The 274,112-nt window shown below is 47.0% G+C and overlaps 19 protein-coding genes and 3 long non-coding RNA genes across 61 annotated transcripts; 12 read left to right on the forward strand and 10 right to left on the reverse strand.

The window, feature by feature from the left end:
• Positions 1–10,002: 10,002 nt before the first annotated feature.
• On the forward strand, positions 10,003–13,456 carry LOC141573308 (BOLA class I histocompatibility antigen, alpha chain BL3-6-like). The gene is made up of 8 exons (XM_074348339.1): positions 10,003–10,158; positions 10,464–10,733; positions 10,933–11,211; positions 11,824–12,099; positions 12,218–12,331; positions 12,744–12,776; positions 12,920–12,967; positions 13,132–13,456. The coding sequence occupies exons 1-8, from the start codon at positions 10,095–10,097 to the stop codon at positions 13,134–13,136; spliced, it is 1,089 nt and encodes a 362-aa protein (XP_074204440.1). The 5' UTR covers positions 10,003–10,094; the 3' UTR covers positions 13,137–13,456.
• A 19,758-nt stretch (positions 13,457–33,214) lies between these two features.
• LOC105074084 (BOLA class I histocompatibility antigen, alpha chain BL3-6) lies at positions 33,215–56,430 on the reverse strand. 2 transcript variants are annotated; one of them, XM_074348340.1, is made up of 7 exons: positions 56,175–56,430; positions 50,808–51,104; positions 48,646–48,921; positions 47,559–47,834; positions 47,340–47,444; positions 34,949–35,065; positions 33,215–34,472 (listed from the first exon to the last, which is right to left on the reverse strand). In XM_074348340.1, the coding sequence occupies exons 1-6, from the start codon at positions 56,233–56,235 to the stop codon at positions 35,043–35,045; spliced, it is 1,038 nt and encodes a 345-aa protein (XP_074204441.1). In that variant the 5' UTR covers positions 56,236–56,430; the 3' UTR covers positions 33,215–34,472; positions 34,949–35,042. The 2 variants fall into 2 exon arrangements, with proteins under 2 accessions (XP_074204441.1, XP_010959847.2); XM_010961545.3 differs by lacking the exons at positions 33,215–34,472; positions 34,949–35,065 and adding an exon at positions 38,895–39,392 and having other exon boundaries at positions 56,175–56,425.
• On the forward strand, positions 35,056–38,894 carry LOC105074083 (BOLA class I histocompatibility antigen, alpha chain BL3-6). 2 transcript variants are annotated; one of them, XR_012501030.1, is made up of 3 exons: positions 35,056–35,211; positions 35,520–35,788; positions 36,456–38,894. XR_012501030.1 is itself a non-coding variant. In XM_010961544.3 (2 exons), the coding sequence occupies exons 1-2, from the start codon at positions 35,103–35,105 to the stop codon at positions 35,675–35,677; spliced, it is 267 nt and encodes an 88-aa protein (XP_010959846.2). In that variant the 5' UTR covers positions 35,056–35,102; the 3' UTR covers positions 35,678–38,894. The 2 variants fall into 2 exon arrangements, 1 of the variants encoding a protein (XP_010959846.2); XM_010961544.3 differs by having other exon boundaries at positions 35,520–38,894.
• A 5,492-nt stretch (positions 56,431–61,922) lies between the features above and the next one.
• LOC141574224 (uncharacterized) lies at positions 61,923–78,388 on the reverse strand. The gene is made up of 2 exons (XR_012501037.1): positions 78,279–78,388; positions 61,923–71,530 (listed from the first exon to the last, which is right to left on the reverse strand). It is a non-coding gene; the product is annotated as an uncharacterized LOC141574224 (long non-coding RNA).
• Positions 77,578–90,777, forward strand: TRIM39 (tripartite motif containing 39). 3 transcript variants are annotated; one of them, XM_074348326.1, is made up of 9 exons: positions 77,659–77,728; positions 78,308–78,497; positions 78,873–78,955; positions 80,557–81,016; positions 82,008–82,103; positions 85,956–86,186; positions 87,349–87,371; positions 87,957–88,072; positions 88,797–90,777. In XM_074348326.1, the coding sequence occupies exons 4-9, from the start codon at positions 80,564–80,566 to the stop codon at positions 89,342–89,344; spliced, it is 1,467 nt and encodes a 488-aa protein (XP_074204427.1). In that variant the 5' UTR covers positions 77,659–77,728; positions 78,308–78,497; positions 78,873–78,955; positions 80,557–80,563; the 3' UTR covers positions 89,345–90,777. The 3 variants fall into 3 exon arrangements, with proteins under 3 accessions (XP_074204426.1, XP_074204427.1, XP_074204428.1); XM_074348325.1 differs by lacking the exon at positions 78,873–78,955 and having other exon boundaries at positions 77,578–77,728; XM_074348327.1 differs by lacking the exon at positions 77,659–77,728 and having other exon boundaries at positions 78,039–78,389.
• Positions 90,778–90,917: 140 nt separating this feature from the next.
• Positions 90,918–119,899, forward strand: RPP21 (ribonuclease P subunit p21). Of its 7 annotated transcripts, XR_012501029.1 has the most exons (7): positions 90,918–92,004; positions 92,081–92,181; positions 92,276–92,358; positions 93,153–93,358; positions 94,549–94,664; positions 95,387–95,507; positions 97,062–98,207. XR_012501029.1 is itself a non-coding variant. In XM_045521644.2 (6 exons), the coding sequence occupies exons 1-5, from the start codon at positions 91,948–91,950 to the stop codon at positions 100,476–100,478; spliced, it is 516 nt and encodes a 171-aa protein (XP_045377600.1). In that variant the 5' UTR covers positions 90,918–91,947; the 3' UTR covers positions 100,479–100,499; positions 119,715–119,899. The 7 variants fall into 7 exon arrangements, 3 of the variants coding, with proteins under 3 accessions (XP_045377600.1, XP_074204444.1, XP_010959850.2); XR_012501027.1 differs by having other exon boundaries at positions 95,387–98,207; XM_045521644.2 differs by lacking the exons at positions 94,549–94,664; positions 95,387–95,507; positions 97,062–98,207 and adding exons at positions 100,330–100,499; positions 119,715–119,899 and having other exon boundaries at positions 93,153–93,278.
• Positions 119,900–122,442: 2,543 nt separating this feature from the next.
• On the reverse strand, positions 122,443–131,402 carry GNL1 (G protein nucleolar 1 (putative)). The gene is made up of 12 exons (XM_010961550.3): positions 131,170–131,402; positions 130,585–130,750; positions 130,120–130,256; positions 129,810–129,961; positions 129,621–129,692; positions 128,429–128,636; positions 128,182–128,277; positions 127,614–127,808; positions 123,786–123,964; positions 123,546–123,708; positions 123,182–123,322; positions 122,443–122,795 (listed from the first exon to the last, which is right to left on the reverse strand). The coding sequence occupies exons 1-12, from the start codon at positions 131,240–131,242 to the stop codon at positions 122,554–122,556; spliced, it is 1,824 nt and encodes a 607-aa protein (XP_010959852.1). The 5' UTR covers positions 131,243–131,402; the 3' UTR covers positions 122,443–122,553.
• LOC123618697 (uncharacterized) lies at positions 127,817–130,596 on the forward strand. Its single transcript, XR_006727150.2, has 4 exons — positions 127,817–128,111; positions 128,715–128,803; positions 130,076–130,277; positions 130,404–130,596. It is a non-coding gene; the product is annotated as an uncharacterized LOC123618697 (long non-coding RNA).
• A 591-nt stretch (positions 131,403–131,993) lies between the features above and the next one.
• PRR3 (proline rich 3) lies at positions 131,994–137,602 on the forward strand. Of its 2 annotated transcripts, XM_010961551.3 has the most exons (4): positions 131,994–132,507; positions 133,201–133,263; positions 135,728–136,018; positions 136,292–137,602. In XM_010961551.3, the coding sequence occupies exons 1-4, from the start codon at positions 132,402–132,404 to the stop codon at positions 136,396–136,398; spliced, it is 567 nt and encodes a 188-aa protein (XP_010959853.2). In that variant the 5' UTR covers positions 131,994–132,401; the 3' UTR covers positions 136,399–137,602. The 2 variants fall into 2 exon arrangements, with proteins under 2 accessions (XP_010959853.2, XP_010959854.2); XM_010961552.3 differs by lacking the exon at positions 133,201–133,263.
• Positions 137,603–142,115: 4,513 nt separating this feature from the next.
• On the forward strand, positions 142,116–154,247 carry ABCF1 (ATP binding cassette subfamily F member 1). Of its 2 annotated transcripts, none has more exons than XM_074348321.1 (25): positions 142,116–142,268; positions 145,421–145,467; positions 145,686–145,781; positions 145,937–146,066; positions 146,210–146,247; positions 146,336–146,443; positions 147,104–147,178; positions 147,260–147,373; positions 148,213–148,314; positions 148,573–148,695; positions 149,078–149,178; positions 149,283–149,368; positions 149,659–149,798; positions 149,881–150,029; positions 150,338–150,421; positions 150,588–150,712; positions 150,920–151,032; positions 151,143–151,314; positions 151,403–151,477; positions 151,567–151,637; positions 152,677–152,709; positions 152,795–152,963; positions 153,137–153,201; positions 153,294–153,366; positions 153,512–154,247. In XM_074348321.1, exons 1-25 carry the CDS (start codon positions 142,196–142,198, stop codon positions 153,676–153,678), a joined length of 2,529 nt encoding a protein of 842 aa, XP_074204422.1. In that variant the 5' UTR covers positions 142,116–142,195; the 3' UTR covers positions 153,679–154,247. The 2 variants fall into 2 exon arrangements, with proteins under 2 accessions (XP_074204422.1, XP_074204423.1); XM_074348322.1 differs by having other exon boundaries at positions 145,940–146,066.
• A 4,460-nt stretch (positions 154,248–158,707) lies between these two features.
• Positions 158,708–175,191, reverse strand: PPP1R10 (protein phosphatase 1 regulatory subunit 10). Of its 5 annotated transcripts, XM_074348320.1 has the most exons (21): positions 175,048–175,191; positions 174,301–174,825; positions 168,078–168,195; positions 167,056–167,142; positions 166,759–166,894; positions 166,287–166,338; positions 164,565–164,642; positions 164,249–164,422; positions 163,931–164,036; positions 163,725–163,837; positions 163,141–163,241; positions 162,741–162,888; positions 162,506–162,664; positions 162,160–162,406; positions 161,941–162,004; positions 161,654–161,848; positions 161,426–161,501; positions 161,082–161,195; positions 160,463–160,918; positions 160,202–160,414; positions 158,708–159,942 (listed from the first exon to the last, which is right to left on the reverse strand). In XM_074348320.1, the coding sequence occupies exons 3-21, from the start codon at positions 168,182–168,184 to the stop codon at positions 159,833–159,835; spliced, it is 2,736 nt and encodes a 911-aa protein (XP_074204421.1). In that variant the 5' UTR covers positions 168,185–168,195; positions 174,301–174,825; positions 175,048–175,191; the 3' UTR covers positions 158,708–159,832. The 5 variants fall into 5 exon arrangements, 4 of the variants coding, with proteins under 4 accessions (XP_074204421.1, XP_010959856.1, XP_045377575.1 ...); XM_010961554.3 differs by having other exon boundaries at positions 160,202–160,918; XM_045521619.2 differs by having other exon boundaries at positions 160,202–160,918; positions 172,145–174,825.
• Positions 175,192–175,613: 422 nt separating this feature from the next.
• On the forward strand, positions 175,614–180,402 carry MRPS18B (mitochondrial ribosomal protein S18B). The gene is made up of 7 exons (XM_010961555.2): positions 175,614–175,771; positions 176,907–177,015; positions 177,123–177,220; positions 177,348–177,416; positions 178,134–178,200; positions 179,275–179,334; positions 179,822–180,402. Exons 1-7 carry the CDS (start codon positions 175,646–175,648, stop codon positions 180,115–180,117), a joined length of 825 nt encoding a protein of 274 aa, XP_010959857.2. The 5' UTR covers positions 175,614–175,645; the 3' UTR covers positions 180,118–180,402.
• A 424-nt stretch (positions 180,403–180,826) lies between these two features.
• ATAT1 (alpha tubulin acetyltransferase 1) lies at positions 180,827–192,465 on the forward strand. Of its 7 annotated transcripts, none has more exons than XM_010961556.3 (13): positions 180,832–180,999; positions 181,473–181,533; positions 181,648–181,739; positions 181,863–181,923; positions 182,047–182,160; positions 182,330–182,431; positions 186,666–186,711; positions 186,830–186,898; positions 188,409–188,480; positions 188,671–188,914; positions 191,559–191,638; positions 191,732–191,774; positions 192,107–192,465. In XM_010961556.3, the coding sequence occupies exons 1-13, from the start codon at positions 180,893–180,895 to the stop codon at positions 192,279–192,281; spliced, it is 1,266 nt and encodes a 421-aa protein (XP_010959858.2). In that variant the 5' UTR covers positions 180,832–180,892; the 3' UTR covers positions 192,282–192,465. The 7 variants fall into 7 exon arrangements, with proteins under 7 accessions (XP_010959862.2, XP_045377587.2, XP_010959861.2 ...); XM_010961561.3 differs by lacking the exon at positions 180,832–180,999 and adding an exon at positions 181,006–181,281 and having other exon boundaries at positions 181,471–181,533; positions 192,107–192,416; XM_045521631.2 differs by lacking the exons at positions 191,559–191,638; positions 191,732–191,774 and having other exon boundaries at positions 180,830–180,999.
• A 234-nt stretch (positions 192,466–192,699) lies between these two features.
• C20H6orf136 (chromosome 20 C6orf136 homolog) lies at positions 192,700–196,416 on the forward strand. Of its 3 annotated transcripts, none has more exons than XM_010961563.3 (6): positions 192,700–192,907; positions 194,235–194,636; positions 194,927–195,015; positions 195,191–195,391; positions 195,966–196,035; positions 196,114–196,416. In XM_010961563.3, exons 1-6 carry the CDS (start codon positions 192,836–192,838, stop codon positions 196,225–196,227), a joined length of 948 nt encoding a protein of 315 aa, XP_010959865.2. In that variant the 5' UTR covers positions 192,700–192,835; the 3' UTR covers positions 196,228–196,416. The 3 variants fall into 3 exon arrangements, with proteins under 3 accessions (XP_010959865.2, XP_045377595.2, XP_045377596.2); XM_045521639.2 differs by having other exon boundaries at positions 196,100–196,211; XM_045521640.2 differs by lacking the exon at positions 194,235–194,636.
• A 49-nt stretch (positions 196,417–196,465) lies between these two features.
• DHX16 (DEAH-box helicase 16) lies at positions 196,466–210,399 on the reverse strand. Of its 3 annotated transcripts, XM_010961567.3 has the most exons (20): positions 209,987–210,396; positions 208,635–208,885; positions 208,361–208,523; positions 207,994–208,050; positions 205,015–205,269; positions 204,622–204,825; positions 204,350–204,541; positions 203,598–203,708; positions 203,324–203,439; positions 201,505–201,715; positions 201,211–201,309; positions 200,944–201,096; positions 199,509–199,649; positions 199,186–199,348; positions 198,978–199,096; positions 198,795–198,862; positions 197,929–198,091; positions 197,656–197,817; positions 197,195–197,368; positions 196,466–196,683 (listed from the first exon to the last, which is right to left on the reverse strand). In XM_010961567.3, the coding sequence occupies exons 1-20, from the start codon at positions 210,191–210,193 to the stop codon at positions 196,555–196,557; spliced, it is 3,138 nt and encodes a 1,045-aa protein (XP_010959869.1). In that variant the 5' UTR covers positions 210,194–210,396; the 3' UTR covers positions 196,466–196,554. The 3 variants fall into 3 exon arrangements, with proteins under 3 accessions (XP_010959869.1, XP_010959870.1, XP_045377573.1); XM_010961568.3 differs by lacking the exon at positions 196,466–196,683 and having other exon boundaries at positions 197,656–197,766; positions 197,915–198,091; positions 209,987–210,399; XM_045521617.2 differs by lacking the exon at positions 196,466–196,683 and having other exon boundaries at positions 197,915–198,091; positions 209,987–210,399.
• On the forward strand, positions 201,728–207,980 carry LOC141574223 (uncharacterized). Of its 2 annotated transcripts, XR_012501036.1 has the most exons (4): positions 201,728–202,063; positions 203,108–203,274; positions 204,052–204,267; positions 205,926–207,980. It is a non-coding gene; the product is annotated as an uncharacterized LOC141574223 (long non-coding RNA). The 2 variants fall into 2 exon arrangements; XR_012501035.1 differs by lacking the exon at positions 205,926–207,980 and having other exon boundaries at positions 204,052–204,343.
• A 2,523-nt stretch (positions 210,400–212,922) lies between the features above and the next one.
• On the reverse strand, positions 212,923–221,576 carry PPP1R18 (protein phosphatase 1 regulatory subunit 18). 3 transcript variants are annotated; one of them, XM_074348324.1, is made up of 4 exons: positions 221,559–221,576; positions 218,176–219,807; positions 213,808–214,045; positions 212,923–213,180 (listed from the first exon to the last, which is right to left on the reverse strand). In XM_074348324.1, the coding sequence occupies exons 2-4, from the start codon at positions 219,778–219,780 to the stop codon at positions 213,161–213,163; spliced, it is 1,863 nt and encodes a 620-aa protein (XP_074204425.1). In that variant the 5' UTR covers positions 219,781–219,807; positions 221,559–221,576; the 3' UTR covers positions 212,923–213,160. The 3 variants fall into 3 exon arrangements, with proteins under 3 accessions (XP_074204425.1, XP_074204424.1, XP_010959871.3); XM_074348323.1 differs by lacking the exon at positions 221,559–221,576 and adding an exon at positions 220,889–221,420; XM_010961569.3 differs by lacking the exon at positions 221,559–221,576 and having other exon boundaries at positions 213,835–214,045; positions 218,176–220,864.
• A 231-nt stretch (positions 221,577–221,807) lies between these two features.
• NRM (nurim) lies at positions 221,808–224,866 on the reverse strand. 3 transcript variants are annotated; one of them, XM_010961570.3, is made up of 4 exons: positions 224,732–224,866; positions 223,823–224,019; positions 223,034–223,210; positions 221,808–222,709 (listed from the first exon to the last, which is right to left on the reverse strand). In XM_010961570.3, exons 1-4 carry the CDS (start codon positions 224,862–224,864, stop codon positions 222,428–222,430), a joined length of 789 nt encoding a protein of 262 aa, XP_010959872.2. In that variant the 5' UTR covers positions 224,865–224,866; the 3' UTR covers positions 221,808–222,427. The 3 variants fall into 3 exon arrangements, with proteins under 3 accessions (XP_010959872.2, XP_010959873.2, XP_074204442.1); XM_010961571.3 differs by lacking the exon at positions 223,034–223,210; XM_074348341.1 differs by lacking the exons at positions 223,034–223,210; positions 223,823–224,019 and having other exon boundaries at positions 222,429–222,709; positions 224,732–224,864.
• Positions 224,867–225,035: 169 nt separating this feature from the next.
• On the reverse strand, positions 225,036–240,555 carry MDC1 (mediator of DNA damage checkpoint 1). Of its 6 annotated transcripts, none has more exons than XM_045521615.2 (15): positions 240,339–240,555; positions 238,418–238,559; positions 237,405–237,785; positions 237,254–237,320; positions 235,492–236,957; positions 234,901–234,966; positions 234,644–234,736; positions 233,388–234,170; positions 233,237–233,280; positions 230,653–232,620; positions 230,454–230,573; positions 230,148–230,330; positions 229,800–229,925; positions 229,583–229,693; positions 225,036–225,174 (listed from the first exon to the last, which is right to left on the reverse strand). In XM_045521615.2, exons 2-15 carry the CDS (start codon positions 238,554–238,556, stop codon positions 225,169–225,171), a joined length of 5,553 nt encoding a protein of 1,850 aa, XP_045377571.2. In that variant the 5' UTR covers positions 238,557–238,559; positions 240,339–240,555; the 3' UTR covers positions 225,036–225,168. The 6 variants fall into 6 exon arrangements, with proteins under 6 accessions (XP_045377571.2, XP_074204417.1, XP_074204416.1 ...); XM_074348316.1 differs by lacking the exon at positions 225,036–225,174 and adding an exon at positions 227,835–228,605 and having other exon boundaries at positions 234,644–234,733; positions 234,901–234,957; positions 240,339–240,554; XM_074348315.1 differs by lacking the exon at positions 225,036–225,174 and adding an exon at positions 227,835–228,605 and having other exon boundaries at positions 234,901–234,957; positions 240,339–240,554.
• Positions 240,556–242,659: 2,104 nt separating this feature from the next.
• On the forward strand, positions 242,660–246,267 carry TUBB (tubulin beta class I). 2 transcript variants are annotated; one of them, XM_010961572.3, is made up of 4 exons: positions 242,660–242,892; positions 244,255–244,363; positions 244,644–244,754; positions 245,037–246,267. In XM_010961572.3, the coding sequence occupies exons 1-4, from the start codon at positions 242,836–242,838 to the stop codon at positions 246,092–246,094; spliced, it is 1,335 nt and encodes a 444-aa protein (XP_010959874.1). In that variant the 5' UTR covers positions 242,660–242,835; the 3' UTR covers positions 246,095–246,267. The 2 variants fall into 2 exon arrangements, with proteins under 2 accessions (XP_010959874.1, XP_045377586.1); XM_045521630.2 differs by lacking the exon at positions 242,660–242,892 and adding an exon at positions 243,997–244,017.
• FLOT1 (flotillin 1) lies at positions 245,036–257,745 on the reverse strand. Of its 3 annotated transcripts, none has more exons than XM_074348330.1 (13): positions 257,541–257,740; positions 257,176–257,250; positions 256,788–256,863; positions 256,612–256,702; positions 256,237–256,380; positions 255,972–256,091; positions 255,788–255,883; positions 255,446–255,598; positions 250,195–250,376; positions 249,996–250,041; positions 249,740–249,877; positions 249,325–249,489; positions 245,036–248,348 (listed from the first exon to the last, which is right to left on the reverse strand). In XM_074348330.1, the coding sequence occupies exons 2-13, from the start codon at positions 257,216–257,218 to the stop codon at positions 248,319–248,321; spliced, it is 1,284 nt and encodes a 427-aa protein (XP_074204431.1). In that variant the 5' UTR covers positions 257,219–257,250; positions 257,541–257,740; the 3' UTR covers positions 245,036–248,318. The 3 variants fall into 3 exon arrangements, with proteins under 3 accessions (XP_074204431.1, XP_074204430.1, XP_074204432.1); XM_074348329.1 differs by having other exon boundaries at positions 257,176–257,232; positions 257,541–257,739; XM_074348331.1 differs by lacking the exon at positions 249,740–249,877 and having other exon boundaries at positions 257,176–257,232; positions 257,541–257,745.
• A 424-nt stretch (positions 257,746–258,169) lies between these two features.
• IER3 (immediate early response 3) lies at positions 258,170–259,446 on the reverse strand. The gene is made up of 2 exons (XM_010961574.3): positions 259,195–259,446; positions 258,170–259,098 (listed from the first exon to the last, which is right to left on the reverse strand). The coding sequence occupies exons 1-2, from the start codon at positions 259,402–259,404 to the stop codon at positions 258,841–258,843; spliced, it is 468 nt and encodes a 155-aa protein (XP_010959876.2). The 5' UTR covers positions 259,405–259,446; the 3' UTR covers positions 258,170–258,840.
• Between the last annotated feature and the right edge of the window lie 14,666 nt (positions 259,447–274,112).

Below are 274,112 nucleotides of genomic sequence, written 5' to 3' on the forward strand. Positions count from 1 at the left end.
TGTGGTTCTTCACCTTGCCTGATGTGTCGCTCCTCTGCCAACACATCAGAAATAGCATTTTTTGCTTGATTCTAACCATTCAGAAGATGAGCAAGCAGAGGCCATTCTTCTGTGGTCCAGTGGGTGCCATTATAGGACTTGAGCGGCCTCTGATTCTGTTTGAGAGTTGGCACTTTCCATCCTCTGTCATCTCTGTCAGGGGCGGCCCCCTGCCCTTATTGCTTCTTGTGCCTCCAGGGTCCTTGATGTCTTGTTGCTCCCAGTGCCGCTGGCATCGCTGCCTGATGAACCGGGATAGTGGGATCTTCTCTCGTGTCCCGGATCCCCTGAGTCACAGGGGCCAGGGATGAACACGGCAACCTGGAGTGGTCCCGGCACCTCTACCACATCCTGTGTTGTAAGGTTCTCTGGCTCCTCTGCTGTAAGCGGAGCAGGGGCAGCTGGGGAATCAACGTCATGGGTATCTCAGTGGCCCAGGACCACCTTTTGCTGCTGCCTAGGTACCTGAGGCCCTGGGCACTGCTGTGGCTGGAAGGCTGGATTCCTGTGATCACCTCCCTGCTACGCTGGGTGTCCTGGGGTTTCCAGCTCAATGGCCACAGCTGGGGACCAGGATCGCAGGCTCTGTCTCTGCTGTTCCCAGGGTTCTGCCTCCTCCGTGGGTTCCAGACCACCCACCTCTACACGTCCATTGTGTGGAATTCCCCGGAGTCCTGGTGTGGTGGGCAGAGTCACCTTTGTTGTGTTGTGTTTGTTCACCGGTTGTGGATGGAAAGAGAGAGACTAAGGCAGCTTTTCCCTCCTTCATGAGGCTGATGTGTCTCCTCCAGGTCCCAGTCTTATGTCCAGAATCTCACGATTCTGCGCAGTGGGAGGTGGGGGTCAGCTGCAGCCTGTGGGGCCTTGGGGAGCTCCCTGACCCTGACCCTAACCCTAACCCTGCATCAGCCTCAGTGTCAGAAATCAGCTTTGTGTCCAAGACTGCAGACCTTTAGTTTCAGGGTTTGAAGATGGCTGGAGACAGGCCTGAGGTTCCCAGACAGCAGGTCGCTGTCTGTTAGGTCCGTGAAGGGGGAGAAGAGGCAGGAGGCTGAGTTGCTGCTCTCTCAGGATGGGAGAGGGGGAGGGCATCAAGGCTTCAAAGGGTGTGTGACGCCTCAATGGGAGTGTTCACCGTTTGCATCCTTGGGTACCCTGTTTGGACCCTAGGTCCTGCAGGTCTTCAGAAGCGAAAGGTGGTCTTTGTGTTCTCAGGGAAATGTTCAGGGGACACCGCGGCCCAGACCCCTGGCTGATCTCCTTGTAACCACTGTGGTCTCCAGGCTCTTCCTGACATCCTGTCCTCTGCTCTCCAGGTGGGCACCAGCAGGGCAGCTTGATTCCTTGGCCCTGGGGACAGTCATTTTGGCAGAGCGTTCTTTACTGTCTTAGCTCATATAAAGACGATGTCCAGTAGCCTGGGGCTGTGTGCTGAGGACGGGTCCTCTCTTCCTTGACTCTCCCTGCAGCCAGCATCCTGCATCTGTGGGGGATGTGGGTACTGTGGATGTAAGGGTTATTTCTCTGGACCAAGAGGAATTCCTTATCACCTCCCCTCTCTCCTTTTTCCTTTTCCCTTTCTTCCATGTGTATTTCTGAGTTGTATAACATGAGTCATGTTGTCTGTTGTACCATACCTCTCAGCACAGAAAAATACCTAAAACTTAAGTAGAGTTTGCCATCAAAATAAGAGCTAACACCCTAATTACCATCCAGGTGAAAACTGGAGCCTCTGCCTGTGCCCAAGCCAAAGCCCCTGTGCCTCTCCCGACAGACCCCATCTCTCCTGCACTCGTGGCCACTGAGCTGACCCCTTCCCCGCCCCTCTCCTTTCTGCTTCTTCCTTCTCCAGTCCTGTTGGCCTCCATCCCTTACTGTCACGCTTTCCTCCCTCTCCGCACTTCTCCAGATTTCCCTGCTTCCTAGGCCATCACCCTGGGGATCTCTTTCTCCTCAGCCTCCCTTCTTTACCCCATCTGAGGGATGAAGAAACCAGTTTGGATTCCCTGGAGGAGGAGCCTCCATCTTTGAAAGCAGCAGCAGAAACAAGTGACAGGGACTTAAGGTTCAAGGTCCCACCCCAGGAGACTGCAGATACCCCGTATGTTTGTGGGGTCCGCCCTAGAGCCAGGAACCAGCTGTTACATCCTGAAGATTGGCTCCTCCCTGAGGCCAAAATGCTTAGTCATTTAATGGGTGGAAAACGTCTATGTCAGTGCGTATTTTGGGAAACAATCCAGACTCTAAACTTGACGCTGGATGGGGCACCCCCTTGTGGGCACAGCCCTGTCCCACGACTGGGAGCCCAAGGAGAACCTGGGCAGTTCCCTGGTAAGGAAGTCAAAGGGGAGCTCAGGCCTCCTGTCATCATCCCTGTGGCCACACGAGGGCGCTGCTGCCCTGCGCTCTCCTATTCAGCACAGACCGGGGACAGGAAGGGATATAGTCTGAGTCACAGAGATGTCTGACCTGGAGGCTGGACAGCAGTGGGGGATGAAGATGCCTTCTGAGTAGCTCTGGAGTCAGGCGCGGTGGTGGGGCAGGGAGTGGAGGGGAGGCGAGCCCTGCAGCCCTGCCCTGTGCCTGAGGTCCCCACCTTTTCTCCTCAGTACTCCTCTGCACACCTTGATGACAACACCCTGGAAAACTCAAAGGTAATCATTGTTTCTTCCACCCCCTGTTTCTTTCTGAGAGATATTTCCATTTATTTTATTTTAAAATACTTTGAGAATTATGAAACAGTAGCAAAGTTACTAGAGTTCCTGTATATCCCACACTGTTTCCCCTCAGGAAACATCTTAGGTCAGTATCATACATTTGTCACAGCTAATGAAATATTCCAGATATATTATTACTAAACTCCAAAATGTATTTGGATTTCACGTTTTTCTTTTTTCCTGATCCAGGATCCGATTACAGACACATTACGTTAAGTCCCAGTCGTGTCTCCTTCAGGCTCCTCTGGCTGTGACAGTCCCTCAGACTTCCCTCCTTTCCCATGACCTTGATGTTTTGGGGGAGCACTGCTCAGGGATGTGGTAGACTGTCTCTCAATTTGAGTTTGATTGGCTGGGGCTAAGCGTTTCGGGGAAGAGATGTCACAGAGATGAAGCGACATTCTCCACACATGGGGTGTTTCCTCTCCCCTGGCTAAGGTACGTTTCCCAGGTGTCTCCTTGTGAACGTGTATTTTCACTTCCCCACTTTCCATGCTGTAGTCTCTAGTGTGCAGCCCACATGTGGGGAGCGCTCTGCCACAAACACTAATCTGCAGAATTCTGTGCAAATATAAGTTTTATATATTTTTATTAAAGTATAGTCAGTTTCCAATATATACATTTCTAGTGTACAGCATAATGCTTCAGTCATACATATACATACATACATTCCTTTTCATACTCTTTTTCATTACAGGTTACTACAAGATATTGAATATAGTTCCCTGTGCTATACAGCATGAACTTGTTATTTATCTAGTTTATATATATTAGTATCTGCAAATCTCAAATTCCCAATTTATCCTTTCACACCCCCATCACCCCCGGTAACCATAAATTTGTTTTCTATGTCTGTGAGTCTGTTTCTGCTTTGTGAATAAATTAATTTGTCTTTTTTTAAAATCCCACATATAAGTGATATCATATGGTATTTTTCTTTCTTTTTCTACTTTCTTCACTTAGAATGACAATCTCCAGTTGCATCCATGTTGCTGCGAATGGCATTATTTTATTATTTTTTATGGCGGAGTAGTATTCCATTGTATAAATATACCACAACTTCTTTATCCAGTCATCTGTTTATGGACATTTAGGTTGTTTCCATGCCTTGGCTATTGTAAACAGTGCTGCTATGAACATTGGGGTGTGGGTATCTTCTTGAATTAAAGTTCCCTCAGGGTATATACCCAGGAGTCAGATTGCTGGATCATACGGTAAGTCTATTTTTAGTCTTTTGAGGAATCTACATACTGTAAATATAAGTTTTTTAACGAGGTGGAGCAGTACTGGAGTGATCAGCAGGTGGGACGGCGAGTCTCTGTGTAGCTTCATGAGAAACGGCTGCCCGTCCCTGCAGTGGCTGCGCTGCTTCGTGTTCCTGCAGCAGTGCCGGGGGGCTTCTGCGGCTCCACGTCCTGCTCAGCGCTTGGCATCACCCGTTCTTGGATTCTAACTGTTCTCATCGGTATGTGATAGGATAACATCATTGTTTTTCAGAAAAGACTCACAGATGTAGAGAAGGAACTACTGGTTACCAGTGGGGAGAAGGAAGGGGAGGGGCAAGATGGAGGTGGAGGATTAAGAGGTACAAACTATCAGGTGTAGAATAAGCTACAAGGATGTATGTACAACACGGGAATATAGCCAATAATTTATAATCACTATCCCCTAACCTTTAAAAATTGAGAATCACTGTATTGTATACCTGTAACATATAATACTGTACATCAACTATACTTCAGTTTAAAATTTTGGTATTGTAAAATAAATACATAAATAAAGTTTTCAAAAACCTTGGGGAAAACAAACAAAAAGTCATTGTTTTAAGTTCCATATCCTAATAACATATGATGTTGACCATCTTTTCATATGTATTTCCATTTGTGTATCTTCTTTGATGGGGTATCCGCTCAGGCTTTTGTTTATTCTCTTTCATTGAGTTATTTGTTTTCATATTGTTGAGTTTAAGAGTTTGATGTATATTCTAAAAAAGTCCTCTATCAGACGTGTGAATCTGCAGATAACTTCTCCCAGCCTGTGCCCTGAGCTCTATGACTGACACAACACTGCACACTAACGCATGGATATATTTCTCTGGGAAGAGAAATTGCTCACTGCAGTGGTTTCTGACTAGAAGACTTGGATGGCTAGGGGGTGAGGGGGACAATAAGAGGGTTTTTTATATATATATATATATTCCTCAGTATCATTTAAATTCTCTGTGTGCATATAATGTTTTCAAAAATTAAAAGACATTAAAATCCCTTACACTCCGAAAACACTTGACAGATCATCTGCAGATCATGTGTGAGGACGCACATTCTCAGTCTTTTGACTGAGCTCTTCTGACACAGAATTTCCATTACAGGAGAAGATGGGCTGCATTGTATGGACAATTCTCCCCACTGGAAATAGCTAAAAATGCCATGTAAAATACAAAAACCGTCCTAAAAGCAACAAAGAGGCAACAAGATACTAATAAAAGACCACATGCCAAAAAAGAAGGGAAAGATCCTGTTTGGCCTCCGCAGAGAACATGGTCCTGAGACAAGGAGAAAGGCTCCGTGAGTTCACAACCCACAGCCCAGGCGTGGAGCCCGGCAAGCTCAGCTCTCAGCCCCTGGCTCTCTACTTTTTCTATCTACCTGCTTCTACTTTTTAAAAATATAAACATAGCTTTTTAATTCTGATTATGATGTATATGTAATGTATCATATATGATAACAATGTATATTCACTGTAAAACAAGTTACAAAGTGTTAAAAGTGATCAATAACAAAGTAAAAAGAACTGTAATCCTCACACAGGAGATATTTTGTTGCTTTTTCTTTTAGTTAATTATCCAATATTCTGTTGCTGCCCAAGGGCTGGAACTTTCTGTCTCTAAGTTAATGAGCATAGACCTCAGTGGCCCCCACCCCGCATTGTCAGATGCCATGTCTGAATTAGCTCACTCTCCCACCTCCTGAGAGGGCTGTTTCTCACTTCCTGTTCCCTCCTCAATCCCCTCCACTCCCTCCCCACTCCCTATCCTTAGTGATGAACTTCTGTTTTCACTCAGAAAATAAGAGGACTCAGGTAGAATGACATCATCCTCCCACACTCCCACATCTGCACCTGTATCCTCACCTTCCCACCAGTGATGATGGATGGTCCCTCCTGTCTAAGGCTGCCCCTCAGGGAGGGCACAGGGTGTGGCTCCTCTCTCCCCTGTATCAGCAGTTTCTGGCTCTCTTCTGGATCATTCCTTCTTGCCTACAGGTATGCTGTAATTCCTCCCAGTAAAAAAGTTAATAATAATCAACGTAAACTAAATAAATAAAAACAAATCATCCCATAAAAACTGACCACTGTATGTCCTGTTTTATTGTAACTACTGCCCCATGTCTGTGATTTTCCTTACAGAACAGCTCCTGAGTCCATTGTCACTCCTACCGGGGTGTCCTTTCACTTTTGGCTAATGAACACATGCACATAGCTTTAAAGAGTAAAACACTTCTACAAGACTTGATATCAAGGCAGATGACTCCGTCTTCCACGCTCCCCCAATTCTTGAATCTCAGAGACAAGCTGTTTTAGTTCTTTCAGCTGATTCTCTAATTGTTATTTCAATGCCTCTAGTTAGCATCCTCTTTATAATACTCCTTCTTTGTTTTTCACTTTTATGCATCATCTTAGTTAATTGGTTCTTCTTTCACACACCCCTGTCCTCCCAATACAATCATAATTTATAATTACAAATTTATCAATTTTGCAATTTTGATTAGCTCAATCTGCAATATTTACATTATTATGATGATGGACATGAAAGACACAACTGAGCATTTAGTAGACTATGATTACTTTCCTTTTATTTTCGTTTTTTTCCTTTCATTTTCTTGAATGAAATTTAATTTTCCCTGGAATAAATAATTGTGTTATTATACTCATTTTAAACCATCCCCAAGCTCTCCTCAGAGTCTAGTCTTCGTGAACATCTTTGAGCACATCTGATATTCTACCAACTTCGTCTCTTTGCACAGACCTGTCCCACAGCCCTCAGTCCTGCCTCATGTGGAAGGGGTCCCTGCACACCTGGGGCAGGGCTGACGCCCTGGATCTCCTTCACCGCCTCCCAGGCAGCCCTCTAGCTCTTTTGTTTGGCTCCCCTGGGGCCTGGATTCCATGGCTTCCCCATTGTTGATTTACTCCACCATTTTCCCCCACTTTGCCTAACAGTATCCTGAGGAAAGGAACATGGAAAGTGAAACACTGTAACTCTGAAGGGCCTTAGGCTGCCCTAGGACTGACTCACATCTTGACTAGATACACAACTCTGTGCTGGAAACATTTATTTTTTCCTCAGAATTGAGAAGGCATTGCTCAATGTCTTCTAGCCTCCGGGCACATGTTTGTTGCCTCTTAGTTTTCAAGGTCTCTTCTTTTCCAACCTGTTTCTCAAATTTCACTTGATGTGTCTTGCTGTGGGTCTGTTTTCATCTAGTGCACTAAGAATTTGTGTAGGCTGTTCAAGATGTAAATTTTGTCTGTAAATTCTGAGAAGTCTTCTTGATTTTTTTTTATCATTTTTTACTCTCCATTATTTTTGAAACTTGTATTTGTAACTTGTTGGAAAGTTGTGACCGACAGACATATTCTTATAGGTCTTCTCTCCTACTTGCCATTACTTTTCCATCTACTTACTGGGAGCATGACTGTAATCTTCCAATTCATCTATGGAATTATTCATTTCTATGATCATATTTTTAATCCCAAGAATTCTTTTTCATTCTATGACTGTATATAACTGTATAGAATTCTATTTTTGTTTCATATTCCATTTATCCTTTCTGTCTTTCAGATATTATTGATAACAGCGGCAGGGGACCTGCCAGGACTCCTGTTATCTGCTCTCGTGGCATCATGAGCTCTTCCTCACGGCACTAAGCACAGTTGTGCTGTGCATCTGTCTCAATCATTTCTGTCCCTCTCCTGCACAGCAGAGCCTGTCTCCCATCACCTGGGGCTTAACTGTTGCTCTCCTCCAGTGTCTCCAGATCCTGATGCAAGGTGCCCTCGAAATAGATGCTCCTTAACCTCTCTGAGTCTCCTTTCCCTGTCTGCTCAAAGAGATCACAGGCTGGGTGCCTCATGGGTTTGCTTTGAGGCATAAATTTGACTCTGTATGTAAATCACATGGAATGACTGCCTGAGACATAGTCAGTGCTCCTCTGTTCATAGTGACCATCTTTACAGTGATTGTAGCATTTAGATTATTTCCACTCTTTGCTTCTATAAACCACGATTCAAGATGCATCCCTCAGTATCTATTTTGGAGAACATGTGTGATTACCTTCTTAGGATAAATTTGTGAAAGAAAAATGTCTATATTTCAGTGTTAACATATTGAAATTATTGAGACATTTTGCAAAAGGACCTTTAAGATTTCTGTACCAGTTTTCAATCTCATCAGTCTTTACAACTGTCTGTTCTCCCTCAAGTCTTGTCAATCCTCCCCTCATTCATTTCATCTTTGCAAAGATGATAGATTTTAATTCATTCCCATTTCTTATTCCACATTTTCATTATTCTTTACATTTATTACTAATATGTTTATGTAGCATTTCTTTTTTCCAAATCATTCTTTAATATTCTTTTTCTTTTTTGGATGTAGTTATTTTAAAATATTGAATTCAAGATGGACAAAGCAGCCTCTGCCCACAGGAACTGGTCTGACATTTACATTGACCTCAGTGTTGTTGGAAGCGGGGCTGATGCTCCCCACTCGGCCAGGTTATTCTGCCGTTGACATAAGTCATCTCACAGAACATCAACATCAGACAGGGACACCTGAGACCATGATACAGGAAGACAAGACAAGACCATGACATATTCTGTCTAAGGACAGACCAAACAAGCTGGCACTGCAACCCTCACAATGCACCAAACCTCTCCCTGTGCTAACACAGTGACCACTGCTTCTGTCCAGATACAGCTGTATCCTCGTTCTAGTCTGCCTTCCCTATGGGTGAGATTCAGTCAGATGCCCAGTCAAAATTACTTTCAGAGCATTACTAAGATATTATTTGCTTCCTCACTATGTTGACATCTGCTTTGAGGTACAGTACAGCTTCAAAGTAATGGAGACTATGGAAGCAAACTGCAGTAGTAATTATTTTCACAACTTTTTGCAGGGCAAAAATAAGGTTTGCTTTAAAATGTCCTGGTTGAAGCATTAAAATTATCGTTCCTAAGTCTTCATCCTTAATATCTTCTATGATGACATGGGACGTACACATAAAGCACTTCTGCTACATTTCAAAGTACTATGTCCCGTGTGAAATAATTTGTGTGAACTGAACTACCCTCTTTTTTATGGAATACTGTTTTTACTTGAAAGAATGAATGACCCTGGAAGATCTGTATAACTTACTGAAACAATGTATTACTTTTTTAAAATCTTAAATTAGTACAGAGACATTCAGTGTGCAAAACAGGCTCTGGATTCTAATGTAACAGGAAATACTCAGTGATCTGTCTCAGGTCCACTTTGCAAATAAATTTGACAAACTACCACGTGTGTAGTTTTAGTTTAGCATTAAAGAGGACCATCCATAATGATCTGAAAAGCTTATTTAAAATATTACTACTACATAAGTGTGAGACTTCAATCAAAATAACTGATTAAATGCAACAGCAAGCATGAAAATCCAATGGTCTTCTATTGAGACAAACTAGAAAGAGACTTGAAAAAATGTAAAAATGTAAAAAGCTATGCCTTCTCACTACCATGTTTATTTTGGGAAACTATCTTTATATTAAATGCATGGATTATTAATATTATTCTCAAAAGTTAATACAAAAATTTAAACTGTTATTGCTACAATGAAAAATATCGGTAGATGTACCCACATACACAAAATTATCCTTGGCTTCTCACTCATTTGTAAGACTGTGTGAGCATTCTGACCAAAATGTTTTGAAAATCACAAACTTACACAGCCCTGGGCCAGAACCCGGGGAGACAGTGTGTCAAAGAGCCCTCGGTGCAGGAGGGGAGGGATCAGGGCAAAGTCCCAGGTCCCCAGAAGGGCAAGGTTCTCGGGGTCTCACCGAGGGCGGGGTCTGTGGCGGGGACGCTCCGTGCTGGGGGTTCCCCATCTCCCCGGGTTTCACTTTCTCTCTCACAACCTGTGTCGGTAGCTCCTGCCTGGACACTCGTGACGCGGCCCCACTTCTCAGTCCCATTGCGTGTCCGGTTTCTGGAGAAGCCAATCAGCGTCACCCCGGTTCCTGGTTATAAAGTCCGCACGAACCTGTCTCCACTCAGCTTGTCTTCAGAGTCGGGGCAGGCCAGTCATGGGGACCCGAACCCTCCTACTGCTGCTCTCGGGGGCCCTGGCCCTGACCGAGACCCGGGCGGGTGAGTGCGGGGTCGGGAGGGAAAGGCCTCTGCGGGGAGGAGCGAGGGGCTTGTGGACAGGAGGGCAGGACCCCGAGGATGGTGCTACCTCGCCGGCCCCCGCCCAGGCCCATCACCCCACCTGGGTCCCGTCTCCTCGCTCCCTTGCTTCCCGCCCCCCTCTTCTCTCCCATCTGATCCCGACACTTCTCCACCCGCCGCCCCTTTTCCGTCTCACGCGCCCCCTCCTCCCCGCCAGTCACCTCGGACCCGGGACCCAAGGGGTTGGGAGGGTCGGGCCGGGTCTCACCCCTCCCCGCCCCCAGGCTCCCACTCCATGAGGTATTTCGAAACTGGGGTGTCTCGACCCGGCCGCGGGGAGCCCTGGTACACGGAAGTCGGCTACGTGGACGACACGCAGTTCGTGCGGTTCGACAGCGACGCCCCGAATCCGAGGATGGAGCCGCGGGCGCGGTGGGTGGAGCAGGAGGGGCCGGAGTACTGGGAAGGGGAGACACGGAGAGCCAAGGGCCACGCACAGTGGTACCGAGAGAGCCTGAACAACGTGCGCGGCTACTACAACCAGAGCGAGGCCGGTGAGCGACGCGGGCCCGGGTCCAGCTCACGACCCGCCTCCCCAGGGACGGGACGGGGTCCCCCGAGTCTCCGGGTCCGAGGGTCACCCCGACGTTGCGGGGCCCGCCCGGCCCTCGACCCGGGAAGAGCCGGCGGGACTTTGACCCGGTTTCATTTTCAGTTTAGGTTTAATCACTGTGGGGGGCGGGGCGGGGTCAGGGTCTCACACGGTCCAGAGGATGTACGGCTGCGACGTGGGGCCGGACGGGCGCCTCCTCCTCGGGTACATGCAGTTCTCCTACGACGGCAAGGATTACATCGCCCTGAACGAGGACCTGCGCTCCTGGACCGCGGCGGACGCGGCGGCTCAGATCACCCAGCGCAAGTGGGAGGCGGCCGGTGATGTGGCGGAGCACTACAGGAACTACCTGGAGGGCACGTGTGTGGAGTGGCTCGGCAGATACCTGGAGAACGGGAAGGAGACGCTGCAGCGCGCAGGTACGAGGGGCCGCGGGGCCTCCACGGCCTCCCCTCGGGCTGCAGCTCGGATCCCACGAGGAGAGGAGGAGGGATCCTGCGGGAAACCGCCCCGGCTTCCTGCTGCAGAGGGAGGGGTCCGCCCAGGTCCCCATGTTCTGTACAGGAGAGTGACTGCAGCGGCCCGACTTCTCTAAAGCACAGTAGGAAATCCAGGCTCTTTAGGATAAAGAGGGGGAGACCGTCCCTGAAATAACTGACCCGAGGTGCCCTTTGACCCCGGCCGCCATCTTGTGAACCAGGACCTTCTCTCTCAGGCCTGTTCTCAGCTCAAGACCGTGTTTGGATCCTGACTCCACCTTTTCTGAGTCATTCGTCCTCCTCCATTGTAAACAGGACTTTGTATTCACCCCCTTACAGCCCTGGAGCCTCCTATCTTGTCTTTCATTCTGATTCTTAAGCATTCCGAGGACTAGGAGATACTCCCAGACATCCAGGTGCAGGCTGGTGTCCCGGGTTTGTGCTTCTTTTCAAACCCATCATCCTGTCCAGTCTCAGGATGGTCACCTGATGCTGCGTCAGTGGCTCATGGAGGTAACCCAGAGTGAGAAGTTTCTGATTCTTCTTCCTCAGACCCTCCAAGGACCCATGTGACCCATCATCCCACCTCTGACCATAAGGCCACCCTGAGGTGCTGGGCCCTGGGCTTCTACCCTGCGGACATCTCACTGACCTGGCAGCGTGATGGGGAGGACCAGGCCCAGGACACGGAGCTCGTGGAGACCAGGCCTGCAGGGGACGGGACCTTCCAGAAGTGGGCGGCCCTGGTTGTGCCTCCCGGAGAGGAGCAGAGATACACGTGCCATGTGGAGCACGAGGGGCTTCAGGAGCCCCTCACCCTGAGATGGGGTGAGTGGGGAGACAGGGGGTGGAGCTTCTTCTCAGATAAAGCAGAAGCCCTTCTGGGGACCTTCAACAAGGTTGGGACTCAAACCTGAGGTCAGGGCCTTTTCCCTTCTTTTTGCAGAGCCACCTCCTCGGCCCACCGTCCCCATCATGGGCATCATTGTTGGCCTGGTTCTCTTTCTGGTCATTGGAGCTGTGGTGGCGGGAGTTGTGATCTGGAGGAAGAGGCGTTCAGGTAGGGAAGGGAGAGGGAATCAGACTTTTCTTGTCTAACTTGAGGTGTGTCAAGCCCACTAGAAGTTTGCCTGCCTTGTTACTGGGAGGTACTATTCACACACACGTGCTTGCCACTCTGGAGCTGAGTGCTAACACTTTGTAAAGCACTTATGAAGATGAAAGACAAATTTTTCAGCTTGGAATTGCAGTTGGGGATCAGATTCCCAGCAGTCAAAAGTCAGATGGATAGACCCCCCCATTGAGGACACACCTGAAGAAGGTAGTTGGTCCAGTCCCCCCTTCCTTCATGTTCTGAACCTGTCCTGGATTTTTGGTCCAGTTTTACAAAGTTCTCTGTGGTCCAGAACAAGGGGTTCCTCTCATGACTCAGGCTTCTCCCTGGCCTCTCACAAGATGTTTTCTTCTGACAGGTGAAAAAGGAGGGAGCTATGCTCAGGCTGCAAGTAAGTATGGAGTGAGTGTGGTTCCTGAGACCCTTGTGATGGTGGAGCCGGGAGGCCATGTGGGGAGCTCACCAGCCTCAGACTTCCTTCTCTGGTTTCTCTCCTGTGGGCTCTGACCACGTCCTGGTTTTGTTCTCCCCCAGGCAGTGACAGTGCCCAGGGCTCTGATGTGTCTCTCACGGATCCCAGAGGTGAGACACTGGGGGGCCTAGACTAGGAGAGGGGTTGGGGCAGAGGGGATACTGTGGGTGTGGGGATTCTCAGAGTGGGACATTTTGAGCATGTGGGGGGCTGTTGAGAATGTCAGCACTTCCATGACTGACCTGAATCGGTTCCTGATTCTTTTCTTTCACAGTGTGAGACAGCTGCCTTGTGAGGGACTGAGTGATCCACGATGTGTTCACTTTGTGACTTCAGATCCCCTCACTCCTGTTTCTGCAGCTGCACCTGAATGTGTCTGTGCTTCTATTAGCACAATGTGAGGAGGTGGGGAGACTGGCCCACCCCTGCCCCCCACGACCTCCCCCCACCCCCACCCTGACCTGTGTTCTCTTCCCTGGTTGACTTTCCTTTTCCAGCAGAGGTGGGGCTGGGCCGTCTCCATCCCTGTCTTAACTTTGTGCTGCATTTTATAATAATGTCTTACTTTCCTAATGAAAATAAATCTGGATATGAATTTTTTTTTTTTTGTAATTCGTGCCACAAGCCATTAATGAAATAATAAAGGTGAAGATTCCTAAAATTTGTGAGTGGAAATAAAGAAGCACTGAGAACCTTCCAGAATCTGCATGCTTGTTGTACTGAGCTTGTTGCAGGGGGGACAGAAGGCTGTGAGGAGGGAGTGTGGCAAGGACTGTGCGCAGTCAGTGCTCAGTTCCTTGTGGGCTGTGAAGTGGTCACTACTGGGATGGGTCATCTTCTCTGGTCCTGTGTCCCTATAATTACAGTAGAACCTGGTCCCACCAGGACCTGTGATCACAGAGACTCAGAAGTCACCTGGGCCTTGTCCTGTCTGGAGGACATTGACAGCGAGGGCTTCCTGTGACCATGTCACCCTAGGCTCAGGAGAAAGTCCAGCCTTCAGCCCCTGTCCTTTTTGTGTGTGTTCATATTTTGCCCTTTTAGGATTTTTTAAATTATGAAGTTCTTTTTCATATGTAGAGTTCTGGCCTCATTCTGCTCTGGGTGTCCCCCATCTGTGACAGCAGGAGGAGTCATTTTTGCCTGTCATTGTCCCCACAATTCCAAGGGGTCCCTGCACACAGGATCTCAGCAGTATCAAGAGAGAAATTCTCAGCATTATCCAGTTCTGGCCTGATTCTTCTTTGCATCTTTCTCCCATCTTTTTTAAGGAACTAGATTCTAGAATTAGCGAAGAAGAGGGACCCAAAAGTTTCCCATCTTCCTTTAAATCTTGCTGGATTTCTGTCTTCTCTGCAGCCACTCCCTCTCTCTGCCCTTAGATCTAGTAATCCTAGTGCTGGCTCCAGGCCAAACTGATGGTTTATACCACAGATGTAGATTCACAGCAGGTTGGAATAGGGGACCCATATGCGTAGGATCATTTTTTCTGAACATACACATATCACTGTGTGTGCTGTAGGGACAGGTGGCTGTAGGGTGGACAGGAGATCACCATTTGTGAGAGACAGAAAAATGGTTTGAGGAATCAAAATGTTCCAAAATTTATTGTGCGTATGGTCACATCTCTCTGTGAATATGCTGTAATCGATTCTTTCCAATGGTTGAATGAGATGTCTCATTTATATCTCAATAAAGCTGTTCTAACAGGAAGTTCTGGCTCCACATCAAATGAAGCAGAGATGCCAGAACCACCGTGGTGATTGAACAGAAAGACATGAAAAAGCTCAGGCGAGTGGACATGCTAGCACAAAATAAAACTGGAAAAAACCCACAAGTCTGTCTTCCAAGGGAAACTGTTTCTCAGGCAATAAGGACTGAGCAAGTGAGCACAGTAGTGACCTCAATGTGTCTGTCCTTTGCAGGCGGGGATTGACTCTAGGAGATAATATTACAGCAGTAACAGGGGTGATAGTGTCTCAGAAAGTCAGAGGACAGGTGACAGCAAGACAGAAACAAGGACTACACCCCTAAAACCAGCAATGTCACAATGGAAGCAGGAAAGTCTGACTGCAAGGACTTTATGGAAATGCTTCATAGATTGTGGTGTTTCTAGGGGCAAGGTGGATGGACAGATAACAAGAGTTGCTTAGCATGATAATTAATAGATAGGAATAACTAAATTTTAGGCTGAGATGAGCTGCCTAAGAGAAAGTTACCATCCTTTACCCAGTTTCCAGACCTGAGCCAATTCGCAGACCCAGGACTCACTGGCTGAAGGGAGCCGAGGTCCCCTGAGCAAATACCCTGCAATACATGGCAACTGTGTGTGGTAGGAATTCCCCACGTCTTTCCATGTAGGTACCAATGGCTATTTTTTTATATTTTCATTCATTGACAAAAGGGAAGATCTAGGTCCCTTTATGCCTATTGGATAAAGTCCATTTTGATAATGATATCTGGGAACCAAAGTACCAGCATGAAACCCCATTAGAGGAGAAGCTTTTGGGGAACAGGAGGACATAACTCAAGTCCTTTTAGGTCCACCCCTATCTCAGTGGGTTCTCTGTCTCCACACGTCCACTTGGTGGGAATCTCCCCAGTTTCCAAATATGTCTTTGGAGGAGATGTATGCAGAGTTGGCCAGAATTCTCATGTTGGTTCTTTGACCTTTGCGGTAAAAGCTTTTAGTGAGAAAAGCCAAGTAGAAGCCCCTGAAAAAGCCTCCCAAGCTCAGTCAACTCGGAACATTAAATACAATGTTGTATCTTGGGGGTAATGACAGAGGTAAACGCCCTCCTCAGAGACTTATAGGATGGGGGGGTCCCCCTCACACAACCACTTGATTCACCCCTGAGGTTCTTGCAGAAACCGGAAGGGTCACGGCGAGTGACAGTGAGACAGCGCTAACTCAGACTGCTGCCTTTCTTTTCATTTCCTACCTTTGTGTTTCTACCCCCACAGTTCTCTCTTTTAATCCCAAATTACCTGGAAGACTGGGCCAGTTTTTCGAGAACATAGTTTTGATCTGGATTGCTGTGGAGTGAGCACCTAAATCCTGTGAACTTGATCTCTTTATTTATTCCAGTCTCCTCACTCCTAGCCTCAGCCCCGTGAGAGGCCATGATGTCAGATGGTTCCCAAAGTCACCCTGTGGTTGGCAGACTCTAAGTTGGTCGCCGGTGTTCCCTCCTCTGGTATCACGCCCACATGTAATATATGCTTTTGAAATTTAAACTGGACCTAACGACTTGCACGTAACAAATAGAACAGGGCAGGTGCTAGGCTGTGTATTTTGGAATCACTCGGGGAAGAGACACGAGGGACCTGGGGTCAGTTGTCTCAGGCTGGCTGTCCAGGCCAGGCTGGGACAACAGAGATTTCCTATGGAGCCCAATGACAATGACCCTCGGTTCCTTTTCTACCTGAGCAGTTTCTCCTCTAGATCTCAGCCCCCACAGCCCCTGCCATCAGACAGAATGAGGAGGAGGAAGAGACACCAGCAGTGATTCTCATCCCGGCTGGAACGTCAAGGCAACTGTCTGTAAAAAGGACAGGAAGGAAGTGAAGAAGGGAAGATTCCCAAATCTAACACCTGGTGACCCACCCACTCCCCTAGGTCAGACTCCATGTAGAAAGATGAGGAGGGTAACAGTCTCCAGTCTCCCTGTGCTGCCCCCTGGGGCCCAGCTCTCTCTTCTCCAACTACAATAATGTCCCAGGAGCCCACAGGGGTGACACTGTGAATAGATTTCTGCTCATCTCCAAAAGAGACCACCATGGCCACACACCCATGGGAAGTCCTGTTCTCTCCATATGGATTAACTCAGCGTGTGCAGCAGAAACACAAATAACAGTGGTCTAACAGGATGGAAGCTTGTCTGTGTCTCCATGACAGGGAGGCAGGCAGTTCCAGGGCAGCTCGGGTGACTCTGAACCACCAGGTTGTCCAGGCATCCAGGTCCCTTGACCTGCCTTCTCTACTGTCCCTGCCCTCCTGCCCTTGTTGGCATGACCCAAGGTACCTAAGACCATGTTAAATGAACAACCAAAGAAAGCAAAGATGGTTAAAAATTCTTTCCCTTAAGATCAAAATTTAAAAATACACATCTGGGTCATCATATTGTCCAGAACTTAATCATGGAACTGGGGTCTTTATTATCTGGTTTATTATTTAAGCTGTTGTTACTTCTCTTGCCTGGGATCAGTCATTCCTTCTGCTGTTCCCTTAAGATCATTATTACTGAGACCAGTTCAAGGGCAAGCATGTGACCAGGCTTAGATCACAAAATGGCTCAGGCCTCAAACGGCTTCTCTTATGTGAAAAAGCTGTACCTGCCTCATCTCCTCTGAAGACCCCCTACCCTGTCTGCCTACAACACCAGCAAGGTAGAACCACCTGAAGGGACTCTGTGGGATCCTGTATGACAGCAAGATGGAAGGAAGAGTGGGAGCCCAGGATCTGCTGACAGGATGACAAGGAAAGAAAAATATGGTTCACTTTAGTGATTGCTCTTTCCTAGAGCTGTAGGAGGACTGAAAATTCAGAGGGGACTATTCATAGAGGATCCTCTCTCAGGTTCACATAGAACGGGAGAGAAACCTTCCAACGGAAACTTTGGTGCTTGTATCCAGGGCGGTGCTCTGTTAACACAGCTCAGTCCTGCAGGTCATCTTGTCCAACGTGGACCCGCAGTGACAGTGAGCGTTCAGTGATGTGCAGCCTGTGTGTGAACACGTCCAGGGCAGAGGCCGCACTGCCTGGTGTTCCTGCTCTCTCTGACCTGGGACGTCCCTGCGCAGACAGACTCTGAGGTGGTGCCCAACGATCCCTGCCCCCTGGGATTCACACCTTGTGGAATCTGCCCCCCAGGAGTGTGGGTGGGACCTGGGACTTGCTGCTAACCAATAGAATGTTACCATGACAATGTCACACCTGTGATCAGAACCTAGAAGAGCGTGACCCCATCCTGCTAGCTGACCGCTACTGTCCGCACTGCCTGCAAGCTCTGGCGCAGCCAGCCGCTGCGCTGGGAAGGCCCACGGGCAAGGAGCTGAGGTAGCGCCCGACCCACAGCCAGCAAGAGACCGAGGCCACCAGTCTGACCGCCCACAGGGAGCCACTCACGCCTCTTCCCCAAGGCAGCCCTTCCCTTTCTTGAGGACACACCCCCCACTTTCCCTTTACCAGCACACATGTCAGGCTCTCTCTCTATCCGAGTTGTTCTCCTCTCCCTCCATCCAGGAGCCCAGCAGGGAGGGGCAGGCAGGGAGGGAGGACGTGCTGGGAGCAGGGCTGTGGTGTCGCCTCGGAGCAGATGGTACTAGGGAGTCAGTGGGAAGGAGAGAAGTCAGGGCAGCAGGGATGGGAAGGAGAGGAGTGACCACCCCTGGGACTCTCAGGGGCACGTGGGGCTGTGCTTCCGGGCTGTGAGATAACACAGTGAGGAGTATACTCTGCGTGGTCCCCGCTGGTCTCTCCTTCAGCATCTGGATTGTCCAGCTCACAGCCTGGATCCAAACACCACTGATGCCCCACACCCCGGTGTGACCCTCCCCTCCCCTCCCAGCACCTCCAGCAGACACACCCCATCAGCCAATGAACAACCAAGTCTCCTGTCACCTCACACCCCATGGACTCACCGTAGAAGGTGTGAGAAACACAGCAGACCTCCGGCCAGTCTCAGAGCCTGGAGGGGAAGGGAGGCTGTCAGAGCCCCCAGAGGAGGTGACCCTCAGTGAGGCAGGTGAACAGCGCAAGGAGCCAGCGTAACAGAGCAGGGACGTACTTGGGCTCAGTGTTCAGGCTATTTCCTTAGAGCCATGGGTTCAGCCAACTAGAGTCAGCCAGCCTCTCAGAGGCCTCAGTTTCACTGTCTGTAAAGTGGGGTTGATAGCTGTCCCTATCTCAGAGGGCTCTTATGAGGTTTAAATGATTTAATTCATGTTAATTCCTTAAAACAGTATCTGATCCTTTTATTAATCAAGATTCCTAGGAAGAAAGTCCATGGATTTAGCTCCTGATACCTTTTTCAAAGATGATGAGGACCCGTTTCCTCAACATGCATCACCTGAGCCTCTTCTTACGAGCAGACAGAGAGAGAGCTGTTCTGACTTTTCTGTCCCCTGTGGTGGGCGGGGCATCACAAGGAGGCCAGGGTGGACCTAAGGATGAGGAAGTGTCAGTGCAACGCACACTCACACACCACGAACATGGACATACACATACAAAGAGCCACACATGCTTATGTACACACATATACACCAACCTCCACACTCAAGTACCACATACATTTCTATACCCACCTGAACCCACACAGACAGACACACATGTACATTACCCTCTCCCTCCACTTTTGCCAATTCAGCTCAGGGCCCAGCTTACTCCTACTTCATCTTTGTAAAAAATTTAGGATACTGCAGGAGGTGGACCTGAGAATTTTTGTCCCACTAGACAGTGGCCCATTCCCCAGGTATGTGGCATCTTCTGGGCCTCATGTGGCCCTGCTCCTGGAACGCTCAGAGAGGGGCCAGGGACCTGATCTCAGGTCAGGGTCCTGGGGTCCAGAGGCAGCCATGTGCCCTGGCCTGACCTGGATTTGGGCTCTGGAAGTTCACCAGGTCTCCAGGCCCCCAGCACATCTGCAGCTTCCCCCTGGCCCTCCCACCAGGCAAGGTCACCTGAGGCTTTGCTGCACAGCAGGGGTCTGCACACTGGCTGCAGAAGTCACAAGAAGAGGAGTTGTGATTCCACCCCTTGGGGTAAGAGACCCTTAGGTCAGAACAATAAATCCAAGGTTCTCTTCTTCATCTGGTTTCTGTTGTTCTAGGTCACATTTCTTCCGAGCAAAGTTCCAGTAATCTAAACTCCTGCAAACACAACCCCACTGATGACAGCTCCAAGGAGAACCTGGCCTGCAAATGTGCCCTTGCTGGGGATGTTGGGCTGGAAAGACTGATTTCAGGAGGAAAAATGAGTGAGGGGCCCTGACCTCACATCTGAACCTGGTCTTGCTGAAAGTCTCTAGTGGGCTGGCACTTCCCTGAGAAGAAGCTCCACCCCCGTGTCCCTCCTCACCCCATCTCAGGGTGAGGGGCTCCTGAAGCTCCTTGTGCTGCATGTGGCAGATGTATCTCTGCTCCTCTCCAGGAGGCACCACCAGGGCTGCCCACTTCTGGAAGGTCTTGTCCCCCGCAGGCCTGGTCTCCACGAGCTCCGTATCCTGGGCCTGGTCCTCCCCATCACGCTGCCAGGTCAGTGAGATCTGCTCAGGGTAGAAGCCCAGGGCCCAGCACCTCAGGGTGACGTCCCTGTTAGGCTGGGATGTGAGTCAGGCGGGTCCGGAGGCTGCATGGTAGACAAAGCACGGAGGATGCAGGGAAGGGCTTGTTCAGCCGCATCGACTCCAAAGACAAAGATGCTATTAAGTCTTGATGGTTTGGCTATAAACCAGCGCGAGGCAGTGCGGGTCCTCCCAGCAGGAAGAGAAGGGAACCAGCACTAAGCAAAACCTGCGCCAAGCCGAGGGCGTGAGAGGTCTGTTCAACGTCCTCCAGAATAAGAGCCTCGTCCAAGACTCTGCTCCCTCTTATCAAGCCCATTAGTCCATGTTTCTAGATAAACATTTTTAGACACTCCCAGCTGCCTGATCTCTAGTGAGAAAGGGCCTGTGATGTGAATATAAACCTCTGAGAGCCTGGGAACTAGCCCTGTGCTCTCCTGGCAGTTGTTTCACCCCAGAGGGTCCCAAGAGGAACGGGTGAGGTGGCCCCACCCAGGAGACTGAGATGGATAAGGTGTCCTCACCCCTGGCCAAATGCATCCCACACGGCATGTCCGAGTCCCCTTGGCTTGATGGGCTCTGGGGAGCCCCCAGCACCGCGGAGAGAGAACTGGCCAAGGCTGGGTGCGGGAGGAGGGCTGGGTGGGCCGCGGGAGGTCATTCCCAGTGTGGTTCACACTCACCCGTCCGAGCTCCAAGTCTCTCCACAGCCACGGGACGCACTCCTCAAATACACCTTTTCTCTCTCTATGAAGTTCCCATTGGCCTCCCATTTTTGTGCAGCGGCTGTGAAGGAGACTGCGGGGTGCTGCCGAGAGTCCATATCCAGGCTCAGGGAGTCGTCACCATCACAGCCAGTGCCCTTGCTCCTGCCGTCCTCCCAGAACTCACGGTCATAGGTGAACTGGTGGGGCAGGGGCTGGCCCTTCCCCAGGCCCAGGCAGTGTCAGTCAGGCAGACGGGCTCCGAGGCCTCTCCATCCATGGTCCCTGCCCCCTCATACCCCTATTCTCTTGGCTTCTCCTTAGGGGACATTCACATTCTAGACTGTGACACTGTGACACAGTAAGAAGGATATGTTTGGGTGTTCATCCAGGGTCCCCAGCACAGCTCCTACAGCCTTTGTAACCTTCTAAACCTTGAGCACAGCAGAGCATCTCTTATTATAATACGTTGTTTTTGTTCCCAGTTCCTGAAACAGCTCCAGAGCAGTAAGGAGACAGGAGCATGTCTTTATAACATGCAGTCTGTTGTCCTCCATTCCTGGAACAGGTCTGAGTGTAAAGGTGAATACACCTGTCCTTCGTCACCAGCCCCTCACAACCCCACCTGAGTTTATGTCAACAAGCTGATAACCGCAGGATGGGGGCTGGTGCCCAGGGAACCAACTTTGGGATTGGAAGGTTGGAACTTTCATCCCCATCACTGACTCCTGGAAGGAGGAATGGCTCAGACTGAGCTCAGTCACAGTGGCCAATGGTTTAATCAACCAGGTCTAATGAAGCCTCCACAGAGAGAACAGAGTTCATAGAGCTTCGGTACTGGGGGTACATCGAGGTGCTAGGAGGGTGATACACGTGCAGATGGGACGGAATCTCTACACCCGCCCAATCCATGCCCTACGCATCCTGCCCCTGGCACTTCCTGAGTTGTACCTTTTTGTAATAAACTGATAATCTAGTCAGGAAACTCTTTGTTCAGTTCTGTGAACCATCCTAGCAAATTGTCAAACCAGAGGAGGAGGCCATGGGAACCCCTGATTTATAGCCAGTAGGTCAGAAGCCCAGGTGACAACATGGAGCTGAATTGGCATCTAAGGTGGGGCCAGTCTTGGGGGACAGAGCCCTTCATGTCTGGGGTCTGCGCTAACCCAGGCAGGCAGTGTCAGAATCACCTGGTGTGAAAAACACATATATTTGGTTTCCCTCTTTAAGATGAACTGACGTGGTTCCCTGACCCTGATCTCCTTTACTTGCCGTCAGCTCTGCACTGGGGAGTGGGCTACACTCCATTCCAGGATGTACTGAAAAAGCATTGGATGGGGACTTACAGACTTGGAGTTTGCCATGAACTGTGTCATTTAAGAAGGTTATTTAACTTCTGTGGTTCTCTGTATCTTCTGTAAATGGAGGGTTAGGTGATGACCCCACAGGTCTCTTCTCTGCCAATGTCTCAGATTCTGAGTACAAGTTCCTGAGAACAGAGTCACAGGGAACAGTATGAACATAAGAGTGGGCACCATGCTCAGTCCTTGAGGTGCTGGAGATGCAAACAACTCAACACTAACAAGCACCAAACTTCTGCTGAGAAAGCTGCTGAGTGAATTTCGGAATCAAATAAAAATAATTCCTGGACTGCCCCAGCCTGGTTCACCACACCCGCCAGGGGGCGCCCACAGTCCCCCGCTCAAGCTCTTAGTCCAACCCTTACACACTTTACCAGCATCACAGTGTGTCACTCCCTCCTCTTACACCGTGAGCCCTTAGAAGGCAGGACTACGTGGGTGCCTGGAATGTGACCATCTGGTAAACCTTTGTTGAATTCATGCTCCTAAAATGTTCAACTGATAAAACGTGAACAGTCTCATTATTCACCTTGAGTTGTACTCTCACTGGTTGATGCCTTGGCTGAACACTCAAAGCCTTTCACAAACTTTCTATAGTGCTAAACACTCAGAGACATTAACTAGAAATTATTAAATGACAACCTATCTCCTGAACTCACGGTGTCCAATTTCCCCCACCCTGCCACACACTAACTCCTGATTCCTTGAAACAGTTTTTTCCTTTTTGTCCTTCGTCAGCACGAATCTTACACATTAATCACACAGTCATACACAAATCATTCAAAATCCACCTCATTCACTAAATTCTCCCCAACCACCGTGGTGAACTTGAGTAAACGATTTCTCTGCTTCTCCTCCTAAAGATAGTTCTGATCTGTGACATCACTGCATGTGCATCAAAGTGTCAATGAGGCGTCCCCAGAAGTATGGGTGCCGCCCCATATTAATAGCAAGCTTTTTCAGGACAAGCACTAGGTTACAACAGTCTGTTTTCCCACGTCCAGAGCCCCCAAATTATATGCGAGGCATGTATCCGTGATCTAATAAAATTGCTGGATTAATGGTTAATTAATTAATGGCTCAAAGACCCCAGCCTTCATTCTCAAGGGATAACTTGTGCATATACACCTGCCACCCCTGTCCCTGTGGGAACACCTGTCCGGAGGACCTCCTGATCCTGAAACCTGGGGTGAGGTGATGAGCACTGCTTCCCCTGTTCTCTCAGGCACCCATCTGCTTTCTGCAGCGGGTGCTGTTTGTTCAGACCACGCTCCGTGGTTTGGTTGTGGTATCACTGCACTTTTTCAGATTTATTGGAAAATCTCAATCTGACTTGGGAAGATCCTGATCTTGTCATCAAAGCAACTTGGCTCCTGCATCAAGCCCTGAACTCAAGACTTGCCTTCACCTCCTCACTGTCATGGGGATGAAGAGTTGTCATCCATGAACCAAAAGCACTAAGGCAGGGACTCCTGGAGCTGGTCAGACACAGTCATACAAACGCTGCAGAGAGTGTGACCTGGGGTTACCATCAGTGGATTCAAAGTAAGCTCCACTATTCATCGAGCGAGACCCCTTCCCAATGTGTGAGAAATGAGTGTGTATGTCCTGCGTGTGTCTGTGTGTATAATAGGAGAGACAGGGCACAAACACACAATGATGGGAAAACAACTGTACCACAACTTCACAAGTGAATTCAAATCCCACACTGAATAGGCACTGAGAGTATTTGGAGAAAAACAGTGGAAATGTTAGTTCGACACCTCCATAAGAAAACGGTCCAGAAGGAAGTAGTTCTTGAGCAGGGCTTGAAGAGGTAGAGGGTGAGGAGGAGTGGGGGAGTTTGGGAAACGCTCTCATGGCAGAGACGGAGGTGTCATTTGCCTGAAAGTAGGACTCTCCCCCAGGTCTCCTGCCTCTCACCCCCGGTGGTTCCCTCACTCTCCCCACAAAGTCCCCTCCCCCAGATCACCTCTGTTGTCTTGTGGAAAGCCCCCTGGCCTCAGAGTCGGGGAGTTCCATCCGTGCCACACCCTCCATTTCCTGGGGCGGTCACTTCCCTCTGTGGCTTCAGCTTCAGTATCTCCAGAACAAAGCCACTAGGCTAGAAGGCCCAGGGCCTCCAGGTCCTACTATTTTGTAATCCTAGGGCTTCTGAAGTCAGCCGGTGGGTCCACGTGCTGAGTGTGGAGGTGGAGCAGGTGGAGGGAGGGAGCCCCCGGATAGAAGGCACAGCCTGCAGCTGTCCTCGTCCCGGCCACCCTGGTCTCAAATCTGTCCTTTCCATGCCAGGACTTTTGATCCCTTGTTCTTCCTTCATCTAGCACATTCCACCCCAGCGACCTGCCCTAACCTCTGGTCTTGCCCCTTCATCTCTGCTGAAACGCTACTTCCTCAGGGATGGTTCACCTCACCCCCAACATCCCCCCCCCCTCCGCAAGGAGAGTTTCTTCTGCTCACGTGCTTTCCTGGCCAGTGGGTGTCACGTGATTGCACAGCCACCACCTGCCTTAGAAATTCCTTGAAAACTGCAAGGGTTTAGCTCTTGTTGTTAGTGCCTGTAACAGTCCTGTATTAGACACTGTGCGTCAGAGAAGCAGAGCCCCAAGACACACGCACACATATAGATAAAAATACATTTAAAACTTGGCTCACGCGACTGTGGGGCTGCAATTCCAAAATGTGCCAGCTGGGCGGGCAAGCCGGAGACCAGGGCAGGGCTGATGTCACAGACTGAATCCAAAGGCAGTCTGGGCCACAGAGTCCCTGGGCTGTATCTTCGTTACTCTGAGAGTTAGGAAAATCATGTTTATCATTACCCTGTATTACACAACTTCTGAAAAACGTGTTCGTTTGGCTTTTCTTTTTTCTTATTGTTGGTGTCCTGAAGTTTTTTGGAAATAATAATTGTGCCGTGTTTTGAAACCTATAAATTCAAGAACTTCTAATAGTAAACAGTGAGAATGAAGGACAAAGGAAGTTTGGAAACTTATTAACATTCAGAAATTAACCAACACAATTTAAACTCATGGATTATCCTGGCTTAAAGAAGAAATCAGAAGGGAAATTAGAAATCTTTTTAACTCAATGAAAATGAAATAAAAATTTGTGGGATGTTTCAAAAGCAGCATTAGAGGGAGATTTATCACTTCAAACGAATAATAAGAGGCTCTTACAAACAATTTAAACAAATAAATTAGATAATGAGTATGAAAATGAACCAATTTCTTTAAAGACATCATATACTGAACTGAATTGAGAACAAATAGGAAAACTAATTAATCTCATATGAATTAAAGAAATTAAATACGTAATTTTTTTAATTCAACAAAGAGCCTGGTGAATTCTATCCAACATTTAAGTATTAACACCAGTCCTATACAAACTCTTGGAGAAAATGCAGGAGGAAGAAACGCTTTCCAAATTGTTTTATGAGGTTAGTAATACCCTGATACCAAAACCAGATAAAGATGTCAAAAAAAAGTAACTTCAAATCAGTGTCACTCATGAATCCTTAAGGAAACATCAGCAAGTGGAAGCCAACATGTTAGGAACAAGAACGATATATCTCAGGAGGCACCTTTGGATGAATATATAGAAATCAATGTAATGTATCATATTAATGTATCAAATCTCTCAGCACACTGGGAGTAAAAGCCCACTTGTTTAATTTGATGAATGACATCTATGGAAAAGCTAGAACTGACATCATACTTTATGGTGAAAGACTGGATACTTTCTATGTAATGTAAAGAACAAGGTAAGGATGCCAACACTCACCATTTCTACTAAACATCTAGTATGTTTCTATTGTACTAGAGGTCCTAGCCAGAGCATTGATCAATGAAAAGCAATAAAAGAGATAGAAATATAAAAAAAGATTTATTTGCCAGTGACATGATTGTGTGCATAGAAGTTCCCCCCAAAAAAGCTTCTAGAACTAACAGGTAAATAAAAGGAGACTGCAGGCTACAAGGTCAATTGGGTTGCTATGTACCAGTAATGTAACATTAAGAAAATGAATAATTTAAAATTCCATTCATAATAGCATCAAAATAAAACATTCAGGCATCATTTTAAAGAGAGTGTGCCAGATTTGAACCCTGAAGTCTACATAGTACACCTGAGAGAAAGTAAGGAAAAACTAAAGAAATGGGGATAAACTCCACATTCACTGATTAGCATTGTCAATATTAAGGCCCCAGTTCTCACAAAATCAATCCATACATTGAAAGCAAATCAATTCAGAATCCTAAACACTAATCAAAACTCTGACAGTGTCTTTTAAGAAACTTACCTGCTGAGTCTACAATTTATATGCAAATGCAAAGGACTTTGAATAGTCAAAATAATGACTAAAAAGGGAGCTCAGGTCTCCTGTCATCATCCCTGTGGCCACACGAGGGCACCACCACTCTGCTCTCTCCTATTCAGCACAGCTCTGGAAGCAGAGGGGCTGCGGTCTCAGTCAGAGATGGGAGATGAAGGTGCCTTCTGAGTAGTTCTGGGTTCGGGCTGCGGGCAGGCAGGGAGTGGAGGAGAGGAGAGCCCTGGAATCCTGCCCTGACTCTAAGGTTCCCATCTTTTCTCCTCAATACCCCTTTCACAACTTCATTGATGAAAACAACCTGAAAAACTCAAAAGATCAGTTTCTTCCACTGCCTCTTCACTTCTGGCAAATATTAAAATTTTTTGAATTTTAGTATAGTTTGAGATTTACAAAAAAGTAACAAAGTTAGTACAGAGTTACTGTATATCCCACACTCAGTTTCCCTATGGGAACATCTCATATCACTGTCATACATTTGTCACAGCTAATGAAGCAATATTGATACAATATTACTGAATTCTAAAATTTATCTAGATTTCATTAATTTTCCTTTTTTCTGATCCAGGATCCTATCAAAACCACATTGCATTGAGTCCCAATCCTGTCTCTTTCAGACTTCTCGGACTGTGGCAGACTTCCCCCGGTTTTGATGACCTTGACATTTGGGGAGTACTGCTCAGGGATGTTGTAGACTCATTTGACTTGACTGACTGGGGCAAAGGGTTTGGGGGGAAAAGACCACAGAGATGAAGTGACATTCTCCACACATCGAGGCTGTGTGCTCTCCACTTGATTATCACTAACAAATTCACCTCGTCACCTGGCTACGGTACATTTCCCAGGTTTCTCCTGAATTTTTACTTTTCCTTCCCCACTTTTCACACTGTAGTCTTTAGAAGAAAGCCACTAAGTGCAGCCCACACTTGAGGGGTGCTCTGCTATAAACACTACTGTGCAGGGTTTTGTGCAAATAAAAGTTTTCAAATGAGATGACACAGTACTGGAGTGATCAGCAAGTTGGACGGTGAGTCTGTGTCTGTGTTTATAAGAAACTGCTGACCGTCCCTGCAGTGGCTGCGCTGCTTCGTATTCCTGCAGCAGTGCCGGGGGGGGGGGGGGGGGGCCTTCTGCGGCTCCACGTCCTGCTCAGCGCCTGGCATCTCCTGTTCCTGGATTCCAGCTGTTCTCATAGGTGTGATGGTGCGTCACTGTTGTTTTTATTTACATATCCTGATAACATGATGTGGACCATCATTTCATACCCATTTCCACTGATAAATCTTCTATGATGTAATGTTTATCAGACTTTTCTCCACTTTTAAATTGTTTGCTTTCATATTGCTGAGTTTAAAAGTTCTATGTATGTTCTAAAACAGGTCTTGTATCAGATATGTGAATTTGCAAATAATTTCTCTCTGTCCGTGGCTGGAGTTTTTACTCAGATAACAGTATACAGTAATGCATAAATATATTTTTCTGGGGAGAAAAATGAGAAATTACTAACTGCAGAGGCTTCTGAGTAGAGGACTTGGGTGACCAGGGGATGAGGGAAACAGTATGACTTACTTATTTTTGTATACTCTTGAGTGTCTTTTGAATTCTCTTTTGTGCACATAAACAATGTTTTCAAAAAGCACATGACATTAAAACCCCTTACACTTGTGAAACACTTGACATTCATCTTCAGCTCATGTGTCAGGACGCACATTCTGATCCTCTATTCCAGACCCATCACCTTTTGACTGAGTTCTTCTGCCTCAGAGATTCCATTGCTGGAATAGATGGGCTGGACTGTATGGAAAAATTCGTCCAAAGATATAGCTAAAAATGCCACATAAAATACAAAAAAAAATATTGTTAGAAGTATCAAAGAGTTTATAAGATACTAATAAATGACCACACCCCCAAAAGAAGGGAAGGATCCTGCTTGGCTCCAGCTCTGCATCCCCCTGTTCTTGCTCTTGTCTTTTCCTATCCATCTGCCTTTCTTTTTAAAAATTTAACAAAGTTTTAAAATCCTTATTATAATGTATATGTGTAAAGTATAGTGTATAATATAATGTATATTCACTGTAAAACAAAGTATAAATGTTAAAATGACAAAGAAAAATGAACTATAATTCTCACACCAACAATAACTGCATTTTCTTTCAGTTGATTACACATCCTTCTGCTGCTGCCCAAGTGCTGGAACTTTCTCTAGGCTGATGAGCACAGACCTCAGTGGCCCCCATCCTGCACTCTCAGATGCCATGTCCTGAGTCACGTCACTCTCCCACCTCCTGAGAAGGCTGTGTCTCACTTCCTCCTCCCTCCTCAATCCCCTCCACTCCCTCCTCACTCCTTATTCTTAACGGTGAGCTCTGTTTTCACTCAGAAAATAAGAGGACTCCCGTGAGAATGACATCATCATCCTCCCGCACTCCTGCATCTGCACCTGTATCCTCACCTTCCCCCCAGTGATGATGGATGGTCCCTCCTGCTAAGGCTGCCCCTCAGGGAGGGCACAGGATGCAGCTCCTCCATCCCCTGTATCAGCAGTTTCCCACTCTCTGATGCCTCCTTCATTCCTGCCTACAGCTGCCATTGCTCCCATTAAAATTAATCAAACAAATCTAAATAAATGAAAACAAAACTCTCCCATAAACATCTGCCACTCTATGTCCAGTTTCCTCCCAACACTTGCCCCATGTCTATGACTCTTCTTACAGAACAATTCCCGAGTCCATCTCACATCTACTAGGTTGTCCTCTTATTTTTAGATGGATATATGCACATAGTTGTAAGAAGTAAAATACTTCTACAAGACTTGATATCCAAGCAGATGGCTCAATGTTCCATGTCCCCCCATCTCTTAAATCTCATAGACAAGCTATTTTTCAAATTTTAACTGAGTGGGGAGGGTATAGCTCAGTGGTAGAGTATGTGTTTAGCATGCACGAGACCCTGGGTTCAATCTTCAGTACCTTCATCAAAAAATAAATAAATAAAGCTAATTCCCCCCCAAAAATTTTTTAAAACACTTTTAGCTGATTCTCTAATTATTTCTTCTATGCCTCTAAATAGCATGTTTATAATACTCCTTCCTTGTTTTTCAGTTTTATATACCATCTTTAGTTAATTGGTTCTTTCCCATACCACCATCCTCCCTCTATAATTATAATTCATAAATTTATAAATCTTACCATTTTGATTAGCTCACGGTGCAGTGTTTGCATTGTTATGATGATGGAAATGTTAGTCACAACTGAGCATTTAGTAGACTTTCCTTTCCTTGAATGATTTTTTATTTTCCCTGGAATAAATAATACCTTAGTTATGTTGTATTCATTTTAAATCATTACAAAACACTCCGCAGACCCTAAGTCTTCCCAAATATTTTTGAGCACATCTGATATTCCACTAACTTCATCTCTTTACACAGACCTGTCTGACAGTCCTCAGTCCTGCCTATGCGGACTGTGGGCGGGGTCCCTGCACACGTGGGGCAGGGCTGACATCCCGATCTCCTTCACCTCCTCCTGGGCAGCCCTCTCCCTCTCTTGTTTGTCTCCCCTGAGGTTTGGATCCCATGTATTTCCTGTTTCTTGTTTTCTCCATCATCCCTGCCTCCCCCACCAACTTTGCCTAATAGTGTCCCAGGGAAAGGAGCACGGAAATTACAGCAGTGAAACTCTGAAATTTCTTAGGCTCCCCTAGGGCTTACATGTTGACTTCATATTGAATTCTGTTGGAAATACTTGTTTCTCCCAGAATTCAGAAGGCATTGCTTCACTATCTTCTAGCCCCATGAAGTTTTCAAGGTCTCTTCTTTTCCACCCTCTGTCTGAAATGTCATTGTGATTGTCTTGGGCTGGGTCTGTTTTCATCCACTGCACTAAGAGTTTGGTTGGGACATTCAGGATGTAAATGCTGGTCTTAATCTGAGTTTTCTTATGATTCCTACTCTCCATTATTTTTGAAACTCCTTTTATTAACTTGTTAAAATCCCTTGATTGACAGATTAGTATTCTAATAGGTCTTGTCTCCTCCTTGTCATTATTTTTCCAACTACTTACTGACAGTATGACTCTAATCTTCCACTTCATCTATTCAAGTATTCATTCTATGACATTTTTAATTCCCAAGAGCTCTTTTTCATTCTATGATTGTATATAATTATATAGAATTCTGGTTTTATTTCACATTCCATTTATCTTTTCCATCTTTCAGACATTACTGATATCAGCGGCAGGGGACCTGTCAGGACTTCTGTTATCTGCTCTCATGGCATCATGAGCTCTTCCTCACGGCACTTAGCGCAGTCGTGCTGTGCATCTGTCTTGGTCATTTCTGTCCCTCTCCCGCACAGCAGAGCCCGTCTCCCATCAGCAGGCGCCTAACTGTTGCTCTCCTCCAGTGTCTCCAGATCCTGATGCAAGGTGGCCTCGAAATAGATGCTCCTTAACCTCTCTGAGGCTCCCTTTCCCTGTCTGCACAAAAGGATCACACATTGGGCCCCTCATGGGTCTGCTTTGAGGTATAAATTGACCCTGTATGTAAATCACATGGAATGACTGCCTGAGACATAGTTAGTTCTCCTCTGTTCATAGTGACCATCATTACAGTGATTGTAGCATTTAGATTATTTCCACTCTTTACTTCTATAAACCACAATTCAAGATACATCCTTGAATGTGTATTTTTGAGAACATGTCTAATCATCTTCTTAGGATAAATTTCTAAAAGAGAAGTTTCTGTGTCAAAATGTAAGCATATTGAAATTGTTGAGACATTAACACGACCAACTGTGGAGCCCCAGCTCCGCTTCTCACAACACTGAGGCCCGTGTAAGTGTGAGACCAATTCCTGTGGTCGGAGTCTGCTTTGTCCTTCTGAATTCAATATTTTAAAGTAACTATATCCCAAATGAAAAATAACTAAAGAATATTAGAAAACAATTTGGAACATTGACATCACACAAGGACACCTGAGACCATGACACAGGGAGACAAGACAAGACCATGACATCATTCTGTACAGACCAAACAAGGTGGCACTGTGACCCTCACAATGTACCAAACCTCTCCCTGTGGTCATACAGCGACCACTGCTTCTGTCTAGTTACAGCTGTATCCTCGCTCTAGTTGCCCTCCCTCCCGGTAAGATTTACTCAGGTGCCCAGTCATAGAATTTTCCCTCACTTCCTAACAACATTCAATCTAGAATGAGCCCCTGCTTCCAAATCCCTCCTCAGAATCACCCAACCAAAGCCGTATGTACGTTCTGGCTAACACTCACACTCAGACACCGTGGGCCTGATGCTGTGTGATCTCCCTCGCTGCTCCCAGTAATAAATCCAACCTGCTTGCCCACAGATGTGCTCCAGGTGGTCTTTGGCTGAAGAACACTGAGGCACGTCACACCTTTTGTCTGTCAAATTTTTTATGTCTTTGAGTTGAATATGAGCGTGTGTTTTAAATCTTTGTAAGTGTGTAGTTGACACAGAGAGGATTTGTGTATTTCTTTATGGTTTTTCATCTTTAGGATTATGCTTAGTGAATTATTTGTTCCACAATTGTAAAAATTCACGTAGCTTTTCATCTAGGAGGGGATGGTGAGGAGAGAAGGGTCCAAGGGTGAAGGGAAACAGAATTCACTGAATTTGGGAGTAAAACATAGGAGGAACAGTAGGTCAAGATTTCTAAGGTGGTTGAATTCTAAGGTGTACATCTTCTGCTTTATAATTTACAAGTATGTACAGGACCTGCAAGGCATTTGACATATATTGTGGCCAATAAATACTTTCTCCTGGGCTAATTGAAAGACTTACATGCCTGCCCATGTTTATCAGGTTAATGAAAACATCCAGAGTTCCAATGTAACATAGATAAGGATTAGTTCCAGTGATGGGCATTTTTGAACACTTATGACCTGATAGTGATAAACCATGGTTTGGTTAATGTCTATACACTGTAATTGTTAAAATACATATTAATTAAACTTTCTTGGGCATGTTGTGTTTTAAGGATACATCTAAGACCCACATAGACAAACCCATGCCTTCCACTGACTTTTTTAATATTTATCAACCAATGAGTCACAAAGTATCTTCTTGGGGAACAGACAATTTTAAGAGCATTCTGGATATGCACCATCCCATATGCTAGACTATCAGCATATGGTTATTTAAATAAAATAAATGAAATTAAAGGTGCTCAGCACAATAGTGATTTCTGAGGTGCCACATGTAGCTAGTGGCTACCACTGAGGAGAGCACAGATATAGATCAATTTCTCCATCACGGAACGTTCTGTTGGACAGGACTGCTCCCCATGCTTTGTGGGCCTCACATCAGATGCATTAGACCCACGTGAGATGAAAGGGCCAATGTTATTTCTCTGAGAAACTATTGCAGATTTCTGTCTGGGATATGAATACATATTAAGCTGGTGTATAACAAACCCAAAATAGGTTATGAGTGGGTCTGGTGCCTTCAGGCCCAGACTGTTTCCAGTTCCATAGTGGTGTTACCTGTCCCTCCATCTCCCTTCCCAGACTGAGGACTCTCTCTGTTATTCTTTTCCAGGGAGTGGGTTTTCTTCTAAGGGAGCCCAGGGGCAGAGCTTTCAGCTAAGTCTGGGGAGGCAGGGAGTTTCCAGCTCAGAGAGAGGGATTCTGGGACATGAACAAGAGGCAAAAGTGGGGACCGGCTGGGAGACTCTCCTTGGTTTATTCAGAACAGCAGTTCTCAAAGTGTGGTCTGTGAAACCCTTGAAGTCACTGAGACCCTTTCACAGGATCCGTCAGTTCAAAACTATTTTCATAGCATCACTGACACATTATTTGCCTTTACTCTATGTTGACATTTGCATTGAGGTAAAGTTTAGTAATAATGAAGACTTCTGGCAGCAAACTGCAATAGTAATTATTTTCCACCACAACTTACTTGCAGAAAAAAAAAAACAGGTTTGTTTTTAAATGTCCTTCTTGAAGCATTAAAAACTATCTGTCCTAAATCATCATCATTAAATTCACATTTTAAAAATACCTTATATGATGACGTGGGAAGCACACATAAAACAACACTTCTGCCACATTCTGAAGTCCTATGTCCCAGGGAAAATAATGCGTGTGAGCTGAGCTAGCCTCCTTTTTCCTGAAATACTATTTTTACTTGAAAGGATGAGTTGGGGGGTGGTTATAGCTCAGTGGTAGGATGCGTGCTTAGCATTCAGGAAGTCCTAGGTTCAAGTCCCATAAATAAAACCTAATTGCCTACCCCCACAAAAAATTAGAAATGAAACATGAAACTAAATAAATAAATATATCAGTAAAAAAAAAAAAAAAAGAATGAATGACAGAGAAACTATAATTATTTACACTTGGTCAGCTGTCATACACTTTCTCAAAAAGGAAGTGAGAAAGATTTTCTTCCTTCAGGAAAATAAACTGAGAGTTGCAACTGCCACCTAGAATTTTGGAAAACTTGTGATTCATCGCGTAAGCTTTCAGCTTCCCATTAGGTTAACTACTCTGTTGGCATCTGTGGTAATATGATCATATATGATGATTTTTTGATAATTTTGATTAAATACATAGACACTGGAAGATCTATATAACTCAGTGAAACAATGTATAGGCTAAAAAATATCGTTCATCAGTACAAGAGACATTCAGTGTGCAAGACAGGCCTATGGATTTTAATGTAACAGAATAGGAAATATACAATTATATTGTTTCAGGCCCACTTTGCAAATAACTTTTGAGAAACTACAACTTGTGTAGTTTTAGTTTTGTATCAAAGAGGAACATTCCACAATTATCTGAGGTTATTAAAAATACTACTCCTACATATGTGTGAGCCTCTTTATAGACTGCAATCAAAATAAGGGATTAAACGCAGAAGCAAACTTGAAAATCCAGTGGCCTTCTAATGAGACAGACGAGAAAGAGACCTGCAAAAATGTAAAAATGTAAAAAGCTCCACCTTCTCACTATCACGTTTATTCTGGGAAATTGTTATATTTTGTATTAAAGGGAAGGGGCTATTAATATTTACCTAAATTAATTTTTTAATAATTGAAGTGCTGTCAATTACAATGTGTCAATCTCGTGTACAGCACGATGTCCCAGTCTTGCATATACATGCATATATTCGTTTTCATGTTTTTTTTCCATTAAAGGTTATTACAATTTTTTTAATTTAACAGTATTACTCCTAGTATGGAAAATATAGATAGATAATATCCTTGAGGTGTTCCTAATTTGGAAGACTATATAGATATTCTGACCAAAAACTTTGAAAATCACTGAATTAGCCCCTGGGCCAGGACTCAGTGAGACTTGGTGACGAAGAGCTCTCGGTGCAGAAGGGGAGGGATCAGGGCAAAGTCCCAGGTTCCCGGGACGGAGTGGCTCTCGGGGGTCTCACCGAGGGCGAGGTCTGGGGCGAGAACGCTCGGTGCTGGGGGTTCCCCTTCTCCCCGGGCCTTCCAGCCTGGACACTCGTGACGCGGTCCCAGTCCTCACTCCATTTGGTGTCGGGTTTCTACAAAAGCCAATCGGTTCCCGGTTATAAAGTCCGCATGGACCAGTCCTCACTCTGCTTCTCGAAGACTCTGATGCGGATCTGGGGGTCCCGAGCCCTCCTCCTGCAGCTCTCGGGGGCCCTGGCCCTGACCGAGACCTGGGCGGGTGAGTGCGGGGTCGGGAGGGAACGGCTTCTGTGGGAGAGGAGCGAGGGGCCCGCCCCGGGGTAGCAAGCGCAGGACCCCCCGGAGAAAGTGCGACGTCTCCGCCCCCTGCCCAGACCCGTCACCCCACCTCCCGCCCGCCCTCTCCTCTCTCCCACCCCGAGGTCCTGGCTCTTTTTCGAACTGCCACCACTTTTCCGTCTAGCGAGCCCCTTCATCCAAGCCCCCCTGTAGCCCCTTCAACATCAGATCCTGGGACCCGCGCCCGGAGGAGGGTCGGGCAGGGCTTCACCCCCACCTCGCCCCCAGGTTCCCACTCCATGAGGTATTTCGAAACGGGGGTGTCCCGGCCTGGCCTCGGGGAGCCCTGGTACGTGGAAGTCGGCTACGTGGATGACACGCAGTTCGTGCGGTTCGATAGTGACGCCCCGAATCCGAGGATGGAGCCGCGGGCGCGGTGGGTGTAGCAGGAGGGGCCGGCGTATTGGGATCGGGAGACACGGAGAAGCAAGGAGAACGCACACATTTTTCCGTGAGCCTGAACACCCTGCGAGGCTGCTACAACCACAGCGAGGCCGGTGAGCGACGCGGGCCCGGGTCCAGCTCACGACCCCCCTCCCCAGGGACGGGCCGGGGTCCCCCGAGTCTCCGGGTTCGAAGGTCACCCCGACATTGCGGGGCCCGCCCGGCCCTCGACCCGGGAAGAGCCGGCGGGACTTTGACCCGGTTTCATTTTCAGTTTAGGTTTAATCACTGTGTGGGGCGGGGCGGGGTCAGGGTCTCACACCTACCAGAGGATGTACGGTGATGCAAGATTTGTTTACAACCTCCCCCCGTCCAACATTGTGACTTCAGATTCCCTGACTCCTCTTCTGCAAAGAGCGTCTGAAATTGTCTTGCCCTATTAGCATAATGTGAGGAGGTGGGGAGACTTGCCCACCCCTGCCCCCCACGGACTCCTCCTCGCACTGACTAGTATCTCCTCCCTGATGGACTCCCCTGTTCTAGCAGAGGCGCCTCTTACCAAGATAGTTGAAATGTCGAAGAGGGTACAGGGTCTGGGGTGGAAGTTGGGGTTGAGAGATGGAAAAAGATGACAATTTCAATTTGCCTGGCTATATTTGAACATTGCTATAGAGCAGTGACTCTTTGTGCCTCCCATTTCTCCCTTTTTAAATGTGTATGAAGATTATCCTGTGCCTGTCCCGCCTGTGGAGACAGATAATTCGTCTCTGTACTTCACAGGCCTTCAGTCCAGGAGGAACTGTACTTGAAGGGCTTCACTTACATAAATGCACGCCAGGAGCCTCAGCCAGACCTGGCCCTGATTTAGATGAGATTCTGGATTTTACCCTGATTCTGTAATAGAATGAGACTGGGATGGGAGGGAGTTTATTTTGCATGTGGGAGGAATGCGGATAATTAGTGTCTAGAAAATCAACTGTGATGGTTTTCAAATGTCCACATTCTGTTTGACACTCAAAAGTCAGAAACATTATCTTCTGTAGTGGCTGTGCTCTTTTGCACTCCTGCCAACAAGGAATGAGTGTTTCTGCCCTGATCTGAATGTTTGTGTTCCCTCAGAATTCGTATGTTGAAATCCTAATGCCCAATGTGATGGTATTAGGAGATGGGGCCTTCGGGAAGTACTTAAGTCTTGAGAGTGGGGACCTAATAAGTGGGATGGGTGCCGGCAATCCTGTTCCCAGTTCCTAAGGTGTGGGTTTTTTCCACACTGCCAAGCACTTCTCTGACACCAGCCGAGGGGCCTACAGTTCTATTCACTTCTGACACTATCTACTGTCTCTACCTGGAGATCACATCAGATCCCACAGGTTAAGGGTTTAGTCTCACAAGAATATCCCCCCTACTTCAGGTGCCAATCACAAATCAAGGTTGTCACTTATGCTTCAGATTGATCGGCTATAAATCAGTGGTTCCCAGGATGCCCTCCAGATTAATTTGCTAGAGTGACTCACAGAACACAGGAAAACAGTTTGCTTACTGTTTCCCAGTTTATTATAAGAGTATGATAAAGGATACAGGTGAGCATCCAGATGGAAGAGATGCATAGGTTGAAGTATATGGGAAAAGACACCACTCTCCCAGCACCTCCATGTGTTCACCAGCCTGAAAGCTCCAAACCCCATCCTTTTGGGGTTTTATGGAGGCTTCATTACATAGGCATCATTGATTCAGCCATTGGCCATTAGCAGTTATCTACCTCCAGCCCCTCTCCCCTCCACGGAAGTCATGGAGGTGGGACTGAAAGTAAAAACCCCCTAATCTCATGGTAGGTTCCTCCTGTGACCAGCCCTCATCCTTAGGGTAGCTGGGGCTTTCCAAAAGTCACCTCATTAACATAACGAAAGATACTTTTATCGCTTTCATCACTTAGGAAATTCCAAAGGTTTTAGTAACTCTGTGGCAGGAAAAGGAAGGAAGACCAAATAAATATTTCTTATTGTGAATCACAATATCATAGTGCCTTTAAAAAGAGGTTTCAGAGAGATCCCAAGCCCTTTGCATTGTGTGAGCACATAGCCAGGAAGTACCAGCCATGAGCCAGGAAGAAAGTCCTTACCCAGCCTTGCTGGTGCAGTGATCTTGGATGTCCAGCCTCCAGAACTATGAGCAGTAACTTCCTGTTTACAAACTACCCAGTTGGTGCTCTATTCTTACAGCAGCCCTAACAGACCTATAGTTCCTGTTGCTTCACATCCTCACCAGTACTTGGTATTACCAGTTTTTATTTTAATTATTCAAATAGATGTGTAATGGTATATTGCTTTTTATTTGTATTTCCCTAATTACATATGATATTGAGTATCTTTCTATATGCTTTTTCATGCACCATCTGTTTAGTGTCTTTAGTGAATTATCTGTTCATATTTTGCACATTTTTTAATTGACGTACAGTCAATTATGGTGTGTCAATTTCTGGTGTACAGCATAATGTCTCAGTCTTGCATATACATACATATATTCGTTTTCATAGATTCTGCACATTTTTAAATTATCCATTTTCTTATTGTTGAGTTTTAAGGGTTCTTTGTATATTCCAGATGCAAGTCTTCTATCAGATATTGCAAATATTTTCTCCAAGTCTGTGGCCTGAGCTCTTTTACTGATAAAACAACATACACCAATGACTAAATATAAGCATAGATTTGTATTTTACTAAAAAGACTAGTATTTTTCAGGGAAGAGAATAACTGGTTTCTGGGTAAATAACCTAGGCGACTGGGGGATAGCAGTTGGGGAGATGTGACGTGTGTGTGTGTTTGTGTCTGTGTGTGTGTGTTGCCTTCAGCATCATTTTAATTTTCTTGTGTGTGCATCAAAAAATGCTTTCAAAACTAAGTTACATTAAAATCCTTTAAACTCGTATTAGGATCCTTTATACCTGACAGATCATGTCCAAATCGTGTTAAAACTCGTATTCTGATCCTCTATTCTAGGACCAGTGTTTTTTTAAGGCTTTTTTTTAGAGCAGTATTAGCTTCACAACAAAATTGAGATTGAGAGGAAGACACAGAGATTTCCATTTACCCCCTGTCCCCCTCCTACATGCATAACCGCCCCATTTATCAACATCCCCCACAGAGTGGTACATTTGTTATAATGGGTAAACTTACACTGACACATCATAATGTCGACTGAAATAAATGCACAACCTAAAAATTGAGAGTTATGTTTTATTTGGCGGGAGGACTCAAGCCAGGATGACAGCCTCTCAGATCACTCTGAGAAACTGCCCCGAAGAGGTAGGGAGAAGCCAGGATATATAAGAGTTTTACAACAAAAACCAGGTAGTTGGAACATCAAAAATTACTTGTTGACTGAAGAAAACCAGACAGCTCAAGTTAAATAATTTAGCACTTTTCTATGTATGGGAGGGAGCAAACATTTGGGCTCATTGAAATCATTCCTTTGACAAGCAACTAGCTATCTAGGGCCAGTATCCTGTCCTTTCTTGTTCTGAGTCCCCCAGAGTGCTCCACTGTGGGTGGCTGCAGAGGCCGGGCTGCAGGCTTGTCTCCACTCAGGGGTTGGTGGCAGCAGCTGATGACTTGATGGCTCCAGCATTCTTTGTTTACTGATATGGTTTGCAGTATTTTTCATTCACAATAATCACTCAAAGTCCAAAGTTAGCTTGTTTACCTCTTGGTGGTGTACATTCTATGGGTTTGAACAAATGTATAATACACGTATCCATCATTATACTATACAGCTTTTCTTTACCGCCCTAAAAATCCTCTGTGCTCCTCCTATTCATTCCTCCCCTCTCCCTAACCTCTGGCAAAAACTGAACTCTACAGTCTCCATAGTTTTGCCTTTTCCAGAATGTCATATAGTTAGAATCGTACAGGACGTAGCCTTTTCAGATCGATTTCTTTTACTTAATAATAAGCATTTAAGTTTCCTCCATGTCTTTTCAAGGCTTCATAGCTCATTTCTTTTTAGCGCTGAAAGTATCCCATTGTCTAATATACCACAGTCTATTTATTCACCTACTGAAGGACATCTTGATTGCTTCCAGGTTCTGGCAGTTTTTAATAAAGCTGCTATAAACATCTGTGTGTAGGCTTTTGTGTGGATCTGGGTTTTCAACTCCTTTGGCGAAGTACCAAGGAGGGCAATTGCTGGATCGTATGGCAGGTTTTGTAACAAACCACCAAAATGTCTTCCAAAGAAGCTATACCATTTTGCATTCCCACCAGCAATGAGTAAGAATTCCTGTGGTCCACATCCTCACCAGCATTTGGTGTTGTCAGTTTTCTGAATTTTGGCCATTCTAATTAAGTGTTTAGTGGTATCTCATTGTTTTAATTCACGTTTCCCTGACGACTTAAGTTGTGGAGCTTCTTTTCATATGCTTGTTTGCCGCATCTGCATATTTTCTTTGTAAGGTGTCTGCTAAGGTCTTTTGCCCGTTTTTAATGGGTGTTTTATTGTCATTGAGTTTTGGGAATTCTTTGTGTATTTTTTTAATTGAAGTATAGTTGATTTACAATGTTGTATTTGTTTCTGGTATACAGCGAATACCACACATATATATATACACATACATACTCCTTTTCATATTATTTTTCACTATAGGCAATTACAAGGTATTGAATATAGTTCCCTGTGCTATACAGTAGGACCTTGTTGTTCATCTATTTTATATATAGTAGTTAGTATCTGCAAATCCCAAACACCCAATTTATCCCTCCTTCCCTTTCCCCTCTGGTAACCAGAAGTTTGTTTTCTATGTGAGTCTGTTTCTGTTTTGTAGATAAGTTCATTAGTGTCTTCTTTTTTTCTTTTTTTAGATTCCACATATAAGTGACATCACATGGTATTTTTGTTTCTTTTTCTGGCTTACTTCACTTAGTATTACAATCTCCAAGTCCATCCATTTTGAGGCATAAAGCATTATTCTTATAGCTGAATAGTAGTCTGTTGTATACATATACTACAACTTCTTTATTCAGTCATCTGTTGATGGACATTTAGGTTGCTTCCGTATCTTAGCTATGGTAAATAGTGCTGCTATGAACATTGGGGTGCATGTATCTTTTCAAATTAGAGTTTTCTCCAGATATATGCCAGACATATTAAGTGTTCCTCTATTCACAGATACCATCATTATATTGATAACAGCATTTAGATAAGTTACACTACCTTGCTTATATAAATCACAATTCAGGAAACATCCTTGAACACGTATTTTTCAGAACATGTGTGATTATCTTAGTATAAATTCTTTAAGGATTTAGTTATTTCTGCATCAAAATATAAGCACACATTTAAATTGTTGAGATGATTTGCAAAAGTGCCCTTTAGAAATTTTATACTACTTAGCTTTATTTCAAAGCTGAAAGAAAGCCTGTTTATTAAAATTTAATATAGTCATTAATCCTATTATTTTTCCTAAAATTTCTATACCTCAGGATAGTGATGAACAAAAGACTCTGGACTTTAGACACCTTCCTTTGAGTGGTTAAGAATGTCAGCTTTGTACATAAAAAGCAAACTATAGTCACCAAAGAGGAAAGGCAGACGGATGGATAAATTAGGAGTTTGGGATTAACAGATACACACTACCACATATAAAATAGATAAACAACAAGGACCTACTGTATAGCTCAAGGAACTGTATTCAATTTCTTGTAACAAGCTATAATGGAAAAGAATCTGAAAAATATATATATATATAATATGTATGTCTGTGTATAACTGAATCACTTTGCTATACACCTGAAACTAACATTGTAAGTCAACTACACTTCAATAAAAATAAAATTTTTTAAAAAGTCAGCTTTGTGCTTAGCACACTTAAAAATAATCTTATATAATCTTTCAGATTCATTAATATTTAGACCATGTCTAGGGAATCTAATATTCAATTATTAAATTAAATATTCTCTTTACTGTTTACTTTGTAACCCTATAATATTGTAAGAGTAAACACAAATTAATAAAGTTGGTAAGAAGAGAGGAAAAAAGAAATTTTGATTCCAGTTTTCAATCCTATCAAGCTTTATAACCAGTATATTTTCCCTGTACTGGCAAGATCCTCATTAATCACTTTCATCTTTGCCAAGCTGGTAGATTTTAATTTTTATTCCATTTCTTATTCCACATTCTCATTTTTGTTCACATTTGTTGCTAATTTATTTGTTTGACATTTAACCTATGTGTCAAAGAATTTACAAAAATAATTGCACATGTTAAAGGAGCAGCTTGGAGCAAGAGATGTGTAAATACAAGTGAGCAAGAGACAATATGACTGAGAACCACAAGAAACAGTAGGTAGTACAAAGAGGCTCCTAAAACTTCAACAGTGTAGATATGAAACATAGAAAATAAGACAACCTGGACTATTTTGCATAAACAGAAAAGTGACGAGCCTGAAAATGCCGTGATGGAGTAGCGAGGATCAGATTTACTCTCCTGACTTAAACAGCCACAAATTCAGATAAATATATGAAACCACGGTGTTCAGACCTTGGACATCAGGCACCACAAGAATTGTGACTTCTAAAAGAAGGGAAACAAAAGCAGTGAGGCCTGCAATTGTCCAGCTTCCTTCCTGAAGAGCGTTTCCAGGACACGGTGAGGGGAAGAGGGAGCTCTAATGGCCCCGTCATCTCACTGAGTTAAGGGGACAGAGCCGTGAATTGTGGAGGCCAGGCCTGCCAGAATGTGCAAAATGAAGGCTCATGGAGAGGAATGCAGAACAGAAAAAGCACTGCAAGTCTGCAGAGAGTTCCCCTCAAGTCTTTAGCTCATCAGTGCATGCACGTAGGGAAACTACCCAAGGACAGGGGGAAGAACAATCCAGAAGTATAACAGAGACAGTACATAGTGTTCCACAGGACTAGGAATAGTCCCCGTTCCCAGCCAGTCTGGAAAGCTTCATAATTTTCTGGGCATTGGATAGAATATTCAGAAAGATCTTTTGTCTGTTTTTGGGAATAATTATCCCTGGACTAAATACTTTTCAGTTTTACCTAGCAAATATTAAAAGTAAGGCCCAGAAAGATCAGTCTGTTTTTCAGTAACTTCATTTGTCCTAGAAATAAAAACTGAAAAAAAATTATGGAATGCAAATGTATCTGCCTTCTAACCGGGTAAAATCATAATCTCTGGCATCAAATTAAAAATAACCAGGTATACAAGATAATACAACTTGTAAGAAAGAGAAAAGCAATCAATCTAACCCAGAACTGACACACACAAATGTCAGAATTAGCAATGACATTAAAAGTTACCATAAATGTATTCCTTATGTTCAAAAATTTTTATCTAAGAGACATGAAATAAAAGACCACAAACTTCTAAAGATGAAAATGTCTAAGAAAAATGTACTGCATGTGTATTGGTAGATCAGTAGATTGTGTTGGATGTGTAATGGTAGATTTGATAGTGCAGAAGACAAGATCAGTGACCTTGAAGACATTAAAATAGAAACTTTCCAAAATTATATGAAGTAATCATTATTACTTCATATTAGATTATGTATTATTAGATGTGTAACATATGTTCAAGCAAGATTACCTATAATAGCCAAAAAATAGAAATGACCCAAATGTCCATGAACAGGTGAATGAATAAATAAAAGGTGATATATCCACACCATGCAATATTATTCGGCCATGGAAAGGAATGAAGTACAGATTCATGCTATAATGGGAATGAACTTTTATTTTAAAATATTTTGCTACGTGAAAGCAATCAATCACAAAAGACCATACACTGTATTATTCCATTTATTTGAAGGGTCCATAATAAGTAAATCTATACAGACAGAAAGTAGTGGTTGTCCAGGACTCAGGGAATGTTGGAGGGAAATGGGGGTGACTGCTTAGAAATAATGGATATGTGGTGGTGGAAATGTTCCCCAAAAATGTTTCTGGAGTGATGAGAATGTTCTAAAATTGATATGGTGATTATTGCACAGCTCTGTGAATGTAATTTAAAAAACATTGAGTTTAAATGGTTGAATATTATATGTGAGTTATATCTCAATAAACTGTTCTAACAAAAGTGATGGCTCACATTTAATGAAGTAAAGATGCCAGAACTGCCATGGTGATCATAAAGAGATCAAAAGGCTCAGAGAAGTGGGCATGCCAGTCTGAATCTACTCTAAAAACCGGAAAACACACAAGGTGACTATTTTGGAAGAAGCCAAGGGATACTCTGTTTATCAGGCAATAAGGAATGAGCAAGTAAGTGCCATATCAACCTCATTGTGTCTGTCCTTGGTAAGCTAGGGCTGACTCGAGGAGATTCCAGAACCTGGCTCCTGAGCATCAATGGGGATATTAGGATCCCAGAAAGCCAGAGGACAGGTGACAGCAAGGTAGAAGCAAAGTGTACAGAATTGCCAAAATAGCCAGCAATGTAAGAATTTAAGCCAGACAGTTCTGATTGCAAGGAATTTATGGAAATAGGTAATAGGCCATTGTACTCGTAGGGGCAAGATAGATGGGCAGCCTACAAGAGTGTTGCTTAACATTTTAACTGATAGATGAAGAACTGAGATTAATGGCTCCACTAGAAACTTCTGATTCCTTGACCAGTTTCCAGACCTGAGCCAGACTTTAGACCCAGGATCCATTAATTAAAGGAGCATCTATGTTCCCTGTTGAAGTTTCCCGCAACACTATGGCAAGTGTGTAAGTAGTAATCCCCCAAAGGAAGGAATCAATGGCCACTTATTCATACACTGAAGGAAGAAAATACCCAGATCTTTGCTAGATCTGTTAGACACAGGGTCCAATTAGATACTAATTATTGGGAGACCAAAGCACCATCATGGACTCCCATCAGAGGAGAGACATGGGAACCAGGAAATAATTTGTGTCCTATCTCAGGTCCACCCATATCTCAGTGGGTTCCCTGGGTCCACACATGCACTTAGTGATCATTTCCTCAGTTTCCAAATATGTAATTGGAATGGATGTGTTTAACCAGAATCCTCACATTATTTCTCTGACCTGGGGAGTAAAAGTCAGTAGTAAAATAGGCCAAGTGGAAGCCCATGAAATAGCCTTCTAACCTCAGACAGGGTAGAAAGTTAAAACAATATTGGGTGGGGGGGCGGATATAGGTCAGTGGTAGAGTGCATGCTTAGCATGCACAAGGTCCTGAGTTCAATCCCCAGTAACTCCAATAAAATAAAATTTTTAAAAAATGAATTACCTCTCCCCTCCCAAAGTAAATAACAATTTAAAAATTAATTAATTAATTTAAAAAAAACATCAAGGGTAATGAAAGCAATTAATATCACTTCAACTACATAAAGAATGCAGGGGTGGAGGGTGGTCTCAACATATTGAGTTAATTTGCCAGTCTGGTTCTTGCAAAAATTGGATGAATCACGGTAGGCAATAGTGTACTACCAGAAATTTAACTCAAATTAGCCTAATTGCAGTAGATATGCTGAATGTGATATATTTAATAGAGCAGATTTATACAGTTTCTGGTAAATGGTATAAGACTACTGAATACCTAAAAGGTATCTTTTCTTTTTTTTTCCATCGGAAGGAAGTACTTAGGTTTATTTATTTATTTATTTTTAGTGGGGGTACTAGGGTTTGAACCCAGGACCCCGTGCATGCTAAGCATGCACTCTACCACTGAGCTACACCCTCCCCTCCTAATAGGTATTAACTCAATTTAGTTGCATAAACAAATGACTCAGATCCTCATGTCATCTACCACTGTCCTGCCTTTATCTTTTCCTCAATTCCCACATATGACCTAATGGGGAGTTCCTATGACCAGCTGACATAAGAGGGGAAAACCTGAGCTTGGTTCACAAATCTGGTAGCTCTATGTTGGTATGAGCCAAAAATGGACCATTGTTGTGCTGCACCGTAGCCCCACTCAGGGATGATCAGAGACAGTGCTGAGGGACCTTCCTTCCAATGGTCAGAATGTCAGGTGGTGCTCCCACTCAACCACATCTTGTAGAGACAAAAGTAGCCTGAGGTAAGAATATGCACAAACTCAGGCAGTGACAGTGGCTTAACTGGGAGGGGCCTGGGAGGGACCTGGAAGGAGCAAGATTGGAAGATAGGGACAAGAATATCTGGGAAGAGGCGTGTGGTAGACACAAAGTGTTAGGATAATTGTTATCACATGGTAATGCCCATCAAAAAGTATCCACTATGCAAGAGACACTAACCAATCAAGTGCACAGGATGACAGCCAGTAGGCATTAGTCAGCCTCTGTCCTTGGCCACCCCAGTGCTTGCATGACAAGCTATGAAAGGACCATCCACGGTTGTAGAGAGGCATAGGTCTAACAGTATGGGCTCCCTTTCACCAAGGCTGATAAAGTTACAGCCACAAGTGAACATCTGATCTTCCAGCAATAAGGTTCTCACGGCTTCCATTCATTTCTTGCAAAATTTAAGAATCTTCCTCTCCTTTAATTAACCCACCAACCCCACCTCATGGCAAGAATTACAAAAATCAAATTCACATCTAGATTCCTATTTTCAGTAAGGAGTAAGAAGCTACAATTCAGTGCAACAAGAGGTTAAGACAGGGATGGAGATGGCCCTGCTCTGCCTCTGCTGGAACAGGAAAGTGGATCAGGGATGAGAACACAGGTCAGAGTGGCGAGGGGTCTTTGGGGGCAGGGATGGGTGGTCTCCCCACCTCCTCACATTATGCTAATGGGAACACAGACACTTAGATACCAGTTGCAGAAAGAGAAGTTGGAGATCTGAAGTCACAAAGGAGGGAGGTGGGGCATGAACAAATCTTGCATCATTCAGTCCCACACAAACCATTCTTTCTGACTGTGAAATAAAATAATCATGGACAAATTCAGGTCAATCACAGCAAGGGGTCAATTCTAAACAGCCCGTCATGTGCTCAAAATGTCCTACTCAAAGAATCGCCATAACATAGTGTGTCCCCTCTGCCTTGACCTCTCTCCCACTTTGGGCCATTTAGGGTCTCACTTTTAGGATCAGTGAGAGACCATCAGAGCCCAGAGCACTGTCACTGCCTGGGGGAGAAAAAAACAGGACCTGGCCAGAGCCCAGAGGGGATGTGGCTAAAGACGGACTCACTGGGTGGGTGAGCTTCCCCAGAGGCTCCCATCTGCACTATCCCAAGGATTTCAGGGCTCACCCTCTGCCTCCACTCCTGTTCCATACTTACAGCCTGAGCGTAGATCTTTCTTTTTCTTATGGAAAGATAGCCTCCTTTAAGAAGCCAGGGAGAAAGCAGGTCATGAGGCCGTAAAGAAACCCCCTAGTCTTGGACCCCAGGGAAGTCTCCAGAACTGTGACTGCAAACCCAGGGCAGGATCCAGAAACATGAAGAATGCAGGTGTGCAGGGACTGGACCAACCACCCCCTGGAGGTCTGTCCTCATTAGTGACTTTCCCTGACCTTTGACTGCTGAAGATCACATCCCCATCATCAGATCCACTGTGTTGATATTGCATTTTCACATGTGCCTTACAAAGAATAAGTGCAAGCAAAAGGCCCCAGACTTGTAAGCATATGCACTAGGTGGTGCTTCCCAGTAACAAGGCAGGCAAATTTCTACCTGGGCTTGAAACCCCACTAAGTGAGACAAGAAAACTCAGATCCCCCCCACCTTCCCTACCTGAGCACCTCTTCCTCCGGATCACAACTCCCGCCACCACAGCTCCAGTGACCACGAAGAGAACCAGGCCAAAAATGATGCCCATGATGGGCTGAGGAGGTGGCTCTGCAAAGAGAAGGGAAGGAGCCCTGACCTCAGGCTTGGGTCCTGGCCTTGCTGAAGGTCTCCAGAAGGGCTTCTGCTTTACCTGAGAAGCTCCACCCCCGTTTTCCCCCTCACCCCATCTCAGGCTGAGGGGCTCCTGAAGTCCCTCATGCTGCACATGGCATGTGTATCTCTGCTCCTCTCCAGGAGGCACCACCAAGGCCGCCCACTTCTGGAAGGTCCCGTCCCCCGCAGGCCTGGTCTCCACGAGCTCCGTGTCCTGGGCCTGGTCCTCCCCATCACGCTGCCAGGTCAGTGAGATCTCCGCAGGGTAGAAGCCCAGGGCCCAGCACCTCAGGGTGGCCTCACGGTCAGAGATGGGGTGGTGGGTCATGTGTGTCCTGGGAGGCTCTGTGGTAGACAAAGCAGGGAGGGCTCAGACAAGGGCTTGCTGAGGGGCATCAACTCCAAAGACCAAGACACCCATATCCCCTGATGGTCTGACTGCTAACCAGGAGGAGGCAGGAACTGTCTCCTATCAAGGGTAGAGGGACCCACACTAAGCTAAGCCAAGCCAGGTTCCAGACAGGGGTGTGGGAACTCAGTCTAACATTCTTCTTCAAAATAAGAGCCTCTTCAAACATGCTCCACCCTTTTATCAAGCCACTGGTCAGTGTTTCTAGACACACGCAGGAGTGTATCTAGTAAGAAAGTGCCAAAAGTGTAAAAAATCGCCAAGATTCTATGAAGTAGCTCTATGCCTTCCTGAGAGCAGTTTCCTAACCTAATAAGAATGGGTGGAGGGTGGGTATAGATCAGGGGTAGAATGTGTGTTTAGCATGAACAAGGTCCTGGGTTTAATCCCCAGTACCTCTATTTAAAATAAATAAATAAATCTAATTACTCGCCCTCCCCCCAAAAAATCCCAACCAACCAAACAACAACAAAACAAATAAAAGTCTCTTTAAAAAAAGAAAAAAAGAATGGGTGGGTCTGATGGCACTGCCCGGGAGACTCAAGATGGGAAGCTCCCAAATCCATACCTCTGGCTTATAGGGATGTCACCATCAGCGCATTGGCCCCGCCCATCCCACATAAATATGTTACCCCGTTGTGCTAGGTCAGTTCTGGGGTAGGCCCCCTCACCCACACTCTGAAGAGAGAATCGGCCCAAGCTGGGGATGGGGGAGGGCTGAGTGGGTGGGCTGCGGGAGGTCATTACCAGTGCGGTTCAAGCTCTCCCCTCCAAATTTCAAGTATCTCCTCAGCCACAGGACACACTCCTTCTCCAAGTAGTTCTTGTCTCTCTCTATGAAGTTCCCACTGGCCTCCCATTTTTGTTTGGTGTATTGAGCAATGAATGTGGCTGCGGTGTATTGCAGAGAGTCCGTATCCAGGCTCAAGTAGTCGTCACCATCATAGCCATACTGCCAGTGCCCTGTGGTCCTGCCGTCCTCATGGAGCTCACAGCCGTAGGCGAACTGGAGGGTGTGGGGACCTGCTCACACCAAGGATCAAACAGTGTCAGTTAGGCAGAGCGGGCCTCCAAGGCCTCTCCCATCCATGGTTCCAGCTCCCTCCACTAACACTTCCCATTTTTTCTCTTCTCCTTAGAGGACATTCACATTCTGTAGACAAACTAGCTTTGTCCTGATACCGATGTCTTTAACTTGCTATCAGCTCTGCAGTGGGGAATGGTCTATGGTTAGTTCTAAGTATTAAAAGAGCCTTGGATGGGGACTTACAGATTTGGGCTTTGCCATGAACTGTGTAATTTGGGCCAGTTATTCAACCTCCACAGATCTACATTTATCTTGAGTAAATGGAGGCTTAGATTATGAACTTACAGGTCTCTTCTGTGCTCAGAGTCTCAGATTCTAAGTGCAAGTTCCTGAAAACAGAATCACACTACACAGCATTAACGCAAGAGGGCACAAAGTGCTGAGTGCAGTTTTCCCTGAGTGCTATGGGCTGAATTCTATCCCTCCAATATTCAGATGTTGAAGCCCTCATCTTCAATGTAACTATATTTGGAGATTTTAGGAGGTAATTAAGGTTAAATGAGGTCACGAGAGTGGAGCCCCAATCCAACAGGGATTAGGGAGAAAGGGAGATCTCACTTACTCCATGTGCATTTACCAAGGAAAACAAGAATGTGGCTGACTGCAAGCCAGGAAGGGAGCCCTCACCAGAAAGTGACCCTGCTGAACCTTAATCTTGGACTTACCAGCCTCTAGAACTGTCAGAAAAGAAACTTCTGTTACTTAAACCATGCAGTGTCTGGTGTTTTGTTATGGCAGCCCAACAGACTAATAAACCATGAGGTACTAGAGGATGCAAATAACATCAACAAGCTCAAACTTCTGAAAAATTTCTCATATGAATTTCAAAGTCAAATATGACTAACCCGGAGATCACTCCAGCCTGGATTCATCACACCCTCCCCTTGGTTCCCACAGTCTCCCAGCTCAAGCTCCTAGTCCGACACTTACATACTCTACCAAACTTAATTGTGTATCATCACTCTCTTATGCTGTGAGCCCTTAGAAGGCAGGGACTACATCAGTGCCTGTAACATACTATCCAGCAAACCCTTGTCAAAATCATGCTCCTAGAAAGATCAACGGGCAAAAGCTGAGCAACCTCAGTGTTCAGCTTCAACTGTACCTCTCACTGATTTTGGCCTTCAAGGCCCTTTACAGGCTTGTTTCAACAGGGCTAAACTCTCAAGAGCCATTACCTAGAAATGATTAAACTTCAGTCTATCCCCTGAACTCACTCTGCTGAATCCCACCCCATACCTTGCTGCACCCTAATTTCCTACCACTTACAACACCTTTTATTTTCTTTGTAGACCTAAGTCAGACGCCTCCATCAGGGTCTATTTAAAGTTCCACCTCATTCATGAAACTCTGACCACTGGGGTGTCTTGCCTAGAAACCGCAGTCAACCATTTCTCTGCTTCTCACTTGGTATTTAAGGAGGTTCTTGTCTTTGACATCGCTGGGTATGCATCAAAGGGTCAGTAAAGTTTTCACAGACATATGAGTACCTTCCCATATTAATTGTAAGCTCTTTGAAGACAAACACCAGGTTATATGTTTCTGGTTGCCCACCTCCAGCACCCAAAAGACATATACTAAGCATATATCCATGACCTAGTAAATCTACTTAATTAATCTGTGTATTAATTATTAATTAATATCAAACAGACTCTACATCATTGTGACCAGACTAGCCAGCTTTCCTTCTCCAGTGATAACTTGTACACATTCTCCTGCTGCAGCCTGACCCATGGGAATTCTTGTCAAGAGGGTCTTTCACCCCTGAGGCTTGGGGTGAAGTGCTGAGCACTGCTTCCCCCTGCTTCTCCCAGGCACCTACCTGCTTGCTTTTGTGGGAGTGCTGTGTTCAGACCATCCTCCATGGTTTTGTTGTAATATTGCTGCAAATTCCTCAGATTTAAGTGGAAAATCTTCATCCGACTGTTGAAGATCTTAGTCTCATCATCAAAGTAACTTGGCTCTTCCGTCAACCACTGAACACAAGATTTTGCCTTCATTTCCTTACTGTCATAGCGAATGAAGGGCTGGTCGTCCACAAAGCCCAAAGCAGTAAATGCAGGTTTTCCTAGAACTGGCTCAGACATAGCCGAGTAGAAATACTGCAGAGAGTGTGATCCTGAGGTAAGAACAAGAGACAGTGGATCAGAGCAAGTTCCAGTATTTATTGAGTGAGGATCTAAAGAATGAGTATGTGTGTGTGTGTCCAATAGGAGACACAAGGCACACAACATCAAACAGTGAAAGGACAATTACAACCTATCTCATAAGTGAATTCAAATCCCACACAGAGTACGCACTGAGAGAATTTGAAGAAATAAGTATCTATACAGACACATATGTATAAATACATAAATATATATGTACATACATATAAATATATATGCATATATATTTACATATATACAGAGTAAGAGGTTTTAGCTCATGTAATTCTTGAGGGCTGGCAAGTCTAAAATCTAGGGGAAGATTCAGTGTTGCAGCTGTGCCCAAAGGTAGTCTGGAGGCAGAGTTCCCTCTTCCTCAGGAGACCTCAGTCTTCCTCTTAAGGCCTTCAACTGATTAGACAAGGTCCACCCACATTATCATCTAGGGTAATCCACTTTATTCAAAGTCTACTGATTTAAATGTTAATCTCAATTAAAAAATAACTTCATAGCAAAATCTAAACTGGTGTTTGACCAACTATCTAGATGCCATCACCTAGCCTAGCTGACACATAAGATTGACTATCACAACTGGATAGAGAAGTAGTGGTATATTTATACAATGGAATACTACTCAGCCATATAAAAGAAAATAATGCCATTTTCAGCAACATGGATGGACCTGAAGATAGTTATTCTAAGTGAAGTAAACCAGAAAGAGAAAAACACCATATGATAACACTTATATCTGGCACCTAAAAAAAAAAAAAAAAGACACAACTGAACTTATTTACAAAACAGAAACAGACTCACATAGAAAACAAATTTATGGCTACTGGAGGGGAAAGGGGGTGAGAAGGGATAAATTGGGAGTTCAAGATTTGCAGATAATAACTACTATATATAAAATAGGTTAAAAAAGTTTCTACTGTATATCACAGGGAACTATGTTCAATATCTTGTAGTAACCTATAATGAAAATGAATATGAAAAGGAGTATATGTATGTATATGTATGATTGAAACATTATGCTGCATAACAGAAATTGATGCAACATTGCAAACTGACTATAATTCAGTAAAAAAAAAAAAAAAAAAAAAAGGTAAAAGCCCTTGAGAGGAAATAAAAAAGATTGACCATTACAAGTACTTAGCACAAATATATAATTATATAGTACATATATTATATATATATACACACAATATGTATATAAGAGAGAAGTGTACAATCCATGTACCTTAGAAAGGTACTAGGAATATAAATGCATGTCTAGCAGATATAAAATATAGACAACACAAATGTCCCATTATAATATCCAAGAGAGAACCATTGTTAACTATTTGTTCTATATTTCCCCTTTTTCCCCCCCATTCATACATTAGTAAAGATGGATGGAAGGGATGTTTGAAATAAATGTTTCTTCCAATTCAGATTGTTCTATAACTTTTATTTTTTATTTACCATGTGGATATATTTTCATGGCCATATAGGTAGACATTTTTTTTTTAATGACAAGTGTGGTATTTCACTGTAGGTACATAGCTTATTTCATTTAACTATTTCAGTACTTTTTTCCCAATAATTCACTGATATACATAATGCCTCAAAAGTATTCTTGTACTTATTTCTCTGTATACTAGGGAAAGTGTTCTAGGAATTTCTAATTTAAGTGGAAATGTTGAACCAAAGATTATGAATAGTTTGAATATTAACAGGTAGTACCAGACAAAACATTGTAAAATGACTATAACTCAATAAAAAAATTTTTTTAATAAATAAATAAATAAATAAATAAAAACAGGTAGTACCAAAGTGCTTCACAAAAACGTCATCAGCTCATACCCACATCAACAGGAGAGACTGAAATATATCCAGTTTTTTGTTTGTTTGTTTGGGCTTCACTCAATAGATTATTTAGTAAGTAAATTTCACTCAATAGATTATTTTAAAAGTCAACAAAAATTTGGGAGGGCCTTTTCTTCAGAATTAAAGTGTGATTTTTTTTTTTTTAGGTACAGTTGCTTCACAATATTGTGTTAGTTTCAGGTGTACAGCACAGTGATTCACTATTTTTGCAGATTATATTCCGTAACAGGTTATTACAAGACAATAGCTATAATTCCCTATGCTATACAGTAAATTCTTGCCGCTAATCTACTTTATATATAGTAGTTAGTATCTGTTAATCTCATACTCCTTATTTGTCCTTCCCCGCTTCCCTCTCCTATTTGGTAATCTCAAATTTTATTTCTATGTCTGTGAGTCTGTTTCTGTCTTGTATATACACTCATTTGTGTTATTTTTTTAGATTCCACATTAAGTGATGTCATATAGCATTTGTCTTCTCTGTCTGTCTTATTTCACTAAGCATAATATTTTCTAGGTCCATCCATGTTGCTGCAAATGGCAGTTGAAATATATATAGGTTTTGGGGGGTTTTTTAATGGAGGTACTGGGGATAGAACCCAGAACCTCATGCATGCTAAGCCTGCACTCTACCACTAGTACCTTCTCCCCTGAAATATAGTTTTAATTTATTTCTGTTATAGAGAGACAATATAATTTCATGTTTATGGCCAACTGAATTTATTCTTCTGTAAATTACTTATTCATATCACTTACATGCTAGTAACAGCATTGCTTTTCTTTTTTAAGAAGACCCTCTCCACTTCTACCCTTGACGTGGGATCCTCATTTGATAAACAAGTCCCTCTCACTGTGAACTGTGACTTTGACCACACCAGATCTAAACCGCTGAGTCAAGTCAAGAAGTCCCTCCTGAGAACCCAGGCAGTGGATATGCAAACCAGGGGTCCCTCCGTCTGTTCTCTGCCCACCCCAACCATGGTGCTGCACTTGAAAAGGGGCTATGCTGGGAGCAAGGCCGTTAGATCTTTAGAGACACTGAATTCCAGGGAATGACTGTGGTGAGGGAGAAAAAAAACAAGAGCAAAAGAAAGATGCTAAATACAAACTTCCTTCTTCTCTATTCTCTCTAAGGCTTTCATATCCTGGGCAACTTAATCCATTCAGGCAGACAGAAAATGTACAAATATGGAAATGTTCACATCAAACTCCCATTAACCATCCTCACCAGACCAGTTAGGTTTGCAGAGAAATTAATTCTGTTTCCTGAAAATTATCTTTGTGTTGGAGCATTTCCTCTATAGTCTTTTATTTCCTTGTTTTATTTTAATTCTTTTAATAACTGTATGAAGTAGATATTTAAACTCCATGTTAGACGTCAGAAAACTGAGGCTTTAATTAGAACCCATCTCTTTTTCTCTCTTGCTCATAAATAGGTGAGACTTTAAAAAAAAAAAAAAAAGGTGTAGTGTGATCTGTGTATCATCCTCACTTCTCGGGGAAAACCAGCAGCACATTCATGCTGCCAGATATGAATGTCAAGACTTTGTTTTATTAGTTATCAGGAAACATTTTGCTCAGCAATTAAAGCCATGAGCCTGGCCTCCCATCTGGCTTTCTTGCTGCACCTCTAGACTCAACAACAGCTGCTGTCCAACTGTGCTAGGAGATCTCGAGGCTGGGGACAATGGTTGCCATCAGTCTGCATAAGGGAAAATGTAAAAATAGAAGCTGGGAATTGGGGGAAACTTTTCATAGTTAACGGATGGGATTTTCCCCAATGAGTCTTTTTTTTTTTTTTTTTTTTTTTTTTAACTGTGACTTCCAGTTTTACTAACTGCTTCTAACATGATTTTCTTTTTGGATGAGTCATATTTTAACAAGTATATCAGTGAAGCACTTCTTCCATCTGAATGTAAGATGACTGTGTGGACGTGTTATCTTTTTCAGCTCTAACTGTCATTAACCAAGGATCAAAATGAACTTAAATTTAGAAAGAGACCAACACTGGATAAAGAGGTTGTGGTATATTTATACAATGGAATACTACTCTGCCATAAAAAGAATAAAATAATGCCTTTGCAGCAACATGGATGGACTTAGAGACCATCATTCTAAGTGAAGTAAGCCAGAAAGAGGAAGAAAAAATACCATATGATATAACTCATGTGTGGAATCTAAAAAAAAAAAAAAAGCACCCTATTAACTCATCTACAAAACAGAAACAGACTCGCAGACTTAGTAAACAATCTTATGGGGAAAGGGGGTGGGAGGGGATAAATTTGGGAGTTTGAGATTTACAAATGTTACTCACTATATATAAAAAAAGACTTTAAAAAAGGTTTCTTCTGTATAGCACAGGGAACTATGTTCAATATCTTGTAATTATCTTTAATGAAAAAAATGTGAAAATGAATATATGTATGTATATGCATTACTGGGACACTGTGCTGTACACCAGAGATTGACACATTGTAATTGACTGTACTTCAGTTTAAAAAAAATTTTTGAATTAGGGACAAAAAGAACCAGACCAACAAATGACTATATCACAAACTGTTAAAGAATAATTTTCAAAAATAATTAAGCATAATCGGTCACATTGCTCTCAATTGAATATTATATTTAATTTTGTAAGGGCAAAAATATTTTTATATTTTTAATAAATAAAAAACAGTGTTTAAAATATCTTATTTTATCTCATCTTTTTGGATTTCTGTCTTTGTAAATATTTTATAATGTGCATAATGTATTGGTACAGTGGAACATCTATATATTTTATAAATAAATACACACTTTAAACTGTAAAGAAAGATGATTTAAAACCTTGGAAACCATCGACCCCAGACTTTTGATCTGGCTATGGCTTTGCCCTTCTATGTATTCAACAAGCCTCTCTTTTCTAAGTGGCTTTTACAAAACATCTAGTTTGAGCACAGCAGGAGGACAGGAACTCAAGACTTCCGACCTCGGTCGGAGATCTGCAGGCTTTCTTTTTGTTCGCACTATATGTCCTTCTTTGACGGAGTCTGCGCAATAGTAAGCCTGCACCAAGATTCTGGAAAGCCACCCCTTGAGCTTAGATGCGCTCTGAAGTTCCATTTTGGAGTCTTCTCTGTCGGTTTGGGTTTCCCCTGCAACTCCTCGCCGCCCGCCGCCCCCAGTTCCCCACTCACGGGCGCGGGTCTCCGGCAGGAGGCTCAGGAAGAGGTACAAGAGAGCAAGGGCCCACAGCATGCCGTCGGCTGTTACCGATTGGCCCCGGGACCCCCGGGCACAACCGGGACCGGGGACCCAGAACCAGGAGAGCCAGCTCCACTTCTGCTCTTTACAGAAGAGAGGAGGGGCCTTAGAAGAAACCGAAAGACCGAGCAGAAAAGCGTTGGGGCGGGGAACTAGAGCACCATCTGTGTGTCGGAGATAAACGCTCCATAAACGCTGTTTGGAAAAGGCCCACTGGAGTTGGTTTCCGGTGAATTAGAATTAGATAACGCTCCGGCTGCCGCACAGCCAGTGCCACACCAAGCCAGCCAGTGGCCCCGGTCTGGTCCAGAAGGACCTACCCCCTTACTCGGCTTATGATCCTGGGTGGGTCTCTCAGTTTAGGAGGCCTGGTTTCTTCCTTACCCAAATGCGAACAATGTTAATCTGTAACATGGAAAACCACAGAGAAGTTAAAAACCAAAACAAAACATTTCGTATTTAGGAGGAAAACCGGCATAAATACACAAAAATAAGGAGGTTTAATGTTCTGATTTGGGGTGATTTTTTTTCCCCTCCAACTCCCAAGTTTTATGGAATGCACTGCCTTCCACTGATTAAAATGTCCAATTAATCAGTCATATTGGTAATCACTGCACAGAATATACATATATCAAATCACTACGCTGTACACCTTTAATATAATGTTATATGTCAATTTTATCTGAAAAACTGGGGAGAAAATAAAATGTCCAATTTGAAGTACAGCAGAGTCGGGGGAGGGTATAGTTCAGTGGTAGAGTGTGTGCTTAGCATACATACATGAGGTCCTGGGTTCAATCCCCAGTCAGGCCCCCACCCCCACCCCGCCAAAAAAAAAAAATCATCAGGGGAATGAGGAACTTGGGAGGGAAGTGAAAGAACCGTTGGGTCAGTTGGGTCACGGGTCACAGAGTCACAGCGGGGCGGGGCGGGGGAAGCTCTTCTCCCTGGTTCCAGGTTCAAGGGAGCCAGGTTCAGACCCCCAAAGTGAATGCTGGGGATGGGGAAGGATAGTGTAGCTTGGGACGAGGAAGCAGAGCCAAGAAAAAGATTATAAAAAATGAAAACAAAAGACATCCTGTTTCCATCTCCTTTTGGCTTCTCTTTTGCTCACATCTGGGTGGTTGAAAGTGTACCCTGACAGGAGCAGGCCAGCATGGCTGGCTCATTTTGGCCTGCTCTGTGGAGAAACCAGGGAAGGAAAAACACCAGGAGGAAAGGCAAATGAAGCAGAACCGTCTCTGAAGAATCTTGATCACAGATGCAAAGTTCCTAGCCCTCCTTTGAGGGGTACCCATATTTCCATGGACAGAGAACCTACTTTAAGCAAGATTCAGGCCTGAAAAATGATCCCTTCTTGCGTCAAGAATTTCAAAGACTTCCCCTTGTGGTTGCTGAGAGCCAGACAAGCAGCCTGGCCCTTAAGGAAGCCATGGTGGCCAGGAAGGAGTAGTCCTCATTCCAGCTGAGGCTGAAGTGGTGTCTGGTGACAGGGGAGCTTCCTAAAGAGAACAAGTTGAGCTGGGATGTTTAGAATGAACAGACAAATTAGCTCTAGAGGGTGGCTGGGGTGAAGCATTCCAGCTTCAAGGGACAACCTGTGAGAGGGCACAAAACTCATGTTAACCTCTTGGCCTTGGACTATTTAGAAGGCTCACAATCACTGAGTTCTCAATGGGTGTCAGGCTTTGTTCTAAGGGCTTTACATGCCCAAAGTCATGTATATGGAGAAGAGGTCTTTGGGGGAGAATTCTGAGCTTAACAGCCAGAGATCTGGCTTCTACTCCAGTGTCTGCTACCACATCTAGTGTGTGTGTATGTGCTGGGGGCAGCAGTGAGGGGTGGGGGTAACCTGTCTGGCCACCAAGGCAAATGTCTCTCAGGAAAATAAGCAAAATTTTCATTATCCAAACTGCTTTTTAAGGAAAGACATTAATGTGCACCAGGGCCCTACCAGGTGCCATGTGGCCTGACACATATAATCCTATCTAATTTACAGATACCCTGGAAAAAAGGAGCATTGTCTCAATGTGAGAAAACTGAGGCCCTGAGAGTAAAAATGAGGCTTCTGGAGTGACAAAGAGTAAGGTAGGAGGGTAGTAGGGCCCAGAAGTCAGGACTTACCCCACCTTCTGTTTCTCTAATTTCCCTAACCCTGCCTCCCCTAAATCATCACACCCCTACCCCACCCAATCCTAAGGGCCATACTTACTGGCAAGAATGGCCTTGGGGATGCCCTGAAACCGCAACAGGAGGAGAACCCTCATCACTCCAATTCTTATTATCAAGTGCAAGGTCATTCAGGGGGACCCAGTCCAACACAATTTACAACTTGTAGCTAAAGCCAGGGGAGTAGAAGAAACAAAATTACCAATATTCTATTGTATGAATATACTATATGATGAAGTAAGATTTATATTTTAAAGCAGGACAAAAAAAGAAAAAAAACAAGATTGTTTGCTTGGGCCTCCTCCCTAACCACATCCTGTGTGAAATGCCTCCCTCCCTAATAACATCCTGTTTCCTAAGTGTGAAATAACTCGCAGAGAATTATGGTTAAGTCCCACCCTTGCACTAAGCACTTAATAATACCTAGCTGCAGATTATAGCATAACCACCAATACCCAGGCCACCTCTTCTGACTTTAGAAATAAAGTAAAGGCGATATCTTTTTTTAATTCAAACTCAGTCTAGCTACCTTTGTTCATTCAGCTGAAAAGAATTAGGAACAAATAGACCACCTTTACCACCTAACTCCACAGGAGTCATGTATTAGAAGCAAAAATCCTGTCTCCTGAGGCCCCTTATTACTGTAATTTCTAGATGTTCCCCACCTGCCTCCCAAACCTAACCAGCTCAATACTTGTTAAGACACAGTAGTACATCAACTAACATTCATATAGCCCTCTACCGTATTCTGCTCTGAATACGGTATTCTGAATACATTGGTATTCAGCCAGTATGTTAGTAAGCCATACTGACTGTTCAAGAAAACAGAATACCAACTGATAAGCAGTTAGATTAAGTGCTATAAATCCTAACAAATACTCGTTAGCAGTGTCTAGGCTATCACAGTGACTGTCAATAGATGTGTTCCTGTCATTGCAGGAGACGCATCTGTGGCACCACCTGCCAGTTCAGCCACATCAGGACAAGCTTTGTGGCTGGGGTGTACATTCTTCATTCTGACATTTACAAAAATTATCTCTGTCAAATCCTCATATTGCTAGAACTTCTAAATAGTATACTTGTCTGCCTTTTCCTTTGTTCTTACTGTTAGTGTGCTGTTATTCTCGTGGAAGTAATAGTTGTACAGTGTTTGCATATCTATAAATTCAAGAACTTAGAATATGAAGAATAAACAGAATGAAATAAGGAGGTTTGGATACATTTTTAACACTGCTTTTAAATATTATAAACATTCATCTCCTGGATCTGAGGGAACAAGGAAGCAATGACGTGAGTAAAGAATCATGGTCTGAACATGTGATACTGTACAAAAACTATGACAAATGGCAATGCCTTTAATATTGTGTAAGATTCAGCTCAAAGTAAGTAATAATGTGCTTTTCTAACACTTAAAAAACTGATAATTTTGACAGAACTCACCAGTGGCTTATAATTGCTAGCGATGTAAATATTGGATACAAATGATGCTCAAAAGCTGTGTGAAAGTTGAAAGTACTCAGCATATTCTGTCAGTGCTTAGGATTCAAAGAAAACAATTAGCAATGATCAAGAATTTAAAAAACATTATGAATTAGAATCACACAACAAAGTATTTGAAATAATAAAAACTCCTGAAATAAATTTTATTTTCATAAAATCAACAAAACGTTGAAAAAGTGCCATCAGAAGTCAGTACTATCTCCTGGGGAGTTAAAAGGAGCATTTTACACACTAACTGTAGGGTTTTAAAAAGACTAAGCAGTGCATATCATTGCAGCCTTAATAATGGTTCTGCTGGTTGCAAAACCATACATATCTACCATGATGAGGTATTCAGGAAAACTTATAAATCTAAGCAGTAAATCATTATTAATAAAGATTCAACTATATCACAAAAATGTCTTGATGAATTACTTAAATATTAAGTTTAAGATTTGTAAATTGATGGGTTTTTGTTGATTTGAGGAACTCAACACACTCATCAGTGCTCAAGAAAGATGGTTGCAACGTGAGTTACACAATGGTACAGATGGTGCCAGTGCATGCCACAAAGAAAGTTCAGGGTCTCAGCCAAACTTTTAAAAGACTTTCTGGATGATTTAATTTGGAACTATATGTCACTGTATTCAATGATTTCAGGATACGCAGTAAAATGTTTGAATGAAATAAAAACTTTAAATATTTGCCTCAATAAACTTTTAAATCACTGCCATACATTTTTTAAAAATCACAGAAAAATAAATAATACATCCAAGGAGGTTAGAACTGGAATCATGAAACTGGGAAGATTTGAGGCCACTGAAGTACTAGGAAGCAAAAGCACTAGGAAATTTTATCAAACTTTTTATATTCATTTTCTTGGGGTAGGGGGATGGCAGAAACGTAGAAAGACAATACAACGTGTAACTGCCAGGGAGATGGGGGTACTCAAGAGATGACAGGTGGTATTTATACTTTATTGTCTGCACGCTTTTCATGTGTGAACTCACTTAATCTTCGTAATTAATACTATGAGGTGGAATGCACTCTGCTGTAAGGAAGTCCACCTGGGCATCTCCGTAACTGTACTTCTTCCTTGCCAATTTATTCATGAAGCCAAATCCTTTCTTTGCTTTGGTTGCCACCACTAGTTCTGCTATAGGGCTGCACGTGTGTGAGCAGAATTCATGAAAATACTAAGCAATTCCAACTGGGGAGAGGTGTTGGCAGGGGTGGGGGCTGCCCTGAGTGGCTGACTCCATAAAATCACCGTGTACTAGACAGAACTAGTTAGGAAAGGAATCATTTCCTCATAGCCTGTGGGGGAAAAGAAACTAATTTTAGGCGGTACAATCGGGATGGGAGTCAACACAAGAAAGTGAAGCCAGACTGTCCTCCCAAAGGGGGCAGACAGAGGGCACCCTCCATCCCTACAGGGGAGTCTCTCCAGTCCTTGCAGGGAGTCCTGACTCCCAGAACCCACTCCTCATCCTGCTGTCCCACCCTGCTTGACAGAGGTCAGGAGGGTGGTCAGGGAGTCCAAGAGGCTGGGGCCGGTGAGGGGAGTGTGTGCCCTGGCTGACTTGATCCCAAGGTTCACAATGAACACAGATCAACACCAATTACTTACCTGAACCCTTGTCTAAAACTCTAGGAAGGGAGCGTAGACATGGAACATTGTCTATTTCAGCTCCTTAGGGGAAGGTTGAACATTACAGTGGGTACAACTGTTTCTCTTCTCTTTTCTGGAGTTGCCCCATCTCTCCAAGGTAACCTCTCTGTGTTGCAACACTTGGAGGATCTCAGGCAAAAGCCAGTCTATTTCTCTCACCCTCTCTTCCTTCTTCACCATGTGTTGTGTTCAGGATGAATCCTTTTGGTATGATTTTTTGAGGGAAAGGGGCAGACAGGACTGAGTTGGAACTCACTCACATGTCTACACATAGTACCTGAAGAGTCAGAACAACAGAGGGAAAGGGAGGGAACAATTTATATTGTTCAATGGGCTGGAGAAAGGAGACAAACAATTTCCATTCATTTTCGGTCTTTCTTTATTGGGGGCAGCAAAAAGCTCAAGGAACTGGTGGGGCTTCTCATATTCTTAATTAAAACAGTTCCCCATGTGGGTACCCAAAGCCACCCTTGGTCACATTGGAAGAGAGTAGAGAAAAATAAGTAGGATTGCAGGTGAGTTTGTTCCTTTTCCATTTAAAAAATCCTTTTATTGTTGTTGGTATAATGATGTTGTACAATTAAAAATAATTAGAGATGGAAAAAGAGTTGCCATAGGTTTTCATAATAACAAAGGAAAGAGCAAAAAACACAATAAAACAAGGATTTACATGTATTATTCAATATAACCCACTTCTAATTCTGTGAAGTGATCAGATATTACTATACTAGGTTAACCAAAAAAAAACCAAAAACAAAACAAACAAACAAACAAAAAAAAAGTTAAGAGACTCAAGAGTGCCCAAAGCAAGATCACACAGCTAGTGGAAGCCAGGTCCTCTGACACCCGGCACAGCGCTCGCTCTACTATGACAAGTTGAGCAAGGAAGGGGCCTCAGAGATCAGGTGGTTGATCCTCCCAGCACATCACATTTCTCGTACACAACACGTACACATCAAGAGAGAGTGGTCACAGGGCAGGGGGGAGGCTACAGCTCAGTGGTAGAGTGCATATCTAGCATGTGTCAGGTCCTGGGTTCAATCCCTAGTATTTCTATTAAAAATAAATAAACCTCTCCCCACCCCCCAAAAAAGAGTGAGTGGTTGAATACCTTCAGTGACAGAGAACTATCCACCAACAAAGCTCATTCCTATGCTGTCTTTTCTTTTTTTTAAATCCTTGATACTGAACTGAATTCTGTCTCCCAGAAGCTTTTACAAAAAGTGACTAATTTCTGACCTCTTTGGTCAAACAGAGTAAGTATAATTCTTCATATAACAGCCCCCAAATATTTTTAAATCACTGTAGTCATAAGTAAGGTACACTGCATCAAAATATATGTCTGTTTTCAGGTCAGGTAGTCCCCGTGTCCTAGCCTGCCATTACCAGAAACATGTTCTCCCTAATGACACTTGGAGGAGGTATATTAATTTATTAACTCAAATGATACTTATTTCGGTTCAGTATCTGCCAGGAACTGGGGATGCTTTAATGAGAAAGTCAAATATGCCCTACGTGTTTAGACACTAAATAATCAAGTGGAAAGACAGGCATCTGGAGTGTAGAGGATGGGTGCCCACCCTAGTCTGAGAGCAGCTCAGGACGTCCTCCCTGAGGAGGTGGCATTGAAACTGAGCCCTTAGGATGAACAGGAGTTGACAGGGCAGGTGTGGTCTATATGGAGGGAAACCACTGATGAGAAGTCCTGTATGTATATTGGCCAGTGTTGGGGGTTCGTGGGACTGACCAGGTCCAGGGAGGCTGGAGGCAGCTGGACATGGTGCTGAAGGGTGCGGGCTCCATCTAAAAAGCCTGGACCCAGCATCTCCTGTCCCACCCACTTAGCTGTGTGACCCCAGCAGGTGACTGACCCCAGTGCCCTTCACTTTCCTCATCTGTAAAATGGGTGAGGATTTTAGAGACAAGGTGAGGACTGGCTGAGCTGAGACCTATGAGGTGCTCAGAACAGTGCCGGGCACACAGCTGATGCTCAACCCTGTTTGCTCTGGTGGCAGGAGGGGAACAAGATGGGACAGAGAGGGGAGGCTGAGGAGAGAGGCTGGGCCCTGGGAGCCCTCCTCCCCTTTTGCTGGAAACAGAGAAGCACAGGTGAGCTTCCATTCTGAAACACTCCCCTCCATCCGCACGTGGAAGAGACTGGAGAGGATGAGAGTGTGTGTGGGGACTAGAGAGGATGCTCCTGGGGAGGCCCCGCACCAGTGGCCGAGATGACCCCTCTCCATCCCAAACCCTCCTCTTCCCGCCTCAGGTCCTGTTCACATTCCTCACCGCATCCTCCTCCTGCCACAGAGTCACCGTTGAGAAGGAAATGCTGAGCGCACCGTGGACGGCAGTCACGGCAAGCGGGCCCACTGCGGGGGACCTCCTGGGAGAGGTGACCTGCAGGGTCTGCCTGGAGCACGCGCCGGACCCTGTGAGCCTCTTCTGTGGCCACAGCTCCTGCCAGGCCGGCGTCACCGGGTGCCGCGTCACTTTCAGATCCACCGAGGAAGCCCTGTGCTGTCCCTTCTGCAAGCAGCCATTTCAAGAGGGGACCTCGGGCCCAACTGGATTCTGGCCAGTTTGGTCCCCAGCCTCCTAACACTGGAGCCCAGGGGTGAGAATCCAGCACAGGAAGTCTGGTTCTGTGAGCAGCACAAGGAAAGGATCTTTTTCTATTACCAGGACCAGCAATTCTTGTGTGCACTTTGCAAAGACCTCACAGAGCACAAATGCCACTCGGTGCCGCAGAACGAGGAAGATGCCAGGTCTTACAAGGTAGGTAAACCCTTTTACTGTCTTGTCTAAACTAGGTATGAACCTTGGGGTAGCTTGCTCTATTACTGCCTTTTGCATTGTTATAGAAAAATTAACTACTGTACTCTAAACACAATTCTGAGTGCAACAACAGCTTTCAATCCTGGATTATACTGGTAAAAGTTACTTGTGAAGGCACACTACAGTACTTCACTTCTAAAATCCCCAGGCACTAGGGACCTGAGAATTCTCTACATGCACAACATAGAAACATCAGTGTTACTACAGGATTTCACATTACCCTCTGGAATTCCCTAGAGAATTTGGGGTGTGAAGGAAACATTACTGGACACAAAGCTGAAAATGGCCAAGAAGGCCTTGGGCTTTGGTTTGAATTGAGCTTTACTATCCAGGCAAATAAAAATACCATATGACTTCTAGGAATGTTAAATCTGGGTATATTAATCAGGTCTCTTTTTGGCTGAAAATGGCAAAACCTAACTCAAGCCTGTCAAAATAGGGATTTATTGTCCTATTTAACAAATTAAAGGAAGAGCCGGGATGCAACTGAACCTCAGGTATTACTAGAACCAAGGACTCAAATGCAATTAAGACTCCTCTTCTTTTATCTCCTCTTTTCTCTGTATTGTTTCAATTTTTTCAAACTTACTTGTCTAAGCTGTAATCATAGCCACCTCTATCTTAAGTTCTTAACTCTCATCTTTGCCAACAAAGAAAGAAAGGGTCACTCTTTCTGGTCCAGAAGCAGAAAATTTCAAGAAAGAACCCTGAAACAAGGGTCTGAATATGGGCATATCTCTGCTGTGGAGAGCTGAGACACCAGCTGAAGAGTAAGCTAGCAGCAAGCGATCCTCAGTTTAGGAGCTGATCTAGGAATCAAAGATCCTAGTCTATCAGCGTTATCAGGATAGAATATATTATGCTGCAGTAACAAACAACTCACATATCCCAATGGCTTAAAACAAAACATTTTCCTTCTTTCCCATGCTATCTGTCTACTGCAGATTAGTGAGGGTGGCTCCGTTCATTGTGGTCACTTGGAGATCCAGGCTTACAGAACAGCCACCATCTTCAACTCAGGTGACTGCTATGCCAATGGGGAGAGAGCTGTGGAGGATCCTGCATCCACAATTAATGCCCAGTACAGGAGAGATCTTCTGCTAATAACCCATTGGCCAGCACTAACTTGGCACCCGCCCCCAAAACACACAACAGTAAGACCAGAAAGTGCAATCCCACCAGAAGCCTAGAAAGGGGAAAATCCAAAATATTTGGTGGACAACTCTGCCACAGCACACCTTAGCTACACTCAGACTAGTTTCATCAACTGTAGTTGGGGATGGGGATGGTGTTGCTCAGGAGACTGCTAAAGAGATGGATGTTTTTATTTGAAACACAGTAGAGAGTGAAACGGCATTTTCTGGAAGAATGGAGAAACTATATTGGTTAGATTAAAACAAAGTTTATTACACTGAGCAAAATGTGGATAAAAAGTTATTTTCCTAAAAGAAAACTTTAATCAATCTATATGTTTCTTTGAATCCGTATCTTGGAACCCTGGGCAAAACTGGTCCTAAGTTTTTCTTCCAAAACTTTTTCTTTTCTTTCTTTCTTCTTCTTTTTTTAATGGAGGTAGTGGAGAACTGAACCGAGGACCTCATGCATGTTAAGCACAGGCTGTACCAATGAGCTGTACTCCCACCCTCCACCAAAACTTTTTTTTTATAATTAAGTATTACATTATGGGCTTTTTTTTTTTTTTTCAAGCATCACTTATTTGGCAAAGGAAAACTTTTTTTTTTTTTAGACCAGGACTCTCACCCACAGATCTGTTCTTTGAGGTCAGTAACTTGTGGAATAATAATAAAGAACCTTATTGAGCATGCCTTGCATGCTGGCACTGGTGTGCTCAGTGCTTCCATTTTTCTCAATATACTCATAATTTATTATCCCTATTTTACTGCAATAAAACTGAGCTTGGAGAAATTATGTGATTTACTCAAGGTTGAACAATAAGGAGGCAGAGCCAGGATTTGAACCCAGTTTTCCTTTATCTGAAAGATCTTACTCTTTGCTGCATCACACTCTACAATTTTTCAAAGTGATCTAATAATGACAACAAAAAATCAGTCAACTTTATGAGCCTACTGAGTGGTAAGCTGCTCTTCATGGGTCACCTAGTGGCAGAGTGAACTCAATGCAAGATTTCTGCCCCTTCTCCCTCTTTTAAGTGAACTCTCGCTCTATGGTGATAGACCCTCCACTTCTTGTTCCAGAGGCCATGTCACTTGATTTGGAGCGACACCAGGGAAATCTGGGAGTGGTTTTAGCACCAAGAAAGAGCATCCACGATACCCAAGGCGAAGCCCACTGTTGCAGCTAAAGAGAGTGGGTTTACACCTGGCATTTTAAAACAAGGAGGTGCTTTTTCCTTTCCACTCTAAGAAGGCTGGGAAGCTCTTTAGCACCTTTCCCTCCCCACTTGTGACAGTCTCTTGGCCCTCAGACTCTCCACAGGCCTAGGAGAGAAGAGCTTTCCTGAGGTCCTAAGGATCCCTGAAAATCGTTCTCAGAGGCTAATATAAAAGAATTTGTAACTTTTGAGCAAAAAGGACCTTTTGTATTTTCTGTGGATTTTGATGATCTGGATTCTTTCCTTTTTCAACTTCTGTGAAGTTAGAGAATTGACAGATGGTCATATCACTGAAACTCTGTCAATACTTGGTATCTTCTCCAATATTTTCCAATCGTAAGATGTGGGAACCCAACCTGATAGAATAAATACCTGGGGATAATCAAATCACCATTTTTACTTTTCAGGATTCTTTTACAGGGAAATAGTCCCACTTTTGGCCTCCATGGGCTGAAGCCACAGCTAACCCTGTATCTTTGAAATGAACATGGCTTTCATGTGATCTCTCATGCAAAATTGCCCAGAAATGAGCTTTTAATCACCAGGGTCACTGGTTCCTATCATTTACTGGCCATCAGTAAGGGGACAGAAATGGCAGCCTCCCTGCTATCACATCCAGGTGATTCTTGAGGACAGTAAGAGATCTGTGTTCTCCACATATCAACTGGATCAGCTCCACTGGTCTCAGCAGGAGTCAAGGGATTTATGTACAGTTCCTAAATATCATCATTCCATTTCTAGCCCATAACCCTTCCCTGCTCAAACTTCCTACATCTAAAGCAGTGGACCTCAAATGTTAGTGTGCACAGGAACCCAGGGTGCTTGCTAAAGCACAGATTCCTGCAGAGAGCCAGATACAGTCCCTCTAGAGCAGAGCTTAAGAATTTGCTTCTTAAGAAGAGCTCTAGATGTTTTCAGATCACACTTGAGAAAGAAGGTCCAAGAGCAGCGATTTTGAAATGTTAATACATTAGCAAATTCTCTGTGGATCTTGTTAAAATGATCTTGCAAATCTGGTGCTGGGCCTGAGATTCTGTATTTCTAACAAACTCCTAGATGAAGCTGATGCTGCTGTCCTTTGACAAACATGCTTTGAATAGTCAGGATCCAACAGATCTCCAATCTTTATCTAGGCCTAAGAGAGCAAAATTACCAGGAATAAACATTGTCTTAAACTTCCCTTTATTCTCTGGTTAGTAGACTCACTCTCTCACCTCCAGTGAGCTAGATTCCCATGGACAAGAGGTTACTGCTCTAGCTTGCATATCCTTAGTTTCTCAATATGGAATTCTACCCACAGCAATAGCGTGTGTTGAAGATGGTGGCTACCAAATACTTCTCCAGTCCTAATCTCCTTAATCCCAAATCTGAGCTCAGTCTTGCCAGCACCTCTAGAGTAAATCATAAGGTCTGAGACCTCAGCAACAAGAGAAGTAGAGCTGGACTCACTGAGACAGCCAAAGGAAAAGAGACTACAAGGAGAGATGGAGAAATGCAAAAGAACAGAAAATCTGACTCTACCGCCTGGGTAGTGCCTTTCATTCTCCTGTGGTTTCCAGTCAGTCATTAGCAGATCATCTGCCATGTTGTTTTTCTTCAAAAATGAATGAAAACTCAAACCTGCATTTGGGAAACAGAAACTTTCAGGAAACTCAGGGACATCTTTCAGGACCATGGAGAGCAAAAAGAAGTCACTCCCACAAATCAGGAGTTCCACACCCAAACGAATGAGGAACTGTCACATCTCAACATACAGATGAAGGAAAGAAAGAATAAAAGGTAGTGGGGTCATCAATGGAGAGCATTCAGGTGAGGTACAAAGACTTGGAACATAAGTTCCAACAGGGCCCTAGTCTAAACTCCTCATAGGAGGGGTGCTCTTGAGCCAGAGAAGCAAATTCTCCATCCCTTCATGATAGCCAGCAGCTCTCTTCAGCCAATTCTCTCAACAAGAATCTGTAGGGAATTGAGACTTTTTCAATTTCTTTGGATGAAATACATACAAAAAGAACATTTGGTTGATGGTCCTAAAAAGAGTTTTACAAATGAGAACCAAAATATCATAAATGTACAGTATCTCACATAGGTAGAATAACACAAGAGTTGCCAACTTAGGTTTAATCCTTGGATCTCCTGAACCTGTGCAGTGTTTGTTCTTTATGGTTGTTAATTGGTTAAAGATCTAGTTTCCTGGCTCTGCCCTACACCAGCTGTGTGACCTTACGCAAATTATTCATTCATTCCAACTTGGTTTCCTTCTTTGAGCTAAGGCCTCCTATGTGTCAGACACTTTTAGGGGATGGGAAAACAGACAATTTCTGCTCTCAAGTAGCACCCAGTCCAGTGGAGGACAGATAAAAAATATATAATTCAAGAACACTATAAAAGTACAAAAGTAGTGCAGAGAGAAATATTAACAAATTGGAGAGGGGAGCAAGATAAGGAGGAATCCAGGAAGAAGTAACAAAGGCATCAAGCTGTGAAACAGGGCACTAGATTTAGGGAACTACATATAGTTTAGATAGATGATAATTTGATGGTGGGGATAGCTGGAGTAATAAAACCTTCCACATACTGATGTTGTGGAAGCCAAAGGAGACAAAGCACTATATAGGTAAATATTAGCTACTATTATGGCAAAGAGCTACTCCTATAATGGAAAAAAAAATTCCTTAATTCAACAAACATTTATAGAATACCTTCTATATACTCACTGTACTGGGAGCAGTCTCTTCTCCTTTTGGTCCCCTCCCTAAAGTAGGGTCAGCTTGAGAATCAAGAAACCAAATTCTGCACTCTTTCCTAGGAGACAAAAGTGCCCCCTCTATGCATATCAAGTAAGGGGGTAGGCGAGAGCCTGACAATCCCTTGATTCCTCTACTAAAGTGTCATTTAGATGAGTACACTTTGCACTTGTGTGATCTGAAAAAAGGCTTTGCCTACAGACCAAAGGATGCAAGCAATGACCTCTGGTATGATCCCTCTCCCCTTGGTACCAAGTAATCAGAAAAGATGCTATGATGACACAGAGTCAGATGATCAAAAGTGGCAAGTTTCTCAGGCTCAGCTGACAATGAGAGGGTACATAAAAGTGGTTAGAAGAATCATCTTTATGTCTGTTACTATTTTCAACCTGTTCTACTTAGTACTAATTCTCTTGGCTTCCAGTAACCAAATATGTACATAAGAACAAGTAGCAGCCATGGTTCTACAATTTGACAGTTCACTGACCTACTCAAGGACATCTGGAGGTTGTAGTGTCATGGAAACTTCCCTCTGGTGAAGTGTCTAGAGACACTAGTGAATTTTAATATTTATATCCTATATTGGGTTAAATAGTGTCTCCCCCAAAATTCATGTCCACCAGGAACCTCAGAATGTTACCTTATTTGGAAATAGGGTCTTTGCAGATGTATCAAGTTAAAATGAGGGCATACTGCATTAAGGTGGACCTTAATCCAATGACTGGCACCCTTATCAGAAGAGAGAATTTTGGTACCAGGCAGACGTCCAAAGAGAACCTCAGAAGAGAGAATTTTGGACACACACACACACACACACACACACACACGGAGAACTCCATGTGACAATGGACTGTTGCTTCTCTAAACCAAGGAACAAAGGATTGCCAGCAACCACCAGAAGCCAGGAGAGAGGCATAGAACAGATTCTCCCTCAGAGCCTCCAGAAGCCATCAACCTGACCAACACCTTGATTTCAATCTTCTGGCCTCCAAAACTGTGGGAGAATAAATTTTGCTGTTTTAAGCCAACAGTCTGTGATACCTTGTTACAGCCACCCTAGGAAACTAATACATACCCCAAATAGTACACGTTTCCCTTCCACGTGCCCTAGGAGTTGGGTTTTTTTTTTTTTATCTTATCAGATAGAAAAGGATAGATATGACCCTAGTAACTGTATTAGCACATGGAAAGGGGTACTCTAAGAGCAGCAGAATGAGCAATTCAAATCAAAACAGCACCTTCATAGGTGATGTAAAGGATAAGGGAACTTACTTCTAAAGGCTCTATAAGGTGAGACCTTTTAATCTCTGAAGTAGTTTTTTTTTTAATATCTACAAATTCTTTGACACTCTTCACTTCAGAAGGCAGAGGCTAATGCCCCTGCCTTTGAGCATGGGTTGTTCTTAGTGACCCACTTCTAACAAACAGAATGTGGCAGAGTTGATGAAGGGTGAATTCTGAGGCCAGGATATAAGGACGCTGTAGCTTCCTCCATGCTCTCTCTCTTAAGTCACTTGCTGTGGGGAATGTCAACAGTCATGTCATAAGGATGCTCAAGCAATCTTAATGGAAGATTTCTGTGGTGAGAAACTGAGGCCTCCTGTCAGCAAACAGCACAACTTGCCAGAGTTTCATCAGACTTCTCATCAGAAACCATGCAAGCTAGAAGACAAAGGAGTCACATTTCTAAAAGTGTTCAAAGAAACTCCTGATCTCTGGCCTTGTGAGGACTGATCAGCAGGTTTAGAGCAGGAGTTGATGCCTGGCCGACCTCCTTGCCTTTTCCTCCTCATCTTCATGCAGAAAGGATGATTTCTCATCTGCTCTCATCCATATGGAAGCTTAGCTGGCAAGTTCTGATGACGGGGGAGAGGGGTGAGGGAAAGCAGGCCTCAAGTGTTGAGTGGCAAGTTCAATTCAAGGAAGGGTAAGCAAATCAACAAGCTATTTCTGAGCTATTCCCTCCAATTAGATTCACAAAATTAAAAGTGGTATTTTAGTTTCCGACTCCTGGATCTCTTTCTTGTTCTAAAGCTGGCAGGGAGAAAAAAGGATGTTATTTATTATGACCCTAAAGATCACCACAAGAAAGAACAAATAAATGATTTTTTTTCCTAGCACAGGAGAAAGTTCACTATTTTCCTTTTCTTACCACTGACAACCAGGGAGTAACCTCCTACATACACTAGAATTCAACTTTTAATTATAAAGCAACAAATCTGCAATGAGGACCTATACTACCTATATTTAGAATCATAAAATAAATGATATTAAGTGTTTTTAGTTAGTGACAAAATCTTAATGAGTTAATTAAAAAATATATTTCAGGGAAGAGAGGGAAGCAAAAGACCAATTTAGAATACTACAAGGTGCAAAAATCCCATGCTCAGAAGTGTAATATAATGGCATAAATTCTGGACTAAGAGAGGCCATGGGAGGGTATAGCTCAGTGGTAGAGCACATGCTTAGCATGCACGAGGTCCTGGGTTCAATCCCCAGCACCTCCATTAAAAAAAAATAAACAAACAGGTAAACCTAATTACCTCCCTCCTCCCCACATCCACCCCTACCCTTCCAAAAAAGTGAGAGGCCAAAAACCCCATGCAAAGGAACGGTAGTGTAATGCTGGACAGGAAAGCCACAGGCCTGGCTAGCTGAGACTCGCTCTGCTTTCCTTGGTAAAGCTATGACACGCACTGTACTCCTCAGAATTTCCTGGCCAAGAAACTGTAGGGTAAAAGGAAAATCCCTTCCCCAATCCCTTACTACTCCTGGAAAAAAAAGCACTGTGCTCCTTCTCATTGTAAACATTTTCTTGCTAATTACTATGGAAAAGAGACAGGAACCAAGAACTTGGGGAATTTATTCTTTATTTATTGAGCATGTATGTGCCATAAATGTATTAGGTTCCTAGGGATGACAATTTTTATCCTTCAGTCTAATTAAGGAGACATATAAACAAAAACAAGATATGGGGTGAGGGCACATGTATAGATGTTATGAGAGCCAGAAAAGAAGTTCAGAGAACCAGCTAGGAATTAGAGAAATGACACCCTTATAAAGTTTTAAAAGGTAAGAACTGAAACAATGTTTGGGGAACTATGTAAAGCCCAGTGTGGCAGGTGCATGTGGAACAAAGAAATGAGTGCTGTGGAGGGGGCCAACTGTGTTTCATGCGGTACGTGCTATGCTAAGGAGTTTGGATGTGATCCTGAAGCCACTAGAAAGCTACTGAACAGTGGAGGAAGAAAATCAAATCTGTGCTTGAGCTGGAAAGGGGTCAAAAGGGGCAGGGAGCCTACTGACACAGATTCAGTAACACAGTAGTTGTGAGAGAGTGAGAGAAAAATCTCAGGCATATGTTGAGGTCTAGGTATGTGAGTTTCAGAAGGGATATAAGCCTGAAATAGATTTGGAGAATCTTTAGCATACAGATTAGCTTATCTCAAATGCACCTCTCTGGCCCAAATGCATAAGAATTATCTGGGGAAACCTGTGAAACCATACAGTGCCAGTAATACTTAAATAAACTCTATAGTTAAAAGTCTATTATTAGTAGTAGGTGATTATGGTGGGGATCTAGATGTGAGAAATGATCAAATATCAATTATTTCTTCTCTGTTCGAGCAATGAAGCACCTGGTTTGCTTATCAGAAACTGAGGGGAAATCTCCATTCATAATAGTAATAAAAATGATAAAAGAATCTGTTTTTTTAAAAACTGAAGATCTTACTGAAGAAATAAAACAAGACCTGAACAAATAAGAGAACAAACCACATTCTTGGCTGGAAAGACAGTATAAAAATATGCCAACTATACCCAAATTAAGTTATATATTTAATGCTTCTCCATGTAGAATCACAATAGGGGTTTTCTGAGGGAAGGAAATAGAAAAAATGATTTCAGAGCTTATACAGAATACACATCAAAGAACAACAAAGCAAAAGTATAAAAATAACAATAGAGACTTGTCTTCTAGATTTCAGAAAATACTATAAAGTCAATGAAATAAAATCTATGGTGTTGATATAAGAAGAGATAAATAGATGACATTAGAACAGAGAATCAAAAATCCAGAAATAGATCTATGACAGAATTTCATGTATGACAACTGTGATAGTTTAATTCAATGAAAAAAGAATTATTATTTAATAAATGGAGCTAGCACAACTAGCCATCCATCTAATGCATGCTGTTTCAACAGTAGCCACTAGCCACAGGTGGCCACTGAGCACTAAAATGTGCCTAGTCTGAATTGAGATTTGATGTAAGTACAAAATCCACACCAGATTTCAAAGACTTAGTATGAGAAAAGAACCGTAAAATAACTAACAAATATTTTAAACTGATTACATATAAGAATAAAAATACTTTTGATATAATGGGTTAAGTTGGTGAAATAAAACACACTAAGAAAATATGTATTTCACCTGTTTCTTACTTTTTTAATGCAGCTTCGACTAGAAAACAAAATTACATGTGTCTTGCATTTTACTTCTATTGAACAGCACTGCTCTAGAGAAAAATAAAGATCTTCCCATTATATCACATTCTTTTAAATAAAGATTTAAATGTAAAAAATAAAAAATACCATAAGAAAACCTAGGAAAGTAAATTAGAATCTGCGGGTCAGGCTGGATTTCTTAATAAGGACAGTATGCCCTGCGTGAGCATGTGTATGTATGTAGAAACTGGTAAGCAAAAGACAAACAACTCAACAGGAAAAACAGGTAAAGGACAGGACTGGAAATCCACAAAAAAACATATCCTGGTGGGGAGGGTATAGCTCAGTGGTAGACTGGGTGCTTAGCACGCCTGAGGTCCTAGGTTCATTCCCCAATATCTCCATTAAAAACAAACAAATTACCCAGCCCCGCAAAAATAAAATAAAACTTAGGAAAAAAATTTAAAAATCCCAATGACAAACATACAGTAATAACAAAAAGATACTTAAAATTACTGAGGAAGAGAAAATGTAATTTAAATAACTAAGACATCTTTTTATAGGTTAGAAAAAATAAAAACATAGATAATAACTATCCCTGTGGGATGTGGAAAGGGGAAAGCTCATACACTGCTGCCAAGGGAAATGTAAAGAATAACAGCCTTCTTAAAAAGCGGTAAGGCAATATCCATTAAAATTAGTAGTGCAGTCGTCCGTCACGGTAACGCGATCCACCGATGCTCAAGGCCCTTCTAAAAAATGGTGTAGTAGTCAGCTCTCCATTCTGGATACAGAACCAAGGATATGAAGGGCTGATTGTACGTAATATCCATCAACCCAAGAACCTTTCTCACAGTAATAAAATCACTAGCCCATAAGAAACATGCGTTCAAAGACCCTTTAACACTGTTCATGAAGTAGCAACAAAAAAAAAAAAGAAAGAAAAAAGAAACTAAGGCAAAAAAGGAAACTAAGTAAGTAACAACCAATAGAAAACTAAGTAAATGCCCACTTGCTGATAAAAGATTGGAAAATATACATTACCTGCAGAAAAAGATCTGTTACACATTAAAATTTTTCAGTGAAAAATATTAGCAAATATTTTTAAATATGAAAATATCAGCACAGGCTCCACTGTAGGGAAACAGACTATCTTATAATATGCTGGTGTGGGCATAGAGGTATTACCTTATGGGACAGAAACTGGAAGACTATCAGAATTTTAAATTTCCACGTCTTTTGACTCAGCAGCTCAGCTTCCTACTAATATATGGTATGACAATCTAAAGATACATATGCAAATACCTCAAGTCATGTTGTACACCCTGAACTAACAGTGTTATATATTGATTACATCTCAATAAAACTGGGGAAAAAAAGAGACATATGCAAGGACGTTCACTACAGACTTTATTTAGTAAGACTTAGAAAGATCCTAAATGTCTTCTCTAAAAAAATAGTTTAATAAATTATATGTCCACACAATGAAGTAAAAACAGACATGAAAAAGGAGCTGGGGGAAGGGTATAGCTCAGTGGTAGTTTGCCTAACATGCACAAGGTCCTGGGTTCAATCCCCAGTACCTCCATTAAAATAATAAACAAGCAAATAAGTAAAAATCTAATTGTCTCCCCCTCAAAATAAAACAAAACAAAACAAAAAGGAGCCAGCTCCCTGTGACTGAACTGGAAAGATAAAAGATACCAATGTAAAGCATAAAAAGCAAATTGACAACTATTTTTCTGTATGTTTGAAATTATTCATAATTTTTAAAATGAAAAAAAAAATGGTGGCAGAAAATTAGATGCTTTGCTTTTTTCTGAGTAAGAATTTCAGAAGTCTGGACAGTTGAACCCTCGCCCTCCCCATCCCACCATATCTGACCTCAACCAGTTTTCTACCTGCACTGCTATCCTTTTCCTCAATATGACTCAGTGGTTCCAAGCTATCTTCTGATATAAAAGATGTATCAGATATGTCTTCCTGATATAAAAACAATATTAAAGTGCATATTTTTAAAAATTTAAATTACCTTTCATATTATTATAATGCATTTTTGCATATTCCTATGTTGGAAATCCCTTGGTATAAATCAACATCACAAATCAGTGCTATTCCACCTCCCTAAACTACAATCCTTTTTAATTTTAGATAAGGAATACTTTTCCTTGTTCAAAGAATTTACTTGTATCCTAGTACATTCACAAATCTCAGCTGACCAAGTCTCACAGGTCATAACAAATTTGTGTTAAGAGCTCAAATTTCCTTTATTATTATTTTATGTGTTATCATATGGACAGATAGAAATAAGAGATCAAAGGATTGTGTTCACCATCTTGAAAAATACTGAGTACTTTATTATTTTATGTCAGTGGTCAGAAAACTACCATCTGCTACCTGTGTTTGTACAGCCCACAAGCTAAGGTATGTTTTCAGATTTTTAAATGATTGGGGGTAAAATCAAAAGGAGAATAAAGTTTCATGACATGTGAAGAATTTATATGAAATTCAAATTTCAGCAATGCTCATTCATTTAGTATATTCTAATGCTATTTTCACACTACAAAGACATAGTTGAGTAGGGGCAACAAAGCCAAAAATATGTCTTATCTGGCTCTTTACAGGAAAGGTTTGCCAGCCCGTTTTATGACATACTACATGTCCTTCGTAATTTTAGTTTTACCTAGACATTGTCCCCCCTTTCCTTCCATATTGAGGGTAAAGTCCTCTTAATAATGTATTAGTCTCCAGACCAACACATTCTTCCTGCTCCTTGGAAATGCACTTCCTCCTGGAAATTTCCTTAATATAATCACACCCCTGGTCGCCTACAAACAGAAAGCCAGAAGGTAGGAACCAACACCTTGAAAGTTACAAATCAAAACAAGAACCAAATCTCATTATCATCACTCTCCCTACAAAGCAAGGCTAAATAAAGAGGTTGATCACCCAGTTAGTGGCTTTCAAATTACCCTAACTTAGAACTGAGGCATTCAATGAACTAGAACAAGTACTGCTGCTAAAATTCCCAAGGGCCAAACAGCAATGAGAAAAAAGTTAATAAATGTAATTTGTCAAGTTTAATCCTCTTCAAATCACTGGCTACTGAAAAAAAGAAAAGTGAACAAAAAGCAAAGAACGGTCAAGAAAAAATAGACCAATTGCGTGCCTGACCCTAAAACTTTACACCTGCGTATTTGATATTTTCTGCAAATAAATAATTCCTGGCTCCCAGAGTAAGAGGTTAAATACTGCAGTGTTTGTAAACAGCATCACAACTTACACAGACACAAGCTGGGCCACTGGGCCATCTCCACTTTGGAGGGTACACCAAACTTCGTTCACCTCTTTCAGTAAGAATTCTGCATGCCAAGCTTTGGGGAAGAGAAGGCAGGGCAAGCTGCCCTATCAGCAGTGTCTACTCATAGTACTAACTTCCTTACCAGCCCCAGCTTCTCCCCAGTCCCATCACCCCTTTACCCAGCACCTACTCTTCTCCAGCTCCATCAACCCTACTCAGCACCCAGTCTCATTATAGCCGACTCTTCCCCAGCCTCATCACCTCACCCTCTTCCTCCAAAGTCACAGGCCTGCGAAGTTTCCAACAACGAGAGGAAAGGAGTCAAGAGTCCGTTGTTCCCTACACAAGCACCATCTGCTCTTGCGGAGAAACTCAAGTCACAGCCCCCAAACTGGAAAAAGACGGGACTGGCTCACACCCAGAACGGCTGGTGTTCATGGCGCGCTCATTGCCGTCGGGCCCCGAGAGAGGAGCCCAGGATACAAAGGTAAGCAGCAGAGTCGCAGTACCAGCTCTCTCGCGGCTCCCACTCCAGCGGGGAAGGTAGATTATTTCCATAAAGCCCGCCTAGCAGGGGCAAGGCGAGGAGCATCCGAAGACAAGGTAGGGAGAACTGAGCTAATCCGTGAATGTTAAAACGCTAGAACTCAAGAGTCGGAAGTGACGTACCAGCTGAGACCTGCAGGTCCGCCACGTAATTGGCCGCCGCCTTGGCGAGTCACCTTCTCCTGGACTGGCCAGGAGAGAGAAGTGTAGCTCAAAGTCCGCCACCCGCCCTTGCCCCGCCCCCGGTGGCTCCCGGCCCAACCCGGGACCAGCCGAGCCAGGCCAGAGCCCGGGACCGCACCCTTGACTGGATGGGCTCCCCGACCCCGGTGCCCATAGGCGCCCTGAGGCTAATGGGCTTCAGCGCTTCGCTATGCGCATGCGCGGCCCTCTTTCTCCAGCGGATTCCTCGGGTCACCTGGACGACCGCATTTCAGCCACCTGCCCCTCCGGGTCCCTTCTTGCCCTTGAATCCTCCTGCTGGTTCTCACCTCCGACCCCCCGCCTTCTTCTTCTGCAGGCGCCGCTAGGCCCTCCCGCGGCCGCCCGCCGATACCCCGGCTTCCACTGACACGAGCCTCTCGGCGCGGCTTCCGCTTCCGGCGAGTATTGTGTGTCGCGCTGCGGGGCGGGGGCGGGGGGAGGAGGAAGGAGGGAGGCAGCGCTCCGGCGTCTCCGCGCCCCGCACTCCCGGACCCGAAGCCGGGAAGGTAGGTGCTGTCCCGCTGCCGCGCCCGGGCCCTAGGGCCTGCCCCCGCCGGCCGGCTCCGCACGCCGCGTCCCAGCGCCCCGCGACTGCGTCACCGGCCCCCCGCACGTAACCACAGCTGCCTCCGCCCGCCTCGGGCCCGGGCGGACGTTTTGCCGCCCCGGCGACGTCAGCGCGTCTGGCGTTGCTTGGCTACCCCGCCGTTCCCCCGTCCCGCTGCCGCTCGCCTCCCCGGGTGAAACTCTGACGCCGTCACCGCGGGTCTCGGCTGCGTCATAGCGGCGGGCATCCCACCTTAACGTCACACCTCCTCCTCACCTGGACATGCATCTCTCCCTCCCTGCCAACCACTTGGTTTCCTCTCCCCCTTCTCCAGTCCCCTTGCGCCAGGTCTGGCGGGAGAAGATGGAGACGGGGGTGGGACCGAATTGTGGACCACGCTCTGGAGAGGGTCACAAGGTGGGACCCTGGACAGTGGTAGAAACAAAATGAGGACGTCCCTGAAGTTTGCCCTTCTACTGAGACACGAGAAATTGAGGGAAAGAAATGACCAACCCAGAGGCACCCAAGCCCTCACTATTGCTGTAGCTCCAAGTCTTCTCCCCATACTTTCCTAACCTTATCCCCATCTCTTTCACACCACTTCTTTGCCACTCTAGATCTATCCTGGTCCCTAACTGCATACAATTCAAGTCACCTAATTTCTAGAAGAGTAGGGAAGGGGAGGGTCACTAGTCAAAGTTGGATTCCCTTAGGTAGAAAAATATTATCTGACCGAATTTCTCTCCTGGTTGAGGGAAGAAATTCAGGTCCAAATAAATTATCAACTCCTACTCCAAATTAAACACTTTTCTCGTATGCCGTCAATATATACAGGAATAATCATTGTAAACCCAACTCATTACATGGCCACTTCTCTCTCAACACATAGACCTACTAAATTTCCTTCTGTTGGGTCTCTTAGAGAGGAGGGGTAGACAGGAGGGGTTATGGGGATAGAGAAATCAACAATTTCAAGGATGGAATAGAGGACCAGCCTTTTGCTTTATAAATCTCTTAGATGCATTTCCAATTTTTTTGATGCTTCATTTGAGGGAGATTTTTGCTTGCCTCTTTACTTTTCTCTCTCTTTAATTCCCAATCACTCCAGAACCTATTAGTTGAAGGCCCAGTACATCCAAGGAATTAGTTATCGATAACTATTTCCAAAGACTCCAGTCACTGCTGAGTATTTAGAATAGACTTGTCAGCTCTCTTTTCAAGAAGTTATTGCCCTGGGCTCAGTAATATACTCTTTAGTATAGTTGCCATGAATTTATCACTTTACAACAGTTCCAAAAGTCCAAATGCACAAAAATTGAAATGAGTTGTTGTATGAATCATTTTATTCCAAGAAGAGGGCACACTTCCTCTAGGCTAGCCTGATAAAAGCAAGGATAATTTCAAACTTTCCTGAAAAGAAGAGGTTGTTACCCTTGCCTGACATTCCATTTATTACCCTTTGAAAGAGTGAGAGAATCGTGGCAAAAAATTGAGCTCAGGCTCCATTAAGCCTATTGTAGTAAAACTCTTCTGTAACATTACACTTTAAAATAGACTTAATTTAAGAAATATTAATTAATGCTTTGACTTTTATGGTACTTTTCATTTTCCCAAACTCTTTTCTCATCTATTAGAAAAATATGTCAAACTAGGAATACATTGGTCTGAAACTATTGGTTCTGAGATGCAAGTGGAATGAACTTGGTTCAGGAGAAGTACCCTGGGCTAGAGTTAAAGGAAGCCTCTGTTTCTAAAGAGAGAAAGTGGTAAAAGAAGAGATTGGGGGTTGGGTGTCAGTTTGCTGAAGAGAAAAAAAACAAATTGATGCCTGGGAATCAAGTTTTGGATGTGAAGAAACAAAGAGGTTGAATCTAGTGGAAGAGAAAATGTAAAATACTAAGATGGGGCTAAATCTGAAATTAGGATTGAAAATGGGGGTAATTGACAGGCCAGGGATGCAAAAAAATTAAACCTCTAACTAACATGTTTCTTTTCTCTGCCTCCTTCCTAACCTCAAGTTAAATAATGGCAGAGACAAGTCTGTTAGAGGCTGGGGCCTCTGCAGCCTCCACAGCTGCAGCTCTGGAGAACTTGCAGGTGGAGGCAAGTTGCTCTGTGTGCCTGGAGTATCTGAAGGAGCCCGTCATCATTGAATGTGGGCACAACTTCTGCAAAGCTTGCATCACCCGCTGGTGGGAGGACCTAGAGAGGGACTTCCCTTGTCCCGTGTGTCGAAAGACTTCCCGTTACCGCAGTCTCCGGCCTAATCGACAGCTGGGCAGCATGGTGGAAATTGCCAAGCAGCTCCAGGCTGTCAAGCGGAAGATCCGAGATGAGAGCCTCTGCCCCCAGCACCATGAGGCCCTCAGCCTCTTCTGCTATGAGGACCAGGAGGCTGTCTGTCTGATATGTGCAATTTCCCACACCCACCGGGCCCATACCGTCGTGCCACTGGATGATGCCACGCAGGAGTACAAGGTGGGGAACGGGACACATGATGCCAATGCAGGGCAAGAGGGAAGAGCACAGAGGATGGGAGACTCCCTGGGTAGAGGATTGTAAGTTCCTGAGGGCGGGAGAGTATCCAGTCCTCACTCTGTAGTTCCTTCAGAGCTGCATACACGGGGGCACACAGTACCTCTGATCAGTTATCCTCAGGCATGAAGAAGATCATTAAAGAGTACCCCAAAATGTCTCTCTGACTTTTGTAACACATTTGTGTATGTGTGGTCTTGGAATGTAACATATTTTTCATAAATGAATGAAACCACATGGAGAAGATCAAACTTAGGAAGAACTGAAAAGTGATCTGGTTCCTTCATTCTGTCTCCCTGCTCAGCACACCCCTTGTTTACCCACTGGTATTAGGTACCATCACTTTAAAATGATCCCCACCAGGCTAAGCTGAATCAGTCTGTTTTGCATCTTTCCCAGGTAATAGATAACATGGCATCTAGTTTAACTTACTGCTGCCACACAGAATAAGTGTTTGAGTAATAGGAACTAGAGATTTTAATGTCTTAGCACTTTATCAGGTACTTTGCTTAATTATGTTTGCAGTATAAATAATCAAGATTTTATTATATTTGCAGTTGGTTAAGAGTTGGATAGGACAACAAGTTTAAAGAAGGATATCAGGGTACAGAAGATCACTTTGACAGTCACAGGCAGTTCCTTGAGTAAGCAAATGAGTAGGGCTGGGGAAGGATAAAATTGGTGACAGCTGGACACTGTGAGATTCAGTGAAAACAAAGTTTTGTGAGCAAGGAAGGTGATGGAGACAAGCTGATGGCAGGAAGAGGGATCTATAGGAAGTTGACACCCCAAATGACAGGCAAGGAAGGGAGATGGATCAAGAGGTGGTGAGATGGACAGGAAACAGACATGGTTTTAAACAAATGGGTTAGCCTCTGAATGTAGGATGTACCAGCCAACCCCAAATGCCATTCTTCCTCTTTTTACACCTCAGGAAAAACTACAGAAGTGCCTGGAGCCCCTGGAGCAGAAGCTGCAGGAGATCACCCGCTGCAAGTCCTCTGAGGAGAAGAAACCTGGTGAGCTCAAGGTAAAGGCTGGCGATCCCATAGGGGCTGCTCTGCAGGCAATTAACCAAATATTAATCACACATTATGTAGTCCACCAGTTCTGGTTCATTCCAAAAGTGATGTTCTCTCAGAAATGATGGTATTTTATCAAGCTTCGTTGCCATTAAACATCGTACTTAAATTACTTGTCATGGATTAAGGATTGAGGAGAAGGATATAAGAGGTGAAGGACAGAACATCTTACACCTGGTGGGTTGAGAGAGTTCATGGCCCTTGGTCTCCTTTTCTTTGTAAAGCAGGGAAGGAGGCTCTCTGCTGAGAGTGCAGGGATAGGAGTTTCTTAGAGGGACTGAGGAGAGGAGAATGTGGAAGGTACACTGGGGAGGAAAGATGAAGGCGCTGCCCGAGGGCTCCCAAAAGAACTGCCCAGTGCACATTGTCTTAACTCAAGTATGCTAAATGATGTTGGTTCCCAGAATGTTCTTTCCCTCCCCATCCTCTACCTCTAGGATCCTTTCCCTCCTAGGATGAAAACCACTTTCTGTGTAGCCTTTCCTTACCCTTCAGAAATTAGCTTTCTTAATTTTCATACAGTTCTGCATCTCTTTCATAGCATCACCATTTGTAGCATGGTATTTTGTTATCTGCCTTATTTCTTCTATTAGACAGTGAAACATGTATTAATAGTAGCAGTGATAATAACTGCTTATTATTGCATTTTATTGAGTCTTGTACATTAATTCGTTAGGTGCCCATGACATTCCAAACTTACAGGGTTGTATTAGGTCTTAGGGTTCTGCCCAGGTTGAAGTTACAAGAGTTCAAGTTAGACTTGGCCCAAGTGGGACATAGAAAAGCTTCAAGACAGGTAGATATTGTTATCCACAGCTTACAAAGGAGGAAACGGAACTTGGATAAGTGTCTAGTCCAAGATCATACAGCCAGTATGTGGCAAACCAGGGATACTAATTCTGCATGAATCAATAAATATTTATTAAGCCTCCATGGTAGGCCAGATCCTATCTTTGACACTCGGGAACAATGATGAGCAAAAATACAGTCCCTGCCCTCCTTGAACTTACAATCAAGAAGAGAGAATAGAAATGATATGGCACAAAAAGCAGTTGCAAATTCATAAGAAGACAGTGTAGAAACCTGACCTCATTAAAGGCTTCCAGAAGAAATAATGAGTTTTTGTAGCTGAGATTTTTAGGGATCACCAGAAATTAAACACAAGTTTGAAATGAGTAGAAACACTAATTTCTTTAAACATTGACAACATTTCAGTAGGAAGCAAGTGTTATTACCTTAGTCCTTTATACATTTTAACAAACAAGCATTTGATTTTTTAAAAATTTGAACTAATTTGTATTGCAAAGGGGAACTTAAAAAAAAAAGTTCTTTGTTCTTTTGGCAAGGTCCTGAGAAACTTAAAATATGTGAAAATGAAGCTTATTCCCAGTCATTAACTTTCCTCTCCCGTTGATCACTTTCTTAAGGGTAAAGGATGGAGAGAGGAATAAAAATTTTAAAAACCTGGTAAATGCTTGAACAGAACTGTGATTTTTTTAAAAATGTAAATTATCATTTCAGTGGTCTCTGAAACTATCACCAACCACCAACATTCCTTCAATGACCTTTTGAATTCTCTTTCCTCCCTCTCCCTCATCCCTCCTCCAGAATCAGACCTGATGCCCCTTTTGGAAGTAAATCATTTGTAATTAATCATGCTAAAATGAAAATTATGGATAAAATAACCTCTCCACATAATTTAAAAAAGAGGCGATCATGCCCAAATATAGTATAATACAACATAAAAGTAATTTATAATAAAACCTGGTGTATAAACATTTGGGCTTGACTATCCTGAAAGACACTACAATGTAGTTGTATCCTTGCACCTATATGTGGCACCATCACCAATGCAACAAATACAAATTCAGACTGAGGTAGTTGTGTAGTAATGTTGACTCAAACATCACTAGCAGTTTAGCTGTTGGTGACATAATTTTTCAAAATTATAAATAACTTTTAGTAAAGTTCTAAGAAAAACAAATTACGGTATTTTTTTTCCTTTCTTTTTTATTGAAGTATAGTTAGTTTACAATGTTGTGTCAATTTCTGGTGTACAGCATAATGTTTCAGTCATATATATATACACACGTATCTTCCTTTTCATATTCTTTTTCATTATAGGTTACTACAAGATATTGAATATAGTTCCCTGTACTCTACAGTAGAAACTTGTTGTTTATCTGTTTTATATATAGTAGTTAGCATCTGCAAATTTCAAACTCCCACAAAGTACAGTCTTAATGAGTTTTCAGTCATTCCTTAAAAATTCAGGTATATTAAAACCGTATAAGAATTACTCTATGTTTATACATAAAATGGGACTCAAGTCCAGGCCTCCATTTTTGAATATCCGGCAGACGTTAGAAAACGATGCAGTTCACCTTGCTTGATTGTCTCTCACATTGGTGGAGGGTTAGCATCCATTCCAGGAGTGTCCCAAGTCATGGCAAACAAAAAATGCCGCCTATTTCCAAAACATCGCTAGATATCCCTAGAGGGAGGTAACACTGTGGTTAAGAACCACTTCCTACAAACAGGGGAAAAGAGAGAAGGCATTATGGGATTATCTGAGAGCCCTTTGCTTCCTATTTACCAGTTATGAATCCTAAATTCTACCCATACGTCACGCCTAAACACACACACACGAAAAAGGCCATGTTTTACTTCAGGGTAAATGTTGTGAGAAGATATTTTGTTCCAGTGTGCTCCTGAGAAGGCAGCAGTGGGACGGGAAGCAGCATGCAGCTCTAAAAGTGGAGCTAGTCAGCCTCTGCTGGGAACTAGCTTGAAACCCAGAAACACCAGGCTTGTAAGGCCCACTCTGGCTTTGTAGTCCCCACTCTCTATTCCCCCTCAGCCCTGCCCTCCAGTCCCTATCCACTTCCTCCTTCCGGAGTCCCAGTCTCTGCTTCCTGCCTCCGTCTTGGGCTGATTCCTCCCCATCAGTCATGTGGTGTGTGGGGAATCCTCCTTTGGGGGGGTCACTTCTGTTGCAGTGGACGTGCAAAAGGGAGGATGTGCTTGCTGATAACGCTCAGAAAGGCTGGCATTTGAAACCTATATTATCAAATCTCAGGAATGTTAAGAGGTCTAAGTCTATGTCCTGGCTGAGAGAAAGCTGTTTCAAATATTAAGCAACAAATTTACTAACAAACTTCCATAACCTGTTCCTGGGGTGGGAACTGCCAGTCTCTGAAGTGACTTGAAAGTGTTTAACAGGCTCAACCCTGAGATATGCATTTATATTTTGTAAGAACCCATTACTGAAATCTTACTGATTCTGATACTTTTCTAGTTGCTTCTTCAGTTTTTATCAAGAAGATGTCTTGCAACATACAAATGATGACAATCTCAGACTTTCCAGTATTTGTATTTTGCTTTTCTTGACAAATTGCGTTAGCTAGAACTTTAGGGAGTAGCAGAGGTATCTCTGATCTCTGTAATAGTAGATGTCATTTTATTAATTGAGTTCTTATGTCTTGAATTTTTTTTACTAAAACATAAAAGTATAGCTTTTTTAGAAGTTAATTTAATAAAGAAAATAATTTTTTAAACGCTGATTTTTTTTTAATCTCCCCAATGGTCTTTACTACCAGGTCATCAGTAGGGGTGACAATGGGGATGGAGCCATTCTTTACAGAAGGAAATTCCAAAGGAGAGGAAGGAACATGAGTGTCTCGTTAAGGTCTTTCCAATGATACTGGAAGTCTGTGTGAATTCATACACATGATGGGTGGGGAAAGGCAGCAGATGCCCCACTGGCCCTATTAACCATAACACCTTCCCGCTGTTCTCAGAGACTAGTAGAGAGTCGCCGACAGCAGATCCTAAAGGAATTTGAAGAGCTTCATCGGCGGCTGGATGAAGAGCAGCAGATGTTGCTGTCACGACTGGAGGAGGAGGAACAGGACATTCTACAGCGCCTCCGAGAAAATGCTGCTCACCTTGGAGACAAGCGCCGGGACCTGGCCCACTTGGCTGCCGAGGTGGAGGGCAAGTGCTTACAGTCGGGCTTCGAAATGCTTAAGGTTCGACCTTTGCCCCTGCATAGCCCCTCAGGTCAAGTGCAGACTAGTTTTGCACAGGCCATTCTGTCAGCCTGCAGTGCTCCCTCCTCTGCTCTAACTCTCTAAATCTGATTCTCTCTTCCAGACGTGCTCAAAGGATCTTTCTCCACAGAAAGGCTTCTTTGATTTCTCCCATCCCTTTCTAATCATTTCCGTGTTCTTATGTCTTGTCAACAGTTATATGCTTAACTTGTACCAAAGAAAAAGTTCACTCTTTTGAAAGGAGGGCAGCCTAGACTGAATTAGTGAAAAAACTATGCATTAAAAATTGTGTAAATGCAGTAACCATTACTTTTAAGTCCTGGAACTTGATTTGCCTAGTGCTCAAAAAGAATAGAAGCATAGTTTGAAGGACACTTGAAATTATGTGTAAGTAATATATTGCTTTTGTTATGTAAATGGTGCCTCTAAAATGTTTAATTTGTTCTTCCAAGCAGGTGAAATGTGTTAGCAAGGCTATACGAAACATATTTCTTATCTTAGAGATCAGATTACCAGCATTTGAATCAGTGAGGCTTCTTTGTACATTTATCTGCATGTTATATATTGCTTGGTATATATTCTTGTGTCCTTTCATGTATGTGTGTTCTGCCTTCCACATTAAACTGAGAAATCCTTGGGGGGCAGAGATTTGTCTTCTTTGTCTTCTGGACCCCAAGTATTCACAAATCAGGATTGGCACACAGCTACTAATATTTATTAACCAATACCAGACAAGGGATACCAAACCAGAGGAGAGTGTAATTCGTTCCTATGCCAGCAGTCTGATCCTCAAGGAGTCAGGTGTGTGGTTGGTACTTGGGGGACAGAGTAAAGAGTAGACACAATCCCTGTCCCAGGCATTGAGCTCCCAATGTCCTTGAGGAGCAAAGAAAATACACAAGAAACTATTTGGAAGTGATACCATTACCAAGGTCCATGATGACTGAGAGTTGAAAGTGGGGGTCAGGTTGGAAGAGATGTACTCAGATCCCTCTGGAGCTCTACCCCTTGCATTGTGACCCTTAGCTTGCCTTATGCCTATTGAATAGATTTAGAACTTTTGGGAGGAGGGGAACCTTTTGCCTCTAAAGGACCCTTGACTACTAGGACCAATATTGCTTTCTTTTCTCCTTCCCTCTAGGATGTCAAAAGTACCCTGGAAAAGTAAGTGATTCTTATATCTCTTTGAGTGAGTTAGGTCTTGGCTTAAAGAGTAGGGGTACAGTAATGAGTTGGGGGAGTAAGGGTGGAAAAGTCATGTAGTGTCTGGATAGGATACGGGAGAAGGTTTATTGCATCCATGAAGCCAGTTAGAGAGGAAATCATCAGGAATAATAGTCCCTTACCATTTCCCCTTTGACCATCAGGATTTCCTTGGCAAGGTAGATAAGATGATGTAGAACCAGATTTTTCACCTGGCATGTGGGTGGAATTGTGTCCAAACAAGATGGAAGGAAGACGGGGTTGACAGAGGGGGAGGGTGATTATCAATTAGCATGAAATATAACAATACATACAGAAAGTTCTGAGACTCATTCTTAAGATAAGAGTCTGTCTAGAAGACCATATAGCTTTCCATAGATTGACAAAAGAAAGCAATAAGTGAGTACTTGTCTTGAGGGAGGAGAAAGAAAGTGGGAGGATGGAGAATTTTAGTTTCTCCCTAAAGATGACAACATCTGAATACTTACCCAGTTGGAGCTTCCCCTGACCCTGCCCTTTCTTCCCCTATCTCCCCATCCCTCCTAGATGTGAGAAGGTGAAGACCATGGAGGTGACTTCAGTATCCATAGAGCTGGAAAAGAACTTCAGCAATTTCCCCCGACAGTACTTTGCCCTAAGGAAAATCCTTAAACAGCTAATTGGTGAGTTGTTCCCAAAAGGAAACTAGCAGAGGGAATCGGCAGAGAAAAGAAATTCTTTAGGTCCTACTTTATCTATCCCCTCTGTCACTTTTCATGCCCATAACCACACCCACCCTTTTCCCTGGCTTTCAATCTCACTTTGAGTCATGGAACTCAAAGTGAGAAGTCTTAGGTGTCATCTGCTCTTAGTCCCACACTTTTCTGAATAGGGACCCGGAGAAGTTAAATAATTTACATAACCTGGTCCCCTCTTGAGAGTGAAAGAGAGTCTCATTAATATTTATTCACGGAAAGCAGTCATAAACCAGACTGTTCAAGAAAAAGAACACATGGTCACCCTATTACTGGACACTAGTGTTATCTTGCTCTGTATCATTAATATTTTCCATTCTTTCTGACCCTTGGACTGTGCCTTTTACTTCTCCACACAGCGAGATAGATGATGATGGCCAGGGGTGGAGGGGGGACCAGGCAGGATCCTAAACTGCCAGCCCTTGCAGATAAGAGTCCATTATCTGTTTATTTTAGACCCAGGATGAGAAGGGAAGCCATTGTTCCCTCCTCTCCCCTCCCCTGGTGTCACTGAGAACTGAGAAAGTTACCAAACCATGGTGTTCTGGGGCTTTCAGGGAGCAGGCTCTGTAAGGCAGGCTGGAAGAGCGAGGCAGGGGCGTTGAGCTGTTCCCGTCCTCATCTAGCTCCCCACTCTGGCTTCTCCCGCCAGCGGACGTGACCCTGGACCCTGAGACTGCTCATCCTAACCTAGTCCTGTCCGAAGATCGGAAGAGCGTCAAGTTTGTGGAGACAAGACTCCGGGATCTCCCTGACACACCACGGCGCTTCACCTTCTACCCTTGCGTCCTGGCTACTGAGGGTTTCACCTCAGGTCGACACTACTGGGAGGTGGAGGTGGGCGACAAGACCCACTGGGCAGTTGGTGTGTGCCGGGACTCCGTGAGCCGAAAAGGCGAGCTGACCCCACTCCCCGAGACTGGCTACTGGCGGGTGCGGCTGTGGAACGGGGACAAGTATGCAGCCACCACCACACCTTTTACCCCTTTGCACATCAAGGTGAAACCCAAGCGGGTGGGCATATTCCTCGACTATGAGGCCGGCACACTGTCTTTTTACAACGTCACAGACCGCTCTCATATCTATACCTTCACTGATACTTTTACTGAGAAACTTTGGCCCCTCTTCTATCCAGGCATCCGGGCTGGTCGGAAGAATGCTGCACCACTTACCATCAGGCCCCCGACAGATTGGGAGTGATGACAGGTAGGGACGTGGGAATAATCGGGGTGAGGCAGGGTCAAGAGCTATGGGCCTTCCTTCCTGTGACCTGCTGGAATGTCTTTGTGTCTGCCTGGTTCCAGTCCTGAACCGTCTGGGAGAAACACTTTGGTTTTTAGAGTGGTTTATGTGGAGGAGTAGGTAGGACTGGGCTGGGATGAGAGCACCACTGTGTCTCCCTCCTGTCAGGATGGGGACCTTGGTTCCCAGGGGATCGTCTCCCCTGAAGTCCATCAGGCTTTCTATTGCACATGGACGGGTTGGGAAGGAAGGAAAGACTTTTCCAGAAACAAGTCTGTGGAAGGGTCTGACTTGCTCAAACCAGAGGAGGAAACAGAAACCCCTGTACATCCTTTTAGGGGGGTTCTTTGACCCAGAATAGTCTTATTTCTTGAGGATCACAGGGGTCTGTGTACCTCTAGACTGAAATAAAGATGAATGACAGTTGCTCTTGTGGGTCTAGAAGTTGAGGAGTTTTTTCAGGGCAGAGATTGGGCATCAAGAAGGTTAGAAAGAAAGTCAGGAAAGTGGGCTAAAGGAACAGATTCCTAGAGACTAGTGAAGGGGAGAAGGGTTTCTTTGGTTACCATTATGAGTAGGATTGGCCAGAGGTAGGAATGTGGGAAGGAGGGGGTAAGAAGAGCTAGAAGCCAGGTCCCTTCAGCAGAGCTGGCTTACCGCCCACCTCTTTGTAATTACTTGTCTCCAAGAGCTGTTACCTTGCTCGACTGGGTAGCCAAGGTGCAAGAGATCCTGCAAGACATGTCTACCCTTTCACTGCTTTCCCAGGGGAACTTGGAAAAGGAGAGAGTCAGGTATTAGAGGAAAGAGAAAAGTATTTCTGTTCAAAGCCCTGGCCTTAAAGAATGCTACTAAGTAGCTACTCCCAAGTTGTCAGCCTTGTTAGCTGGCCAAGGTGTCCCAGCCAGACAGGGAGAAAGAAAATGGAGTCTTCCTCACCCTGGGGACAGGGTAGAAGAGGGTGGTATGTATAGGGACAGGCCAGATATAGTTCCATCTGGCCTGGAACGTCTGTTCACAAGAGCCGGTTTTTTTGCTTGTTTGTTGCCATCCTTCACCTATTGCCATTTCTCCTATCAGAGAATGTAAATCATTTTAATGTTAGGCCAAAATAAACAACCTGTAGGGTACATATGTTGTCAAAAAAGGTAAAGCAATGCATGCCAAACCAAACTAAAATGACTGGATTATCTGCTACTTGGGTAATCAGGGGTTCACAGTAGATTGGGACAAGAAACTGCAGTTTATTGAGGGCATTTCAGCTCCTCCTACCACCTCAACAGGACTTTGTCCAGACTCTCCTCTTACCTTTGTGCCTTGACTGTGGTTCTTTGTGGCAAGATGCTTTGGTTGGTAAAACATAATATGGAACAAAGGATCCACTGAAGTGATACCTGTGTCGTGTGGTAATTTGATGATAACCTCTGTTAATATGTAAAAATCACTGGGTGTTAAAAATGCATGTTCTTGGGGCTCACCCTCAGTGGTTGATCAAGGTCTCGGGTGGGCTCGACTTCTACCTTTTAAACATACTCCTCATTTGAGTCTGGGGACCCTTGTGAAACTAATCCAAGAGGAAATTTCATCCATTTCCTTCAAGCTGGAGGCCTTTGTCCCTGCCCAGCCTGACAGGTTTGAAAGAGGAGAAAATCCTCAGCCTCTCTTGACTTAACGCTGCCTTCTCCCCATCTCCAGGTCTATTCATGTTCTGTCTCTCTACTTCTAACCTCAGGAACAAGTGGTTATTAACTATGAAGCAGGAGTAAACACAGGATGCCAAACAGAGCAAACGAGAGACAGAGATCAAAGGGAGGAATGTGAAGCACTATCTGTCTATGTTGGGGGAGAGGGAATGTATTTTCAGGGGCAGGGAATGCTACTGACAGGTTTCTGTGCTCCAGTACCTAAGACTAGGAGTTAGTGAGAATTGACTACTGTATGTCCAGCACTGCATAACAGGAAGTGTTTTTCTTTGGTAACTGGAAAAGATTGGGAGTAAGCTGTGCTTTCTGAGGGCCGGGAGTCCTCTTCCATCCCTCCACCGTCCTCATGTCCTTTCCAATTTCACTCCTACTGGCACTAGTGCATTTTTTGGAATATATAACCTGTTTCTTCAGTCTGTAGGTCTTCCAGACATCTGCTTTTGGCTTCAGGAGCTTATGGCAGAAAGTCTTGCTGGGAATAAATTGCACATAACCGTCTCCCCAGTCTGTCTGCATAAAGAATGTCCTGTCCTGAAAAATGTTAGTAGTTTAAGATGCTCTCCTGCTCCACGAGCCTCTCCAGCCTCTACCTAATATGATGATCATAGTCTTGAGGAAGACTAGAAGGAATCCAAAACTCTTAAAGGGACCCCCGGCTTGAATTGCGGGAGCGCGGGGTGGGTTTGCAAACAGACGTTATCTTTGAGACCGCGGGGTGGCGCCAGAGTGAGGAGCGTCCGCGGCCCTAGGAACTACACTTCCCAGAAGGCATTGCGCGGACGCCCGCAGGCGGGGCCTCCCTGGGATGAAGCCTGTGGACTGTCTTGTGTTGGGCTCTCGCGGCGCGGCCTGGCCCGGATGGCGGGACCGGTGAAGGACCGCGAGGCCTTACAGAGGCTCAGCTTCCTGTACCAGGTGAGTCCGCGTCGGGGCGCATGCACAGGGAGGAGGCCCAGTGCGGCCGGCCCCCAGTGACGGCTCCTTCCCTCAGGCCGCCCACTGCGTCCTCGCGCAGGAGCCCGAGAACCAGGCGCTGGCGAGGTTTTACTGCCACACGGAGAGGAACATCGCAAAGCGGCTCGTCTTGCGGAGGTGAGACGGGCGTGGAGCCTGGCAGTGGGCGGGGCGGGGGAAGAACCGGAGAGGGAGAGCGGGCGCCCGGACCACCACCCACCTCCGTCCCCAGGGACCCCTCAGTGAAGAGGACCCTCTGTCGTGGCTGCTCTTCCCTCCTCATCCCGGGCCTGACCTGCACCCAGCGCCAGAGACGTGAGTGCTCCCTTCTGCTGAGGTTGGATGTTTGAGGAGCCACCAGTGCCCTGGAGAGGGGACAGGCAAGGATTTAGAGGGGTGCTAGGTGTGGGGTTTGGAGGAGTCGACTTTCTCCAGCTGTGAGTTAAGTTGTTTACCTCCACTTGAACAAACTAGGTCTGGGCAGTAGAGAAATGATGTTGCCATGAGAGGCAACCTCGCCCGCACATAGTAATAGATATTATTTGGCATTATGAGGACATGATTCCCATCTTCATTCCTTCCTTCAACAATTTTCTAAGATGTATCAAGGATTTCGCTAGTCGTTATTCTCTTTGAAATTATAGTCTGATGGGACAGACTAAGAAACAATTAAAATAGCATAGAAAAATGTTTTAATTGGGAGGGTAAAATACTAGGTTATTTAAACCAGTGGTCCTGAGGTTCATTATAAATGAAGAAAGTGAGAAATGAAAATCCTAGGCATTTGTGAGATCTCAGGCAAGAGAGGTTGTGGTGCTGTCAAGGAAATGAGAGTTCAGGAGGCTGGAATTTGAGGTGGGCAAGGGCAAGACATGTGGCTGGAGAGGGAAACAGGACAGATCTTGAAGAGTCTTGTTAAGGAGTTTGGACTTTATCTTAAAGGGTACGAAGAAATTAACAGTTTATGCAGGGACCTGACACCATCAAATTTGATTCAAAGTAGGGAGGGGGTAGACTCCCTACTAGAAAACAGTGGAAGCAAAACTGGGTGCAAGAGAGCTTTTCTTCTCCTGAACCTGGGCACTGTCTTTTTCCCACATTCACCCCAGGCTGCAAGGGTCAGCGCTGGACTGTACAGACCTGCCTAACATGCCAGCGCAGCCAGCGGTTCCTCAACGATCCTAGGCATCTGCTCTGGGGAGACCGGCCTGAGGCTCAGCTGGGGAGCCAGGCAGGTGAGAGCTGGTAGAGAAAATCGGGGATACCCCAGGGAGGTCGGAGCAGTGGATAACACAGAGCTGAAGAGGACACACAGGTGAGTTCTGGGTTGGTGTGAAAGGTGCCAGATTTAAAAAAACTAATTCTGCTCATCTACTCAGATCCCAAACCACCACAGCCCCTGCCAAACACAGCCCACCCTGTTCCAGCCCAGCTTCCTGAGGAGAACATACAGCCTCAGAGCTCCAGTCACCAGTGATGGATTCACCCTATCTTCCCAATAAATTTTAATTCTGTTTAACTTTGTGTGATTCTGTTCTGTGAGTATTTCAGCTCTTAACTCCATTTTCCTCTGTTTCTGTCTGTATTTCTCTGTCACCGGCTAACCTCTTCTTTGTGCTTTTTGTCCTTTGTCTTTATCATCTTCCCATCATTCAGAGAGATCCCAATTTCCACAGACCACTTGGCCTCACAAAGCAGCTCCCATTTCCAGGGCCGTGACTCCAGTGCCCCTCCACCCTGGCCTCCTCAGTGCACTGCCACATTTGGAACTCAGGCTCCTGGGTTGTCTGCAAGCGCTTGTGCCTTCTTAAGACAGTCCATTTTTCGGTAGCCCTGACTGTTGACTAAAGGGCTGGACAGACAGACTGCTGATGCCACTGATCCTGTTTTCAAATGAGGAAAAGAATTTGTGGGGGGCTGGAAGAGGTTTCAGATTCTTCAGGCCCACTCTGAGTTGGATTTTTTTCCCAGTCCCTGGATTTTCTTCTATAAAATTCTAATAAGGGAAACTGTACAAACTTGAAACAACAAAGCCAAAGGTGCTCACAAAAGGACACTGGCAGCTATTACACAAATATGCTCCATAGGTAAACCTTCAAGGTTTTCTTGAGAATCAGTAAGCAACAAAAATGTTTTACTTGTTATTCCTGGAGAACTTACTTGAGGATGGAATTTCAGACTGACCTCTTTGCTAGGTGTCAGCTAATCAGTTTATCCCAAAAGTATACAAACAAAATTCACTGTTCCTTTTCTCTTACATATCCTGTGTTGCACTTACTCACTGCTGCATAAAAATCACTGCGTAACGTTGTAGCTTAAAACAACAGTGATGTGTTGTTTCCCCTGATTCTGTTGGCTAAGCTGACTGAAGACTTGGCTCAGAGGTACTTCCCTTCAGGTAGCATCAGCTGGAGTCACTCAGGTGCATTTAGCTGGTGGCTGGTACCTGGTCTGAAAGACTCAAGAAGCTTCATTTGCATGTGTAACACCTGATTGCTTCTCCAGGTGGCCTTTCTGTGTAGCTGGCCTTGATGTCCTCACAGCAAGGCTGTCTCTGGGTGGTTGGACTTCTTACATGGCTTCTGGCTTCCACAGAGTATTCTAAGAAGACAGGCTCCAAGGTACAAGTGCTCATCAAGCCTCTCTTCTCATCATGCTTGCTAATGTCTCCTTGACCAGAGTCAGGCACTTGGCTAAGCCCAGGTTCAACGTGGGAGGGGTTACACTGGGGCATGAATACTGGGAGTTTTATTGGCTCCCTGGGGACCACCTCTGTAGCAATCTACCACACCCTCATTTTGCCTTTGTCCCTGACTCTTTCTCTCCACTGATTCTTTCACATGTCTGTACACTATTTGCATGGAAAATACTAATAGTGTGCAAAGAACTAAATGTTTCTGAGTTATTCTTTGACATTTACTTCTGAAGATAGTGCCCAAGGGTCAACTCTAGCAACCAACACAAACATGTAACCTGAGGTGCACCCCATGCAGACCTGGACCCTTTTTGTCCTCAGCTCACCTTCATTGGCTCCCTGCTTGAGTGTCATTTCTGAGCTGGTTGGTTGTTGCACACTAAATCTGATTCTTGGCCAAGTTATTTTGAGTGTGATTATGATTACACATGACCAAACATGTCTACAGTGGAATAGCAGTGGGGTTCCGAGGAACCCCACCCTTCCTCCTCCCAAAACTGTCCTTTTTGTGTTTACTTATTATGACACGATAGTTGTCATTATGTGCAAAAATGGATTTCCTATAACAGAGGAAATCAAAGCCCTAGTGTGAAATAGTCAGCTTTCTTTAATGTTTCTAAATGATTTCATAAATCTCTGCTCTTTTAGGACCCTTCAGATAAAATTAAATAGAGGAGAAAGAAGAAACTTAGGTCATCCCAACTGAATCAAGAAAACAAGGTCTTCCAAAAGCCACAGAAACCAAGACTTAATTACTCCTGAACATTAGGTTTGTTTAGCACTTTTTAAAACTAGTAAAAAATAGTGTCATTATTATTGTCAGGGAGGAAAGAGAGAATGACTGAGAAATTGTTCTTCTGAATTCAGAAGGGAATTCAAAAAAATTACTTAGGTTCTCAACAAAAGGAACAATAATTCTTGCTTTATCTATGCCACATATTTGCTGTAACTTCAGTATTTACTGGCCACAGAAAGCTCTTTGAAGCCAGATTTCCCCTGCTATCCCCTTGAGGTCTCTGCTCAGTAAGTCTGGGGGTGTACCTGAAAGGGCACCCAGGGTGCCTAGAAATCAGATTTCCATAACACAGGTCACCCTCCTATAAATTTTGTCCTTGGTTTTTACAAATTTTATATGAAATTAAATATTAGCTTAGTAGGTATGTGAGCAAGTGAGAAAATTTGGTGAACAGGTGTGCACAGGTGCCTCACAAGCTTAAACACTGGTTTAACTGTGGCCGGCACAGATGAGGACAGAGGAGCAGGGTTCAGGCCACTAGAACTGGGTGCTCTCCCTGTTTTAAAAAGTACCCAAGATTTTGCTATTATTCAGGTATGCATGGTGAGGCCCACAGACCAGAAGATGATTACCATGGAAAAGATGGTTTTACTCATGGTTCCCAAGATTGGGGGGTGGGGCACCACACACTGTGCAGGACCACAGGACAGAACACTGAGGTCAAAGTCCGTGCAAACAGAGCAAGGGGAACAGCAGGAAAGCCTTTGTTGTGGTTTTTTTTGGAAAAACCTGGTAAGGTAGGGCAACAGTGGGCCGACCAGGTTTGGGATTGCTAGTTGGAGTAATTTTAGCAAGCTCCAAAGTATAGCCCCTAGATGTCTGATGCCTGGCCTGGGGCACTTAGGGCCTAGGGTTAATGTCTCACAAGCTTAAGAGGGGATAAAGCAGGTGGGTGGACTCCAGATTGGTTAGTTTGCATATGAGAGGGTGAGCTCCTGGGAGAGTTGATTGCTATCTCTAGGAGTAGCTAACCCTGGGGGGAGCAGTTCCTCCCTAAGCAGCAAAACTCAAGCTCAAAACTTCGGAAACTAGAAAATACGGTTAATGCACTCCCACCCAGAAGTTACAGGTCAGAGGCATAGGGTCTTTGCTGCAGGACAGGCCTCAGGAGAGCAACTGACTAGTCCGAGCACTTCCCTTTCCCATATTGCTTCCTGATCCTGCCCTTGTCTGGAGTGAGATAGTTCTAGAAACTTCTTCACTGGGGCCTAGGACTAGCCAGTTCTTTGAGGGCGGGCACCCTGGCATCTCACAGAATAGTTTCTCCTCACAAGGGGTAAAGGCTGGGACTTTTTACTGAAACTGAGTAAGTAGGTAGGAGGGTTAGAGAAGGAGCCTTAGGACAGCAGAGACAGGAGTCCTGCAGAGAATTCTGTCCCCAGAATCTGTAGGCTGTGACCAGATTTATTTACAAGTTTCTGTTTGAACACCTGTTTTCAATTCTTTGGGGTATATACTTAGGAGAGAAATTGCTGGATCATATGGTAGTTCTGTTTCTGAGGAACCAACCAAACTCTCTTTCCACAGCTGCTACACCAGTTTACATTCCCACCAGGAGTGAGAAAGCATTCTAATTTCTCTCCATCCTTGCGCTTGTTATTTTGTCTGTTTGCTTGGTACAGCCATCCTAGTGGGTGTGAAGTTTCTATCTCACTGTGATTCTGATTTGCATTTCCCTAATGACTGAAGATGTTGAACATCTTTTCCTGTACTTGTTGGCCATTTGTATATCTTTGGGAAAATGTCTATTCAAGACTTTTACCTGTTTTTTAAAGTGAGTTGTTTGCCTTTATGTTTTGAGTTGTAAGAATTCTTTATATATTCTGGATATTAGGTCCTTATCAGATATATGATTTACAAATATTATCTCCCATTCTGTGGATTGCCTTTTCACTTTTTCGATAGTGTTCTTTGATGCAGTTTTATTTTGAAGATATGTCAGCTACTTCCTTGGAAACCAAACTGTCTTGCTCAGACCTTATCCTCTGTCTCCAACCTGACTCCCTTTGGGGGTTTGTTCTCTCTGGTCCTGCTCAGTCTGATCTGCCACTACTTCATCAGGACTCCCTTACCTCCCTTTCAGACCTGGTGCCTCCAACCATGCCCTGTCTCGCTCTGCTTTGCAACAGGAAAATATTCCCCCTGGACTCTTAGAGTCAGGGTGGGTATCTGGGTTTCTCCCTTTTTACCTTCCCCGAAAATTCTGTCCTTCTTGGGCAGTCACATGATAACCTCTGCCTCAGCTGAGTGGAATCCCACCAGAACACTGCTGAAAAGGAGTGATGGGATAAAGAAACAGACCAACATTCAGACCCAGCCAGAGTGTCCCCTGAGATTTTCCCAGGTTAGAGAGGATAAGGCCATTCATTGGTTCAATCCATCCTGTTTTTGAAATTACAAAGAGATCTGGCCAAAATTCCCAATAATTGGGGCTGAATCCAAGCTATAACATTGGCTAGCTATATGACTTTGGGTAAATTGTTTAGGGTGTCTGGCCTCATTTTGAATAGTTAGTAGGTGCACACAGTTAGAAAATTCAAAAACTATACAAATAGCTACAATGAGGGGTTAATTTTCCTCCCACCCTCATCCTGCAGCCACCCATTTCCTCTCCCAGAGACAAATACTGTAAACACATTCTGGATTTTAAAATAAGCATGCATAAACAAATCAGTTTATGTTGATTTAAATTTTCTTTTCACTCAAATGGTAGGACACTATATACAGTTTATATATTGCTTTTTTTAGCAGTAGAACTTGATGCTCTTACTGTTTCGGTACATAAGGATCACCTTTATTATTTTTCACATCTGCATAATATTCCACCTTGTGAACATTCCATAATTTGTTTAACTTGCTCCCTGTTGATTTAGTTTCTTTCAGGTCTTTTTCTTATAAATAATGTGTACAGCTGAGCTACAGCTACACATCCAGCAAAAATGGGTCTTCAAAACATACCATTCAACAAAAAGTCCAGGCACAAAAGAATATATGCTGTGTGATTCTATTTACATACTGTTCAAAAATAATGAAAATGAATATACATGTACTGTTTATTGTTTAGGGATCTCTACTTAGGTGAGAAAACTGAAAATAAAACAAGAAAATATTACCTTAAAATCAGGGTAGTGGTTAAGCATGGATTAAGCCATGACTGGAGGGTGATTGCCAGGATAGAGGCATCTGGGCTGCCAGCAATGTTTAATTTCTCAAAGTAGTAGTTACAATGTATGTGCACTCCATTAAACTCTGCTTTTTGAATTGTCAATCTTTGTGTGATTTTTCACAATAAAAACTTAAAATGAAGTGAAAAAGTAATGCATTAATATTTTTGTTCATATTTTACACTAGAGGCCATATCTGCATGATACATTCCTACAGGCTGAATTGCTTGATCAAATACTTCTACATTTAATGTTTGATGGATAATGCCCTATTGCCTTTCATGGAAGTTATACTGATTTGCTCCCTCACCAACCTCACACTAACATGCCTGATTACCTCACTCTCACTAACACAGTGAGGCATCATCAGACCTTTGGTGTTTGCCCATCTGATAAATGGCATTTGACTTTTGTTTTAAATTATCTTTTTTATATTATAGGGCCTTAGTGGTTTTATTTGTAAAAATGTGTATAGAAGTAATCTTTTAAGTGGGCACAAATGGATGGGAATGCTCCTTTATGAAAAATCAAGGACTATGAGAATGTGGTTTATGGGTATTATATCCCAAGCTGTGACCCACCTCTACTTAAACTCATGGACTCCCTCACCCTGATATGTCTACCCTTTGTTTATCTCCAAAAATGAAAGAGTTAACCTCTGTCACTCAAATTGCCCTTGCAGTACTTCAGGGGAACCCTCGGCAAGGACAGGGGTGTTGAAGGACTGAGAAGGTGTGCAGTGAGTAAGCAAACCATGTTTCAGGAAGATTAAATTCCTGAGGCAGTGTTCTGAGTGGAGGCTGCAGCAAGCTCCCCAGCTCCAGCTGGTGGCGCCCTCTCTCTGGGAAAAGCAGCTCATTCACCCCTTTCCTTCACTCTCACCTCCTACATTATTGGGCATCAAATGTGATTTTGCTCTGGAGCTCAGGGGCAGTGCACCCTAAGAAAAGCTTCTAATAATTCCTCAGCCTTGAGGTCCTTTGCCTGAAGCTCAAGGAGAGACCACGGCCTGTGGAGAAGGGGTGAGAATCCCCTCTTTGGAGCACTGGGTGTTTAGGAGCAAAGGAGGCACCCTGCCACTGAGGAGAGGGCATGGCCTAAGTGGCACTGTCTGCACCCTGCACCAAATCCCACCCTCCTCCAGGCCTCATGCCTGGCCCAAGTGCAGACAGAGTGGAATGGCATGATAGTTACACAATTGCCAGGAATTGTACACGATGCAATTCTTCCTAGTTTCTTTTATTCATTGTTTCCTGAAGTACCACTTTTGCCCAAATACATATATTTAAATAAAAAAATCATATCTCTACTCTGAATTAAAAACTAGTATTTTTCTATTTACACATCAAAATAAATAAGGGACCAATGACCCATTAATGTAAACAAAAAACTAAATTAAAAACTTATTTGTCATTCTGCCAAATAAAGATGACTTCCATACCACCAGTGCGACTCACAGTGATGTCCTGGCTACTCTCTATGCTGGTGGTTCTCCAATGCCCCTCCACCACGACAGGGACATGGCAACATCTAGTCATATTTAAGGGTTGTCACAATTGAGGAGGTGGTGGTGTCACTGGTATCCAGTGGGTAGAGGCCAAGTAGGATACTAACCATCCTACAATTCACAGGGCAGGCTCCACAACAAAGTATCATCGGGCCCAGAATATCTGCCATGCTGAGATCGAGAACCCCTGTCTGCACAGATCCTTCCTCAGAGCCTGACGCTCCAGGCAGGCTTCCTCCGGAACACCTACAACACCCGCACACATCTGTGTGATCACCCTCTGCACACTGCAAGGTCAGATTTGTTTATTATTTGTCTCCTCTTTAAAAGTGTGAGCCCCTCGAGAGTGAGGACTTTCTTTTCTCTTCATTTTGTAATTGTGTTTAATACCTTATGCATATTTTTTCTCAACACTTGAACATCACCTGGTATGTGCTGTTTGTTCCATAAGTGACTATCAAAGGCACGAATTCAGTTTTGAGAGTCCTAGGAAACAGAAACTGTTAGCTATGAGTAGTGAGATAAAGAAAAGGTTATTATTTATAAAGCTCTCACTTGTATCACACCATACCTTCCTAAAACACCAGTGTGGACAGTAACACAGTTACATCTATTTTATACATATGCAGATTAAAGGCATTGATCATTTACAGAAGGTCCAAGATCCCTGGACTTGACAAAGGGCCAATTGAGACTCTTCACCCAATTTATCTGACTTGGGAAGGCCAGTTCTCTTTTTGCTGTGCAAAGATCGTCCCCTAAATACATTCCTGTTAAAGACAATGAGAGAAGTCTCTGGATTCAAGACAGCCAGCCTTCCAGGAGCAAAAACTCTTCTTCCTTCTCTCCTAAGATAATATTAAAACGTTGTAAGGGGATACAACTGAACTGAATCCATAGCTGTGATGAAAATGGATGAGTCCCAGTGATAGAAATTTTCAGCAAATATTAGCAATATGGAGAGCAAATGGAACTTACTGATCTACGAAAGAAGGCAAAGGGAGCCTCAGTTCATAGTACACACTAGAGAGGGATGCAGTAGCGGAGAAAAGCAATCAGGCTGCTAAAATAGACCCCCGGAAAGAAGCCACCCCTCCTCCTCCACTTCTCCCTCCTCTCTCTCTTCCTGCTCCCTTCCTCTTTCTTCTTTGGAAGTACTGCCCTTCTCCGAGGCTACCCACCGAATCAGCCAGGGTCGAGTAGTGGCAGGCGAATCCCCCAAAGGTGCCGTTCCCATATCCCCACAGGAGCTTTGACCGCGTGTCCCTCCAACCCGCGACCCTACACTCTACCCCAGCGGCAATTGGAATCCGACGCCCCCTTCCGCACCACCGCACCTTTCCGTCTACCCGCCTCCGACGTCTGGCCGCTCTTCCGTGGTTGCTGCGGTCCTCAGCAATTGTGCTGGGACCCTCAAAGTTGACCATCCCCAACAGGAGGTGCCCAGGTTCGTCTGGCTCCATTCCAGTCCCAGTGTTTGTTTTTCCCAATTAAAAAAAAATTTTTTTTCAGAATTCCAAAAAGTAAATCTTGAATTTGCTGCCCGCTGGCAATTATTTCCGTAACACTTACACTGTATTTACAGCTATTTACATAGCATTTACACATTGTATTAGCTGCTATAAGTAACCTACAGATGATTTAAAGTATACGGAAGGTTGTACACAGGTTGTATGCAAATACTACGCCATTTATATAAGGCATCTGAGCATCCACGGATTTAGGTGTGCAGGGGTGCCCTGGATCCAGTCCTCCGCGGATACCCAGGAAGGAGTCTATATGCTGCTCATAAATGAAACTGTTCTGAGCGTGTCGTTTTCCATACATGGATAATAAATGAATTTTAAATTGGGGTTGAACATGAATTGCTGTTAACATCTGAATTTATATTTAGAAAAGGTGGGTGTTGTACAACCAAGCCTCTTAAACTTGCAAGCTCTCCAAGGTCACCTAAACCGCAGGGTTGATCTTCCTTCAGTCTAGGGTGCAGTTGCCCTGAGGACCTTCTCGGCGGCGCTGGGAGGTCCTGCGCTCCCACCTGGAAGCTTCACTGGTCTCCCCCTGTTGTCAGGCTCTTTGCTTCATAGAGCCCACCCATCCCCGCCACACACACGGATTTGGGACCGTTCTGTCTTGCAGGTTTCTCGGTTCTCCCAACTCAGATGACTTCCCCAAGCTTGATGTGCCCTTTGCTTCCCAGAGGTGTAGGGAAGAAGCAATTCGATTTGGTCCTTTGAGCTTCTCGCTGTGTCTGGAAAGAGTGAGGCGCTGTGAGTTAGTGAGAAGTCAGGGGAGACTCAAGGTGCAGACTGCACTGTTCTTATCGGCCCTTATTGGAGATTTGTAACATCTCAATAAGAGGATTTTTCCTCAGTATGAAGGAAACGGTCAAATTGGAGAAAGAGCCAGGAGGAATAAGAAAAGATGATGAGTTTCAGTACTAGCAAATAGTTCACAAGAAACCTAATACAGTCGGGAAAGCGAAAAGTGTCTTTCCTGAAGTTCCTCTGCTGCTGTGTGGGTCACAGATGTTAGCTTCCCTCCGCGGAGTGCGTTCCTTTGGCGCCACCTTGTGGCCGCTCCGCCCCAGGCTGAGTTGCCGCTCTTGTTCTCTGCTGAGTCTGCGTCCATGCCTCGCCCAGCTCCCCTCATCTGCCCTCGCTCATTCCAAAGTCCATGAATACTTAGCGCTCAAACTCGGTTTGCCCAGCAGTGCCCCAACCAAGGAGATCCATGTCCCTTTCATCTCGGGACCTCTGACAGCGCGGGCTTCTACTTTGCGCTGCCCGGGTCTCTGGTTCCAGCCTTCCCTCCTGCCCTTTGTGGCTGCTTCATCTCCAGCGTCTGCCTTTGTCTGGGATGCCAAAGGCAGAGTGTGGCCACTGTCCTTGCTGAAATCGGCATTATCTGTCACTGATATTTCTGCCCAATTCTCCTAACACATTTATTTGCTTCTAGTCTTGCTCTCCCCCAAAGGTTTAATAACAGAATTTGCTTGTATTGATTCTTGTAAAACAGAATGCAGTTTGGTCTTCGCCCTACTTAAAATCTTCACTGGCCCACCCAATAATTTCTAGAAAACATAACCCCAAATTGAATACAGTCTGAATACCAACAAAGCAAAAGCTATCAGTATGTAGGATACATCTTTAAAGCATTTTAATTGCTGAAGGTAAGGGAATGGGTTCTTTCCTAGAGCCTCCTGAAGGAAACAGCCCAGCTGACACTTTGACTTTAGTCCACTGAAACTAACTTGGGACTTCTGACCTCAAGACCTATAAGAGAATAAATTTGTTTGCCCCTCAGATGAGCCCCTAGGGTTTGGAGGACACAACACAACTTTTCAGCCCCTCTTCTAGCAGGCCCTCTGCAGAAGAGAACCCAGGAAATATACCTCCCAGAATCCCCTCCCCTGTATAGTTCCAGTTCAAGTTTTCCAGTAGGAGAGACTTGCATGAGATATGGAGTCTAGAAGAGATCCTACTATCAGGATCACAGATGAGCAGGCAGATGTGAAATTCTCAGCAGCTGCTGTGCTAGGCTTGAGGCCCACCTGCTTTGCCTATGCAGAATGAGACATGGGATGTGGGTTTCCTCACAGGTTCTAGAGAATTGCAGCAGTCTCCCAGAAAGCTTTTGAGAACCACCCATGAGTGTTACGGGCTGAGGTCTCCAGCATTTTGCTTCCCTGAACTTCCAATTTCAGCCTCTCAGAATTTTGGTGGTGACTGGTATCATTTTCCTATGTCTCTCACAGCAAATTACCACAAACTTAGTGGCTTAAAACAACATAAATGTATTATCTTACAGTTCTGAATGTCACACTCTGAAATAGGTTTCACTAGGCTAAAATTAAGATGTCAGCAAGGCTGTGTTCCTTCTGCAATCTCTAGAGGGGAATCTGTTTCCTTGCCTTCTCCAGTCTCTAGAGAGACTTGGCTCGTGGCCCCTTCCTGTCTTCCGAGTCAGCAGTCCAATCACTGTGACCTCTGACTCTGTCGTCAAATCTCATTCTCTAACTCTGACCCTCCTGTCTTCCTTTTTCACTTATAAAGAACCCTATGTTTACATTGGACCTTCCTGGATAATCCATGATAATATTCCCATCTCAAGAGCCAAAAAGTCCCTTTTACCATATCAGGTGACATTTTCACCTGTTCCAGGGATTAGGACTTGGGCTTCTTTGAGAGACCATCATCGTGCCTCCCACATGACTTCACTGATGTTTGCTGCCCAGATTTTCAACAGTGGTATAAACTGTTATTCCTATGTTAAATTTTTTATTCCTGAAATACCAGAGTGGGTCTATTTTTTTCTGAAAAAGCCTGCACTGATACAAGAAGAACTGAAAAATTGTGCTCCTATTATCTCAAATTCTCTAAATGGTGCTAATTTCTTAATATGCGATAGGTATAAATTAGGTAATGATCTTGCTGGGGCAATGCAGGAATTAAAAAAGAAATCATCAGAAAGTTCATTTGATTCTGCCCCTTTTCCATGGTGTCTGGTTCTCTTGGGCTCTGGTCTGTAATTTCCCCCTCACGTTGACCCCAGCCAATTCCTGATTGAAAGAGCTTTTTACAGGATTTGTATTCAGTTCTTGGATTTGTCATCTTTATCCTCTCTTGTGTCTCCATGTTTGAGTTTTTCCTTCTCTTCCAACACCGTAGTCCTGCCTTGATTCTTGTCATTGTACTCTTCCTGGCTTGCACACAAGTAAGCCAATTCTCCAAGAAGAAATTCCAAATACTTCTTCATTGTTTGTTTATTTGTTACTGTTTTTATTTAGCTGCAGAGTTTCTGGGGCATGCTTTCAAGTTTATTAACTTTCTATTTTTTAGATTTTACTGTAAAAATGATGTATACTCACACTAGGAAATAAAACAATCAAATTTGTATAAATATATTTTTAAATCTCTTCCACCACTAAACCCACTCCCACTTTATTGAGGTAATTACTCAATAAAGCCTACTCCCTATATTTTCAATTTCTCCATTTTCATGCAAACATAAACACCTATACTGGGTATTTTCCTCTTATGGCTTTTATTTTAGAAAAAAAACCCACAAATTTTACTTATAACAATCATTTTTAACAACTTCAGATGTAATTCACCTATCAGACAATTCACACAAAGTATACGATTCAGTGGCTTTTACATATTCACAGAGTTGTGCCACCCACCGTTACCACAATCAACTCTAGAATACTTGATCGCCCTCCCAAAAGAAACCCCATACCCTTAAACAGTCACTCTCCATTTCCCCCAAAGACCTCAGTCTTAGGTAACTACCAACCTATCTTTTATTTCTACAGATTTCCTATTCTGGGTATTTTATATTATTAAATCATGGAATATGTGGCCTCTGGGTTCTGGACTCTTTCACTTAGGAATATGTTTTCAAGTTTCATCCTTTTTGTAGCATTATTACTATTTCATTTCTTTTCTTTCTTTTTTTGACTGAATAATATTCCATTATATAGACATACTACATTTTGTTTATTCATTTATTATTTGATAAACATTTGGGTTGTTTCCATTTTTTTGCTATTATAAATAATAATGCTGTTATAAACATTTGGGTATAATGTTTTTGTGTGGACATGTGTTTTTACTTCTAGATATATACCTAGGAGAGGGATTGCTTGATCATATGGTAACTCCATATTTAACCTTCTGAGGGACTGCTAGCCTGTTTTCCAAAGGGGCTGTACCATTTTACATTCCCACCAGCAGTGTTCCAATTTCTCCACATCCTCACCAACACTTGCTATTATCTTTTTTATAATAGCCCTTTCAGTGGGTGGGGAGTGGTATCACATTAGGGTTTGATTTGTGTTTCTCTGATGGCTGATGATGTTGAACATCTTTTCATGTGCTTATTGGCTTTTGTGTGTCTTCTGCTGTCCAGAGAGTGTAAATTCCTGGGCTCCTCGCAGACTACCTCCTACTTTAAGAATATGCTCCTGCCAGACCAATCTCCTCGCTTTCCTCTGCTCATACCATAATTCTGTCTGCTTCTGCACCTTTGCTCATTACAACTCTCTTACCAGTTCTCAAGGGTCAGCAGTGACCTCTAGTTTCAAATGTAATGGACTTTCCTGCTTCATTTCTCTCAAACTCTCTAGGGCTTTCTGCAGAGTACAGTCATCCTTCTTGAAGTGCTCACTTTGGCCTAAATGCTGTTACACTACAGGCTCACTATAGGTAGGCTGCCTGGCAGAAAAGAGGCTCAGCTGTCTTACTGCCTGTATGATTCACTTCCTTTTCTGTCCAGACTCTTGTATTACAGTGGCATCATGAGTAATGAACTATTGGAAGTGGGGGAGATTCAGAATTTGAGATCTTGATTAATGACTGTGTTTAAAATCACAACTTCATGACCACGAAGGTTTATCTTAAATTTTCTTCTCTAATATCCCACTGTATCCAGTTGAGAGACAAGTCCAGCTCCCTATACACCAAGACGTGTAGATCTGTCCACGGTGCTGAAAGACAAACTGGCAGGTTCCACCAACTCCATGAATGGCCTTCTTATTGTGGAAAACTGCTCTACAGTTAAATTTGTACATTCATTATTCATAAGTTTAGAGCATCTGAGTTACTGAACAACCCAGAAGTAAGCTGGAATAATACCAAAAGATCCATAAAATATTCTCTTATGCCCTATACTGAAATGTACAGAACAAAACAAAAATAGACAACATAATGAGTGAGAAGTTCATTTTTAAGTGTTTTATAAGAATATAAATAAAAGAAATCCAATATTATTGTGGAAGAAAGAGGTTTAAAAAGTTCAGATGTCAATTAACTTTGCTTATCCCCTCCCAAATTATCCTTTTTAACCCCACCAGTCATTTTAATTTTTTCCATAGTTAATCTTCATTCAATTTTATGCACACATTTACCCTTATTTCTTGGGTTTTTTTCCTTTAAACTCGTACCCTCCTCCTGCGAGCTTTCCTTTTGCCTGATGTACATTCTTCAGAGCTTCCTTTAGTAATGATCTGTTTGTGTCAAATTGTGTTTTTAGAAAAATCCATTGAGATTTTAATTGTATACTTTTATTTATAAAATGTTATTTATACTTATTTTCTATTATTTTGGATATTCTTACAATTTCTTATCAACTGAAAATATTTTAAATTTTATTTTTTATTCATAGTAGGTATAAGCCATTTTATAACTTATTTTTATTACTCTAATTTCTGAATTATAGGATTCTACTGTTTGTTTTTCCTGCTTGTTCTTTCACTGTTCCTTGTCTCTTGTGCACAAATTTTTTTTTAGTGTTAAGTATTCATTTTGCTTATGAAATGATTTTTTTGAATTTTCAAAGCATGGATGAGAGTAGATTCCTCCAGAGAGGATTTGTGTTTGCTTTCACCAGATTTCTTGGAGTGGCCTTCTTTATCCTGAATTCATGGCGTGATAATATTCAGAACACCCTAGTAGTGTGAACTTGGGCTGTAAATCTATAAGGGAGAACACTTAAAACTTAGGCTTATATATTATTCTGCTGTCTGCTTGGGAAATCAGGATAGGAATTATTCAGACTCTTTGGGCATGGAGGATGGTGTGTAATTAAGTTTATCTGTTTATTTGTTTGTTTAATGGAGGTACTGGGGATTGAACCCAGGACCTCATGCATGCTAGGCATGCACTCTACCACTGAACTATACCCTCCGCTGCCCCCCCCCCCCATTCAGACTCTTTATGCATCAGGAGAAGGGCATCTGTGTTCCTTGATGGAGATCTTCCTATGACCCAGTTGTTCCAGAGGGGGGTGGGATGACAATGACTCCCAATTCCATCCCTGTAAAATAGTTTTTAAAAAAAGACACGAGGTCATCTAAAATTTTCCTGTGAACTCCTTTTTGAGAAGTAGAGGAATGTGCTCCAAGAATAAGAGAGCATATACCAAAAAAGAGGAAGACGTGGGATCTGGGAAGCCAGATCCTGAGTGCTGAGGGCTGAGCCCAGTCAGGTTTTCATCACGAGCCTTCTAATCTCTGGACCCCGACTTTCTCCTTCCTTACTCCAGACACCAGGATCCACAGTACCAGGTTCAGGTTCAATGTGGGCACTTCTCTCTCCCACGTGGCAGAACTTTTGGTCCAGCAGCTCCTGACAATCCATCCCAGCCTCTTCGGAGGACACCACCCATCCTGCCCTTTGCTGATTAGCTCAGAGGGAGAAACTGGAGTGCGACAGAAAGGGCTGTTGTTATAAATACTCTTCCAACTTACCCGCCCCTGAACAAGGAGAAACCTCTGGGTTTATCAAGTCACAGTGAAAAACTGCAGCCATCCACAAACTAAAACCTCAAATATTTTAAAGCTGTCTGCTTGGTTTCCGCGGCCAGCAGTAGGGAAAGAGCGGGCGAGACTCCGGCTGATTCGGGATCCCAGGGGTCTCCCAGCGAATGTCTGGCCCCGGGCTCAGGGAACAGGGCTCACGCTCCTTCTCTCCACAGTGGAGCAAGGCTGCAGCGTGAGCAACCCTGGCCTTGGGCCCCGAGATATTCAATTATGGCTTTAAATCCGGGCTAACCAATCCGGGAAGCCTTGAAACTCAGCCAGACCAGACTGACAAAGGCGGGCTGGCAGAGCCGAGGCACTTGGGGCCCGCGGAAGCCCAGCCGGAAGGAAGGGCTTGGCCCGAGACGGGATGCGATCATCGGGTGGGGCCCTCGGTGCTTAGCGACGCGCTCTACCCTCCCCGTATAGCTTCGGGTGGGGCTGGCCCAATCTGGTGCTGTGGGACCCAATCTACATTCAACGAGTTGGAAAACCACTCTCCTCTTTGAGAGCCCTCACCCAAATTCCCTGGGAATGTCAGCGCTGTAACGGGGGAGGGGGCAGGAGGGAGGGCCTCTGGCCACGGGCCCCGGCCACCCTATTTCCATATCTGGGCTCCCGGCTTTTCAAAACAGTGAACTTGAAAGGACTGGGATTCTGCCGCTTCTGTCCTGGCCCCTTTCACCTGAGGGGGACGCCATCACCGAGGGGAGGGGGTGGTGGAGGTGGGGGTGGAGGTGGCTGGGAGGCGGTCCGTGTTCAGGCTGTGGGCGGGATCTCGGAGCTGGGGCTTGTCCCCAGCCGTGGAAAATAAGTACCCTCGACAACTGTGATCAGAACGGATCGCACACATTAAACTTAGATTCTGCAAAGTTTGGTTCAGAAAAGAAAAAAAAAGTTTAGTTCACCCAGTAGGAGCCCGACCCCTTCCACCCTTCCTCTCCCACCTCCTGGCTGTGACTCTCAAATAGGGGCCTGGCCGGCTGGGGGACCCAGGATGAGTCCTTCGAACGGTAGTCAAAAAACGGGGGTAGGGGGGTGGCAGGTGAGATTAGACGTGAAGAATCGGGAAATTTGGGACCAGGGTTGGGTTCCAGGAAGGAATGGGAAGCCTTCTTGACTCCACAGAGGGTGGCTAGCCGACGGGACAGAAACGCCGGCGCCCAGTTGGAGACTTGGAGGCGCAGTTTTATTCCGTATCTGACCATCCGTGGGTCCTCAGTGAGTTCTGGTTGCTCCGCGGAAGAGCTGAGCCCGGGAGGCTTTATTGCCCTGGACGAACAATGTGCGGGGCAGACCGCTCTATGCCCAGGCAAGGAAGACTTTGAAAATAGTTATACGAAGAAAAAATCAAATTCATTTTTGCTTTGCCCTACCGAGTACAGCTTACCTATTAAATGGTCCCAAGGGAGATGGTGCCCGGATTAAAATTGACTTCCTGGGTTTCCATCCATGCCTCCCCATAAAACTGGGGCTCCCCTCCTCCTCTTGGAAAAAAGTGACCCATCCCGGGGAATCCCAGCCCCCAGGCCTCCAATTAGTGTGCCTCGCACCTGCTACACTCACTGTTCACGAGTGGAGAATCACACCCGGCGGGAACTGTAACTCAAAAATCCCTAAGCTGCGTCGTGGGAGGCGGTGAGTGCAGAGCGGTACAGGCAGCTGTTTGGCACCCTGGGGCCGGCTGCCGCAGACTGGCCTGCAGCTCCTCACCCGGCCTGTTCCGGAGCAGAAAAGACCGCTCTAGGAGGATAGGAGAGGGCAAAGGCGAATTTGAGATCCTGTAGAACAGGGGAGGGAGATGAGAAGTGAAGAACAGTGGCCCCGGCATTGGAAACCTAGATCACAGTGGGGTAAGGGAATAGGTGCGTTTGCAACTCAAGGCTCAAGGCTCAAGGCTTTGGCAGTCTAGACAAGCAAAGCAAGGGGGTGCCAAGAAAAAAAAAAAAGGGAATCGGGCCTTAAGCGCCCCCAGTGAGGCCAGCTAATTGTCAACTGTGGGCTTCCAGAGGCTTCCCCAGTGCCAGATACCTCCCCTGCAAGTGGCTCATGGTCCTCAGGCATTGCATCCCGGCGCTTCCGAAAATCCGACCTGTTGTCTTCTGGGGAGCACTGATTGCGCCCTCTGCTGGTGGTTGGGACTCCAGACCTTGCTTGCCCTCCCAGAGTCCAGGCTTGGAGCAGTGCCCCTGCAAAAAACCCTAGATGTTCAGCAGAAGGGGCGCCGGACCTGTAGATTTTCCCACAGTCTGAACAGCGTATTCTGCTTACGCAGAAAGGTACTCTCCTAATAATTTTGAAGCTGGCAGGAATGACAGTCTGGGAGGAGGGGAATCTACACAGTGAATTTTTTTGACGTTGTACTATTCTTTCTTTGTTGTTGATTTTTAGCTTTGTTAGTTTGCAGAGCTGTGGCAAAAACTAATTCAATTGTCTTCCTCTCTTAAAGTGTTGCTGTTGGCAACACATTGTGCCTCAGTATTATTAGTGAGAACTGTAAGAATAGTTACCCACCACGGAGGGGGGTTATGAAGAGAAGATGAATTAATATTTATTTGGCTCTTACACTGTTAACCTTACAAATGATTTTAAATATCATGAAACACAGTTGATTATAAGTGTTGATTTGGGGGGTGGGGGGCATTGAATAGATGGGGTATCAGTTCTACAAACTGAGTGAGGTTCCTGTTTGGTAAATACACTAAAAGACTGCAAAGTACATTTCTACCTGATGTGACATGTGAAGCCAGCTGCAGTTCACATTGAACACTTCAGAGCCAGTGCTTGACAGTCTAAACATTTTTTTAAAAACTATACTTTTGTTCCATTAACATTATGCCACGTATGTCCAAAGAAACTTGATGAACTATACATATGTAATGTAAAAGACAACTTAGGTATCTTCTCTTTTACATTTTAATAAGAAATGGAATGATACTGTGTTATTCCAAAGACTGCCCAGAAAATATTTTAGAAATAGAACTTCCAGGGATGAAGGAGGTCAAAAAGTACAAACTTTTAGTAATAAAATAAGTCTTGGGGATATGATGTACAACATAGTGACTATAGTTGATAATACATATTGCATATTTAAAAGTTGCTAAGAGAGAACATCTTTAAAGTTCTTATCACAAGAAAGAAAATTTTATAACTACGCAAGGTCACAGATGTTACTAGACTAATGTTGATCATTTCCCAACATATACAAATATCAAATCATTATGTTGTGTATCTGAAACTAATATAATCTTATGTGTTAATTATACATCAATTTCTAAAAAAGAAATAGAACTTCCATTTTTAAATAGTCAAGTAGTTGGAGTTACAAAGAAATGTTTCCACAAAGAAGAATGCCTTTAAAAGGGGGCAAATTTGTTTTAAACCATGTTGTTTGAATCTTTTCTTAATGCTGTGTCAAAATGATTACAGATGTTTTCATATATTTAATAATCATTATCTGTTAAATCATATGATCATCTCAATAGATGCAGAAAAAGCATTTGGCAAAGTTCAACATCCATTTATGATAAAAACTCTCAACAATGTGGGTATAGAGGGAATGTACCTCAACATAATGAGGACCATTTATGGCAAGACCACAGTAAACATCATGCTCAACAATGAAAAGCTGAAAGCTCTTTCTCTAAGATTAGGAATGAAACAAGGATGCCCACTCTCATCACTTTCATTCAACATAGTGTTGGAAATCATAGCCAGAGCAATTAGGCAAGAAAAGGAAATAAAGGCATCCAGATCATAAAAGAAGTAGAATCGTCACTATCTGCAGATGACATCATATTATATACAGAAAATCCTAGACTCCACAAAACAAACAAACAAACAAAAAAACCTGTTAAAACTAATCATAAAACAGTAAAGTTGCAGGATAAAAATCAATAATCTAATCTCATTTAAAATTGCATCAAAAGAATAAAAAACCTTGGAATAAATTTAACCAAGGAGGTGAAAAACCTTTACACTGACACCTATAAAATGTTAAAGAAATTGAAGAAAACACAAATACATGGAAAGATAGTCAATGCTCATGATTGAAAGAATTAATATTGTTAAAATGTCCCAAAAGTGATCTACAGATTCAACGCAAACTCTATCAAAATTCCAGTGGCAGTTTTTACAGAAATAGAATAAACAATCCTAAAATTTGCGTGGAACCACAAAAGACCCCAATAGCCAAAGCAATCTTGAGAAAGAAGAACAAAGCTGAAGGCATCACACTCCCTGATTTCAGACTGTCTTACAAAGCTATAGTAATCAAAATAGTGTGGTATTGGTATAAAAACAGACATGTAGATCAACAGAACAGACGGAGAGCCCAGAAATAAACCCACACATATATGGTAAATTAATTTACAACAACGGAGTCAAGAATATACAATGGGGGAGAGGACAGTCTCTTCAACAAATGGTGTTGGGAAAACTGGACAGCCACATGCAAAAGAATGAAACTGGACCAGTATCTTACACTATACACTAAAATTAACTCAAAATGGATTAAAGACTTGTGTGTAAGACCTGAAACCTTAGAACTTCTAGAAGAAAACAAAGGCGGTAAAGGTGTCAATACTACCTGTGCAACCCACAGCTTCAGTGTGATCCCTATCAAAATCCCAATGACATTTTTTGCAGAACTAGAAAAATCCGTCCTCAAATTCATATGGAATCTCAAGGGACTCCAAATAGCCAAAACAATCTTGAAAAAGAACAAAAGTGGAGAAATCACACTTCCTGATTGCAAAACCTATTACAAAGCCACAGTAATCAAAATAGTGTGGCACTAGCACAAAGGCAGACACATAGAGAGCCCAGAAATAAACCCTCACATATATGGCCAAATCATTTTGACAAGGGTGCTAAGACCAGCCAATGGGTAAAGGGTAACTTCTCAATGAATAGTGCTGGGAAAACTGGATAGCTACATGAAAAAAAAAAATGCAGTTGAAAACTTATCTAACATGATATACAAAAATAAACCAAAATGGATCAAAGACCCAAACATAACAGCTTAAACTATAAAATTCTTAGAAGAAAACATAGGGGGAAAACGTCACAATATTGGCTTTGGCAACAATTTCTTGGATATGACACCAAAGGCAGAGGCAACAAAAGGAAACACAGAAAAACTGGACTTCATAAAACTTAAAAACTTTGTGCATCAAAGGACATTATCAATGGAGTAAAAATGCTACCCATAGAATGGGAGAAAATGTTTGTGAATATCTGATATCATATATATGATAAAGGATTAATACTCAGAACATATAAAGGACTCCAAAAACTCAACAAAAAAGCAAACAACTTGATTTAAAAAATGGGCAAGTGACTTGAATAGACGTTTCTCCAAAGAAGATATACAAATGGCCAATAAGCACATAAAAAGATGCCTAACATCTTTAATGATTAGGGAAATGCAAGTCAAAACCACAATGAGATGCCACTTCACACCCATTAAGATGGCTACTACCCCCAAAAAAGAAAGTAACACGTGTTGACAAAGTCTTACATAATGCTGGTGGGAATATAAAATGGTGCAGGATAATAGAGTACAACTTAACAAGGAGATTATTTTCATAGATGTGGGCAGCTTTAAAGAAACCTAAGAGGGCATGGTAAAAAATCTGGGGGCTAGCAGCAGCAGCTGGGGCCTTCAGAGGCAAAGGGAATGAGCAGTTCCAGTTTCTGTAATTGTAGAAGAGAGCACACAACTAGAACTGTAGCCTTTGTTAGAGGAATAAGGATTGCCAACCCACAGATGAGCAAGAAGGAATTATGGGAAACAAACATCCCTACTTCACTCTTTTTGTGATCCCTAATACAACTGATGTTTCCCAGAGGGTGAAAACAACCAGAAGCCAGAGTGCCCAGGAGCCCATTCAGGCTATCCAAAAAGGTTACCCTGCCAGGGCAGAGCAGGGTGAAAAACACTGAATAGTGGCAAATGTAGAATGTCCAGCATAGACTACCCACCACTTGCTAAAAATTAATAGACTTTACAACCTTAGACTAATTTTAGGTTTGAGCAGAAAGTGCAGAGTTCCCATATCCCCCTCATCACTCCCACTAATTTCCCCTGTTGTTAACATCTTGCATTAGTGTGGTATATTTATTTCAATATTAGTACATTATTAACCAAAGACCATAGTTTACATTAGGGTTCATTCTAAGTGTTGCATATTCTACAGGTTTTGACAAATATATAATGCTATATATCTACCTCTCTATTATGTATATATGATATTATATATTGATATGTGTATATATACTACAAACATATACATAAACAAATATATGACATATATCATCCATTTCTCCCTCTCTTCTGAACATCTGGCAACCACTGACTTTTTGCAGTCTCAACAATTTTGCCTTTTCCAGAATGCTGTAGAGTTGGAATCGTACAGTATACAGCTTTTTCAGATTGGCTTCTTTCATTTGGCAATGTGCATTTAAGATTCCTCCATGTCTTTTCATGGCTTGATAGCTCGTTTATTTTTATCATTGAATGATATTCCATTGTCTGGATGTACCACAGTTTATTTATCCATTTGCCCATTGAAGGACATTTTGGTTGCTTCCAAGTTTGGCAATTATGAATAAAGCTGCTGTAAACATTCGTGTGCAGGATTTTGAGTGGACAGAAATTTCCCTCTTACTTGAGTAAACACTAAACACCATGGAGCATGATTGCTGGATAATGTGATAAGAGTATGTGCAGTTTTATGACACTGCCAGAGAGGCTGTACCACTCTGCATTCCCACCAGCAATGAATGAAGTGTGTTGTTCCATGTCCTCATCATCATTTGGTGTTGTCAGCATTTTGAATTACAGCCGTTCTAATAGACGTGTAGTGGTATCTCACTCACTATTGTTTTAATTTGCAATTACCTAATGATATCTGGTGTGGAGCATATTTTCATGTGTTTATTTGCCATCTGTATATCTTCTTTGGTAAGATGTAAGGTGTCCAGATTTTTTGCCCATGTTTTAATTGTGTTTGTTTTCTTACTGTTGGGTTTTAAGAGTTTTTTGCATATTTTGGTTACCAATACTTTATCAGATATGTGCTTTGCAAATGTTTTCTCCCAGGCTGTGGCTTGGCTTTCATTTTCTTAACAGTGTATTTCACAAAGCAGTTTTTCACAAATTCAAGTGCTTAGCAAACTCCAGACAGGATAAATACTGTATGAGATTGCTTATATGTGGAATTTTAAAAAAACCCAATTAGTGAATATAACATAAAAGAATCAGACTCACAGATATAGAGCACAGGCTAGTGGTTACCAGTATGTGGTGGGGGGCAATGTAGGGGTGGGGGAGTGGGAGGTACAAACTATAGGGTGTACGATAGGCTCAAGGATGTATTATACAACCCCAGGAAGAGAGCCAATATTTTGTGATAACTATGTGGAAAGTAACCTTTAAAAATTGTATAAATTAAGAAAAAATTAATAAAAGTAAAATTTTAAAAGTCTATATAATGCTACTCTTTATGTAAAAAAGAAGATTAAATAATATTTATAACATGTGTGTTCGTTTTTGTAAAAAGACACTCTGGAAGAATGAAACAGAAACCAATAAGAATGGTTACTTGAAGGGGGAAGGAAGAAACTGATGGTGAAAATAAGATAAACATACTTGTCTGAGTAGCTTTTTTTAAAATCTCATTTTTACTTTTGTAGTTGTAAATGTTTTACATATTTTAAATAAATTTAATATAAAAAGAAAAAATCAAAGTCTACAATTGAAAACTAAAGCATATGAACCTATTTATTTAGCATATTTTATGGTAAACATTACGGAAAATAATTATCTCAGGTGACCTGCATACAGTATTCTGTATATCCCTCATGGTAAATATTCTAAAGACTAAAAGAACAGCAAATAAATGTTCAACTTCATTTAGCAATTTTATTGTTAGTAGCAGTATTAAATATTGCAATTTTGAAACTATTTTATGTATATTTTAGGATAAAGCAAATAGATAAATATGTCAAGGTTATTAAGATGTTCAATTATCCTGATAAAATATATAAAATATAAAATCAAAGAAGTTAACAGAGAAAACTACAATGTAGAATTTGAATTGGAACACTGAAAGTATCTTAAAGCAGTGATACCTAATGGAGTTCTCCCAGCACCTAATGGAGAAATGGCTGATTCCATGTCTGGAACTTGGGAAAGAAGTAAAAACTAAGCCTAGAACATCTTGTTGTGCCAGAAGCAAGAAAGTGGTCACAGACAACTTTGGGAGCACGTCAAAAAGACACGGGGGTGGGCTTAAAAGGACTCCTCCTGGACACATTTTGGTACAGTTTGAGCATAAGAAGAATGACTGTAACTGATTGTAAAATACTAAATAGATAAAAACCCTGAATCTATAGTTTAGAAAAAAGACTAATTTTGTACTGTTGTAGATTAATATACTACCACCTTACTGTGAGAACTGGTAATTAAATGGAAATAATTGAGAATTTATCATGGCTTTCTAGAAGGAATCCTACTTTCCCAGTTGATGAGGGAAAGCTCCTTTCTAGATAAATACTCCCTTATAAATGTAGGAGTGGAAAAAATAGAAAAGCACCATTTGTAACCCCTGATGAAATAACTTATTCAAGCAAAGAGCACTATGGATGCCAATTATTAGGTGAAAGTTTTTGAGAACATTCACAGTGTCAAAGAACCATGCAGATGACTTCCTAACTGCAAAGGGGAACACTTTACCTTCACAGGGAAGATCGGACAGTATCCACCTTAACCAAGTGATTACATTCAGCCTCTGTGACTTCATATTACATGCATTCTGATGTAAAGCAATGTGAAGCATATGGCACTTTTGAAGAATTAGTCCCCATATTGGAAAACTAGAACTGATTTTTTAATTAAAAAAAAAAAAAACAAGGGGCTAGAGGAACAAGTTAAATGACAGCAAAGAAACAATAAGACAGATTCAGAAGGTAGGATATTCTATAAGACAACTAGCCTAGTCACTTCAAAGAATCAGTTCTATGAAGAAAAAAAGACTGGATTGTTCTGGATTAAAAACAAAAGGGGAGAGAGAAGGACATAACAACAAAAAGCAATATGTGGAACTTGACTGGACCTTGGTTAGTTTATTTAATGCTATAAAAGATATTTAACTTGGGAAAGCTTGACTATGTAGATAATATTAGGAATTATTAACTCACTAGACATGATATTGTGGTTGTGTAAGATATATATTGATGACTTAGGGATGAACGGTCATGATGCCTGCAACTCACTTTCAACTAGTTCAGGAGAAAAAAAAGTAAGTAGACAAATAGATGGATAGATAAGACAGGGACTAGTAGAGCAAATGTGGCAAAATGTTAGGATCTGTTGAATCCTTGTGTTGAGTCTTTGGGTGTTTATTGTCCCTTTTTTCAGTTTTCCTGTGTGTTAGACAATTTTCAAAACAAAAAGTTAGAATTTCCATATTTTTTTTACACAGTAACAGAAGCCATTCCAGGCAGCAGCTCGTTAATATAATTTCTTCTTTGTTCTCCCGTGGAAACAAAAGATTCTCAATTATGATATTTCAGAAGGCACACTAAGAAACATATCCAAACTTTATTGTCTCTTTATTCAAGTTTGGTTTTAATATTTTATTAAAAATTCTTGAATTTGTAAATAGTAAAACACTGCAACTTACTACTGACACAAGAATGACAATATACTAGCAATAAAATCAAAGTAGAAGCTAAACTATTTAGAAGCAGTAGCAACTCCAGAATTCAAACTTAAACAGGCAGTTGTAGAGTTTAGTAAGGCGCAAAGCAGCCGCTCAGCCTGCAGTGATACTGCCCCACCGGCAGATGGCGCTGCAGAGCGTCTCAGGTGCAGCAGGAAGCCCATTTACCAATGGCTGTCGCTATCTCTTAATCAGCTTGAACTGATGAGTTCATGTTATAATTTATTTTATTAATTATATTTACTGCTTATTGCAGTTACTCTTAACTACTTACTAACTGGTACAGAAGTGTTTTAACAACTGGTTGAGCTGTACCAGTGCAAACCGGCTGAATGTCAGCGCTGTTTCCTCCTATTACGGCAGAAGCCACGAGGCTCCTGCCGGAGGGTAATCCCTGCACTGGGACTGTCAGTGCCACCCCCGCCCGCTCTCCAGGGCTTGTTTCATCACTAGTCCCCACTTTGCACTCTCAACCTTTCCTCCTTCACTTAACCCTTCTTCCAAACAACATGTTAAAACGCTCAAAACTTTAAAACAAAATTCCTCATTTTTACATATTCTGCTCTCTACATTTTTCTCTTTGCAAACACAACCACACTTCTTGAAAATTATATCCTTTTCTCCACTTCCTTCTTCCAAATTATTCCTCAATCTTTTGACATCCGGGACATCTGATCTCACCTATCCCATGGAACTGCTCCCGCTAAGATCAGCAAGGCTCCTTGTTACTAAATCCAGTAGACACTTCATTCTTGTCATCACTTCTCAGCAGCATTCCATGTGGCGCCCTTCCTTCCTCCTTCCCCTGGCTTTCATCGCACCATACTTCCTAGGTTTTATCCTGTCTGCTGGTTCCTCTTTCCCTGCCCTCACTTATATATCTCCTCCACATTCCTCAGCCCTCTTCTCTTCTCATGCTAAACACTCTCTGGTGGATGATCTCAGCTACTCTCCTCCCACCCACATGCTAATGATGCCCAAATCTGCGGCCACACCTCTTCCTTCAAGCCCCTGAATTCTGGTTTCCCTTCCCTTCCCCTGGATCTCTGCAAAAGCCTCTGGTCTCTCTTCCTCTTTTCAAGCCAGTCTCCATACTGCAACCAAAATGATCTAAGGTACAAATCTCTCCTTCTTGGTCTTAGGCTTAAAATTTTTCAGCATTCCTCTGGATAAAGTCTTCATCTTTAGCATGGCTGACAAAGCCCAGTGAGAGCTGGCCCAACCCTACTTCTCCAACTTCACCTTTCCTCACTTGTCTGCCCCAGCCATGCTGAATGAGTCTTCCCAAACTGTCCTGTGCTTGTTCCTTGACTTTTGCTGTCTCCTCTGTGAGTGAGCCTGGCTAACTCCTGCTCTATCTTCAGGCCTCAGCTTGGATCTCTGTTCCTCTAGGAGTCTTCCTCTAACTCACAAAGACTGGCCCCTGTTGAGTGTTCCCATAGCAATTCTTTACCACAGACCACTGATTTTTTTTTTCAGCCTCACATAACTTACTACAGCGTCACAGCTTCCAGACCTGTCCTCCACTCCTTCCTGACCAGCATCACAAGACCCTTCTATGTGGAGCCACCAGTAGCCCACGGAACCTTGTTCCACCCTTCTCATGGCACTTATCACACTTTTTTGGTAATTATCTATTTAATTGCTTCCATTTTTCAATAAATTGTGACCGTTTCTGTATCACTAACCACTGAGCAGCAACTGGCAAACAGTAATTGTTTTAATTGTTCGACAAATATTCGATTGTCTAATGAATCCCTGGGGTGATTACATTTCTATCTACTTAGTTACAACAGTTCAATAGATTCATGTAAAGTAATTCCTTTATAATTTACACAGTGCTATGGAATTATATTATTATTAGTGTCTGGCTATTCTATTCTTGGAGGGTAAGGTCTATTCCTTAGTCAACTTTGTTTTGTCCCAGAACTCAGCATATCTGACATTGTCTTCAACCAATTTTGTTGATTGTATCAACGATAATAAGAAATAAAGAATTAGAGGCCCAGATAATTGAACTACTCTGGACCACACACAGCTACCTTGTCCCAGAACCAGGACTGGAACTCAGTCTAGAAAAAGGGAAGCTCAGAAGGAAGTTGCTCAGCATCTAAATGGAATTCCAGCATGAAACAGAAGCACTAGTTTCTCTCCATCAAGAAACAGAAGCTGTGGGAACTCTCAGAGCCTGAGACCTCCATGGTCAAGTATCTCCACAGTGGATGTGGCCCAGGTAGAGGGGTGTGAGGACAGGGATCCTGGGTATTTCATTGAGGAGACTGGCCTCAATTTCCTTTCTTTTAGTCAGTTTCAACCTCAGCCTCAGGCACTGGTTTTGGGGTATTGTTTATCCTACCAAATCTGTTGCTAAGGTAGTTCTTTCCCAGTGTTACTTTCCTACAGAGTGAGTCACTGACAGGGACCTGAGAAGAATCATTTCCAGTCTAGCTCCCTGGGGATGTTAGGGTTACCTCCTTCCAGATCTTCAGCATAAAAACCCCCCTCCCCAGCTTCCCCTCCAGCGCCAGGCCTCAACTCTCATCCCCACTCCCAGATCTCCTAAATGCCCCTGGAGAAACTCAACAAGACATAAAGACAAGCAAAGAGAAGCAGCACAGAGGCAGGGGTACAAATAAAATTCTGACTTTTCTCACTTTTCTCCACTTTTTGAGACACTCCCAACGTCCCCAGTAGCAGTGCTACCTCCAGCAGCAGAGAAGTCCCTGAGCTTCCCTGATCATCATGAATCCTCACAGTACACTGAGCTGGGGTCCCCTTTCTTCCATCAGAAGACACAGCCCTGCGGCTAAAAAGACTAAGATGGGAGACAGGTGGCTTTTTCTCTCCACTGAAACTTTTTTACAGCACATTTTTGACAATCATCATGCACGTTCACATGCCGGTAGTATTTAAACTTTGCACTGGAGTGCAAATTCCCGGACTATGTCCTCACTGGGACCAATGACGGGGGAGCTGGAGGGAATGTGTGGCCCAAACACCTCAGCCTCTTTTGACCCTGGGGTGACAGGGTCTCTGCTGGAATTACAGACACTGGCTGGGGGCCCCAGAATCAAAGTGGGATGCTTGAAAATGAAGACAGGAAGCTGGCATCCTGCTTCTCCTCACCCCTACACCTAACGGCTAACCTATCAAACAACTTTTTGCCACTGCCCAGCCCAGATGACACTGTGGCAGCCAATAAACCAAAGCCTATTCTCTCTCTTTTCTCCAAGAATTAAATCTAGGAGTCCAACTGCTTGCTTGACAATGGAGAAGTACAGTCAGGCCTAAGATGCCCTGACTCATAAGAGAGCTGATCTCTGCTGAGATGTGCCTGACATGGTAAGACAGCTCAGACCCTGCACTGGGTCTCCCTGGCTCCGTCCCAAGCCAGGGTAAGTGGGATTCAGACCGGTTCTGTGTGCGTCCCTATGAATCTAGTACACCGAGTGTATACAGGGCTTTTAAATAATGAAACTTAACGCTTAAAGGGCTCCTGATCAAATCATAAATGTGCACGCTACTTGTTTTCCAGTAATTAAGACTACTCGTGCACATTTAATTAACATTTTCACAAGCCTTTAGTCTTAATTAAATATTTCCATCAACAGGAGGTTCTAGAATTATATTGCATGAGACCTAAGGATTTGGAGAACATTATACACCCTTCTTAATCCAAAAAGTAGGGTGCCTGATAACGGGATCTTGATCATGGCCAGGCTGTCTATTCAGGTCAGGCATCTTTATATGTTCAGTGCGTAGCATAAGTCCAGACACACAGTCAGCCCTCAATAAATATTTGTTGACTTTGAATAAATCCTGTGAAAATCTCACTTGGAGACATCAGCTGTGACAACTCTTCACTGCTTCTTCTCCCAGAAGCTCCTGGTATAACCCAGGTCTGGCAGCAGGGGGCGCAATGGCTGCTGCTCCAGTCCCAGAGGGCCTGGCACAAACTCTCAAAGGAGGATGGATTTAGAACAGGCCTCAAAAGCCTGAAGTGACCCCCCTTCCCCATGTTGATGATGGGGTTCCTAAGGTACAAGTAAGAGAGTGAGCAGAGGAAGCAGGTTTCAGACCTTAGAACCCACTGAATCAGCTCCTAAGAGAACACTTCCTTTGCAAAGAGAATGCTTGGAAAAAGAAGGGAGGAGAGCAGAGAAGCCTCCCACAGCTGCTTTCACCTCAGTCCATCTGGGGAAGGGGCTACAAAGCAGACAATCTTTATTCACAACTGGGGCGGCAGATGGGAGAGACCCCAGGTCAGTCCAAAAGCAAAGATATTAGGGGTGGGGGGAGGATGGAGCAGGACAAGGACTCAGCACTCGTCCTCGCCCAGCAGGGCGTAAGGGTTTCGGGCGGCCAGGCTGGACCCTGGAGCTGAGGTTGGGGTGTCCTCATCCCCTTCCCCCTCCTCATCCGCATCCCGGTCCTCCTCTCCCTCCTCCTCACAGGAGCTGCTCAGCTCTTCCTCTTCCTCCTCCTCCTCGTCACCTGCTGGCCCCACCCTGCCCTGCAAAACCACCAGCTCCATGGTCTCTGGATGGGACTCCCAGGTGCCTGGGGAACCAAAACAAGAAAAAGAATGGAGGAGAGTTTTGAGCAAGAAACTAACACCAGGAAAAGATGGGGAAGAGGCAAAGACTACGAATAACAATAACTTTTATAGCTGCTGGCATTCATCTGTTCACTCATTCATTCAGCCTCTCATGTGCTGGGCACCAAACAGAAGTTCTGCACACGTTAACTCCAGTCTCGACCCCCACCTTGCTGGGGGCAACTACCACTCTGGCTTTGCAGATCAGGAAGTCGTCTCAGAGATGCTTAGTAACACAGAACTGGCCGATGGGTGCAGAATCCGGAATCCTCGCTCTGTGTGGCCACAAATCTCACACCCTTTTGCCTGCGCTAGAGCAGGGGCTGGGGAAGGACACTGGCTGACTGACCTTTCTGCTCGCTGTAGCCCGGCGGGTGAAAACACAGGCTGAGGCGGCCATCCAGTGCCAGCCGCAGGAGGCTGTTGGCCGCTCTGTACACATCATTTCGGGCCGCCTTGGCTGTCTTGTAACCACGTTTCTCTGCCCAAGCTGTAGGGAAAAAAGGATAATGGGGAGGGAAGCCCATCAACTGGGCCCAGTCACCATCACCCCACTCCCCTAATGCAGTCTTTCCAGTTTCCCCCAGAACATTCCAAGCCAAGATCTTGCCGGCCCTGAGACAGAAGTCTAGGGGTGAGTGGCTGGCCACCTGGTTGATGGCAGGACTTCTGCGGAGAGAGGGGAGGGGAGAAGCCAGGCATACGGAACCCACCTTCACAGATGTCCCAGGCACACCAGGGGTGTTCTGCGGAGGGGTCCTCAGCCTCTGGATGGCGCAGGTGGAGCAGGGCCTGCACAGGGATTCGGGAGGCCAGGTAGCCCACGGCCGTGTATGGCTCCTGGATCTGGGCGATGGGGTAGATCCCCGCCAGGACCTGAAGGGAGACGAGAGCGCTCAGCACCTTCCTGGCCTCCAGGCTTCTCGCCACAGCTGCCCGCTCTGCCCTCGTACCTGCAACTGCCTGGGCAGAAGGGAGGGGAAGGTGAGGCCTGGACAGTCACAGAGCTTCACGGAGGGGGTGAGGAAGTAGGTCTGAAAGTACCGGGTGTGGCCCGGGGTTCTGGAGACGCTCACGACCTTCCGCCCCACCAGCCCGTTGATCAGCGAGGACTTGCCCACGTTGGGGAAACCTGAAGAAGACAAGGAAAATTAACATCTGACCGATCCTAACTTTGGGACAGGCAGGATGCGGTACTGTAGCTGAAGATGAAAGGGAAACTAGGGCGCAGGAATAAAGGAAGCCGTATAACATTTCAAGTTACAAATCAGGCTCTGGACTCCCAGGGCCAAATCCTGGCCTCCCCGCTTAGCCAAGCTTTGTGACCTCAAGGCAATTTACTTAATTTTCTGAATCTCTGTTTTTGCATTTTACAGAGCGGATACCTCCAGCCTCAGAGTGGTCAGGGTGAAATGAGAAACTAATACAATTGTGTGGCTATGCCTGCAGTAGACTGAGTGCCCGATACCAGTGAGACACGCATCCCATGATTATCAAAACTTCTCCAAGAAGGAGACTGGAAGCCCAGGGGCTCATTGCCCTCTCCTCATGACACCACCTTCATTCTGGCTGACTTCAGCATCTGCACAGATCTCCCGGGCAGCACTCTGGCCTCTCAGTGCCAGAATCTCCCTTCCAAAGGTTTTGTCAACCCCACCTCTGTGCTCTGAGCCGGACCTGACACTTCACACTTTACAAACCTCAACTGCAAGCACCCCTCTCTCTGCCCTGACATCCATCTTTCCAGCTCTCTTATTCTGGTTCCTCCATTCCAATAAATCTGACCCTGACTAGCACAGATACAGCATTCAATAATCAGCCCATGGCTTCTCTTCCCTTCTTACCCAACTTAGATTCCATGATCCAGCTGGACAGCCAGTCCCCTCCATAGACCTTCAACTCCCTGGCCCCGCCTCTCCCCTTTTTAGTCACCCGGCAAAACCCCAACCCTGTAAAATGCAATTCTGTCCACTCAGCACCTGCTCCCGGGCAGCTGACTGAGCCTGGGCAAAGATGCACCACGGTGCTGACTGTGCTGCGTTTACAACCCGTTCGAGTACAGCTGGCCCTCAGGATCCACAGGGAATTGGTTCCAGCAGCCCCTGAGGATACCAAAATCCATGGATGCTCAAGTCCCTTATATAAAATGGTGCAGTACAGTCAGCCCTCCGTACCCACGGGTTCTGTGACTGTGTCTCCTTTCAGAAGGGGAGGGGGAAACAACTCTCTTTTGACAACCCCTACCGGCTATCCCTCTGTTCCCTTTATAGTAAAACTCAAAGACTTATCTATTTTTTGTCACCACTTCTTCATGCCATCTTCTTTGTGACTATGAACTACAGCAGACGGTGCAGTTCTGCCATGTCAGTGCTGATCTCTTGGGGCCACCCTAATCTAGCTTTCTCTCCTCCACTTCACTGAAACCACTGATCTCCATCCTGCCCAGCCGCTGAGCAAGTCTGTTCTTATCTCACTCAACCCGTCAGCAACATTTGATACAACTGAGCCCTCCCTTCCTCTCCAAATTTTTTATCACTTTTTAAAACTGAAGTATAGTTGATTTACAATACTGTGTTAGTTTCAGGTTTACAGCAAAGTGATTCAATTATATACATACATGTATGTATCTTTTTTCTTTTCCATTATAGTTTATTATAAAATACTGAATATAGTTCCCTACGCTATACAGTAAGTCCCTGTTGTTTTCCTCTCTAAACCTTTTTCACTTGACTTCTGGGACACTCCTGGTTTCGCCCTCCTTTGCCCAGCCTCTAAATGGCCTGGCCTTCTCTCCGCCTACCTCCTCTCCCATATCTCATCCAAGCCTATGGCTTTAAATACCATTTATATTCACTAGTGGCTCCCCAGATTTAAATCTTGCCCAAATTCAAATCTCCAGTCCTCTCCCCTGAGCTCCAGGCTCCTATACCCACTGCATGGTCAACATCTCCACTTGAGATATATAAAAAGAATCTCAGATTTAATTTCTGATTTCTTTCCCCAATCCCTCCAAACCTGCTCCTCTCCCAATCTTCCTATCTCAGTATTCCCAGCTGCTCAGTACAAAACCCTGGAAGTCCTCCTTTATTCCTCACTTTCTCTTAGGCCCCAAGTGCAACCCATCAGCAATCTCATTCTCTAACTTCAAAATATATTCTGTTTCTGACCTGTCTCCCCACCTCCACCTCGACCACTCTGCTCTGAGCAAGTCTTATTTCTCCCTAGTCTGGGACAGCCTCTGACCACACTCTCTCTGCTTCCTGTCCTGCCCACCCCCACCATTCTCCTCTCAGCAGACAGAGCAAACTTCTAAAATAGGAAATCAGATCCTGTCATTCCCCTGCTCAGAACTCACCACTGGCTTCTCATCAGACTTGGAATAAAATCCAAAACGCCTTCTCATAGACCTTACATGACGTGGCCCCTGAGATTTCTGACCTCATCCTCGATTCTCTTTCGTGACTCCCATTCCCCAGTCCCCCTGGCACTCTGGCTGGTCCTACAATCACCAAGCTCGTTCCCACCTCAAGACCCCTTGGCCTGGAAGGAACTTTCCTCACGTCTCCAAATGGCCACTTCAGCTCAGCATCCAGGCTCTCCTCAGGGGGGCTTTCCCTGAGGACCTCTCCTGTCCCAGTCACTATTCCCTAAATACAGGATTTCAGATCACGCATCAATGTACTCCCAAGAAAACAAGCTCCGTGAGGGGAGGGACTTTTCTGCCATTTTCACAGCAATGTACTCCATCCCTAGAACAGCACCTGGTGCTGGGTAAGTATCTGTCCGATGGGTAAGTGAATGAGAGCTGGAGGGAAATCCAAACTCAGCGCTGCCTGGGCCACAGCAACGCTCTCCCCATTCCACCACCCTGAACCCAGACAGGTCAGTGCAGTGGCTACCGAGAGAGGCACAGGGGAGAGGCACAGGGCCCCTGTGTGGGAGAGCTGGGCTCAGACGCCAGGGGAGGCAAAGCTGGGGGGAAATGGCTAGAAAGGGGAGCCATCCCGTCAGCAGTCAGGCAGGTTTTTGTCAAGACAAAAAGGAGACTGAAAGATAAGTCAGGAGCATTTCCAAGGAGCTAAACTACTCTGCTTTCCTTAATTTCTCCTGGACTGGGCCTTTTTTTGGTTCCAGTTATCACCTCGCTTACCACACCTTTGTCCAAGTCACTTCTCACCTGTCCTACCTCAAAAGAAAAGGGGCCCTGGCCCTAATCTTCTGTTCCTTTCTCCCCAACCAAGAGCACAGACAAAGCTCTTAATTAAGGGAAGATTCTCACAGACAGCAGACCTAAACAGTTAAGACCCAGACAGAAGCTGATACTTGCTAAGCTCCTACTGCAACTTAAGGATTACTCTACTCTGGACTAAGTACAGAACTGAAACAGTCAACATGTAAATCGCTTAGAATAGTACCTGGTACACAGCAAGCATCATATAAATGTTAAACTTTTAATAATTATTATTATTACTTTTATCACTGTTTGCCAGGTTTTGTTAGGCCCTCTGTACACTTCCTTCCAGTCCTCACATCCATTCTTTTAATTGAGCATCACTGTCCTCATTTTTTAAGTCAAAGTCACTAGACTGAGAGTGGATAAATAACTTGCTCGAGATCAACAAACTGAGAGAAGAGGTGGCATTTAACTCCACCGTGTGGCGATCCTGCCACCACAGCACAAGACCCTGGAGCCTAACAGGACCTGACACCTGCCCTCTTTTCCAAATACTGAAACTCCGTGCCCCCAGAAGGCCACCACTCGTGGGCCACCGCTTCCTTACCCACACAGCCAATGGTCACCACCCCGTCCTTGTAGCGCTCTCGTGTGGGGCCTGTTGGCTCCATGGCTGAGTCAGTCTGCTGCTCCACCAGGACGGCCGGCCCGTCCTCCTCTTCCTCCTCCTCCCCGGAGCCATTGCCCCAGGTGGCCCCAGCCACATCCCGGGCAATCTTCTCCCGCCAGCTGCTGAGGTCCACTGCATAAGGAAGAAGAAGAAGGTTCTCTCCAGGGCCACTGTGTACAATGGCACAGACCAGCTGATGGAAGTGGTGCTCTCTGGAGTTGGACACCATGGCCGACTCTCCCCAGCATTCACCTGACCCCACCGTGGAATCACGTGCATTTGAGTTTCTGACTCAGAAGAATGAAGGCAGCAAACCACTGGGGCTCCTGCCTACCCGCTGCCTCTCTTGTCCCACTAAGTCAGGCTGCTCTCTCTTCTGTCCCTCCCTGTGGTCTCTCGCCTGAGTCCAGAAGAGAGGGACTGACTCCGGGAAAGGTGAGCAAAGTGAACCAAGGCCTTCATCTCTCCCCGGGCCTCCAACAGCTCCCCTCTAAGGGGCACATACCTTTCCCAGCAGTGATGGCTTCACAGGCTCTCAGTAGCTGCTCTGGCCCCAGGGCCCGAGTCCATCCTCTCCCCCGCCTCCGACTCTTCTTCAAGACTGAGATCAGAGGGCACAAAAGCATAAGCACACCCCATGGGCTTTATGCACCCTCTCTGTCCTGCCACCCTCAGGCCCAAGATCAGGTTCCCCTCTGTCCCTGCCACCCACCTCTCCCACTCCCACATTGTTCTCTTCATTGCCCACTCACCGCTGCTAGGGTCCTGTGGGGTGCGAGGGTCCCGAGGAAAAGAGGTGAAAAGGACAATGTGGAGCTGGGGATAGTGTTGGTGGAAATAATGCTTCCAGGCAACCACAAGGGCTGGTGGGGCCAGATCCACCTTGTTCAGGACCAGCACCAGGGCCAGCCCAAGCTCTCCAGTCACATACTCATAAAGTGCTGGTGGGAAATTCACAACCTGGAACAGGGATGGTAAGAGGAGGGAGTGATAAGAGGTCAACCCAGGGTTCTCTGCCTCCAACTCCCCATTCACCAGGCACAGCTTTGGAGATGAGACCCTGGTGGTAGCAGATCCTGGGGCAACAAGGATAAATCAGCCAAACTGAACTAGGAGGACAAGCTGGGGTAAGTAACACCTATGCATTGGTCTCTAGGGGCTTCGCACAGGGCCTAATTAGGGATGGAAATGAGCTAAAAACAAGATGAAGAAATAGTGACCCCTAGCACACTGGGGTGAAGGCTGGGATCACACACAGGGATGGGAGTTGGGATAGAAATTAATATCTATTTTCACATTTAGACAACTGTCTACATGTGTACGGAGGCATATGTACGTGCAAGCCATGTGTGTGCATGTTTGTATTGAGAAGAGTGGCTGCATAAGAAAGCATGTGTATGCATGCACATATCTAGGAGCACACAGGCGTGTGTGTATGTCATTAAGGACCTCCAACCTAAATGTCTGCACAAACCTCAGACCTCCTTTTCTCCCACTGGAGAACAACAGCAAGTGGCAAAGCCAAGTTCACACAGGGGCCGTCCAGCAGCAGAGTCTAGAGCCTTAACCACACCCTAGCATCCCAGCTGAGGCTGAGTTCTGTAGTGACCCATGTGGCAGGCCAGGGGGTTAACCCCCAGCTGTCTTCATAGAATCCCCTGGAGCTCGACACTAGGAGCTCTATTAGCTCTGAAGGGCTAGGAAACAGCCCACTCTTTCATCAAAAAAATATAGGAGAGTGGAATCAATTGACCAGGAGAGGAGTGATAGACTGTGACATGGATGAATAAAAATTGAGTCCTTGACTGAAGACATCAGCATGGGGTAGAGGAGACCAGAAAGGAAGAGATTACCTTTCTGGCTCCCAACTCCTGCCTCTGCCCTTTACCTATCAAGAATCTTCCTCCCTCCTCCCCTTCGCACGCCCTCATCCCCAGGACTCACTGGATGTCGGATATCAGTAATTAGCAGAACAATGTCAGACATCTCTAACACTCGCCACAGCTGCCTCCATGTCTGAAAAGACAAGGTCAGAGGAAGAGAACCTGAGCTCAGAGTCACTCTCCCGCCTGACCCCAGACCAATTTGACCATGGGTCACCATGCCCCACTCCTGTCCCCACTGTATTCTTACCTCCAGATTGTGCTCGAAGTAGCTGAGCTTCTCAGAGGTGTAAGCCCCGTGAATCTTCCCAAGATACTCCTGGAAGCTCCTTTCCTCCTGGCTCATCAGTTGCTCCTTGGACATCTCATAGTTCCAAGGAGGACGTCGGGGAAAGTCCAGGACTAGGAAATCAAGAAAAAGCCCAAATAAGTCTGAGAATAGTTTCAGGACTCACGGGTGCATCCCAGACCCCTTCCTCCCAGTCAGCTCTTACTCTTCCAAACTCCTTCCCTCAGCCCATTGCCTGTCCCAAGCATCCTGGTGTTGGGCTCTCACTCACCGGAACCTGGCTGATAGACCTCCCGGATGTCCAGCTCCAGCAGCTCAGCACTGACAGGCTGCAGCACTTGCTCCCGGGCTGCTCTCTTTCTCCGCTCCACCTCCTCGCGGCTGTCTCGCTCAAAATGCAGCCGGTATCTAACAGGACGAGACCAGCAGGTAACTTCGCAAAGCTTTCTCTCCACTTCAAGTCTCCCCTCTGAGTCAGCCCTCCCCCAAAACTCCTTCACGCGGTGGTAGGCCTTCCTCTAAGTTTCGTCCTTCTGAAAGTCAAACTCTCTCCAGCCTCTCCAGAAGGGAAGACTGTGATCCGCTCCGGTGACCCAGCGGCCCGTGAAGAACCGCAGCATCCCAGGCCCACCATCTCCTGTTTCAGGCCTCCAACAGCAGCAGCCTGCTTTCCCCCAACGCTCTAACTTCCGGGTAGGCGGGGAAGCCCGGGGCAGAGCCCCCCGCCCACTCTCACCGATTTGGGTCATAGCCTCGCGGGCCCAGCCCCTGGGAAGGCTGCTGGTTGAGCCTGCGGATGTGATGGGTCACAGACTCTCCATCTGAGGTGTCGGTCTGCTCCTCCCGCCGCTCCCGGCTCCCGCTGCGGCTGTTGGAACTGGATCGCAGCCCATCTTGAAGCCCTGCGGGGAGGAGTCGGTGACGCCAGTGCTAGCCAGCTCTCAGGGGCTATAAGACCCCCTTCCTCGGTCGGCCTGGCTCCTCCTCACATCACCTCACTTCTTTTGAAGCCGGGTCCTCCCAGCTACCCTACCCAAGACCCTCCCGGATGTGCGTGGAGGGAGGCACTCCTCCTCCAGGGATCTGCGGGGATGGCGCCCCATTCGAGCAGGAGGGATTCCCCTCCCCCAACTCTCCATCCTTCCCCACCCCTTCCAGAGGTAGGGGGCTGGGGTGAAGGAATCCCCTCCGCGGTCGCCCACGCGCGTCGGCGCGCGGCCACCACCCACTCCTACGCCTCCCAGAGGTGAGGCGGGCACACCCCTCCTTCCAGATGTGCGGGAGTCCGAGCCCCGCCCCCTCCTCTAGCTCCCGCACTGACCTCGCTTCCGCTCCCGCTTGTCCTGCAACTGCTTCTTCTTCTGCTTGACGCTGAAAGGCTTCTTCCTCGGCATGGCCCGGACCAGTCACCTGGCCCGCCCTCCGCCGAGCTCCCGCCGCCTCAACTGACTCCCCCGAGGGCTGCCCCCGCCGCAAGGGCCCGGGACCCTGGAGGGGGCGGGGCTGGAAGGTGACGTCAGCGGGCGGGCCCAGCCGATGCGCCCCGGCGGCCGGGGTGCAAGGCAACCGAGGGGGAAATACAGTCACTTCCCTCTGAGAGCGAGGCGGGAGGATGATGCTGGGTGGGCTACCCGCACGTGAGAGCCAGTGGCACAGAGAGGGCGCAGCGGCGGCGAAGAAGAAGGCGCGCGTGGGAGGATCGGGCTAACTTCGTCACGGACGCTACCAACTCGCGTTCGGAGGAGGGGGGAAGCGTGTCATCACTACCTTGCGCGCTTGGGAGAAGCTACCACTCACCTGGAGGGGGCGGTGGAGCGGAGGGCGGGCCCTACCAACTGGGGGAGAAAGGGGCGTGGACCCGCAGAAGCTACTTTACCAACCCTCGCTGGACCTTAGAGGAAAGCCGCGACTGCGCGTCCGGCGAAGGAAGCCGAGGTGCTGGGCTACCCTGGCGGCAGGGTCAGAGGTCTTGAGGGGCGGATGGAGGTCTGGAGAGCCCTGGGCAACGCCCTGCGTGGACCGAAATTCCTTGTGAGGACGATGATAAGGAGCAGGTTTTCAGTTCATAAGTGCAAGCGCTGGTGAGGCGGGAAACCCAGGTGGGACAAGGATTTTTGGAGGGAGGTCATAGGGCACGAAGTTGTGCCTGCAGCTGTTACCATAGAAACCGGGGACCGGATGTGGCGATCTTAGGATGCGACAGCTCTCTCTTATCAGGCCTTCTGGCCCGAGAGCCTTTCAACTCTATGGCACACTATGAGGAGCCGGCTGTGGGGTTTTTTTCAGCGAGAGGAGAAGCGAGCAACTTTTTCAAAGCATTTATAGAAACGCGGCAAAGAAAACGTTTGAGATTGCCACCATGCCTGGCAGAGACCGAGGGAGGCGGCTGATTTGAGAACGAGCCGCACAAAGGGTCCCCGCAGCCTTCCGGAAGTGAAATGGCGGGAGTCTCAGCCTCACTGTCCATCGCCCCCCCGGAAGCGGAAACGGAATCCCAGCGTGCCCCTTCCTCACTGCCCTCCAAATCCCGCTGCAGCCATTGCCGCAACCACGATGCCGAAACGAAAGAAGCAGAATCAGCAACAGCAGCAGCAGCAGCAACAGCCTCCACTACCAGAGCAGGAAGAGATTGGAGACGAGGAGGATGGGAGTCCTATCGGTGAGGAGCCTGGGAGGGGTGTGCACATGCCTGTCAGCCGGTAGAGTCATGGGGTTAGGGGCTGAAAAGGTGCGGGGGAGGGGACTCCAACGGAAGGAGGAAGGGCGCACGCGCTGGGGCGGGGGCGGGGGCAGGACTGTCTGGGATGGAGCATACTAAATGAGTTCTTACTTGACCCCTCAACTTCAAACTGGCCCCTAAACCTTTCTAAAGAAGGCAGGGGAGAAGATAAAGAGCTTGTGTGCGCAGCCGCAAAACGACAAGGGAGAGGGTCAATAGAGAGGTCCCGGATTGCAGTGACTGAGATGACAATTTGTGAACGGATTTTCACAGGGAAGGTGGAAGTGTAGTTTTCTTTAAACTACTCTGTGGCGGGGTGAGGGAGAGAGCTATCTGATTGGTCAGCAGTTAAAGAGAGGGATTAGAGTGCCTCTGGAATCTCTTGGGATCTTTTGGTTAGCAACAATGTAATAGAAAAGAGTTTGTAGTTACCCTTCCCTCACTATCCCCCTTGACTGAGTCTCCACTTTGCAAACCTTGAAGAGCTTTGCAGATAGGTGGGGTGAGAACTTGTAACACTGCCGAGAATATACCTGGCTTTACTGGTTAGATTAAGAAATGAGTAATAGAAAAAAACAGGATCATCAGTCCTTTAATCCATTCTGATGACCGTATTTTCATGTCTACTCTTAGGACCACCCAGCCTTCTGGGCCCTCCCCCCATGGCCAATGGAAAGCCTGGCGACCCCAAGTCAGGTGAGGAGGAAAGGGCCCTGATCCTTTGGTTAGGTCCTGGAGAAAGGAGCAAGGGAGGGACTAAAACCTAAAAAGGAATTAAAATTTAAAAATCAGGGATTTTGTACGTAAATGAATGGAGAGATGTTGTGTATTGATAGATTGGAATACTCATTGTTGTAAAAATGCCAGTTCTTCTCAAATTGATCTGTAGATTCAGTGCACTCCCGGTTATAATCCCTACAATGTTTTGGTAAAAATAAACATTCTACATTATAATATGGAAATGCAAAGGATCAGAGTGAGACTGCAAAGACTGTCTTGAAATGGAAGGGCTTACCCTGAATGTCAAGACTTATGTAAAGCTACAGCAGTTATGACGGTGTGATATTGGCGCAACAATGGACATGTCAACAGAACAACATAAAGAGTTCAGTAACAGGCCCGCACATAAATGGCCACCTCGCTTATGATGAAAATGGAACTGAAATAGTGGTCTTTTCAGTAAATGATGCTGGATTAATTAGATATTTGTGGGGGAAAAAAGAGAAATTTGATCTCCTGTTCATACCATATATGAATGTCAATTCCAAGTGGACTGTAGATCTGAGTATAAAAGATAAAGAAATTATTCTAGAAAACAAATATATTTCATGATCTTAAAGTAGATTAGAGTTCTTAAACAGACAAGAAACACACACACTAACCGTAAAGGAAAGATAAACTGAACTACGTTAGAAAATATGAACTTCTGTTAATCAAATGACACTAGTAAGAAGTTAATAAGAAGCCCTAGTGTAGAAGAGACTTGCAACAAATATAGCCTTTAAATAAAGAGCTCAAATCTAGAATATATAAAGAACTCACTGACAATGGGCAACTCTGGAACTCTCTGGAAAAATAGGCAAAAGACCAGAACAGCCACCTCATAAAAACTGAGATCTAAATAGCCAAAAACATGAACAAGAACTCAACATCATTAGTCAAATAAATGCAAGATAAAAACACATAACTTTGAAACTGAACCCCTTGTATACTATTGGTGGGATTGTAAAATGGTGCAACCACTATGGAAAACAGTATGGAGATTCTTCAAAAATTTAAAAACAGAACTACGATATAATCCAGCAATTCCACCTCTGGGTTTTTATTCAAAAGAGTAGAAAGCAGAATCTTGAAGAGGGATATGCACATCCATGTTCTTAGCAGCACTATTCACCATAGAGATGGAGGCCAGCCAAATGTCCATTGATGGATGAGTGGGAAACAAAATGTGATATAATCATACAATGGAATATGAGTCAGCCCCCAAAAAGGAAGAAAGTCCTGTCATGTGCTATAGCACAGATGAACCTTGAGGCCATTATGCTAAGTGAAATGAGCCAGTCACAAAAAGGCAAGTACTGTATGGTTCCACTGATGTAAGGTATTTAAAGTATTTAAAATCATAGAAGCAGAAAGTACAATGGTGGCTGCCAGGGGCTGGGTGAAGAGGGGAAAAGTGAGTTGTTCAGTAGCTATAAACTTTCAGTTTTGCAAGATGAAAAAGTTCTGGAGATGTGTTTCCCAACCATGTGAATCTACTTAATGTTATGGATATGTACACTTCAAAATAGTTAAGGTGGCAAATTTTTCATCATGTGTTTTAACCACAATTAAAAAAAAAAACACTTTTCACACCAGAATGACAAAAATGAAAAAGATCAACATTACCAAGTGTTGTCAAGGAACTACCAGTTGTATGGAACAACTGCTCGTGGGAGCGTGAATTGGTACAACCACCACTTTGGGGGAAAAAAAGGTTTGACTTTCTTAAACTTGAGCATACACATACTCAAGGACCCAGTACTCCCTTTACTGTGTATACACTCAACAGAAAAGCATACGTGAGTGTAACAAAAACATGTATAAAAATGTTCATAGCAGCATTTTTCATTATAGCCCCACACTGGAATCCACCCACATGTGCACCATCAGTAGAATGGATAAATAAGTTGTGTGTACACGCAATAGGATACTACACTGCAATGAAAATGAAGGAACTCCTGCTACAGGTGACCTGGGTGAATTTCATAAACACGATGTTGAGTGAAAGGAACCAGACACAGGAAGAATGCACACTGTATGATTCCATTTATGCAGAGTTCAAAAACAGGCAAAAACTAACCTATGGTGCTAGAAGTCAGGATACTTGTTTCTTTTGGGGAAGAAGGTGGGATGGTAGGGAAGGAGGGCCGCAAGGGGGTAGGGCTTCTGAAGTGTTAATAAGGCTCTGTTCTTTCTCCAGCCTGTGTTAATGGACACTCAGATGTGTTTACTTTGGTGATAATTGAGTTGTGCACTTAAAATTGTGTATCTTTTTGTATGTATATTGTACTTCAATAAAAAGTTTTTAAACAAATATGAAGGCTTCATTATCTGAGTTTAGCTGGCCATTGATCACTTTTCCATGTTCCTCTCTCTCTCTCTCTCCCCCCCTTTCCAGCTCTTCACAGAGGTCCTCCGGGATCAAGGGGACCAATAATCCCACCGCTGCTGAGTCTCCCACCTCCTCCCCGGGGCAGAGGCCCAATTCGGGGAGGCCTAGGCCCCAGGTCTGGCCCATACGGTCGTGGTTGGTGGGGAGTCAATGCTGAACCTCCTTTTCCTGGACCAGGCCATGGAGGTCCCTCCAGGGGAGGCTTTCACAAAGAGCAGAGAAACCCTCGAAGGCTCAAAAGCTGGTCTCTTATCAAGAATACCTGCCCACCCAAGGATGGACCCCAGGTTATGGAAGGTGAGGTCCATTTTCTTTATGCCTGCACACATTTACTAGCCATCACTCCCAGAGTGACCCAGTGCCCAGAATGCCTGTGGCTCTTCTCTGGGCTGTCCTTTGTCTTTTCGAAGTAGGAGTAGCCCTGAATGTTTTTTCTCCCAGGAGAAAGACTACCATTCCATAATATCTGGAAATGGTAATGAGTAGGAAATCTGTCTTCTCTGCTTTTTGTTACAATTTTTTTTTCTTCTCAGTCGCATTTTAAATTGCCTGATTTTCACTTGTTCACAGACAAATCCGACCGCCCTGTCTGCCGACACTTTGCCAAAAAGGGCCACTGTCGATACGAGGACCTCTGTGCCTTCTACCACCCAGGCGTCAATGGACCTCCTCTGTGAGACTGTGCCTTCCCATCCAGGCTGGAAGGAGCCCTCTGACCTAGCGGCCATACACTTCCCTAGGGCCCTGAGATGGCTACTCTGAGGTGGTTTCACTCACTACCCTCAGTCAGTGATGCCCACCCCCATCGCCACCTCCCCAACTTGGGGTCCAGAGTTGTTCCATCGCTGGTGCGCGGTGTGCACTCTTCTGATCCCGCTTCCAGAGACTCGTCTTCAGGACCCCATCTTCGCTCCATTCAACTGCCTCCTGGATCCTTTTCCCCCTCGCCGACTGACTGCGGAACAGGAAACCTCTTTGGTGCTGTTTCTTGTGCATCTGTCTGCCCAGCCCCCGGGATTGCCCTGGATTCCTGAGAGCCCTGGAGCAGTTTCCTGCCAATCCCTTCTTCCAGCTACTTGTTTGAAGTTCTTTTTACGTGACAGCCCCTACCCGCAATGTTGTCAGCTGCTCCGTGACACTCATCAGGTCGTCTGACCTGGGGTCAAGTGTGGATGGCTGGTCCAGAGTTACTCCCCGAGAGACCACTCTCCCTGCTTCTGGATTTCGTAGTTTCTGCGTCAGTAGCATGATCCCCACCGCTATGGTCTGTGATCACTGTGCTTTGTGAAACTGTGCATCCCCTGTAGCCTTTCTCGGTGTCTGTGGCATTTTTGTGACTTCCCAACACTAGAGTAAGTTTTTCTGCCAAAACGAGTGGGGCCGTCGGTGCCCTCTAGACTTCCCCACCTCCCAACATGGGAGAATTGTGAAACTTCACACAAGACTGCCTCCCTGGTCCTGCCCGTTCCTCTCCTGGTGTCGGTTTCTCTGGGTTTGACACAGGCCCGAGAGATGTCCTTCAAAGCCTCAGATGGGCCTACCCTGTCTCCTCTCCAGCCCATTTTAGTTAGACTACTTCATTGTGAGGCCACCAGCCCTTTCGTTTGAATTCTGTGAATCTCCACCTGGGCTACCTGTGGGTGGAACTTGGATAGTACTGTCGCCCTCTTCCAACCTTCTTCCCCTGCATCCCTGGCACTGGTTGTTTTCTGTGAAAACGGCAGTGAACAGGCTCAGTTTTGAACTGGCCCTGAGGAAATGGGTCAGGAGTTGTGTGGGCAAGAGGGAGGGGTGAGAGCCGTTGGAGAACTGAGAATGAATTTTTTTTTAACATTTTTTTACATTAGTAATAAACACAGTGGAAACAAACATTTTCTTTAATCCCTGTGTTCCAGTCATCTCTGGAAATGCAGATGAGGCTGTGCTTGGAGTCAGTTTATTCTTCACTGTGTTCGTATGCAGTGGTGATAGAAGTTTCTTCCAGTCTGAAGGAACCCATTATCCTATGGGCATCAACTGGAGCAGGCTGCATTACGTTCAAGGGTAAAGTTTTGTTGGAGAAAGGAAAGGCCAGGTATCCATGGAGTAATTTTTAAACATTTTACCCGTGTTTATGGTTTGATGTTTATGGAGTGTTAATGACAAAGCAATATGTCGATAAATATTTGTAGAGCGCCAGTGGGCCAGGCAGTATGCCAGGCACCAGAGATAACAGCCAAAACCAGTGAATTTAAGATCTACAGTGGGAGGCATGTTCATCAAGAAATCACAACTTCACGTGAAGCACTTGTCCAAAGTGCAATGAAGAAGCGAGACCTGGTGGGAGAGTATGTAATAAAGGCAGTCTGGGAAGATGGCAACGGGGACAAACTGAGGACAAGCAGAAGGTGAGGTGGGAGAGCATTGTCCAGGCAGAGGTGTTAAGAGGACGTGGGAAGAGTGGGAGGTGAGGCAGGAGGAAGAGGACCTCGACCTCTCGGCCTTGCAGGATGTAAGGGTCTTTTGGAAGTGGCAGTTAGAAGGTTACTTGAGTAGCCTGAATGAGTCGTGCTGGTGGTGTCTTGGGTAGCAGAGTGGGGAGAAAAGTGGACATTTGGAAATAAGGGATCAAAATGAAAGTATTTTAGGTTTCTCTGGGTCATTCTGGCTTGCATAACCAAGTACCCATTTAGACAGAAAGGTATTAGGAGAAAAACAGAATGCCTCTAATTGTTTTGGAATGGTTGAGTCTGAGCTGCCTTTTAAGACATTCAAGGAGAGCAATTAAGTAGTTGGGTATACAGGCTTGGTACTCAGATTAAAACTGGAGACGGGGGAGGATATAGCTCAGTGGTAGAGCACATGCTTAGCATGCATGAGGTCCTGGGTTCAATCCCCAGTACCTCCATTAAATAAATCTAATTACCTCCCCCCAGAACAAACATGAACTCCCTACAGAATTGTTACATTAAAAATAAAAAACTGTAGACATAAATCTGAGTTATCTGCATGTAGGTAGTGGTTGAAGCCATGAGCATGGATATATTCATTCACTCTAAATAAACACCTACTATGCCCCAGTTTATCAGCTTTAAGTTCAGTTGTAACAGAAACCAAAATAAGTCTTAAAGCAAGATAGACGTTTATTATTCAAGTCAAGAGGTCATACAACACTTGTGTGACAATCATGCCACCACAAGGTCCTCAGGTATTCAGAACATCTCCTCCCCCCAGCCCTCAGCTCCATGATTCTTGGGGTCAGACCCTCCTAGTCACAGTCTGAAGTGAAGCTCTAGCTTGTTTATTTATCCTCCAAGCCTCAGGATGGAGGAAGGGCAGAGGAAATTACCAAGCTAACCTACATGTTAACATGTTACTGGCCATAACTTAGTCCTGTGGCCAATACCTAGCTGCCAGTGAGGCTTGAAAAGTACTCTTCATCAGGCAGCCACGTGCTAAGCAAACAATTGGCTTTTCAGCGCCAATGTGTAAAAACATTAGGGTAGGATGAAATCCTCAACCAGCACCTCCCTGCTAAACCTTGGGCATGCAATAAGAGAATAACACAGTAAATGTGTCAATGCCCTCCAGCCAGAGACCACACAGGAACCATCTATAGTTAAACAAAGGTGGGTCTGTCACCTGCAGAGATCTCATTAAGAGAGGATTAGGAATGATAGGATTAGGGGTTTATGTTAGGTGATTTGGGGGAAGATTCAGGGAAGTGGGGAATCTGGGTTTATAACCTGCAGAGATCTCATTAAGAGGGAGGGATGACAGGATTAGGGTTTGTGTTAGGTGATTTGGGGGAAGATTGAAGGAAGTGGGGATTTGGTCTATATTGGGTGCTTACAGGCAGGGGGTGCATTTCTATGTACATTTTAGTAGTCATCCTTTGGTATCTATCATCCTTTGGAACTCCCTCATATGCCAAAATCCAAGGATGCTCAAGTCCCTTATATAAAATGGCATAGTATCTGCAGATAACCTACACACGCACACGTACACGTACACATACACATTCTCTCCTGTAATACTGAATACAATGTAAATGCTATGTAACTAGTTATAAATACAATGTAGATGCAAGGTAAATAGTTGCTGGTCTGCAGCAAATTTAAGTTTTGCATTTTGGAATTTTCTGGATATATTTTTTCCCCTAGCATTTCAATCCTAGGTTAGTTGAATCCGAAAATGTGGCAGCTGTAGACACGGAGTCTCATCCAGAGAGGAGGAATGAAACATGGCAAAAAAGCAGCCAGGACTCATTTTGGCTGAGAGGGACCTATTTAGCATTTATGGTTTGTTTAGTGACCTTGTTTTTTGTCTGCGCTTTGACAAGGTTATAGACTTTGTCTTAACCTCATCACAGTCACAGATTGGCCTTGTCTGACATTGGTGTTCTGTGAGGTTATGTTCAATGTGAGAACATCACAGCCTTGATGTGAGGGCCAGGTCAGCTCTTGGCAACACCAAGGCCTAACTGTTAGTGTCAGGCCAGTTCCCAGTTGTCAGGGGCTGTTCTTCCTCAAAGGTAAGCAAATGAATAATTACAGGTTGTGATTAGTGATATAAAGAACATAATGGGGCACTAGAGAGAGGATAATGGTTGGGGGCTACGTAAGATGTGGTTAGGATAGACCTCGCCAAGGAGTCTGTAGCTGAAATCACCTGAGAGTGTCAAATGGGAAGACAAGAGGGCCTAGGAATTAGCCTAGAGGAAAGCTGATATTTAATGGCCAAGGGAAGAAGGACAAGGATGAGCCTGACAAGGAGACTAAGGCGGGATGGCTAGAGAGGCAGGGAGAGATCTTTAGAGTGTGGCATATTCTGGTTGCTAGCTCCATGCCGGGTACCATGCTAAGTTCTTCCCATTCATTGTCTTATTTAAGCCTTACATTCATCCAGTGAATACTCAGTGCCTATTCTGGGCCAGGCCCTGGGATGTATCAGTGAAAAAGACCAAATTCGGGCCCATATAGTGCTTTAGTCTATTGGGGATAATAGGCAATAAATGAGCTCTACCACTGGGCTCTATTACCCAGTAATATAATCTTAAGACATAAATGCTGTGAAGAAAAACAGTGAGGGAAGAGGCTAGAGAGTGACAGAAGGAAGAAAACAGGTCATTACTACAACAGATAGGGCTTTGAGGAGGTAACATGTGAATAAAGGCAGAAATTAAGTGAAGAGGCTATCATATGAATATCTGGAGGAAGTGCATTCCAGGCATAGGGAACAACAAGGGCAAAGGCCTGGAGGCAGGAATAAGTTTGAGAGGTTGAAGTAAAAATAGAAGGCCAGTGTGTCTAGACAGTAGGAGATGAGATCAGGAAGTTCAACTAGAGATCTCAGAAAGGATGCTGGGTAAACAGTTGGATTCATGAGCCTGGAGTTTAGGGCAGAAGTTGGGATCAATAAGAGACATTTGGGAATCTTCACCAGTTATGGATGGTATTTAAAGGCATGAGACAAAGAAGAGTGTCAAAGATTGAGGCTGGAGGCACTTGAACATTTAGACTTCAAGGGGAGAAGTCAGGAAAGGAGAGAAAGGGAGCAGACAATGAGATGGAAAGCAAACCTGGAGAGAACTGTGCCCTTGAAGAAAGCAAAAAGGGGAGGGAGTGACCATCAGTCAAATGCTGCTGGGGAGTGAGTAGGATAAGGACAGAGAACTGGCCCCAAACTGTTGACCTTGGCAAGAGTGGATTCAGGCAATGGTAGGGACAAAAGCATAGACTATAGTAGTTTAAGGAGAGAACGGCAGATAACAAGGCTATTGGGAACGCCTTGCTTACACACCTATTCAGTGGTAGAATTAGAAGTGAACCCAAATCTTGATTGTGTTGGTGATTTAATGGCTGTATACATGTCAAAACTTATCAAAGTGTACACTTGGAAGTTTATTGCCTATTTGTGCAGTTTGTCATATCTCAATTATACTTCAGAATAGCTGTTATCAAAAAAAGGGGGGAGTGAACCCAAGGTCCACCGCATCGTGATTTCTGTTGGGCTAGAGTTCCTCCTGGTTTACACCTCTACACCTCGGGGTTTTGTGACACATCTGAACGCTAAACCGACAAGGCCTCTTCCTGAGTTGGTGGACTGCGCCTTTCTGTCGCTAACCAGACGTAAGGGGCAGGCAGAAGGTAGCGTTCAGCTTAAAAAAAAAAAAAAGAAAAGAAAGGATGCTTCACCCTTTCGAACTAGTCGGAAATTACTACGTTCAGTACTTAGTCACGGCATCGCGGAGTTCTCAGATCCTCATAAAGTCTGCTGATGCGACCGGACTAGGCGGACTCCGGTCACGCCCCTTCATTGAAGGTCACGCCCCCACTGGAAGCAGACACGCCCCCAAGATGATGGTGCGGCGCCCACGTGCACCGCCTGGGGGCGGGGTCAACTGTGTCTAGAGCCCGCCTGGTTCCGGGCCCCACGCTGCCGGAAGCGGAAATAGCGCCCGGCGCAGCTTGAGTTGCAGTAACTGCCACCGCGATGCCGAAGGCGCCCAAGCAACAGCCGCCGGAGCCCGAGTGGATCGGGGACGGAGAGAGCACGACCCCGACAGGTGAGGCTGGTAGGCAGGAAGGGAAGAAGAGAGGAAAAAGAAGAGATGGAAGTGTCCGCGTGTTTTAGGAGAGAGTCACGGGGCGCGAGACTGACCCGGCCGTGCGGGGATACTGCGCATGCGTGCAGTGGACTGGGACGAGTTTTCCCTGGCCGGAGTGCTTTTGAGGTGCGGCCGAAAGAAAAGGTGCCGGGGTGTCGCGCAAGAGCTTCAGTGAGCCTGGGCAAGAGACTAGGAAGAGCATATGGTACGGAAGGAGAGATCGGGAGCAATGGAGTTGTTTTTTTGGAGGTACTGCGGGTTGAACCTAGGACCTCGCGCATGCTTAGCACACGCTCTACCGCTGGGCTCTACCCCCACCCCAGTAAACACCTGTTTTTAACTGTGCAGTGTATCTATGGTGCTTTAGGAAGAGAAGGAAAAACTATGAAGACATCCTCCCAGACTTGAAGGTACTTCAAGGGGGAGATAAAATGGACACAAATAAGCATAGCAGGTATACAGTGACTAATTTTACATATATTGGATGCCCACTATATACCCGGTACTGTGCAGAAGAACTGGAAGCTTAGAGATGAAAGATAAGCCTTGCTTATCTAGAAAGGGCAGGTCTAGTGGAGGGGACAGAGCACTAATTGGAGGCTGACCGAGTGCAATGAATGTGCTTGAGAATGTCAAGGAACTGGAGAAGAGAGGAGCAACATCTGCTCGGATAGGGTGGGGGTGTCATCCAAGCCTCCCAGGAATTTGTGATAGCTGAGTTCATTCTTGAAGGATCAGTATGAGTTAGCAAGGGGAAGAATATTCCAAGCAAGCAGAGGATGCAGTTAGTGCAAAAGTGGAGATGTAGTTGAGCCTGGCTTGTTCCCCGTATTTTGTGACTGGTGTGATGGTGTTTGAAAGATGTGCAGGAGACAGATGATGAAAGGCTTTATACACTATTCCAAGGAGCTTAATTCTAAAGACGGTAAGAAAAAGGACCCATTGAAGTGTATAAGAAATGATTAGGCAGGGAGACCATTTAGGAGGCTCTGGTAATGATCCAGGTGAGAATGGTAAGAGAATAAGCGAAGGCAGTGAAGACTCAGAGTTACGAAGGAAGTGGCATTGACTAGAACTACATGAAGGGAGAGGAATTAAGGATGACACTCAACTCAGTGCTGTTAATTGAAAGCAGTAGTAGGCTGTAGAGCGGGGAGCCGGAAGAGATAAGATCAGCTTTTGAATGCTGAGTTGGAGATTTCTGGGGAATTTCTAAGAGGAGATGGCAAGGAGAGTTTGGTGCTTGTGGAGAGAGCTCTAGACTAGAAGTAAAGATGCGGCTGAGTGTAGTTGAGGTGTTAAATACAGGGCATCCCATAGAGAGTGTAAGCGGATTGAAGCAAAAAGAGGTAGAGGATGGGAACCCCAAAGAACCTCAACAGTTAATGGAAGAAAGGTGAGGAAGGAGGCTGAGATAAGACTGAGAAAAGCGAGCAGCCTCTTCTCTGAAACTGGAGGCAGACCAGCAGTAGCAGGATCCCTGATGTTAAGTAACAGCAGGAGAGGAGAATTAAAAGGATGAGGAGGTACGTAAGTGTCAGAGCGGAGATTGTAAGGTTGAAGAAAGTGCTTTATTTGGTTTTGAACTTAGGAGCTGCTTAAGTGATGTACTAAAAGGAGGAGTCATTAGAGGAGGAGAAGTGGAGGATACTTTAGCCACACTTAGCCTTTTCCTGTTCCTTGGTGATAATCCTTTCTTACACTTGAACCTGTACACAGGCTTCTCTTCCTTTGGTCAGGTGGTGTGGTTGCCTTAGTCTTTGGAGAGAAATTAGTGTTTGAGTCACTTCTCAGTGTTGTCAGGGTGAGCTGACCATTCCTTTTTCTGTACTACAGTGGGTTCTCCCTCTTAATGGTTTTAGACTTAGACTCCTTGGAATAGTGCATAAAGCCTTTCATTATTTCTGCTGCACGTCTTTTCAGTTCCATCATGCTAGTCACCCAATACAGGGACCAAATTTTGAAATGTGTTCAGGATGGAGGATGCAGATTAAGCAAAGACAGGTGTAAGCATACCTGAGAGTTAACCAAGGAGCAGGGAAAGACCAGTGTCCAGAACACAGGTATGAGTAAGGAAACAGAGGTACAGCAGAAAAGATAGGATGGGCCCTTTTAGTCTGTGAGGCCCTAAATTATAGGGATTTTCATTTGTTATCTCCAGTTTTAGGCATTGTAGATGTTCGGTGTCTGAATAAATGATTACTGTGGACTACATGGGATTCTGGTCTGAGAATACTTAATGTGGTAGATAGCAGAAGGCCTTTGTTTTGGGGATTTTGAGGGGGGGAATGATCACAGGAGTGCTTTTGGATAGAATTGGATAGCAGTGGATGGGTGGGATGGTTTGGGAGGTGAATGTGATAGTGGATCGGCTTGGGCATGATGAGAAATCACAAGGCTGCTGGCTGCCTCCCAGTCAAATGTGAGTGGGAGAGGGAGTTAGATATGGTCCCTCCTTCAGGGAAACAGGGGTGGACAGAATGGAGAAGCTGAAATTTGTTCAGTCAGTAAACTTCTGTCGACTTCCCACATTGCTCCCTGGGAACATGAGCTAAATGGTCCCTCTCTAGGATGGAAGACAGACACCCAGTTGAGTGTGACACAGTGCGATTTGTGCTTGAGGTGTGAGCAGAGCAAGTGCGCCACAGACCCAGATGTTTATTGACTTACCAGAAAGCTGTGTTTCCATGGTCTGCAGGTCCCCAAAATGACACACCCAGACTGAATTCGTAATATTTTTGTTCTACCTTTCTCCCCCATAGATGGTAGGGGTGGGGAGAGAGGTCCTTCTCTTCCAGTATATCCTGAGTTAATAACTGGTACCACTAGCCCAGCTAATTCTGCCAGCTAAAAACATAGGAGTCATCTCTAAATACCCCTTCTTACTGCCCACCTCTGCCGTCACTCTCTGGATTCTCCTCTGCCTCACACTGCCACCCTAGACCAAGCCACCATTGTCTGTCCTGTGGGGCAGTGCAAATGTCTAGGGAGTGATAGTTGAGCTAGGAAAACAGTAAAATGGAGTGGAGGCCACTGAGAGCTTGTTAGATGAGATCAGGCTGCTTTGGAATTTGCAGATCATCATTCACAATTTCTGCTTAACCTTCTAGACAAAGTGGTGAAGAAAGGGAAGAAGGACAAGAAGACGAAAAAGACGGTAAGGCAACGAGGGGTGAGGGTGAGAGATGACTATGGGTGTTTCTGAGCAGAAGGTGGCCCTATGAAGGCAGTGGGGGTCTGAGGGAGGGGAAGGGGTCATGTCAGCAGAGCAAGCAAGGTGGGTCTGGAGTGGCAGGTCCGTGGGCTCATGTGAGGCAGCAAAGGGCTTGGTTGGTCTCTGAGCTGTGTTTACCCAGATCTTAACTCCCTTTGTAGTTCTTTGAAGAGCTGGCAGTAGAAGACAAACAGGCTGGGGAAGAAGAGAAGGTGCTCAAGGAGAAGGAGCAGCAGCAGCAGCAGCAGCAGCAGCAGGTACCAGTGTCCGGACCTACCAATCCACCCGGGCATCTTAGGTCCCCAACCCCTCCGCAGCCCACATCAGTTGGCTCTGCTGATAGGGAACTCTCTCCAGGGCAGAAATACAGCAGCAGCCTGGCCTTCATTCTCGCATTCTGTTTTGCGTTCAGCAGCAAAAAAAGAAACGAGACACCCGAAAAGGCCGGCGGAAGAAGGATGTGGATGACGATGGAGAAGAGAAGGAGCTCATGGAGCGTCTTAAGAAGCTCTCAGTGCCGGCCAGTGACGAGGAGGATGAGGGTAAATGCCCTGAGGGAAATGGGTACTGGAATCCCTGAGTCATGAAGGGTCACAGACTTCATTCCTTGCTCTTGAAGTTGGATTAGATAGAGGAGCTGGATGTAATTCTCTTTCCTGTCTCATCTTCTCCCTTGTCATTTCAGTACCTGCCCCGGTTCCCCGAGGAGGGAAGAAAACCAAGGTAAGCCATCTATCTGTGTGGTAAACAGAGACTCCAGGCGTGCAGCCTTGACCATCCTGCTAACTTCTCCGGCCCTTTCATTCTCCAGGGTGGTAATGTTTTTGCAGCCCTGATTCAGGATCAGAGTGAGGAAGAGGAGGAGGAAGAAAAACATCCTCCTAAGCCGGCCAAGCCAGAGAAGAATCGGATCAATAAGGTGAAAGCGGTGGCTCTGCCCGTCACTCCCACCCCAGGTGGCACCTTCTAGCCACCGTGTGGTCATTCCCTGCCTGCTTTTCCTGCTTTTAAACTAGCTCTCCTAGGTCTGTCTTGCTTATACTGTCAAAATCAGCTTTTTAAAATACTTTTCATCACTGAGAAATCTACAGTGGTGTTGCTGCTTTCAAACTCAGAATCTAAAACAAAGGCCTTCAAGTCTTTGCTCTTCCACTTGGACCCCTCAGCAGGGTTACAGGACTCTTCATATACCTTTCAGATCAGCCTGATCACATCTTGGCATCCAGTCTGACTGTGTGTTGAAGCCTTTGTTCTTTATGGTGTCTCTTCCCTTTTCCCTAGAATGCCTTGTCCAAGCCCATGTCCATTAACTCTTCTCGAGATTCACCCTCTCCAGGAAGCCTCCAGTGTTAGGGCTGCCCGCTCACGTGGCTCACTTGCCTAACTCACAGTCCCTAAGCTGTGCTGATACTCTCTAGTCGTCTCTTCCCTATCTAGTCTCCAGCTGGAGGCTAGCGTTTCTCTGGGTCTCATTTTCTCCCTGGCAAACTCAGTATCGTTAACTACTACTCCTAGACTCCATAGAAATGCCTGTTAAGCTACAAGCTCGCAGATTAATTTGTGTCTGTGTCTTCCCCAGGCTGTATCTCAGGAACAACAGCCAGGGCTCAAGAGCAGAAAGGGAAAGGAGGAGAAGTCAAAGGGGAAGGCCAAGGTAAGGGAGTATTGGCAGGAGGAGGGTCTGGGTCTTAGGAATCAGAGCATGTCATCCGACCTGCTGTCTTTTCCCTGATAGCCTCAAAATAAATTTGCTGCTCTCGACAATGAAGAGGAGGAGGATGAAGAGGAAATAACAAAAGAAAAGGAGCCTCCCGGGCAAGAGAAGGAGAAGGCCAAGAAGGCAGAGCAAGTGTGTACTTTGGTGTCGGGGGAAGGTGGGCTGGGGGACTCGGGCTCTGTGGCCCTTGGGGTGGGGCAGGATCTGGGGGTGCTCCTACTGTCCAGAGCAGGGGTTGGCAAATTTCTATAAATGGCCACATAGTAAATATTTTTGACTTTTTAGGCTACATACCGTCTCTGGTGCATATTCTTCTTTTACGTTTTTGGAGAAACCCTTCAAAAATGTAAAAACTATTCTTAGCTCAAGGGCCATAATTTGCAACTCCTGATCCAGAAAGAAAAGGACCTGGGCCTTTGCCTCAGACAGTCTGGGTTCTGGCTCTGCCACTCACCGACTGTGTGACCTTGAGTGCATCCTTCTACTTCCCTGGGTCTCAGTTATCTCATCTGTGTGAACTAGTGATCTCTGAGCTCCCCTGTACTGCTAGCACTTGCCAGTTCTGTGATTTTGCTGGATTTCTCAGTGGATGTATATTAGGGCTTCCAGTTCTTTTTTTTTGCAGGTTACCATTTAGGCCACAGAAACTCATTTGATACATGAGGAAAAAGAGCCTGTTCCAATTATTCTACCTTCAGTTACATTGTATTGGCCATTACATCTGTAGGTGTATACACATTGTTACCTGTCATACACACACACATACATACAGACTCATCTCGTCTGTCCTGTATGTTTCCTGGGGCAGAAATGGAGAATAAAGAGTGGCAAGGAGACCAGGGTGGGTATGAGAATGAGAGTGGGTCTGCCAAGATATTTCAGGACAGCTGGCTGTGGAACTGGGGGTAGATGATGTGAAGTCTGAGTTCTGGAAGGGATCCCTTGTGTTTTACTATCCCTGGTTCTCACAGGGCTCCGAGGAAGAAGGAGAAGAGGAGGAGGAAGGGGAGTCCAAGGCTGATGATCCCTATGCTCACCTTAGCAAGAAAGAGAAGAAAAAGCTGAAGAAACAGGTGAGACCTTGGGTTCTTAGTGGTTAAAGGTGGGAGAATTTGATTTTTTTTTAAATTGTAATGCTTCAGGTAGGGGATGGGTGAATTAGGGGACAAGAAGAGAGCTTTGGGTGCTCCTTCAAGTAAAACAGTTGGAGTAAGGAAAGGATTATGTTCTGTGAGTCTTGGCTTGGTGTCTGATGACACAGGGCTGTATCATGGTGATGGGATGCTGGCAGACAGTGGCCTCAAAAGTGATTTTTTTCCCTTTCTTCTCAGATGGAGTATGAGCGCCAGGTGGCTTCATTAAAAGCAGCCAATGCTGCTGAAAATGACTTCTCTGTGTCGCAAGCAGAGGTGTCCTCCCGCCAGGCTATGTTAGAAAATGCATCTGACATCAAGGTAGGTTCGGAGGGGGCCCCTCCTGCCAGTTGGCCCAGGGACCTGCCACTTCTCTCCCCTTTGCCAGAGTGGCTGTGGCAGCCGAGGAAGTGGGTATGGGAAGAAAGCTTGGAAGTGTTTTCCACATCTTAAGTTCTGCCAGCTTGAGGGAGAAGATAGTTCCCTTCCCTTGGAGGGAAATAGGGTGGGGCAGGCTGGACCGGCTTAGGGTTTGGAGACTCCTGCTAGAGGCAGTGCATGGGGCCAGGGACTGGTGTGTTGAGAGGAGGGGTATTATGCTGGCAGTCTCGGTTTGTCGGAGGCTCCCCTGCAGGAAGAAAGCTGTAGTTGCTGTGTGGAAGGGAGAGTTCTCACGTGCTCCTTCCTTCCCTGACCACTGCAGCTGGAGAAGTTCAGCATCTCAGCCCACGGCAAGGAGCTATTCGTCAACGCCGACCTGTACATTGTCGCTGGCCGCCGTTACGGGCTGGTGGGACCCAATGGGTGAGGAGAGGCGGGGCAGGAGATACGTGAAGAGAAGGGCTGGAAGGAGAGGAGACCTCCTTCTGGTCTCTGGTGGCCTGGTCCTGAAAGTTCTCATTCCCCAGCAAGGGCAAGACCACCCTCCTGAAGCACATCGCCAACCGAGCCCTGAGCATCCCTCCCAACATCGACGTGCTGCTGTGCGAGCAGGGTGAGTCCTGGTGGGAAGGCGGTGAAACCCAGGGGCTTGACAAGGGTCTGCTGGGGTAAATAAGCCAAACAAGGCTAGAAGAAACCATGGTTGTGGAGTTGGAAAGGTTACCTGGAGAGACTGGGAACTGGGAAACAGGTGCTAAAGAAGTTGAGAGAAGAGAGGAGAGACTGGAACGGGTTTTATTCGGGACAAGTGCGGAGAGCCAGGCAGGGCCAGGCAAAGCAGAAGGGAAGAGGGAATAGGAGCCTTGGCCCTCGAGACGCCCTGACTTCTCCCCCGGCCCCCAGAGGTGGTAGCGGATGAGACGCCAGCTGTGCAGGCTGTTCTTCGAGCTGACACCAAGCGGCTGAAACTGCTGGAAGAGGAGCGGCGGCTTCAGGGACAGCTGGAGCAGGGTGATGACACGGCTGCCGAGAGGCTGGAGAAGGTAGAGGAGATGGCGCAGGGGACACTGCTGAGACTGGGGTCCCGGGACCTCCAAACATGTGTCCTCTTCTCCCTCCTCCCAGGTCTATGAGGAGTTGCGGGCTACTGGGGCGGCTGCTGCAGAGGCCAAAGCCCGCCGGATCCTGGCTGGTCTGGGCTTCGACCCTGAAATGCAGAATCGACCCACACAGAAGTTCTCGGGGGGCTGGCGCATGCGTGTCTCCCTGGCCAGGTGGGCTCCCCTCTTCACCACCCTCCCTTCCAGCCTTCATCCACCAGGGTCCTTCCCTTTCTGTTCTTCCAAGGCTGTAAGGAGGTTCAAGGCCGACTTCTCTCTCCTTCATCATCCACGTTGTCAGACTCAGGGATTTTCCCTCTACCTGGGAGTGTATTCTCAATTGTCTCCCAAAGGGGAACTTCTCTAAGAGGCTGGGAAGGAGTGGTCGTGGTCTCAGGCTCCACTCAGCAGAGGCTCGTCTGGGCACTCTGAGCAAGGACCTTCCTCCCCATGACCCCACACTCTGCTGCCCCACCCCCTAGGGCACTGTTCATGGAGCCCACGCTGCTGATGTTGGACGAGCCCACCAACCACCTGGACCTCAATGCTGTTATTTGGCTCAACAAGTGAGATGCCCTTGATTACAGTCTTTGCATCTTTGGTTCCCATCCTGCCCCTGACAGCTCTCATACCAGCTTTCCTTCTTTTCTTGCCCCTGTCATCTGTCTCCTTTCCCTAACTTAATCCTAATTTAGCCACTGTAACATTTCCACACTCTTCTCTAAATCCCAGCTACCTCCAGGGCTGGCGGAAGACGCTGCTCATCGTCTCCCATGACCAGGGCTTCCTGGATGACGTCTGCACCGACATCATCCATCTCGATGCCCAGCGGCTCCATTACTATAGGGGCAATTACAGTAAGTGGGGTTGTGTGGGGACCTGGTGGGAGGAAAGGGATGGTGCCTTGAGAAAGGCCTGAGAGGGAGGGCCCATAGGGATGCGGTGATAAGCTGAACCTTTCAGAATTCTAGACAGTGACGCCCACCCCCCTTGTCCCTCGTCCTGGTTCTCCCTCTGCTGGGGAGAGGGACAGCCATTGATGCCCGTCCTCCCTGTTGCCCCAGTGACCTTCAAGAAGATGTACCAGCAGAAGCAGAAGGAACTGCTGAAGCAGTATGAGAAGCAGGAGAAAAAGCTGAAGGAGCTGAAGGCGGGCGGCAAGTCCACCAAGCAGGCGGTGAGCGCCTGGGTCTTCCGGGCGGGGGCTCTCCTGAGGAGGAGGCCGAGGGAGCGGGCCTCTGGGGCCTGGCCTGCCTTTCGAGGCGCTCCCTTCCCCTTCCTCCCCAGGAAAAGCAAACAAAGGAGGCGCTGACGAGAAAGCAGCAGAAGTGCCGGCGGAAAAACCAGGATGAGGAGTCGCAGGAGGCCCCCGAGCTCCTGAAGCGCCCCAAGGAGTACACCGTGCGCTTCACCTTCCCAGACCCGCCGCCGCTCAGCCCGCCGGTGCTGGGCCTGCACGGTGAGCCGCCGCCGCCGCCGCCGCCCTCTGCCCCCGCCGGCCTCGCGGGCTCTGAGGGGAAAGTGAAAGGCTGCTCTTGCTTTCTCAGGTGTGACGTTCGGCTATGAGGGGCAGAAGCCGCTCTTTAAGAATCTGGATTTTGGCATCGACATGGACTCGAGGAGTGAGTTGGCGGGGGAGGCTCGGGCCGCAGAGCGGGAGCCCCGGGGACCTCAGCCCTCTGACCGCCTGTCTCCCCCACCTGCCTGGCAGTCTGCATCGTGGGCCCTAACGGCGTGGGGAAGAGCACCCTGCTGCTGCTGCTGACCGGCAAGCTGACGCCCGTGAGTCCCGCGGCGGGAGTGTGGCCGCTCCCCGGAGGCTGGACTCAGGGAGCCCCCTCCACCACGCGAGTTAAATACAGAGCTCGTCAGGGGTGGTTCATTTCCTTAAGGGGTGCGGCAGAGGCGAGCAGTTCAGATCAGCCAGAGAAGAGCCAGGACGGTTGGGGCCAGTGCAGGGGCTCCCTACACCCCACCACGTGTGTTTTGGTCACACAAGAAATGCACGTCCGTTCTAGAAGTGTTAGAAGTTATGTAAGACAGGGAAAAATGTAGAGGTAACCGCTATTAACTTTGGTGGCTTGCTTTCTCCTTTTTCCTTTACAAGTTTATATATATATATATATATATATTAAACAAAAGTGGCTACTATGTGAATTGTTTTTTAGCCAGCTTTTTCCAGATGATACACATCATTTTTCCACGTTGGTAGTCGTGTGGGTGAATTCATTTCTTATGGATCTATATAATTTCTTTGATATCAGTCATTTAGAGTATTTCTGATTTTCCACTAAAGGGCAATAGTGCAGCAAATAGTCTTACTGTATCTGTTCATGAACTTAGTTTTTCCTTAGGATAAATTCCTTAGAATTGCTTTGGGGACTTTGGTGGTGTATGTGGTGCTTAGGCAGGTTGTAGCTGTCTACACCCTCCAGTAAAGTGTTGAGAGGGCCTACAGAGAGCAGCTCCTCAGAAAGGTGTTCCTGCAGCCTCACACACAGTGTCCCTCCCTCCCCATCCGAGGTGGAACCCTGAAAACGTGCAGTTCCTGAGTCTCACAGGAAGGGTGGGAGGGGGTGGTTCTTTGGTGGTGGTCAGTCTCTCCTGGTTCTCAATCTCTGCCTTTTGTTTCCCCTTCTTTATTCTCTTGCTTCTGATTTCCTGGGCGTGTCTTTGTCGCGTTAGGAAGAACACCCATGTCCCCTTTTTCACCTGGCTCGTTCCCAGCCCAATCCGGGGATTTGTCTCCCGTTCAGAAAAGCTGGGGCCAGAGCTGCAGCACCCTTCCCTTCTTATCTTCCCACTTGCTTTTTCCTTGCAGACTCGTGGGGAAATGAGAAAGAACCACCGCCTGGTGAGTTGGCTTTGGGAATTAGGGGGTCAGAGGCTGACAAAGGAAGTGTGACTTTGACTGACCACCCCCTTCTCGTCTCGGGCAGAAAATCGGCTTCTTCAACCAGCAGTATGCGGAGCAGCTACGCATGGAGGAGACGCCCACGGAGTACCTGCAGCGGGGCTTCAACCTGCCCTACCAGGATGCCCGCAAGTGCCTGGGCCGCTTTGGCCTTGAGAGTCACGCCCACACCATCCAGATCTGCAAACTCTCTGGTACCAGGGGTCCCTCCTTAACTTTCATATCTGTAGGCTGCACTTAGAGGCAGGAGGGAAGAGGAGCCAGGACTCGGGGGACCTCAGCGCTCACACAGACACACATTCAGGGTTTACCTGCAGAGGTGTCAAATGGTAAAAGGGGCGACGGGTCTCCTTTTCCTTTGCTGCAGGCGGGCAGAAGGCCCGGGTTGTGTTTGCGGAGCTGGCCTGTCGGGAGCCCGATGTCCTCATCTTGGTGAGTGAGCAGAACTGTGGGGCGGGGTGAGGGTGTCAGACAGGAAAGGGAGGAGTCGGAACGCTTAGTCATGGGATGCTGCCTGCTCGTAGGACGAGCCCACCAATAACCTGGACATCGAGTCTATCGACGCCCTGGGGGAGGCCATCAATGAGTACAAGGGTGGTAAGTTGGCACGGGGCACGCCCTCCTCCTCCTCCCCTTGGGGACCAGCTGTGGTGTCCTTTGGCCAGGACTCCCTCGCCTCAGCTTCTCATTCCCCTCTTCCTCCTTTCTCCCCGCCCTCCTTCCTCACCCTTGTTCTTCAAAGCTGTGATCGTCGTCAGCCATGATGCACGACTCATCACCGAAACCAACTGCCAGCTGTGGGTGGTGGAGGAGCAGAGTGTCAGCCAGATCGACGGTGACTTCGAAGATTACAAGCGGGAGGTGTTGGAGGCCCTGGGTGAAGTCATGGTCAGCCGACCCCGGGAGTGAGCTCCCCGTCCTGGAAGTCCCCTCGCCTCCCTGGCTCTCCTCGGAAGCCTGCCTCTGACCCAGCGGCCACTCGGGCACATGAAGAAGGAGCGTGATCTTGATGTGACCAGGATACCACTTTGACTGCTTTTTCTCTGAAAGACTTGTCTGTTCTTCTTCTCTTCAGATAACTGAGCTGGCCTTGGCCTTGAACTCCCTCTGTACAGACAGAGGTGACCTTTGTTACCATGGGGTTCCATCCAGCCAGCCTTACGTGGCCAGTTGTCTGAGACTCTGTCCTCACTCAGAAGCCTATCTCTGGTCCACCTCAAAGCTTCAGGCCCCACCGCCACCCCGGTCTGTGAGTGGTGCTGCTCTTTTCTGGTGGACTCAATGCTGACTTAACTGATAAACTGCTGTTGCCGCTCGGAGCCAGAGGGGAGTTCTGAGGCCTGTGCTGTGTGACCCAGGATTTGGTGCTTGCAGCCTCTAGTCTGGCTGGGGACTTGGGGGCAGGAAAGGAACGCTGCTGAACTCAAATCTCCCTTTACAAGAGGGAGAAATAAACGAAAGGAGTTGCCGCCACCCTGTCACTGTTTGGAGACCTGACACTGTTCTTAGTCTGGATTTGCTTTATTCAGTTTTCTGGCAGCATTTAGTACCCCCTCTCCCCACCAGGACGGGAGGCTGTGACCCACAGTCTCCCGCCTTGGACACTTGGGTTTCTCACTGTCCAAATTCTGCCCTGTGGTCAGGGAGCAGAGTGCTGATCCCCCTAGAAGTTACTATATCAGCCAACATGTACAGCCCCGTGGGGTGTGAAGAAGGGAAAAGACAAGGTCTGCCTTCATGAGTAGTCTAGCTAGAGAAGACTTGGAAGATGAGAGGAGTGTATAATGCGATGCGACTAAGGGCCAAATGTGTGGTGCTGTCGGTGTTAAGTGGCCACGCACTCACAGAAGGAAAGATGATCCAGAACTTGGTTATTTGGTGGGATCGCTTGAGGGTGGACCCTGAAAAATAATGAGGATTTGAATAATGAAGAAGAGGGAGCCATTTTTGGAACCTAGGGAGAGAACAGATCTAAGCCTTGGAAGGAAGAGAAGACTGGGAGTTGAGAGAGCATGGCTGGTGTGGCTGCTTATTAGAGCAGGGTCGGAGGGCAGGGTCGGGAAGTCACACCCCAGTGGCAAGTGGTTGATGGTGATATTTGGGTAGTGATGGGTGAGGTGGACCAGAAAAACTTGTGGGATGGGCACCCTAACTTGTGTTGTGCTGATGAGGTAGTAAATCCTGAATTAGGACACAAGGGAGAGGGATGGAAAGGAGAGGACAAGTGGGAAGGGCCAGGTGTGGGAGCTGGAGAGAGAATAATCAGATGCTTCCAATTCTAGGGAGATTATGAGGAACCATTCAAGACTTACTGAGTTGGGACATCAAATTTGGAGAAATTATTTTCTGGCCAAATAACACCAGATGTCGAGTACAAGGTTTATATCGAAAGTGAAGGTTTGGTGTGGAGATAGTTGTAGAGGCACCGTTGGGTATATTAGAAATAAAGGGATGCCCCTCTTACAGAATTTGAGGGAAAAAAATCAGGGTCTTGTGCCAAGTAAGAATTAATCTCCATTCCATGAAATAGGTCTGTCATTGAGTAGTGGGAGCGGGCTTCAAGCCCACTGTTAATGGTGTGGCCTCGGACTCAGCCTCTTGGTACCTGTTTCCTCATCTGTAACAGGAAGGTGATAAAAAGTACCTACCTCATGGGGTTATTAAGGGATTAGACATGTAATTATTTGTGAAGTGCTTTTTTTTTTAAACTTTTGTTGCCGTGTGTTTCACGTTACACTTTACACTTGGCACTGGAAATTCCCAGTTCACTAGTCTAGATGAGATGATACATAATATATATAGGAATGTTATAAAATGAATACCAGAATTTCACATTTCAAGTTTTTGATCGCTAGTTTCACTAGATACTTCAGGTGCTCCAAAATAACTTCTCTTCATGTACACAAATTTTATTTCTTCTCTCACTGTGTATAGTTATGCACCGAGATAGGGGCAAAAGGATGCCGCTTCTCCAAAAAGAGCAGCATGGAAATGGGATGCAAAAGGAAAAAAACAACACATTTACATGGTTATTGAAAAATGGGGTTTCACTAACAATTAAATATTTTTATTCATGAACAACCTTTATCATCTATGAATCATGCAGTAATGTCATACATAATGAGCAGCATAGAAATGTTTTTAGAAGTGAGTGATTCTTGTTCACACCTTCCTAATGAGGAAACAGACTCAGAGACGCTAACCTGGTTGTGGTCTCCCTGCCTGAGGGGGTGTTCCTGGGGCGGTGGCCCTTGTTTTCTGACTCTAGAGCCCTGGGCATTCTCCCTCCTCTGTAGAAAGTGGGCAAGAAGGATGTTTGAGGGCAGTGGTTCCCAAAGTGCTGGACCTGCAGCAGCAGCAGCAGCATCGCCTGGAGTTTGTTACAAGAGCAAAGACAGGAACTGAGGGGTGCCTCTGGAGCACACCAAAGGGAGCGGGGTCCTCAGAGAGAAACGGTGGAGGGAAGGCTCCTCAAAGGAAGTAACAGTGAAAGCCGAGGCGTGGAGGTGGAGAAGGAACCAACTAGATGAGCGGGAAAGAAGAGCCTTGGTGGAAGGGGCCAGATGTGCAAAGGCTCAGAAGCTGGAAGGAGCTTGACTAGGACAAGGAACATGGCCTGAGCTTAGAGCTTAAGCAGGGGCTGGGACACATGGCCGTATAAACCTTGGTAGGGACTTGGGATGCGGTTCTAGGAGCAATAGGAGGCCGTCGGTGTTTACCCAGGAGTGTGAATTGACCTGGTTTTCTTTTTTTTTTTTTTTTTTAACATTTTTTTTATTGAGTTATAGTCATTTTACAATGTTGTGTCAAATTCCAGCATAGAGCAGTTTTTCAGTTATACAGGAACATACATACATTCATTGTCACATTTTTTTTCACTGAGCTACCACAAGATCTTGTATATATTTCCCTGTGCTATACAGTATAATCTTGTTTATCTATTCTACATATGCCTGTCAGTATCTACAAATTTTGAACTCCCAGTCTATCCCTTCCCACCCCTCTCCCCTGACCTGGTTTTCATTTTGGCAAAATTGCTTTGGCTGCTGCACAAAGAATGGTGGGTATGGGGAGACAGAGGGGATGGCAGGAGAGAAGTTAGATACTCCCTCGGGAAAGAGGAGATACCCTCCTGCCTCTAAGAAAGGAAGAGATAATGTAGACTCCGCTCTTTTCAGGTAAAGAGAAGGGGAAATTGTGCTCACATTGGATGGGGTTCATTTTCTCACATTGGATGGGGGAGGTTTGGTGCCAGAGAATCAAGAAGAGTTAGAAGTTTGCCAAGCACCAGTGAGTATATTGAGTCAGTGCTAATAATTTGTAGTGGGCCAAGATGGTAGGATTTCGTGATTTTTTAGTGTTTGTTAGGTTACTGTCTGGGAGCAGAAGTGGGAGAAATAGAATAGTGATGATTCAGAACTGGAGATGGAACTGGTGAGCTTAGGGAGGGGTTGACAGAATGTTGAGAGTTGGAAGGGTGTTTGGGGAGCAGGGAGTGGAAATTGGATAAGAAAGGAAGAACAGACCAGCTGAAATGGAGGTTCCTGCAGGGTTTGGTGAAGAAACAGAATGGGTTAATGGTTTGGTGAAATGGATGAGATGCTCAACCTCTCTCTCCCTGCCAAAAAGAAAATAAAAAATCATAAGTAACAGTAACTTTGGATTTTCATAGAGAATTTGAAAGAAAAATGGCTGAACATGTGTTAAGGCAGAAAAAAAGTAAGCTCTCTCGACAGGTTCTTGTGGCCTGTTGTAGGAGATGGAGAGATGGTGAGAAGCAGGCCATGGATGGAACCAGAAGGAAAGAAACGCAAGTTTAAGAATTTTTCATTTTTTCCTAATAGAGCCGGATACTTCATTGATACTTCACTTCTTACCTTGGCCCTTAGATTATGTCCTCTTCTTGGGTTCTCTTCGAGTGCAAAGAGCAGAGTAGGCTAAGTGACTGAACACCCTCTTTTCTGAGAAGAGGCAAAGTTGGAGGATCAAATTGGCCCGGACGATTTTACTTGTTGGGGGACCTGTGAAATTTAGAAAGTTGCTGCCCTCTTGTGGCCAATCCTGGAAACAGCCAAGAAACGCGTTCTAGAGCGGTGTTTCCCAGATCAGCAACACCTGGGAACCTGATAGAACTGCAAAATCTCAGAATTCATCCCAGGCCTACTGAATCAGGAATTTTGCTGAATCCCACCCCCAGCCTGCCCTTTAACAAACCCTTCAGATGATTCTGATGAACGCTATTCTCAGCCCCCGCCCCAACATCCCCATTTTCCCTTTCCCTCCAAAATGTAATTTCCAATTACAAGAATAGCAGAACTTCCTATCTGTTCATCCTCTCCAACCATGTTCTGGCCTCCAAAACCTGTCTTCCCCAGGAAACCTCCTCATCAATAAGCTCTCAGTACCTGTCCTTAAGATCTAAAAATCGTCTTGAGCCTCCATCTCCTAGCAGCAGGCCCATCGCTCTACTCTGCAGAGCTGCTTTTTTAGGGAAGAGCAGTCTACACTCTCCCTTTTCTTGTTTCTCCACTGGAGCTGCTTTTAAAAGGAACCACCTTTTTTTCCTTCCTTCCTTCCTTGCTTCCCTCCCTCCCCAGAAACTGCTCTTGGGTTTCTCCTTCACCCACTCCCTGTGCTCCTCCCTTCTACCCACCCTCACTTAAATTCCTCCCCTAAGCTGCTCTGCAAGGCCAGTAGGGTCGGCTAGAATGGATGTGCCTGCACCTCCAGCAAACTCTGAGCTCTGCAACCCCCAACATCCCACCACCCGGGATCCACCCAGCACCCTATGGTATCTTATGTTGGAGTACTCCTCTGGTATTCCACTTCATACCAGCAAAGGATTGGAAACCACATTCCTAAAGGTTTGTATTAATGGACCTTCAAAGACAGCTGATAATGGCTGGATTTTTAACAAAAAACCCAAACACACCAAGGATTAAATAAGCTGCTTCTCTTTCCACTGTTTATTATTAATGTACAAAATATACAAAACCAAAAGAAAAAGAAAATACTCATCCTCAAATCCATTGTGGCTCTAACCCAAGACCCTGCACAAAACCCAACCAATCCACTGTTTTCATAGAAAACAACTGATGCCAAGACAGGTGAAGGAGAGGGCTGGGAGAGGGAAAGTCATTTTAGCGAATCCCCGGGGGTGATTCAGAGGTGGCTGATAGGGCGAGGGAGCTGGAGGCCTCACACTGATGGGTTCCAGGTGGGGGCCAGGAGCACACTAGCTCCCGGAGGCAGTGCATGTAGTGTGACTGTCAGGCCCAGCGTGCCGGGCTTCAGTTGATGAAAAGCTGGTCTCACTGAAGTGTTTTACAAAGTTTCCATAATGAGCTGTAGGCTAGGGTGGATGACCACCAATGGCCTCACCTACGCCTGATAAAACTTCCACTGGATGAGGCGTGAATTTGCCATCATTGAACCTAGCAGACCCACGACAGGTGTTCACAGATTGCAGTCTGTCTTGAGGAAAAATTCAGAATGTAAAGCCTGTGTCAGGGAGGAGTGGGGATGATGTGTGTTCCAGAACTCAAATCCAGCCTGATTGAGCCCTCTCAGTGCAGTGGGATATCCAATACCCCGTGTACCATCTCCCCACCCCATGAGGAATAATGAACTTGGCTGGGGTGATTTCATAAGTGCAGCTGATGCCGTGTTGGAGTTCTCTGTGCACGTGGAGGACCCACACTAGTAGAGCAGAGGTGTTCTCCCCGATAACCAGCTTTAGGTTCTCAGGCACGAAGGGGAAGACTGGAAAGGGGCTTGGGATACAGGGCAAATCTCCTCAAAAAGTGAAGCCAACTGGGTCTCCTCTTCAGCAGTCCAGGGTACAGGATGTGTCCAGTCTCTCCTCCCCAGACTGGAGGAGAGTATGTACAGCGATGCGCACCAGTGATCAGAAAACCCCCAGGAACCCAGGCAGGTGGGCACTGAGGGGGCCGGCTCCTCCACAGCTGGGGAAAGGGGGAAATGGGCCTCACAGAAGCCATAAAAGGGTGGAAGGAGCAAGGCTGCAGTCCACAGGGGGTGTGGGTGGGCGGGTGGGCAGTCCCTAGGGCAGGGGGGGCCCATTGACACCAGGGTGGTAGAAGGCACAGTTGTTCTCATAGCGGCAGTTGCCTTTCATCATGAAATGTCGACAAACGGGTCGGTTTGACATGTCTGTGGGAACAAGGGTGGAATAGTTAAGATAGGAAAGGGCTAAGAGGTCAATGTCACCCTCACCCCACCAGTCCAAGGCATCTTGAGAGACCTAGTCTTGGGGACTTGAGGGGAGGGCAAAAGGAAGGAACTGCCATGCATGGTGGGAACTGGAACCAAGGTGACCTTATGTTCTGCCTGGCACACCCAGGGTAGTGATGCTCCCCAGAAGCTTGTGTGGGACACCAAAAGCAGTATGGGGGACAGGGAGCATACTCACCTCCTCCGTGGCTGTGGCCTCCATCATGCCCTCGGTGGCCCCCTCCTCCATGGCCAGGGCCATCATGGCCACGGTGCTCATGAGGGGGTGGCCCTCGGTGGTCGTGGCCTCGGTGACCAGGGACATCGTGAGGCCGATGGCCATGGGGCCCTCCGTGTCCAGGGCCTTCATGGGGCCGATGTCCACCGCTTCCACCCATGCCACCGCCAGGGCCTTCATGGGGGCGATGGCCACTGCCACCGCCCATGCCACCGCCAGGGCCTTCGTGGGGGCGATGTCCCCCACCCCCACCCATACTACCACCAGGGCCTTCATGGGGGCGATGCCCACCGCCCATGCCACTGCCAGGGCCCTCATGGGGACGATGTCCGCTGCCACTGTTCATGCCCCCACCAGGGCCTTCATGGGGACGATGCCCTCCGCCTCCAACCATGCCTCCACCAGGGCCCCCTCGTCCATTTGGAGGTCCTCCTCCAGAGCGACCTCCTCTGGCCCCTCGGAATGGAGGAGGGGGAGGAGGAGGTTCATTTCCTCCTCGGCCACCACGGCCTCTATGGTATGGTCCAGGACCAGGTCCTGGACCTCCCCGCATTGGGCCACCCCGCATGGGGTCACCTGGGCCATCCCAGAAGGGATCACCCCCCCGGGGAGGGGGTGGGGGACCCAGGAGACGTGGACCCACTGGGCCACCAGGGCCCCCAGGGCCTCCGTGGGGACCTATTGGGGAAAAAAAGGGAGAGAGTATCAGCCTCCTGTTGCAGCTGGGGACTGCCACCTCCCACCCTAAGCCATCTCCCAGCTTTTGGTCGATCCTGTACTATTTATTACCAGGTCGAAATTAAGCAGATAAGCCCATTGCAACCTCTCAGTCACCACCTACCTGGCATAGGTCCCCCGGGTCCAGGGGGGAAGTGCTGCATGCCTTTGGGGCCCCCCGGGCCTCCTGGTGGGAAACCATTGGCTATCGGACCAGGGCCTAAGAGTCCATGTGGCACTGTTAACAAAAAAAGGAATGAAGTGGTCAGCAAGAGGATTCGAGAAGGGCAGCATGATGTCTCCCTGCTCAGGTGTGCCCAGTGGACCCCCTCAGACCAACCTGGCAAAGCTGGGCTCTCTGTCCATCTTCCCCTCCCACGGCTTGCCGCCTAGCGCCAATACCCCTGCTTCCCCCAATTCCACCGCAGGCTTCCTCTCCCAGGCCCCGGGGCTGGCCCTGGTGATTACCCAGCATCTGCTTGATCTTGTCTGAGTAGTCTGGCTGCTTCAGCAGTTCCTCTGAGGGATGACTGTTAGGGCTACCCTGTAAGGCAAGGTCATTAGGGAGTAAGGTAAACAGAGAACAAGGGTAATAACTAGCAGAGAACGGGGAGCCCAAAGAGGAAGAAGTGGGAAGGAGAGGAGGATGGAGGTGAAAAGAAATGAGATGGCGGAAAAGAGGAAGGTGGCTGGTACCATGATGGAGGTGAGGATCTCCTGGACGTTGATGCCTCCTCCTCCAGGACCCTGGGGACTCTTCCCGGCACCCATGCTTCCCATAAGATTGGCCAGAACAGGAGGCAACTTGGAACCACCTGCCCCATCAGGTGAGCCACCAGCACCCCCAGGCTCCAGGGTCTCAACATAAGGGGTCTCATCCATGGAACACTCCTGAAAGAACAGGAGAATAATCAGGACCAACTGAAAGAATAAAGAGAGTCTCACATCAGAGGCATTAAAATCACCATGTAGTGCTCACTCACCTCATCCAGAGGGATGAGTTTTGGGGGGACAGGCTCGTAGGGCTCAGGATCAGGCTCATGAGGACTGTTAGGAGAGCCGCAGGCAACAGAAAAAAGAATGACAGGTGATTTATTCAAGCCCTCGACTTACATCCTAATCTCCCCCACTTCCTAATTACTCCAGGGCACGTTCCCCTCACGGGCTCAATGCCCCCGGGAGTGAACCCCATTTTTGCTTACCTTTCCTTGTTCAGGAAGAGCTCCTGAAGGATCCCCTTCTCCCGCTCAGCCTGGATGTACCGCTCCTGGCTGTTGCTTCCAGGGGTGACGAGCGGCGAGGGCAGAACCAGGGGCCGGGGGCACACCCAGGGCACCTTCTCCTCCATGTTGTCGTGGCTTAGACGCCGGGCCGTCTCAAACGCATGCCGGTCTGACAGTATCTCTCGCTTAGCCGCCTCCCCGAAGTCCTTGATCTTGTTCACATTCACTGGGCAAGGAGAGAAAAGGCAAGAGGGAAAGTAAGACCACCCACGCCCCTTTCAACTCTCCATACCCCACCTATTACACAAGAAACTCAAACTCTAACCTCGCTCAGTTTCGTCCAGTTCAAAATAGAAATACTCTCTCAGTCTGCCCTCCTCAGGCCACGTCACAGTTTTCCTCTTTCTGCCTTTCCGGGTCAGCTGGCTGGGATCTCCGGGACTCTCCACTGGCTTTGCATCCAGAGGTCCCGGCTCCAAAGCGGCTGTGAGCAAGAGAGGTTTCAGCCCAGATTCTTCCTTTCAGAAAACCCCCAAACCTAAACCAGTTTCTAAGCTCACCCGTATCCATGAGCTCTGGGACCTCAACAGGGGGGACCGGGGTCCCTGGACGTTCTGTGTCCATAGCCTCACAAGGAGGCGCTGGCTCTGGGGAAGAAGGTTTGGCTGTGCTGGGTTCTGTGCTCGTTTTCCCTTCAAATGGGCTCGGCTATCATGAAAGAAAAAGAAGCTAATGAGCAGACAGGAAAGCCAGGCTCGAGGCAAGGCAACCAGTCCAGGGTCGCAGGCAGGCTCCGCCAACAGTTCCCACAAAGACTCTGTCGCTAACTAGGCTCCGCCGCCACCCATCTACATCTGAGACACAACTCCCGTCCCCGCCAAGTGCTCCCGGCGGCTGGGCCCCTCCTTCATCTGTACCTTTCCTACCTGGTCACTGGCACCTGCCCCCCAGCACCCATACCTTGGCAGCCGTGGGTGACAGCACCTTCTTCTTCTTCTTAATTTTGATGCCTGGAACAGGGGCTGAATTGAGCGCATCCAGAAAGCCCAGGCCCTCCATGGCTACAAAAGGGAAAAGCATAAAGTGAAATCATCAGACCTCCTCCCTCATCCTATTCCTCTAGACAAAGCCTGGGCAGAAAATGGGCTAGCAGAGACCCTGCTTCGACTCTGGGCACAGTAAGCTCAGGGGACCAGGAAGCATGTGTGGGAGGATTCACACAAGCTATTCTAGTCATTACTCGAGCTCTCTTTTAAAGGCAGGCAAGCCATGGCTTTGGATGTGAATTGGAGCTTCAGGTCACTGACAAAGCCAGCCCCCCTGAACACGGCAGCTGAGCCTGCCAGCTGGGAGTGCCCCAGCCGGTCACCAGAGAGCAGACCTCCCTACTTCATCTCTAAAGTTACTCCTAGTAATCCTATGGACTCACATGAAGGGAGGTCCGGAGGTGCAAATACTGAAGGACACCAAAAAAAATCACATGAAAATGGGGGAGAACATTTCATTCCCATGAAAAGAGTCTGCTCCCCCTACTGGAGACTCACGTTGTGGTGGGATGATTTTCACTTTAATCTCTTTGGTGGCATTGGGTGTCGTGTTGAGTGGCTTGTATTTCTTCTCTGCAGGGGGGGCAGCATCTCCTGGGGTGGCGGCGGAACTATAGGACAGGGAACTGTCAGCATCTGACTCGCCCCCCTCCCCTCACGTCCGCAGACGTGGCCCCCTCAGAAGCCCAGAATGGCGACCATACCTCTGACGCTTGAGGGGGATGGGCTTGAGGTTGTATTTGTCAGAAACCACCACCGCACTGGCGTTCTTCTTCACGGGCACCAGCGACGGGGTCTCCAGCTCCAGGCCTGGGAGAAAGACATGGTGTTGGGGCCGGACTCACTCTGCACTCTTTGGGCTTTTCCTCCCGTGATCTTCATCTAGCCTTACAAACCTCGACGCTTCACCCACTAGTCTTCCCTCTTCTCCAGATTTACGGTACCAGTAAGTCCAACTATTCCACCCCAAGGCCCGGGCGAGCACCGACCCACAGACCCTCGGCGGCCAGACGCAGCCTTACCGGTGGAACGGAACTTGGCGTGACTGGGCGCCGTGGTTCGGAGAGACTTGGGCTTCTCTCGCTTCTTCTCCGGGGCCTCCTCAGCCCGGGTCTCAGCCTTCACCTCAGTCAGCGGTCGCTCAGGAGGGGTCGTTCGATTCTTCCCCTCTTCTTTCCGTTTCTTCTTATCTTTCTCTGTTGTAGAGAAACAGAGCAGAAAAGGATTTTATTTAGATAAAGAGAAAGACTGTCAGAGGCAAAGCAGGCTGGAGGCATGCAAGGCCACATCCCAGTGGGGAAGAAAGAAACAGGAGGGCTAAAGGACCAAGTTGCTTACCTGCAGGCTGGGTGCTACTCTGGGAGCGGATGACAGCCATCCAGTCGCTGACAAGGACTGAGGCCAATTTCCGGAGCTCTGTAGGTGAGAAAAAGGGGAAAGGCCTAAATAATTTAAGATATTATTCTTCCAGTCATCAAAAATAGACATGTTGGAAAATACACTGTGAAAATCTGTGTAATGGAAAAAGGAACCCAGACTTTTAAGAACATGAGATAAGCTCAAAGTCCAAACTCTTAAAAATAAAACACTGAATCAGAGAACTGTCCTCTACTCAGACAACTTTCAACCCTGATGCCATCACAACACTAGGGGGGCAAAAAGAACAAACATTTATTGAAGTATGTTGTAAAAACTACATTAGCTACTTTACATATCTCTCGTGTAATTCTTACTACAAGCTGAAGATATTTAATCTCCCTTTACAGACACAGAAACATGGAGATTAGAGTCACAAAACTAGAAGGCGGCAGAATGAACCTAGTGCCTACACCCTTCCCCTAACTGCTTACTGAAAGAATAGAAACTAAAATCAGAGAAAGGCAGACGGGGTTCAAGCATCTGAAGGACTACTAGATTTAAAAAGAAACTCTATTATTCTATGTCGTCCTAAAGACAAACTTGACGCAAAATTTCAAAGAGACAGATTTAGATCCTCTTTAAAAAAGATTTTTCCAGGTTATAAGGTTATAGGTTATCCTACAAATTATTATTAAAGATGCTCTGAGGTGTCACAAAAATAGTGAAGTGCTTCATTATATAAAAGGACCTAAAAGCTGAGAAGTAATACAACTAAAAGAATGGGAAGCTAGGGTATGTTCTTCACTTAACGAGTACTGTGAGTTACAGCAAAATCGGGATCCTTTATTTTGGAAAATATTCCCAGTGTTTTCTCCTCCAGCTAAAGGAACTGCAGATAGGCTTGCCCAGGCCTGGATGCTCCCTCCACACCAAACGGCCAAAGCTTCGTTCCGAAGGGACCCCGCACCCCACTCCCTACTGACAGAGAGCAAGCCTGTATTCTGACTAGGGGTTCAGCTCAGCTACAGTAATGCTCACTTGTGGGAAACTAGTGTCTTGTGCTCCTGGTTTATGCCTTGGGTATAAAATCTTTGGGTTAATTCTTGGGTATAAACCCTTTCCTTCTCTAAAGAAAAGCCTGTGACTTCCTGGAGCCAGACTTTGTCTTCAAGCCAGAACTGTATAGCCCTTGCCAGCAGCTCCAAAACTCTGTCTTAGAAAAGAAAAGAATCTGTTGCTATCGAAGCTACAACGTCCTTCAGGGGTCAGGGTTCTGCCCACGCCCCCCACCAGGGTGTTGCCTGGTAGAACTAGCATATCTGTTGTTAGGAAAATAGGTATTGGGGTTCCCAGAACAGAAGTAAACGATAACATGACATCCTAGATGACACGGTTTCCCCCAGAGAATTTTAAGTGTACGCCTTTTACACCAAGAGGTCTGAAGAATCAGCCTCCAGTTAAAGTATGGTCCTTTCTCTTACATTCAACAGTGGAGAAATGGACAAGTCCCATTCAGAATTGAGAACAGCAAAGGGGATAGGTTAGAGGAACTAAATTTTTAAAAGAAAGAGAAAGGCAAGGTCAGGTAGAAAGAGGAAGGCAGGAGTGAAGGAATAATCCCAGGATGGGGAGAGAAACAAAGGTAACTGAGTGGAAGTGACTGAAGAAGGCGCAGGACAGAGAGGAAAGGACTGGCCCTACCTTCATCCTCACTCGACTTGCTCAGCTGCTTCACCAGTTTGGCTGTGTTGTTCTACAAGACACGGGGTGAGGGAGGAAGGTCAGTGCCGGGGGAGAGCCAGCCCTCGCAGAGCTAACAACCCTCCCAGGCTCATTCACAGTCTCTTCACGGTCCCTTAACACTGACAGTCTTTATCTCTTACAAAGCCTCTGGGGACATATTCTTACTCCTTAAAACAACCCAGTTAGGTAGGTTCAATTACTCCCATTTTTCAGATGAAAACATTGAAGCTCAGATATGTGAACTGCCCCACATCCCATACCTATTAAAGGGGATAAATTCAAAACCAATCTTCTGATTCCAAATTCCTCCTTTTTTCTACCATTCTACCTCACAGGCCCAAGATTGTAGCCACATGAGAGTTGGTATGAGATTTTCATCTTTTAGGTTAAACCAAAAAGGAAGAACCAGGATTCCAAAGGCTGAAGGTACCTGCTTGAGATGGTCAACAGTGAGTGGCAGGTGCTGCAGGGTCAGCAGAATTTGCTGCAAGAGGGGAATGTTGTTGGTTGTCTTTGAATACGTCAGCCAATTGTTAAGCAGCTTGTAACCACCAACATCAATAAACCTGCAGGCAGGCAGGGAGGAGGATCTGTAATGCCCTTCTGGGGTCTTAGGAGTACACCCCCACACTCCAAGTCCCCCCACGATGACCCAGGAACCCAGTGCCTCACCTCCCCCACCGTCCAAGTACATCCTCCCATCCCAGCCACCCAGGGCCCCACTTACTTGACCAGTATTTCTGGTGAGCGGGTCTGCAGGAGAATGTTCAAGTAAGTGCATCGACTCACCATCTTTCGTGCTTCCTTCATCAGACTGTAAGAGATGAAGTAAGGTCAGAAATGAAGCAGCCGGAGAGCATCTCTTCTCTGAGCAGAAAAGCCTCTAATCTGTGGGAGTGTCTGAAGGTCCCTGATGACTTGGGCCTTCACTACAGAGTAGGAGGGTCACACAGGTCCCAGGAGGATGGGGTGGATCGGGAGTGACATAGAAACCCACAGAAGGATGGAAGACAACCGAGGAGATGGACTGAAGTCTGCTATCTGGGGAGATGAGCATCACTGCTTCCCTGACACCCAGGAAACAAGCCCTACCCTTCAACCACTGCCTCTCTGTATTCTGCTCCGGCCTGCCTTAGTCATGTGCCTCTCCTGGAAAACTTGAGGAGCCCTGAAGGAAACTGACATCTGGGGGCATGTAGTGACCCAAAACTTTTGTCACCTGGCTCCCCTACTTCCTTTCTTCCCTGGGGACTATTGATCTCCAAATATCCAGATCCCATTATGGCCAGGGGCGGAGGGATCAACTAGTTTTAAAATAATTGAATTTTTTCTGTTTTTTTTTAATCAGTCACAGGGGGGGAAGGGGGGTGGGAAGGGATAAATTGGGAGTTCAAGATTTGCAGTTACACATTACTATATATAAATAAACAAGCTTCTACTGTATAGCACAGGGAACTATATTTAAGATCTTATAACCTATAATGAAAAAGAACATGAATATGTATATATACATGTATATGTATGACTAAAACATTATGCTGTACATCAGAAATTGACACATTGTAAACTGACTATACTTCAATTAAAAAAATAAAATTAAATATAAAATAAAATAATTGATTTGAATCCTATTCCACTGACTCTCCCTTTCCTCTCAAGGAACTGAGCTCACTGCTGTCTGCCTTAATTACAGTCATATTACAACATACAAGATCCTCTACTCACAGTGAATTCAAAAGGCACACTCACCTGAAGATCTTCGAAATCCCATCCACACTCTTGACTTCCCCATCTCGGTTAAGGAAGCTATCCAGGCCCTTGAGAAGCTCTTTGGGGTCTATGGGACCCGAACCCATGATCAAGGCTTCTAAGATGAGAGGACAAAACAAACCCACAGATTAATGGGTGGCAAGGACAGTCCCAGCTGCCCTTTAATAAAGTGCATCTCTACATCTGTCAGATTACTAGTGACTGATTATTCAATCTATATTCCACTACACACACCATTTTCTAGGAAAAATCCACAGACCACTGTCACTCCTAAGAAAACAGCCCTGGCAAGGGAAGGCTGGTGTTAAACACGACGGAAGGCGAAGACAACTAGGCGGGAGGACTGAGGCAGCCTCTCCTCTCACACCCTGCTACAGCCTTCCTAGGAGCCCAACTTCACTAGGCTGTATCAGGGCTAAGATCCACATTCCCAAAACAGATGCTCAACTCTCCAAGGCATTTTTGCTTATTAGGTCCTGTTTCTCCTTAGCTGCTGATGAATCTGCCTTAAAGAAAAAAAAAAAAAAACTATAGCTTGATAAGAGTTGGGCCAATCGTTGAGCGCTTGGGCTAAGTGTCTTCTAAGAGTCAATTCCTTTCTACCTTAGTCCATAGTCAATCCCCACAAGTGGCAGGATATGTCCTGCTTGCACCGGAGTCAATCGGGTAAAGATGTAGGAGAAAGAGAAGGAAACAAAACTCGAAAACAGAACCCCTCCCCAATGTGAGTTACGGCATAGTTCCCAGAAAGAGACAAATGGATGCAAAGAAAATCAAGTAGGTCCTCCTAAGCCTTGAATAGAATGTCACTCATTACAAACACTGCACAAGTTTTCACTCTTTCAAAGTTAAGGGTAAGACTGGTTTACGGTTTCAAAAGCAAAGATGCAAATCTGACCCCTATCCCAGACCTAAATCACACCACCACCCAAGATCCCCAAGGAAAGCCTGAAATTAATAATCATGGAACCAAAAAGAATGGAACAGATAAAACCAGAAGCTGGGAAAATGCCATTAAATTTTAAGTAGCTACTTTAGCCCAGGTTAGGAGTTAATTAAAAGCTAAACACAGCTGTTACAGGACAGAGACATGTGACTCAATGTCTAGGACAAAACCCAAGTTCAAGACAGGTAATTAGAATCAATATGGTTCTGATTAGGATTTCTATCCACAATGCCTCTGAACACTGGCTTCTAGGGAGCAGAAAAGAAAGCCAGCTTAGTAATATCGACCTTTGGGAAAGAGATTGCACACTGGGCAGGAAGGAGGCAAGGGGTAAAGAGCCCCCTTCACCCCACATCTAGCACAGAAATAACAGGCCTGAGCCCAGCAGAAGGGTGGGAAAAGCAGTGCTTTACAAAGATGACTGTATTTTCTGCAGAAAAGGAAACAGGTTTCTTGTAAGATCGTGTCAATTACTTCTATTTGTTCTCAAACCAAAAGAGAAAAACAAGCATACCAATCTCAACCTTTTAATCCTCACAACAAGAAGGTCAATACATTTCTACATTTACAGGTCCTAACAACCTAGGGAAGAGGAGGTGGGGGGAGGGGAGGGAGGAAACTGGGTTCGTGGGCTGAATACTGAGAGTTGAGCAAACGTGGGTTAACTGTGCTGTTGCTGCTGCCCTGGAATCTCCACGAGCACAGGCAGAACCTGAGGTCAGAGGAAAAAACATTCAAGTCAAATACCAGAAAATGAGAAGTCCATGGGCCAAATCCACTTAAATGAGGTGACTCTTACAAAGAGACAGACCTGGGGATAAAGGAATTTGCCCCCTGTAGTAAGACACCATAAAGAGAGAACAAAGGGATACATAAAACAGATTTCCCACCTGCTGCAGACTGGAAAAGCAATGAACAAATCCAGAGGAACAACATATATCACCAGCAACCAAAATATATGCAACGTGACAAAAAGCCTTCAATTAAACTAACTTCACTTCAAACCAGTCCCCTCTAAATACAGCTGGCCCCACAGAGCTGAACTACAGCACCTTGGAGAAGTCCCTTTTGCATATCCACCTACCAGTTAAGCCAGCAGGCCTGCTACTCCTACTTTCTTAAGAAACAAAAACTGTCCCTTGAGCTCAAATGTTCCTTTGCTTAACAGGGTGGGAGATGAGAGAACCACCATCTTTAGAAAGAAAAGAAACCAGCGAGTACTTAGCTAAACTCGGTCCAGTGCCTTCTGCTGGGAATGGGACCCAGGGACAACTTTTTAATTCCCATTCACAGCAAACCAGAATAAAAGACATTACTAGTCAAGGGAAGCTCGCAAAGAAATGTTAAATATTCATTTTCCACTACATTCCTATTATTTATTTTCTGTAAATATAATTAACAAAACTAAATTTTGTCTCATGAGCACCAATCATGGGGTAAAACACTAGTGGGTTTCCTCATGATGGCTTTCCTCCAGTGCAGTTTTCACGCCTTTAAAATTAAGGACCCCAAGTGTCTTACAACCTAATTTCCTTGTTCTGAAGTCAGTACATTTGGAAAGAAGTTCCAAAGCACTCAAGTGGAAAGGAATGAAGAGCCCAAATTCCTGGCACAGGCCCACAGCAGAAAAGGCAAATGAGCTGACCAGGGAGGGAGGGGCAGTGACCAAGTGTCTGGAGCCTGGAGGGAAAGCTTGAGGAAGCTTTCTGGATCCAAAACAATCCAAGGCATGGTATGTGTTAACTTCCTTGAAGGAAGAACGTACAGAAGCTGGGGGCTGAGGTGGGGAGGAACATTTTTTCCACTTTGTCCTAAGCTGGACTCTCCTTAGGGAGGATGCTGCCAGCAGAGACGTGCACTGACAGAAGGCACGGGGGTGGGGGTGGGGGTGGGATCTTCTACCTCTCCTATCAGAGAGAAAATTAAGTCCAGAGGTGACACCAACTCCTGCCTCCAAAATGAATTTGACTTGAGGGTTATTCAATTAAATAAGATGAAAAATGCCTAGCTTAACCAGTTATTCCATACCCATCACCAATGAAACAACTGAACTGGTTCAGGACAAAAATTCTATACAAGTTTAAAAACAATCACAAGATTCTTCTAACAAGAGGGAGGAGCCCAAGTTTACCTTAACTTACAGGCCTTGGCACTTCTGGAAATGAAATGCTTTCTAACTACCCCCTTATGTTCCCCTCCCTCTCCTCAGTAATTGAAGCACTTCCTAGACCAATTCAACAGTGGTTTGAATTATGTCTCTCAGGTGACTCACAAGCCCCCATCCCTCAAAATCATTCTCAAAACCTGATAAGCAGATGCCCTCCCCCAAAGATTATTTGCCTTCCAATAAGGATGTAAAATCCACTCCCCCCCCCGCCTCCCCCCCCCCCCCACCTTAGGACAGGATCCCAGGATAGAACTCTGGCCACAAACTACAAGGATCAGGTTCTCCGAGGTTCTCTGGATGGATGTGGTTTCCCTAGAAGACCTTTGTTCCCATCTCCCATGTTAAAGTAGATCTTCTTTATTAATCCCCTGCTCACTAGAAATCAGGAACCCCAGTGGGTAGAATGTTCAGCTCCCAAGGAAGGTATGCTGCGAAGGCACAGGGCAAACTGCTTAAAAGATAAAAAACTTGTGGTCAATAGGACATGTGGAAGATTCCCTCCCAACCAATCCAGAAGCTTAAGTAATTTGAAAATCTGGACCCAGTAGAAAACTAGCCCTGAAGTCTCCCCAAGTCCCCACAGAACAGCTGCACAAAATGGCTTTCTAATTCTGCCCAGAATCACTGCTTCAGGGCATGACTTTAAAAAATGAAAAGTACCTGGAGTCTAATAGATTTGACTTTGAGAAAATTGGAGGAAGAAAGGTAAGAAAGGGACAGGACACCCAATACCACCCTCAGGTAGGGCATGGCTCTCGAACATGCACCAACTGCTACAGCACTGTACAAGTTGAAAAATGAAGAGAACATTATTTTCCCATTGTCTTTAAGGAATTTCTTTTAGAAGGGAAGGAAAAGAAATTCAAAAAGGGTGACTCTTTGGAAAAAAGAAATGAAGGTCGTGAAATGTAATACTAGAAAGGTTTTGCTTACCAGAAACCGTAGCTTGATTCCCCCTGCCTCGAGTTTACAACTGCCGCCTCCTTTCCTAAAGTCACTTTTCATCCTAGTACCAATGTACAGGAGCTAAGCAACTGGAGAACGTGATACAGCACTGCACACAAAGAGGTGACCCCCAAAGCCAGAGGCGGGAATAAGGGCGATTTAGAAGAAAGTCCTCAAGTACCCACTCTCTGCCAGTCTCATACAAACTGCAGGAGGCCCAAGGACTGGTTCCTGAACAGAAATGGCACAGTTCACTGTCGTTAGGCCCCAGTTGTCTATTCCAGTTACTTTCACAAGCCCTTGTGTCTTTCCCCAGTTATCCTCCAACACACACAGACGGACACACACTCACACACACACTCCACCCAAAAGCTTCCAGCCTTAAAGTACAGCTGTTTCACTGGTTTTCCACCCCTGGCAACTGAAGCGGGAAAACTTCCAAGCAGTTGTGATGAATGAAAGGTGAAAATTAAAGCAACAGGCTCTGGATTGTTACACATAAAAACTAGAGGTGCCCAAGGAGACCGACAGCTTCAAGACCTAATTCCTATAAGCTTTTTTCCTTTTAAGATAAAGGCTGTAAAAGACTGTAAAGAAAATAAGGAAAATGGCTTTTCCTGTCTAGCAGCAGCGTGCACAGGGAGTCCAGAAGGCATCTGCTCAGGGGTGGAGTTTCAAGAGGGTGGAGAGGAAGAAAGCTGATTACATCACCTTTCAATGCTGCTCCTCCCCCTTGACCAAGTTTCTAGGGCGGCCCTAAGCTCCGGATGGCAAAAGGGGGAGAAAAACAACAAAGAAGCAGGGACGCCATTTTGTAATGGAGAAGAGGACTCCAACTTACAAAGCTATCCTCTGCCGGTAGCTTTCTACATTAAGAAAAATCCCTTTTTAGTAAAACAAAAACAAAAACAAAACAAAAACCAGACCCCGATCTTGAATCGTCTTTGATATACTTTGAATCAGTAAGAGCCGTTGTGAAAATAAAAGCAATTAAAGTATTAAAAAGAACAATTTTCTGCGGCTAAGAACGGAATTTGCAATCGAGGTTCAATCTGCTACCATCGACCACCCCCATCCTCCCTATAAAGGGAAAGGGGGAGGACTTGGACCCCTCTCAACAAATAGGGTTGAGGTGGGAGGACAGGAAAAAAATGGGTCAAGACACAACCTGCAACGCCGCTTGGAAGACAAAGGACAAAGAAAGTCGCCATATTGAAGCAGGGAAGAAAAAAATTCCTTTTAACGACACAAATCTTTTAGAAAGCTAGCATTCAATTGCACTAAATGGCTTTTAAAATTATACTCCTGAATTCCACATTTCCCCAAACTTTCCACCCTCTACTTAACTGTATTTCCCCCCACCAAAAAGTATCAAGTTAAAATGTTAATCACTTCTTTTGCTTTTAAATAACCTATGCAATCTGCAACAATTACAAGACATTCTTTACCTCCCCAACTAATATTATCTTGTATGTATTGGCACTAAGATTATATTTTGCCCTGAATTAAGTGTCTTGCAATCTTTATTCCTAGATTGCCACCTATATTAACCACACAAATATATCCCAAGCAAATTACATTAAAATTGAGAGGAGTTAACAATCATTTAAAAGTCACAGCCAACTACTTCTCTGCCCATTTCCTTACCCTGCAATCTTTATGTACAGATTGCTTATTACTCTGGCAAATTGAAAGGCGCCCTGCTTGTCTCACACACAAAGAAGTGGGACTTCTGGGCCACAAGATCCACCATCTTTTGTATGTGAGCTCATTAACCCTTTTGAAGACTGCTAACAAGAGGAAGGTAGCCGTTCCTCCTTATAATAAGCAAACACTTATGGCTTTGGCAGTCTGGAAAACTGACTGGATTACCAAGGGTTAACCATCAAAATCCTAACTTGCTGGCCCTCCCTCCACCCTCTCCTCGTCTGCACCAGGGCAGGGAAGAGGTAGGTGGTAGGGGAGAGAACACCACTGTTTAGACCCAAAGGCCCTTTTTAATGGAGATCAAGTGACCGGATTGGTCCTTCTCCAGTTCTCTATTTGTTCTATGGTCTCATTTCTTCCTCTCATTATTTTTGGTTTCACAACGGGAAACGTTGATTTCTTGTTGCAAGGCTGGTTTTTGAAAATTCGACACTTACTATCCAATTTTTTTGCGACGTCAGCACCTCGGGCTCAGGGGGGGAGGGGGTTAAAATTTTGGAGAAAAAAAATAAAACAACCAACCAGGACCCAAAACTCAATTATTTGGGGGGCCTCATTGGATCAAAAAGTCTCTTTAAAAAAAATAAAGGCCAACTCAGTATTCATTTCTCCCCCCACCCAACTCCATTTAGGGAGGGGGGTCGTAGAAAAAAAAGTTCTGAGTGGATTCAAAAAAGTAAACGCTGGATGAGTGAATTTGGGTGGGTTTGGGAAGGGTGGGTGGTTGATTATTTTTGAAGTTATGTGGTGACGGTCCTTCGGCCACAGATTTCAAGTCCCAAGCAGCGTGGGCTGGTGGGGTGGACAAGATAGGTGGGAAGGGGCAGAAGACACAAGTGGTTGGGCTGGTGGCTGCTGTTTTCCCTTTCCCCCCTCAGGATCCTTTCAAGGGCTTAGATGTTGCTGCGGCTTGTTTCTTTTTTCCTCGTGGCCGGCCTGTCTTTCTCCGAGAAAATTCAAACCTGGGATGAAAGAACACAAAGGAGAAAGATATAATCAGTACGGGTTGCTCTTTACACCCAGAAGTACCACTTCTGTTGTTCCCAAACACTTCCACGTCCCACCCCGAACACAGCCGCTTTATACAAGTCATGGCTCTTAGCTGAACCCATGTCTAACCCGTCTCCTAAGCCAACTCTCGGAGCAAAATTTTACCCTCTAACCGACAAAATACCGAAACTTACCTCTAAACGAACCCCAGAATGGCGGCTGTCGGTTCGGGCGGAGTCTTTTATACCCGGACGCCGCCCAACGCGCCCAAACGTGCTAGTGAAACGCCCTTGTCGAGAGACGTTGTGCGCGAGGCGTGAATTCATTGGTCAACCAGAAAGACAACTCGCCAGCTAATTGGCTACCCTGCCTTCACCTTCGCTCAGCCCCTTCCCCCATGCACCTTCTTCCGCCTCCTTCCTGGCCCCTCAAAGCGTGCGCGTGACCGGCGGCCTAGCACCTCCCTTTCCTCTGCTTCCACCACTTCCGCTTTCGAGAACAGTTCTCACCCTGGGTTGGTAGAATCGGACGGGCGCATGCGCAGTGAGAAGATCTCGGTCAAAATCGCGTTCAAAATTGCTTAAAATACAAACTCTAAGAATGGGATCTAAGAGTCGTAGTGACTGGTTCAGAGAAAACGTAATTTTGAGGCCGAATTCGATTGTGACGCAGTTTAAATTGGCTTCTCCCTCTGCCCCCCCCCACTTCACGCTTCCGTCCTGACGCAGATGCGCAGCCGCCTTCCGCACTGCAGGCCCGTCCTTGGCCCTACCCTAGTCAGCTTCCTGGCGCATGCGCAGTCGCTTCTCCGGCCTTTTCCTGCTTTGTGCGTACGTCAGGATGGCTGCCTCGGTATTGAACGTGTTCCTGAGGCGCCTTCCTAGCATTTCGCCCTTCAGAGGTGCCTACGGAGTTCAGGTAACTCCTTGGAGCACATTTTGTAATACCCCAGACTTAGTTGTGCCTTTTCTAGGTCGTCGCTCCACTGCTGGGAATCCAGGAGCGGAAACCTTCCCAAGTGCTTATGCCTTGGCTGTCAAGGCAACGCTGTGCTTCCACCACCCTCCCCAGTCCTCTCATTTCTCAGTACGCGCATTTCCTAATCTCAAGTGAAGGGCAGAGAGACAGGGTAGGATGGCATTCTCTTCCCAAGTCTCTATCTTGGCTGAATGATTAGGCGATGGAACGGGCTCCTTGATCCTGCGCAACCAACTCTAAATTATACAGATGGTGTCTAAATCTGCGATGCCCAGGAGTGTCCTTGGATTGAGGAATGCTAACTTCTGCCAGCCCTGCTATCTCCCAATGAAGCCAGGATACATTCTCACAACCTGGGGACCAGTTTCTCGACCCTTTTTTATCTCAATCAATTCCTTACCAGAGCATACATGAGAGTTTTAACTTTGTAGTTTCCTTCCAGCCTCACGTACTCACCACCCTGGAGGTTCTTGGTAGGGCAGGTTCTTGGTGGGGCAGGGTGAGATGGAAAGGCTTGTCCAGCTGCCACTCCCTAAAGTGGGACTGAAGAGTGGTGGCAGGGGTCATCACAGAGTTAATTACAGGCCTGGTAGCTTTAGAGGTAGCGTTGGGACTCAACGTTTCTATGGAATGTTGACATTCAACTTTTTATAAGGCTGGGTAACTCAGTGATTCAGGTTTGGACTGAGTTGGAGACTCACCTGTCCTTTGCATCCCCTTGCTGCCACACATCTTAACCCCAAGAAGGCAGACATTTTCCTTTTCTTCCACAAGCCTCAGTTCATCCTAGAAAGCATAAGTACGTCATGTGTCAGGTTTTTTAGCTGTCTTCTCAAATAAGTTTGCTTCCCAGTCATCTATCCTAGTTACAACGTTACCTTTTTTTTTTTTTCAGGATACAGATGGAGGTAGGGAGAGTGCTGGTTGATATCACTTTAATCCCCCCAAAATGCTACCTTCCAAATATATTCCATTAACAGTAGGTGTGCATTCCCCTTCTCCTTGAAGTGCAGGCAGCAAACAAAACAGGTCATGTCCTTGAACTCATTGTCTTATTCCCCACCTCCTTTTATAGGTTCCGCTCCAGACTCTTTGCACCAAAGCCCCGGCTGAGGACGATTCTTTGCCCCCAGTATCCGTTTCCCCTTATAAGGATGAACCGTGGAAATATCTGGACTCAGAAGGTAGTTAGAAATGGGGAAGGGGAGGGTCAGGTGAGATCTGAAACAAATGGACAGAGACACCCCCACCAGCCCCACCCAGGATTAATTTGGGTGGTCTTTCATTTCAGAATACCTGAACCGCTATGGTTCTCGCCCCGTCTGGGCTGACTACCGTCGCAACCACAAAGGTGGAGTACCCCCACAGCGGACTCGAAAGATGTGTATTGTGAGTCTCTGAGAGTGCCACATGGATGGGATGTGGAGTGGGCCTGGAGGTCATAATGAAAGTGGCAGCAGCACGTTTTCTGACAGGGCTTTGAACATCTTCACTTGCCAGTTTCTTCTCTCCACAGCGTGGAAATAAAGTTGCTGGGAATCCCTGCCCCATCTGCCGGGATCAGAAGTTGCATGTTGACTTTAGGGTAAGGAAAATCTTTTCTCCAGGATAAAGACTTGGAGCCTTTTTTCAGTGCTAAAGAGATTACCTTAGGTGCCCCACTGTTCATATCCTGGTGCCCCGAAAGTCCATTTTGTATCCTCTTTCTAGCAGTATAAAAACATTCCTCCTTCCAGCCTTTTGTCCTCTACTGTGGATTGTACTAAAAAGCGTCATCCTTTGCCTGTGAAATTTACAGTCTAAATTGGCAAGCAGGAGAAATGCCCGTTTCTAATGGGAGAGCAATGCCCCAAAATTCATTTATATCCACCCCAGTTATTAGCAAGTAGATTAGACTAGTTTTTTTTCTGAGGTTTTCTTTATTTTGTTGTGTTGATGTTTGGTGGCATGTGGAGACTTGTGGCCGGAGAGCAGATAATGAAGCAAGGTATAAACCAGTTATTTTTTCAAAAAACCTTCATGGTGAGGACTGCCTTTAGAACCTAACCCTTGCAGAATGGACTTCTATGTGAGTCTCAGTAACAGAATGTAGGAGGTGCATGTGAAATGGTTGAAAGGTCAGGAAAGGGGAAAAGTTTGCAACAATGTGTTCAGTAAAGGGATGGGGCCAAAACTGGGATATGAGGGGAGCACTTGGAGAAACACAGAATGGTCAGGGTTGTCCTATGGGTGTGCAGGGATTGTGTACAATCAGTCTCTAAATATCTTACTGCCTTTCCTTCTCTGTCTCATGTTTCTACAGAATGTCAAGCTCTTGGAACAGTTTGTCTGCGCCCACACGGGTATCATCTTCCATGCTCCATATACAGGTTAGCCCCTCATCACCGAGTAGCTTTTCCTTGCAGCGCTTCTTATATTTACTTTGTAAGTCAGACAATGGGTATTTGGTTGCTCTTGCTAGTGGCATAAAAACGTGATGGTACCTTTTAGAAATCTTGGTCTAATGGGGATACTCATGCTAAAACAGTTACATGTGGACAAAAGATACAGGCACGTACCAACATAAGCAAATTAAGTGTAGCTTTTAAAGATAAACAGGTGGTGATTGTTTTCTTTCTATAGGGTCTCTTCACTTTTACGGAAGACTTTATCGTAAATTGATTGTCACATAAGTTCTTTTATACGATTGACAATTAAATTAGATTCCCCAAATCTGGGATTGTAAGCTTACTAATTCAAGATTCCATCTGTTCTCTCATGGCCACAGGCCATGTTTGGCTCACTGACATGTCCGTTTATTTTCATTTTGTCTACAACTGCTTCCAGGCCACAATGGCCAGGTCGAGGAGCTGAGACAGACTGTAACATATACCTAAAATATATGCCACAGTGCCAACAGTATATGGTGCTATACAGAAACATTTTGCCAACCCTTGCTCTAAAGCAAGATGAATTTGCAAAGAAAAATCAGAATCCACCTTTTTGGGGGTAGTAGCTTGATAAGTGGAGTTTGGTTTATCAAGGAATTTTATAGCCAAGCTGTAAAAGGCTGAAGGGACTGCTTTGCTACTTTCTCAGATCTGAAATCCTTTCTTCCTTTATTGAATCTTTCTCTGTGGCTTGTCCAACTCAACCTTTTAACTAACCACACTTGCCCTTTGAATTGTGTTCTGCTCCCTGTCTTAAAGCCTTTACCATTAAATGGCTTCTCTACAGTGGCTAAACCCTCCTAAGTCTTCATCCTGGTTCTCAGAGAGAGAAGGGTCTTCCCACTGGGCAGATGGGGAAACTGAGGACCATATGGAAGGGCCAGGGGAATGGGGGTCATTGGGTAGAGCCAGGTCTTCCAAGTCCAATCCTCTATCACCCTATAGAAGCACTTGTGATCCTTATTTACTGGGACTTATAAAATGAGCCCCAAATTATTTTTTTTCTCTGCACAGGGGTCTGTATGAGGCAACACAAGAATTTGACCAAGGCCATCCAGAAAGCCAGGGATTATGGTGAGCATGAAAAGGGGCCCAGGGCAGTTTGTTAGGCATAAGGAAAGTGATTTAGGGCTGGAGGGTGAATATAAATGCTCCCACTTATCTGAGAAGGTAGCACCCGATATGTTCTTCCCAAGAATTTCTTTCGTTACTCCACTGTCCCTTGTTCCCTCTCCTGAATCTCTTCATCATTGCCCTGTCCCCTTGTTCCTCCAGTGCCACGACCAGATTATAGGAGGAAGTTTGTATAAATTTCTGACCCTGGACTCCATGACACCTTTGCACAAATTAGGAAGAGGTACCCCTCCATTAGGGCAGATGCAGTGTCATAGCCCTGATGGAGGTCCAGACCACCTGGCAGGCAAGAACCCAGGCAGCGTGTCAGCCCACACTTGCCCCTTGGCTAGTTGCCTTTGTGCATCAGAACACGTGCATCAGTGTGCCAGTGGCTCTGACTGGTTTCTCCCTCCTTGGCTTTCTCTCTTTTGAAAAAATCCCCCAGGTCTCCTCAGGTACCACATTCCCCAGGTTGAACCTCGGGACCTTGACTTCAGTACCTCTCATGGAGCTGTGAGTGCTACTCCGCCAGCCCCAACTCTGGTTTCAGGTGACCCCTGGTACCCGTGGTACAGCTGGAAACAGCCACCAGAGAGAGAGCTGTCCCGCCTTCGCCGGCTCTACCAGGGCCACCTCCGAGAAGCAAGTGGCCCTCCACCTGAGTCAATGCCCAAAGTGCCCCTTACAGCCCCAGCTGAAGCATCCTCCACTGAGCAGGCTGGCCCCCAGAGTGCTTTGTAGGCGCTGTAGACTGAGATGGGAGCTGGGGGGGAGGTCCCTGATACAATATTTCTCCCTGAAGAGTTGTGTCTACTCTGTGGCCAACAGCAGGCCCAGGGCCAGAGAAAGAAAATGATTGTTGGTGAAAGAGATAAAATACATCTGAGGCTGAGGGAGGGCAGTACAGAAGTGTATGGGAAACCCCAGGCCCTCTATATTGTAAATAGATGGGCTAACCATTCCGTTACTGTTTCATACCTGTGCCAGCTGAGCTTTTCCACAATAAAGCTGTACCTTGTCTCTGGACTGAATTTCAGATGAATGCTTTGGGAGCGGGGCAGTGGGTGCTTCCGTGGGTAAAGGAATGGTCAGGCTTGAGCCAGCCCTGCCAGTGGATGCTTGGGACCAGATGCCACCTGGATGAACAGTTGTGCCATTCTGTCATGATCACTGTGGCCCCTTATACCCGGTACACCGTGTCCCCATCATCCCCAGCTGTTCACTGAGGGGCTAAAGGGTTGGAGAATAAGACACTAGGCCAAAGAAAAATGCGTTGCCATGGCGCCCACTGTCGTGGGAGGCAGGAATGGGGTGAGTGGCATTGCTGTGTAACAGCTGGTTTGGCAAGAAGAACGGGGTCTCCGGGGTCAGCTGCCAGGACCTGGCGGGGGGGTGGGGCGACCCCTTAGAGATCCGCGGGCGCGGCAGGGGAAATATTGCGAAGGGCGGGGCGGAGTGGCGAAGGAGGAGCGGAAGTGACGTCGCGCGGGGCGGGTCCGGCCGCGCACAATGGGCCATGGAGTTCCCGTTCGATGTGGACGCGCTGCTCCCGGAGCGGATCACGGTGCTGGACCAACACCTACGGCCCCCGGCCCGCCGACCCGGAACCACAACGCCGGCCCGGTGACATCTCAAGCCCGCCCCACGGCCCTTCTTTCCCGGTTCCTCTCGAAACCTGGTCCAGGCACCACGCCCCCTTCTCATTGACTAGTGACCGCTCCTTTTACGGTCCTAGCCCCCCTTTTTGGTGACCTTTGATCCTAGTTCTAGTGGGGTTGATGGGCTTGATTCTGTGACCTTTCACTCCTTGGCCCAGTATGCGGTCCCAACCGAAGGATGTGGTTGACCTCCCCTTCCTGCTTCTCCACGATAACCTCATGGGAGGAGGGAGTGTACCACACTGAAAGGAGCTGTGTCAAAAGTTGGGGTGCCAAAAGAGTAGGGTGGGAAATCCAACTGGAAGACTCCAAGGTAAAGGCAGAGAGCCTGAAGTACTGAACTGGGGTTGGGGTTATGGCCCAGGTTCCCAAGGAATGACTGCCCAGCACACTTTCGTACAGTGAGTATCTGACTCTTTGTCTCCTCTCTTTCTGTAGTGTTGACCTGCAGCAGCAAATTATGACTATTGTAGATGAACTGGGCAAGGCTTCTGCTAAGGTACTGGAGAGTTTACACGGGGTAAAGGGGAGGCCTGTCTGGGGACAGTTGGTAAGGGAGGCCTGGTTCCTCTGGGAGGGATTTGTAGAAAGTCTGTGTTCAAATTCCTGGCAGGCCCAGCATCTTCCTGCTCCCATCACCAGTGCATCAAGGATGCAGAGTAACCGCCACGTTATGTATGTACTGAAAGATACTTCAGCTCGACCGTGAGTGCCAAATGCTCTTCCACCTTGTACTTAATTCCTCCCTCCTCCAGTCCCTCTCTCTTTTCTGACTCTACCTCTTCCAGATAACTGCTCATTACTGTTCATTATTTTCTTTTCCTACAGGGCAGGAAAAGGAGCCATTGTTGGCTTCCTTAAAGTTGGATACAAGAAACTCTTTGTACTGGTGAGTGTTACTGAAAACTGAGAGTTAATCTGCCTTGGTTCCTGAGAACAAAAGTGCTGAAGGTTGGAAGGTGACAGCAATGTCTGGATCCTAAAAGATATTTGTTGTTCCTTTACCTTTTAGGATGATCGTGAGGCTCACAATGAGGTAGAACCACTGTGCATCTTGGACTTTTACATCCACGAGTCACTTCAGCGCCACGGCCATGGGCGAGAACTCTTCCAGTATATGCTACAGGTATTGCTCATCTCTTCACCAGTTCATGCAAAATGGAGAGCAAAGGCCCCTTGTCCTGAGTCCTCCTGGAGGCCCTGCCTTCCACCCTCCCGCCCCCTCAGGCAACTGAGTTCCTGTTGGCATGCTCTGCCCACACCTCCTCCTCCCCTGAGTCTCCTGTTCCCTGCAGAAGGAGCGAGTTGAACCACACCAACTGGCCATTGACCGACCTTCACAGAAGCTGTTGAAGTTCTTGAATAAACACTACAATCTGGAGACCACAGTCCCACAGGTTAGAGGTTTCAGAGAATAGGTCCCCACTGAGCATTCCCATTTACTGTGTTTATTATTTGAGGGCAAAGAAGTGGCATCTTCTGAGCACTCCTTATTCTCCACCATATAGGATTCTTTATACATGTGTATGTGTTTGTGGTACCATCTTTTATCCTGCAGCTGTTTCACTCTTATCTTTTTTGATTCTTCATCATGGGCTGTTTTGTACATCTAAAATTATGTTTGTGCCCCAAACACAGCCAGCTCATTTTCATCTTGTTTTCACCCAGGCCATTACCTAGTCAACCGACATTTATTAAGGGCTCAGAATAATACACATTCCCTGTCCTCAGGGAGATTTGGCCAGTTTAGGGGAAAGGTGGTTTGTTTATAAGCAGATGCAGTAGAATGTTGCTAATGCTATACATCCATTCAATATATATTTGTTGAGCACCTGGCACTGATCTGGGCTCTAGGAGTACTTTACTCAATAAAACAAGTAAGGGTCTCTGTCCTTATGGGTGGAGCTTATATTCTAGTTGGGGAGACAGACAAACATAATAAGCCAGTATATACTATGGTTGATGATAAGTGCTCTAGGAGAATGAGAGCAAGTAAGAGGGCTTGGGAGGGCCATGGTGAGGGTAGGAGTGTGGGGGATTGCAGATTTAAATGGGATTAGTGGGAAAGGCCTCACTAAGAAAGTGTCACTTGAGCAATAACTTAAAGAGGTGAGAATAAGAGCCAAGGAATATCTGGAGAGGGAGCATCCCAGGTAGAGAGAATGGCTAGTACAAAGGCCATAAGGTTGGAGTGTTCCTGGAAAATTGGCTGGTGTGGCCAGAGCAGCGTGAGTGAGTGGGTGCAATTAGAGCAGGAGCAGGGGAGGAAAGACACTTAGGGCCCTATAGGCTACTGCAAAGACTTTGGCTTTTACTCTTAAGTGAAAAAAGGAAAGCCATCATAGGTGTTTGAGCAGAGGGGTAATATGATGTAATTTACTTTTAACCAGATCACTTTGCCTGTTAAGAATAGACAGTAGGGGAGGTGAGGGTACAAGCAAGCAGACCCAGTTAGGAAGCAGCCATCCTGATGAAAAATGGTGGTGGCTCAGACCAAGATGGTAGCAGTAGAGGTGGTAAGGAGTGGTCAAATTGTAAGTATTTTGAAGTTAAAGCAAATAAGATTTCTTGATAGACTGTGAAGAAAGAGAGAGAGAGAGAGTTAAGAATAATCCTAAAGTTGTTGGCCTGAGCACTTGGAAGGATGGAGTTGCATTAACTGAGATGGTAGGTGGAGCAGCTTTTGGGGGCAGTAGTAGGAGTCCATCTTGAATATGTTAATCAGAGATGCCTGTGATGAGTCCAGGTTGAGTAGACAGCTGGGTACTTCCCTGGAGTTCAGAGAAGAGGTTTGGGGCAGAGAGTTTTCAGCACACATAGGTAGGGTATTAAAACGGGTGAGACAGGATGAGATTGCCACAGAATGAGTATCAATAGAGAAGTGATCCAAAGACGTGAGCCCTTGGGCACTCTTTTAAGAAATTGGGGGAGTTCGAAGTTTGTTGATACTGACAGGCATATGTAGAATAGATAAACAAGATTATACTGCATAGCACAGGGAAATATATACAAGATCTTGTGGTAGCTCACAGGGGAAAAGAATGTGACAATGAATATATGGATGTTCATGTATAACTGAAAAATTGTGCTCTACACTGGAAATTGACACAACATTGTAAACTGACTATAACTCAATAAAAAAAAAAAATGTTAAAAAAAAATTAGGGAAGAAAAGAACCAACAAATGCCACCAAGGAGTGGCTTGTGAAGTAGATACAAACTTACAAGTGACCTGCAAGGCCAGTGAAGAAAATGTTTCCAGTAGAAAGGAATGGCTTACCAAGTCAAATACTGCTGGTCAGTGAGGTAAGAAGAGGTCTGAGAAGTGACTGTTGAATTTATTTGCCCGAGGCCACTGGTCATCCTGACTAGTGGTTTCAGTGCAGCGGTGGGTGGAAGCCTGGATGAAGTGGGTTTAGCAGATTGAGAAGCTTGGGACTGGAGACAGCAAGAATAGGCCACTCTTTTAAATGCTGGTTTAAGGCAAACAGAAATAAAGCAAGAGCTAGAGGGGAATGTAGATCAAGAGAGGGTTGATTCTTTTCAGTTGCATAAGAATGAACAGCATAAGAATGACTCAGTAGAGAGAAAAGCTGACAATATCAGAGAAGGTGGGGGAGAATTGCTGAAGCAGTATGGTTGAGTGGGCTTGGGATTGGGTTGACAAGTGAGCCTTGGATAGGAGCACAGTTAATCCATTATAATGTGATTTGATTGATGTGCTTACAGACGAGGCATAAGGAGATGGTGGTGCGTGTTCCATTGGCTAAAGAAAGGCTTGATTTAAGCTTAATCTTGAAAGGTGAGTGTTGTCAGGCAGATAGAAATGGGCAGGCTAAAGTGCTTTCCATGTAGGAACCAGCATGAGCCAAGTCAGAGGGGTATTAATCTACCTTTCAGGGCAATGCAAGCAGTTTTGTGTGGCTGGAGTGCTGGGCATATGCTTGTTGGGGAGGATGAAGGTAGATTGATAGACATCCCAGCAGATTCAACACAGGAGATAGACGGGGTCTCCTTGGAATGTCCTCCCAGAATAGGACATAATTTTTCCATTAAGAGGCAGCAGAGAGCAACAGAAGGAACACAGTAACTGGCATCAAATGCATTGCCCAGGTAACACGTAAAAGCAGGGCAGTTTAGAGTGTAAATAATAATGACTGATGTTTCATGAGCTCTGTGTGGTATCTACATACATCATCTCTGTTAATTCCTTGTACATTTCTTTGCGGTAGTTGCTATTATTGACCCCATTTTTAGATTTCTGTAGATTGGGGACTTGACTAAGTGCATACAGCTAATAAGTGTTAGAACTTAAATTTGAACCCATAGCCCACTTGAATGACTACACTGTATTCCTGGTTGAAATGCCACAGCTAGAATCATGAGTCTGGGGCTTCAGGCCCAGTTCTGCCACTTGTAGCCACTTGGCTTTGGGCAGGCCATGTCTCCAAGCATATATATTTCCAGTTCTCTTGGGTATATACCTAAGAATAGAATTGCTGGGTGCTGTGGTAATTCTGTGTTTAACTTTTTGGGGAACTGAGAAACTTTTTCCACAATGCACATTTTACATCTCCATCAGCAATGTATGAGGGCTTCAGTACCTCGACATCCTCACCAAGATTTGTTTGTTTGTTTGTTTTTTTCTTTGTATAACAGCATTAATAATGGTTGTGAAGTTGTTCTCTTTGTGGTTTTGGTTTGCATTTCCCTATTGACTAATGATGTTGAGCATCTTTTCAAGTGCTTAATTGGCCATTTGTATATCTTCTTTGGAGAGACATTTGTTCAAGTCCTGTGCCCATTTTTAAATTGTGGTTTTTGTCTGTTCTTGAGTTGGAAGAGTTCTTAATATAGTCTAGATACAATACACTTACCAGATGGGTGATTTGTAAATATTTTCTCCTGTTTTATGAGTTTTCTTTTCATTATCTTGTTAGTGCCTTTTGAAGCACAAAAGTTTTTACTTTTGATGAAGTCCAATTTATTTATTTTATATTACTTGTGCTTTTGGTGTCATATTTCAGAAACCATGCCCAAGATCATCAAGACTTTCTCTCGTGTTTCTTTCTAAGAGTTTCATAGTGTTAACTCTTACATTTAGGTCTTTGATCTATTTTTAGTTATTTTTTGGTGTGTGGTGGAGGTAGAAGTCCAAATTCAATGTCTTGCATGTAGATATCCTGTTGTCCAAGCACCAGCTGTTGAAGAGACTATACTTTCCCTATTGAATGGTCTTGGCACCCTTCTTGCAGATCAGTTGACCATAGACACCTTGGACTCTATTTATTTATTTTTGGACTCTATTTATTCCATTGGTCTATATGTCTATCCTATGTCTCTACCATACTGTTTTGATTATCGTAGCTTTGTAGTAAGTTTTTAAATCAGGAAATATGAATCCTCCGATTATGGTATTCTTTCTCAAGATTATTTTGGCTATTCAAGGTCCTTCGCAATTCAACTTCAGGATCAGCCTGTCAGGGTCTGAGTTTTTGCCTGTCTGTCCACAGGGACAGGAAGACTGGTTTTTGTTCCTCCCACTGTGGCTTTTCTAGCACAGGGCTCTGTACCCAGGTGTGTGCAAAGTGGCTAAATGGACAACTGTATTTCGCTTGTTTCGTCTTACAGGTGAACAACTTTGTGATCTTCGAAGGCTTCTTTGCGCATCAGCATCGTAAGTTCTCTCGCCTTGTGTGTATTGGTCAAACAGTTGGGGTGAGGGAAAAGAAAAAAGTGGATTCTTGCTCCCACCGGCCCCTCACTGAGGGGCACCGCCGCTTCCTTCCTCACAGGGCCCCCTGCTACCTCTCTGAGGGCATCTCGACACTCTCGTGCTGCTGCGGTCGATCTTATGCCCGCTGGTAAAGCTGCATTGAACGGGTGGATCTGTAGTGCGATGATGTCCATGGGGAGCACAGTGCGATCTGTGGACAATTTGGGAAAATTCTAAAGCAACCCAAGTCTCCAGCAATCAGTACCCGTTTCCTTTGCCTTCATGGGAGCTCAGTGCATCTTATACTTGGCAAGACTTTTAACTAAGCAAGTTCATTGGGGGCCTGCTTGACAGTTGATAACCCATGTCATGTTCCTTTGTAAGCCCCCCAGGCTTCTGTCAGCCAGTCAGGCAGGAACGTGCAGTCAGCCCCTCCGTTTCCAGTCATAGAAGAGTGACATGAAGGGTCCAAAGTTTAAATAATTACGTTTAGAACATAACACTCAGAATTTATAACATTTCCTACCAAATAATGAAATTGATCTAGAGAAACCAAACCTAGGAAGTACCGAAATGCTGCTAGGTTCCCCCCTCCATCCTCCCACACACACCCTCCCTGCCTGGCTGTGCCCTACTCCTTCCTCCTCCTCAAGTTGGAGGGACACAGCCTTCTGCTGGCTGTGCCCTGTCTCTTTACACAGAAGGGCCCCTTTCCTAAAGACTAGCTCTCACCTCCTCTGTAGTCAGGGAAGGGAATAACCACCACTGCTGTTACCAGTGGTTTTCGTCTACCAGTGTCGGGCATGGAGAGGCAGTTCATATCCATGGCTCGCTTTGATTTCCAAGGCTCCCCCATCTAGCTCCTGCTGACCAAAGGCTGTGAGCGGGAGAGAGAGCCAACCAGGATGGTGAGGACTCAGGTCCACAGGGGTGGGACCCTAAAACTTAAGTGGATCCACTGGAAAGTCTCTCATTTGCCACACATGATGAAGAAAGAATCTCTTGAGAGGGAAAGAGAGGGGCAAGCAGAGAAATGAGGTGAGAGGCTGAGCTTAGACAATCCATTAGCCTCCCATTTACACTGGTCACTCCTTTTCAGATGTCTGTGTTTCTTCCTCATCCTTTTATTTTTTCCTAATAAAACTTAAATCTCTTCCCATCTTTGCACCTAAAGGAGAGGTTCTGCCCCACCCTAACCTCCCCTGACCTCTCCAGAGCAACTTCTGATTAATCAAGGGCTTTGTCTATCTCATCTAGAGGGACCTGGGGTCCTTGTTGGCCCAGCTGGGACCATTCCACTGCCCCAGAATCCCAGGGGGGCCTGACAGCACCCACTGACAGTAAGAGCTCACCTCCCCTGGCTGTCCTTCCCCTGCATCTCCCAGGCCCCAGAGTCTCCCCCGATCCCTCCGTCCTAACTGCATTTGGCCTCCTCCTTCTGGTTCTCCTCAAAAGTACTCCAGCATTCCCCCCAAATCCCCTTTCGGTGTGATGGCACTGCCCCAGAGCTGCTTTCTGCGGTGGAGCTGAACTCTCCTTTCCCAGGAGGAACTGTGGTGTTGGGGAACAGGTTCGGGGTCGTGGGGGCAGTAGCTGGGAGGAGGGGTGCAAAGGATGTCTCCTGATGCTTGCCTTGCCTGTGTCCTCTCCACTGCCAGCTCCAGCGAGGAAGCTGCCACCCAAGAGAGCAGAGGGAGACATAAAGCCATACTCTTCTAGTGACCGAGAGTGTAAGACCGGGATAGGGTGTCTGGGCCTTGGGGGGCCTTCGCCCGGGGGAAGGATTCATTCTCTTGAAAGGCTCTGATTTCTCTTTTTTCCTCCCCTAAACTTTTGCCTTCATGACCCTCTTCCCTTTCCCTTTTCTTCTCCCTCTCTCCCTCTCTCTCTCTCGCTCGCTCTTTTTTCTCCATCTCCCAGTTCTGAAGGTAGCAGTGGAGCCTCCTTGGCCCCTAAACCGGGCCCCCCGCCGTGCGACGCCTCCAGCCCACCCACCCCCTCGCTCCAGCAGCCTGGGAAACTCACCAGAACGGGGTCCCCTCCGCCCTTTTGTGCCAGAGCAGGAGCTGCTGCGTTCCCTGCGTCTCTGCCCCCCACACCCCACCGCCCGCCTGCTGCTCGCCACAGACCCCGGGGGCAGCCCGGCCCAACGTCGCCGCACCAGGTAATAGGAGCCACAGGGTTAGAGAACCTCACGATTGTTAGAGAGGGTGCTAGAAATGGCAGAGGGCAATTTCAATCCATCAGAGACCTGAAGCAATAGGACAGGAGGATTGGAGAGTCCTGAAACCTTTCGAGAAGAATATATTAGAAAGTATGTGGGCTTGGCTTAGAACTTACAGTGAAGGTGCAGAATAGGACTCTCTGGGGTCTGGGAACCCTGGTTTAAATGCGAGTTGGGAGGAAGGGTCAGAAGAAGCCAGATCCATTGGGCAGGGGGAACTGAGCCTCTAAGATTGGGGAAATCGTGGTTTGGCGCTTGCTGGGAAGGGGCAATATCTCTGACACAGTTTCGGGAGCCACAGCCCCAGGTCAGCGTCTTGTGTGGCAGGAGCTCATCCTGGCAGGCAGAGAGTGGGCCTCTCCTTAATTCTCTCCCCGGCTTTCTCTTCACCTCTGACCTCTTTCTGTTTTTCTCTCTCCCCCATTTTCCCTCTCCCCTTCTCCTGTCCATACATCCTTCCACAGCTCACTTCCCCGCTCTGATGAGAGTCGATACTGACAGACAGCTAACCCCTCCCCTCCCTGGGGTACCTGGTGAGGGCAGAGACCCCTCTCCCTGAGAACCCCGAATGTGCTCTCCCATGCCTCCCCAGCATCTAGAGGAACCTGACAGCCCTTAGGATTCCCTCTTCCCCTTCCTTAGACAACTGGGTTGTTAGGGTCCCAGATGGCCTAATACTTTGTAGCTTTTCTTACCACAGAAAGCACTCTTTCTCTCCTAACTTGGGCTCTGAACACCCTCCCACGGACAGCCTGATTCACTGCCAGACCTCTTGGTTGGGCGGCTCATACTAATTATCCAGAGAAGCACACTCTTGCTCTTGCTTGCTGTCAGATTCTAGAACACCATGGAAGGTCCAAGGGCCGCCTCTGCCAAGGAAACCTTTTAAAGAGTCTTGTCCATGGAATAAATCCCACAGTCCCTCTACACTGTCTGCTGGTAGCTCTAATACTGCTCTCTCCTGCCAACCACACCTACCCTGTCGGCCTGCTGAGCGGCCAGTGAATGAGCTCTGCTTAAGAGCAGTGCAGTTGAGCAGGACAGGGACTTCCCAGCTCCCCAGAAGGATCCACTCAGCATTGCCAAACTCTTCATTTCCACGTTTCATGTATGTGTATGTCAGGGAACCCCCGAGCTGATGTCTGCTTTGGGGCTCTAAAGACTCACCACACTTCTACAGACACCACCATTTCCCCCACATCCAGGTTCTGTGAGGGAGTTTGTTTCTTGGCAGTAGATCCAGCAAGCACCCTAGTTCACTCTTAGCCAAGTTTCAGAAGCTAAGCCTGAGTTTCAAGGATCTATGAGCTCCTGGAATAACCTCTCACATCCCTCCCTCCCCAGTAGCTAGATGCTGATAGATTCCTGTCGTGTGAGATTGTCTTGAGATGATGGGGGAACTCTTCCTCTGGCCTTCCTTTTTTCTTTCCTCAATAGCAAGAACCTTTGTCCCTCCTCTGTACCCAGGGAATAGAACATCCTCCCCACTCCCTGCCCTCTGAATGTGTGCTAGATCAGGTGCCCCTACTGTGTTCCCCAAAATCCTTGGGAGCAGGATCTCCCTCTCTTCCGACTCACTCCTTTTTCTTCTCCCTCTCAGTGTTGTCTGAATAAAGTGTGAATTCGTTTGTGTTTTTTAAATGGACATTTTCAATGAAAAAAACTACAAAAAAAAAAAAGAAAACCAAACCTTAAGGTCTCAGCCTCATTTGTGCGTCACCCCTTATTTTCCTAGGATCTGAAGACCTCTGTCCCTCTCTCTTCCTCACCTCTGAGATCTGCAGATCTTCCAGCAAGGAGTCTTAGAGCTCCCCTTGCAGGATCTGGTGTCTGCCCGTCCCCATCTTCATTGCTGGATCTTCTCCTGCAGATTCTGTCTCCACTCATGTAGTCACTGGATCCATCCGTGTAGGCTTCTATACCTACTTCTCTATCTCTCCAGAAACCTCCAACTCTCCCTAGTAACTTCTACCCTTCACCCAAGGCCAACTCTTGTTGAGATGTCAAGATTCCCCAACATCTCTGGGATCCACTAATTGCATCCTGATAACAGTCCCCTAATTGTTTTCCAGATTCCTCTTCCTGCTCTGATTTCCTCAAGTCTCCCCCACTAAACCCTTGGATCTCTCTCTCAAGACAATCCTTTTCCTCCTAAATTCAGCCTTGCCATTCCTGATTTCCCTCTGGCTGGGGTATCCTATAGTTAAGGTAACCATGTTTTCCAAACCAAACATCAGAGCACCTGGTCCAACAAAAAAAAAAAATTTTTTTTCCCTGTATGTGAATCTGTTTATATGACATGATTTAGATCACAGTTTGCCTTACTTTTAACATATTACCTCAACTAGAAAGAGTAAAGCAGCAAATCAGGACTGCTGCAGAAAATCTTGGGGTATAAAGTGAGCTCCCTTTCCTTTTCTGGGACACAACTTAGATTAAAACCCCATAGGAATGACAACTACCACCCCCCACCCCCCCGCTTTGTTCCTGTGCTGTTCCTTTTATTCCACTCCTCTGAGTCCTCCATACCCACTCATCTTTCCTCCTGCAGCCTCTTCCCCATCATCTCACATTTCTTCTACAGGGGCACTCCCCCAGGGCTGGTAGCCCAAAGCTGCTACTACAGCCGCCATGGGCGGTTGAATTCCTCATCCCCCAATACAGGTAAGTTATTCATCCTTCCTTCCCCTCAAATCAAGTAGGCCTTATTCACTACCTACTCCAGCCTCCCCGTACACATGCCTGGTATTTCCACAGGCAACCAAGAACAGAAGCAGGGGGAACAGGAAACAGAGAATAGGTGAGGTCTAAGCCCCTCCCCTACCAGCCTCCCACCACCTCTGACTCCTTTCCTAACATCACTCTCAGCTACTTCCTCCTCATAAATCTCACTCTCCACTAGACACCAGCTCCTCCCACAAAGCCTCTTTCCCCATTGGTTCAACACTGGTGCTTCCCTTTGGCATTCTCTGAATTGTTTCAAGTTTGGACATAGCACTAATGGTTCCAGCCTCATACCCCATCATATGTCCTCCTCTACAAAGGAGCCAGACAGACCTTGAAGAAGCTGTGATCTTTGTTCTCTCTTTGGTACCCCTATAACCCATTCTTAATCTCCCTCCCACCTACTAGGTCTACCAGTGAGGAGCAGGTCTTGTCACAGGATGGGTCTGGGGAGGAAGCCATGCACACAGTTCCTCCACAGGCCTCGGCCCCACCAGCCCAGTCCTGGACAGTGGGTGGGGACATGTTCAACTCCAGGTTCATTCGAAACTTGCAGGAACGTCGCAGCACCAGGCCTTGGTGACCGCAGCACCCCTCACACCTTCAAAGTCAGTATTATTTCTCTCTCACTGCAGGACATGGCCAAGGCTGCCCTCGTATTAAATGTATTCATTATTTCATTCATTCGACAGGCTTTCTTATCCGTGCCAAGTCATTTGTATCTTATTTTTAACCAGAGCAATAAAGTATTTATTTTTATCACGAGAGTTTCTGAGAAACGTGACTGTCATTATTTCAATTCCACCCCTCACTCTTGGTGCAGCCGGTTGAGCCCCATCGTCGGTCCCTTTTACGCCAGCGCCACAAGTGAGCCGAGCTCAAGGCCGCTTATTTACTGCGCAAGCGCTCTGAGGCAGCCTCCCGTCCGGCGAGCGCAGGCGCACTTACTGCAGAACCAGCGCCTCATCGCCTCCCTGGAACCCGCCGCAGTGCGCAAGCGCGCAACATCCCCGTTTCCCTGCCCTCAGTCCCTCACCCCCCCTCCTTTCCCCTTCAAGAAGCCGGCTCCGGGGCGCGCTCACCCCTGGGAGGCCGGAGGCCGGACACGGGAGGCGCTCTCTCCACTCCCGGAAGATCATGTACCAGCCCAGCCGGGGGGCGGCCCGGCGCTTGGGCCCCTGCCTCCGTGCCTACCAGGCTCGTCCCCAGGTGAGAGCAGAGGGGAAGCGGGAGGGGAGGAGAGGGGGCGGGGAGAGACCCTCCTCAGAGCCGGCGCGTGGGGCGGAGCGCGCGCTCGGCCCGCGCAGGCGCAATGACTCCCACCGCTCCTTCCCACCTGTGCGGGGCGGCGCGTGGAGGGGCCAGGGGTCTCAGGGATCCGAGGGCGGGGCTGCCAGCCCTGGCGCACACTGGAGGTCGGTTCTCCCGGGTCCCGGGGGGCAGGCGGGATTGAAGCTGGGGCGGCGAGTCGCGGCCTCATTTCGCCCGCGTCTCCGCGGTTACCTGTGCCTGGAGGTGATTTGAAGGGCAGGGGGCGGAGTGATTCACGGCGCCGCCCGGGAGCCTACCAGACCGACCTGCAGGCCGCACTCTGCAGCCCGCGCATCTTGCACCCGGATAGCGGTCCCGGCGGGAAGGCCGGCCCAGGTGGACCCGTTTCGGGCCTCTGCGCCCGGGCGGGCAAGATGGCCACGCCCCCGGCGGAGACGGCGCCTCGGGGACACCGTCGGGGACCGAGGTACCCGCGCGGCCCGCCCGCCTTCCCGATTATGAAACCCCTCGGGGGGTTCCTTGGGAACGCAGGGACTCGGGCCAGGCCTGACTTTGGGTGACCTCCCCCTCATCGAAGTGTCAGTAAACCAGGGGAATGAGGTCCAGCCTTTAACGGTCTCCTGGGCTTTTACGTGTCATTAGAGGTAGCCCAAGGAATAAGCTTACATGTATATACTGCTTTACAGGCCGCAAAGTTTTGTTTACATTTATTATCTCATATAGTCCTCATAATAACTCAGTGTGGCCTCATCGTCCTCGTTTATAGGGGGACATTTATGGGAAGCTCAGGCTTAGGGAATTAGAGTGCCTAAGGCTACATGATCGAATCGGAACTCAAGTCTCCTAGTTCCTGTTGGATGTTCTTTTCTCCATACAACAACTGCCTTACACACTTACTCGTGTAATTGTGGTACAGGCCACATCATTTCCTCCACTGTACGATAAAAGCTGTTATTCACTCATTTGTTCATTCTTCAAATATGTATTATGATTCTTGCTATAAGAGAGGCAGACCTGCCCCTAAACAGTGTTGGAATCTTAAACAAATCTAAAGGTATTTGCTAATGTTTTGGGGAGGTACTTGTACTTATGTCGCAGGAGAGTATTTCCTCCTGTTTTAAGTAGGGATGGAGGTGAATTTTTCCTCTAGTAATTCCATCTCTCAAGAGGAGCAGGAGGGATTGGAAGCAGGTTAATGGGCAGTTTGGATGGAGGGACATGAAGCAGCTGGATTCTTAACTTTTTTGCTTTTGTTCCTTCTTAGGACCAGCTTTCTCCACGGCCTCTACCATTCCCACCCCTTTGGCCCCTCTCCACTGCAACCACTTCTCCACCTTTGCCTCTTCTTTGGTCTCCCCCACCCCCATGCCTTCCCACACGGCTGCTTCCCAGAGCTCCCCCACTACCTCTCCCTCAGGTCCAAGCCCTCACCTCACCATGGGTGGTTCTCCCCCCAGGAATGGGGGAGGAGGGACCAGGACCTGAGTTACATAGTGGCTGTCTGGATGGGCTTCGGAGCCTATTTGAGGGACCTCCCTGGCCCTGTCCTGGGGCTTTGATACCTTTCCAAGCCCCTGGGACTGCCCACCCTTCCCCTGCCACTCCATCAGGAGATCCGAGTATGGAGGAGCACTTAGCTGTCATGTATGAGAGACTGAGACAAGAGGTAAGGCAGTTCAAAAGTCTCTGCCAAAATGGGAAGAGATGGAGGTGATTCTTAAAAATAGGGAGTTAGTCAACTGGATTCTTTCTTGGAGCCACGATGGAGTGACATGCATAGAAATATAAACATTTCTCAAGGAAAAGACGCTTCTTAGTTTGGATTAGGGAAGTTAAAAACATGGGAGGAGATAACCTTTCACTCAGAGAGGAATAAGGAGACACTGAATACAGAAAACTGAGAAATAGGGTCATCTTTTCTTTTCTCCTGGTCTCACGTCTTCTTCTTTCACCTAGCTTCCCAATCTCTTCCTTCACTCCCACGACTACACTCTCTACTCATCGGATGTGGAATTCATCAATGAGATCCTGAACATACGTACCAAGTGAGAATCCAGGAACGGGTAGGGCCTTGGGGAGGAAGAGGACCCAATGCTGTTTTCACTTATTAGAGAAGGTTCTAGGCTGCTTCTCATAAGTGTTCCCCATTCTTCCAACTAAGGCCAGTTTGGTTTTTTGATTCTGCCATCATGAGATTTCTTTCCCATCCCTTCGTCCTAGGGGCCGGACATGGTATATTCTGTCACTGACCCTCTGCCGCTTCCTGGCCTGGAACTATTTTGCACAACTTCGGCTGGAGGTTCTACAGCTGACCCGCCACCCTGAGAACTGGACCCTGCAAGCCCGCTGGCGGCTTGTGGGGCTGCCCATCCATCTGCTCTTTCTGCGTTTCTATAAGCGTGATAAGGAAGAACTTTACCGGTAAGAAAAGTGAGAAAGGAAACACACTAAAATCAATTTCCTAATCTGACCCTTTTAGGAATCTATGGTCTGGTCCCCTAAACAATCCTCCATCTCCCCTGACTTGACTGCAGGCTCCTTGAGGGCAGGATCTTGTTTTAAGTCTACTTAAATATAACAAAAATAGGGACTCTGAGTATATTAGGAGGCTTCTGAACTCAGTTTTTTCAAGTACATTACTTGGCACATAAATACTAAAATACTTACTGAGCAGATGAAAATTCCTGTCTCATAAGTTGTGCCTCACACCTTAGATAAAGTGCTTAGTAAATTTCTGGCACAGAGTCGAATCCCAAGAAATTCTTAGGCTCAGCCCAAACCAGTGGTTCCCAAACTTTGTTGCACAGTGGAATCATCTGAGGATCTTTAAAGAAAATTTGGTGCCAGACATTGTGATTTAATTGGGCCAGGGTGTAACCTGGCTTCAGAAATTTTAAAGGACCCCCAGGTGGTCTAATATGTAGCAAAGTTTAGGACCTACTAAACAGATGCTTGAATTAAACCTTGTCCGGTAAGCCTCTCTTCTCTTCACCAGGACCTATGATGCCTATTCCACCTTCTACCTGAATTCCAATGGCCTCATTTGTCGCCATCGCCTAGACAAAGTGAGTCCCAGGGCTGGAGAGGGGTGGGGTGACAGGGTAGAACATCCTACCAACCGGCATTAAGCTTTCTTCCTGCAGCTGATGCCTTCACACTCACCCCCAACGCCTGTGAAGAAGCTGCTAGTGGGAGCCCTGGTGGCTCTGGGGCTGTCGGAGCCAGAACCCAACTTACAACTGTGTTCCAAGGACTGACCCAGGAACTGGGGTGGAGGCAGCACTTAAAGAGTTCGTTACGCACAAGAGGAGGAGGTGGAGGCGGCCAAGAACCTCAGGAGCCAGCTTCCCCCACTCTTCTCGCTCCTCCTTTCCTGTCCATCTCATGCTGTGTAAAGCTGCTGTGTAATTTAATTTGTAAATAATAAAATCTAAGTGAATATGTGAGATCGAATTTCCATGTCACTTTCTCTGAATCTCAAAAGTTCCCTGTAGCTTTATTCCAAAAATATTTTTATTAATAGATATTAAATAATGTACAGAAAGGAAAGGAGCTGGTGTTAGGTTGTTTATGTCCCTTCCCCTCTACCTTAGCTCTTCTCGTGTCTTGCCTATTTTTTTGGGCATTTTCTTGGCATGGGGATCTTCTAGCTCCTTGGCCTTGTAATAGTGGGGAGCCACCTCCAGAAGCCAACTGCTTTCAATCTCCAATACCTAGAAGGGGAGAGAAGAAAATCAACAGGGTTCCCTTTTATCCAACCTAGATTCTGATGTGTGTGTGATTTAAAAAAATAAATAAATTTCTCTCCTTTCCCATTTGACTGGGAAAGGAGCAGGGGCAGGGGAAAGGGAACCTGTCTCAAATGCTCTAGATCCCAAGGGCAGACACACCTCTACATTATATTCAAGATAACAGGTAAGCTATACCTGAACTAAAGCCTGAACATAAAGACTACACTCGGAGCCCTCATCTGCCTTGTTCACCGTTACCACTCAAAACACCCAGACGATGGACATTCCCATACTTAGTAATGAATACAGTTTTCAGATCTTAAATGATGCTGAGACAGCTGTTAGAAAGGATGCCTTTCTATTTTATCCTACCTTAAACCAATTGTGCTTCCCTGTCTCTGCCAGTCCCAGCAGTGTGAATCTGGGTTTTTAGCTCTTCGGGATACCATCTCCCACACGATCCACTTGCCTGGGCAAGGCAAGGTCCCCTCACCTGTCTCATGAACTCCTTGGTGGTCAAGACAAGTTCGTGGTAGAGCAGCCAGCGTGGCTGTTCCTCAAAGAGGGAAGAATTGGGATGAATGAACACCGTCTGCTGCTGTTTCACCGTGCGGTAGCCACTACGAGTCAGCCGTGCTGTGTGGTAAAAGTAGCCGGCAGTGATGGCCTAAGGAGCAGGGAGGAAGGAAAGTCAATGGGAAAGGCAGGCACCCAGGGACCGTCAGCACTCACTACCTTCTTAGTTCAGGCTCTGGGAGAACCAGAAAGGTAATGCGCGCTCGAAGAAGCACTGAGAAGGAATCTTCGGTGTCTGGGGAAGAGAGCACAGGAAAGCACACCTGCCACAGGGGAGGGGGTCACGTTCTTAGGCAGGGGACTGCCACTGGCCCCAGAGGAGAAGCTTGCTCCTCGGGAGATGCTGGGTGGACAGCAGCAGACGAAAGAGACGCTGACCTTGCGGACACGGATATAGTCCCCCTGGCAGGAACTGAGGCCAACTTCCACGCGTTCCAGGAGCCCCTCCAGCTGTTCCCGCACGTCCCGGGCTCGGCGCATCGATCTAAACTGTACAAAGTTCTCATAGCACCACTGGGAAGAGTAACCACTCTCAGCCCACTGCAAACAGGGTTGAAAAAGAGCATGGGGTGGGGATGGGGGATGTTGAGTATACAGCAGGATCAGAGTCCCACATGTTCCCCTCATTCCCACTCACCCAAGCCCAGTGACCTGTGTATAAACATTCAGCAGAACCAGGTGATCCCCACCAGGGAGGAAGAAGTTGACGCGGGCATTGTCGGCATGGACAACCTTGTCCTTGGGTCGGTAGAAAATGGAGTTGTTGACAGAGAGCATGGCGGCCACTGTCAGGATCTCCTCTGAACAGCCGTACCTGGAGCAGGAAGGCAGGTTGGCATAAATAAGCAGCACGAGGAGCTCCTGGATTTTGGAGCCCAGGCGGCAACAGACACAAAGAGTGGGAAAGTGATCGCTGGGTGACGGAGGTCCTCATGTGGGGACTGTAGGTTGGGCTAATGGCTACAAATTGGTTGGTTGCAGAGATGGGGTCAAGGAGGTGAGGGCTATAGATGAAACAGTAACAGGACAGATATCCATGGAGGCAGAGGCAGGAAAGTACAGGGGATCCTGGAGGGTTCTGCAGTAAGGTATGCATGACAGCACCCCCTTTAAGTTCATGTAATGACCTTTAACCTCAACCATGGGCAGAAGAATGGCATTGAAAGGTGGCCCTCCACAGCTACATCTACATGTTCCAGTCTGAAACCTTAGGAACGAGTAAGTCCCCAAAACAGCCCTCACTCAGCACTCCCCGGTTGGGAAATCTTCCACTTGCCTTCATGCCCCCAAATTTTCTACGTGCTTATCAATTTGACCCATTTGATATTATAACCAAAGACTGGACAGTAACTGGCTGACCCTGGTGGGCCTTAAAAGGGGCAATGAGAATTCTCTAATAACTTGTTATTTGGTAAAGAATAACGTGGTGGAGAGAAAAAGAGCAAAGATGGCCCCAGAGACAGAAGGAGGCGTGGCCCATGTGTGTGCTGGGGGCCCAGCTGGAGCAGGGGGCTTACTTCTCAGAAGCCAGGATCATTTTAGACAGCATGGGGTCCACCGGCAGCTCTGCCATCTTTCGACCAGACTGAGAAGAAGAGGGAGAGTTGAGGCCAGTCCTCCCTCAGGCGTCCCTCCACCCCTCAAGGGGCCACCCCACCTTCCTCCTGCCCCTGGCCCAGCCCGCTGCCCTCCCACCTCACCGTGGTGAGCTCCCCAAGGTGGTTGAGGGCTCCCAGTGCATACAGCTGCTCCAAAGCCAGCAGCAGGGTCTCATACGGCGGAGGGTCCAAGAAATCAAAGTGCATTAGGTCATGGATCCCTGGAGAAAGATGTGGGAGGTAGAACTGGGTCCCGTCACAAAGACCAATGACTCCAGCCCCACCTGGCAGGACTAGGGGTCCCAGTCACCTAAGCTCTTGAGCAGCAACACGACATTGCCAAGGCTGGTCCTCTGGATCTCAGGCACCGTGGTTTCCTCCAGCTCGTGCTGATAGGCCCAGGCGGTATACAGGCGGAAGCACTTCCCTGCAGCCACCCGACCTGCCCGACCGGCTCGCTGATTGGCTGAGGCCTGGCAAGAAAGGATGATTTGTCAGGCTGGCTGATAATTTGGTGAAGGAAAACAGAAAGGGCAGTGTTTCTGACAGAAATCTGGGAGAGTGACCGCTAATCCCCCTTGTCATTCCCCCTCCCCCTCCCCCACTGGAGACCCCACTTGAGCCCAGGCCAACCTTGCTACAGGGTGTGACAGTGAGTGATTCCATGCCCGTGCGGGGGTTGTAGCTCTTCTGCTTACAGAACCCCGGATCCAGCACGTAAATGATGCCCTCAATGGTGAGAGAGGTCTCAGCGATATTCGTTGCCACAACCACCTGAGTGAGAGGATGTGGGGTCACCCAGAAACCCCTCCTCAATCTAGTCATCCAGAAAAAGCAATCCTTTTTCTTTTGAAGGGGGTTCAGGGGTTTTGTCAGAGGTGGGAGCTGGGGATGGTGGGGGTCAGGTTCCTGCCGCATCTTCCCCACTGTCACTTTCACATTCGCCTTCACATGCTACTTCCTGAAACAGCCTCCTGACAAGTCTCCCTGCTTCCACTCCTAGCCCTGGGCACAAGGCATCCAGGATGGTCCTTCTAAGATGTGAGCCTGTCACATCACCCTCCCCCACATTCTTCAGTGGCTTCCCATCCTACCTGAGAATCATATCCAAGCCCCTCCAGGCCCAGGCTACCTTTCTGGTCTCATCTCCCAGCACCCAGGCTGCTCACTCCACCCCACCCACTGCGCCCACTGCCAAGCGCATGCCTCATGCCCACCCTCCCCATGAGCTGTTCCCTCTGCTTGGTGTGCTCTTCTCCTGGATGTCAGCCTGGCACCCTCCCTCACCTGGTTCAGGCCTCAGCTTCACTCTCACCTTATCAGTGATGGGGAGGTCTCCCCTATACCCTAAGGATAGTACTTTCCTGACACTCCTCCCCCATCTCCCGGGAGTCTGTATCCATCTTCCTGTGCCCCTCTGTATCTCTTCAGAGTCTGTCACAAATTGATATTATGTATTTAAGTGTCCATTGTCTCCTAACTTGCATTACACTAAACTCTGTGAGGCTAGGGACTTGTCCATCACTGCATCCCCACCCCTAGAACAGTACCTGAAATGGGGGAGGAACTCTTTAAATATTTGCTGAACAAAAGTAACATCTTTGTTCAAAATCCTTTGACAACCACTCACTAGTCTAAAGTCCACACTCTTCCACCTGCCATCAAAGGCCCTCTCTAATCTCAGTCCAAAGTTGTTTTCAGCCTGTCTCCCACTACTTCTCCATGTGAAGCCTTCTAGATTATTCTGACCTCAAACACACCTTAAGTCTTCCTCTAATATTCCCCTGCCATCTTCCCTAAAACAGATCAACTCCCATCTCCTGGTGCACCAAGGGCCTCTCTTCTCCCCTGAGTCTCATGCTCAATTTCTGGATCGTGCATTTGGCTGCCTCTCGGGTCCTGCCATAGTCACCCTCTCTCTCCAGCTATGGAGGCGAGGGACTGACTGCCACCGGCCTCGCAGCTGCAGCAGGGCCCAGGATGCACCTTGCAGAGGGCAGGGAGACTTTCCTTTCCACTACTAGTTGGGTGAACTATAGGGGGAAGAACACAGGTCTCTCCCACTGACCTTCCGTGCCCCAGGGGGCGTGGGCTGGAAGATCCGCGCCTGCATGTCAGAAGGCAGGTTGGCATAAATAGGCAGCACCAGGAGCTCCCGGATTTTGGAGCCCAGGCGGCGACAGCGATCCTGGAGCATCTCACAGGCAGCCTCGATCTCCTCCTGGATTTGGGGTGAGGAGACCAGCAGGGGTCCCAGAGTCATAGGAGGCCAACCGGCCAGCCCTGTCCTCCAGTGGAATACATACATCACACCCCCTACCCCTACGTCACACACCTGTCCTGTCAAGAACACCAGGATATCCCCAGGGGGCTGGGTCACGTGGATCTGCAGCACAGACACCACACAGGCTTCCAGGTAGTCCGCCTCCGGAGCCTGGGGAGGAGGAGGTGGGGTCACATGAAGGCCATCTGCTCAGGCAAACCTCTTCCTCTCCTCCCAGCTCGACACACACTGTACCCTAGTTCCCCTTTGACCTCTCCAGCCCACCCTTCCCTCCTTGGGACAGCCTCCTCCAAAGGCTCCAGCCCTGCCGCCTTTACACTGAAGCCCATCCTCCCTGAGGGGTACCTTGGTATAGAAGATGTCAACCGGAAACCTGCGGCCAGGGATTCGGAAGACGGGGGCGTCATCGAAAAAAGTGGAAAAGCGGGCAGTGTCCAGTGTGGCCGAAGCCACCAGGACCTTGAGCTCAGGTCGGAACCGAGCAACATCCTTGATTAACCCAAAGAGAATGTCTGTGTGCAGCGTCCGTTCATGAGCCTCATCCACCATCACCACGCTGGGGGAGGAACAGGGACAGCAGTGAGGGGGGAGCCGGCCAATGCAGGAGTGGATGTGGGGCCCCAGATAAGAACAGATGGAAGTAAAGAGTCCAAGGGTGAATGTGGGAAGAGGAGGGCTCCAAGGAGAAGCCAATCATCCCAGTTAAGCCAGACCAATAGCAAGTTAGAGAAGGCCAGGGCCCCCTGATCTGCGGCCTCTCCCAGCATGGGCAAACAGCAGCCAAGATCTGGAGGCTAGAAGCGGAAGCCAGAAAATAGTCATACATCTGCTCTGGATCAGAGTCAAGAGCCTGTTAAGCATCAGCAGAAGTAAGGATATCTGTTTTAAAGGAAAAAACAGTAAGGTAAGGTCTCTTTGAATTCAGAGGGTTGGCCCCCAGGCTGGCTGGGAGGGTACTGATAGACCTGAGCCACCATGATTTGAACAGCCCAGGAGCTCCCACCACCCTGCAGGACGGCTGCCGCGCATCCCTGCTGGCCCTGCCACCTATTCCTGGAGAGAGGGGCCTGGTTAGCCCTCCCACCCCAACCTTAGAGGACTCTGCAGGGTTCTGGGTCTCCTAGTAACTTAGCTGTGTCTGTGCCACCTTCTCTCTCCTTGCTCTAGTCTTTGGACTTCCTGGCCAGCCCACAGGAGCTCACCCCTGATCTTAACCCTTCGAGCCTAACCCTGATCGAGATGGTGAAGTCCTCAGCCGTTTCACAAGCAGGCTGGCTTGATGGGAAAACCGCACAGCCTGAACACTCTTGCACTGGCTGGCCTGCCATGGGTTCTCAGAGGTTTTTGCAAGGGCTGTGAAGGACAAAATAATATTTGTCCCATTGTTTCACTGTGATCCTCTAGGACCGGAAATCCACAGCCTCCTAAGAGCTGAAAAGGCACACAGTACTCAGCTGGCCTGATGCCACCCTCCATTCCATACATGAATCACTTTGCCTCACAACTCAAGCTCATCCACCCCTGCTTGGCCAAAGCCAGCACTGAGAACTCACCACTCACAGGCCAAGCCACTACAAGATACGGGCCAGAGGCTCGAGAGCCAGGGCGCGAGCACTCTGACAGCCCCTGCAACCTCTGCCACTCTATAGCTTCTTATACTGAGCTGAAATCCTCCCCCTCTAACCTCTCCCATGGCTCCTAGCTGGGCTCTGGGGTCACATAAAGCAAGTCTGGTCCCTTTTTCCATGTAACAGCCCTTCGCATATTAAGAGGGAACCAGAGTGTCTGAATTTCCCCCATGAAGCTGAACAGTCTAAGTTTCACATGGCTTCTCAAGTCCCCACAGCACGCCTCTACCATCCTGGTTGTTTCCTGAACTCTGGGAACAACAGGGGACAGAGGGAGAGGTTCTCTCTGCAGCCCCTTCTACCCTCCAGCCCCTTCTCAGTTCCAGGACTGTTAGAACCATAGAGATTCAAGAACTGGCGGATGAATCAGAAGAGAAGATAATGATCATATTGGCCAGGTGGGATGAAAGGAGAGAAAAGCCAGAGATTAAAGGAGATCAAGGCAGGCACTGCCGGGAGGAGGGCTGTGGACCCGAAAGAGGCCAAGGTGGGCAGTTCTCCCTCCTGTGGGAGGGGAGGGGGAGCTCTGTACATACCTGTAACTCGCAAGGTCAGGCTCAGAGAGGAACTCCCGGAGAAGCATCCCGTCTGTCATGTACCGCAGCACAGTTCGCTCTGATGTGCAGTCCTCAAAGCGGATACTGTAACCAACCTGTCAAGGGGGCCATTAGTGAGCAAGACTGGGTGGGTGCTCCCTCAAGGGAGAGGACAAGGGGTGAGCACCTGGACCAGTGTAGGGGGGCCTGGAGGGCAGCATGAGCTGAGTCCCAGACCCTAGGGGTTCCTCTCACCCCTCAGTCCCTAGCTCACCTCATTCCCAAGCTTCACCCCCATCTCCCGGGCCACTCGGGCAGCCACGCTCATGGCAGCCACTCTCCGGGGCTGGGTGCAGGCAATCTTCATACCCTTCTGTGTGTAACCCTGCAGGACAAGGAGAGAGAAGAGGTTTTCCCTTTACTAACATGCCACTGGAGCCCAGGACAATTTAGAGAAGTTGGAAATGCGGGCCAGGGCAGGGGGAACAGAGTAACAGATAGAAGCTAAAAATCTGACAAGAAGGACAAATGACAAAATGGCAGACCCAGGGGGTCCTCACCCAGCCCTGGCAGTCCTAGCCCTTTGGGTCATCAAATTCAGGGCTCTGTGAGATTTGAGATGGAGAAGGACCGACCAGCTGGGGCAGACCCGGAAGCAACAGGAACAAAGGAAGGTAAAAAAGCAGGAAAACAACACTTTTCATTCCTTGTTCCTTGGCCCTGCACAGGAGCGGAGGCTGAACTGGTGGTGTATAGGGTCCACATTCATACCCACATGCCACCATCTAGCTGTCTGCACTTCCTTCCAATGTGAATGTACTGACCACCTACCAGGCATGGACACAGTGGCAGAAAATGAGAACAGACATATGAAAAGGGTGTGGTCCTTCTTCTCAAGAACCTCACCATTTGGCTGAAAAGACTAAAGGACTGAAGTCGACATGGTAAGTGACTACAGGTGCCACAGAAAAGAGCTCTGACAGGACTGTGCTTCTCGATGCCAACTGCAGGGTGTGGCTGCCCTACCTCCTCAAAGAGGTACTGTGGGATCTGGGTGGTCTTGCCCGAGCCTGTCTCGCCTTCGATGATGAGGACCTGATGATTAGCAATAGCGGCCACGAGCTCCTCGCGGAACGGGAACACCGGGAGGCTGCGGCGGACGGCCTGGATGGACTCCTTCTGCTGGGCCTGGGTTGGAGCGGGTAGAGCTGATGGCTCCTAAGAGGGAGGAAGAGGGCCGTGAGCTTCGGGGCCAGCTCCCTGCCCGCCTCAGGCCATCCCAGAGCTCCCCTTCTCACCTCGTCACCCTGGAGCTGAGTGGCCCGGACGAACTCGATGGTCTCCTCTTCCTCCAGCACCAGCTGATACTTGGGCTCCTGGGAGGCAGCATCTCGGGCCCCAAACTTCAAGGACGCTGCCCCCAGCCGGGCCTCCTCCCAGCGCCGCTGTTCCTCCCCGGGGGCGCCGGACTCCTCCTCCACCAGATCCACGGCTCGCGCTGGCTGTGCAGAGAGGGGGCTGTGAAGATGGAAGTTGCCCTCTCTGCCCAGCGTCCCCTTCCCAGTCACCACCCTACCCACAGCAAAAGGCAAGACAAGTAAGGGGCCAGCCAAGGCACCACCCAAGTCCTTGAAGCCTTCCCTTCCCTCTGCCTGGGGACTGGGAATGAAGTGGTGATCCCCTGGCTTCACCTGTCCTCGGGTCTCCTCAGGCATGTGGTAGCGATTGGTGGCCTCCAGCTTCTCCTGCTCCCCAGCCGCCCGGTACTCCCGGGCCAGATCCCGCACACGTCGCTTGTATTTGAGCTCCCGCCGCTCATGTCGGCTCAGCTCCACGTCCCCAAAGAGAAACTCCTCGTCCGCCAGCTCGGCCTCCAGGTCCTCCAGCTTCTCGCGTTCCCGCTTGGCCAGGTACTCTCGGCGGGACTTCTTCCTCAGCTCGGGGACCTGGGACAGCACAGGGCATCAGAGCCTCATCCTGGTGGAAGGGCAACCTCTTCCCTACACACCCCCAAGATTGACAACATCCCTGACAGGCCAGCACAAGAACCTAAAGATGTGTCCTCACCTACCTTCCCTCTGCACTGAGCACCCTGATCAACAACGGGCCCAACGCTGGGCCTCTTTGAAAGACACATGCTGACCCCACATACTGCCTTCCAGCAGCGGGATCCAGCTGGACCATCCTTCTGGGCAGCCTCATCATCTTTGCCAATATAGACACAAGGACGATTATGTATGTATGTTATATTCTACTCTTACTATATTATTCCACCGAGTAGAAAAGGGAAAACAAAACAGCTGAGACCAGCATCTGGCAGCAAAGGCCTCAAACTGAAAACAACTGAGGCAACTGGAAACCAGTGGATGGGCCAACAATACCAGTATGTAATCTTCTGCCCCAGTGAGATGCTCCTTGGTCTTGAACTGAATGACTAGTTTGGGGGAAAGGGAAAAATAAATTACATATGAAAGGATGGAAGTACAGCACCACAGAGTGGTTCTGTGAGGCAAAATGTAACCAGGGATGTTTAGCTCTGGGACTAACCTCTCCCCCTCAGACAATGGGTCATTTGGCTTATACATGTTTCCTTTCAATACAGGCCTTCAGGACACATTGTGGATGACAGAAGATGGGCCACATCATTCAGACCCTTCTCAACTCTAACCATGACCCCTCCCACTGTGGCAACGTGATCGTCCTTGTGATCAAGAAGAGCTCCTACTAGAGGAACAAAACCCCATTGCTGCCCTTCTGTTGGGGGTCCTCATTCTATTTAATTGCTTGGCTTTTCTTGTTTGTTCTATGAAGATTTAAAATAAGAGTTTATGCTCATAACCTAGCCTGAGTACCACAATTAAAGACTGCTTTGGCCTAATGTAGGAAGCAGATAAACAAATACCTTTTTAAAATATGGGCAAAAAATCAGGACAATTTGAGCATCAAAAAGAATAGTGATATGAAATTGTAAAATCGTGAGAAATAAAAATCCACGAGTCCAGAGTGACACGTATACATACAAACAAAGAATAAGGAAAAAAATCTTCTCACCAGTGAGGTGACTGTTACACCAGATTCTTTACTCTGAAAATTAGTAATTAAAAGGAAACAACTAAACATTTGCCCTCCCTTTTAAGAAGAAATTGTAGTTCATTCCTTGTGGTGGAGGAAAAGATCTTCTTAATGTAAAAAAAGGCTAGTCAACAAATGCAGGAGGAACGTCAGAATCCCCAAATCACCATTTTGCAATCTGCCATGAAATAACGGATTCAAGAAAGGATTAGCAATGGTTGCTAAAAACCATCAGCTGAAAGGATGTTGGAGGAAGGATACTTGCATTAACAGATACACAACTGGACAGGATGCCCCTAGTGTGAAGTGTACATCACTACCCAAGAGGTGTTCCTGCCACAACTGCTTAATCTGAGTCTAAGCCAAGTGGTAGACCCGATTTCCACTTTAAAGGAAGCACAGGGCACAGAACTTAACACCATAAGATAAGGATCAGGTAAATCCAGAAAGTAGGACATGGTATAAGAAGAGACAGAGAGAAAGAAAGGGAGAGGAAAAATGAAACAAACAAACTTAAGAGACCTAACAACCAAATGCAATGCATAAACCTTGACTGGATTCCAGCTTGGAAAAGGCAGTTATTAAAAACATTTGGGGGTAACTGGGGAAACTTTATTGTAGGCAGGTTCTTAGTTAATACATGAAAATTACTGTTTACCTTCTTGGGTGTGGTTTTAGGGAACATCTTTATTCTTATGAGGTACATGCTGATGGGATAAAAATGCTATGATGTCTAAAACATTTCAATGGTTCAAAAAGAAAAAAGCCTTCATTTACACAGACGCTGCAAATATTGCACATATTAGCAATTTGTGAATCTGAAGTCTGCATAAGTGTTCAATATGCTATTTTTCAACTTTCCTATTTGTTAGAAATTTTTCATAATTGAAAAAGAAAAAAATTAAATTCAGGAAAGTAAAAATACTACACCAGCACTGAGAGATGTCTCAGAAGTCCCTGACCACAGTCACTTTGTGGGGTGTGACCTGAGATGGACTGGTCAGGAGAGACCTGAAGACCACTACGCCATTTTTAGGACACCAAGAGTCTTAAAATTCTTTTAGGAAATCTAAGTGTGACTTACTTGGGAAGAGTAGGCCTTTGGAAAACTTCAACCCTACCTAAACTCACCCTATAACAAGTCCAGTTCATGAATTACAAGGGCTCTGTCCCTATCTAGTGAGAAGACCAACTCAAGAAATCAGAGGGAAACTACAAGGCCCCGTGGTGGGTAGAGGGATTAGGTGGAAGGAAGGTATTTGGAGATCGTGTGCTCAAGCTGAGTGGTCAGCACATCCCTGGGCAATGGTACTCCTGCCTGCCCCTGTCCTCCAGCCACCCCCTTGAATCTTCCAGCTGCCTTTTGAGTACATCTCTTTAAGTCTTGGGAACAGGGAAGCTCACACTTTCCTCATTGACACACTGTAATCTGTGTCAATGAGGAAAGGAGTCAAAGGAGGATCTCCTCCAGAGACCCAACACCCCACCAGCATCCCCACCGCACTTCTTTTGCATCCTTTCTCCCTCCCTCTAACCACTCCATCAGAAAGTCTTTCCTTTTATCTTCTGATCGTGGTTTCCTGGGCCCTGGTACTCACCATGGCTTTCCGGTCTTCCTCGGCCATCTTGAGGCGCTTCTGAGCCTCTTCATAAGCCTAAGAGAAGAAAGCAAGAGTGGAGGAGTGTGAGGCCCAAAGTCCCCACACCCCACAGCCATTCCCTTTCTAGAATCACAAGGATCAGACATTCCCTGGCACAAAGAAGTGTCCCTCTTCACTGAGCAATCTCCATGGCTACAGCGCCAGCAGAGAGTCCCCTCAGCCAGAGACCCAAAGAGATGGACAGACCATAGGGGCAGCCCTTTGTCTTCCCAGAGATCATGATCTCTGCAAACACACCCAACCTCAGATGGGACACGGGGGTCTTCCTGGGCATTTATGGAATGGGCTGCTCCTATGTAGGCACCTTCTTGTCTGACCGCTCCAGGACATTGCGTGTCCGATCCTTGTCCCGCTGCCGAACTCGCTCGGCAAAGGCATCGCGTTCCTCCAGGTCCTGAAGACGTTCTCGCTCTGTCCGCTCCCACTCATCCTCCGACTCTGGCTTCTCCGTCTGCTGTTTACTCACCCTGCAGCCCAGCCCAGAGGATTAACTAAGGGCATCAGAGGCTTACCATCCCATCATCCACCTGTCCCATCATCCACCTGCCCCATCCTCTCTCTCCCTACTCCTGATTTACCCTGCCTTCCTCTTTCCTTTCTCAGAAACCTCTTCCTCCTCCTCTTCTTCCTCTTCCTCCTGACGTTTCTTCCTCAAGTGTTTCCGTTTTTTCCGCTTCTTCTGCAGACTGCTCCCGGTCCTGCCTACGGTCTCCTCACTGCTCTCCTCGCTGTCCTCCAGCAACCTGTAAGATCGGTTCTTCTCCAGCAGGGCTCGGGCCTCTCGCTCAGCTGCCCGAGCTGGTTTTTCCACCACTGCCTTCCGTGGGACCTGACAGAAGAGGAGAAGATATGGGGATATGAACAACTCCTGATCTCTGCCCACCTACTCTGCCCTGTTCCTAATTCAAGGAATAACCTGCTGTTAAGCCGGCCTTCATTCTCTCTTCCCCATGGCTTCAAAGCCTGTCCCATGCACCTGCTGCAAGGTACAAAGGATACTGGAATAGAGAAAAAAATTCATGCCCTCACGAAGTTTACATTCTTAAACCCAATTCTCAACTGTTCAGCCTCTGTTCTTCCCAATGACAAAGTCATTCCTACACACGGACTGACAAGGATTACTTTGGCAGAGGCCTGTCATGGACCTGGCATTGTACCAGACTCCAGGGATACACTGGTGAACAGATGAACCTAAAGCCCCTACCCGCATGTTACTTACGTTCTAACCTCATCTCTCATCAAGCACTAATGGGATGGCCACACCAGGTTATCTGCCATCCTCTACACAAGCTCAGCACTTTCATTCTTACTGTATAGTTTCTGAGCACCTGGTCTGCAAGGTGCACTTAGATGGCAAGAATACAAAGATGAGAAATACACAGTTCTGTCCTATGGGAGTTCACCTTTATATTTTCCTCTTTCCCCCTTCCCTATTTGACAAATTCCAGAGACTTTTGGGTCTGCTTTTCCTTTTCACGACCCGCACTCCTTCTGCCCTCCCACATCTTCCCACTTTCCATCTCTTCTATAGCTTCACTATTCAAAGTGTGGTCTGTGGACCATCAGCGCCACCGGGAAACTTGTTAGATCTGCTAGAAATGAAGAAACGAAGATTCCATCCCAGATTTAACTGAATCGCAATCTGCATTTTAACAAAGGCCCTGGATGAATCCCATACATGTTAAAGTTTGAGAAACACTACTCGATAGCGCTTAATCCGACACACAAGCCCTTCTCAATCTTTTCCACTGAGCTGGACGTCCAGGCCGTAGGCGATAACGGACATAGGATAAATGCTTGTGAACTGAGCTTACTTAATTCTCCGATGGACAGTTAGCTTAACCTCACCTAGACAAATAACCTAGGGCCCCCTTCCCTGCTCCACCCCCTCTCCCGCCGCTCCCAGGCCGGGCCCCGCCCCTCCCAGCACCTTATTCCAGAGTCTCAGGGCGAAGTCCCGGGCCGGCCCACTGAGGTCCAGGGTATCGGTGTCTCGCAGGCGCTGCACGAACTCCTCGGCCGAGGCGCAGCGCTGCGCGGTACCGATCAGGAATTGGGCCACGTGCCGCTCGCTCAGCCCCAGTACCGAGTGCAGCTCGTCCTGCACCCAGCGCTCCAGCCCCGCCGGCGTCGCCATGGCGACCCACACTCCCTATTCCCGGCCCTGAAAGTGTCTCAAGTAGCCACGGTGACGGCCGGGAGGCCTGGAGCTCCGGGCCGGAGCCTCCACTCTGCAAAGGAGCTGTCTTAGGACCTGGAGGTTCCGTTTCCAGCAGCCCAAAGCAATCTTTCCGGACCGCGGAGGCCGGAAGCAGCCGCATTTTTCCGGCCTATGCACTACGGTGGCCGAGCGAGTTCAAACATCGCGGAATCGTACGCGAATTTTCATTTTCTCTCCTACCGAATCTCTCTGTCGTCCCCTGTTGGTCATTCATGGGTGTTTCACTCACTCATTTCATTCAACAAACGCTGAGCACCTAATCCATGCTAAGAACAGTTTTAGTCCCTGGGGATGTAGCAAAAAACAAATCAGAAACTAATCCCTTTCCGAATTTACAGTGGTTTGGGGAGGAAGGAAGACAAGATGCATAATAAATAAAACATGTAAGTTCTATGGAGCCAAAAACAATGCAAAGTGTGTCACTGTGTGTTGGGGGTAGGGGCTCTATTTCAAACTAGATCAAGTCCATGTTTATTACAGCTCAGCCTGTGATGATTAGGAGTGACCTTTGCTAAGACTGGTACCTTTCACAGAAGTGAATACAGGTTAGGCTTAAACAAGGACTCCAGGCAGGAAGAAACTTGGGATCTGGAGGACAAAAAAAATGCCTTCTTGTTGTCTCTGTAAGTTTTTTTAACAGGTCTCCAAACTAAGGAATGTGCAAACTGAATTCTGCATTTTTTTGCTAACATATTAAGAAATTCACTGGTGGCTGCTTAATTTTAAATAAGCAGTTTGTTGCTTGACTGCTCTCTGACCTCTGATCTTGCTTTACGCTTTTATGTTAATTGGATTTATCCGATACTAATGTTGGGAAACAAAGCATTTATTATTCTAATTAACAGTCACGGGTAGCTCCACATCATTGACTTCTTGGATGCACTGTTTTCTGTTTCTGAAATGGACTGTGGGCACCCCTGGCACCTCAGAGCTTCCTGCCTCTGCTTTCCTGGGTCATATCTGATTAGGATCTTTACCTAATTAGCTAATATAAGTATTGTTACCTTCCACAGCCTCTCTGAAGTGGCTCATTCTCTTGATACCTTGCTCGTTCCTTTGCTAGTTCCCTTGCTAGTATGCTAAAGACCTTTGATATATGTTTAAGATCAATTTGTATAATACATGATATTTTTAATAAAGGGGAACTCTCCTCTGACTAGATTGAGAAGAGCATCTTCTAATAATAGAAGGACTATAAGTATTCAACCATGACCTTACTAGCATGGAGAACTGAAAAAATGAACTGATAAGTAAAATAAAGATCTTCCACGTTTGTAGAAGATAGAAACGTACTGAAATGGGAAAACCTCTTAATATCAACGATACTTGGGCCACAAAGCCATGAATTTTCGATGGTTCTTAAAACTTTGAGAATATAAAACGTATTGTCTAGCAGAGACTTTTTTGGGAAACTGCACTTCTGTACATACACCATATTTTGCAGTAATTTCAGGTTAATTATTTATGGTCCCGAGTCTTGGAGTAAAAGCCCCTGGATTAGCCAGTGTCACACACTCTCTGGCTGCTTGGATTGTACTAGGCTTCTGAATACCAGAATCCTTCAATTCAGAGTATCCTTTGCTTCCAAATTTTTAGCTGCTTTTCAACTATTCACTCATTTATTCAGTCATTCATTCTTGAAATAATACTGTGTGTCTCCTACGTGCCAGGCATGGGGATACTGCAGTGAACACAATGGACATAGTCTGCGCTTGTAGTACTACCCGTCTCATGGATACTTCAACTGCCCTTCCCTCAAACCAGTCCTTCTACTAGCCCTTTGAGAAACAGGTGCAGGGCTCTCCCAGAGCCCTTGATACATGTCAGTGCTGAGTTCCTGGTTCATCCCCATCATTTTCCCCTCCCACAGCCATGGCCACTTCCTCTTCATGCCCAATAAGAAAATGGGAGAGGCTTGGAATGAGGAACCCAGAGCCCCGCCCCCCCACCCCAACATGCATTTTATCTAAAGAAGGAGAAGCAGCAGGAGAGTCGGAGAGAGCTCCGTTTTATTATGGAAAGTTAAAAAACAAACAAAAACAAACAAACAAAAAGCACAGGCAATTGAGAAGGAAGAGGAAATGGGGGAAGAGAGTTGAAGTGCCTCATTTCTCACCCTGCACCCTCGCAATTCAATTCAGTTGTGAACCACTAGGAGGAATAGAATTAAATAACTAGAAGGGGTACAGAGTTAAGGTTCCCAGCCTTCCCTCTTGGGGAAAACTGAGACACAGTAATACTGAGCAAAAGTGGAGGAAGCCATACCCCCAGGTCACTCCCAATGAGGTGAATGCAGGGGACAGGGGAGAGGATTCCACACCAACAGGCAAGTAGGCGTAGCTTGTAAACCTGGGACTTTGGCAGGTGGGGCCAGGAACTCTGGGAACTGGTGGGTTTGTAAACCAGAGTGTGGTCAAGAGAGGAGGCAGGAGCTGTAAACAAAGTGGTAGTGACCTAAAGAGCAGGAAGGAGAGGTGCCTGAAAATGGAGTAGGGGCCAGGTCTCCCAGGGAGATGGGTGCTTAAATCCTGAGAGCCCCCAGGGGGTGGTGGGGAGTCAGAAAGGCTGTAAGGAGAGTATACCCTGCCCATGGAGATGGAGGAGGAACTCCATCTCCACCCCCAGTGAGCTCTGTGCTCCTCCCCAGGACTTGATGGAGATCTGGGATCTTGCATCACCTGGGATATACCAGCATGTCTGATGAGGGTGGAAACTGAGCAGTTGCCTTTGCCCCCAGAAACAGGATGAGGAAAGCAAGTTGGAGGATGTTGGTTGCCCTTCCCTGCCAGGCTCATTTTCAGGGTCTGTCTGCTGTGAATCTTCTGGGCTCCAGAATCTTCAGTTCTGAGAAGGAGGGAGGTATATCCTTGTGTCAGAAAAGGGTCACCTCCGGCAGGACTCATCTGTGGAGAGGAGGCAATAAGCATAGAGAGTGAGTGAGGGTCCCAGCCTCCCGCCTCTCCCACCCACTCCCCAAACTGAAAGCCAGTTGGCATGTAGGAAATCTGATAGCTTCCACATCCTGAGTGCTTGTTACTACCGGTAACCAGCCATCACTCATTTAGCCTGGATGCTGTGCCAGCCATTCTCATAACTTGTTTTATCTTACAGTAATCCCAGGAGAGGTTAAGTGACTGGATGTCCACCCATAGTTCCTACTTGCTTTACAAGAATTACTTAACCCTCTCAACAACTGCAGGAGATAGTTGTTATTAACCCCATTTCCCAAATACTCAACTGAGGCCAGAAGTCAAGTGATTTCCCTGAGGTCACACCACAAGTAAAAGACAAGATGGAATTGTCAAACTCAGGCCTGTCTGATCCAAACTCTGGGTTCTTAACCATGCTAGAGCGCTCAGAAAGAGTCCTGGTTTTAAAGTATAGACACCCCATGTGCACTTTGCTTTCCAGGACCTCAGTTTTCCCATCAGTTAAAGGAGCGAGTTGGGATAGAATCCCTTCCAAGCACCAACGTTAATCCTCCCCTTCCCTCCTGGACCGCAGTGCCCACTCTGAACACCAGGGGGCACCTTCGGGCCGGTGGAGCCTGAGCTCACCCACTATCAGGGCCTTGGTGCGCAGCCCGCCCTGGAGCTCTGGCTGCAGCAGTAGCAGCTCCTCCTCATCCTCTTCGTCGTCGGGTTGGGCCACCGGGGGGCTGGGGGCACTGGGGGCCTCAGGCTCCGGGCCTAGCTCCTCCAGCACTGAACTCTCGGAGGGGTATTGGTACGTGGTCTCCAGTGCTGTCTCACTGAAGGAGATCTTAAGCTTAAGGTGGGAGAGAAAATGGGGAGGAGGCAAGGTCAGACTGGAAAAGACTGCAGGGTAACACGTGCAGGATGGGGAGTGGGGACTAGATTTGGGCACTTCGCTGACTCTGCCCTCCCCAGACAATTCTGGAAGACAGTTTTCCTTTCAGTACCCACACTCCAATCCCAGATTTTCCTTCTTCAATCGTATCATTTCAAAAACATTGACTTTGGCCTGAAGCTTTGGCAGGGGCCTGGGTGGCAGAAGTAACACAGGACCAAGGTTCCCACTCATTAGAGTGTGGGAGGCAGAAGGGCAAAAAGAAATTAAAAGACCTGGAGATAAGTCCTTTGATCAGAACTGAGTCTTTGGGCACCCTGGGAGCCACCAGGATGGATACCCAGAGGAGGTGAGATTTGAGCTGGCTAGGCAGCAGGAAAGAGCTGGCTGGGGAGGGAGTCCCAGACAAAAGCAAAGACAGGCACCTTGGTTTCCATACCCTCAGCCCCTGGCTGTTCCAGGAAAATGGGGGACCCTGGACACCAGCCCCTCCCACTCCCCTCACTCCTCTCCTCCAGCTGGAGTAGACCCACAGTTCAGGCTCTTGGGTTTGGGAGGGGAGAAGAGACCAACAGAAAAGCCCAGAGGAAACGAGACTCTCCCCCAACACACAGGAGATGAGCCCCTGAGTCCCTGAAAGGTGCAGCTGGGGGAGGTGACAGGGGCAGAGAGGAAAGTCCAGGCAAACATGGGAGGTGGGTGGAGAGTGCACCAGAAGGGACATGTAGACAGAGGCAAACGACCAGAGAGGGATCTGGAGGGGAAGAAAATACTGTGTCAAGAGCAGGCGAGCCCCAGCTGTTCTCACTACCTTTTTACCCTTCCCCTTTGTCCTCCTAAGAAGCTCAGGGGGAAGGGGCAGGGTGAGATTAACTCTGGGAGCCAAAGCGATTAAGGAGACAAACAGGAGGATTCCATGTGAACTGCTCAGAAAGGTCCAGGTGATCTACTCAGGCCTTCTCTGGAGTCTGTCTGGGGAACTGGGGCTGAAGCCCTGCATCCATGAGTCTCTGCATGGGCTGGGGTATGAGGAGAGAGAAGCCAGGACTGTGAAGCCAGGACTGTGGCTGGACAAGTGGTTACTAACACCTGGGTCCCCACGGGAAGCCAGAACTCAGAGACTATGTGTCACTCCCTGGGGCCAAACCCTGCACTGGCCCCCGTCTCACTGGGAGCAAAAGCCAGAGCCTGACCAAGGCCAACAGGGTGCTCCCAATGTGCCTCTCCCCCTCATCTCTTGGGCATCCTCTTCCACTCCAGCCACACTGACTGATTTCCTCCAGCCCCACCAAGGGCACTCCTACCTCTGGGCCTTTGCACTGGCTGTTCCCTCTGCCTGGGACACTCTTCCCTCAAATATCCCCACGGCTCCCTCTCTGGATGATGCTATTATAAAGTTGGTATAGTTGCTCCTCCTGCCTCCTGGCCCTCTAGGTTCCACTTATACCTGTTCTAATTTTCCCCCCAATAACCACTGACCATCTTCTAACCTACCAGAGAATTTACTTGTTATCCTTGCCTTTGCTGTCAATAGAAGCATGGAAGTTGCTACAATGGGTAAGGAAGGGTTCTTGCAGACCACAGATGAGGTCCCAACAGAAGACCAACACTGGGCGGAACCACTGGGGGTGGGGTAGTCCAGCCTGTACACACTCAACCCCTAGTCTGTGTCTGTGGAACAGCTGTGGTAGCATTGAGTGACAGGAAACTTACCCCTGATATCCCAACTTCTCAAAAGGGACCACTTCTGGTTCTCTTGCAGACAGATTTACTCAAACTTCTGGGAACCCATTTCTGTTTTCTTTTCATATCCACTTTTGGGATAACAAGCACCCTAGTTTATGGTCCATGCTGGAAAAAGGTCCATTTCATTTGCTCTCCATCCATGTTTGTTTCTTTCCCCCCATCCTGACCCTGCTTCTCTCCTCACTACCCCCAGCTTCTGACTGGGCTTCTAAGGAATGCACAGCCCGCATGGGCGTTGGGGGGGACAGAGTGGGGTGACTCACTCACTCCTCTCTCATCAGCTATATAAGGTCACAAGGGGGCTGGAGAAGGGAGGGGCTGGTCTCCCAGCCAGAGGGGCCTCTAGGGACGGGCACCAGCCACGGCCCAACCCCTGGGCTCCAGTGGCAGGGCTGGGATCTCTCCCCCAGTGGCACTGATACATTGCATGGAATTAGCCTGCAAAGAGGAGTTTTTAGGGAAGGAGGGGTGGTGTTGGGTGGTGGGTCCTCCTATCCCTGATCCAGTGGGTGGAGACAGGACATGAAGGTCCCTGATGAGCAGGGTACTGGGAGAGCAGAGCCAGCCTGAGAGGGCTGAGGGGAAGGGGTCTGGTCCTGGAGAAGTCAGTGCTGCTTCTTCCCCACCCCCACCCTGAGTGGCTGCTTCCTGATTCTCTCACCACATCCTGAGCACAGTTCTGGCAGCCCTATGGCCCCGTGTTCACCACTCAGGCCCACCAGCCTTCCGGCCCCCACCCCAGGCTTCCTGTTTGGGTGATCTGCTTCCGGCTCCCCTGCTCCCTGACCTAGGTATGGTCAACATCACAGGTTCTGCCCTGCACTCAGACAGTCCCTGAGCTTTGGGCCCCAGACTTCATGCCTCAGCCTTCTTGTTCCTCTCCAGAGACACAAGCCAACCTCTACAGTAGGAAATGACTTTTCTCAACACCCCCCGCTGGCTTTTCCAGACCTACTTCCTTGCATCTGCCCAGCCAGAAGGGGAAGGGGCTTGTAGCAGCCAGAAAGCTCAGGAGAGACTCAGGGACCATGGCTTGGGGATGGGGGCTTAAGCTTCATGTGAAGATGAATTGGGGAGTCAAGTGATCCCTGAGCTTTGGCCCCTGTGCTTTCCCACTGACACTGAAGACACAAAAAACAAATCAGGATGTCACAGGTGGGATGGGAACTGGAAATGAGGAAGAGCTTCCCAGTCTCTGCATTAGATGCAGGAACCTCTCTTTCCTTGGAGATATTCAAGCTGAAAACTGGTGTGTGGGGAAGGAGTTTGGCCAGGGTCGGGGGAAGAAGTCGGCCTGGCCATTCCCACTTCCCTGCATGGCCTCTTTCCAGTTTAACCTCTGACCCTCTGCTGGCCTCAGCCCCCACCCTTGTCCCCCAGCTCCCATTGTACTCCCTGCTATCAGGGCAGTGCCTCCCAATTCACTTCTCTTTCTTTCTACCCCAAGGGGAGGGAGAGGCCAGAGTGGCAGGAAGAGGGGAAAACCAACTGCTGAGCCAGTTCTGGGGAGGGAGGGGAAGCCCAGGGAGGAAGGACAGAGAGGGAGGTGTGGGGGGCATTTTGGAAGAGGAGAAGGCTTTTCTTGTCCCAAGAGAGAAGGGAGCACTGTCTGAAGCAGTGGCCCAGCTGGGGGTGTGCAACCTTGAGGTCACCCACTTCAAATGGCCTCTGTGTGCGTCTCTCCCGTGGGGGCAGACTGGGGGTTCAAAAGCCTTCTCTCTGCTCTTTGGCCAGCCCTGTTCCACTCCCCTACCCCCTTTATCCTAGGATGTCCCCACTCCACTCTGCTCCCCCCTCCCCCCCCAGTTCCCTGGGACTGGGAGACATTCCTCCACTCTCTTCTCCCTGCCATTTCTCCCTAGAACCCCAAAGCTATCCCCTGTCCCCTGCCCCAGTCTCCTGTCCAATGTTCTCTCCCTGTAAGGCTGGAAGTGCTCTCATCCTGAGGACCCTGCCCTCATAGACTCCAGGCTGTGGCCTCAGCTCAGGTCTCCTACCAGATGGGCTGGGTTGGGTGACAGACTCAGGAATGGAAAGAATGGGGGGCGGGGGTACTCAGAGCCTAAGGGAAGGGAGAGTGAGCAGCCTGGGCACACCCTGAAAGAGACACACCCAGGACAGTGCTGGATTACGGGGCAGGATCCTTGGGCTTGGAAATGAATGGAAAAGCAGGGCTACAAGAAGGAAGGGTGTGTGTGCAGGGGAGGAAGGGTGGTGGCAGAAATGACCAAGAAAGAATAGATGGAGACAAGAATACAGGGCTATAAAAAAGAGAGAGAGACAGGCGTTCACGGAGAACTGACGCGTGGGCTTCTAAGAAGTCTGGCTTGGCTGCTCCCTACCTGTTTGTGGTGCCTTTCAGGGGACCCCTTGACAAGGCAGCTGCGGCTGAGGCGGAGGTAGCCCCCCAGAACCAAGATCTCCTCGGCTGTCGGGTACCGCTTCTTCCCAGCCCCGGGGACTGCAGCATCAGCTGTGGCTGGGGTGGCTGGAGTGGCAGGGGCTGCAGGGGGCATGGACCGCCGGGGGTTGACCGTGAAGGTGTGTCCGCTGCGGCGGGGGGGCCCCACCCCTGGCCCTGCCTTCACCCCATAGAACAGCCGGCTCATGAGGGGATCCCCAGGGGACTGGGGGGCAGGTGGGGCTGGGGGTGGGGGAGACAGAGGGGCCGCTGGTGGGGGCCGGAGTTCCACTGCTTCCTCTTCCTGCTGTCTAGAGCCTCCAGTCCCAGCGTCCTCTGGTGGGAGGGGGAAGGGCACAGAACAGCGGTTCTGCAGAGCGCTCAGAGGCCTGCCCTGAGCCTCCGCCTCCTCCTTCTCAGCCTCTGCTTCTCCAGCCTCTGTACTGAGAGGCCCCTGGTGCTTCTCGGCAGACTCTGGACGGTCTGATTTCTGAGTCTCTGTGTCCCTGGGTGTCCATTCCCGAACCTTCCCAGAGTTCAGGGTCCATTTCCACCCTTCTGTCAGCCTCAAGCCCCTCTCGCCATCCTCCTCAGGGCTGGGTCTCTGCTCTTTTGCTTCCACTCCTCCAGAGCTGCTGTCTGGAGCTTCCCTTGTCAGAGTCTCTGAGGACCCTGTAATCTCTGCTGGGACCATCTTTGGAATTCGCCTCTCTTCTTTTCTCCCACATTCCTCCGAAGAGTCTTTTCTTTCTTCTCCTGAGCTCAGCCTCCTCTCTGATGCCTCCAGTTGTACCAAACTCTGTTCCTGAGACTCTCCGGAGTCAGACCACCATTTATGGGCCTCTGTCAGGCCAAACTTCTGGTTGTCAGACTCTGCTGGACTCAGTCTACTTTCCACTACCTCTTTTCTCCTGGGGCTTTGTTCCCGAGGCTCTGCCAGTCTCAGACTCCGCTCTTGAGTTTCTCCAGGGCTCAGCCTCCATTTCCGCACCTCTGACAGTCTGGAGCTCCTATCTCCAGCCTCTCCTGGGCTTGGCCTCCAGTCTAGAGACTCCAAAGGCCTGGGGCTTGACTCTCGAGCTCCCCCTATCCCCAGCCTCTGATCTCTTGCCTCCCTGGGACTGAGCCATTCTTCCCTTGACTCTCTTCCCTTGGGGCTCTGATCCCGCATCTCCCCAGGGCTGGGTCTCCGCTCCCGGGCCTCCAAAGGCCCAGACCGTCTCTCCGCAAGTAGCTCTTCACTCCGCTGCTGCTGCTGCTGGCGCTCCTGCCGAATAAATCGGTTCTGGTGCACTGGTCCAATGGCCTCCAAGAGGACGGCAGACTCATCTGGGTCTGGAGGTCCAGCCTCTATAGTCCCAGGAGTAGGGCTAGGCTCCCCAGGAGACAGACCAAGCTTGGCGCGGCGGCGCTCCAGGAGTCCCCGCTTCCAGGCTGGCATCTGGGACAGCCGGTCTCGCTCTGCCTTCTCCCGGCCACGAACGACTGCCTCCTCCTGCCGGCGCCGGGCTAGCAGCTGTAGCTTCCAGTCCGGGATGGTGGCCATGGTCGCCTTGGGGAGGATGGGGGAGCGCTGGGGGCAGAGAACAGGAAGGAGAGGCTCCAGAGAGGCCCAGGTGGTGAGAATGGGGGTGGGAGGAAAGGAAGTGGACCGGAGAGATGGGACACAGAGGAGGGCAGAGGAGCTGAGAGTGAGGACAGAGGGAAAGAGGGAGAAGAGGGAGGGCAGAGAAAGGGGAAAGCTGAGACAGTGAAGAAGAAAGTAAAAGCCAAGTTGATGGGGGTGGGGGTGATTTGAGAGGAAGAATGGAGAAATTCAGGGCAAAGAGGCAGAGTCAAATTTGTCAGTACAGGTTAATGGGTATCAGAGACAGTCCCGAGGATGTGAGAAGAGAGAAAAACGAAAGAAGTTGGCGTGAGGGAGAAGAGAGTAAAGAGAAGCTGGGAGTGAGGGGGACAGGGTCCAGGCGACGTTGCCTCACCGCTATTCCAGGAGCGGTAAGAGTGAGAAGAGAGGTCAGGGAATCCCGCCGGAGAGGGGGCAGTGGGACCTGAGGGGGTGTCGGGGAGGTGGGAGGGCGGAGAGTGGAGAGGTCTAGGGGAGAAGGGGCAATCAGGGGGCAGAGGGGGGAGGGAGCTCCGCGGCTGCAGCCCCGCGCGTCTCAGCGCGGGCCCAGGAGGTCCGGGCTCCCCTTCCAGCTCCGCTCGGGCCACGCCTCTCCGGCCCCCCACCCTCCCCTCCTCCGCCCCGCACTCCGCCCCGAGGCGGGTCAGGGGAAATATCCTCCTCCGGGGACTTTCGGAACCCGGGCGTCTGAGCTGCCAGCACGTTCCCAGAACCCTGGCGTCCACCCCCACCCGGTCCCGTCACCACCGCCTGCCTCCCCCAGCTGTGCCCCGGGATCCAGGCGTGCGCCCCAGGCGTGCGGAGAACCCGCTCCACGCCTGTTTTCTCCGGAGCTGGCCAGTCCCGGGCCCAGGTCTCGGCTCTCCTGGAACCCTGACATAGCCGGCCATTCCCACCCTGCTCTGACCACACAGACAAGCAATCTCGGCACAAAGAGGAGACAGCCCAAGGTCCGGGCTGGGGACGGGAGAGGGTATGGGAGAGGAGACACCCCCTTTCCAGGTCTGAAGCCCCTCAGTCAACTCACATGCCGCGGGGCTCCCAGGGGAGGGGGTGCGGAGGAGCCTGGCGTCCGGAGAGAGGAGGAGAGAGGAAGAGGAGGAGAGAGGGATCGAGGGAGATCCGGAGACAGGAGGGAGGGGAGGAGGGAGGGAGAGGAGGAGGGAAAGAGGGAGCTGAGGAGGAGGGACAGAGGCAGAGACCTGGGGGCCGGGCAGGGGGCGGCGACCGCTTTGTCTGAGGACAATGGGGAGAGGGATGGGGGCGCGGGGCGGAGCCGGACGAGGGGGCGGAGCCTCGCTCCCTCCTAGCCCGCGTGGGACTCAGCGCCGGCACTCCTCTTTTCCCGCCGCTACCGGTAGCTCTCAGCTATCTGTCCCCAAGGCCTCTCACCCAGCTCCCGCCCAGTAGCCCTGGATAACCCAGGTGTCCAGACCCCCGCCCCCAGCTCGCTGACCCAGGGCGGCGGCCTGTGACTCAGGCCCCTCGAGGGACTTGGGGAGGAAGCAGCAGCTGCTCCAAGCCAGACCCGCCCTTCCCATCTCCTGCCGCTCCTCCCCCACGCTTTTGCCTCCCCGGCCAGTCTTTGTTACTGTAGGGGGCCTGGGCAGCCGCCGGGCTGTAGGGGGCCCTTGGGAAGGGGGCGGCGGCAGGAGCGGCGCTCGTAAGCCAGCGGCTTCGGAAGCTCGCTCCCTTACCCTAGCCGCTGCCCCACTCTTCAGCTTCAATATGTCTCCCGTGGGTTCCCAGGTCTGCAGCCGGGAAATTGGGGGATTTGGAGGAAGAGGGGCTGGACGCTACGGGAAGGTGGGAGTGGGTCCGCGGGGAGTGGCCGCCGCCCAGCGGTCGCCAGAGGGCGCGGCGGATGCCCAGACTCGAGTTTGGCTCGCCTGTCCTTCCGATCAGCCCCGCAGCTTGAAAGACACCGACAGACTGCATGCCAGAAGTAGAAAAAACAGGCTGAATTTTATTTTCCTGTAGCGCGTGTTTCTCGGGAGAGCAGGGAGCCCTTAGTCAACCGAATTAAGAGCGGGAGAATCCGATCAGCTAGGTTCAAGGATGGAGCCCAGGGGTGGGGCATACGGAGCTGAACAGGCCAGAGAGGGGGAGCCTTGCTCCCCCTGAGCCCGCAAGGTGTGGAGCCTGGAGGGGCAGCCACTATAGTCAAACTTGCAGGCCTTGGTCCCGCTCCTAGGAGGGCGAGCAAGACGTTGGAGAAGAGGATCCCTGAGGCACAGAGGCCAGTTACAGTGCCAGGGGAGTGGTCAGGCCCCACCCTTCTCCTTATGAGGAGGTGGTTAATGGAAGGTCAAGCCCTAACACATAAAGTCTCCACTCCTTCTTCCTGGCTGATGAGAAGTGGACCTTGGAGTACAATGGCCGAAACTCAGAATTTAGGAAATGGAGCCGGGCCCAAGGAATAGAGGCTCAAGCAGGGGAAGGGATGTTTCCTTCAGTCCATGGATTTGGGCCTCTGGTCTGAAGCAGCCAGGGCCTGGATGCTAAGGGATTTGGAATTGGAGGGGGAGAGGAAGTACTGGACTTGGAACTTCAGTACATCAGCTCCTCACTCGGCCTCCCCGTCCTGGGGCCGGGAGAGCAGGTGGAGTTTTCTTTGCAGCTGGGCCCGGAGGTAGCGGAGGTCTTGCTGGTCAAGTCCGTGAGCCAGGCCCAGGTAGAGGGTAAGGAGGAGAGCAAGGAGGAGCCGGTCAGTGCCCAGGGTAGGCACCACCCATAGCACTGTCAGCAGCTCTATGCACACTGGGTGGCGCAGGTGGGAGAAGAGTCTCAGGGCCCGGGGAGACTTCAGGGCCAGAGGCTCGCCCAGCCCCAGCACATGGTAGTACACCTAGGAGAGGGAGAACAGCTTAGAAGCGGAGTCAAGCCCTTGTCGCAACTTAGCTGCCTCTTTCCTCCCCTTCCAGCCACCCTCCTTCTTTAACTCAGGCCCAGGAACCACCCTTCTGAGACTTCGGCCCCTGACCCTTATCTCAGGTCCATGAACCTTCCCTAGACCCAGGTGGCCATGGTTTCTGGCCTTTGAGGGAGGGCTGAGGGGAGATGAAAGCAAGAGGCAGGTGGAAGAGTATGGCAGGAGGAGGGACATCCTTGGAAAGGAAAAAGGTGTTCTAGATAGGATCAGAAGTCTCAGGTAGGGATCTGGGAGCATCACCTGTTTGAGGCCCATGAGCTCTGCGTAGTCAAAGACGAGAAGGATGCTGAAGATGAGGAGCCAGGAAATGACGTGGAGCACAAAGCAGAGGAGGGGCACCCAGGTGGCCCATGGCTCAGCCCGAGCTTCCCACAACACAGGGCCCCTGGGCACGGGCTCCCAGTACCGCATCACCAGCTGAAGAAGGATGAGGGGCTGAGTATCCCAGCAGCCCATCCTCTTGAGAGACCTAGACCCAGAGGCTGCCCCCACCCCAGGCTGGCCTGCTGCTCTCCCCACCTCTACCATGAGCATATTCACCATGTGGAGGGTGCTGGGTGGGGTCCCAAGGATGTAAGGATGACCTGTCTCTAGTCTGAGGACTTACAGAATGGATGAGAAAAACCAGAAAGTTACACAAAGTAGCCTATGCCAAGCATCCCTCTGAGAAGACAGATGAATGCTAACTGAGAAGACTTCTCTTGAGACCTAGGGAAGTGGTTGTGAAGAAAGGATAGGGCTGAAGAGGCTTTAACAAGGGGACAGATCTTAAGCAGGACAACATGAACAAAGTTGCAAAGGTGAGAATGCACATATTATGCTCAGGGAATGACAAGCAGTACACCCTTCTTGAAAAAAAGTAGGGTCTGTGCTGTGGAGGAATGGAAGCTGAGATTACACTCCTGAATACCCTCGGTTCTCCTCCTAAACTCGAATTTAATCAGAAGCCTAAAGTCTTTGCCTTTCCAATCAACGGCATCCTTCCCACAGGCTGTTTCCCTTGGGGACTGAGCTGCCAGGGCTTCATACCTGCAAGGCCAAGGCAGTGCATGCCACATACAGTGACCTCTGAAGGACCCCAAAGTATCGGGACATCCATGCCTTCACTGTCTCAGTTGCCATGAGGCTGTGCTGCCCCACAAATAGTAGTAGGAGCCCCAGATCCCAAGCCAGGGGGACAAGGATGCTTTGGTCCTGAAGGGCAGCCAGCCATCCCTGGCGGGCATCTAGTGGGAGTTGGAGAAAGGGACAAAAGATCAAAACAATGGGAAGCACTCCCTACCCTTATCTCCCCTTGGTGCTCCAGGTTCTAGCCCTTAATGCTTTCAAGAGCCTTAAGGCTTCCTCTCTAGGCTTTGCTCACCTCACTTTTTTTTTGTTTTTTGTATTTTCCTTTAAAAAAATTTCTTTTTTGGCGGGAGGAGGTAATGGGGATTGAACCCAGGACCTCCTGCATGCTGAACATGAACAGTATTGCTTGAGCTATACCCTTCCCCCTCCACCTTATTTTCCTATTCCGTTTTTTCCCTCTTCCCAGGCCACCTTCAGAGCTGGGGGAGAGGATTCATGTTGGGTAGTCACGTAAGGCAGGGCTAGAGGGGCCACTATTGGATTGCCCCTCTTGTTTTGGTTCTCCAAATGCTCCCTCTTTTTAACACTCTCCTCTCCATAGTCCTCTCTACAAAGCACTTTCCTTAGAATACTCTGCTCATCGCCCTTTCCCTCCCCCACTCCTCACTCTACTGCCTCTCCAAACCGCTAATCCCTGAGTTCCTAATTTAGCCCTCTGGTCTTCCCTGAGGCTTCTCCGTGGCTTTCACGGTTCTAGTTCCCTCTCCTAGACTTCCCCTGTCATTTGTCTCTAAGCCCCGCCCTCGCTCCCTCTACTCCGGCTCCACCTCCCTACTCCAGAACTCATCCTCGGTCCCTCCCGCTCACCGGGACCACCAGACTCCGGGATCCCTCCAAGAAGCGGCCGAAGGGAGGTAAAGCGCACGAACTCTACTCCGGTGCCAAAGGCCAGGATGAAAGAGGCGAGGGCAGAAGGGACGAGCAGCAGAGCAGGGGCCATGGCGAGAAACACAGGGGTGGGGAAAGGGGCGGGTTTGGGATTCCCGCGGCCGCAGGCCCCGCCCCGGCCGCGCCCCCCGCCTGGATCTCTGCCCCGTAGGGCGGGGCTCCTGCGCGCCGACGTCCGGGCTTCCGGCCTGCTGCGCGGGACTCTCTCACCAGGCTGTAGAGCACATTCTCGGGTGCTTGTCCCGAGCCTGCGATCTCCGCGTCACAGAAAGGAACGTTAGAATCCCAAGTGAGAGGTGAAAAGGGCAGCGGCTGTGCAGTCACTCACGTGGGTTGAATCGCAGTTCGGCTAGTTTTCACATCTAAAATGAAGACAGTTTCTTGCAGGGTTCTTGCAGCAACACAGCATTGTGAACCCCCTTTCCTTTAACAGCCTTGACGAAAAAGCATCTAGTAAGAGGTTACAAAGCCTCAGTTAACACTTTAATAATAAACGGTGAAGACTACAAACTTGTGGTTGCCAAGGGGGCGGGGGTGGGAAGGGACAGACTGGGATTTCAAAATCTGTAGATAGTGACAGGCATGTGCAGCATAGATAAACAAGATTATACTGTATAGCACAGGGAAATATATACAAGATCTTGTGATAGCTCACAGCGAAAAAAAAATCTGACAATGAATATATGTATGTTGGTGTATAACTGAAAAATTGTGCTCTACACTGGAATTTGACACAACATTGTAAAATGACTATAACTCAATAAAAAAAAAGTTTAAAAAGAATAATAAACGATGAGAGAACCTGACCCTAACCCTAACCCTGTTGACCTAGGCTGAAAAACTCAAAGCTCTGAATCACCTATTACATCTTGTTAGATTAAAAAGAGTTAATGACTCTTATGCCACAAATTAATGCTTATTCTGTAATTTATTATAAAGTTGAGTTGTTGCCTCTCCATTTGCTAAGGGCAGAGAACTTACCTGTAACACCAAAAGATTTGTTCCTATAATGCCAAAGGCTGTTGATTTGTAACCATGAGACTAACAATATATTAAAGTATTTGTGATAGAAAATTTTATAATTGTAAACTTTGTAGTAGGTTAATTTTATCCAAGCTTGTGATAATTAACTACCTATGACTTTAGTCTTCAACCTCATTAGTTTGACTCCACTTATTAGTCAGAAACCACTAAGATCTTTTGTCTGAAAATTTTTCCTACAGCCCTGTTCGTAATACAGACTAACATCTAAAAATCAAAATAAAAGTAAGGTTTTTCTCCATCAGAATTAAAGATCATGTAGCTAAAGATCTAGTCACAGTAGCTATGACCATAGTAGGGACCTTAGACATAGTTAGGCTGATTTCCTCAGCTAATAGATAGAAGAAATATAGTCCTAAAGAGGTCAAGAAAATTTCCCAAGATAAGGAGCTGCTGGTCCTGCAGGCTCAGGGACCACAAAATTACCAAACAGCATCCCATAGGCTCTACATTCCTTTTCCTCGCTCCCAGAGGCTCAGTACTCCCATTGTCCTCAGAATTAACATTGTTGTACATTGTACCAAACATCATGTTTTCCCTCCTGATTCACTCTCCATCCTTTCTGCCTCAGGAAGTTTACCCGAATGGGCTGCATCAATGAAAATCACAGCATTTGAGGGAACCCTTTATACATAACTGTTTCCTCCTCTCAACCTTTTGGGTTTAGAGGTGGTCACAAAAGAGCTGTGGCTACTAGGGTGCTGCAAGATTCTTTGTGATTTCTGTACACTCTGCCTACTTCTCATTTTTACTTTATTAAACTCTCCCCAAATTATCCTAATTTGACTGTGCCATCATTTCCTGTTAGGATCCTGACTGATAAGAGACATTTATTACACAATGTGCTACGAGCTGTAGGATTTGTTGGAAGTGTAAGAAAAGATCTCTATTCTCTAGAAACTTAAATTGGAGCCAGTTTAAATTTAAACTGGTATCCCTCATGAAGTAGGCATGCACATGCATGCAAAGTGGGGCTGGAGAGACAGCAGGTGCTATAAAGAATCCAGTGGAGGGGGGTGGATATAGCTCAGTGGTAGAGAGCATGCCTATCATGCACATGGTCTCCAATGGACCTCAAGGACATGGGACATGGACAGTATGAGGCTTTGAGTTGAGCAAGGGGACTAATATTTGGGTCCTACCATGTGCCATACTCACAATGGCTGTGCTTAATGAGACTAGGTGTGTTTAAAAGCCAGCAGTGTTTGGCAAAGCTCATGCTATTTCTACTACACCAATGTTTTCCAAACTTAAGTATAAGTTACCTACAGTAAAGTAAACAAAACTAATCAATATTTTTTTAAATTGAAGTGAAATTCACGTAACATGAAACGAACCCATTCATAATGTGTGCAAGTACCACCTCTATCCAGTTCCAAAGCATTTTCTCTTCACCCCAAAATAAAACCCTCTATCCCTTAAGCAGTCACTCCGCATTTTCCCTCCCCCACTGCCCCACTGCCCCTGGCAACTACCAATCTACTCTGTCTTTATGGATTTACCTATTCTGGGTAGTTCCTATAAGTGGAAGCATACAATGTGACCTTTTTCATCTGGCTTTTCACTTAGCATAACACTTTTGAGGTTCATCCTCAAAACACTGCAGCACAAATAGTACTTCATCCCCTTTTATGTCTGAATAATATTCCATCATATAGCTATGCCACAATTTATCCATTCATCTAGTGATAAACGTTTGTGTTGCTTCCATCTTTCCACTCTTATGAAAGTATTGATATGAACATTCGTCTACAAGTATTTCAACATCTGTTTTAACTTTTGGGTATACACCTATGAGCATATAGAATTGCTGAGTCACATGGTAATTCTATGTTTAACTTTTTGAGAAACGGTCAAACTGCTTCCCACAGCAGATGAACCATTTTACATTCCCAACAGCAATGTATCTGGGTTCCAATTTCCCTACATCCTTGTAATCAACCAACTTTTAAAATTTACAAAATAAAATTTCACTATACCATAAGGCACAGAGTGAATATTTATTTATCACAGAGGTTAAGCCCAAGCTCTAACTTTATAAATCCTGGGAAAGCAGGCCAAAAGAAAAGACAAAGTGCAGAGATTTGCTCAGTGTCAAAGCTAAAGGGCACTTCTAACCAGATGGGGCAAGGAGAGAGGAAAATATTTTAGTAGTGTTTGATAACTCCACCATGAAATTTACTCATTCCAAGCATCCCTTTAAGTTCCTGACACTAAAATTATTCCCACTATCTTCTGCAGGGTATGTGTATGAATACCAGTAAGAAAAGAAGAGAAATAAATGGCTTCCAAACAGGAGGCAGGATACTGTGCGTGTCATAGAGCAGTAAGTACATCAGTACAGCTAAACAGGAGCAGCCACTTAAGATATCTGAGCATGGCACTGGCCTCATTTAAGAAAATCTGTGGCTCCTAATCTCTCTATCTTTCTTTATCCATAAGCTTTTTCAGCCCCACCCATGTTCGGAGACAAATCAGATCAGTACACTCCAATCTTTTCTAAAGCCCTAAGTTCTCTCTTCCAAATATTTTTAACACCTTATTTGGTGGTCTGGAAGGGACAAGGGTACTTGGGGCAGAGGTTTCAGATGGATGACATTTTCAAAGTGGAGAGGACAAAGGCCTCTGGCTTGGCTTCCTGCTTCAGTACTCCTGTCAGCAGGAACTCAGGTGAGAGGATGGGCAGCCCAACCCGAAATGGAATGGAACATCGAGGAAAGTCCTTGGAGCATGTGATCACCACTCTCTGAGGCTGGAGAGAGACAAAGAGTGAAAACAGAAAGTCAGGAGTGAAAAAGAACCCTAGAAATAGGTTTAGGCCCACTCGTCTGTCTTAGCAGCACTAAAAGAGGACCTCCTGGTATGATGTCATATGAAGCACACGATCTATGAAGAACTCTTAGCAGAAAAGTTGAACTTGAACTTGTTCAAGCTTTTAAAGCTAACTACCATTTACAGGGAATACAGAAGACAGAAGAAGAAGAAGAAAATAAATGACACAACAAGAGAGCAAATAGAAAAATCCAGACTATGGAACATCCTAAAGGACAACTGACCTAGTTTCCGCAGGAAATCAAAGGCATCAAAAAAGGCTGGGTGCGTTGGAGGGATGCTCTAGAGTAAAAGCCAATCAAGAGATACAACAATTGTGACAATATATGGACCTTGTGTGAATCCTGACTTGAACTGTAAAAAGACATTTTCAGACACCTGGAGAAATCTGATTAATGTGGTATGACAAAGTGACCAAGAAACAATTGTTACTTTTGTTATTGACCAATAATGGCACTGTGATTATGTCAGAGAATGTACATATTTCCTAGAGATGTATATTTTAAGTATGTAGAAGGAAATAATATGATGTTTGCACTTTCCTTTAAAATACTTCAGCAACAAAAATGAAAGAAGAAGAAAAAAAAGGATACATAGAGCAAATGTAGCCAAATCTAAATTAACCTGTCGAATCTAAGTGATTGGTGTACGGAGGTTTGCTGCCTTATTCCCCCTCCCTTTGTGTATCCTTGAAAAAAAATTTAAATACAAAATAAAAGATAAGTCCATTTGGCATCAGCAGACTTCTTTCCTCTTTTCTATCCCTTTCTGTCCCATAGGTCTTCCCCCACCCTCTGGCTACATTGTGTCCATCTGTACCTCCATTCTTCCTCCAACCTGTTCCCATTCCAGCCCCTCTAACAGCCACCTCACCACATCTGAACACCCCACCCCTACCTTATAGGACCGGGGCATGCTGGGTAGGAAGGTGCCTCCACAGCAGCTGATGATCTCGCCCATCTGCAGGGGTGGTGGCTGGACTCCTGGGGTCACGTGAATCTCATAGCCCTAGAGGAAGACAATGGTGGAGACAGCAGATGATACGAGAGGCTGGGGAGCCTTGGGAAATGTCTGGATGGAGGGCTGAAGCATGGGGTAGAAGACAGCCTCTCACCTCCAGCAGCCTGCGCTCCCGAGCTCGGCTCAGGGCCTCCCGGAGGCTGAAGCCAAAGTTCTTCTCCTGCTCGGGATCAGTCACCACATACTCATCCGGGGGCAAGAAGCAACCTGCCTTGCGGGACTAAGGACAGAACAGTCAGCATCAAAGCTCAGCCTGGCTCATCACCCAGCTCTTCTGTCTAGCATTTACAGGGCGCTCACGAAATGTCTTTTGAATTAAACCTCACTAACCTCATCTTCCTGTACGCACACTCCTCCCACTGCTTTCTAGAGCCCTATGTGAGCAGTCTTCTCCGGTCACTATCTCTATGGGTGGGTCCATCATCATCTCCTGGCCTCTCACCTGGTGCAGCCAGTCCAGGGAGAGGATGGGGATGCCCCGCCCCAAGGCACACAGGAACTTAACAGTCCGACGGATCCGATCAGTCACCAGGTGGGAAGCCTCAGCCACTGAGCTGGCCAGACTGCCCCCCAGGGCCAGCACTGCCCGCTGTCCACGAGCATCCACCACTCCTGTGAAGAGCACCTGTGAAGTGGGTCAGCCTGAGCAGGTCACAGCAACCAGTGTCATCAGTGCCCATCTCCCAAATCCCCTCGGTCTCCTCCCACCCTCCATCTCCCATGAAGCCTCAGGGCCCCGGTCTCCTACTTTGGGGGCTGTGGGCTCTTGGTTAGATTTGGTCTGTCGGAGGCTGCGGCTCTGTGTTCCTGGGGGCTCCTCCTCCGCCTGGCCTCTCTTTCTCTTGACTGCTCCTGGCATCACTACATCCTGGGATTGAGAGGGAACTTGGTGGGAGTTTCTGAGCCCCCAAGCCCTTTCCTAGCATCGTGGCCCCTGCCCTCCTCACCTCTTCCTTGCCCGGCCTTGTTGCAGTATTTTCTTCTTCTGTGAAGAATGCCGTTTTCTGGGGCACTTCTCCCCTTTGGAGCCGTTTTTGAAGTGGGGGTGAATCTGAAGTAGCTAAAGGCCTCTTGCGGTTTTGAGAGGCCTTAGGCTGAGGCTCTGGGGTGAAGCCAGATCTACCTGCTGCCTCCCCCTTTTGGATCTGGGGAGCATGAGGGGGCACCTCAGGAAGCTGGGCAAAGGTAGGCTCAGGAATGGTGCTAACGGACTCAGCTGCTCTCCCTGCTCCTCGTCTTTGGTTCCTCGAGGACCGGGAGTTAGGTTCAGGGGGTGTAGTGCAGGGCTCATGAACAGTGGGAGCTGGGAGAGACCCATGCTTCCTGGTGGCCCTTGGCCTCCTGCTGCAATTGGCTTGAGGGATAGGCTTAGGGGGAACGGGCTGTTCTGTGGGTTCAGGAGACTGGAATTCAGGGGTGGTAGAAACTGGCACAGCACTTACTGTAGAAGACCTTAGTGTCCTGCTCTGACCACTCTGAGCTATTACCTTGGGGGTGACAGGCTGGTCTATGAGGGAGGGAGGTTCGAGGTCATGGGCTGTGGGTTCAACTGGTTGGGATGTCTTGACAGAGGACCTATGTATCCTGCCCCGAGTGGCCTGAGATGGAGGCTCGGGGGTGAGACACTGGTCTTTAGAGGTGGAAGGCTGGGGCTCAGAGGTTGTGGGAACAACTGGTTCAGAGGTCTTGACAGAAGACCTACATGTCCTGCTCTGAGTGGCCCCAGATGTGGGCTCAGGGGCAACAGGCTGGTCTGTGGGGACAGAATGCTGGAGCTCAGGGACTGTGGGGACAAGTGGTTCAGGAGTCTTGGCAGAAGACCTGTGTGTCCTGCCTCGACTGGCTCGAGATGTGGGTTTGGGGGTGACAGGCTGGTCTGTGGAAGTGGAAGGCTGGGGCTCAGAAGCTGTGGGGACAACTGGTTCAGGGGTTTTGACAGAAGACCTGTGTATCCTGCCCCGAGTAGCCCTAGATGTGAGCTCAGGGGTAACAGGCTGGTCTGTGGGGGCAGAAGGCTGGGGCTCGAGGGCTATGGGGACAACTGGTTCAGGGGTTTTGACAGAGAACCTATGTGTCCTGCCCCGAGTAGCCCTAGATATGAGCTCAGGGATGACAGGCTGGTCTGTGGGGGTGGAAGGCTGAGGTTCAGGTGTTGTGGGAACAACTGATTCAGAAGTCTTGACAGAAGAACAACGTGTCCTGCCTCGACCGGCCCGAGATGTGGATTTGGGGGTGACAAGCTGTTCTGCGGAAGTAGAAGGCTGGGGCTCAGCGGCTGTGGGGACAACTGGGTCAGAGGTCTTGACAGAAGTCCTGTGTGCCCTGCCCCGAGTGGCCGCAGATGTGAGCTCAGGGGCAACAGGTTGGTCTGCGGGGGTGGAAGCCTGGAGTTCAGGGGTTATGGGGACAACTGGTTCGGAAGTCTTGACAGAGGACCTATGTGTCCTGCCCCGAGTGGCCCGAAGTGTGGGCTTAAGGGTGACAGACTGGTCTGTGGAGGTGGAAGGCTGGAGTTCAGGGGCTGTGGGGACAACTGATACAGGGGTCATTTCCAAGGACCTCTGTGTCCTGCTCCGAGTGACCCTAGATGTGGGCTCAGCCCTGACAGGCTGGTCTGTGGGAGTGGTAGAATGGGGCTCACAGGGTAGAGAAGAAACTGGAGAGGACCCCTGGGGCCTGATTTTGGGGTTTGGGTAGGGAGGGTCCAGCTCTGAGGAAAGGGGAGTCTCTAGTGCTTCCTGACCCTCATTCTGCCTGGTCCTGGGAATGGGCAGTTCTAAAGGAGGAGGAGAGGGAGAAGGGAGAGACTGAGGTGCAGGAGGCTTTTGGCTCTGAGAGATGAGGGGGCTGTGGAGAAAGGCTGAGGCTTCATGCACTTCAGGAGGCAAACAAGCTTCTGGGGACTCCTGATCACCCTGGGGAGAAACAGAAGCCAGTGAGGGAGGAAAAGGCAGAAAGAAGAGAGAAAGGACTTGGATACTATTCTTTTTATTTATTTATTTTTATGGAGGTACTGGAGAGAGAATCCAGGACCTCGTGCATGCTAAGCACGCATTCTACCACTCAGGTCTACCCTCCCCACCCCCGATCCTATTCCTGATACTTGTTTCCGGTTAGAGGGTGCTCAGTGGCATTTTTCTTTCTGTCTGGGACCCCTCCTCCATTAGACCAGGGACTTCCTGAGGAGGAAGCAGCCCTCTTTCCTGAAGACATCTCCCCAGGATGCCAGTATAGTGTTCTCTGAGTATGAATGATGGTAATAAAGAAGACAGTTGGGAGAAAGAGGGAAGAGACCTGAAGACAGGAACTTTCTTTTTGAGTCAGGTAGAGGGAGACAGAACTTGGGAAACAGATATTGAGAACAACAGGTGTCAAGGTAAACAGATAGAAATCAACTAAGGAGCAGTGAAAATGGAAGGAAAGTGAGAATGGGGGGAAAGGGTGGATGAAAGCAAGGTCAGGGAAGGAGCAGTGGAGGGGATAGTGAGATGACTTATGGGGTGGGGTGGGGGTAGACAAAGCAGTTCTCACCCTGGAAGCTTTCTCAGCAGGTGGCATCTTGCAGTTCAACTGGCCTAGACAAAGGTAAAGACACGCAGCTGAAGTCTCAGCAGTCAGTCACTCAGGGGCTGATTATCATGAGGACTGTGAGCCACCTTGGCTCCCCTCTACCTTCACTTACCTCTCTGCTGCCTCCTGGGGCTCACTGGGGCTCCCCTTCCTCCACCTGACTGGCTCCCAGAAGCTACTGGTGCTGAAGCAAGTCCCTGAAGGTCTCCCAACCCCACTCCAGGTTCTGGTGTCAGACTGGAGGCCTGGCCTTTCTGGTCCTGGCCCCCCTTCTCTGCCTCCCATCTTTGTGGGTTTCTCTCCAGTATCACTTTGAGTACCTTTACTTCTAACCCACCTGCCTCATGTTCTCTCTCTGACCCTTCTTTCTCTGCTTCTCTTTCATTTATTTCTCTTGCAAGAGTTTGCTGCTCTGCCTCTTTCTCTTGTATTTCCTTGTGTGTCTCAATTTCTACCTTCAAACTCTTCCTATCCCTTTCGGTACTTGCACTTTTCACTTTGTTGTCAGACTCTTGTCTCTGAGCATCTCTAGATAACACCTGTTTTTGTTCTCTGTCCTGTATCCCCCTGGTTAATTCTTCCTCTCCCACTGCATCTTCCCTCTCTCCCTCTGATGGCAGTTCCTTGGTTTCCCTCTCCAATGGCCCTGTCTCAGGGGTCACCCTCTCTGCTGTTTCTCTTGGTGTACCCATGTCTTTCTCCACAGTCTGCATCCCTCTGCCCTGCATCCCCAGTGGGCTCTCTGGATGTTGCTCTGGCAGTGCTGCCCCAGGTGGAGAAGGACAAGATCTATGGGCCTCAAGGTGGGTGGCAATGGGCTGGGTCACAGAAGCCTCAGACTCTCTTGGACAGAATGGCTGTGTAGCCAAGACCTCCCATGGCTCATCCAGGGCACCTGGAAGCAGATTCAGAGAGAGAGAGGGATGTAGGTTGAAAAGGTGGTAGCTTGAGAAGAGATTAAGATAAATTCATGCATAATACATTTAAATGGGTTAGTAAAGGAAAGCTGGAATAAGGAAGATAATCAACATTTAATGTTTGTCTCAAAAAGTGACACCATACCTTCATGTAAAAGCTCTCTCAGGCAGGTGGGTATAGCTCGGTGTTACAGTGCATGCTTAGCATGCACGAGGTCCTGGGTTCAATCCCCAGTACCTCCATTAAAAAATAAAAAAAGTTCTTTCAGTAACCTCTTAAAAAATGATGCTAGGCTGGTGGCTCTATGGGTCTGACTTAATATGGCATTTTTTTTTTTTCTGATGAGATGAAGAAATATCAGCCAAATGTCAAAAAATATGAAAGAAATGCGCAGAGGGAGAAAACAGGAGGTCAAGTTAGGGGCACAGAGGAGGGGAGAGTTTCTTATACCTGCGGCCTGGAAGCTGCAACGGGAAGGGCCAGGCTCCTGGGGCAGAGTAAACAGGAAGGCCTGGGTGGGTTCATCCTCCATGCTGGGGACTGCTGCACAAGAAAGCCTGGTCTGAGCACTGCTCCTCCACCCACCTCTGGATCCCGTTCCCAGTCTCCCGCCCTGCCCGCTCTGGCTTTCACACCCTTCAGGGACCACCAGTCTAATCTCCCGGCTCCTGCTTGTACCAGTACCTATGCAGCATAGATGCCCTCACCTTTCAGGCTCGGGTTCTCTCTCTCCACAAAGCACTGGGTAGCTTGTAGGTCCAGGTCTTCAGAATCTGGTCGGGAGGAATACAGGATAGATAATTTAAAAATCATATCTCATCTTAATGTCTAACTTTTTCTTTACTGTTCAGAACAAGAACAACTCCTCAGCCCTGACCCCCTTACAGTGGGTTAAATCTTTGTGCCAAAATTCTTATATTGAAACCTAATTCCTAATGTGATGATATTAGGAGGTGGGGCCTTTGGGATGTGATTAGGTCATGACGATGAAGCCCTCACGAATGGGATTAGAGCCCTTCTGAAAGAGACCCCAGAGAGCTCCCCTGTGCCCTCTGCCTTGTGAGGACACAGTGAGAAAGTGGCTGCTTGTGAACAAAGGGCAGGGCCTCACCGAACACTGAATCTGCTGGTGTCTTGATCTTGGATTTCCCCGACTTTAGAACTATGAGGCAAAATTTCTGTTTTTTTATAAGCTACTCAGTCTACAGTATCTTGTTATAGCAGCTCGAATGGACTAAGGTACCATATAAGCATTCTTTACTTCAGGTGTCAAGGGAGGAAGGCAGGCCAGCACTTACCATCATGGTTGTCTCCAGAGTTCATGGTCCCGTCCACATGTGGTTCTCTCTCCCTTTCTGAGGGGGGCTGGGCTCCCTCTCTTTGTGACTGGGTGAGTTCCCCTGGAGTGCCTGTGTCCACCACCAGATCTGCTAGGTTCTCCCTTGAGACAGAGTGAAGGCCTGGCTCCACTTGTGACCCATCCTGGGCCCCAGCTGTAAGAGCTCTGTCCTGTTCAAGAACGGCTGCAGCCCACTCTGTCCCAGCATCCCTTTCTGCCGGCAGCTGGCTCTTGCTTACATCTGCCACCACGGAGGCTGCTAAGGAGGTATCTTCCTCCACATCTGGTTCACAGCCTCCAGCTGGAAGGGGCTGGGCTTCCTCTAGATGCACCACCGGCAGCTTTGCTGGGCCTCCTTCTGCTTCCACATCTGTTTGACGTGTCCACGCCACAGGTACCTGATGCTTGTCCAGAAGTATAACCGCTGACCCTGGTGGGACTTCTTCCTCCACTTGTGGGTTGACGCCCACTGAAGCAGAGGCCTGGCTTCTCTCCAGATGGACCCCAGGGGAGCTCTTATCTTCCTCTGCCTCTATGTCACTGCCCCTGAGAGAAGGTTGGCTCTTTTCTGAATGTGTCTTGTCTGTGTGACCCTTGGGAACAGTTCCTATCTTTTCCAGTGGGAGCCCCTCTTCCTCCACGTCTGTGTCACTGTCTCTCCCTGCAGAGGCTTGGATTGGCTTCAAAAGGACCACAGGCTGGGCCCTGTCTGCTTCTGTGCCCGAACCTCTGTTCCACATGACAGCCTGGCTCTCTCTCAGACGGGCCAGAGTCAGCGCCGCTGAGACTTCTTCCTCATCATCTGTGTCGCTGTCGATCATCATGGAGCCTTGGCTTCTCTCCAGAGGACCCGTCAGGCGGGCCTCCCTTTCCTCTATATCTGTATCACTACCAGCCGGGCTGTCCTGCAGACGTGCCTCGTCAGGTGCCCGGGGATGCTCTGTACCAACTTCGTGGAAGATTTGCCTCTTCTTCACAGGAACTACGGCTGGGGTGGCAGGGATCCCCTCTTCTTCCTCATCAGTATCACTGTCTATGAAGCCAGAAGGCTGGGCCCTTTCGGAATGGACCACAGCAGGCTGTCCTGGAGGCCAGCTCTCATTGCCCACATCTGTGTCACTGTCCTCCTCAGCAGGCTGGCTCATCTCCACAATCACCCCGACTGGAACCACCCCATTCCTTGCACCTGGCTTGACCTCTGTGTCCTGGTTCCTCTCCCTCGGTGAACACTGATCCTTTTCAAGCTGGATTTCAGTTGTGACAGGTTTCAGTGGTTCTGTCTCTGCAGCAGGCCCTCTTCCGGCAGCACAGGAGGCCTCCCCTGACCCTGGTTGTTGACTTTCTTTGTCATCTGTGTCACTGTTCAGATGGAAGGCAAAAGGTGGCCCTGGGCCATCCGGGGCAGGGGAAGGCCCCTCTTCATCGCTGTGAAGAGAAGAGAAAGAGTCTAGAGAATCTATCTCCCAAGATAGGATACCTCACTCAACTGGGAGCTCCTGGAAGGCAGAACGAGGTGCTATTTGCTTTTCTATCTCCAACAATTAGTTCTCTGCTTGGCACATCAGAGGTGCTCAATAAAAATTCAGCTGAGTGAAAGAGTATGTGGGGCTCCCCAACTTCAAATTTCATGGTCACTGGCTCTCATAAGATCTCGTAAGGATTTTCCAACCCCTGCCTCCTCGTCCTTTCGAAGGCTCCAATGTCTGGCCTTTGGCACTTACCTCTCTGGAACTACTGTTGCCAAAGAGAAGGTCCTTGGTTCTTTCACCACACGCCTTTCAGGAGAATCTGTCAGGAGTAGAAAGGAATAAGTTGACAGTTTCATACTCACCATGCCAATTCCTCACCAGCCCTCCCAATACACTAACTTACCAACATCCTCCTCAGAGTCCTCAGCCAACAGAAGTCTGTGGGGTTGAGTTCCTCTCTGTACCCTGGGTGTCTCCTCTACAATTAGAGGGCCCCGGGAGACATAAGGTGGAAGGACATCCAAACGATGGTACTGGCAGGCCAAGTCGGCAAAGAGAATAATCTCCCGGTCCCTCAAACGATGACTCACCCCGGGGCCCAGGACCTTAGGAGGCCTTAGGATTTGAGTACCATTGAGGCTCCCACAATCCCGAAGGACCGGTGCCTTGTCCCAGGCCAAGATTTCAATCACTGCATGTTGTTTGGAGATGGATGAAAAGGGCAGGGACACGGAGCATTCAGGCATTCGGCCTACCACGTTCTTCCCAAGGTATAGTGGGAAATCTAAAATTTAAAGAGGTAGAAACTAACACAACACTGTAAATCAACCATACTTCAATTAAAAAAAAAAAGAATTAGAGAGGTAGAAAGGTTCTAAGTCCAGAGTCCTGGCCTGCTATTAGGAAAATGTTCCTGTAAAGTACCCCACTACTCACTCAAGGTCCCCACATGCATTAGAAAAATAAAAGGCCCTAGGATATCTAGGTAATAAACAGTACACGTAATGTGTTATTTATAGTCAATCTCCCTTGCCGTCCACACTGGATTATTTTCTATTTTGGTAAAATACACATAAAATTTACCATTTAACCACTTTTTTTTTCATTTAACCACTTTTAAGTGTTTGGTTCAGTGACATTAAGTACATTCACGTTTTGTGCAAAACATCGCCACCATCCATTTCCAGACCTCACTGGATTTTTATTTGAATCCCTTCACCCTCTCCCACCAAAGTAAAATCACCCCCATTGAGTCCAGGGCCTGGAGCAATCAACTCAGTCAGCCCTCTCTTCTCCATTCCCAAGAAAACATTTTTTCAGATCTCCTTGAGCCATATGTAAGCTTGCAACCCTCCAATTACTTCCCCACAGAAATAAGAGGCCTATACCAGTATTTCAGCACCCAATGCCCCTGACCTTTTTCTGGTCCGTAGGAACTACTGAAGATATGCAGTTGCCCTAGGGGCTCCAAGCTACACCCCAAAGATTCACTGGGTCTCTCTTCGACTTCCTCCTCTTCCTCAACATCCCAGTTAACAACCTGGGTGTCCTCCATGATCTGGGAAGAAAACACATTATTATCCTCTCGGTCAATGGTTCACACACACAGCCTCAGAGAGGAGACTGATGCGCAGGATAAACCTGGATAGTTACAGAGGCTGACACTCTTCTTTCTGCCAATCATTCTGTTGTTATCCTTCTAAGTATTTAAAAAATATCTTTGACTATGCACAGTATAAGAACTATTACAGGGTCCCGAGTACACAAAGATATCCAAAACATGTTTATTTATAGACAAATGTTGTGAGAAACAATGCTTAGCCTTAATATATTTAACACACTGATAGTTTTCATTCTGTTTTTCTATTCTCTATTTTTTAAATGCCAACTTGCAAACCAGTAAATTGATTTCGCTATCCACTATGGGGTTGCAAGCCAATCTGAAAAAACTATTTTAAAGGGAACTAACTTTTGTCAAGTATCAACTATGTATCAGGCATTGAGGCAGGCGTTTAGGAAACTAAGACTAAAAATGTTAAATCATTTGTCCAGGATAACATAGCAGCTATGTGAAAAGGGTTGAAATAAATGTGTTTCTGGTTGCAAAGCCCATACTTTTTACAATTTATCAGACCAGCTCAGTGTGATCAGACTAAACTGCAAAGAATCATAACAATGAACAGGTAGAGAGGCTTGCTAGGTGTCAAGCATTGTTCTAACTACTTTATATTGGCTGACTAATTTAATCGTCACAAGAAACCTGTAAAGTATTATTATTTTTTATTTCTTAAATGAAGTCGTAGTATAGATGGATTAAGGTACTTGTTCAAGGTCACCCAGATAATGTCTCTCCTCTGTTTAATATTCTTTGATGGCTCTCCATGCCCAGAAGGATAAAGTAAAACCTAAACTCCTTAACAATATTCTTCACCATCAGAACCTCATGTCCTGAAACGTATGCCCCAGCCCCACCTCACCCAAGCCTATGGTTCAGCCACACAGACCTTCTCCCCAATCTCTGAACACTGTCCCCATTGTCCCTCACATCTGCGGGCCTTAGCCAGTTCCTTAGCCCTCTGATCCTAGTTTTCTGGTTCACCTCCTACCCACACTTCACTGTCAAATGTCACTTCCTCAGCAAAGCCTTGCCTAGAGTCTTCTCTGCTTTCTAGTGTTACTGATGCATCCTAAGTGTTTCACGGTGGTCAATGGACTTGTACTTATCCTAACAGTTTTCACCATAGTGTAGCCATACTTTCCATTTCTGCCTCACGCACCCCCTTGAGAAACGGACCAGCAGAACTGTGTCTTTTTCCCAAGGGTCCATCATATTTATTCAACAGTAGTTACTGCGCACCTGGTACTGTTATAAGTATTCGGTATACATTCATGAACCAACCGTAAAATTAACCTTGCCCCCCTGATGAAAGAACGAATGAGATGAAAACTCAAAACAGTATGGGTGCGAATCACTTAAAAAGATGTTACCCTAAAGGGAAAATGTTGACAGGTACAGAAAGTAGGACGCCTCCATGGAGACAGTATTAACTCCGTTCTTATAACTGGCTAACTCAGATGGCGTCCACGACCCTCGGCTCCAATCCAATGGGCCACCATCTTTGATCTCCATCCCACGGGTTCCCCACTGGCCCAACGTCTCCCTGCGTCTTCACACCTAAACTCAGGGAGGGGCCTCAAGTAAAGATGAGAATTATAATCCCGGAGGCAAATTTCCAAGTCTCCTCCACCCAGTCGTACCCGAGGCACGCCCCTCCCGCCCTTCGGGAGAACCAAGATGGCACCCGGGGAGCCATGGGCGAGGCCCCCCAGAACTCACCTACTTTCAGTCCCCGCGCGCGCCACCAGTAACGGCCGCGACCGGGGTGGCGCGAGTGCCTGAGCGGGGAGGGGGCCGATTTGCTATTGGCTCCTGCCGCTGTCTTTCACAGCCCGGCTTCACGCCTACAGATCCAGCCGCCAATGCGGAGGCACAGGCAAAGCCCCGCCCCCACCCTGCCCCCTTACGGCTCAAAGGGCGCTTCTCCCCGGACACTGAGATCGGTTGGGTGAGGCGGTAATCCCAGGCTGCCGAAGGCGCACAGGATAGCGCACCTTGATTGGGCAGCTCCAAAGGACAACCCACTGCCGCTTCCCCACCCACCGCCCACTTCCCGCGCAGATTTCCAAATCGCGACCACAGAGTCGGGCTGCAAGGGGCAGATAGAGGGGCTTAGCCTAGTTGCCGCCCGATCCATCTAGTGCGGCTAGAGCGTCCTTCCTCGGTCCTCCCAGACATGGTGTCCGCTGACTCATGAGAAATGAAAATGGGTTGCGGGTTGCAGTCGTGGCTGAAGGCTGCAGTTTGGAGATTAGACCGTAGGCGTGGCGCTTGAGTATTCATTGCAATAGAAGTTCATTTCCTTTTGATTTGGCTCGTTTAGAAGTCATGTCATATTCTCCCTGTGACTACAGTCCTGATGGACATCTTGAGGTCATTTTCCTTAAGATCCCTAGGAGAACCGATAGAACTATTTTGCTAACCCATCCTAAATGACCGAGATCTTTGAAGGGTTGAAGGATGATAAAATCATTTATTTCATTAAACTTCATACTAAGACAAGAAGAGAATAGTAACAATTTGACATAATTTAGGAAGACTTTCTGCTTTTATTACCTCACTTCATTCTGACTAGAACAAGCAAATAGGAATAGGTTTTACAGAAAGAACTGGAGCTCTGCGAAGTTAAATGACTTGCCTAGGTACCTAGAGCTAAGGTAAAGTAGAGACAAATTGGAACAAGTTCTCTATAAATTCTGAACTCTCTCCACTACCACAAAATATGTAACTTTCATTGTGATCATGCAGTAAAACATAAAGATTCTATTTCAAGTGAGTAGTGGGGTCTTACACAACTTGATGTTCTTTTATTTAGAAGATGACTGAGAAACGTATGTTGAATTCACTGTGAATTAACAATGATGACCTTGATACCACATGTCCTTTATCATAATGCTTACCACACTCTATTGTTTATACACTTGACACAAAATTGCAAGATCCTGGAGGACAGGAAGCTAATTCTTAATCATTTTTGTATCCCTTGCTCCTGGTTTGGTGGACACTTAGTATCTCAAGTGAATTAATCCTCGAGAAGAAGCATGATGCTAAGATTTGAGCTCATCCAAGTTTCTCCCTTCATGCCCCCATCCCTTTTATTTCAATCCTGAGGATCTTGGACGGTTGCAATGGTCAGCCACCTAGTCACTGAATTCAGTGACTCCATCAAAGTGCCTAGAGACGCAGGCTGGAAGACACTGAAATTCTATCAGGCATCTCACCCTATACTTCTCTGCTTGACAAGAGAAAACGTGTTAAACGCTGCTCTAAGGCCCAGATCCCCTACATGGACCGAAACTTCGGGTATATCGGTTTCTCTAAACCATTCAATTTATTCTTTGAACAGATCCTCCGCACAATTACATCTCTGTCCTGAAAAGCCCTTGGCTGCAATTTTGTTTCTCTTTCTAAACATTATCATTAGGAAACTCCCAAGGAAATGGCAGGAGGGCAGTCCCCTCCTTCCTGCTGAGATATCTGGGGGAGCAGCGGCTTACTGAAGTTCATGTCTTGGGTCACCAAAGGACCAGCTGTTAGCAGAACAGGGTGCCGCATTTCTGCCCAGTTTTTGCTGAGCTAAGCAATTCTGTCTTCCCAAGAGCTACCGCAGCGGGGAGCTTTCAGGGCGTGCCCCATTCCACCTTCCAACGCCTGGCACCCCAGGGTTCCCAATTCCTGCACCCCCGAAAACTATTCTTTTTACACCAAAACACTCAGGCATAGAGGAAAAAACTCTTGCGCAATGTCATTTTTCTTGAAAAGACCCAAATACCTAAAACCCCAAACCCAGTACCCACCCATTCGTCCTTTCATTTTCCAGCGTGGACAACAATAGAGGACTACAACTCCCAGGGAAGACTGCGCTCGTCCACCCCGAGCAGGGACCAATGGACGTCTGATACATGACCGGCAAGGACTAATCAGGACCAGCCTCAGTGAGGCTTTGTCTCCCCACAGCGGCGCGGGGCGCGTTCTCCCGCCTCCTGGCCCCGGCGCACGCGCGCCCCGCCCTGCCCGCCTTTCCTCCGCGCCCTCCCCTCTCCTTTCTCCCTCTCAGAACCTTCCTGCCGCCGCGTTCGGACCTCGCTGCTGCAGCCTCCGGGGCCGTCCCATCCTTCCAGCCTGCGACCAGCAGCAGAGAAAAACAAATTACTTATCATTTTCTTGCCCCGTACACACCTTGAGGCGAGCAAAAAGATTAGAATAAATTTTAACCATGAGGGAAATCGTGCACATCCAGGCTGGTCAGTGTGGCAACCAGATCGGTGCCAAGGTAAGGAATTTTAACCTCTTTTAACTATATTTCTTTCTGAGAAGAGAAAAATCCAGTCAAATTGTGAAGAATGGTTATAAAACATTTGCACCCTCTATCTTTGGTCAAGCTTCCCCCCTCCCCAAAAGAAAGTTTTATATGTATAGTACACGTTTGTAGCTAGGATTTGCTTTTGAAAAATGAGGAATTATTTTTCTCGGCAGGCTCCTTTTGCAGAGGCTGTTAAAAGCACCCTTCAGGTTTAGGGGGCGGGAAAACCGAGCTTCTGTAAAATTTCACTTAAAAGGGGTTCTCCTAACGGTCCGAGGACCGGGGAACGGGGGTGATGCGGAAACGGCCCGAGACAAAGCGAGGCGAGGTTTTTCCCATGTGCATCCCCGTGGCGGGGCTTCGTAGGGCTAAGAGGAAAGGGGCGAGGCTGGTGGGTAGCTGCAGAGAGGTCGGATTCAAAGGTGGGAGACGCGACGCGCCAGGGGGGGCTGCACTACGCGATATCCTTTACAAAAGATCAGGGATCCCCGCGCACACGCGATCTCCAAAGAGTGGTCCAGCAGTTTTCCGTGTATGGAAGGTTAGTATGAGCTGGATTAACTTCACTCCCTTTCATTTACCCTTACAGAGACCCTTTCAGGGCATGAAGATACGAAGATAGAAGTCGAGGGGAAAGGTGGGGTAGGGGGCTTTCTTTAAGGGGCCCCTCAGGGCTAAAGGGTAGGACAAAGGGGAAAAGTCCTCATTTAAAGCAAGAGGGGGAAAGCTACCAAAGAAAATTCCGGGGCCAAGGGAAGGGTTTTTTTTTTTTTTTTTTTTTGCGCGCGCGGTTATAGTGTAGCGGGGGAGGGGCGGGGAGGAAGTGCGGCTGCTACGTTGTAGCAGAAGGGCGGGACCCGGCGCCCCTGGCGCGCTGGGACAATGCGGCCCAGCCGGCCGGCTGGGGGCGCGCTAGCTCTAGCCGAGCCCCGCCCCTGGCGCGCGGAATTCGCTCTTCGGCCCCGCCCACGCTCGGCGCCTCCTTTTGTCGGCGCGCGCGTGCGCCGCGGTCACGTGCAGGGCGGGGGTGGGTGCCTGCGGCAGTGGCTCTTTTCTCTGGTCCTGCGGGACCGGGACGTGCGCTTCTCCGAGCAGGTCGGCCGCCTCTGTCTACCTACCTCGGTGCCTGCGATCGCGTCTTCCCATCTCATCCCAAGCGGTGAAAGCTGCGACTTTCCCGGGGGCGCAGAGATATAGGGAAAAGGGTGTGGCCGACAGAAGGAATGCCAGGCCTTAGGGAGGGCCCACCATGGGCGTGTCCGGAGTTAAAATGGCGGTAGTGGGGTATGATTATCTGGAACTGAGCTGCTGTAACTCATTGCTCTCTGGCAGTTCTGGGAGGTGATCAGTGATGAACATGGCATCGACCCCACCGGCACCTATCATGGGGATAGCGACCTGCAGCTGGACCGCATCTCTGTGTACTACAATGAAGCCACAGGTGAGGGCAGGAGCCCAGAAGCATGGGTCCCATCTTTCCCACTTCTCCCAGCTCTCGTTCCATCCCTGGGAAACCCCCAAACCCCTTTTCCCCTTTGAATGAATCCATCCTTTCCCTTTGGAGGTCTTTCTCAGTTCTCCACCCAGGCCCAAAAATAGCTCTGCTGCCACCTGGTGTCAGCGACTGGAATCACAAGTTTGAGTCCCCGGCTGTCTCCCAGCCCCGATGTTACTTGCCTTTACATCTGCCGGTGTTTACTCTTCTACTTTATTCCGTGTAGGTGGCAAATATGTTCCTCGCGCTATCTTGGTGGATCTAGAACCCGGGACCATGGACTCTGTTCGCTCAGGTCCTTTTGGTCAGATCTTCAGACCAGACAACTTTGTTTTTGGTGAGTTATACAGGTAGTAGTAGATACTCTTATTCAACTTATTTGTGTGCAACGGGACAGCAAGAGTTAGGAAATGACTGTACTGGAGAGCGTGCAGGGATGTGTATAAGTTTAGTGGATAGTGGAGGTAGTGACTGCTTTAGCTAGTTAATGGGGGTGTTGGGGGTGTATCATAGGGGAGAGAGAAGGAAGACACACTCCCAGTATTACTCCAAAAGTAGAAATGTGGCCATGTATCTTTCACACTTTACTAATCAAGTTTGCCTTCTGACCCCACTGCAGGTCAGTCTGGTGCAGGCAACAACTGGGCCAAGGGCCACTACACAGAGGGGGCCGAGCTGGTTGACTCGGTCTTGGATGTGGTCCGGAAGGAGGCTGAGAGCTGTGACTGCCTGCAGGGCTTCCAGCTGACCCACTCGCTGGGCGGGGGCACAGGCTCTGGGATGGGTACCTTGCTTATCAGCAAGATCCGTGAAGAGTATCCTGACCGCATCATGAACACCTTCAGTGTGGTACCCTCACCCAAGGTGTCCGACACTGTGGTGGAGCCCTACAATGCCACCCTCTCCGTCCATCAGTTGGTGGAGAACACCGACGAGACCTACTGCATCGACAACGAGGCCCTTTACGACATCTGCTTCCGCACCCTCAAGCTGACCACGCCAACCTACGGGGACCTGAACCACCTCGTCTCAGCCACTATGAGCGGTGTCACCACCTGCCTTCGCTTCCCTGGTCAGCTCAATGCTGACCTCCGCAAGCTGGCAGTCAACATGGTGCCCTTCCCACGTCTCCACTTCTTCATGCCCGGCTTTGCCCCTCTCACCAGCCGTGGCAGCCAGCAGTATCGGGCCCTCACTGTGCCCGAACTCACCCAGCAGGTCTTCGATGCCAAGAATATGATGGCTGCCTGTGACCCCCGCCATGGCCGGTACCTCACCGTGGCTGCTGTCTTCCGTGGGCGGATGTCCATGAAGGAGGTGGATGAGCAGATGCTTAACGTGCAGAACAAGAATAGTAGCTACTTCGTGGAATGGATCCCCAACAATGTCAAGACAGCCGTCTGCGACATCCCACCCCGTGGCCTCAAGATGGCAGTCACCTTCATCGGAAACAGCACAGCCATCCAGGAGCTGTTCAAGCGCATCTCGGAGCAGTTCACTGCCATGTTCCGCCGGAAGGCCTTCCTCCACTGGTACACAGGTGAGGGCATGGACGAGATGGAGTTCACCGAGGCTGAGAGCAACATGAATGACCTCGTCTCCGAGTACCAGCAGTACCAGGATGCCACCGCAGAAGAGGAGGAGGATTTCGGTGAGGAAGCCGAAGAGGAGGCCTAAGGCCGAGCCCCATCACCTCAGCCTTCTCAGTCCCCTCAGCCTTCTTCCTCAACCGCCCCTTTCCCTCAGAATTCGCGTTTTCTGCCTCTATCTTGTTTCTTTTGGGGGGGGTGGGTTCTAGAACAGTGCCTGGCACATAATAGGCGCTCAATAAATATTTGTTGTTTGTTGAATGTCTCCTCTCTCTTTCCACTCTGGGAAACCTAGATTTCTGCCATTCTGGGTAACCCTGTTTTTCCTTCTGGTGCCCACTCCTCCCATCTGTCCAGTTAACATTCCCCTCTCTTTTCAAGATAACTCTCCAAGAAGCTGGATCTCATCAGATCCCATTTAGAACTGTGTGCTGAAAACCCGGATGGGTGACTACCATCCTAGGCCCATGTGGTAGCCCAGGGGAAAGGAAACCAAGCAACCTCACAGCAGGGAGAAGTCCCTACAAGGAAAGGGTGGGGGTTTGGAGAGGGCCGTCCAAGCTGTGGAAGTCCTAATTTTCAGGTATCTCCGTGCTCTCAGTTTCCAGGGAGGTGTTAACAGTATTATCTCCATTTTCAGTCTCCCTTCAAGCTCTGTCCTTGAGCTGTTTCTTTTGCAGGGGTCTGGCCCCACCCTGTCAAGGGGGATCCTTCCCTCTCTACCACTTTGCTTCCTTTAAGTGCTGGGATTCCTTCCTTTATTCCTGCTCAGAAAGGGGGTCAAGGAGAGACTAGCCTTGGTCTGTCAACTTCCAGAAAGGCCCTCCCCACTCCGTCTTCTGCATAAAAAATGAATACCAGCCCTTTTGTGTGTTTCTGGAAAGGGGTGTGCTGCCGCCTAAATGTTTGTCATTCCCCGGAGAGGGGACAGGATACCCTGTCTTGGCAACATCTCATCTCTTTTGCTATTGCCTTTTCCCCCTCAACCTTGGTTTTGTCCTATTCTACACTTCAGATTTCTATTTTGTGTTGAACTTGCTGCTTTTTTTCATATTGAAAAGATGACTGCCCCAAGAGCCAAAAATAAATGGGAATTGAAAAAAAAAAGTTGCAAGACGTGTGCTCATTCAGGGAAAGATTGCTGGTGGAGGCATGGGGCTCAAATTGTTAATGCTATATACTGTGCTTCCCATAGTGATGAAAATATCTTTATACCTTAATTGCTGGTACCCACCACCAGTACCAGGCTTAATAGCTAGGATAGGCATAGGCTCAGATGTAGGATCTAGGGATAGAAAAGGGGAAATGACATGAATGTTAAGTAAGTGGTTGCCAGACTAGCATCATCAGTGTCCCCTTGAAACGGATATTCTCAGGCCTGCCCAGGTATACTGAACCAGAAATGGGTTGGACCCCAGCAGTCTTTTAATGGTATTCCAGAAGAATATCGTGAAAGCATGGAGCTGAAAGCCACTGTTGTGCCACTTTCAATGCACAGCACATGGAGGGTTCCTTTGGGTGGTGGATGTCGCTGTTTTTTGTAATGCTGTGGGTTTTCTCAGTCAACCTAAGGCAATCACTAGCGGGGATGTCATATGATGGTCCCATTCTAAACTAAGGTTATGTTCCACCTAGTACCTCATGCTTTAAAGAGCGCAGCGTAACAGTCTCAAAGATATCCTCAAATGTAACAATTGGAAATTTAAAAATAATTTCCCTTGGCCATATTTTCAGTAATTCTAGGGTCCAATGTAATTCTCAGATAGCTTCCACTTCAGCATGCTTTTCTGACTATAAGCAACTTTGGGGGAAAAATTAATCCTGCAACTCAACAGGACACAAGTTAACTACTGCCTTTCTCCCATTTTAAAAAGCCTATTGAATGCAAGGGGGAAAGATGCATTCTAGCATTTATTCTGAATTCTGTTTCATTAACTATCAGTACTTATTAACAGCATTTATTTGACAAGTAAAACTGAAAACCTGCAGACCATCCCCTCAAGTCTCAGTCAGGAAAGAATTCTGGACAACAGGCTCAGACAGTAATTAAGTTAAATACATTGAGGGGTGGGATCATCAGAAGGCTGGCATGGGACCCCTGGGGGACGGGCAGTCTTGGCAGTGTGGGGTTGGGAAAGGGAGCAACCTTTCCCCTCCAAGGCAAGGCACAGGCTGTTTGGCAAGGAGAGATGAGGGTTGGAACCCTGCTGTCAAAGGACAGCTCAGGTAGCCAGCTTAAGTGCATGCAATGTGGGGACCATTCAGGCAATGAGGCTTGAGCTACGAGGGTGGGCATCACGAAGGTCGAGGGCTCAGGCTGTTCGCAAAGGCTTGTGGTTCACCTGGCAAAAAGACGACAGTGATGACTTAGGGACCAGGTACCCTAATCTCCCAGGACCTCATCTGGATGAATGGGCTACAGGGTAGACAAATTTCCAGGAGTACTGTAGTTTTTTTCTGGCACCCTACCTCACCCCTTTGCCAAGCAGTCATTGTATAACAATGACTGATTTACTGCAAGTGGGTGAAGGGGCCAGAGCCCTGCTTGCACAACCCTCCTTAGCTCCCAATTTTCCACTGCAGGCCTCAGGGAGACTTCAAGGAATCCAGCTTGAAGGTCACTGCTATGGTCCAATGCTTTTATTTATGTATGCATTTTTTATTTAACTCTCTTATATGGTACTTACCATGTGCTAAATACTGTTCTAAACAACATGCAAATATTTATTCATTTAATCCCCTTAGCAATTCAACAGGATAGTTACTTTAATTAACCCGGTTTTAAGGTGAAGAAACAGGTGCAGAGAAGATTAACTTGTCCAAGGTCAGTTAGCAGTCTTTGGAGCCAGGATTCCAACAAAACAGTCTGGTTCTAGATCCTGCCCTCTGATCTCTACCATAATCTACAGGTGAATAAACAGGCACCAAGGACAGCAGTGATGGGCCTTGGAATTAATTGTCAACAGGCTACAACTAGCTCCTTCTGCTAGTGGGGCGACCACAAGCACAGGCCCCAGAAACAGCGGGCCCGGGTCTGAAACACAGCTTCACCAGCTGTATGCCATGGGCTAAGCTACCTAACATGTTGAAAGTTCAGTTTTTTTACTTTGTAAAGCCCTACACACCCCAAAGGTAGTCTGATTTAAAAAAAATTTTTTTAAACCATTTTGTGTAGAAACTTAGCACTGTGTCTGGCACATGGAAAGCAATTAATAAATGTCAGTGGCCCCCAGACCTCCTGGGTGCTGGGCCCACTGCGTCATGTGCCACAGGAACCTGGCAATTTGGCTCCATGGCCCCCACCCTAGAGGCCCTCACCTGGGAGATGCTGACGCCTGTGAGTCTCTCCACGCTCTCTGGCAGGTGGCTCAGGATGTCCAGCACTTCCCCAGTCACTTTGGCAGCCCCCATGGCCCCACTTCCACTGGACACCAGTGTGATCTTATTGGCCGAGGTCAAGGGACCGCTGATCTCCTCTGCCACCTGGTAGGTGAGACGCACACTCAGTGCCTGCGGTCTGACCCTGCCATTCCTAAGACTCCTTACCCTGGGTTTTAAGATCCCTGTTCTTCACTACAGCAAGGATCACCCTGCCTCACTCTGATCACTGATTTGTAATCCCCAGCCCTGATTTATGGCCCCCTAGGCTGGTTCTCCCCAAGTCCCTCATTTCCCCCACCCCTGATTCCCTGGTCCTGTCCCTCCTCTGCTGGTGCCCACATGACCCCCAGACCTGGGGCAGCTTCTCCAGCAGCATGTCCAGCTGAGCAGCCTCCTGGTACAGCTGGAATGCCTCTGCCTTCTTGGCCATCTGCTCAGCTTCCGCCCGGGCTCGGGCCCCTATGGCAAAGGCCTCGGCCTCCCCCCGCATCTGAGGAGAGCACAGGATACTTGTGCTACTGATGGTGGGAGTTAAGGACAAGAAATCCCAGGGCGAGCAACAACCCCTACTCCCTCCACCGACCGGCAAGAGCCAGTGGCTAACTCACCCGCACAGACTCGGCTTCTGCCTCTGCCTGCATGATCAGCTGGGACCTGGGCAGAGAAGGAAGTGGAAGGAGTAGCTGAGGAGGAGCCCTTGCTCTGGGACAGACTCCACAGAAGGGGTACAGGTAGAGGAGGCCTCAGCTTCTCTTCTGGGGGCGCCCAGGTGTGAAGGAGCCCGGAAGGGCCGGGAGGGGTGTTTACTTCTCTGCCTCTGCCAGGCGCTCCAGCCTGTAGCGCTCGGCTTCCGCTGGCTTCCGCACCCGGGCCTCCAGCTCCTTCTCCCGGCGGGCGATCTCCTGCTCCTGCACTGCCACCTGCTGGGCCCGCTCCACCACCTGCACCTGTACCCGCTGCTCCTCGATCTGCTGCTTCGTCTTGGCCACCTGGGTAGGAGGGAGGCTCAGAGTCAGAGCTGAAGAGCAAACACCCAGGAAGCCAGTGCTCCAGGGCGGGATATAAAAATAGAGCAGCAGGTACATGAAGTCGGTCCCCAGTGGGCTCAGCCTGCCCAGTGGAGTCCATTCTGGTACTGATCCAAGGCACGGTTCGGGGGTGGGTGACCTGATCCTCCCTCCAGTATCAATAGTTAGGGCTGTTCCCCAGGTGGTCTCAGCTTCAGGGCCGCAAAGGGCTGGGATCCAGCCCCTGTTCTCCTTCAGGCCAGGTGAAGCATCCCTCCTTGAGCTCCCATCTTCCTCTATTTCTCCACCGCATCTCCCTCTAGAGTATGAGCATCTGGAGGGCATTGGTGGCCATCCTCTACCTCCAGTCTCTCTCAGATCCATCTACTTCCCTCCATCTGTGCTGCGGGTACCCTAGTGCAAGCCACTGTCAATTGACTCCTGAATAGCCTCCCACTGACTTTCTTTTTGAGGTGCTGTGTGTGTCTTTTTCATTTTTATCTTTTGTATGTGATCCAAATTCTAACAAAAAAGTAAACAGTGATAAGCAAGGTTCCACCTACTTCTCAAGCCACCTGGTTGGCTCCCTTCCCCAGAAACAACTATCGTGACCAGCTTCTTGCGTATTCTTCCAGCAACTACAACATGTATACAGAGGCTTCCTCTCACTTAGGCAGATTGCATTTTCTTATCTCTTGGAGACTAGAGGGATCAGAAGACTCTTGACAAGATGTAAGTGAGTAGAGGTTTGGGCACTTCTCATCTCACTGCTCGGACTCAGCCATGCACCTCCCTGTGGGGCCCATCAACACAAGAGATAGTGCTCCTGCCTCTACTGGGCCCATCTGTTCACTCCAGAGGATGGGTGCTTCTAGAGATGACACCATGTACTGTCTTTGACCCTAAAATTTCAAACTTGTTCCAAACTGGACTATTTGCTCTTGACCCCTTGTGCAGGATCACAATGGTCCTGTGTTGGAGCACTCCCCTCAGCCTCTCTCTCCTTTGGCCCACTGTTTGGAGAAACTCAGCCTCCAACAGCTCCCTCAGAAAGACTAGGTGGGCAATACATTTTTTGAGATCTTCTTTCTCTAAGATTTTCATTCCACTTTTCTGTCTGAATGACTATAGGTTGAGTACTGATGACTACGTTGTTAATCATTTTCCACCAGAATTTTGAAGGCATTGCTCCATGGTCTTCTTGATTCTTGAGAAATCACAAGTCATTCTGATGCCCAACCCTTTGCTTGAGATCTAGTCTTTCTCTCTGGAACCTTTAGATTTTTTCTTTATTCTCAGCATTCTGAAATTTCATAATGATGAGTCTTAAGGTAGATTTTCTTTTATTCACTGTGTTGGGCTCTTGGTGGACCATCTCAATCTAAAAAGTCAGATAAACATGTTTGAATTTTTTCCACTGTTGATTTCCTTCCGCTTGCTTTGTTCTATTGGCTCACCTGGACTAGCCTCTAGTATTCTTTCCTAATGTTTCCATTTGTTTTGTTCTATTTTCTGGGAAATTTATTAGAATCTCTCTTGCATTGTGACTTAAAAAATTTTTTTTAATTTCTAAAAGCTCTTTTTTTTTGTTTGTTTTCTGTTCTATAATCCTGATATCCTGAATGTGAATTCTTCTCTTATCTCACTGAGGATATTAATTTGGGGGGGTAATTAGGTTTACTTGTTTTATTTTAGAAGAGGTGCTGGGGATTGAACCTAGGACCTTGTGTATGCTAAGCATGCACTCTACCACTTGAGTTATATCCTCCCTGCTAGAGGATATTAATTTTTCTAAGCTTTCTTCTCCCTGCACAGTATGTATCCTTCAAACTGCTTTGCTGCTTGTGGTTTTGGTCTAGTCTTCCATGTCGCAGGACTCCCTCATATGTCAGGTAGTCCTTGCTTCTCTGCTCACAGGGAAGAAGGTCTGAAACACCGGAAAGAAGCTGTAGGTATGTGGGTGAGGCTCACTGGCTTTCAGCCTCACTCAAGGGTGACCTGGGCAGATCATCTGCTGAGGAACCTCTGACTCAGGATCTTCCAGTCTTTTCTTTTGGATTGCTCATGTTCCCCACAGCAGTTTTCTGATCTCTTCTTTGGAAGATGGAGGTTCTGGGAGACAAGTGGGGTGAGGGGTAAGGGGAAGCGGCCAGCGTTCAACAGGCAGTCACTTCATGCCTGTTACTGGTACAGCATCCAGGCCCTCACCTGTGCCCCGCTGGCCCTGGGTCACATCCTCTGGTTTACTCGTTAGATAATAAGCCACCAGAAGTTTACTGGAGCAGTGAGGGAGCCAGACAGGGGGTCTACCTAAGAAGTCACTTTTCACCTGTTTTTCCTTATTTCAACCATCTTCATGACAGCTCCAGAGGCCCCTCGTGCTGCCAGGTCCTGAGCCTCTGATCATTTCACAGTTTTCTCCCCTGCAGCTTTGGGTCGGCTCTCTCAGACCTGCTTAGTCAATTACCATGGCTTTCCAGCTTCCAAAATGATGCTATGGTTTCTGTTCCTTCTGTTCCTATTCTCTCCACCTTTTTCTTTTTAAATCACTCTGTGTGGTCTAATGAGGTTTTAAGAGGAAGTGCAATTAGCTGCATTTATTCAATCCATCATCTTTGAAAAACCTTCTAACTCATCTCCCTGCTTCCTCTCTTCTGACAATCAATTCTCCACATGGCTGTTGGACTGATCCTTGTAAAAACATAAATTAGACCAGAGTGCCTCCCTGCTTAAAGTCCTCCAATAGCTTTCCATTGTGCTTTGAATTTTCTTCTAAGTCTCTGTCATGGCCACCTGAATCCTATGTGACCTGGCCCGCCTGCCTCCCCTCACTCACAGCACAGCAGCCATGCCAGATCAGAACCCTCCTTTCTGTTCCTGGGACATACCCAGCTCTTTCCTACCTCAGGGTCTTAGCACATGCTGATCCCCTGGCTAGCCACTTGCCCCATATAGCTATTTAAATTTAAATTACTTAAAATTAAATAAATTTAAAATTCAGCTCCCCAGTCACAGGAGCCACATTACAAGTGCTTGACATCACAGCACAGATATAGAGCATTTCCATTATCACAGAAAGTTCTATTTGAACAGCACTGGCCTAGAATGTTCTCAGCCCACAACTCTTTACCTTGCTGCCTCTTTCTCATCTTCAGGGTTTATCCCATATATCACTTCCTCACTGAAGCTTTCTCTGACCACCTTGACCTAACAGAGTATCTCCCCTACTGTATTTCACATCATCTGTTTATTTCCTTCATAGCACTTAAACAACATACTTAGAGCCTGTGAAAGTTATTTGATTATTAGTTGTTTCTTGCATTGTAATGCTAAGCTCCATGTGGGCAGGAATCTTATTGTGTCTTTTTCATACTTATATACTCACCTCCAAAACAATGTCTGGCACACAGTAAGCACTTAATAGATATCCATTGAATAAATCCTGATTTCCCCGGCACCCAGCATAAAGCCCGGCACAGAATGAGGAACTAATAAAAGCTGAACAGAACCCAAACCAGCCCAACCCTGCAACCCTGATTTGCCAACGATGGAAGCCATGTGTAGAAGATTAAGGATCTTATCCTTGAGTGGGTTAAGTCCCACCCAGGCTAGTGGTTTCCACTCTGTTAATGCTTCTGAAATGCCAATGTGTACACAAATCACTTAGGGATTATGCTAAAATGCAGATTCTGATTGGGTAGGTTGAGCTGGACCCTGAGATTTTGTATTTCTACCAAGTTCTCCAGGGATGCTGATGCTGCTGGTAAGTGGACCACACCTTGAGCAGCAAATCACTGTGCCACACTCAGGTACCTGTCAAGCCACCCAGGGATTTCACATCACAACTACAGATGTGCTGCACTTCATGCTTTCAGCCTGTACCAACTCTTGGCAAAAATGAATCTCATAATATTGCTCTCCTTCGGTACACGTCTCAAAGTACGTCAAAGTTGATTCTCGTTATTCACGGCAGTTCTGTTTTATAAAGTAGCCATCAACACTGAATTAACAAATACTTTTGTTCCTAGGATGCAGGGTAGGGTTCCTGTGAGCCTCTGGTCACAACATTTTCATCAACAGATCAATATATACCCTTGTTTTATGTGTGTTTCTGCTTAAAGACACCGTACGTAATATATACTGTTAACTCATTAACAACGAAGTCACAGCCAACAGCACTGTAACTCATGCCTGAAGGAAGCTTATCTAACACACCTATTTTCAGTCAGGCACGAACGTCACAGACTTCTTGCACTTAGGAACACTAGACAGCACTTCGGCATGAGGCTTGGGGGTCATTTTAAACTATGAAATCACCGACAAAGAGCACAAAAGTGTGAAAAATGTGGCAGTGAATATACTGTGAAAATGACACTGTTTATAGTATAAGAGTCAAAACAAGAAGGCAGAACATCTTGTTCAACCTCAACTGGGAAGCACACAGCAGGCAACTGAAACTGTTCCCCACTCTTGCAAATGGTCATCAGTACCGAGTACTGATTCTGGGGTAACCAATCAATTCTGGCAATGAGGCAAATTCTCAAATATGGGATCCACAAATGATAAGGATCGGCTGTACCTCCGGGCTCTGTCATCTCACTTTGTGGGATTCAAAGCCCAAGTCCACATTTTCCTTCCTCACAGCCTTCTTCGACCACCAGAGCTGCTGTGAGCCCATGAAGTAGCCTGTGCAAATTAGAAAAAGGTGCCCCTTCCTCTGGGTGGATGAAGATCTAGTGACCCAGGCCCGATGCACAGCTTGGCGAGTGAAGCAAGGGCTGCATCCTTCTCATCCAGGTGCCCCTGCACAGGGCACAACCTGCCCCAAGCCACGATCATCCCTATGGAACATACCCTTTCTAGACCTTTCCTTTGCTTTTTCAGCTATGTGTTTAGATCTTTAACATCTTCCTCATACGGAGGAGCTGTGTTGCAAATGGAGGCCCAAATAAGGGAATCAGAGTTAGAATATGAGAAAGAGTGGTGGCCTAAGAAGAACGGGTAGGGAGCGAAGTCGAGCCTGGCCATTGGGCCAGCATGAGGGCTCTGACCTGTAGCTGATAGGCCAGATCAGCCTGTGCTCGGCGGGTGTTGACCTCGATGTCATACGCGGCCTTCTTCAGCTCGTAGTCCCTTTGCGCCTTAGCCATCTCGATTTCACTCAGGTACTGAGCAGACACCTTTTCCTGCTTGGCTTTGGCCTCCTGTCCATGCAGAGATCAGGTAGGAAGTCAGAGAAGGGAGAAGGCCCCAGGGAGAGAACCAGCTCTCCGCCAAGTTTCCCCATCTTTACCCCAGGCCTGGCCTCATCTGTGTCCTCGGCCAACCCCAATTCACCAGCCCCTAATCCATCCCAACTCCAATAAGCCCATGGTCATCCCTATCTCTCTCACCCGGATCCCAGCATCTCTCTTGGCCTCTGCTTCCCCAATCCGTGCATCTTTTTGGACTTGAGCTGTTCGAGCCTTCCCCAAGGAGTGCAAATAGTCCTGTGGGAGAGACAAAGATATCACAGTCTTCGGGAAGGTTTAAGAGATGAGAGCAGGGAAGTGGGGAGGAGGAACGGTCTAGGTTTACCTGATCATCGTGAATGTCCTTTAGGGTGTAGCTGACCACACTGATGCCCATGTTGACCAAGTCTGAGGAGGCCACTTTGAAGACCTGTTCTGAGAATTTCTGCCTGTCCTTATAGATTTCCTAGGATAACAGGATGGAGGGAAAGAGGAATGTTAGCTCTAGATCCTCTGGCCGCTGTCTCCTATAGGCTAGCTCAGTCCTTGGGTATTCCTCCACCCTCTCACTCTGGAATCCCTTCCAGGTCTTTCCCTGCTCTCAGGCCCACCTCCACAGTCATATGGGCCATGATAGCCCTCTGGTGGCCCTCCAGCGTCTCCAGTGCAATGTGGGCAATCTCAGCCTCTGTCTTTCCCAGAAACATCTGGCAGGCGGCTGCCAACATCTCCTTGTTCTGGCCCTGGATTTTCACCTGTAGAGTGAGGGAGGGTGTGGTGAAGGTGTCAAGAAGCCAGGCAGAAAGCAGGGAGAGAAGTGGGGAGAAGTCAAGTGCCTTGGAAGTCCCTGGAGAAGCTGAGACCAGCAGAGAAATTTCTCTGCAGGCAGAGGATGGGAAGACCATGGTCAGAAGATTCTTAATGTCTGGGGACAGAGAAGGTGAAAGGGGGAGTGGACTTTGGGGGAAAGGCTCTGAAAGCCTCACCTGGGCAATGCCAGTGACTGAGATGGGGACCCCATGGCGAGTGTAAACCTTTTCACTCTTGACATTGAGGGTCAGTGTGTTGAGAGAGATCCTAAGGGAAGAAGAAGGGGTGGATAGTGAGAAAAGGAGGAAAGAGGAAACGAGGGTTCTCCTTTCCAAGTTCTCTTCTTACCTACCTCTGGATTTGCTGGATGCAGGGCAGGACAAAGACACGTCCTCCAGCCACCATGACTGGGGGGCTCCGGCAGAAACCTGCAAGATGAGGGGGCAGTGAGCTGCGGTGGCCGATCGCCCCGGCAGAGCTGAAATGTGGAAGACAGAATTGGGGAAGGGAGAAGGGTAGCAATCCCCAAGAGGAAATGTGGGAGCTGACGCGGGTCGGGGACAGTTTTGGCCTTGGAAGGGTGGTGGCTGGGAACAATCACAAGGGGGTGGCTTGCAGCCACGGGGGAGTGGGGTGGGCGGAAGGCTTGGCGCTAGGGAGCTGGTAGGGAGAAGGGGAAGGGCAGAGGCCACACTCGCAAGGGCTTGGGGGTCACTGGCTGAGAAGAGAACAATACTTACCAGAGACCACCATGGCCTCGTTTGGACCACAGGTGAAAAACATGGCTCAGGTTGGAGCTGGAGGAGAGAGAAAGCCTTTGCGGATGGAAAGGGGCGCCGTGGCGTCCACAGAAGTGAACCCTTTCCTTTTCCCGTCAGTCCCGCCCAGTCTGCAGCCACCGCGTCCCTGTCCTTTCCGCACCCATGGATCCGCTAAGGCTTTCCCCGGCGAAATTTCGCAGACCTCCCTACCCCTTGCCGCGTCCCCGCCTTCAGTGACAACGGTTTCTCCCTTATCTGATAAAAACTCTCTGGCCCCTAGAGGCCCCCAGACCCTTGCGTCCCCCTCCCTGCTCCTCCGCAGCCATCTCCCCTCCCCCATCTACCTTCCCGGACGCGGGTGGCGGCCGGCCGGGGGTCCTGGGCAGGGCCGGGGACGCGCGGGGGACCTGGAAGGTGAGCAGGGGGCCGCTCGCGGACCACCTTCCTGGAAGCTGGGCCCGCGCTGGCGCCCGCGCCCCCCACCGGGCCGCACCCTGTTGCTGCGGCAGACGCAACCCCGCCCCCCGCGGCGGACCAACCCACCCCTCGGCCCCGCGCGCTCGGCCCGCCCCTTTCCCGGCAGGCCCTGCTCTGGTCCGCAGCCCGCCGGGCCCACAGGGGCTAGGGGGCGGGTGGGGGCTGGGGCTCCATTTCACCGCCCTTCCCAGACCGGGAGCTCCGCCCAGGCCGTCCCACGCCCCGCCCAGTCGCGCGGGACGTGACCTCCGTGTGTCGCGCAACCCGGGGCAAGGAAGACCGACTCATCTTGGATTTGCCCCGCGAGAACTGGGAAAACCACGAACTGGGCAACGAACCACAGCATCCGGTCACCAGATGCTGGGTTCAGTGACTCTGGCAAGCCAGTGGAGGAGCGCACGCTGCGGACTTGGTCACGGCTGCTCCATTCTGGCCCTGGCGCCTGAAGGCAAAGAGTGGGGAATCGTCGCTTGCAAAGAGAGACTCACAGAACTGCTGACAGTTAATCAAGTTTATTTGTGTTCACAGAACATACTGGGCGACCCCACAGCCGCCCTAACAGCCCACCGATCCCTCAGCCACCCCTTGGGGGCAACTCCGAGATCGAAGGCCAAGGACCTTATTCCCAGCGGTCCGCCGAAGCGTCGCACAGTAGACTCGCGAGTTGAGATGCTGGAGGACCGAGTGTCACCCGCTAAACCCACCACCCACCACCATTCTTGATTTCCAGCCCCGGCGCCCTCCCGGACCCGGGTCCTGTTCATCCCTCTTCCCTGCTTCGCTCCGTTCTGGGGCCAGCCTCCACCAATCCCACAGAACTCTATAAATACCCAGAGATCTGCACTTGCAGCAGGGGGCACATCTCGCACCCCTGCATAAGTTAAAATAAATATTACATACACCCCTCCATCACCTGGGGGACATACATAAATACATATAAATATTATTAGGAGCAATGAGAAATAAATTAACGACGCTCTTTCACGATCTGGCCTAGCCCCGGCGTGTCGGTGCCTGTCTCTCCCAGGCTCGGGCTGGCGTCACCGCTGTAGTGTTCTGAGTGTGAGTTGCCTCGGGAGTCCCAGTTTGGGATACGCTCTCGCGCACCAGGTACGCGCAGTGTTTCTTTGGTTCTTCGAATTCTTTTGGGAGTACGAAGAGCCCCAATTAGAAGGCGGCCGGGTGTTGCTGGAGAAAAGTGCTGAGGTCCAAAGAGTAGTCTGAGGGCTCCGAGGTCAGATTAAGGGGCTCGACCGGGGGCGCAGCTGTGGGTGCGGGGGACGGGGCGCTGGGGGTGTCCTCCTGGGCCAGGGGTGTCGACACACTCTCTTCAGCCGTCAGGATCTGGCAGAAGATGATGGTGAGCAGGAGAAAGAGCAGCCTTTTGGCAGGGTTCGGATCCTCGACTGGCAGCTGGCGCCGGACCTGAGAGGGGGGACAACAAAGGGAACAGGTCAGGGCCCGGGCGTCCGGTGGTTCACCCCGCTCTTCCCCCGGGCTGTCCACTTCGGCGACACTCACCACTCGTGGGTACAGGACCCTACGGCTGCGCTTTCGGTGCCCGCGGGAGGCGCTGGGGCGCGCAGCGGGTGCCACCGCGGGCTCTGGGAGAGGGTCGAAGGTGAAGATCTCAGGACCGGAGCCCCTCCGGGGTCCCGGGCTGCTGGAGGGGACCGGGGTCGGGGCCCGCAGGACGGTCATGGTCGGGAGGGAGCTGCGAGAGTGACACATGGTGCGCTGAGCTGAGCAGACGGATGAGTGGGGACCCGTAGCCCTGCAGAGCTAGTTAAGCACCCCGAGAACTGGGCGGGTCCTTCTCAACTCCACCCGCGGCTGGGAGTGGTTGGCTGGCCGGCTGGAAATTCCGAAGATTAAGCAAAGATGGGGGTGGAGACTTGGCCAGCGCAACGGTAGGCGCCCAAGTATGTGTTGTGTGAGTTGTGAGTGGAGGCGGGTGAAATCCCGGGCTGCGGGCACATGTCGGGACATGTGGCAGCTGGAGAGGGGCCCACAGACTGTTTGAAGTGTTTCTGCCACAAGCCCCATCTTTGGGAGGCAGGACAGCTTACAGAAGGAAGTCTGGCCACCCTGGTGCAACACTGACCAGCTAAGTCCAGGAACCAGTCACACACACACATTCAGACATTTGTAGGGACACAGAAAACACACAGTGTAAGAGAGAAGTCATTACAGAAATAGCCATGAAGCCTAAGAGAAACAAACACACTAGCACACAGAGAACCCTGCCTGCTTTAGTGCACGCACACACACACCACCTTGTAGAGGCAGAAAAATTTCCCCTTCTTTCTTCTAGTTTCTTTGGCTGGTCTAATAATTAAATTGATACAGGACAGAGTAACAGGAAAAAACATTTAATTGCAGACTTGCAGGAGCCCATGAAGACTTAAGACTCAAAGTCAGTCTGGCAATTGATGCTTATATACCTTCCTGAGCTAAGGAATGAGACTCGGGCCTGGAGCTTGAAGGGGAGGTGGGTAATTGACAGAAGGCTGAGAAGAGCAGGTGTTGGGTAATTAAATGGTTGCCCTGCCAAGCAGGTAAGTCTTTCAGATAAAAGCTATCTCTCTCTGGGCCAGGTCCCCTACTTAAATTATGTAGGCAGTTAAGGGAGAGGTAAAATGCTTTTCCTGAGTCTGCTGGGTCTTGACTGCCTTCAGCTCAAAATAATCCACATGCCAAAGTGCACATTGTAGGGTGGCCTATTCTGCCATATTCCCCTTCATTATGAACTTCACACACACTAAACAAAGGTGCAGAGATGGCACAGGGGCAACCCAGCAATGTGCAGAAATGTTGATACATGCCTGGAGCAGAGGACCACAAAATACCAAGGCAAGAAGTTAGCAGCCACCTCCTTTTTGTCCCCCATGGTCTGGATCAACTATCAAAACTTACGAGAAGAACATTTAAACTATGAGACATTAGGCAAATGTGGTGATGATAATAACTCAAGAGAAATTGACACCTCTCCCTAACTGCCTCAGAAACAGCTGCTCATGGACACAGAATTTAACAACTTTTGAGCATTCACCGGGGCCAGGCACCCTGTTTAAAAGGTCCCGTAGAGAATACTGAGGTGGGTTTCAGTGTGTATGCTGCTGAGGGCCACCAGCCAGAAACAGTGGGCACCACAGTTGCCAAGAAAACAGAAGACTAAGTGTTGGGGGACCTAGTCGAGCTACTGTTCCTGTCTGTCTAATCAATCAGATGAGGGGGAAGGGTATAGCGCAAGTGGTAGGGCACAGGCTCAGAATGCAAGAGGTCCTGGGTTCAATCCCCAGTACCTCCTCCAAGCAGAAATCAATGAATAAACCTAATTATTCCCCCCTCATAAAAAAGAAGAAAAAAAAGAAAAGAAAACCAAACAAAACAAGCAAAAAGTCAGGCAAGGCTTCAGGGAAGAATGGCATTGGAGATGACCTTGAATAGTGGGTGGGATACCACACAGTCAGATGTGGAAGATGACTGAGAAAGAGAATGGAATCAGCAAAGGCCTTGAGCTGGAAAAGTACAGGATGTGTTTGGGGAATCACAAGAAAAACAATCTCAGGGTAAGTTTCCCGTAAAGGAGTAGTGGTGAAACCCAGCAGGACCCTGTGGGGCCCTCAGAAAAAGACTTCAGCCTCCTAGACTTTCCCTGGGTTCCAAAGAGTAGGTTCCAACTCTTACTAATAAGGGAAGGAAGAGAATGCAAAAACAAAGAGGAACAGCCAAGAAATAATAGTGCAGATAAAGGACTGGTTCCCCTTTATGAAAGATACATAATATCTTTGAGTTCTTCTGCCCCCACCGGTGGAGGAGGGCAACTCCATGCTGAGCACAAGATTTCTGGAACACCGTCCTGTTACTTCATCACCAATCAATCAGAAGAGAGTCACACACCCTGCTGCCCTCACCTCAAATTTTGCCTTTAAAAACTCTTCCCCAAAACCTATCAGGAGTTTGGGGTTTTGAGCACAAACTGCCCCTTCTCCTTGCTTGGTGCTTGCAAAAAAATCTTTCTCTGCTCAACTCTGACATTTTAGTTTGCCCTCACTGTGCATAGGTATGCAAATTGGGGTTCAACAACAGTGGAAAGTGATGATGGCTGGAAAGGAATTGGGCAGTGGGGAGAGCTTGGCTGGCAGGCCAGGAGACTGGGTTTGACTCTAGACTGGGGAGCTTGTGGGTCATAAGGTGACATCAAAGGAGGGCAAGTTCAAAGCTGGGAATTGAGTGGGATGAAAAATATGCCCTGGATGGGGAGACACTGAAGCAGAGACAGTATATTACTAGAGAGGTTCTGGTAGAAGGAAGCAAGTTTCTGAAATGGGCTGTGACACAGGGAACCAAGAGAAGAGATGTCTCTAAGAAACATTCGTAGCATAAGATGACCAGGATTTATTGATAAGATGGGTATCATTAGGGTCAGGGAGTGTGGAGGAGGGCTGCTGACAGCAAGAGGATGGAGGGGTCAGAGCTAACTCCTTAGATGTGGGATGCATCTGGCACAGAGCCTTGCACCAGATCACATTATGCCTGGTGCTCAGGACGAGCACATATATGACCTCTTCCATTAGAGGCTCTGTCACACGTCTTTGTGTCTTCCGTAGAAACTTGCAATCTGCCTTGCATGTAGGAGTTGTTCCATAATCTTGATAGATAAAAGATGAAAATGCAGAATGGTAACTGCACATATAGTCTTCACACACTGGCTAGATCAACCCAAGCTTTTGAGACATACATACACTCCTTCAAATCGCACATCCAAATTTACAACATCATAAGAAAAGCTGAGGAGTGGGTAGGGTATAGCTGAAGTGGTAGAGCACATGCTTAGCTTGCACGAGGTCCTGGGTTCAATCTCCAGTCCCTCCATTAAAAATAAATAAATAAATATACTTAATTAACACCACCCCCCCAAAAAAGAGAAAAGCTGGGACAAGTCTCACACAGACACCAAACAAGGAACCCTTGAGGGCATTTCTCAACCAAGGATGTGTGGACATGTACATAAGGAGACAGCCCACAACTGGGTTATAAAGAGACATATTATTGTCATAAATACTATATACACTATTGCTTCCTGGACTTATATGTTGCTTCATTTTACACCCACTCCTCCTGTCTAAATGCATGAGAATCTTTCAGCATTACACACTTCTTCCTGACGAGGCATAAAACACATCTCCTTTACAAACAAAGGCACAGTCCTCTCCCACACCTGCCTTTTACACCCGCTATCATCCTCATATTTACACCCAAGCCCAGTGAGCCTACACACTTACCTCCACCCTTAAGCCAAGGCCACCTGCACACCACACAGCGATCAACATAAATACGGGTCGATTTACATGTGTGGACAGGCCCACAGGCTCACACAGACATAAATTGGGGATGGGGGAAGATAGTGATGATGGAAGAAAATTGCTTGGTGGGAGAGGGGGCAAGGCACCCAGGGTCAGCACTGCATAACTTGTTTATGATGGAAAATTTCTCCAGGGCATTAGGCAGGGGAGGGGAAATGAAGGGGGTGTCAGGCTCCCATTTCGCACTACCTCCCACATCTGGAGCTTGGCTTCCAGCTGGACCTAGTTATCCTCACTGTCCTCCTGGCACAGAGAGAACTTTCTTTGTGACAAGGCCAGAGTGGGACCAAGAGAAGCAGAGAGCCCAGATGGCTCACCATTCCTTCTCAACCAATCCCACTCCCATTCCTGGGACCCTCGGAGCGCCAAGGCTCTGCCCCTCCCTGCCACACGGGAAACTGGGGAAAGTTGAGAGTGAATCATTAAGCCAATGAAAGGGTGCGGGGGTGAGGGATGGGGAGTGACTTAAGGCCAGAAAGGGCCAGCGGGTGAGACCAACAGCTGCACCGGTTCTCACTGCCCTAATCCTGGGGAAAGACTTTTGCCGCTTTCCCGTTCCCAGCTCTCATTTCCTCCCCATCTACCCAAGATCACCATGTTTCCTTCATTCCCTTCCTTGACCTGTGTTCTGACCTCCTACTAATCTCTCTCTTAGCCCCTTGTTTGTTTCTTCCTAAGGCTCACCACAGTAAGAAACCATTTTATGCATTTGTTTACTTTTTGATATTGTGTGTGTCCCCCACTGGAATATCATCTCCACGTGTATACAAGACCACATCCGCCCTTGTCCTCGTGGTAGCTCTGTGGTTTCTCTAGTCCTTGGCCTTTGACCTAGTAGGGGCTTTAATAAATAAATATTTTTAAAATGAAGTATAGTTTATTTACAGTTTTGTATTAGTTTCCAGTATACAACATAGTGATTCAACAATTTAATAGGTTATACTCCATTTAAAGTTATTACAAATAATGGCTGTATTTCCCTGTGCTATGTAATATACCCTTGTCACTTAACTATTGTACACGTAGTAACCTGTATCTCTTAATCCCATACCCCTATCATGCCCCTTCCCCTTTACCTCTCCCCTCTGGTAACCACTAGTTTGGTCTTTATGTCTGTGAGTCTGTTTCTGTTTTGTTATATATATTATTATATACATATATATTTAATTTTTTAGATTTTGCATATAAGTGATAACATAGAGTACTTGTCTTTCTGTCTGAGATTTCACTAAGCATGATACTCTCTAGATCCATCCACATTGTTGCAAATGGCAAAATTTCATTCTTTTTTATAACTGAGTATACATATCACATCTTCTTTATCCATTCATCTGTTGACACTTAGGTTGCTTCCATATCTTGGCAATTGGAAATAATGCTGCTATGAACACTGAGGAGCATGTATCTTTTCAAATTAGTGTTTTTGTTTTATTTGGATATATACGCAGGAGTGGAATCGCTGGATCATATGGTAGCTCTAGTTTCAGGCTTTGAGGAACCTCTATACTGTTTTCCACAGTGGCTGCTCCAGTTTACATTCCCACCAACTGTATACAAGGGTCCCTTAATGAATATTCTTAAATCCACCTCCTCTGAGGAGCTACTCCTCAACCCCAGAGGCGTCTGTTTATCCAGCTGTGTCTCTTTGACTCTTCAGAGGCCCCTACACTTCCTCTTCAGAGAGGATATTGGGGGATGCTCAGCTGTGGGTCAGGGTGATCTGCCATTGAATGAGGAGTACCTGTCCAGGTGGCAGATGGCAAAGCCCTGGCCCTCACCCTTCATAAGTGACATAAGAGTGAGTCATGCCCACCACCCCACCTGAAATACTGTTGTATTGCTAGTCACAGGCTAGAACAGGGGACAAAGGTCATGGGAAGGAGCCAGAATGGGCAGGAGAGAGGGAGACAGATATTTGGGAGTGGAAGTTTCTGAGAAAGGGAAGCAGAGACAGAGGGATGGAGCCTGGGTCTTGGGGTCAGGGATGAAAACTGAAAGCTCTTAGCTGAACCTGGCAATTAGTAGATGCTCAATAACTATTGGTTGAGATGGGTTGAGGTCAAAAGGATACGTGGGGTGGCAAAAAGAGTGTATGATCATCTAGTGGTGTGTTGACAAAAAATTAACCTGTCAATCTAAGAAAGAAATGGAAAATTTTAATAGAGCCAAATTTAAGGATTATAACCTGGGAAAAGCACCTCAGAAAGCTCTGAGAACTGTTGAACCCAGGAGCACATTTGTAGAAGTTTTTTGAGACAGAAAGCTGTACATCAAATGACGTATTACTGACTGTTTACACAGTCCAGATCTAAGTGTCATCATGTGACCCTTCACAAGACCAAGAAGGAATGTTATCTTCTGAGGCGTTGTCTTGTTGTTTGAGCAGGTATTCTTGCCGATGGGGGAGGTTTGGTCTATGCATAAGGCAGATATCCATTGCACAGTGTTGAAAGAGAGGAAGCCAAAGGGTAGACAAAAAATTTTTAGTTTTAGTTTTTTCTTGTCTTGCCTTAAACTATGAACTTTATTTCACAGATTTTAGAGGAAAGTAGGTTTAAGTCCCAGCTCTGTTACTTATCAACTACAAGGTATTGGGCCAGCTACTTAACTTCTCTGAAAACATTTCCTTAATTGAAATGGGGGCCAATTGGCCTTAAGGTCTTTGCAAAGATTAAGAATATGAATAGACACAAAGTAGGTGCCTTTTCTTTGGTGGCCATTATTATGATTCTGGGAAGAGGGGCTGCTTTGGAGCAGATGTGGGCAGCAGTGAACTGACCCGGGAGTCGGCGACCAGGATGAGAAAACAGCCTCCACATGCTAAGATCATCAGGAGACACAATTTCTCTTTCTCTTTTCATCCTCCCTTCCCTCCCTCTCCAGTTCAGGCAGGTTTTATGGCTTTTTCTTTTCCCCAAAGACGCAGAGACTTCTGCATTCCTAGTTCTTGTTCAACCAATGTGAATGATTTTCAATATCCTTCCTCTGGCCCCCATACACACACATTCTAGCCAGAACAATTCTTGCCAGAAGCATGGTGGGGCGTGGGGGCGGGATGGTGGTGGTGAGTTCTTAATAGCAAGTTAATAAATGACCCCCAAATACTTTCATTTGGGCCTGAGGACGGCCAAGATCAGGTTCTGGCCATTTTCCCTGACGCAAAATTATGGCAAGGGTGCCTGGAGCCCCAAGGCAAGGTCACAAAAGAACATGGTTAACCCCTGTCCTGTATGTAGCTCAGCTCAGCTCAGCCCAGTCCAGTCCAACTCAGCCCAACTTCCCAGGAGGCTGCTGAGAGCAGGGAGCTGGGAAAAGGTCCCAGAGTCCCTGTCCTTGTGCCAAAACTGGCTTCCTAGGACCCCAGTGTGGTGGCTTCTTCCTCTGGCCAGTTTCCTTCCCGTCAGATTATAACTCCTTGAGGGCAGGACTCTATCCACCTTGCTCATCATTCAGTTTTCCGTGTCTAGATCAATTCAGGCTGCCTGTAAAGACTAGAAACGTAGGGCTCTTCAATTAACATTAGAGTTGTTCATGTGGGAAACTCTCTGTAGACAGCTCCAACAATCAGCACTGGAGAATATGATTGAGATTTAATTCAAAGCAGAATCATGGGGGAGGGGAAGCAGGAAGTACAACAAATTAAGTATTTCCCCTTTTGTCCTGCCTTTTCAGACACCCTGCATTTATGAATGAGTAGATCTGTAAAGTCTAGGGCATAGATTAAAGGCTCTTGAATAAGCCTCCCTCCCCTGGAGCTCTGTAATTCAGTAGCGTCCCCTGTGTGTTCAAAAGTAAGAGGTGCCTCCTTCCTATTTCCAAAGCTGAGGCCATAGGCACTTTTCTTTGAAGGTTAGGAGGGGCCCAGGTCCCTCCCAGCGAGGCCGAGGGGCAGGACCGGTGCTCTGGGCTGGCCTGCTTCCAACTCCCAGCCTGCAGAGTGGGGATCGCGTGTTAAGACTGGAGCTTGACTGGCTGCCAGGGGGTGAGCCCTGAGGCGGTTTTCTGGGAAGGATAGATGCCCTGTGTGACTCAGAACCAAGTTAGGGAAAAAACAAGCTCACTCAATCGCTGGCACCCTCCTGGTCTGGCCTGGCTTTGACCATGAGCTCATGAAAAAGGAAGCTGGGCCTGGCTGGATGGTGGCCCTGCTTTCCCTCATGTTCTCTCTCCATCACCTCACGGATTCCCTCGAGTGTCTGAGCCTCATGCTACCGTCATCCCAGCTCTGGGCAGCCCTGGCCCTTTTATGAGTTTCTCTTTCCAGACTATTGGTCAGTTGTTTCCCCGGGTTGGAAATCCCACTCAACACAGAAAGGGATTGCTCCCAAGGGGAGGCTGAAAATAACATGCATCCCTTTGCTCTGATGATCTTCTCCACTGCGGACCTGACTACGTGGGTTTGAATCTCCCAAACAGAGTGACTGGTGTTGACCCTGGCAGCCTGAGTGATGAGGTTGCTTGAGAGCCAGGGTTCCCCACCTCAGGAAAGAAACAGAGGGTCCCAAAGTTCTGGGCAGGTGAGCCACCCTCAGGGCTCATATAACCTAGTTGAGACCTACTTACTTAAGGTATTCAGAACAATCAGAATACCTACATTTGGTATTCAGAACAATCCACTACCAGAAAGGCACACTTTATTTCAACAGAAATGATCACAAGGTTGGGCCACAGAGACTTCCTAACTCTATTCCCTCCAGGCCAACTTCTGTGCCTCCCCAGGGAACTGACCAAGTCAGTGTCTGGGTTACTAGCTTTAGTGCCTCCAAACTCCAGTGGGGCAGACAGTGGCTTCCTAAACTGAACCCAGGCAACTTTACAGGCTTCTCTTTCAAGTTCCCCATTGCTTTCCCTGCGCCGAGATAGGGCACCGCGTACGGGTTGTACTTTTTCCCATTCATGCCAAACTCTTACGCGTTGGACCATTCACACATGCTGTTTCCTCTCCATCCTCCTGGAAAACCCTGCCCATGACTCCTTTATGCAGAATTAGTCCATCTACTTTGTATAGAAATCTCTTGAAGCACCAGACACAGTATATTATAGACATTTGTCTATTGACCTCTCTGGTTGCCTAGAAGCTTCATATGGCATTATGATGCAGCCATTTTGATGCCAGGGACCTTTTGACAAGGCCTCCGAAGTTATAAATTGTCAGCATTTAGTGTCAGTAAAGAAAATCAAAGGAACTATATTCAACAGCTTGTAATAACCTATGATGAAAAAGAATATGAAAAAGAATACGAGGAGGGTAGGGTATAGCTCAGTGGTAGAGTGTGTGCTTAGCATACATGAGGTCCTGGGTTCAGTCCCCAGTACCTCCATTAAAAAAAAGAATAAACAAACCTAATTACCTTCCTCCCCCAAACAGAACATATATATGTATAACTGAATCACTATGTCTGTTCACCAGAAACAAACACAACATTGTAAATCAACTACACTTCAATTAAAAAAAAAGGGGAGAAGTGAACTAAAGAAGGAGGAGGAGGAGTAAGAGGAGGAGGAGGAAGAGGAGGTGGAAGAGGAGGAGGAGGAGAAGATCAGTAAGAAATGTATAAATTGGATATTCTCAACCCATCCCTGTGGGATGTGCTCATCCTGTCAGTGCTTGGTGTTATTATATATATTTTTAAAGCCAGGTATATTGAAGTATAGCTTACATACGGTAAAACCCATCCTTTTAAGGAGTACAGTTTGATGAAGTTGGACAAACTCATGTAGTTCTATAAATGCCATCACAATCATGATATAGAATATTTCCATTGCCCCAGAAAGTTCCTCATGCCCCTTTGGAGTCAATACTCTCTCTCCACTCTGAGCCCCTAGTGACCACCGATCTGATTTCTGTTCCTGTAGTTTTGCCTGTTCTAGAATGTCATATAAATAAAACTATAGTATCAGGCACTCTTTTTGTGTCTGGATTCTTTTACTCAGTGTAATATTTCTGTGATTCATCTGTGTTCTTGCATGAATCAGGAGCTCTTTCCTTTTGATTTCTGAATAGTATTTCATTGTATAAATATGCTACAGTTGGCTTATTCATTCACCATTGATGGACATTTTTTTTCCCCTTGGTTTTGGCTATTATGAATAAAACTGCCATGGACAATCATATACAACTCTTTGTGGACGCGTGTTTTCATTTCCCTTGGGTAAATATCTAGGATTAGTATAACTCAGAATAGATTTAACTTTATATGAAATGGCCAGGCTGTTTTCCAAAGCAGTTTACCATTTTACAGTCTAACAGGACTGTCTTAAGGAGGCTGCACCAAAACGTCCCTGTTGTAAGTTCCCACATTGAATCTGCCAAGTCAAGGTGTTTTCCTTGTTAGAGAACAGGTTCACAGGTGGGTTACCTCAGGGGACAGGGATGGGCTGGCATCCAGCAATCTGTATCCTGAAGAACTGGCATGTCACGTCCTTAGGAGTCCACAGCAGTTTCAAGGGCCACCCATAGTTGATTTACAATGTTCTGTTAGTGTCAGTTGTACAGCAAAGTGATTCTGTTATATGTATGTTCTTTTTCACATTCTTTTCCATTATGGGTTATTACAAGATACTGCGACAAGGACCTACTGTATAGCACAGGGAACTATATTCATTTTCTTTATTTTTGTTATTTTTTAAAATTTGCATTCTTTTTTATTGAAGTATAGTCAGTTTATAATGTTGTGTCAATTTCTGGTGTATAGCATAATGTTTCAGTCATACATATACATACATATATTCATTTTCATATTCTTTTTCATTATAGGTTACCACAAGATATTGAATATAGCTCCCTGTGCTATACAGTATAAATTTGCTCTTTAAATATTTTATATATAGTAGTTAGTATTTGCAAATCTCAGACTCCCAATTTATCCCTTCCCAACCCCTTTCCCTCTTGGTAACCATAAGTTTGTTCTTTATGTCTGTGAGTCTGCTTCTGTTTTGTAAATAAGTTAATTTGTGCCTTTCTTTTTCTAGATTTCAATTTCTTATAATAATCTATAATGGAAAAGAACCTGAAAAATATATATACATATGTATGTATATGTATAATTGAATTGCTTTGCTGTACACTTGAATCTAACATTGTAAATCAACTACACATCAACAAAAAACAAAATTAAGAAAAAAAGATACTGAGTATAGTTACTGTTCTATACAGCACATTCTTGTTGGTTATCTATTTTATATATAAAACCCCCACTATTATCATTGTCTGTATCCTCGTTTTACGGATAAGGAGTATGAAAGGTTCCACGAGGCAGCTCCCTTTCTCAAGATTACATAGTAGGAGTTAGATTCAAACCCTTTGCCTCATTCTAAAATCCAGCAGCACTCCACATTGGTCATAGAGTGGACCCTGGAGCCAGCTCTTTTGGGTTCAGTTTTATGTTCTAATTAATTTACTTTTCGTGGTAAGTCTCTGAGAAGAGAGAGGGCCTTTACAACATCATCTCACGGGTGAGGAGACAGTAGAGAAGCTTTGCATGGCAGCACAGGGTAGAGCTGGGATTGAATTCCAGGAAGTTTGGCTCCAGAGAAAGAGCCACCAACCTGTATGCTTTCCTGCCTCTCAACAATCCTCATTATTAACGTTATCATTCAGCTCACTGCCCTAGCTCTTTGTGTCTTTGGGGTTTTACACTGCTCTGATGTTTGTGTCCTCGCTTGGGTCTCACTTTCAAATTCTGAATGGGTTACGCACACGTGCCCCAGGGTAGAATAACCTTGCTGGGCAGCCCAGTCATGCATTCTCACCTCAGGTCATATCTTTGGCCTCTTGCCAGCCCTTGGGAGCTGCCTCTAGCTCAGACAAGGATCCTAATCCAGCAGGGGAAGTCAGGGAGGTAAGGACATCTGCAGGGTGAACCTTGCCTAAGAAATCTCCTCCAGCTAATTTTCTCAAGAGTATGTGGTGGAACCAGAAGACACATAAAGGTCTTGAGGTCATCTCAAAAGGTTATTTGTTATGGGGGGAGGGTATAGCTCGGTGGTAGAGCACATGTTTAGCACATACGAGGTCCTGGATTCAATCCCCAGTACCTCCATTAAATAAATAAATAAACCTAACTACCTCCTCCCCCAACAAATTTTTTTTTTTTTAAATCATTTGTTACAGAAACAGACTCACAGACATAGAAAACAAACCTACAGTTAATAAAGGGGATAGGGAGGGATAAATTAGGAGTCTGGGATTTGCGAGAGACTAGTCATTGAGCCCCCTGTCAGGGCTGAGTACTGTGCCTAACGTATATTAGGTACTCAATAGATTTTGGTTGAGTGATGAATGAATGCATGAATAAAAAGACCCAGATTCTCTTAATTTAGCTCTGTGTTGCTCCATACGGGAGCATGTGGCTATTTAAATTTTAATTAGTTAAAATTACACAAAAGGTAAGCTTCAGTTCCTCATTTGCATGAGTCACATTTCAAGTGTACAGTAACCACAGGTGGTCAGGGGTTAATCACCATATTGGAAAGCACAGATTCAGTCCACTTTCCATCATCACAGAAAGTTCTACTGGACAGCACTGGGCTAGCTGGTGGTTGGGGTGAGAGAAGGAGAAATGCTGCACTGTGAAAAAATTCATCGTAGGCTGATGGCTTTCATTTGCTCTCAACACTTTTACAATAGTCAAGATCAGTTAGTTCTTGTTAGATGATGTCTCATACTGCCCATGCAGAGGTCAGTATGAGAAACCACTTCTTCAGAAATCTACCATTGAAAAAGGGAAACACGTTTCTGATCACAACCATGACCCAAACTTCTGCGAAAAGGAAGACAAGAGGCTGGAGGCGGAACTAAACCATTGTTTTTTTTCTGTCTGGCCACACAAAACAAACTGATCCAGGGCACTTTGCCACAGACTTGGGAGATGGGAGAGCCTTGTCCCTGCACTCAAATCATCAGTAGATTGACTGTCAAAAGTGTTCCAACTCTGAACAGTAGAAGGCAGAAAAATGGATAAATGAGCCTCAAGAAGTCTACAACCTAGTTAAGGGAAAATAAGAGACAAATATATAATAGGTATGTGACTATAACTGTACATAATAAACACACATATATGTATACTATATACTTACATGAATATATCATATACATGAACACACTAACACGTGCCCATACATAACTAACAATTGTTTGGTGTATTAGAACTTAACAAGTACTTTTCCTCATATGAAGACCCAGCAGATCACAGTGTTGAATGTCAAATGAATGGAATGTTGAGACAGAAAGTAAGCACCCTAGGAATTCAGAGCAGAGTGTGATCAGTGCAGGAAGAGGTGATGAGAAAAATTTTGGTTGAAGCACAGAACTAACAGAAATACCCATCAGTCACATAAACCCAAATACAACTCCTGGCTTCTCTTCTAGAAACCTACCAGACTCTCCATTGCTAATAGTTTTTCTTTTCCCCCAAATAAAAGTATCTTTTTAATTAATTTTTTTTTTATTTTTGGAGGGGGGAGGTAATTAGGTTTATTTACTTATTTATTTTTAATGGAGGTACTGGGGATTGAACCCAGGACCTCATCCAAACACTCTACCACTGAGCTATACCCTCCTCCCACTAATAGTTTTAAATGACATAATTGTAAATTCATCTTACTTTCTAGAAGATAAAATGCTGACCAAGAGTGCTTAGTGGTCTGTGTTTTCTCTCTAGTCCTCCACCCAAATGATTAACATATTAAAAAAAATTACCCCCATATGTTTCAGAACAATTCTAGAAACACAGAGTAACTTGGATACTTTAGATATGAAATGTTTTTAGTTGCCTTTCCTTAATTACCCTGTGATGAGCATCCAATGGTTCAGCTCAAACACCTTATTAACCCTCAGGGTTATACTAGGTCAGCTCTGCTCACAATTCCTGCGGTGTACAATGTATGACAATCTAGCCCTGCATTTTGGCTGGGCTTGCCTAGCTTCTTCTTGCATAATCGTCGCCATTTCCCTGCCAGTAGTGATTTAGAAATGTCTTTCTAGAGTCCTGTGCACTTTGCCTCAGCTTCCTTTAATTTTTCTAAAGCCTCTACCTTCTTCCTTTTTGGATTTCTTTGGTTTAAAGGCACAGAAACTCATTACAGCTAGCTTAGAAAAGTTGAATGTAGGGAGGATACTAGATAGCTCACAGAATCAAAGGAAGGCTAGACAGCTAGGCTCAGGGAACATAGGCACCAGAGCAGCTCCCAGAGACTCTAGCAGGAATCAAGTCCTACTCTCACTACCTGCTGAAAAAATGAATGACAACACATTTTTTTCCATCCCTCACACTCACATTTATCATTCAAAGCCCCAGCAGAGAGAGTCTGATTAATCTGGTTTAGGCAGGGCCCAGAAGAAGAAAGGATACCTTAAGTGTCAGCTTAAAAGAGCTGCACACAGGTTAGATAGTTCCCCAAGGAATCCAATGGCTATTATCAGAGGAGGAGGAAATAGTGGTTGCTGGATGGTCAAAACCCAGAAAATATCTGAGATACACCATTTTCTCTTCCTAACCTCCATTCCCTACTTTTTCTAATTATCCGTAATAGGAATGACAAACATATCTTCCAAGGTTGTGGAAGAGAAATATAAAAATAAATCTACCTGTATTGGAATCTTCCCCAGAAGGATTTATTGATGGGGAAGTTTGGCCTTACCTCTCAGAGGTGAATAAAAGGATTAAGAAAGATAATGTTTGCAAAATGCCTCTTACATGTTGCCTGGTGCCTTGTAAGGTTCATTACGTCATTGCCTTCTCAGCCCTTCCCCGGGGTGTGTTGGAGCCAGCTTGCACCAGTTCAAACCAGCTCACAAGAGCCCATCGTGATATTTTCGGAAATTTTGTGAGCCAGTTGACTTAACATTGGTAGCTTGAAGTTGACCTTGATAAGAATATTTACACCCCGGACATTGGAAATGCAGCTAATTAGACTCCCCCCAGCCGCCAGGCAGTGGTTAAATGTTTCTCAGCATAGCACTGCGTCCACTCCTTTCTTTCCTTCACAAAAGGTGAGCAGAACCATGGTACAGCTCCACCACCTTACTTAACACTCAGTTATATAATGTCAGCTCTGCCCATAATTCCT

This window comes from Camelus bactrianus, chromosome 20 (assembly GCF_048773025.1).
Source record: "Camelus bactrianus isolate YW-2024 breed Bactrian camel chromosome 20, ASM4877302v1, whole genome shotgun sequence".
Classification (NCBI taxonomy): domain Eukaryota; kingdom Metazoa; phylum Chordata; class Mammalia; order Artiodactyla; family Camelidae; genus Camelus; species Camelus bactrianus.

What these genes read in the sequence shown, in the direction of transcription:
- ABCF1 (XM_074348321.1), top strand. Translation starts at nt 142,196, where the DNA reads ATGCCGAAGGCGCCCAAGCAACAGCCGCCGGAGCCCGAGTGGATCGGG. An exon ending in AGGCCAAGAAGGCAGAGCAA is followed by an intron (nt 147,374 to 148,212) that starts GTGTGTACTTTG and finishes TGGTTCTCACAG; the next exon opens with GGCTCCGAGGAAGAAGGAGA. An exon ending in AGCCCGATGTCCTCATCTTG is followed by an intron (nt 153,202 to 153,293) that starts GTGAGTGAGCAG and finishes GCCTGCTCGTAG; the next exon opens with GACGAGCCCACCAATAACCT.
- MRPS18B (XM_010961555.2), top strand. Translation starts at nt 175,646, where the DNA reads ATGCGCAGTCGCTTCTCCGGCCTTTTCCTGCTTTGTGCGTACGTCAGG. An exon ending in GAGGTGCCTACGGAGTTCAG is followed by an intron (nt 175,772 to 176,906) that starts GTAACTCCTTGG and finishes CTCCTTTTATAG; the next exon opens with GTTCCGCTCCAGACTCTTTG. An exon ending in CCAGAAAGCCAGGGATTATG is followed by an intron (nt 179,335 to 179,821) that starts GTGAGCATGAAA and finishes AAAATCCCCCAG; the next exon opens with GTCTCCTCAGGTACCACATT.
- GNL1 (XM_010961550.3), bottom strand. Translation starts at nt 131,242, where the DNA reads ATGCCGAGGAAGAAGCCTTTCAGCGTCAAGCAGAAGAAGAAGCAGTTG. An exon ending in CAAGCGGGAGCGGAAGCGAG is followed by an intron (nt 130,751 to 131,169) that starts GTCAGTGCGGGA and finishes TCCTCCCCGCAG; the next exon opens with GGCTTCAAGATGGGCTGCGA. An exon ending in CGAGGCTATGACCCAAATCG is followed by an intron (nt 130,257 to 130,584) that starts GTGAGAGTGGGC and finishes TCGTCCTGTTAG; the next exon opens with ATACCGGCTGCATTTTGAGC.
- PPP1R10 (XM_010961554.3), bottom strand. Translation starts at nt 168,184, where the DNA reads ATGGGTTCGGGTCCCATAGACCCCAAAGAGCTTCTCAAGGGCCTGGAT. An exon ending in AGATCCTCACCTCCATCATG is followed by an intron (nt 161,502 to 161,653) that starts GTACCAGCCACC and finishes CTTGCCTTACAG; the next exon opens with GGTAGCCCTAACAGTCATCC. An exon ending in CAAGATCAAGCAGATGCTGG is followed by an intron (nt 161,196 to 161,425) that starts GTAATCACCAGG and finishes TTTTGTTAACAG; the next exon opens with TGCCACATGGACTCTTAGGC.
- RPP21 (XM_045521644.2), top strand. Translation starts at nt 91,948, where the DNA reads ATGGCGGGACCGGTGAAGGACCGCGAGGCCTTACAGAGGCTCAGCTTC. An exon ending in GGCTCAGCTTCCTGTACCAG is followed by an intron (nt 92,005 to 92,080) that starts GTGAGTCCGCGT and finishes TCCTTCCCTCAG; the next exon opens with GCCGCCCACTGCGTCCTCGC. An exon ending in TCAGCTGGGGAGCCAGGCAG is followed by an intron (nt 93,279 to 100,329) that starts GTGAGAGCTGGT and finishes TACAATTCACAG; the next exon opens with GGCAGGCTCCACAACAAAGT.
- MDC1 (XM_074348313.1), bottom strand. Translation starts at nt 238,556, where the DNA reads ATGGAGGACACCCAGGTTGTTAACTGGGATGTTGAGGAAGAGGAGGAA. An exon ending in GGACTCTGAGGAGGATGTTG is followed by an intron (nt 237,321 to 237,404) that starts GTAAGTTAGTGT and finishes TACTCCTGACAG; the next exon opens with ATTCTCCTGAAAGGCGTGTG. An exon ending in CTGCTGAGAAAGCTTCCAGG is followed by an intron (nt 232,621 to 233,236) that starts GTGAGAACTGCT and finishes GTTTCTCCCCAG; the next exon opens with GGTGATCAGGAGTCCCCAGA.
- IER3 (XM_010961574.3), bottom strand. Translation starts at nt 259,404, where the DNA reads ATGTGTCACTCTCGCAGCTCCCTCCCGACCATGACCGTCCTGCGGGCC. An exon ending in GGGTCCTGTACCCACGAGTG is followed by an intron (nt 259,099 to 259,194) that starts GTGAGTGTCGCC and finishes CCCCCCTCTCAG; the next exon opens with GTCCGGCGCCAGCTGCCAGT.
- LOC105074084 (XM_010961545.3), bottom strand. Translation starts at nt 56,235, where the DNA reads ATGCTGTGGGCCCTTGCTCTCTTGTACCTCTTCCTGAGCCTCCTGCCG. An exon ending in CCTGCCGGAGACCCGCGCCC is followed by an intron (nt 51,105 to 56,174) that starts GTGAGTGGGGAA and finishes TTCTTACCTCAG; the next exon opens with GATCACACTCTCTGCAGTAT. An exon ending in GCCCCTCAGCCTGAGATGGG is followed by an intron (nt 47,445 to 47,558) that starts GTGAGGGGGAAA and finishes TTCTCTTTGCAG; the next exon opens with AGCCACCTCCTCAGCCCATC.
- TRIM39 (XM_074348325.1), top strand. Translation starts at nt 80,564, where the DNA reads ATGGCAGAGACAAGTCTGTTAGAGGCTGGGGCCTCTGCAGCCTCCACA. An exon ending in ATGCCACGCAGGAGTACAAG is followed by an intron (nt 81,017 to 82,007) that starts GTGGGGAACGGG and finishes TTTACACCTCAG; the next exon opens with GAAAAACTACAGAAGTGCCT. An exon ending in AGAAACCTGGTGAGCTCAAG is followed by an intron (nt 82,104 to 85,955) that starts GTAAAGGCTGGC and finishes CGCTGTTCTCAG; the next exon opens with AGACTAGTAGAGAGTCGCCG.
- FLOT1 (XM_074348330.1), bottom strand. Translation starts at nt 257,218, where the DNA reads ATGTTTTTCACCTGTGGTCCAAACGAGGCCATGGTGGTCTCTG. An exon ending in TGCATCCAGCAAATCCAGAG is followed by an intron (nt 256,703 to 256,787) that starts GTAGGTAAGAAG and finishes TTCTTCCCTTAG; the next exon opens with GATCTCTCTCAACACACTGA. An exon ending in CGCCTGGCAGAGGCAGAGAA is followed by an intron (nt 250,042 to 250,194) that starts GTAAACACCCCT and finishes TTCTCTGCCCAG; the next exon opens with GTCCCAGCTGATCATGCAGG.
- ATAT1 (XM_010961556.3), top strand. Translation starts at nt 180,893, where the DNA reads ATGGAGTTCCCGTTCGATGTGGACGCGCTGCTCCCGGAGCGGATCACG. An exon ending in ACAAGAAACTCTTTGTACTG is followed by an intron (nt 181,924 to 182,046) that starts GTGAGTGTTACT and finishes TTTACCTTTTAG; the next exon opens with GATGATCGTGAGGCTCACAA. An exon ending in TTCCTCATCCCCCAATACAG is followed by an intron (nt 191,639 to 191,731) that starts GTAAGTTATTCA and finishes GTATTTCCACAG; the next exon opens with GCAACCAAGAACAGAAGCAG.
- C20H6orf136 (XM_010961563.3), top strand. Translation starts at nt 192,836, where the DNA reads ATGTACCAGCCCAGCCGGGGGGCGGCCCGGCGCTTGGGCCCCTGCCTC. An exon ending in ATGAGAGACTGAGACAAGAG is followed by an intron (nt 194,637 to 194,926) that starts GTAAGGCAGTTC and finishes TCTTTCACCTAG; the next exon opens with CTTCCCAATCTCTTCCTTCA. An exon ending in ATCCTGAACATACGTACCAA is followed by an intron (nt 195,016 to 195,190) that starts GTGAGAATCCAG and finishes CCTTCGTCCTAG; the next exon opens with GGGCCGGACATGGTATATTC.
- TUBB (XM_010961572.3), top strand. Translation starts at nt 242,836, where the DNA reads ATGAGGGAAATCGTGCACATCCAGGCTGGTCAGTGTGGCAACCAGATC. An exon ending in GCAACCAGATCGGTGCCAAG is followed by an intron (nt 242,893 to 244,254) that starts GTAAGGAATTTT and finishes GCTCTCTGGCAG; the next exon opens with TTCTGGGAGGTGATCAGTGA. An exon ending in ACCAGACAACTTTGTTTTTG is followed by an intron (nt 244,755 to 245,036) that starts GTGAGTTATACA and finishes ACCCCACTGCAG; the next exon opens with GTCAGTCTGGTGCAGGCAAC.
- DHX16 (XM_010961567.3), bottom strand. Translation starts at nt 210,193, where the DNA reads ATGGCGACGCCGGCGGGGCTGGAGCGCTGGGTGCAGGACGAGCTGCAC. An exon ending in AAAGGAAAGAGGAAGGCAGG is followed by an intron (nt 208,524 to 208,634) that starts GTAAATCAGGAG and finishes GCTGGGCTGCAG; the next exon opens with GGTGAGTAAACAGCAGACGG. An exon ending in CGCCCCCTGGGGCACGGAAG is followed by an intron (nt 199,650 to 200,943) that starts GTCAGTGGGAGA and finishes CCTCTCACTCAG; the next exon opens with GTGGTTGTGGCAACGAATAT.
- LOC105074083 (XM_010961544.3), top strand. Translation starts at nt 35,103, where the DNA reads ATGGACCAGTCCTCACTCTGCTTCTCGAAGACTCTGATGCGGATCTGG. An exon ending in CCTGACCGAGACCTGGGCGG is followed by an intron (nt 35,212 to 35,519) that starts GTGAGTGCGGGG and finishes CCTCGCCCCCAG; the next exon opens with GTTCCCACTCCATGAGGTAT.
- PRR3 (XM_010961551.3), top strand. Translation starts at nt 132,402, where the DNA reads ATGCCGAAACGAAAGAAGCAGAATCAGCAACAGCAGCAGCAGCAGCAA. An exon ending in GGAGGATGGGAGTCCTATCG is followed by an intron (nt 132,508 to 133,200) that starts GTGAGGAGCCTG and finishes GTCTACTCTTAG; the next exon opens with GACCACCCAGCCTTCTGGGC. An exon ending in GCCTGGCGACCCCAAGTCAG is followed by an intron (nt 133,264 to 135,727) that starts GTGAGGAGGAAA and finishes CCCCCTTTCCAG; the next exon opens with CTCTTCACAGAGGTCCTCCG.
- PPP1R18 (XM_074348324.1), bottom strand. Translation starts at nt 219,780, where the DNA reads ATGGCCACCATCCCGGACTGGAAGCTACAGCTGCTAGCCCGGCGCCGG. An exon ending in CTGAAAGGCACCACAAACAG is followed by an intron (nt 214,046 to 218,175) that starts GTAGGGAGCAGC and finishes TCCCACCTTAAG; the next exon opens with CTTAAGATCTCCTTCAGTGA. An exon ending in CAGGCTCCACCGGCCCGAAG is followed by an intron (nt 213,181 to 213,807) that starts GTGCCCCCTGGT and finishes TCCTCTCCACAG; the next exon opens with ATGAGTCCTGCCGGAGGTGA.
- NRM (XM_010961570.3), bottom strand. Translation starts at nt 224,864, where the DNA reads ATGGCCCCTGCTCTGCTGCTCGTCCCTTCTGCCCTCGCCTCTTTCATC. An exon ending in CCCGGAGTCTGGTGGTCCCG is followed by an intron (nt 224,020 to 224,731) that starts GTGAGCGGGAGG and finishes AACTCCCACTAG; the next exon opens with ATGCCCGCCAGGGATGGCTG. An exon ending in AGCTCATGGGCCTCAAACAG is followed by an intron (nt 222,710 to 223,033) that starts GTGATGCTCCCA and finishes TCCCTCTCCTAG; the next exon opens with GTGTACTACCATGTGCTGGG.
- LOC141573308 (XM_074348339.1), top strand. Translation starts at nt 10,095, where the DNA reads ATGGGGACCCGAACCCTCCTACTGCTGCTCTCGGGGGCCCTGGCCCTG. An exon ending in CCTGACCGAGACCCGGGCGG is followed by an intron (nt 10,159 to 10,463) that starts GTGAGTGCGGGG and finishes CCCCGCCCCCAG; the next exon opens with GCTCCCACTCCATGAGGTAT. An exon ending in GAGCTATGCTCAGGCTGCAA is followed by an intron (nt 12,777 to 12,919) that starts GTAAGTATGGAG and finishes GTTCTCCCCCAG; the next exon opens with GCAGTGACAGTGCCCAGGGC.